The sequence below is a fragment of the Notolepis coatsorum genome (assembly GCF_963971535.1).
Source record: "Notolepis coatsorum genome assembly, chromosome: 2".
Lineage (NCBI taxonomy): Eukaryota > Metazoa > Chordata > Actinopteri > Aulopiformes > Paralepididae > Notolepis > Notolepis coatsorum.
The window spans coordinates 99788630-100076987 of NC_140166.1; the positions used below are offsets into that span (position 1 = coordinate 99788630).

General features: G+C 43.6%; 2 protein-coding genes across 11 annotated transcripts; both read right to left on the reverse strand.

Annotated features, from left to right (window-relative positions):
* Nucleotides 1-5502: 5502 nt before the first annotated feature.
* rbm26 (RNA binding motif protein 26) lies at nt 5503-151936 on the reverse strand. 10 transcript variants are annotated; one of them, XM_084338260.1, is made up of 23 exons: nt 151480-151936; nt 151251-151369; nt 144360-144496; nt 139174-139265; nt 136983-137263; nt 124952-125248; nt 122809-123051; nt 122209-122349; nt 96039-96179; nt 87912-88023; nt 87158-87314; nt 85670-85858; nt 81037-81135; nt 70132-70197; nt 69477-69575; nt 61097-61171; nt 54720-54887; nt 17781-17885; nt 16760-16963; nt 12892-12978; nt 12187-12300; nt 7737-9684; nt 5503-6344 (listed from the first exon to the last, which is right to left on the reverse strand). In XM_084338260.1, the coding sequence occupies exons 1-22, from the start codon at nt 151536-151538 to the stop codon at nt 9595-9597; spliced, it is 3075 nt and encodes a 1024-aa protein (XP_084194386.1). In that variant the 5' UTR covers nt 151539-151936; the 3' UTR covers nt 5503-6344; nt 7737-9594. The 10 variants fall into 10 exon arrangements, with proteins under 10 accessions (XP_084194386.1, XP_084194385.1, XP_084194384.1 ...); XM_084338259.1 differs by having other exon boundaries at nt 81037-81138; XM_084338258.1 differs by having other exon boundaries at nt 81034-81138.
* A 48058-nt stretch (nt 151937-199994) lies between these two features.
* On the reverse strand, nt 199995-242553 carry cyp27c1 (cytochrome P450, family 27, subfamily C, polypeptide 1; the record flags this gene model as incomplete). The annotated part of the gene is made up of 9 exons (XM_084308257.1): nt 199995-200114; nt 203869-204072; nt 218393-218471; nt 218737-218903; nt 230801-230964; nt 231911-232120; nt 236356-236555; nt 238317-238507; nt 242311-242553. 9 exons carry the CDS (start codon nt 242551-242553, stop codon nt 199995-199997), a joined length of 1578 nt encoding a protein of 525 aa, XP_084164383.1.
* Nucleotides 242554-288358: the final 45805 nt, after the last annotated feature.

The window sequence follows — 288358 nt, forward strand, 5'->3', positions numbered from 1 at the left end:
TTACGAATTTGATGTCGGAAAAATAAATAATATGGATTCATCTGATCACAGGGCAGCTGGATTAACCATATCTGAACCAGCTATTTTGGACAAATAATTACTCAGATATTCAAACACAATTATGCAATTATTGTGAAATGATTGAAAATAATAATAATTTAATGCCTTCTGTGGAATTTATATTTCTTATTTGTTACACATCTGTTTTAATGATTAATTATATACATTTGAAAGAATGCAGGTCAACATGCAATGTATCCCATTGATTGGTATACAATGGGACAGACCTTTGTTTGATTGATTGAAAACTTTATTAACAGATTGCAGAATGGGTACAGTACAGTACAGCTCAATTACATAAGGGGATGCAGACCAGAGAAAGAATTTCGTCTTGTTTACATCAGGGTCCCCCATTTTCAATTCATCATAACATATATGACACACATGACACAGATAGACAGTACTGCTACATCTATACATTTATGACATACCAGATTTGCAAATACAGATACAAAAAGAGTCCAGAAAAGAGAGTACATTTGACGTAGAAACTGTTGGAGGAGGTTGGGTAGGGATGGGTGGGGGATAGACTTAAACTGTACAAGCAAAACTGTACATTGGAATATTGACAAAACCATACTTGGTCATTTACTTACTGTACATTGGAGGGGGTTGATATAGCTATAAACCTGCATTCCTTCGAATATATCATTAATCAATTAAACTTATATTGAAATACACTATATAGCCTATACACCAACACTGAAATGACAGTGGATAAATAAATAATAACTAAAGCTAATCGGTGGAAATAGACTGCATTAATATTCCATAACAAGTCTTGTGTGCGCCTACGAATGAACAGTAGCCTATTCTCGAAGACACTCTGATGTCACGAGACCGCCGCCATCTTGGTATAGGGGGACCATACGGATTTCTACCATCAAATGCATGCGTTGAGGTCCGTTTTTATTACATGTTTTATCACATTCTTGTTCATTTCATAACATTTTCATACGATTTGTTTTGAAAATATTGAGGCCAACATGGCATTTCACTATTTCGAAAGCCTTTCTGGTGATTCTAAGGCGAGATATGAGTCAAAGATCTCCCCCTGATTGACTTGACATAATGTCCATACAAAACACCTGCAGACATGGCCATCTCTCGAATACCCAAATTGAAGCTGCTGTATTACGTTTTGTACTAATAACAAACACAGAAATCCAAATCGCAAGTTTTATATAATACCAGCTGATGCATCACGGAGGAAAAAGTGGCTGGTGGCTAACGTTCGGCTAACTCGCTCTGTGTTGTGGTCGTGGTAGCTACATGCTAAGCTAACGTTAATTACATAATATCGAACCGATAGGAGCTTATCTTATCTAATCTTACGTGGTGGTACCACGTGTGCCACTACCCGATCAAACATCCACGTAAGATTAGATAAGATAAGCTCCTATCGGTTCGATATTATGTAATTAACGTTAGCTTAGCATGTAGCTACCACGACCACAACACAGAGCGAGTTAGCCGAACGTTAGACACCAGCCACTTTTTCCTCCGTGATGGTATAAAACTTGCGATTTGGATTTCTGTTTTTGTCATTAGTACAACGCGTAACACAGCAGCTCTTTGGCATTGTGAAGGACTGAAGAAAATTCCGCTTGATAGTCTTTAATTTGACGCTTTAACGATCCGTTTCTGCACTAAATGAACCGTACACAATGTACGAGGCGGGGCAGTTTCCCCCCACGCTGCAGTTGCCTAGCAACAACAGACAGGAAGTTGACTTCGAGAATGAGACCCAATGGTCTCAACTACACACCCTCAAGACCCCTACGCTCTGTATCTTCTAACTACACACGCTCAAGACCCCTACGCTCTGTATCTTCTAACTACACACCCTCAAGACCCCTACACTCTGTATCTTCTACTGTAACTACACACCCTCAAGACCCCTATACTCTGCATCTTCTAACTAGACACCCTCAAGACCCCTACGTTCTGCATCTTCTAACTACACACCCTCAAGACCCCCACGCTCTGCATCTTCTAACTACACAGCCTCAAGACCCCTACACTCTGCATCTTCTAACTGTAACGGATATGTGCCGCGATAGTGTGACTACGGCACATAGAAGTAAAACTCACTCAGAGGCATCCAAACTGAGCGCTTAGGAGGGAATTCCTTTCTTGGCGCAGCGGTTTGCGATGCTGGCCCCGGTGCGGACGCCCGGGGTTCGACTCCCACTCAAGGCATGGTCGAAGTAGTGGCAGGTTCAGCGTTGAACCGGCTACAGTGGTGCCGTAGACCCGGATGCCTTGGGTGGTGTGAGTTTAGGGGGGGTGAAAGTTAACGGATATGTACCGCGATAGTGTGACCAGAGACGTGGCTGGCTCGGTAGCGGTACATAGAAGTAAAACTCACTCCCCTGATCCTCAGAGACAGGATAGACATGGTTAGTTAGAAAGGAATTCCTTTCTTGGCGCAGCGGTTTGTGTTGCTGGCCCCGGTGCAGACGCCCGGGGTTCGACTCCCACTCAAGGCACGGTCGAAGTAGTGGCAGGTTCAGCGTTGAACCGGCTACATAACTACACACCCTCAAGACCCCTACGTTCTGCATCTTCTAACTATACACCCTCAAGACCCCTACGTTCTGCATCTTCTAACTATACACCCTCAAGACCCCTACGTTCTGCATCTTCTAACTGCACACCCCCAAGACCCCTTCACTCGGTATCTTCTAACTACACACCCTCAAGATCCCTACGTTCTGTATCTTCTAACTACACAGTACACACCCTCAAGACCCCTACGTTCTGCATCTTCTAACTACACCCCCCCCCCCCCCCCCCCCCCAAGACCCCTACACTCTGCATCGTCTAACTACACACCCTCAAGACCCCTACGGTCTGCATCTTCTAAATACACACCCTCAAGACCCCTACGTTCTGCATCTTCTAACTACACACCCTCAAGACCCCTACGTTCTGTATCTTCTAACTACACCCCCCCCCCCCCCCCCCCCCCCAAGACCCCTATACTCTGTATCTTCTAATTCACACCCTCAAGACCCCTACGCTCTGCATCTTCTAACTACACACCCTCAAGACCCCTACGCTCTGCATCTTCTAACTACACACCCTCAAGACCCCTACGCTCTGCATCTTCTAACTACACACCCTCAAGACCCCTACGGTCTGCATCTTCTAACTACACACCCTCAAGACCCCTACGCTCTGCATCTTCTAACTACACACCCTCAAGACCCCTACGCTCTGCATTTCAAACTACACACCCTCAAGACCCCTACGCTCTGCATCTTCTAACTACACACCCTCAAGACCCCTACGCTCTGCATCTTCTAACTACACACACTCAAGACCCCTACACTCTGCAACTACACACCCTCAAGATCCCTACGCTCTGCATCTTCTGGTCGCCTCAGACCCACTTCTATTCAGGCTCCTGGGGGTCATCAAAGATAATCTGTTGTCACTCCACAATGGTGGAAGCAACTTCCCACCACATTCAATTCGGCTCCACACCCAATTTTCCACCTTCAACTAAAAAGCACACTTCAATCAATATCTGAAGAAAAAATACCATACTTTTACTATTATGCACTTCACTACCAAGTAATCTACTGTACCTATATTACTACCTACTAGGTCTGCACGATTAATTGAAAAAAAAATTGCGATCTCGATTCATAGACCTATGCGCTCATTTCTAAATTATGACGATTTTTTTAATTGTATTTTTTACTTTAAATATATATTTTTTAAATGACGAAAAATAAGAATCGTGTGAGAGAATCGTGATCTCAATTCTCAGAGAAAAATCGTGATTCACATTTTAGCAAGAATCATGCAGCCCGCTTCAAGGCCCTCGACCTGGCATACCGTGCGGCAAAGGGAACAGCTCCCGCCTACCTCCAGTCAATGGTCTTTAACTACACATCCTCAAGACCCCTACGCTCTGCATCTTCTGGCCGTCTCAGACCCACTCCTATCCGAGCTCCGGGAGGGTCATCAAAGAGAAGCCGCCTATTCTCAGTCCTTGCCCCACAATGGTGGAATAAACTACCCACCCATTAGGACAGCCGAAACCCGTCCAATCTTTCGCCGTCGACTATAGACGCACTTCAACAATTATAAAAAAAATTATAATAATAATCTAACCCTAACTAACCTTAACACTTTAATCGCCAAGGATGCCTTAACACGTCATTCCCCGCCATGCTAATTCTGCCAATGACGCCGTAACACATCATTGAGATCAATATTTCAAAAATCTGTGATCGCAATCATATTTCTCCCGCGGAGACTTGAGATCTACTGTTAATCCCCTCTCAACTCTCCAACGGTTCAAGAGCGCCATCTGGTGGCCGATCACCCAAACCGGAAACCGGTGCTCATCCAAATTCGGTTCGACCACTCGCTATAGGTCCCGGGACTCGACACAATGGATAGCGATCCGTTACCAATAACTCGATAAACAACATGATTTGGACGTATATACTATTATACAACCTGGAGATGGATCGCATATTTCAACATCCCATAATAGGAATCTTTTTGCTCCACGCTCATTGCCCAACGGCCCGAGGAGACTGGGGTAAGTTTCAGCGTTTATGTTTAGTGTTCGATACAAACTGCTCTAATGATCATATCACCCACTACATGAATCATCTAACATTGGCCACGGAATTATAAACGACCCCCCCCCCCATCCGGTCAACATCAGATGATAAGTAGTAACTTCTAGAAGCACGTCCATTTGAAATTTTTTATCCGGCGCCGATCGCTATCAAACTGTATTTGATCATCAATATAATGCATTTAGGGCTATAAATCACGTTCTGCAGAATGCTGCAGAAAACGATAAAAACATATTTATACTTTAGACCGTATTTTAGTATGAATGAAAAAGTATAACTTTCCTACATCCTGAACGATAGATAATTGACGTTGAATGGGCCATAGTAATGTCAATTTAGCAATACAATTTAAAGTTATAGCCCTGCAAAGAAGGGGAACTTCTCCATAGACAAATAGAGCTGGCAGAGGATGGTATAAGGATGTACATAAGCGTGGCAGAGAAAGTGTTAATACCATCATGCACTGGTCTTAATAAACTAACCTACACTGTAGCACTCAACACTTTGATGAACATTGTTACTCAGCTCATGACCAAATGTAAATGTAGTACCTACCATGCTAATATTATGTCTATACTACTATGCACCTCAATACTGTAGCACTCAAGTTCAACACTGATGAACAATATAGCTGCCAGAGTTGTACTCTTCCTGCTGACTTGTAAGTCGCTTTGGATAAAAGCGGCAGCTAAATGACTAAAAGTAAATGTACGACGGCAAGATGCAAGAATGCTGTTCATCGACTTTAGTTCAGCATTTAAGAAGATAGAATGAAGAATTACTCTGAACAAAAGATAAAATTCAAATCAGTTTTAATTTTAAGTACAAACATGACTAAATTAAAGATGTGCATGTTTGACTGAACAGGTTTGAGTTTTGACACTTGTTCAATATACAGTAAATATATCATGATTAACATTAAACAATAATAATAATATTCATTTATATAGCACCTTTCATACATAGAGTGCAACTCAAAGTGCTTAACAGAGACACGTCTTCTTTAAACAAGTCAAGAAGAAAAAACACAGTAAGTCAAGAAAAAACAAGAACACCATAAGGGCCAAAAAATTATAATAAACTCAAAATAAATAATAAATGCATGCATGCAACACTCCCAGACATACCCCACGCGAAGGTAAGGAAAAACTCACTAAAACCTAACAATAGGAAAAAATGCACCACAGGCAATGTGGAGGAGAGAAACCTTAGAAGGGCCAATTCAAGGGGGGATCTCCCTTCTTAGATGTCATGATATTAGTGTTGCATGTTGCATTAAAAACAGGCGAACAGTTGGTAAGCATGCACCCATGTGTGTAGTGAAACACAGATGAGTGCATGCGATAGCAACTGAACATTTTGAAAAATTAAATATAGAGCAGATAGTGATAACAACTGAACATTTTATAAGATTAAAGATAGAACTGATAGCGGCTCTAGTTGAGGCACAGGGGTGCATCCTCCCGGGACGTTCTACTCTGGTCATCACTCGGAGACAGGCGAAGACAGGGAGACGGGGGGCGACGCAGAGAGGGTCGCATCCTCCCGATCATCACGGGACGTCGAACATTCCGGTCATCACTGTTCAACACGAGACAGCCGGAGATAGGGAGACAGGGGGGCACGCCTCTTGGGTCAGGAGTAGAACTGCTGGAAGGTCCTGTTGAGGGCCAGCTGCTGCAGACAAAAGAAACGCAAGCAAACTATTATTTTCACAAGCTCCAACGGTACAGGATGATGGTCTTCTTACAGGTTCATATATAGGTTCTATAGAATTACATTTTAGCAGCATGACAATCTAGACCAGTGGTTCCCAAAGTGGGGGGGGGGGGGGGGTCGCCAGATGATTAAAAATAAATAAAAGATTTCCAAAAAATAGATTTATTTTTTAATGCAGTCAGGCCACTGAACTTAGAAGCAGGCCAGGCCAGTGTTTCTAGTTGCAGCAGTGCAATAGTTAGATAACCTAGGTGTGGAACAACCAGGAGATCACTGCAACTCACACAAGTTGGAGAACTATCTCTCTCTCTCGCTCACTAGGCTGGTAAAGCTATGTCTCCTAAAGTGTTAATCGGAAATACAGAAATACCGGCTACATGCTTTCCGGGCACCCGCTGATCTGTTTATAGTCCCCAGGGAAACAAACAACAAGCAGACGCTCGTACGAGGGAGGCGATAACGAGGTTGTTTCTGGGGGGAGTGCATTTTCACGAGCACCTGTAGTGATTTCAGGGGCGGGACTTCCTACCCGATTCCCACTTTCGGCCGTAGTGCTTTACCAGGCTTTATAGAATAGAATAGAAATACTTTTATTATCCTGTGGGAAATTAGACACTGCAAATCGCTCAACATTTAAACAGGACAGGTCACAAATTAGAATAATAACACAAATCAATGGTATAAAAGAGATAAAGCTGGGATAAAGCTGGGAACGAGGTTACTTGCTCACACACACACACACAAAGGGAGCCGCATGTGATTGGTGGAGGTGGGACCCTTACAAAAAACAAAAAATCCATCAAAATCAGTGTTGTTGCCAATCATTGACACATGCTAGCCTGTAATAATCCCCCCCAGAAAAATCTACTTTGCATTTGATATATACACTGGCATTTAAAGGGTTAGAATTATAAAATGAATATGTGGTGTTTATGATCAGGGCTGAAGTTGAATAAAAGATTGAATTCTTTCAATCTGACATTACAAAAAAACTGAAAATCCATCAAAATCAGTGTTGTTGCTAATCATACATATACTAGCCTGTTTTTTAACAATAATTTGTGATGCCATCACAAACACTGGCATTTAAAGGGTACAAATAAAAAAAAAAACTGCACCAGAATGCAGGAAATGAAGTCTTTGGAACCCCCAGACCCCCCGCTTAAAAAGTGGCCTGACTTGGGCTATATTTCGCACTATATTTCCTGGCCTGAATGATTTCCCCAGTACGGCCCTGGTTAAAAGCCTCCAATGCTTATTAGTGTGTGTGCGTTTGAACGTTTGCATGTTTCAACCATACATTTCCATTTATAATTTTTTTTATTAAAATTAAAATAGATTTTTTTTTACCTCCTACAATAGTGGGGGTTGCGGCTCTCTGACACGTTATTTCGGGGGTCGCGGCCTGAAACCTGAACCCCTGATCTAGACCGCAACAGAAAGACACAAATCTGAGAGTCTGTGCGTACAATCTATCTTAACACTTGAGTGCCAGCAGGGGGCGCACGATTTAGCGCTTGAGTGCCACCACCCACTTCAATGATAGCGCACTCATATTTGCGAACGCATAAACTACATCTTAAATTATGGCTGTGTATTTCTGGCCATCGCTTATCAATGACTTGTTTGCAGTCAATATTGTCGAAACGGATTTTTTTTTTTTTTATAATAATCGGTTCATTTCCGTTTTATACCATTTTGAAAAACTAGTTTTTTGAAAGTTTCAGGAAAATATAAAGATTCTGTGATAAACGCCCTTTACTGGAATATACAAAAAACAAATTTTGTCTGCCTATTTATGAATCGTTTTCAAATAAACGCTAGATTATCGATAGTGTACTTATGCACGCTATAGAAGCAAGCTGAAAAATCGATTATCTCATTTCCTGATCAGCACACACAGGGCACACATTGATATCTGTGAAAAAAGCTCTGATTATCCTAAGACTGGTAAAATAGATTCCTTACCTCAGATCAGATGTTCTCCAAAAAGATTATTCCAATTTCTGATCGCCATTCCAAACGCTAGGTACTGGAAATATGTATTCCACGCTGTTCTGGGGCTCGGCAATGAATCCGATCGTCTCGGGTGACTTGTCTGAGAAGTAAAATGAGGAAGCAGGATTTTTCCCCCCCATGCGTTTCATTCAATCCATTCCAAAGGGGTGCAGTACCACAGGGAGAGACGATAGGGGGCGGTATTTTATCCAATTGAGCTCAGAGAGAGTTTGCAGCACTAACGTGAGGCTAGATTTCAAATCGCTAATAAAAAAATAACAGATTTCTCGTCCGTGGCACTCAAAGTGTTAAGAGAGAAATGTGAATGAATTTGAAATCCACTTTACTTACCTTGGTAAAAAGGAAGCGATACAGAGTATTACCTTCATTTACCGGTGATAATGAGTGTAATGGAATATGGAATTGCATTTGGAATATTGCTCTTTCCTTGAAAAGTGATTTTTTTTTAGTTTTTTTGAAATGGTCTTTATTTCTTTTTTCATTTGCCTTTTTTTTTTGCATTGTTTCTTTTCTTTTCATTGCTGCAATTTTTTTCCAATGCTTTTTTTCTTTTCTTGCAGCAGTTGTTTTTTTCCAGACCATTTCAAATTCTTTATTTTTCTTTTTTACAATTCAAAGTAAAGCCAAGAATTGAGAAGCAAAGCCGTCATACAAATCATTAAAACCCAGACATCATCTATTTACACATGAGCGACTATTCAGAGGTCCGTTTACTAGTCATCTACTCTTCCACTTAGTAACTTTACAACAACACAGGTTTCCTCATCTTGTGGGAATTCTTCCACAAAGAGTACAGTTCATGTCTGTATCATAAATTGGACCAAATATGTCATGTGACCAAATAATTTGTTCAAAAGTCGTGAACAAAAACATAATATCTTAAAGAGTTATTCAACTATCTCTACAGTTTTTTTAAGAGCATTAAAAAAATCAATCAATTGTTGAAATTGGTATACACATTAAACCGAATTAAACAATTGGTACCTTTGCCAGTACATATTTCTGCAAAAAAAATTAAAAAAAAAACGACAGAAAACAAAAGTATGAACTGTTAAGTCTAAAGTCTAGCCAAAGTGAAATGCACCTAGTCGTTTTAAAACCGCCAGTCAAAATGTTTGTAAAGCAAAAAAAACAGCTGCGTCAGTCTTCCAGAACACGTACGACCCGGGCGGGGCTCTCGGACCGATCTTCATCTGCGCCAGGAGCGAGGCTCATTGTCGTCTTCCTCCTCGTCGTCGTCCTGCAGCTGCGCGTCGTCGCTCAGCGAATCTTCCTGAAACTGACGTTATGAACGTGAGTTAGAGATGGTAGGAAGTCAACAAACCGCTCCAACAGACTTCAGAGACTCAACTTTACTGTTACATTTGCACTTCTTTTCATTGTATTGTACTGTGCATTATGATGATAATACATTTGAATCTAATCTAATGAATCTCATCTCCTACCATCCCTAGTGGCAGAGACCCTCATCCATGCCTTCATCACCTCCAGCCTTGACTACTGTAATGGAGTCCAGCTGGTTACCCAGCAACACCCTGGACAGGCTCCTTGACTACTGTAATGGAGTCCTGTCTGGTTACCTAGCAACACCCTGTCCAGGATAGCAACACCCTGGACAGGCTGCAGTATGTACAGAACTCTGCCAGGGTTCTCTCCTGGCTGAGATCCTCTTGAACTCCTTCAAGACAGCCCTGAAAACCCACCTGTTCACGAAGACCTACGACCTCTAGTCCTCCCCGTCATCCATCCCATTGTTATTATTATTAATTCTGGCTATTCCTTAACACATTGGACGCCAGACCCGAGATAAGTCGGGTTAACTCGCCATCGCTTGAGGGCCAAACCCGAGAAAAGTGTGGTTTTGGTCGTTATTTCTTTTAGTCGCTATTTCCATTAATCGAGGGAGCCTGATGTTATCATTGGGAATGGGTCCGAGATCGCAAATACTGCCGGCTAACGCCTTGCGGAGAGTATTGCACATCCTTGGAAACTCTCTAGCTTGGTCTGTCCGTCGATCTAAAAAGTCCGGTCCGGGTTTTCCTAGTCGGGCAGGAGTAACGTTTATAACGCATGGATTGGGGAGAATCAAGCACCGCCGATTCATGTTCTTTGGTGGATTATGTTGGCAACACGATCGACATGAATACTTGGTATGGCGATCAGATAATTGGGATATTCTTTTTGCAGTACATCCTAGTCAAGGTAAGGGCTATATGGTATCAATCTTGCGTTGATCCGAGCATGCCTTCATTGTGATCCGAAAGTGTTACTGTAAAGTTACTCCACAACGTATGCCGTTGGTGACGATCGAAGCATAGAAACCCCCCACCCCCACATGCATGCATGATGAAACATAATACCGATAATATAGCGTTGATTTCAGATTGATTGTTGATCCAGGCGAGGAATGGCACGGTTTCTAGTGAAATGCACTAAACGCTGCAAAGCGGTGTTTCCTGGGATTACACAGAATTACTCTAAAACTATACTCATATTCACCACGTTATAAAACGGGAATGTATGGATGAAAAAATTATTTAATTTTCACAAATTGAACGATAGATACTCAATGTCAAATGGGCAATCGTTTTATACCTATAGCTATGATATTTAATATAGTTTTAGCCCTGCAAACACCGGCATGTATCCCCATTCATTAACACTTTAAGGACCAGACACGAGTATATACGTGTTTCGATTCCATGCGTTGTGGACCAGAGCCACGTATATACTCGTGGCAAGTTGTTATTGTTTTATTCCATATTTATAACGCTTATTAGGTACCCGATCCACTAGCAGGATCTTTCCACATATTTGATTTTCGAAACATGCAGTACCGGCCAGATCCGCCATCGCTCCACTGCAGTATCATTGATGGGATTTAAAAATAATAATAATGCTTTTACAGTCCTGTGGGCGGATCATAGATCCTTGATTCCAAACGAAGCCCCTCCATCTTGGATCAGCTTGCTGCCGGCGATCACATGGCCTGACGGTAGGATAATATTACCCCAAATTACAGCTGGATTGGACATTGTTTTATAACCTAACGTGATAGACTACTGACATTTGCTACCGGAACGCACACTCTATTGCTAATCAATAATACTGATCGGCGTTCCCCGCCGCCCCCATTCCATCCATAGATGCTCTGTAATAGTCCGGATGCTACGCAGTTTGTTTTATTTCATTCGTATATATACAGCAGAAATGGCGTTTGATATAACGGCGCCAACGTTTAGCCTTTTTTGCAGCCTCCTGCAGAAAAGCCTAGACGCAAAGCGCAATATACCTTATATTCACGACGCTATAAAATGACAACCAACCGATGGATTTTTATTTTCTTTAAGCCATTATGAAGGCACGGTTTATGCACTCAAGTGACAATGAGAATGGACAGATAGCAATACTATAAATGATATATAAAGCTCTTAGAAAGTACATCGGTTTGTTTACAATCCTCTGTCCTCTGAGGCCTAAATCGCCACGGGGCTCCAGACGCCACAGTGTTAAAGCACTGGCACACGGCACACAGCGACCTCTGGCGTGAGTGGCGTCCAATGAGTTAAGCGGTATTCTTTGTTATTCTATTCTCTTAGCAACGCTAGCACAAGTCAACATGGCTACGAATCCAATTCTCTCAACATTGCATTCAAGCCTTTCCATTTCTACGGAGGGGGTTCTGCTGGTAATAAATAGGACAATAAATCCCTTTAAAGGCCCCTATCCCTATTCTTTTAAGGCCCAGTTAGGCGTGTATGAAGGACCGATCCCGACTGACCTCGTCATCGTCCGGTTCTACGTCATCTGCGTCCACAGTGCGGAGGGTGACAGCAGGCTTGTACCAGGAGAGACGCAGAGGCTGAAGATTCAGCCTGACCCCGTGCACCGCAGCCTGGGGGGAGGGGCACGCACACACACACAACCAAAGGGGAGGGGCACGCACACACACACAACCAAAGGGGAGGGGCAAAGGGAAATTGTGAGAATAATAGAGAAAGAAACAGAAATGCAGAAAAATTTGACGTAAAGGTGTGCGTGTGTTTTATGGCTGGGTGATTAATCTAGTTTCAATTATGATCATCTTCCCACGATAAAAACAATATAATCAAGATTAAAAGAAAGTGTGCCGCATGTCATGTTGCTCTCATTTTGTCTTGCGTTTTAAATGCAGCGCACCCTTCCTTCACAGTGGTGTGCTCTGCCCCTCCTCCTTCAAGCCCAAACAGTAGTTTCAGCTGGTGTTGAGAGGTAGGAGGAGCCACGGCAAGTATGCAGTTATTTTGAGACTTGTAGAAGATGACAGAAAGGCAGCCTTTGGTCGAGAAGAAAAATCAAACTAATTCAGTCGTCATCATATGATGTTCTCAAATCAGTGAGTAATCAAGTTTAATAATCGTGATTTTAATATCAATCAAAATAATCATGGTTATGATTTTTGCCTTAATCGAGCAGCCCTTATGTGTGTGTGTGTCAGATAACCCACTTGCTCAGCTTCTGCTCTGGTTCTGTACGTGATCACGGCACTTGGAATGCGCTCGTCCATATGGCAGTCTTCAATATCACCGAATTGCTGCAAGAAAAGGGGAGACAAATTATTTTTCACTTCACAACAAATTCATCCACTTCACAAAAGTATAAACTATTGAGTAACACATAATTATTATTAATGTATCATTGCAATAGGATGCTACTACAATCACTTGTCATTTCATGTTTCAGGTCAATAGAGACCGATAGAGGTCAATGGAGACCTAGCATGGAATGTTTGTGTAGTTCTTTCTATCTGTAACCATCATCAACCACTTCAGAAAGAAAACGCCTAATTTCTGTGCAGTTATAAAATTAGTTTATGTATTTCTCACAGTAACAGGTAGCAACCGTTGTTTTGCACATAGCAGTCGTCTCTTCCATTGCCATGTGCAAAACAATGGCTGCCATGTTACAGGTAGCCATGTAGGAAGCCAAAATAATTACATAAACATTCCGTGCAAGGCCTCAATTGTAACGGTGTTCGTATTGCAAGGACTCTATTGAAAACTGTGTTTCTATTGCAAGGCCTCTATACAGGGATTAAAGCAAAAAAAAATCTCCTGAGTGAACTTTTTTTCAGGCCAAGTCATATTCTTATTTTAACCTCCACTGCATTTCTTTTTAATAGCGTTGGTGTTTTAAGGGAGCCTACTTGTTTTGGTTTCGCCGATAATCCAATGTACAGTTACCCCCCCACCCCACCCCGCCTACCCAACCCTTCCCCCCCCCCAACCACCTCCAATGTACAGTCCCCCCCCCCTCCACCCAACCTACCCAACCTCCTCCAATGTACAGTTTCTTCGTCAAATGTATATACACTCTTTTTTAGGCTCTTATTGTATCACAAACAATACTGTATTTGTAAATCTGGTAAGTCATAAATGTATAGATGTAGCAGTATTATCTATCTGTATGTCAAGTATGTCATATATGTTATGATGAATTGAAAATGGGGGACCCTGATGTAAACAAGAGGAAAGTCTTTCTCTGGTCTGCAACCACTTAACAATTGTATACTGAGCTGTACTGTATTGTACCCATTCTGCAATCTGTTATAACAATCAATCAATATTTAACAGATTGCAGAATGGGTACAATACAGTACGGCTCAATACACACAATTGTTAAGGGGATGCAGACCAGAGAAAGACGTTTGTCTTGTTTACATCAGGGTCCCCCATTTTCAATGCATAGTGACATTTATGACATACACAACATTTATGGCATAGGGACATACATGACATACTACAGGACAGTATATAGTAATGTTACATTTGTGACATATACGATATGCAAATATACAGTACTGTTACCCATAGATCCTAACAGAGATTATATACATTATGATGGGGAGGAGACTGTACATTAGGGTGGGTGGGAGAAAAAAGAAACATACGGTGGGGAGGGAATATACAGTGGGGAGGAGACCGTCTACAGATACACCTGTGTGATGTTGCTACGGAGTTAAGCTAATAAAGGATACTCACAACCACAGCAGAGGACTCGCATATTTGTACTGTGAAGTAACACGACAATGACAAATGTGTCGTTTCTGTTTTTCTTTTTGACATAGTTGCGGAACACGGAACAAGTTAACAACTCACCACCGTCTACAGCCCCCGCATCATACTGTAGCCTAGCCAGTCTCTTGAAACACTGCTATCTTCAAACTTCCATTCCTCTCAAAACTTTCTTTTGTTGGGGTGGTGCCGCTCATCCTTTTCGTCTGAGAACACTGCGTGTGTTTTCTTTTTAGTGGCCGGCTTACTCCTCCCATTATCGTTATTATGCTGACGTTAGCTAATAACTATGTGTTGGGGATAATGGTTCCGCACGGACCATATTGTTTGTTACATTGCTGTCTGCAAACTCGCTCAGAGTGTCAACATAGTGTTGACATTGAGTTGATGTTAGCTGCTAGCTGGCTACCCAAATCCACAACAGCCAGGCAGCCAACCGTACAAAATACAGTCTCAGCCAATCACATCAATTTGTACAGTTAGTTAGCTCCACTCCATTGCGAAATAAAAGTTAGCCAGCCAGGACAGCCCGTATTAGCAAGCTACAGTTGCTAGGTAGCTAACGTTAGCCACCCGAAGATCAGTAGCTAGCTAACGTTAGCCACAGCTTCAAAAACTAATTTCAATTATGTTATGAGCTATCAGCTAGCCAGCTAGATAACCTTAGAGAACGCCTCGTGTAGTAAACTAAAGTGAATAGTTTACTGGGCCATTGTTTAATGCTTCAGTGGTGTTAAAAGAGGACCTGCACGCTTGCTATCTTCGGTGCAAATGATACGGGTCTGTGACAAGACAGGTCTGTGAGGGGGGAGGGCACTGTGAGCAGTGTGTGTGCGTCAAGCTCACGTTTGATTGGTTAGAATGGTCAAAATGCCCTACGCATCTACAAATCATATTATACCAGGTAGCCAATTCCGTCAGACTCCAAATAAAATTGACGGAAAAAAAAAATAAAAAAAGACTGAAATCCGTCTGGAGACGGAACGCTTTAATGCATGCCTCTATTGTATCAGTTCTATTGTATCTATTGTATTTGATCAGTGACAATCAAACGGTAAACAAAGGCATATTATTAACACATTCCCCGCCAACAACGAGTTTACTCGTTATTGGGCACCAATCGTTGAATGCCAACGAGTATACTCGTTATTTGATCGTTTTTCCTTTTATTCGATATTTTTATTCATTATTCATCCAGGGACCTTCGTGTTACCATAGGGAATGAGTCTGAGGTCGCCAAAGTGCAATATCGGCCGCATCCAGCTAGACGGCGGTATCAAGCACCCTTTGTAACCTTGTATCTTGGCCTGTGGAACGGCCAAATGTCTCCGGTTTCATTTTTCCTCGTCGGGCGAGGCGAACGATTCTCCCTGTTTCATTGAAGCGCGTCAAATATCCCCGATCCATATGTTGTGGTGGATTATGCAGTGGACCAAATGGACATTGGATGTACCAGATGGCTATAAAACAATTGGAATATTATTTTTGGAATACTCCCGATCACAGGTAAGGACTATCTGATGTCAATTTTTGCTTGATCCTTAAATGCTTTTATACCGATCGGGCTGATAAGCATTTTTAGTGTTCAATACGAATGCCGTTACTGATAATCAAATAATCAGAAACGACCCCCCCCCCCCTTTCATGCATTCATGATGGAACATAATACCTATTATATAGATTTGATTTAGGAATAATAGCGTGTACAGGCAAGAAACGGCAACGTCTATAGTGGAATTGACGTATATGGCTATAAGTCAGCATTTCGGGAATTATTCACCGCGGTATAACACGGGAACGTATGGATGAAAAAAGAAATCTTTTTCACATATTGAACGATAGATATGTGATGTCAAATGGGCCAAAGTATTGTATCCATAGCTATAATATAGTAATAATTTAGTTATAGCTCTACAAACAAGGTGATACACTCCTATCTTTTAAAGCGTGGCAGGACTAGAGTGGCTAATTCCCGGCGGTCAATGTGTTAATATGTTAGATCCTAATATGAAAAACGATGTGATTAATGTTCTATGCCTTATCTCGACTGTATTTTGCTGCCGTCTATTTCATGCTCATTTTATGCAGATGTTATGCCTAATTCTATGTCTGCACTATGCATTTCTCTTGGATCTGCCAATTTTGTGCTCATTTTGTCTTTTTTTTTTTTTACTGCTGTGAAGCTATTTGAGCTACAATTCTTGTATGATAGGCGCTATAGAAATAAAGTGTATTATTATTGTAAACAGCGTTTCTATTGCAAGGCCGTATGAAGTTATTATCTGCATGAAGCTGACTCACAGCGAAGTGTGGCAGCAGATCCACTCTGTCGGCATCGGTGAAGCCAGAGATCTCCAGGGCTCTGGGTCGATGGTCCACCACAGCATGCAGCGACATCCCTCTGCCCCGCCCCCTGGAGCCACGCCCGCGCGCCCTGAGGGAGCCACGCCCCCGGGTATGGATCCCCCGACCACGCCCTGGTACTAGGATACCCCGCTTAGCCGCCTGGGGAAAGGGTAAAAAGTACAAGAGGGTAAATATCTGTCATATACCTTCTATACCTACTTATACGCCTGCATATACCTATGTCTTTATACCTGTATCACTGAACATATTAATACTACAACTCTGTTACATACATCCGATTAGCACTATTCTTCAGTAGCACTATTCTTCAGTAGTACTAACTTATATATTCTATACCCAGTTTAATCACCTGTACATTACTATTGCACTTTACTGATACATTTGCACTCTGGTTGGATGCCAAACTTATTTTCCTTGTACTGTACCTGTGCTGTATGATGACAATACATTTTAATCTAATATAATGAAAATATGTCATGAGAGTGTAACCATTCCCACATCTAAAACAACTATAAACAACTAAAGGTTGAATGCTCGCATGCGAGGGGTGCACAGGTGCAACTTCCTCCACACAGATTATAGCAGTGAAAACTGCACCTCAATGTCGTTGGTGACTGGAAACAGATTATTCAATGACAGGAGCGTGAGTGCCCCCAAGTGGCCGCTATGTGACTAGCCCGCCGGGTGGGTCAATCTGAAGCTTTGATATGAAAACAAACCCAACAGAACTTTATAGTCTCATTTATGAGAAAAAAACCTGTAAGCCTTGAAGTTTGTCATAAAAAAATATCTAAAGCATGTCGTGTTCTGAGCCGTTGGGTTGATATGAGGATCGATGTGAGAACATGGTGTAGAACTCCCTCACTAGACAGGTTCAATGAAGACCTGATGGAGGAAACTCGCAGATCAATAAAAAGGTGGGTCGGAGCACCGTAACGTCAGATAAAGTTGGTACCTCGATCTGCAGCTGGGTGTATTTCATCTTCAGCTGTGCCGTGTCCTCTCCAGCCTGCATCTTCTGTAACAGATCCAGCTCTGTGTCCAGCAGCTCCTTCCTGGCCTGGAACACATAAATAACACAGAGCAGTGATGTCACATTACTGGAAAGTTTGATTCTTCATGAGTTTATAACTTTGTTGTTCAAATACAGGTGTCAGGGTTCTCTCTATGCGAAGTATATATATATATATATATATATATATATATATATATATAAAAAATTGTGCAATTGTTACTGGTGTTAGATAATGTCTTTCAAAAAAGATCCAAATTAAGTAACAAACTGTATCTTAGGAATTAAGCACAAATATTATGCATCTTCTTGAGCAGGATGATGTAGGAGTTATAGAAGCAGGAGGCTCAGTGTTAACACTTTCAGAGCCCAAGCTTAATCTTGAATTACTGCTTGAATGCCCACCATCCACTTCAATGTTAGCGTTAAAAACGCCTAATCTATGGCTTATCAATGACTCGTTTTCCAGTCAACATTGTTGAAGCGGATTGTGTTTTTATCGGTTCATTCTCGTTTTATAGCATTTTGAAAAGCCCTCGTTTTCAGGGAAAATAAAAAGATTCCATGATAAACGGAATATTCTAGAAGTCAAGTCAAGTCAAGAGTTTTAATTGTCACGGCATACAAGTATACAATGAAATGCGGGTGGTCTTGCCCGCGACGATGTGCAATACAGTGGTACAACATAGAATCCAATAAAAATACAGTGGTACAGCATATAATAGAATCCAATAAAAAACAACAGTGCAATAAACAGGTAACATGGTGTGACATCTCGGTATCTGTACATAGTATTTACAGAGCATATAGGACATGCTAGGTAGCTTTAGTAGTGCAATACACTGTTCTTGTTGTTATACTAATTTAAAGTGGCCTTTCCTCTTGGCCATAAGTGTGCGTGTGTGCGGCATGAGTGTTAAAGTGGCTGCTAGTGTGTGAGCGTGCTCAGAGTGCGTGTCGTGTGTGTGCTTGTGTGTGGATAGTTCAGTTTCTGTGGCTCTCAATGTTCATTGTTCAAGGCTCTGATGGCCTGGGGGAAGAAGCTGAGCCTAAGCCTCTCCGTCCTAGTAGCTGGGGTTCGCAGGAGTCTGCCTGACCTCAGCAGCTGGAACAGGCTGTTATTGGGGTGGTGGGGGTCTTTCATTATTCTGCAGGCTCTGGATTTGCACCTCTTGTTGTATAGAACCTGCAGGGTAGGTAGCGCAATACCCGTGGTACGCTCGGCTGAGCGCACCACTCTCTGTAGGGCCTTCTTGTCCTGTGCCGTGCTGTTTCCATACCAGGCAGTGATGTTTCCGGTCAAGATGCTCTCTACAGCTCCTGAGTAGAAGGACTGGAGTATCTTCCCCGATACTCTGAACTTCCTTAACTGTCTCAGGTGGTAGAGGCGCTGCTTCGCTTTCTTTACTACTGTGTCTATGTGTGTTGACCATGTCAGATCCTCTGAGATGTGGACCCCCAGGTACTTGAAGCTGCTCACCCTGTCCACGGTAGCCCCGTTAATCATCAGTGGTGTGTGTTTCTCCTGCTGTCCTCTCCTATAATCCACGATCAGCTCCTTGGTTTTACCAATGTTCAGGAGCAGGCTGTTGTCCTGGCACCAACGTTCCAGTACCTCAACCTCCTCCCGGTAGGCCTTCTCGTCGTTGTCCGAGATCAGCCCCACCACCACTGTGTCGTCTGCGAACTTCACTATGGAGTTGGAGCTGAACTTGGCCACACAATCGTGTGTGTAGAGTGAGTACAGCAGGGGGCTTAGAACACAGCCCTGGGGGGACCCGATGCTCAGGGTGATGGTGTTGGAGGTCTGACCCCCCACCCTGATCGCCTGGGGTCTTTCACTCAGAAAGTCCAGTACCCAGGCGCTCAGGGCGGAGCTCAGACCTAGCTCGATCAGCTTGTCCACCAGTCTGGTGGGGACTATGGTGTTGAACGCTGAGCTGTAGTCAATGAACAACAGTCTCACATAGCCCCCCTTCTGACGGTCAAGGTGGGAGAGAGTGCTGTGCAGTACCTGGGAGACCGCGTCGTCAGTGGACCCGTTTGTCCTGTATGCAAATTGCATAGGGTCCATATCACTGGGGAGGGAGGCACAAATGTGGTCCTTGACCAGCCTCTCGAAACATTTCATGACCACAGAGGTGAGTGCCACCGGTCTGTAGTCATTTGGACATGTTGGGGAGGGTTTCTTCGGTACAGGGATGATGGTAGACATCTTGAAGCAGGCAGGGACCACTGACTCCGCCAGGGATTGATTAAATATGGCGGTGAACACCGGGGCAAGCTGGTTTGCACAGGACTTAAGTATGCGTCCTGTTATACCATCTGGGCCAGCAGCCTTCCTGGTGTTCACCTGCATAAATGCTCTTCTCACACTGTGTTCCGACAACGAGAGAGCGCCCCCCCCCCCCTCCACAACAGCCGGTGCGCCAGTGACGTCACTAGCCAGAGGGCTAGCGGCGACACTGTCTACACCGAACCGAGCGTAGAAGGAGTTGAGTTTGTCCGCGAGAGAGGCGTCGTCGCTCCCCATTGAGGGGGCGCTGACTTTGTAGTCAGTTATTGTCTTCAGTCCCCTCCACAAGCCTCTTGTGTCGTTTTGTGCCATTTGTGTCTCCAGTTGCTCAGCATATGTCCTCTTAGCAAGTTTAACAGCCTTGCGCAGAGTGTAGACTGAAGCCTTGTACTATTCCATATTTCCTGACTCTCTGCCCAGGTTATAAGCCGTGGTGCGAGAGTTCAGGGCTGCTCTAATAGTGCTGTCCACCCAAGGTTTCTGGTTTGGGAAAACCCGCGCCTTCTTTGTGAGGAAAATACCGTCAGCTACTGTTGTTATGTAACTCACAACGGTATCAGCGTACTCGCTGACGTCACAACACAAAAACGTTGTAATTTTTCGGCCTATTTATGAATAGTTTTCAAATAAACGCTAGATTATCGATAGTATGTGTACGTATGCACGCTGGGGCCGCGAGCTGAAAATCGATTATCTGATTTCCTCAACATCACACACACACACACAGGGGACACGTTGATATCTCAGCGAATACAACTCTGATTATCCCAAGACTGGTAAAATAGATTCCTTACCTCAGATCAGATGTTCTCCAAAAAGAGCATTCCAATTCCTGATTGCCATTCCAAAAATCGATCACTACTGTCTACTATCGATTGGCTACTGTGAATATATGTTCCAGACATTTTCCCGTCCCGCGATGACTTTCATGTTGAACAGACGGCTTGCCGGCTCAGAGAGCCAGCTGACCCCGCCTCTACATATCATTGATCCCAGGTCAGTCTAAGCGACTGACGTGCAGTTTTCAGGGATAGACGATAGGGGGGCGCTTTTTTCCATTCTGAGCTGCTGATGGGGCTGGTTTACCAACGGGAGACTCGGTTGATGAAATATGAATTCAGATCAGTAAATAAAAATTTAAAACGATAAACTATAATTGTCGTGGTGGGCATTCAGGCATTGGGCTGATAACACGTCTTATCACGCGGTTGGCACTGAAAGTGTTAAGAGTTATAGAAGCAGGAGGCTCAGTGTTAAGGAGTTATAGAAGCAGGAGGCTCAGTGTTAAGAGGAGTTATAGAAGCAGGAGGCTCAGTGTTAAGAGGAGGAGTTATAGAAGCAGGAGGCTCAGTGTTTAGAGGAGTTATAGAAGCAGGAGGCTCAGTGTTAAGAGGAGGAGTTATAGAAGCAGGAGGCTCAGTGTTAAGAGGAGGAGTTATAGAAGCAGGAGGCTCAGTGTTAAGAGGAGGAGTTATAGAAGCAGGAGGCTCAGTGTTAAGAGGAGTTATAGAAGCAGGAGGCTCAGTGTTAAGAGCAGGAGTTATAGAAGCAGGAGGCTCAGTGTTAAGAGGAGGAGTTATAGAAGCAGGAGGCTCAGTGTTAAGAGGAGTTATAGAAGCAGGAGGCTCAGTGTTAAGAGCAGGAGTTATAGAAGCAGGAGGCTCAGTGTTAAGAGTTATAGAAGCAGGAGGCTCAGTGTTAAGAGCAGGAGTTATAGAAGCAGGAGGCTCAGTGTTAAGAGGAGTTATAGAAGCAGGAGGCTCAGTGTTAAGAGCAGGAGTTATAGAAGCAGGAGGCTCAGTGTTAAGAGGAGTTATAGAAGCAGGAGGCTCAGTGTTAAGAGCAGGAGTTATAGAAGCAGGAGGCTCAGTGTTAAGAGGAGTTATAGAAGCAGGAGGCTCAGTGTTAAGAGGAGTTATAGAAGCAGGAGGCTCAGTGTTAAGAGCAGGAGTTATAGAAGCAGGAGGCTCAGTGTTAAGAGCAGGAGTTATAGAAGCAGGAGGCTCAGTGTTAAGAGGAGTTATAGAAGCAGGAGGCTCAGTGTTAAGAGCAGGAGTTATAGAAGCAGGATGCTCTGTGTTAAGAGGAGTTATAGAAGCAGGAGGCTCAGTGTTAAGAGGAGTTATAGAAGCAGGAGGCTCAGTGTTAAGAGGAGGAGTTATAGAAGCAGGAGGCTCAGTGTTAAGAGGAGTTATAGAAGCAGGAGGCTCAGTGTTAAGAGCAGGAGTTATAGAAGCAGGAGGCTCAGTGTTAAGAGGAGTTATAGAAGCAGGAGGCTCAGTGTTAAGAGCAGGAGTTATAGAAGCAGGAGGCTCAGTGTTAAGAGGAGTTATAGAAGCAGGAGGCTCAGTGTTAAGAGGAGTTATAGAAGCAGGAGGCTCAGTGTTAAGGAGTTATAGAAGCAGGAGGCTCAGTGTTAAGAGGAGTTATAGAAGCAGGAGGCTCAGTGTTAAGAGGAGGAGTTATAGAAGCAGGAGGCTCAGTGTTTAGAGGAGTTATAGAAGCAGGAGGCTCAGTGTTAAGAGGAGGAGTTATAGAAGCAGGAGGCTCAGTGTTAAGAGGAGGAGTTATAGAAGCAGGAGGCTCAGTGTTAAGAGGAGGAGTTATAGAAGCAGGAGGCTCAGTGTTAAGAGGAGTTATAGAAGCAGGAGGCTCAGTGTTAAGAGCAGGAGTTATAGAAGCAGGAGGCTCAGTGTTAAGAGGAGGAGTTATAGAAGCAGGAGGCTCAGTGTTAAGAGGAGTTATAGAAGCAGGAGGCTCAGTGTTAAGAGCAGGAGTTATAGAAGCAGGAGGCTCAGTGTTAAGAGTTATAGAAGCAGGAGGCTCAGTGTTAAGAGCAGGAGTTATAGAAGCAGGAGGCTCAGTGTTAAGAGGAGTTATAGAAGTAGGAGGCTCAGTGTTAAGAGCAGGAGTTATAGAAGCAGGAGGCTCAGTGTTAAGAGGAGTTATAGAAGCAGGAGGCTCAGTGTTAAGAGCAGGAGTTATAGAAGCAGGAGGCTCAGTGTTAAGAGCAGGAGTTATAGAAGCAGGAGGCTCAGTGTTAAGAGGAGTTATAGAAGCAGGAGGCTCAGTGTTAAGAGGAGTTATAGAAGCAGGAGGCTCAGTGTTAAGAGCAGGAGTTATAGAAGCAGGATGCTCTGTGTTAAGAGGAGTTATAGAAGCAGGAGGCTCAGTGTTAAGAGCAGGAGTTATAGAAGCAGGAGGCTCAGTGTTAAGAGGAGTTATAGAAGCAGGAGGCTCAGTGTTAAGAGCAGGAGTTATAGAAGCAGGAGGCTCAGTGTTAAGAGCAGGAGTTATAGAAGCAGGAGGCTCAGTGTTAAGAGCAGGAGTTATAGAAGCAGGAGGCTCTGTGTTAAGAGCAGGAGTTATAGAAGCAGGAGGCTCAGTGTTAAGAGGAGTTATAGAAGCAGGAGGCTCAGTGTTAAGAGGAGTTATAGAAGCAGGAGGCTCAGTGTTAAGAGGAGTTATAGAAGCAGGAGGCTCAGTGTTAAGAGCAGGAGTTATAGAAGCAGGAGGCTCAGTGTTAAGAGCAGGAGTTATAGAAGCAGGAGGCTCAGTGTTAAGAAGAGTTATAGAAGCAGGAGGCTCTGTGTTAAGAGCAGGAGTTATAGAAGCAGGAGGCTCAGTGTTAAGAAGAGTTATAGAAGCAGGAGGCTCTGTGTTAAGAGCAGGAGTTATAGAAGCAGGAGGCTCAGTGTTAAGAGCAGGAGTTATAGAAGCAGGAGGCTCAGTGTTAAGAAGAGTTATAGAAGCAGGAGGCTCTGTGTTAAGAGCAGGAGTTATAGAAGCAGGAGGCTCAGTGTTAAGAGCAGGAGTTATAGAAGCAGGATGCTCGGTGTTAAGAGGAGTTATAGAAGCAGGAGGCTCAGTGTTAAGAGGAGTTATAGAAGCAGGAGGCTCAGTGTTAAGAGCAGGAGTTATAGAAGCAGGAGGCTCGGTGTTAAGAGCAGGAGTTATAGAAGCAGGAGGCTCAGTGTTAAGAGTTATAGAAGCAGGAGGCTCTGTGTTAAGAGCAGGAGTTATAGAAGCAGGAGGCTCAGTGTTAAGAGGAGGAGTTATAGAAGCAGGAGGCTCAGTGTTAAGAGCAGGAGTTATAGAAGCAGGAGGCTCAGTGTTAAGAGCAGGAGTTATAGAAGCAGGAGGCTCAGTGTTAAGAAGAGTTATAGAAGCAGGAGGCTCTGTGTTAAGAGCAGGAGTTATAGAAGCAGGAGGCTCAGTGTTAAGAGCAGGAGTTATAGAAGCAGGAGGCTCAGTGTTAAGAAGAGTTATAGAAGCAGGAGGCTCTGTGTTAAGAGCAGGAGTTATAGAAGCAGGAGGCTCAGTGTTAAGAGCAGGAGTTATAGAAGCAGGAGGCTCGGTGTTAAGAGGAGTTATAGAAGCAGGAGGCTCAGTGTTAAGAGGAGTTATAGAAGCAGGAGGCTCAGTGTTAAGAGCAGGAGTTATAGAAGCAGGAGGCTCGGTGTTAAGAGCAGGAGTTATAGAAGCAGGAAGCTCAGTGTTAAGAGTTATAGAAGCAGGAGGCTCTGTGTTAAGAGCAGGAGTTATAGAAGCAGGAGGCTCAGTGTTAAGAGGAGGAGTTATAGAAGCAGGAGGCTCAGTGTTAAGAGCAGGAGTTATAGAAGCAGGAGGCTCAGTGTTAAGAGCAGGAGTTATAGAAGCAGGAGGCTCAGTGTTAAGAGCAGGAGTTATAGAAGCAGGAGGCTCAGTGTTAAGAGGAGGAGTTATAGAAGCAGGAGGCTCAGTGTTAAGAGCAGGAGTTATAGAAGCAGGAGGCTCAGTGTTAAGAGCAGGAGTTATAGAAGCAGGAGGCTCTGTGTTAAGAGCAGGAGTTATAGAAGCAGGAGGCTCAGTGTTAAGAGCAGGAGTTATAGAAGCAGGAGGCTCAGTGTTAAGAGGAGTTATAGAAGCAGGAGGCTCAGTGTTAAGAGGAGTTATAGAAGCAGGAGGCTCAGTGTTAAGAGGAGTTATAGAAGCAGGAGGCTCAGTGTTAAGAGCAGGAGTTATAGAAGCAGGAGGCTCAGTGTTAAGAGCAGGAGTTATAGAAGCAGGAGGCTCAGTGTTAAGAAGAGTTATAGAAGCAGGAGGCTCTGTGTTAAGAGCAGGAGTTATAGAAGCAGGAGGCTCAGTGTTAAGAAGAGTTATAGAAGCAGGAGGCTCTGTGTTAAGAGCAGGAGTTATAGAAGCAGGAGGCTCAGTGTTAAGAGCAGGAGTTATAGAAGCAGGAGGCTCAGTGTTAAGAAGAGTTATAGAAGCAGGAGGCTCTGTGTTAAGAGCAGGAGTTATAGAAGCAGGAGGCTCAGTGTTAAGAGCAGGAGTTATAGAAGCAGGAGGCTCGGTGTTAAGAGGAGTTATAGAAGCAGGAGGCTCAGTGTTAAGAGGAGTTATAGAAGCAGGAGGCTCAGTGTTAAGAGCAGGAGTTATAGAAGCAGGAGGCTCGGTGTTAAGAGCAGGAGTTATAGAAGCAGGAGGCTCAGTGTTAAGAGTTATAGAAGCAGGAGGCTCTGTGTTAAGAGCAGGAGTTATAGAAGCAGGAGGCTCAGTGTTAAGAGGAGGAGTTATAGAAGCAGGAGGCTCAGTGTTAAGAGCAGGAGTTATAGAAGCAGGAGGCTCAGTGTTAAGAGCAGGAGTTATAGAAGCAGGAGGCTCAGTGTTAAGAGCAGGAGTTATAGAAGCAGGAGGCTCAGTGTTAAGAGGAGGAGTTATAGAAGCAGGAGGCTCAGTGTTAAGAGCAGGAGTTATAGAAGCAGGAGGCTCAGTGTTAAGAGGAGGAGTTATAGAAGCAGGAGGCTCTGTGTTAAGAGGAGTTATAGAAGCAGGAGGCTCAGTGTTAAGAGGAGTTATAGAAGCAGGAGGCTCAGTGTTAAGAGGAGTTATAGAAGCAGGAGGCTCAGTGTTAAGAGGAGGAGTTATAGAAGAAGGCTCAGTGTTAAGAGCAGGAGTTATAGAAGCAGGAGGCTCAGTGTTAAGAGGAGGAGTTATAGAAGCAGGAGGCTCTGTGTTAAGAGGAGGAGTTATAGAAGCAGGAGGCTCAGTGTTAAGAGGAGGAGTTATAGAAGCAGGAGGCTCAGTGTTAAGAGGAGGAGTTATAGAAGCAGGAGGCTCAGTGTTAAGAGGAGGAGTTATAGAAGCAGGAGGCTCAGTGTTAAGAGCAGGAGTTATAGAAGCAGGAGGCTCAGTGTTAAGAGCAGGAGTTATAGAAGCAGGAGGCTCTGTGTTAAGAGGAGTTATAGAAGCAGGAGGCTCAGTGTTAAGAGCAGGAGTTATAGAAGCAGGAGGCTCAGTGTTAAGAGGAGTTATAGAAGCAGGAGGCTCAGTGTTAAGAGCAGGAGTTATAGAAGCAGGAGGCTCTGTGTTAAGAGGAGTTATAGAAGCAGGAGGCTCAGTGTTAAGAGCAGGAGTTATAGAAGCAGGAGGCTCAGTGTTAAGAGCAGGAGTTATAGAAGCAGGAGGCTCAGTGTTAAGAGCAGGAGTTATAGAAGCAGGAGGCTCAGTGTTAAGAGGAGTTATAGAAGCAGGAGGCTCAGTGTTAAGAGCAGGAGTTATAGAAGCAGGAGGCTCAGTGTTAAGAACAGGAGTTATAGAAGCAGGAGGCTCAGTGTTAAGAAGAGTTATAGAAGCAGGAGGCTCTGTGTTAAGAGCAGGAGTTATAGAAGCAGGAGGCTCAGTGTTAAGAGCAGGAGTTATAGAAGCAGGAGGCTCAGTGTTAAGAGGAGTTATAGAAGCAGGAGGCTCTGTGTTAAGAGGAGGAGTTATAGAAGCAGGAGGCTCTGTGTTAAGAGGAGGAGTTATAGAAGCAGGAGGCTCAGTGTTAAGAGGAGTTATAGAAACAGGAGGCTCTGTGTTAAGAGGAGGAGTTATAGAAGCAGGAGGCTCAGTGTTAAGAGGAGGAGTTATAGAAGCAGGAGGCTCAGTGTTAAGAGCAGGAGTTATAGAAGCAGGAGGCTCAGTGTTAAGATCAGGAGTTATAGAAGCAGGAGGCTCAGTGTTAAGAGCAGGAGTTATAGAAGCAGGAGGCTCAGTGTTTAGAGGAGTTATAGAAGCAGGAGGCTCAGTGTTAAGAGGAGTTATAGAAGCAGGAGGCTCAGTGTTAAGAGGAGTTATAGAAGCAGGAGGCTCAGTGTTAAGAGCAGAAGTTATAGAAGCAGGAGGCTCAGTGTTAAGAGGAGTTATAGAAGCAGGAGGCTCAGTGTTAAGAGGAGTTATAGAAGCAGGAGGCTCAGTGTTAAGAGCAGGAGTTATAGAAGCAGGAGGCTCTGTGTTAAGAGGAGTTATAGAAGCAGGAGGCTCAGTGTTAAGAGGAGGAGTTATAGAAGCAGGAGGCTCAGTGTTAAGAGGAGGAGTTATAGAAGCAGGAGGCTCTGTGTTAAGAGGAGTTATAGAAGCAGGAGGCTCAGTGTTAAGAGCAGGAGTTATAGAAGCAGGAGGCTCAGTGTTAAGAGCAGGAGTTATAGAAGCAGGAGGCTCAGTGTTAAGAGGAGGAGTTATAGAAGCAGGAGGCTCAGTGTTAAGAGGAGGAGTTATAGAAGCAGGAGGTTCAGTGTTAAGAGGAGGAGTTATAGAAGCAGGAGGCTCTGTGTTAAGAGCAGGAGTTATAGAAGCAGGAGGCTCTGTGTTAAGAGCAGGAGTTATAGAAGCAGGAGGCTCAGTGTTAAGAGGAGTTATAGAAGCAGGAGGCTCAGTGTTAAGAGCAAGAGTTCTAGAAGCAGGAGGCTCAGTGTTAAGAGGAGTTATAGAAGCAGGAGGCTCAGTGTTAAGAGCAGGAGTTATAGAAGCAGGAGGCTCAGTGTTAAGAGCAGGAGTTATAGAAGCAGGAGGCTCTGTGTTAAGAGGAGTTATAGAAGCAGGAGGCTCAGTGTTAAGAGCAGGAGTTATAGAAGCAGGAGGCTCAGTGTTAAGAGCAGGAGTTATAGAAGCAGGAGGCTCAGTGTTAAGAGGAGTTATAGAAGCAGGAGGCTCTGTGTTAAGAGCAGGAGTTATAGAAGCAGGAGGCTCGGTGTTAAGAGGAGTTATAGAAGCAGGAGGCTCAGTGTTAAGGAGTTATAGAAGCAGGAGGCTCTGTGTTAAGAGGAGTTATAGAAGCATGAGGCTCAGTGTTAAGAGCAGGAGTTATAGAAGCAGGAGGCTCAGTGTTAAGAGCAGGAGTTATAGAAGCAGGAGGCTCAGTGTTAAGAGGAGTTATAGAAGCAGGAGGCTCAGTGTTAAGAGGAGTTATAGAAGCAGGAGGCTCTGTGTTAAGAGGAGTTATAGAAGCAGGAGGCTCAGTGTTAAGATCAGGAGTTATAGAAGCAGGAGGCTCAGTGTTAAGAGGAGTTATAGAAGCGGGAGGCTCAGTGTTAAGATCAGGAGTTATAGAAGCAGGAGGCTCAGTGTTAAGAGGAGTTATAGAAGCAGGAGGCTCAGTGTTAAGAGGAGTTATAGAAGCAGGAGGCTCAGTGTTTAGAGGAGTTATAGAAGCAGGAGGCTCAGTGTTAAGATCAGGAGTTATAGAAGCAGGAGGCTCAGTGTTAAGAGCAGGAGTTATAGAAGCAGGAGGCTCTGTGTTAAGAGGAGTTATAGAAGCAGGAGGCTCAGTGTTAAGAGCAGGAGTTATAGAAGCAGGAGGCTCAGTGTTAAGAGGAGGAGTTATAGAAGCAGGAGGCTCTGTGTTAAGAGGAGTTATAGAAGCAGGAGGCTCAGTGTTAAGAGGAGGAGTTATAGAAGCAGGAGGCTCTGTGTTAAGAGCAGGAGTTATAGAAGCAGGAGGCTCAGTGTTAAGAGGAGGAGTTATAGAAGCAGGAGGCTCAGTGTTAAGAGGAGGAGTTATAGAAGCAGGAGGCTCAGTGTTAAGAGGAGGAGTTATAGAAGCAGGAGGCTCAGTGTTAAGAGGAGGAGTTATAGAAGCAGGAGGCTCAGTGTTAAGAGGAGGAGTTATAGAAGCATGAGGCTCAGTGTTAAAAGGAGGAGTTATAGAAGCAGGAGGCTCGGTGTTAAGAGCAGGAGTTATAGAAGCAGGAGGCTCAGTGTTAAGAGCAGGAGTTATAGAAGCAGGAGGCTCTGTGTTAAGAGTTATAGAAGCAGGAGGCTCAGTGTTAAGAGGAGTTATAGAAGCAGGAGGCTCAGTGTTAAGAGCAGGAGTTATAGAAGCAGGAGGCTCGGTGTTAAGAGCAGGAGTTATAGAAGCAGGAGGCTCGGTGTTAAGAGCAGGAGTTATAGAAGCAGGAGGCTCAGTGTTAAGAGGAGTTATAGAAGCAGGAGGCTCGGTGTTAAGAGCAGGAGTTATAGAAGCAGGAGGCTCGGTGTTAAGAGCAGGAGTTATAGAAGCAGGAGGCTCAGTGTTAAGAGCAGGAGTTATAGAAGCAGGAGGCTCTGTGTTAAGAGGAGTTATAGAAGCAGGAGGCTCAGTGTTAAGAGGAGTTATAGAAGCAGGAGGCTCAGTGTTAAGAGCAGGAGTTATAGAAGCAGGAGGCTCTGTGTTAAGAGGAGTTATAGAAGCAGGAGGCTCAGTGTTAAGAGGAGGAGTTATAGAAGCAGGAGGCTCAGTGTTAAGAGGAGGAGTTATAGAAGCAGGAGGCTCAGTGTTAAGAGGAGGAGTTATAGAAGCAGGAGGCTCTGTGTTAAGAGGAGTTATAGAAGCAGGAGGCTCAGTGTTAAGAGCAGGAGTTATAGAAGCAGGAGGCTCAGTGTTAAGAGCAGGAGTTATAGAAGCAGGAGGCTCAGTGTTAAGAGCAGGAGTTATAGAAGCAGGAGGCTCAGTGTTAAGAGCAGGAGTTATAGAAGCAGGAGGCTCAGTGTTAAGAGCAGGAGTTATAGAAGCAGGAGGCTCAGTGTTAAGAGGAGTTATAGAAGCAGGAGGCTCAGTGTTAAGAGGAGTTATAGAAGCAGGAGGCTCAGTGTTAAGAGGAGGAGTTATAGAAGCAGGAGGCTCAGTGTTAAGAGCAGGAGTTATAGAAGCAGGAGGCTCAGTGTTAAGAGGAGGAGTTATAGAAGCAGGAGGCTCAGTGTTAAGAGGAGGAGTTATAGAAGCAGGAGGCTCAGTGTTAAGAGGAGTTATAGAAGCAGGAGGCTCAGTGTTTAGAGGAGTTATAGAAGCAGGAGGCTCAGTGTTAAGAGCAAGAGTTATAGAAGCAGGAGGCTCAGTGTTAAGAGCAAGAGTTATAGAAGCAGGAGGCTCAGTGTTAAGAGGAGGAGTTATAGAAGCAGGAGGCTCTGTGTTAAGAGGAGTTATAGAAGCAGGAGGCTCAGTGTTAAGAGGAGGAGTTATAGAAGCAGGAGGCTCAGTGTTAAGAGCAGGAGTTATAGAAGCAGGAGGCTCAGTGTTAAGAGCAGGAGTTATAGAAGCAGGAGGCTCAGTGTTAAGAGGAGGAGTTATAGAAGCAGGAGGCTCAGTGTTAAGAGGAGGAGTTATAGAAGCAGGAGGCTCAGTGTTAAGAGGAGTTATAGAAGCAGGAGGCTCAGTGTTTAGAGGAGTTATAGAAGCAGGAGGCTCAGTGTTAAGAGCAGGAGTTATAGAAGCAGGAGGCTCAGTGTTAAGAGTAGGGATGCCCCCCGGACCCCGGTTTTAAACGGGAACCGGTACTATATTAGAAAATACCGGAGTATTTATAAGCTCCGACGTCCTCGGTACTGCTATCGATACTCTAGAGAAATTATTATTATTATTATTATTATTATTTAAAAGTTGCGAACGATCTCTCCTCTCTCAGTCTCTGCACGAGAAGCGAGTCGCAGCGAGTCATTATTACACACACTCCTCGCGAGTCGCGCTACACATACATACGGGTACTCCTTAATGAAAGCGCTGTCAATAGTATGCAGCTGCAGCACGTCAGACCGCAGCGCTTACAAGCCCCGCACATACAAGCCCCGCACACCTGATGTGCTGCAGCTGGAAGCATCTCAGCGCTGTCTCCGTGCTGACGCGCGCTGCACACAGACACAGACAGCTCTGCATGGACTGAGTCGTGATGGCGGATAGAGCGAAGCGTTCACAAGTGCAACAAAACATTTGCCAGTAAGGGTGGCAATACGAGCAATCTATCAAAACATTTGTTTGCAAAACACTATATTAGTTTGCAGAAATGCGCCGTATTCGACTGCCTTGCGCGCAGTGGTCCATCTGCATCCACGTCCACTGCAGCCGGTAAGCCAAGATACGGAGTTTCCTAGGCTAATAACGAATTATTACAAATAGGCTAATAAACAAAATAATTGTTTAGCTACAAATACTACAATCTAAAAACTTTTTATAGATCGTCAAGCTGAGGTCAGCCACCAATGTGTCCCAGTGAGCCCACCACACATCCTCCCTCTACCTCCACCACCCAAAGTCCTTTCTCCCTAGCAGCTAGAGGAAAGATGACAGAGGATAGGGTGAACGAGTGTCACAGGGCTGTGACAAAGTTTGTTGTCAAAGGCCTGCACCCGTTCTCTACAGTGGAGTCCAAGGACTTTAGGTAACAACTAATCATTCAGTGTATATCATTTTTTTTGTATACATAGTTGTCTAACTTGTCTGTTGTTGTTATAAGTTATTATTGAAGCAGCTATTCCCACCACTCCACACAAATTTACAATAATTCAATCATTTCTAATCTTTACTGTAGGGAGATGACCAATGCTCTCAACTGCAAATATAAAAATCATAAAAAAATTATCAAAAAGAACCGATAAGAGTATCGATAAAGTACCGAACCGTTAAGCAGTATCGATAGGAGTAGTAGTATCGATAAAATCCTAACGATACCCATCCCTAGTTAAGAGGAGTTATAGAAGCAGGAGGCTCAGTGTTAAGAGGAGTTATAGAAGCAGGAGGCTCAGTGTTAAGAGGAGTTATAGAAGCAGGAGGCTCAGTGTTAAGAGCAGGTTATAGAAGCAGGAGGCTCAGTGTTAAGAGTAGGAGTTATAGAAGCAGGAGGCTCAGTGTTAAGAGGAGTTATAGAAGCAGGAGGCTCAGTGTTAAGAGCAGGAGTTATAGAAGCAGGAGGCTCAGTGTTAAGAGCAGGAGTTATAGAAGCAGGAGGCTCAGTGTTAAGAGGAGGAGTTATAGAAGCAGGAGGCTCAGTGTTAAGAGGAGGAGTTATAGAAGCAGGAGGCTCAGTGTTAAGAGGAGGAGTTATAGAAGCAGGAGGCTCAGTGTTAAGAGGAGGAGTTATAGAAGCAGGAGGCTCAGTGTTAAGAGCAGGAGTTATAGAAGCAGGAGGCTCTGTGTTAAGAGGAGTTATAGAAGCAGGAGGCTCAGTGTTAAGATCAGGAGTTATAGAAGCAGGAGGCTCTGTGTTAAGAGCAGGGGTTATAGAAGCAGGAGGCTCAGTGTTAAGAGCAGGAGTTATAGAAGCAGGAGGCTCAGTGTTAAGAGCAGGAGTTATAGAAGCAGGAGGCTCTGTGTTAAGAGGAGTTATAGAAGCAAAAGGCTCAGTGTTAAGAGGAGTTATAGAAGCAGGAGGCTCAGTGTTAAGAGGAGGAGTTATAGAAGCAGGAGGCTCAGTGTTAAGAGGAGTTATAGAAGCAGGAGGCTCAGTGTTAAGAGGAGTTATAGAAGCAGGAGGCTCAGTGTTAAGAGGAGGAGTTATAGAAGCAGGAGGCTCAGTGTTAAGAGCAGGAGTTATAGAAGCAGGAGGCTCAGTGTTGAGAGCAGGAGTTATAGAAGCAGGAGGCTCAGTGTTAAGAGCAGGAGTTATAGAAGCAGGAGGCTCAGTGTTAAGAGCAGGAGTTATAGAAGCAGGAGGCTCAGTGTTAAGAGCAGGAGTTATAGAAGCAGGAGGCTCAGTGTTAAGAGCAGGAGTTATAGAAGCAGGAGGCTCAGTGTTAAGAGCAGGAGTTATAGAAGCAGGAGGCTCAGTGTTAAGAGGAGTTATAGAAGCAGGAGGCTCAGTGTTAAGAGGAGTTATAGAAGCAGGAGGCTCAGTGTTAAGAGGAGTTATAGAAGCAGGAGGCTCAGTGTTAAGAGTTATAGAAGCAGGAGGCTCAGTGTTAAGAGCAGGAGTTATAGAAGCAGGAGGCTCAGTGTTAAGAGTTATAGAAGCAGGAGGCTCAGTGTTAAGAGCAGGAGTTATAGAAGCAGGAGGCTCAGTGTTAAGAGGAGGAGTTATAGAAGCAGGAGGCTCAGTGTTAAGAGGAGGAGTTATAGAAGCAGGAGGCTCAGTGTTAAGAGCAGGAGTTATAGAAGCAGGAGGCTCAGTGTTAAGAGGAGGAGTTATAGAAGCAGGAGGCTCAGTGTTAAGAGGAGTTATAGAAGCAGGAGGCTCTGTGTTAAGAGCAGGAGTTATAGAAGCAGGAGGCTCAGTGTTAAGAGGAGTTATAGAAGCAGGAGGCTCAGTGTTAAGAGCAGGAGTTATAGAAGCAGGAGGCTCAGTGTTAAGAGCAGGAGTTATAGAAGCAGGAGGCTCAGTGTTAAGAGGAGGAGTTATAGAAGCATGAGGCTCAGTGTTAAGAGGAGGAGTTATAGAAGCAGGAGGCTCAGTGTTAAGAGCAGGAGTTATAGAAGCAGGAGGCTCAGTGTTAAGAGGAGGAGTTATAGAAGCAGGAGGCTCAGTGTTAAGAAGAGTTATAGAAGCAGGAGGCTCAGTGTTAAGAGCAGGAGTTATAGAAGCAGGAGGCTCAGTGTTAAGAGGAGTTATAGAAGCAGGAGGCTCAGTGTTAAGAGCAGGAGTTATAGAAGCAGGAGGCTCAGTGTTAAGAAGAGTTATAGAAGCAGGAGGCTCTGTGTTAAGAGGAGTTATAGAAGCAGGAGGCTCAGTGTTAAGAGCAGGAGTTATAGAAGCAGGAGGCTCAGTGTTAAGAGCAGGAGTTATAGAAGCAGGAGGCTCAGTGTTAAGAGGAGTTATAGAAGCAGGAGGCTCTGTGTTAAGAGGAGTTATAGAAGCAGGAGGCTCAGTGTTAAGAGGAGGAGTTATAGAAGCAGGAGGCTCAGTGTTAAGAGGAGTTATAGAAGCAGGAGGCTCAGTGTTAAGAGCAGGAGTTATAGAAGCAGGAGGCTCAGTGTTAAGAGCAGGAGTTATAGAAGCAGGAGGCTCAGTGTTAAGAGTTATAGAAGCAGGAGGCTCAGTGTTAAGAGCAGGAGTTATAGAAGCAGGAGGCTCAGTGTTAAGAGCAGGAGTTATAGAAGCAGGAGGCTCAGTGTTAAGAGGAGTTATAGAAGCAGGAGGCTCAGTGTCAAGAGGAGTTATAGAAGCAGGAGGCTCAGTGTTAAGAGCAGGAGTTATAGAAGCAGGAGGCTCAGTGTTAAGAGGAGTTATAGAAGCAGGAGGCTCAGTGTTAAGAGGAGGAGTTATAGAAGCAGGAGGCTCTGTGTTAAGAGGAGTTATAGAAGCAGGAGGCTCAGTGTTAAGAGCAGGAGTTATAGAAGCAGGAGGCTCAGTGTTAAGAGTTATAGAAGCAGGAGGCTCAGTGTTAAGAGGAGGAGTTATAGAAGCAGGAGGCTCAGTGTTAAGAGCAGGAGTTATAGAAGCAGGAGGCTCAGTGTCAAGAGGAGTTATAGAAGCAGGAGGCTCAGTGTTAAGAGTTATAGAAGCAGGAGGCTCAGTGTTAAGAGGAGGAGTTATAGAAGCAGGAGGCTCAGTGTTAAGAGTTATAGAAGCAGGAGGCTCAGTGTTAAGAGCAGGAGTTATAGAAGCAGGAGGCTCAGTGTTAAGAGTTATAGAAGCAGGAGGCTCAGTGTTAAGAGGAGGAGTTATAGAAGCAGGAGGCTCAGTGTTAAGAGGAGGAGTTATAGAAGCAGGAGGCTCTGTGTTAAGAGCAGGAGTTATAGAAGCAGGAGGCTCAGTGTTAAGAGGAGTTATAGAAGCAGGAGGCTCAGTGTTAAGAGCAGGAGTTATAGAAGCAGGAGGCTCTGTGTTAAGAGCAGGAGTTATAGAAGCAGGAGGCTCAGTGTTTAGAGGAGGAGTTATAGAAGCAGGAGGCTCAGTGTTAAGAGGAGGAGTTATAGAAGCAGGAGGCTCAGTGTTAAGAGCAGGAGTTATAGAAGCAGGAGGCTCAGTGTTAAGAAGAGTTATAGAAGCAGGAGGCTCAGTGTTAAGAGGAGGAGTTATAGAAGCAGGAGGCTCAGTGTTAAGAGGAGGAGTTATAGAAGCAGGAGGCTCAGTGTTAAGAGGAGGAGTTATAGAAGCAGGAGGCTCAGTGTTAAGAGCAGGAGTTATAGAAGCAGGAGGCTCAGTGTTAAGAGGAGGAGTTATAGAAGCATGAGGCTCTGTGTTAAGAGGAGGAGTTATAGAAGCAGGAGGCTCGGGAGCTCCAGTAGCTCACCACGTACCTCGAGCGCTATTTCGGCGCCGGGGACAACCGTGCTCGTCACGGATCTGGGGTTTAGCGAGTTCGAATCCCGGACTGCAGCCGTGCCTTTCCCAGAGTGTCTTCCCCCCCATCTGTACCCCTTCAGCCTGTTTCTGTCGGTCATTCTTGACCAGAATAAATGCGATAAACGCTAAAAAGAGCCAGGGGAATGGCCAAAGTTTAAAAAAAAAAGAAGCAGGAGGCTCAGTGTTAAGATCAGGAGTTATAGAAGCAGGAGGCTCAGTGTTAAGAGGAGGAGTTATAGAAGCAGGAGGCTCAGTGTTAAGAGGAGTTATAGAAGCAGGAGGCTCAGTGTTAAGAGGAGTTATAGAAGCAGGAGGCTCAGTGTTAAGAGGAGTTATAGAAGCAGGAGGCTCAGTGTTAAGAGGAGTTATAGAAGCAGGAGGCTCAGTGTTAAGAGGAGTTATAGAAGCAGGAGGCTCAGTGTTAAGAGGAGGAGTTATAGAAGCAGGAGGCTCAGTGTTAAGAGCAGGAGTTATAGAAGCAGGAGGCTCAGTGTTAAGAGGAGGAGTTATAGAAGCAGGAGGCTCAGTGTTAAGAGGAGGAGTTATAGAAGCAGGAGGCTCAGTGTTAAGAGGAGTTATAGAAGCAGGAGGCTCTGTGTTAAGAGGAGGAGTTATAGAAGCAGGAGGCTGTGTTAAGAGCAGGAGTTATAGAAGCAGGAGGCTCAGTGTTAAGAGCAGGAGTTATAGAAGCAGGAGGCTCAGTGTTAAGAGCAGGAGTTATAGAAGCAGGAGGCTCAGTGTTAAGAGGAGTTATAGAAGCAGGAGGCTCAGTGTTAAGAGGAGGAGTTATAGAAGCAGGAGGCTCAGTGTTAAGAGGAGGAGTTATAGAAGCAGGAGGCTCAGTGTTAAGAGGAGGAGTTATAGAAGCAGGAGGCTCAGTGTTAAGAGCAGGAGTTATAGAAGCAGGAGGCTCAGTGTTAAGAGCAGGAGTTATAGAAGCAGGAGGCTCAGTGTTAAGAGGAGGAGTTATAGAAGCAGGAGGCTCAGTGTTAAGAGCAGGAGTTATAGAAGCAGGAGGCTCAGTGTTAAGAGCAGGAGTTATAGAAGCAGGAGGCTCAGTGTTAAGAGGAGTTATAGAAGCAGGAGGCTCAGTGTTAAGAGGAGGAGTTATAGAAGCAGGAGGCTGTGTTAAGAGGAGTTATAGAAGCAGGAGGCTCAGTGTTAAGAGGAGGAGTTATAGAAGCAGGAGGCTCTGTGTTAAGAGGAGTTATAGAAGCAGGAGGCTCAGTGTTAAGAGCAGGAGTTATAGAAGCAGGAGGCTCAGTGTTAAGAGCAGGAGTTATAGAAGCAGGAGGCTCAGTGTTAAGAGGAGTTATAGAAGCAGGAGGCTCAGTGTTAAGAGCAGGAGTTATAGAAGCAGGAGGCTCAGTGTTAAGAGGAGTTATAGAAGCAGGAGGCTCAGTGTTAAGAGCAGGAGTTATAGAAGCAGGAGGCTCAGTGTTAAGAGGAGTTATAGAAGCAGGAGGCTCAGTGTTAAGATGAGTTATAGAAGCAGGAGGCTCAGTGTTAAGAGCAGGAGTTATAGAAGCAGGAGGCTCAGTGTTAAGAGCAGGAGTTATAGAAGCATGAGGCTCAGTGTTAAGAGGAGTTATAGAAGCATGAGGCTCAGTGTTAAGAGGAGTTATAGAAGCAGGAGGCTCAGTGTTAAGAGGAGTTATAGAAGCAGGAGGCTCAGTGTTAAGAGGAGGAGTTATAGAAGCAGGAGGCTCAGTGTTAAGAGCAGGAGTTATAGAAGCAGGAGGCTCAGTGTTAAGAGCAGGAGTTATAGAAGCAGGAGGCTCAGTGTTAAGAGGAGGAGTTATAGAAGCAGGAGGCTCAGTGTTAAGAGCAGGAGTTATAGAAGCAGGAGGCTCAGTGTTAAGAGCAGGAGTTATAGAAGCAGGAGGCTCAGTGTTAAGAGGAGTTATAGAAGCAGGAGGCTCAGTGTTAAGAGGAGGAGTTATAGAAGCAGGAGGCTGTGTTAAGAGGAGTTATAGAAGCAGGAGGCTCAGTGTTAAGAGGAGGAGTTATAGAAGCAGGAGGCTCTGTGTTAAGAGGAGTTATAGAAGCAGGAGGCTCAGTGTTAAGAGCAGGAGTTATAGAAGCAGGAGGCTCAGTGTTAAGAGCAGGAGTTATAGAAGCAGGAGGCTCAGTGTTAAGAGGAGTTATAGAAGCAGGAGGCTCAGTGTTAAGAGCAGGAGTTATAGAAGCAGGAGGCTCAGTGTTAAGAGGAGTTATAGAAGCAGGAGGCTCAGTGTTAAGAGCAGGAGTTATAGAAGCAGGAGGCTCAGTGTTAAGAGGAGTTATAGAAGCAGGAGGCTCAGTGTTAAGATGAGTTATAGAAGCAGGAGGCTCAGTGTTAAGAGCAGGAGTTATAGAAGCAGGAGGCTCAGTGTTAAGAGCAGGAGTTATAGAAGCATGAGGCTCAGTGTTAAGAGGAGTTATAGAAGCATGAGGCTCAGTGTTAAGAGGAGTTATAGAAGCAGGAGGCTCAGTGTTAAGAGCAGGAGTTATAGAAGCAGGAGGCTCAGTGTTAAGAGGAGGAGTTATAGAAGCAGGAGGCTCAGTGTTAAGAGCAGGAGTTATAGAAGCAGGAGGCTCAGTGTTAAGAGGAGTTATAGAAGCAGGAGGCTCAGTGTTAAGAGGAGTTATAGAAGCAGGAGGCTCAGTGTTAAGAGCAGGAGTTATAGAAGCAGGAGGCTCAGTGTTAAGAGGAGTTATAGAAGCAGGAGGCTCAGTGTTAAGAGGAGGAGTTATAGAAGCAGGAGGCTCAGTGTTAAGAGCAGGAGTTATAGAAGCAGGAGGCTCAGTGTTAAGAGCAGGAGTTATAGAAGCAGGAGGCTCTGTGTTAAGAGGAGTTATAGAAGCAGGAGGCTCAGTGTTAAGAGGAGTTATAGAAGCAGGAGGCTCAGTGTTAAGAAGAGTTATAGAAGCAGGAGGCTCAGTGTTAAGAGCAGGAGTTATAGAAGCAGGAGGCTCAGTGTTAAGAGGAGGAGTTATAGAAGCAGGAGGCTCAGTGTTAAGAGCAGGAGTTATAGAAGCAGGAGGCTCAGTGTTAAGAGCAGGAGTTATAGAAGCAGGAGGCTCAGTGTTAAGAGCAGGAGTTATAGAAGCAGGAGGCTCAGTGTTAAGAGGAGTTATAGAAGCAGGAGGCTCAGTGTTAAGAGGAGGAGTTATAGAAGCAGGAGGCTCAGTGTTAAGAGCAGGAGTTATAGAAGCATGAGGCTCAGTGTTAAGAGGAGTTATAGAAGCAGGAGGCTCAGTGTTAAGAGGAGGAGTTATAGAAGCATGAGGCTCAGTGTTAAGAGGAGTTATAGAAGCAGGAGGCTCAGTGTTAAGAGCAGGAGTTATAGAAGCAGGAGGCTCAGTGTTAAGAGGAGGAGTTATAGAAGCAGGAGGCTCAGTGTTAAGAGTAGGAGTTATAGAAGCAGGAGGCTCAGTGTTAAGAGGAGGAGTTATAGAAGCAGGAGGCTCAGTGTTAAGAGCAGGAGTTATAGAAGCAGGAGGCTCAGTGTTAAGAGGAGTTATAGAAGCAGGAGGCTCAGTGTTAAGAGCAGGAGTTATAGAAGCAGGAGGCTCAGTGTTAAGAGCAGGAGTTATAGAAGCAGGAGGCTCAGTGTTAAGAGCAGGAGTTATAGAAGCAGGAGGCTCAGTGTTAAGAGGAGTTATAGAAGCAGGAGGCTCAGTGTTAAGAGCAGGAGTTATAGAAGCAGGAGGCTCAGTGTTAAGAGGAGTTATAGAAGCAGGAGGCTCAGTGTTAAGAGCAGGAGTTATAGAAGCAGGAGGCTCAGTGTTAAGAGGAGTTATAGAAGCAGGAGGCTCAGTGTTAAGATGAGTTATAGAAGCAGGAGGCTCAGTGTTAAGAGCAGGAGTTATAGAAGCAGGAGGCTCAGTGTTAAGAGCAGGAGTTATAGAAGCATGAGGCTCAGTGTTAAGAGGAGTTATAGAAGCATGAGGCTCAGTGTTAAGAGGAGTTATAGAAGCAGGAGGCTCAGTGTTAAGAGCAGGAGTTATAGAAGCAGGAGGCTCAGTGTTAAGAGGAGGAGTTATAGAAGCAGGAGGCTCAGTGTTAAGAGCAGGAGTTATAGAAGCAGGAGGCTCAGTGTTAAGAGGAGTTATAGAAGCAGGAGGCTCAGTGTTAAGAGGAGTTATAGAAGCAGGAGGCTCAGTGTTAAGAGCAGGAGTTATAGAAGCAGGAGGCTCAGTGTTAAGAGGAGTTATAGAAACAGGAGGCTCAGTGTTAAGAGGAGGAGTTATAGAAGCAGGAGGCTCAGTGTTAAGAGCAGGAGTTATAGAAGCAGGAGGCTCAGTGTTAAGAGCAGGAGTTATAGAAGCAGGAGGCTCTGTGTTAAGAGGAGTTATAGAAGCAGGAGGCTCAGTGTTAAGAGTTATAGAAGCAGGAGGCTCAGTGTTAAGAAGAGTTATAGAAGCAGGAGGCTCAGTGTTAAGAGCAGGAGTTATAGAAGCAGGAGGCTCAGTGTTAAGAGGAGGAGTTATAGAAGCAGGAGGCTCAGTGTTAAGAGCAGGAGTTATAGAAGCAGGAGGCTCAGTGTTAAGAGCAGGAGTTATAGAAGCAGGAGGCTCAGTGTTAAGAGCAGGAGTTATAGAAGCAGGAGGCTCAGTGTTAAGAGGAGTTATAGAAGCAGGAGGCTCAGTGTTAAGAGGAGGAGTTATAGAAGCAGGAGGCTCAGTGTTAAGAGCAGGAGTTATAGAAGCATGAGGCTCAGTGTTAAGAGGAGTTATAGAAGCAGGAGGCTCAGTGTTAAGAGGAGGAGTTATAGAAGCATGAGGCTCAGTGTTAAGAGGAGTTATAGAAGCAGGAGGCTCAGTGTTAAGAGCAGGAGTTATAGAAGCAGGAGGCTCAGTGTTAAGAGGAGGAGTTATAGAAGCAGGAGGCTCAGTGTTAAGAGTAGGAGTTATAGAAGCAGGAGGCTCAGTGTTAAGAGGAGGAGTTATAGAAGCAGGAGGCTCAGTGTTAAGAGCAGGAGTTATAGAAGCAGGAGGCTCAGTGTTAAGAGGAGTTATAGAAGCAGGAGGCTCAGTGTTAAGAGCAGGAGTTATAGAAGCAGGAGGCTCAGTGTTAAGAGCAGGAGTTATAGAAGCAGGAGGCTCAGTGTTAAGAGGAGTTATAGAAGCAGGAGGCTCAGTGTTAAGAGCAGGAGTTATAGAAGCAGGAGGCTCAGTGTTAAGAGGAGGAGTTATAGAAGCAGGAGGCTCAGTGTTAAGAGGAGGAGTTATAGAAGCAGGAGGCTCAGTGTTAAGAGCAGGAGTTATAGAAGCAGGAGGCTCAGTGTTAAGAGGAGTTATAGAAGCAGGAGGCTCAGTGTTTAGAGGAGTTATAGAAGCAGGAGGCTCAGTGTTAAGAGGAGGAGTTATAGAAGCAGGAGGCTCAGTGTTAAGGAGTTATAGAAGCAGGAGGCTCAGTGTTAAGAGCAAGAGTTATAGAAGCAGGAGGCTCAGTGTTAAGAGCAGGAGTTATAGAAGCAGGAGGCTCAGTATTAAGAGGAGGAGTTATAGAAGCAGGAGGCTCAGTGTTAAGAAGAGTTATAGAAGCAGGAGGCTCTGTGTTAAGAGCAGGAGTTATAGAAGCAGGAGGCTCAGTGTTAAGAGGAGGAGTTATAGAAGCAGGAGGCTCTGTGTTAAGAGGAGTTATAGAAGCAGGAGGCTCAGTGTTAAGAGCAGGAGTTATAGAAGCAGGAGGCTCAGTGTTAAGAGTAGGGATGCCCCCCGGACCCCGGTTTTAAACGGGAACCGGTACTATATTAGAAAATACCGGAGTATTTATAAGCTCCGACGTCCTCGGTACTGCTATCGATACTCTAGAGAAATTATTATTATTATTATTATTATTATTTAAAAGTTGCGAACGATCTCTCCTCTCTCTGTCTCTGCACGAGAAGCGAGTCGCAGCGAGTCATTATTACACACACTCCTCGCGAGTCGCGCTACACATACATACGGGTACTCCTTAATGAAAGCGCTGTCAATAGTATGCAGCTGCAGCACGTCAGACCGCAGCGCTTACAAGCCCCGCACATACAAGCCCCGCACACCTGATGTGCTGCAGCTGGAAGCATCTCAGCGCTGTCTCCGTGCTGACGCGCGCTGCACACAGACACAGACAGCTCTGCATGGACTGAGTCGTGATGGCGGATAGAGCGAAGCGTTCACAAGTGCAACAAAACATTTGCCAGTAAGGGTGGCAATACGAGCAATCTATCAAAACATTTGTTTGCAAAACACTATATTAGTTTGCAGAAATGCGCCGTATTCGACTGCCTTGCGCGCAGTGGTCCATCTGCATCCACGTCCACTGCAGCCGGTAAGCCAAGATACGGAGTTTCCTAGGCTAATAACGAATTATTACAAATAGGCTAATAAACAAAATAATTGTTTAGCTACAAATACTACAATCTAAAAACTTTTTATAGATCGTCAAGCTGAGGTCAGCCACCAATGTGTCCCAGTGAGCCCACCACACATCCTCCCTCTACCTCCACCACCCAAAGTCCTTTCTCCCTAGCAGCTAGAGGAAAGATGACAGAGGATAGGGTGAACGAGTGTCACAGGGCTGTGACAAAGTTTGTTGTCAAAGGCCTGCACCCGTTCTCTACAGTGGAGTCCAAGGACTTTAGGTAACAACTAATCATTCAGTGTATATCGTTTTTTTTGTATACATAGTTGTCTAACTTGTCTGTTGTTGTTATAAGTTATTATTGAAGCAGCTATTCCCACCACTCCACACAAATTTACAATAATTCAATCATTTCTAATCTTTACTGTAGGGAGATGACCAATGCTCTCAACTGCAAATATAAAAATCATAAAAAAATTATCAAAAAGAACCGATAAGAGTATCGATAAAGTACCGAACCGTTAAGCAGTATCGATAGGAGTAGTAGTATCGATAAAATCCTAACGATACCCATCCCTAGTTAAGAGGAGTTATAGAAGCAGGAGGCTCAGTGTTAAGAGGAGTTATAGAAGCAGGAGGCTCAGTGTTAAGAGGAGTTATAGAAGCAGGAGGCTCAGTGTTAAGAGCAGGAGTTATAGAAGCAGGAGGCTCAGTGTTAAGAGTAGGAGTTATAGAAGCAGGAGGCTCAGTGTTAAGAGGAGTTATAGAAGCAGGAGGCTCAGTGTTAAGAGCAGGAGTTATAGAAGCAGGAGGCTCAGTGTTAAGAGCAGGAGTTATAGAAGCAGGAGGCTCAGTGTTAAGAGGAGTTATAGAAGCAGGAGGCTCAGTGTTAAGAGGAGGAGTTATAGAAGCAGGAGGCTCAGTGTTAAGAGGAGGAGTTATAGAAGCAGGAGGCTCAGTGTTAAGAGGAGGAGTTATAGAAGCAGGAGGCTCAGTGTTAAGAGGAGGAGTTATAGAAGCAGGAGGCTCAGTGTTAAGAGCAGGAGTTATAGAAGCAGGAGGCTCAGTGTTAAGAGGAGTTATAGAAGCAGGAGGCTCAGTGTTAAGAGGAGGAGTTATAGAAGCAGGAGGCTCAGTGTTAAGAGCAGGAGTTATAGAAGCAGGAGGCTCAGTGTTAAGAGGAGTTATAGAAGCAGGAGGCTCAGTGTTAAGAGGAGGAGTTATAGAAGCAGGAGGCTGTGTTAAGAGGAGTTATAGAAGCAGGAGGCTCAGTGTTAAGAGGAGGAGTTATAGAAGCAGGAGGCTCTGTGTTAAGAGGAGTTATAGAAGCAGGAGGCTCAGTGTTAAGAGCAGGAGTTATAGAAGCAGGAGGCTCAGTGTTAAGAGCAGGAGTTATAGAAGCAGGAGGCTCAGTGTTAAGAGGAGTTATAGAAGCAGGAGGCTCAGTGTTAAGAGCAGGAGTTATAGAAGCAGGAGGCTCAGTGTTAAGAGGAGTTATAGAAGCAGGAGGCTCAGTGTTAAGAGCAGGAGTTATAGAAGCAGGAGGCTCAGTGTTAAGAGGAGTTATAGAAGCAGGAGGCTCAGTGTTAAGATGAGTTATAGAAGCAGGAGGCTCAGTGTTAAGAGCAGGAGTTATAGAAGCAGGAGGCTCAGTGTTAAGAGCAGGAGTTATAGAAGCATGAGGCTCAGTGTTAAGAGGAGTTATAGAAGCATGAGGCTCAGTGTTAAGAGGAGTTATAGAAGCAGGAGGCTCAGTGTTAAGAGCAGGAGTTATAGAAGCAGGAGGCTCAGTGTTAAGAGGAGGAGTTATAGAAGCAGGAGGCTCAGTGTTAAGAGCAGGAGTTATAGAAGCAGGAGGCTCAGTGTTAAGAGGAGTTATAGAAGCAGGAGGCTCAGTGTTAAGAGGAGTTATAGAAGCAGGAGGCTCAGTGTTAAGAGCAGGAGTTATAGAAGCAGGAGGCTCAGTGTTAAGAGGAGTTATAGAAGCAGGAGGCTCAGTGTTAAGAGGAGGAGTTATAGAAGCAGGAGGCTCAGTGTTAAGAGCAGGAGTTATAGAAGCAGGAGGCTCAGTGTTAAGAGCAGGAGTTATAGAAGCAGGAGGCTCTGTGTTAAGAGGAGTTATAGAAGCAGGAGGCTCAGTGTTAAGAGGAGTTATAGAAGCAGGAGGCTCAGTGTTAAGAAGAGTTATAGAAGCAGGAGGCTCAGTGTTAAGAGCAGGAGTTATAGAAGCAGGAGGCTCAGTGTTAAGAGCAGGAGTTATAGAAGCAGGAGGCTCAGTGTTAAGAGCAGGAGTTATAGAAGCAGGAGGCTCAGTGTTAAGAGCAGGAGTTATAGAAGCAGGAGGCTCAGTGTTAAGAGCAGGAGTTATAGAAGCAGGAGGCTCAGTGTTAAGAGGAGTTATAGAAGCAGGAGGCTCAGTGTTAAGAGGAGTTATAGAAGCAGGAGGCTCAGTGTTAAGAGCAGGAGTTATAGAAGCATGAGGCTCAGTGTTAAGAGGAGTTATAGAAGCAGGAGGCTCAGTGTTAAGAGGAGGAGTTATAGAAGCATGAGGCTCAGTGTTAAGAGGAGTTATAGAAGCAGGAGGCTCAGTGTTAAGAGCAGGAGTTATAGAAGCAGGAGGCTCAGTGTTAAGAGGAGGAGTTATAGAAGCAGGAGGCTCAGTGTTAAGAGTAGGAGTTATAGAAGCAGGAGGCTCAGTGTTAAGAGGAGGAGTTATAGAAGCAGGAGGCTCAGTGTTAAGAGCAGGAGTTATAGAAGCAGGAGGCTCAGTGTTAAGAGGAGTTATAGAAGCAGGAGGCTCAGTGTTAAGAGCAGGAGTTATAGAAGCAGGAGGCTCAGTGTTAAGAGCAGGAGTTATAGAAGCAGGAGGCTCAGTGTTAAGAGGAGTTATAGAAGCAGGAGGCTCAGTGTTAAGAGCAGGAGTTATAGAAGCAGGAGGCTCAGTGTTAAGAGGAGGAGTTATAGAAGCAGGAGGCTCAGTGTTAAGAGGAGGAGTTATAGAAGCAGGAGGCTCAGTGTTAAGAGCAGGAGTTATAGAAGCAGGAGGCTCAGTGTTAAGAGGAGTTATAGAAGCAGGAGGCTCAGTGTTTAGAGGAGTTATAGAAGCAGGAGGCTCAGTGTTAAGAGGAGGAGTTATAGAAGCAGGAGGCTCAGTGTTAAGGAGTTATAGAAGCAGGAGGCTCAGTGTTAAGAGCAAGAGTTATAGAAGCAGGAGGCTCAGTGTTAAGAGCAGGAGTTATAGAAGCAGGAGGCTCAGTATTAAGAGGAGGAGTTATAGAAGCAGGAGGCTCAGTGTTAAGAAGAGTTATAGAAGCAGGAGGCTCAGTGTTAAGAGGAGGAGTTATAGAAGCAGGAGGCTCTGTGTTAAGAGGAGTTATAGAAGCAGGAGGCTCAGTGTTAAGAGCAGGAGTTATAGAAGCAGGAGGCTCAGTGTTAAGAGTAGGGATGCCCCCCGGACCCCGGTTTTAAACGGGAAACGGTACTATATTAGAAAATACCGGAGTATTTATAAGCTCCGACGTCCTCGGTACTGCTATCGATACTCTAGAGAAATTATTATTATTATTATTATTATTATTTAAAAGTTGCGAACGATCTCTCCTCTCTCTGTCTCTGCACGAGAAGCGAGTCGCAGCGAGTCATTATTACACACTCCTCGCGAGTCGCGCTACACATACATACGGGCACTCCTTAATGAAAGCGCTGTCAATAGTATGCAGCTGCAGCACGTCAGACCGCAGCGCTTACAAGCCCCGCACATACAAGCCCCGCACACCTGATGTGCTGCAGCTGGAAGCATCTCAGCGCTGTCTCCGTGCTGACGCGCGCTGCACACAGACACAGACAGCTCTGCATGGACTGAGTCGTGATGGCGGATAGAGCGAAGCGTTCACAAGTGCAACAAAACATTTGCCAGTAAGGGTGGCAATACGAGCAATCTATCAAAACATTTGTTTGCAAAACACTATATTAGTTTGCAGAAATGCGCCGTATTCGACTGCCTTGCGCGCAGTGGTCCATCTGCATCCACGTCCACTGCAGCCGGTAAGCCAAGATACGGAGTTTCCTAGGCTAATAACGAATTATTACAAATAGGCTAATAAACAAAATAATTGTTTAGCTACAAATACTACAATCTAAAAACTTTTTATAGATCGTCAAGCTGAGGTCAGCCACCAATGTGTCCCAGTGAGCCCACCACACATCCTCCCTCTACCTCCACCACCCAAAGTCCTTTCTCCCTAGCAGCTAGAGGAAAGATGACAGAGGATAGGGTGAACGAGTGTCACAGGGCTGTGACAAAGTTTGTTGTCAAAGGCCTGCACCCGTTCTCTACAGTGGAGTCCAAGGACTTTAGGTAACAACTAATCATTCAGTGTATATCGTTTTTTTTGTATACATAGTTGTCTAACTTGTCTGTTGTTGTTATAAGTTATTATTGAAGCAGCTATTCCCACCACTCCACACAAATTTACAATAATTCAATCATTTCTAATCTTTACTGTAGGGAGATGACCAATGCTCTCAACTGCAAATATAAAAATCATAAAAAAATTATCAAAAAGAACCGATAAGAGTATCGATAAAGTACCGAACCGTTAAGCAGTATCGATAGGAGTAGTAGTATCGATAAAATCCTAACGATACCCATCCCTAGTTAAGAGGAGTTATAGAAGCAGGAGGCTCAGTGTTAAGAGGAGTTATAGAAGCAGGAGGCTCAGTGTTAAGAGGAGTTATAGAAGCAGGAGGCTCAGTGTTAAGAGCAGGAGTTATAGAAGCAGGAGGCTCAGTGTTAAGAGTAGGAGTTATAGAAGCAGGAGGCTCAGTGTTAAGAGGAGTTATAGAAGCAGGAGGCTCAGTGTTAAGAGCAGGAGTTATAGAAGCAGGAGGCTCAGTGTTAAGAGCAGGAGTTATAGAAGCAGGAGGCTCAGTGTTAAGAGGAGGAGTTATAGCAGGGTATCTGCAGGTTTAGCCCAGTCAGATTTAAGGCTTTTTAAGACTTTTTAATGCCACTCAGAATTAAATTTAATACCAATTTCACGATAACAAAATGGCAAAAATCATGGGTACTCTCAGTACTCATTCAAGGGTACTACGACTATGCCTGCACCTCATGGTACCAAAGCACCTCAAAGGCACTAAAAACAAGATTACAAACATCACAAAACAAACTGGTCAGACTACTGCTTAACCTCACTCCTAAAACCCACTTTACCCCTGCCCACATTCAAAACCGCTCTTAAAGAGCACCTACGGGAGACTGCAATTCGAAACTGGCCACCGTAAATGTCCAACCCCCCCCCCCCCCCCCCCCCCCCTAATGTACAGTCTCATCCCCATCATATATATATAATATTTTCTGTTAGGATCTCTGGGTAACAGTACTGTATATTATTTGCATATCGTATATGTCACAAATGTAACAGTACTACAGTATAACCTGTATGTCATGTATGTCCCTATGCCATAAATGTCATGATGTCATGTATGTTTTTACTGTATTTATTTCTGTATATTTTATTTCATTTTTATTCTATTTTACTCTACTCTTATCCTAGGCAACTTGATTGATTTGTGTTATTATTCTAATTCGTGACCTGTCCTGTCTAAATGTTTAAATGTTGAGCGATTTGCAGTGTCAAATTTCCCACGGGATAATAAAAGTATTTCTATTCTATCTATTCTATGTTGTGTATGTCAATATGAATTGAAAATGGGGGACCCTGATGTAAACAAGACAAACGTCTTTCTCTGGTCTGCATCCCCTTATTATTGTGTGTATTGAGCTGTACTGTATTGTACACATTCTGCAATCTGTTAAATAAAGTTTTCATTCATCCAGTTGTTTTGTTTTTGTGGTTTGGTTGAATGAATACTTTATTTAACAGATTTCAGAATGGGTACAATACAGTACAGCTCAATACACACAATAATAAGGGGATGCAGACCAGAGAAAGACGTTTGTCTTGTTTACATCAGGGTCCCTCATTTTCAATTCATAGTGACATTTATGACATGCACAACATACATGACATCATGACATTTATGGCATAGGGACATACATGTATATATTACTGTTACATTTGTGACATATATGATATGCAAATATACAGTACTGTTACCCATAGATCCTAACATATATATATATATATACATATGATGGGGAGGAGATGTACATTAGGAGGGGGTAGGTAGTGGTAAAAAATAACATAGGGTGGGGTGAAGCTCTCACTCTCATCAACACAAACGTGTCCTTGCCCTTGTTTACATCCGTGAAGAGATTTTTTGGATGCAAGAAGCCAATCCAAACCTGGCTATGTAGGACGTTTTATCTTTTCCACACGTGAATGTTTTAGCGACTTCAGAGTCAGGGAACATCGCTTGAAACACCTCTCCTAGTCCCTCATTTCCATTGTAGGACTGATGCTTTGCGACCGTATTTAGAACCCACAGTACCTCAGCTTCAAGGGTTGGCGTGGAGCCGAACGTTACCCGGACAGGTGCAGATGTAATTGGTGGTAGACCTACCTGTCCCTCAGCAGTTGATGTGGACGGCGTCGAAAAGAAATTTGATATTGAAGTTGTCTGCAGGCGGGTTTTTGTAGAGGTAACATGCTTAGCGCTGTGCATGTGTGACTCGACTGCTTTTATTCCCATCGTTCCCAGTTTAAAATCCTTTTTGCAGAGTTTGCAGCGGGCCTCGTACATGTCTTTCACTGGGACCAACCACGGTGCAAAGTAAACAGAGGGTTTTCGAGCCAGTTCTCATTAAATTTGCACTTTCCCATGTTAAATTAACGAGTGCAAATAAATACAAATCAATTAAACTAAACTAAACGTCAGCGTTATCGCTACGGCTTGAATAACGTGTTACCTATGCTCCGGTGTTCTGAAATAGCTCCCGACGGCGACACACATTAAGGACCACATTAAGGTTCCGCCCCACTGCGTACCGTTTGCGTGAAAGAAAAAAAAAAGCCTGATTTATCTCCCGTTAATAGTTTCCCCCCAGATTTCACAATGAAACATAAGATGACATGGCATGTTTTTAAGACCTCCGGAAGTCGGATTTAAGACATTTTAAGACAAATTAAGGCCTTAATAGTTGATAGTTGAATTTAAGACTTTTTAAGACTTTTTAAGGTCCCGCGGACACCCTGTATAGAAGCAGGAGGCTCAGTGTTAAGAGGAGGAGTTATAGAAGCAGGAGGCTCAGTGTTAAGAGGAGGAGTTATAGAAGCAGGAGGCTCAGTGTTAAGAGGAGGAGTTATAGAAGCAGGAGGCTCAGTGTTAAGAGCAGGAGTTATAGAAGCAGGAGGCTCTGTGTTAAGAGGAGTTATAGAAGCAGGAGGCTCAGTGTTAAGATCAGGAGTTATAGAAGCAGGAGGCTCTGTGTTAAGAGCAGGGGTTATAGAAGCAGGAGGCTCAGTGTTAAGAGCAGGAGTTATAGAAGCAGGAGGCTCAGTGTTAAGAGCAGGAGTTATAGAAGCAGGAGGCTCTGTGTTAAGAGGAGTTATAGAAGCAGGAGGCTCAGTGTTAAGAGGAGTTATAGAAGCAGGAGGCTCAGTGTTAAGAGGAGGAGTTATAGAAGCAGGAGGCTCAGTGTTAAGAGGAGTTATAGAAGCAGGAGGCTCAGTGTTAAGAGGAGTTATAGAAGCAGGAGGCTCAGTGTTAAGAGGAGGAGTTATAGAAGCAGGAGGCTCAGTGTTAAGAGCAGGAGTTATAGAAGCAGGAGGCTCAGTGTTGAGAGCAGGAGTTATAGAAGCAGGAGGCTCAGTGTTAAGAGCAGGAGTTATAGAAGCAGGAGGCTCAGTGTTAAGAGCAGGAGTTATAGAAGCAGGAGGCTCAGTGTTAAGAGCAGGAGTTATAGAAGCAGGAGGCTCAGTGTTAAGAGCAGGAGTTATAGAAGCAGGAGGCTCAGTGTTAAGAGCAGGAGTTATAGAAGAAGGAGGCTCAGTGTTAAGAGGAGTTATAGAAGCAGGAGGCTCAGTGTTAAGAGGAGTTATAGAAGCAGGAGGCTCAGTGTTAAGAGGAGTTATAGAAGCAGGAGGCTCAGTGTTAAGAGTTATAGAAGCAGGAGGCTCAGTGTTAAGAGCAGGAGTTATAGAAGCAGGAGGCTCAGTGTTAAGAGTTATAGAAGCAGGAGGCTCAGTGTTAAGAGCAGGAGTTATAGAAGCAGGAGGCTCAGTGTTAAGAGGAGGAGTTATAGAAGCAGGAGGCTGTGTTAAGAGGAGGAGTTATAGAAGCAGGAGGCTCAGTGTTAAGAGCAGGAGTTATAGAAGCAGGAGGCTCAGTGTTAAGAGCAGGAGTTATAGAAGCAGGAGGCTCTGTGTTAAGAGGAGTTATAGAAGCAGGAGGCTCAGTGTTAAGAGGAGGAGTTATAGAAGCAGGAGGCTCAGTGTTAAGAGGAGGAGTTATAGAAGCAGGAGGCTCAGTGTTAAGAGGAAGAGTTATAGAAGCAGGAGGCTCAGTGTTAAGAGCAGGAGTTATAGAAGCAGGAGGCTCAGTGTTAAGAGGAGGAGTTATAGAAGCAGGAGGCTCGGGAGCTCCAGTAGCTCACCACGTACCTCAAGCGCTATTTCGGCGCCGGGGACAACCGTGCTCGTCACGGATCTGGGGTTTAGCGAGTTCGAATCCCGGACTGCAGCCGTGCCTTTCCCAGAGTGTCTTCCCCCCCATCTGTACCCCTTCAGCCTGTTTCTGTCGGTCATTCTTGACCAGAATAAATGCGATAAACGCTAAAAAGAGCCAGGGGAATGGCCAAAGTTTAAAAAAAAAAGAAGCAGGAGGCTCAGTGTTAAGAGGAGTTATAGAAGCAGGAGGCTCTGTGTTAAGAGGAGTTATAGAAGCAGGAGGCTCAGTGTTAAGAGGAGTTATAGAAGCAGGAGGCTCAGTGTTAAGAGGAGTTATAGAAGCAGGAGGCTCTGTGTTAAGAGCAGGAGTTATAGAAGCAGGAGGCTCAGTGTTAAGAGGAGGAGTTATAGAAGCAGGAGGCTCAGTGTTAAGAGCAGGAGTTATAGAAGCAGGAGGCTCAGTGTTAAGAGCAGGAGTTATAGAAGCAGGAGGCTCAGTGTTAAGAGGAGGAGTTATAGAAGCAGGAGGCTCAGTGTTAAGAGCAGGAGTTATAGAAGCAGGAGGCTCAGTGTTAAGAGGAGTTATAGAAGCAGGAGGCTCAGTGTTAAGAGCAGGAGTTATAGAAGCATGAGGCTCAGTGTTAAGAGGAGGAGTTATAGAAGCAGGAGGCTCAGTGTTAAGAGGAGTTATAGAAGCAGGAGGCTCAGTGTTAAGAGGAGTTATAGAAGCAGGAGGCTCAGTGTTAAGAGGAGTTATAGAAGCAGGAGGCTCAGTGTTTAGAGGAGTTATAGAAGCAGGAGGCTCAGTGTTAAGAGGAGTTATAGAAGCAGGAGGCTCAGTGTTAAGAGCAAGAGTTATAGAAGCAGGAGGCTCAGTGTTAAGAGGAGGAGTTATAGAAGCAGGAGGCTCAGTGTTAAGAGCAGGAGTTATAGAAGCAGGAGGCTCAGTGTTAAGAGCAGGAGTTATAGAAGCAGGAGGCTCAGTGTTAAGAGGAGTTATAGAAGCAGGAGGCTCAGTGTTAAGAGGAGTTATAGAAGCAGGAGGCTCAGTGTTAAGAGGAGGAGTTATAGAAGCAGGAGGCTCTGTGTTAAGAGGAGTTATAGAAGCAGGAGGCTCCGTGTTTAGAGGAGTTATAGAAGCAGGAGGCTCAGTGTTAAGAGGAGTTATAGAAGCAGGAGGCTCTGTGTTAAGAGCAGGAGTTATAGAAGCAGGAGGCTCAGTGTTAAGAGGAGTTATAGAAGCAGGAGGCTCAGTGTTAAGAGGAGGAGTTATAGAAGCAGGAGGCTCAGTGTTAAGAGGAGGAGTTATAGAAGCAGGAGGCTCAGTGTTAAGAGGAGGAGTTATAGAAGCAGGAGGCTCAGTGTTAAGAGTAGGAGTTATAGAAGCAGGAGGCTCAGTGTTAAGAGGAGGAGTTATAGAAGCAGGAGGCTCAGTGTTAAGAGCAGGAGTTATAGAAGCAGGAGGCTCAGTGTTGAGAGCAGGAGTTATAGAAGCAGGAGGCTCAGTGTTAAGAGCAGGAGTTATAGAAGCAGGAGGCTCAGTGTTAAGAGGAGTTATAGAAGCAGGAGGCTCAGTGTTAAGAGGAGGAGTTATAGAAGCAGGAGGCTCAGTGTTAAGAGGAGGAGTTATAGAAGCAGGAGGCTCAGTGTCAAGGAGTTAAAGAAGAAGGAGGCTCAGTGTTAAGAGGAGTTATAGAAGCAGGAGGCTCAGTGTCAAGAGGAGTTATAGAAGCAGGAGGCTCAGTGTTAAGAGGAGTTATAGAAGCAGGAGGCTCAGTGTTAAGAGGAGGAGTTATAGAAGCAGGAGGCTCAGTGTTAAGAGGAGGAGTTATAGAAGCAGGAAGCTCAGTGTTAAGAGCAGGAGTTATAGAAGCAGGAGGCTCAGTGTTAAGAGCAGGAGTTATAGAAGCAGGAGGCTCAGTGTTGGACAAGAGGCAGGGGAACTATGTGAGAATGCTATTCATAGACTACAGCTCGGCATTCAATACCATAGTCCCCTCCATACTCATAGCCAAGCTCAGGGACCTGGGCTTGGGCTATGACCTCTGCCAGTGGGTCTTGGACTTCCTGACTGGCAGACCCCAGGTGGTGAGAGCAGGCAACTGCACCTCCTCATCCATCACCCTCAACATAGGGGCCCCCCAGGGCTGTGTTCTGAGTCCCCTCCTCTACTCCCTGTACACACACGACTGTGTGGCTCAGCGGAGTAGCAATACAATCGTCAAATTTGCTGACGACACAGTGGTGGTGGGCCTGATCTCTGCCAACGACGAGAGGGCCTACCTGGAAGAGGTCAAGGTCCTGGCGGGATGGTGCCAGGAAAACAGCCTCTCCCTGAACGTCAGCAAAACAAAGGAGATGATTGTGGACTTCAGGAGGTCGGGGGTCAAGGACTACAGCCCCCTCAGCATCGACGGGGCACCGGTTGAGAGAGTCAACAGCTTTAAGTACCTCGGAGCCTACATATCCGAGGACTTGACATGGACCACACACATTAACAGTGTTGTGAAGAAGGCACGACAACGCCTCTACTTCCTCAGGCGCCTAAGGAAGTTCCAAGTCAGCCAGAAGATCCTTAAGAACTTCTACTCATGTACAATAGAGAGCATCTTGACCGGCAACATCACCTCCTGGTTTGGGAATAGCACTGCACAAGACCAAAGCAGACTACAAAGAGTGACACGTTCAGCCGAACGCACAATTGGAGGGGGGCTCCCCACCCTCCAGAACATTTACTACAAGCGTTGCAAGGGCAAGGCTAAGAGAATCATTAAAGACTCCAGTCACCCGAACAACTGCCTCTTTGAACTGCTGCGGTCAGGCAAGCGATACAGGAGTCTCAAGGCGAGCACAGAAAGACTCAGAAGAAGCTTATATCCCCAGGCCATCAGGCTGCTAAACGAACAATGAATGAACACTACACAACAACAACCACCAAACGCACATAGCACACACATCCACACGCACACACTCACTTTAAACAAACACACTGTAGCACCCACTCCACACACTTATAGCACACACCCACTTTAAACAAACACACTGTAGCACCCACTCCCCACACTTTATATTTATGGATGAAGGATTGCACTACAACTCGTACACCTTACTGTAAATTGTACCTAAAATTGTACCTCATCCCATTTCTGCTTTGCACTAGATAGTACTGTACATTAGTACACTGCATAGTATTGTGTATTGTATATTATATGGTAACTCAGAACATTGTACATATGTCTATACCAAACACTGTAACCTCATTTTCTTCTTCTAAATTCATGCTATATTATGTTATTATGTTATTTGATACTATCTTGTCTAGCACAGTCTCTGGAGCGTAACAGTAAGAAGCATTTTGTATGAAAGTATTCTGTACTTCTGTATGACAACTATTAAAGAACTTGAACTTGTTAAGAGCAGGAGTTATAGAAGCAGGAGGCTCAGTGTTAAGAGGAGGAGTTATAGAAGCAGGAGGCTCTGTGTTAAAGCCCAACCTCCAGGTTAAACCCTACTGATCAATTATGGGTAGTTTACATCATTGGTATATAATTTCATTATTTATTTTTTTCCATTTGACACCGGAAATGCCACTCTGAAAGAGTTAAAAAGGTCCACGCACGAATAACATGCACGCGCGAATCAAAAAAGCTTATCAAACGCCGACGTCACTACAGGTGCATATTAATGAGCCGAATCTAAAAGCGTATAAGAGGCTAGCACGGCCGTGACGTCACTTCAGGAAATGCCTTGCCCGTCCGGGTCATGGTACTAGATCAATGGTGGCCCACTCGGTGCATCACACTTAGTAGCCTATAGCTCCGCCGTCCCTGCTACAGTCGGGACCACTACACTGACGTTAGCCTATGGTTCTCTCCTTAATTTACCTACCTCAGTCGTAAAAAAATAATAATCCAAACTTCAAATAACTACAATTTCGACAGTTTTCGGCTCGTCATTGCTCCGACTGCTTTGTTGTTGAATCAAGTAAAATCCTAGGTAAGCATATATTGTGCGTGTGAACGTTGACATGAAAAGAAAAAAGTAAAAAAAAAATTCACTTGATTCGATACTCGGTAGTACCGACGTGTTTCGGTTCGGTACCTCAAAAGTACCGAATTCGGTACCCATCCCTACCTCCCACGCGTTACGCTTCACCAATGAGAGTCCTCGCTGCCAGGTGAAAAAAGAGTCACTGGCTGTCGCCGCGCGTGTCGGAGGAAGCGTGCGGATGACTTCAGGGTTCCCTTGTACCGACCAGTAGGAGAACATGCGCACAACAACCAGGCAGGGGAGGGGGGGAATTGGCACAACGACAAAATTGGGACGGGGAGAAAAACAGAGAAAAATCGGAGAAAGAGAGGAAAAAAAAGGAAAAAAAAAGAGTACCGGGCGTGCATGTGTAGCTACCTGGTCCTTGCTCTTTGCTATTCGTAGAGGGTTAGGGCTGCTGGATATGGCCTTGATCTCCTCCTGCAGTTTGGTGATGCTCTTGGTCAGAGCGCCCAGTTCCTCCATGATCTTGGCCTTGTCTTCTGCCTTCATTGATTTGTTTTTCTCCAGCTTAGAGATCAGCAGCTGTGGAGGAAGGGGGACACAACAATAAAAGTTATCAAATAGGTTTAAGCCAGAAGTAGTGCCTTTCCAACAGGCCACCATTAATACCTGCTATCCTTATTGATAAACCTTCACCCACAGGTTGGAAGGGAAGACCACTCACGTTACCATACAATATACATTATTGTCCCTGTAGGGGAGGGCAGGATGGCCTAGAGATAAGAGGCCGGCCAGTAACAGAAACAGGGCTCTACACTAACCTTTTTCACTAGGGGCACAGGTGCTCCTAAATGAAAAAATTTAGGAGCACACAAAGAAATTTAGGAGCACCCAAAAATATTTAGGAGCACTATGAAAATATGTCAAGTAACAGTTTTTTTTTCAAAAATAAATGTATATTTGTACTGTAAGTGCATGTGCAAACGGGACACATCTGTGCAATAGCACATACCACCAAAGTCACTGGCCCACTGTGTGCGTGTGTGTGTATCATCTGCGTGTGCAAACGGGAATGGGACAGACATTTGAACTATTAATTAAGTGATTAATGCCTACTATGGCAAAGTTGTAGCCAACAACTAGGCCTAATAAGGCAGTGATATTGAACAAAAAGGAGACACTGGCTTTACAACCAGGGCCATCAGTAGAGGGGGGAGCTAGTGTTGCTCTTCTAGAAAAATAATCCTTTCAGGGTTGCCTATTGAAATACTGTACACCTCCAGTACAGTAGTTTGCGTGTCAGGTAGACCATTGATTGACAGTCGATTCTGCCAATTACGACGTCACACCGTTGAACTCTGGCCGGCCGGCGCTGCAGCTGGACCCTATTGCCACACCGCTTGCACTCTGGCCGTCCGGCGCTACAGCTGGACCCATTGCCCACATCTGCGGTTGATAACGCTAGCCAAGTTAGCTGTACACGCATACACAGTGGGCCAGTTGTAGGGGTGTAACAATGCATCGCAATGCATCGATCCTACTTTGCAATATTTACAAAACATGACATTGTTTTCTAACTCTAGCCATGGGGAAATGTTTAGCCAATTCACGTTAAATTTGTATGTCTTCCCTCCGGCTCCAGTGGGTGTAGCTTCGCTAGCTACAGTGGCTACATTGAGTGCTACACAGTGGGTGTAGCCTCGCTAGCATGCTGGCTAGAGTCAGTATCTTGGTTAACGTTAACCATCACCTCTGTAACATGAGCTGCCTCGCCTGACTTCTCATTCTCCGGTATCTTTCGCGCAAAATAAAAATGAATGGGCTTCGACATGGCTGTATTATTGTTTGACTCAGACAGTGACGCAGCCGCTGATCATTACTTTCGGTTTCCAGTCGCGTGACCACAGGAAACTACTGTGATTGGAACGTTTATGCGGCTGTGAACTGTGGGACTTGTAGTTTTTTAACGATTCTCGCAGCGGAGAAAAAAAAGGACGAATGAGAGGCTGTACTCTGCACTCGCTGGCCCCACTCGCACGCCGTGCGAGTACTTGATTTTGCATGTTCGCACGCACATATTTTTAGGGGCATATGCGAGCAATATGGTCGCACTGTAGAGCCCTGAACAGAAAGGTTGCTGGTTTGATCCCAGGAGTGTATTCCAGCTGTGAGCTGGTGACTGAAGGGTGGCTGGTATTACATCTATGGTGCAATTCAATATCCATTCAATGAGGCTCGATGATGGCGCTGGTTCTCAGGGGAGCAGCACCCGCTATTGTTGATTCAAATTAAACCATTCAATATAAAAAAAAATGTGGAAGCAAATCAAGTCACTTTGCTTTGATTTGGCATGTTAAGACATGTTTCTTGATATCAGATTTAGTATCGTGGAAATTCTCCGATACGATATTCTATTTTAGTTTATCGGAACATCCCTAGCCTAAATAGATTCTCACAATGTTCTGAAGGAATTCAAACTTGTTCACTTTGCTAATGTTTCAATAGGGAGACGCTGAAACCCTTGTCGAGATGGCATTGTGAAGAAGCACACAGTATTGTAGATGTTTCAATTTGAAACAAGCCACAGATATCTAAACTCCTTGGCCGCTGATGTCAAACACATTGTTTTATGTCTAAACACCACAATTAGGGGTGCACGATAGATTTTTTGACCTCGATATCGATAACTTTCTGCTCCTCAAGGTCGATACCGATAACATATATATATTTATTGTATTATAATTAGGGCTGTCAGTATATCGCGTTAATTAGATTAATTAATTACACATCAAATTATCTCGTTATGAAAATTAACTCAAAATTAATTAAAAAATAATAATGTTATTTTATTTTAATTTTTTTATATATTTTTTTTTTATCTCATTCATTCCATAAGAACGTAGAATACACATTTACAGACTTTTTTTTATATGGTCCATTTGCATGTTCTTGGTATCTGATTCTAGGGACATCTATGGATCTGATTGATTGAAAAATGTATTAACAGATTGCAGAATGGGTACAGTACAGTACAGCTCAATACATACAATTGTTAAGGGGATGCAGACCAGAGAAAGACTTTGTCTTGTTTACATCAGGGTCCCCCATTTTCAATTCATCATAACATATATGACATACACGACATACAGATAGACAGTACTGCTACATCTATACATTTATGACATACCAGATTTGCAAATACAGTACTGTTTGTGATACAAAAAGAGTCTAGAAAAGAGAGTATATACATTTGACGTAGAAACTGTACATTGGAGGAGGTTGGGTAGGTGGGTTGGGCGGGTGGGTGGGACGGGACGGACTGTACATTGGAGGTGGTTGGGTGGGTGGTGGGGGGTTGGGTGGGGGACACTGTACAACTGTACAAGCAAAACTGTACATTGGAATATTGACGAAACCATACTTTACTCATTTACTGTACATTGGAGGGGGTTGGGTTAGGACATTTACAGGGGCCAGTTTCGAATTGCAGTCTCCCGTAGGTGTTCTTTGAGAGTGGTTTTGAAAGTGGGTAGTTCATTCCTTTACAGCTTTGGGTAGGGCGTTCCACATTGATGTGGCATCTCAGGGAATGTATTCCCAGTGTCAGAAATACTGTGTCTGTTACTAGCGTTGAGTAAATTGTAATGAACCAAATGAGAATATCAATTAAATTTTTTTTTGTATCTTCGACTGAATAACACTATGCTCAACTTGACCAGACCTGAAAAATCTAAGCAAATTAATAAAGGGAAGATGATTAAACAGAAGGTTTTGTAGATACAGTACTGAATTCTGCCATCCGGACACATGCAATTTGAAATATGATTATAGAATATCAGGCATAAAATGGTTATGCGATTAAAATGCGATTAATTAGATTAATTAATTACAAATCCTGTAATTAATTAGATAATTTTTTTTAATCGCCTGACAGCACTAATTATAATCTTTTAAAATGTATGTATATTCCTGTAGTTTTGACCTAACCAGATTTATCATGACATGAGCGTTACTACTATGAACAAAACAAAGCCAAGAGAACAGTCGACTCTTCAAATAAAGTGACTATATTTATTTTCCCCAATAAATATAATTTGAGTCAATCACAAAATTCACAATCCGTCAATGTCATTAACAATGTGTTTCCCTGAACAATGAGTGAACTAAAAACCAACAGGTATTGTGCTTTGTCAGCAGAAAACATTTGACGCTATAGGAGAGGAAACTGTTGTGGTCTTGGTCCATGAAACAACCATTACTTGGCATTTATAGGACAGCACGCCTCAAAAAGAATTAAATAAACCAAACAAATCATCTCTGTCAAACGTCTTTAATTTTGCAAACGCCTCGTCAATAGGTACAAGCCGCGCCGGTTCCTTTGCAGCTGGCTATGGATTCGCAGCAGCTTTGCCTTAGCTGCTTGCGCGTCGTCGGACTTTAATACACCATTGTAGCGGTGGTGATGTTTCAGGTGACTTATTATGTTGGATGTGTTATAGCTTGTTGCCCTTTTCCCTCCTCGTGGAACTTCTGCATTTGTTACAAATAGCAAGCAAACTGTTTTCCTCTGAAACTTTGAAAAAGTCCCACACTACCGATGACGCCATGTTTGTTTGCTATACGCGCTGCTTCTGAAAGTTATGTGGCTACGTCACAGCCAGGCATGAGAAAGGGAGCGCTGGATTTGTGAAAAACTCCCTCTTTCTAAACCACACGCCATCAGTCGTACCACAGTACTGGCAAAACGGGAGGAGCCTACAGTAAAAACAAACACCCTTCATCCCAATCCACCCACACCGGATTTCTTTGAACCAAAAAACGTATTATATATTATCGGAGCTATCAATAATGTTATCGGGTTTATCGACCCGATAATTATCGTGCATCCTTAACCACAATCCTGGTTCTGTGAAAGGTGTTGCGTATGATTCCTTCCAGTTCTGTACATTTCATTCCAATTTCACTAGATAAATGACCCTGGATCATGACCCTCCGATGTCATCATGATATGGAATGTTGAACTACTCCACAGCTCAGGAGTGAACACTAATAATTGAACCAACCTTTATGGTTTGCAACTTGTATCACTGGTGACAGTTCTGGTACCCATCCATCATTGTACTGTATGATAAGGTTGGGTGGTCCTCTCTGGCAGAGACATGACATGCATTGGCATCCGTTTCTGTATAAGGCCATTATTGATTATCTCCCACCCAACATCACCTCATTGCTGGATTGGAGCTCTGAACCTCATCAAACTCACTCTAAGAAAACCTGCTTTTAGCTTCTGTGCTCCAGAAATATGGAATGTTTTGCAATGCACTTTAAAACTCAATTCATTAGTATATATCGGTCTGTTTAAATCTTTAATAGCAAGCCACTTCACCCGTCTGCAGTTGTTTTTAATTATTTTAAATGTTTAATTGACTGACTTTCTGTTTCTATATAGTTCTTTGTATTTGTGTTGTATTTCTCAATGTCATTGTAAATGAGAGCTCTCAATGACCCTTCTAGATTAAAAGAAGATTGATCGAATCAATACCATGATGAGCTTTTCCATCAGTTCTGATCCAGAAAACCTACCGCCCCCCCCCCCCCCAAATTATATCTTTTTTTATTTTCCCTATAAATTCTGTAAAGATTAGTTTCAGATTTTACATCTTGATGACATCACATGACAGTGTGCATTACGTGGTTTCTGGATACGAGAGAGAATCGAGATTCATGTTCATTAGTATTGATTGGACCGCCCTAGACATCAGTAATGAGATATGAAGTCGTAAATTAAGTTATATTCTCATTTAAGGACTATCTCCAAATGATGGTTAAAAAATTATCTGAGATGCATCTGGCATCTCAATTACATGGGCCATACAACAAGGAGGCAATTCCATAATTAATGTGCCATGTTAGATAGCAGTGTGTCAGAGGGAACTAGACACATGGGACGACAACCAGCAAATCACCCCAGAATCACCACTCCACAAGTACATTATTTTACCATATTTGTTTTGTTTTTTTGTACTGATCTAGTCAGCAGATACCCTTTGTTTTCTAAAGACACTGGATGGACAGTAGCCTATTGATTGTACAATAACCGATTATTCATCAACAGTAATGATTGTATATTAACTTGATCGACCGAGTGATCGTCAAGTGATTTTGTCGGAAGACATTTCAACAATGTGTTTGGAGGTATACTTGGTTATGTAGGATTACCGGTAATGATGAAGTGATTGATATATAAAGAATTGTTAAGGGTTTATTGTAATAACGGATAGGACCTGCTAAGCATCTTGCTTCTTCCTATTCCTTTTCAGACGACTGTTTAAATTTTTATATATTTTTTTAAATGTATCTTACTTTCATTCACTTTCTTTTTTTTACAGCAAAACATATTTTCACAATCCAGCAAAAAAAAATTAAGATGCTATAAACATTTTATGTAGAGCAATCATTAAAAAAAAAAAAAAAAAACATCCACAAAGCTTTTAGAAAGGGTGAAGAATAAAATGATTACTTTCCCAAAAAAGTATTGATACATTTATTTATCATAAAAAAAAATGTGCGAGTCCAAAATGAATGTTGTTGTGGTTTACATGTATCCCCCTCCCTACTTCCCATTTCCCCAGGTATCATTTATCCAATGTGCACCCGATTGGATAAATGATACGCTGGTGCTCTAGTACGACATCTAGTGGCTGGATGTCATCTATAGCACCTTTACGCGTGAAAAGTATCATTAATAATGAATAGAATCAATAACAGATGTGTCACAGAGCGTGTCTGACCTTCTGCGCCTCAATGTGCTTCTCCAGGATCTCCTGCTTCTTCTTCCTCACATCCTGCTGCAGCCGCAGAGCTTCCTGGAAGAGGAGACATAAGAGTTTGGTACGTCTTCATGACTTCCATCACTCGCTCCTCTCTTCCACTAGAAACCTTCATTACTCTCCTGAGTACCACCAGTGAGGCTTGGGCCTAGGCCTGTCACGATAACAAATTTTTCTGGGCGATTAATTGTCCCAGAAATTATTGCGATAAGCGATATTATTGCGGTTTTGAGAGATTTTTTTTTTGAGAAATGTATTTCCCAAAAGTTTTCAATTAACCTTTTTATTTTTTTTACTAATATAATAATAGCATAATAATGCAAGGAAACCGTTTCAAAGTGCAATAAACCTTTATTTAACATTGGAAGACATTTTAAATATCCTAAATAAGAAAAATGCTCAGTTTGATTGTTTATTATAAAACAAACTGAAACTGGAAACAAGCCCTCTGTCTGGCTTTTTGTGTCATCCTTTTAACATGTACATGTATTATTAATGTACCTTGCGGTACCATGTACAAAATGTTAATAAAGTATGAGGAAAAAACTGTGGAAACGTAATAAATAAAAAGGCAGTGTTCCAAATAAACACCAAAATATATACTATCTCTATTGGAATGGAGACTTCAGCACAGGATAAACTAGGGATGGGCAAAAATAATCCAGATCGATAGATCACATGATGTACTGGAGTACTCGTGGAGGAAAACGCTGTACAAAATAAACGTCTTTTCCGGTGTTTTAGACTTTTATTTTGAAACCCACCGACCGGTCCGGAGCGGAAGTATTGTTGTTATTATCCTAGCACAACGTATTGAGCGGACAACTTGTCTCGTCCGGTTCTGTGTTTTTGAGCTAATGATAAAACAAATGTTGAAATTGTTGGTGAACAACTAACTTTAGGTTAGTTTTAACGTTAGCTACTAACGTTAGATGCAGCTACTACAGGCATTCAACGATGAGGAGGAAGTGTCAAAGCCGTATAGAATCGCCCTGTGGTGCGTACTTAGGCACGACTCGAAACCACCTGTTATAATAAATTAATTCATGTTTAACTTGTCCCTGTGTCCAGTCCTTTGACTAGCCCCACCCGTTCATTGTAAACAATGATGCATGTAATTGTATTAACGTTATTGTGTGTTGTAGGCAGCTATGCTATACATTGTATTTCGTTTGTTAGCTATTTAGCTAATATTGAATAGCATCAACGCTAGATCTTTAATCTTTATCAGGGTTCCCACGCTTGCCTTGACATTTTTTTCCATGCAACCTCCTGATTTTCCAGGTACCATATTAAGTGATGATCTATAGGCCCCTGAAGCTTTCCGCCCCCATCCGTGCCCCCCTCCCCTCACACACACAACCCCCTAGGACACCCGACTACTTACTTGATTTAAAAGATGTGCCAGTCAAGTCTACATTGTAAATGCTTAGAGATTATGTCTTATTGATAATATCAATGCATGAAATAATGCAACAAGCTGTAGATGAAAAACTATTTATTGAACTGGAACTTTGAAACACATGAGCACTGGGATTGATATAAGTTCTCTCTTCCACTCCTCTCCTATCTCATCCTGTCCTCTTCTCTCCACACCTCCCCTCTTGTGTCTGCTCCTGTCTTTTCTTCCTACTCTTCTCAGCTCCTCTCCACTCCCTTTTCCTCTGTCATCCTCTACTCTCTTCTCCTCCTCTTTCATCTTCGCCCCCCTTCTCTTCCTCCTCCCTCTTTCCTTTATTTATTAGTCTTATTAGAGTATGAGTCTTACGTAGAAGGGTAGTATGCCTACTCTTCTTTTGTAAATCAAACTAATGAACCTAAAGGGGAAAACATAAGGCTGGTTCCCCTGTGGTTCCTCAGTACAGCAACCCCACTAGTAAGTTTAGCTTAACAGTATAGATGTATAGAATCAGTCTAGGCATGATCAATGATTTTTCAAAAATGTCTCACCCCAAATGTTCCTATTTAGTAGTATAATTCTTTTTAAGAAGAAAAACGAAAAATCACAAAATAGCTAAAAGTAGATATAAGAATGAATGTTACAAAATGTATCAAGACTAGACTATTCATGTCAACTAGTATAGAAGTAATGTCACAGCCTAATGTGAAAATGTATTGGTAGTTAGCTAGCAATGCAAGCTAGCCAACACTAGCTAGTAGCTAGTTAGTTAGCAAACTGAATGTTGGCTAGCAAGATTGCGCTCCATGTCATACCCGTGTAAACTGTTCCGTTTTTCCGGGATTCTCCCATATTTCAACCTTCTCTCCCGCCGTCCTCCCATTAAAATATTTTCCCGTATTTTCCCCCATTTCTTTTTATTTATACAAAATGGCTGCAATTCCCCTCTGTGACGATAGGTGGCAGCAGTGTAGATTAGACCTTTAGCAGAGGATGTCAGACCGGAAGACGGTTGCCAAGAAAATGTCGGGCAAAGTGGGGTTGTTCCCGGAGAGCTCACTCTCGGCCGTGGTTTCTCAGTGTATAATGAATGGTGCTCTTCCTCAACATGCGAGTAGGGTGAGACAACACCATTCTGTAGTCCAAATAATACCCTACTTTATACTATATTATTGTCATTCGTTTAATGTAAAGTCAGTCTTACATTGGCACTGCTTTAACGTTGCATTTACCCATAATCCATTGCTGTATTAGACCCATGTGCCAGTATAACTTTTGTAAAGTAATGAAGCGCAAATGTAAAGTTAATCAATAAACAATGAAACAATATCTTTATCTATATCACGTCAAAACTATTTTAATAAAACAAGATTTCCGTTTTTCATTTCTACTCATTCATCCAAAACAAGACAGACTGTAGATGTCAAGGCTCCCGTGTTGGCTGGGAAATGCATGTATTTGAGCCTTCTATTGAGATTGCGAGTAACGTTATTATTCCTGAAGTCCACCAATCCGAAACTATACTTTTAAAGTCAATATCACCAAGTTGCCTGCATCAAATTCCAACATACCATATAGCAGGGCTATTCAACTGGCGGCCCATGATTCTGACCGGCCCGCCAAAGATTACATGACAATAAAAAATAAAAATAAAAATAAAAAATCCCATGTCAACGTTAACACGCACAATTGAGCCAAAAGTCACTCAATTAATGACAGATTTCATTGATAAATTGAGGGAAACTTTGCAAGTCGATTTGATGAATTTGACATGTCCAGAGAATTGATGCATTTTGTGAGCAACCCATTTGCCAATGTAGCTGCTATTTCCACAAAAGGACAAGAGTTCCTTGCATCACTTCACATTGATGAAGGTCTCCTGCAACTTGAAATAATTGACATGCAAGCATCATCTGCTCTGAAGCAGGCACTTGAGAATGAATCCACAACATTTTGGATAAAGTGTATTCATGTCAAGACATTCCCCAAAATAAAAACGCTGGCAATATCTGTGCTAACAATGTTTGGCTCAACATACACCTGTGAATCCAGTTTCTCTCACATGAATGTCATTAAAACAAGCAACCATGCCTCCTTGACAAATGAGCATTTGCATCACTGTTTGCGGGTAGCCCTCACTTCCTATGAACCCTCTTTCTCTGCCATTGCCCAGTCAAATAAGTGCAATCGCTCTCATTAGATGTGTGTATGTAGGCTAGGCCTGTCTGCCCCCCACCCCCCTGATGTTTGAGAGTTAAGAGTCGACAATAAGTGCTAATAAGATGCTGTGATTTGCTGTTGTTGCACAGACATGAAGCACTTTTTCATAAGCTCAGCTGCACTATAAACGTGTTTTTTTGTTCAAGTGTTGATGTTAGAATGTTCAGATGCACATCATGCACTTGTTTGTTTTTTATTTTATTTTTATATTGAAATGTTGAAGAGGAGATGTTGCAGTTGTTGCACAGTCATAAATGAAGCACTTTTTGCAGGAGATGTTGCAGATGTGGCACATAAATGAAGCACTTTTTTTGAAAAGTATACTACTTTTGCAATGTAGTTAAAGGGGAACTATCTTATAAATGGCCTTTTTCAGTGTTTAGCATTGTTTCCTAGCTATGTGGACTTATATTAATATGATCCATGTCTCTAATTCTCATATTGGCGCATTCTTCCAATTCTCCTCTCACAATATTCACCCTCACTGAACTGAGTCATCTGAAAATGTGCTGATTTGTGATGTCAGAGAGACACCGCTGCATGATAATCAGCTGAGTTTCCACACAGTTCCCACTGTGGTTGGAGCCCAGGCTCAAAACGGCTTAAGATCTTGAGGTAGAAAAATGCTGTTTTTGAGTACTTGATTAGAAATACAAAACAATGAATTAAAAAAAAAAATTACAGAGGTGTTCCATAAACCCATAGGAATTGTGTAAAAGTGCCCAAATAGTGAAAGAAATAGTAAAATAGTTCCCCTTTAAATAAAAGTTGTGAAAATGTGGTTGCGTGTTGTGTCAAGTGTACATATATTCATAGCACGGGGAGGCGCCGTGACAGTCCGGCCCCTGGCCCCTTGGGTTTCTGACAATGTGGCCCCCTGAACAATTTAGTTGAATAGCCCTGCCATATAGGATGCCAAGAGGGTTTTTATAATATAAACTCATCTTAATTTTGTGCTCAATAGTTTCATTTTATTACTATTTTACACATCATACAATACAATTGTCCAGGACAACTGTTTCTATTTCCATGCAAGTGTTCACTTTTGCTCAGTTTCCATGACTTTTCCATACCTGGAAAATGAAAAAATTAATTCCATGTTTTCCATGTTTTCCAGGTACCGTGGGAACCCTGTTTATTTAGCAGTCCAGTTTCTCCGGGCAGTAGCGAGTAACTACACTACAAAGAACGCTACTTGGTTAAAAGGAGCAACACTATTGAGAAATGTAGTTAAGCTATGTGCTCACAGGAGCTCCCGTGCTGTGCTCTAGTAACGCCAGCGGCCTGCCTCCCCAGTCCCACATGGAGTGACTGACAAGGGGTACTGGTTCCGCCTCATTAAAACAAACGCGCAAATAGCAATTACCGTACTTTTCGCACTATAAGCCGCACCTGACTATAAGCCGCAGCAGCTAAATTGAATGATGTGTACATATATAAGCCGCACTGGACTATAAGCCGCATGTGTTTTAATGTTTAATTACCATATGTAATTAGCATTGGGACACAATACTGTCGGACAAATAACAAGAATTAACTCATTTACAAGTTGTATTAAGTTTAGCAAATAAGGGAACAGATAAATAACATTTCAATGCAGTCAAAAAAGCAATATTTTGATTTTTACATTTTCGGGTTTGGTCACGTCGAGTCACATAAGCCGCACCGTTATATAAGCCGCAGGGTCGAAAAATGGGGGGAAAAGCCGCGGCTTATAGTCCGAAAAGTACGGTAATCGCGCCCGTCAAAATCATTGCATTCATTTTAATTATCGCACCGATTAATCGATTTATTGCTAATCGCGGCAGGCCTACTTGGGCCAGTTTCCATTTAGTTTACTGCTATTTAACAGTGAAGGAACATACACACATCTGCACTTGTGCTGTATGATGACAATATGACAATACATTTTAATATAATATAATGAGAAGATGTCATGTGAGAGTAACCATTTTGATAAGTTTTGTTATTTAAAGTCTCAGAGTTACGTCATGTTACAGTATACTCAAAACACAATATAAGTAGGGTAGCTATGTGGCGCAGTGGGCAAGGCGCTCCCCACTAACGCAGGAGATGCTGGGTTCAAGCCCAGCTCTCGCCGTTGCTTCCGGCTTGGCTGGTCGTTCATACTAATACAATTGGCAGTATTAGGGGGTGGGAAAGCCGGTGGGTGGGGATCGGACGTTGTGGACAGCGACTCCTACAGGTCGGTTGGTGCGCCTGTACAGCAGACTCAGGAAGCAACGGGGGCAGCGTGAGCCTCCCACGCGCTGCTACTCCTCGCCGCTGAGAGATCGCGCTGTAAAAAGATGCGACGGCTGCCTCCTCGCGTACCGGAGGGGACATGTGATGCAAGGCTTCGTCCACATTGCAGCCGACCAGTGGGAGGCATGGTCTAACGACGTTCGAGACAGGGGAGGGTAGAATTGGACAATACGAAATTGGGATGGGAGAAAAAAATAGAAAATGGGGAGAAAAGGTAGATCAAAAAAAATTAAAACACAATATAAGTATGAACATAAATTAAAATATAAGCAGGGCCTACATACATTTTAAAAAGCCTAAAAGGTTTATAAAATTTTTATAAAAACTCAACCATTTGTATAAATTGTCCTAGGGTTGGACAAAGAAATTGACAAAATATCATATCACAATATTTCTTAGATTTTATAATGGTATTTTGCTGCATTTAATTTTCCAGAACAAATTCCAATGTATTTGACTTAAGGGGTCCCCACACGGCGAGCGATTTTAGCCAGGCGACCGATTTTTTTAGCGAGCCGACCGACAGAATTGTATCGCCTCCATTGTTATGAATGAGAGAACCCACACGGCAGGAGATTTTGAAGCGACGGTCACGCAGCTATTTCTGTCGCCTCGCTAAATATCGCCTCGATCCTATTTTTGGAGGCGACGGCACACGGACAATGAGGAAATAACATGACTTCTACACTAGAAGTAGTGCAGAAGTTCTACTGGTGTATCATTTGTACACCTTTAATGTATCAATACATTCATTGATCAATCTACGTATTATTACCATGCTACTTATGTTCATTATTATTAACGGGAACAATTTAAATAAATAACGTTAGTTTGAGAAGCTGTAGTGGCCGCTTGTCATTAACTAATAAATGAACAATGCGCCACGATGCACCTACTAGTGTTTTTATACTCGGGTAACAAAAGAAGTTGTGGATGTTGACAGAGTTTAATGTCCAGGCTGCAGCTGATGTAGTTTGTAAGGTTTATTGTCCAAAGAAAATTATGGTTGAGAACAAAACAGTTTGCGTCTTCCGTGAAAAAAACACTCTCTCAGCAGCTGCATAACAATACTTGTCCAATCGTGCATAGTAATGTCAGGAAGAATGAGGAGAGGTTGTATTCATATATGGTGGTTTAATTCCAGCTCAATGGGTTTTACAGGTTAATACTCTCTCGTACTGCACAACACAGCTACTGCTAACTAGGGGTGGGACGATACATCGATCCAGATCGATATATCGATCTATTATCAATAATCAAATAGGATCGATGCCACGTAAAAAGATCGATTCATATTGCGATACTCTTATTTTGAAAATCCGGCGACGGCGACGTCATCGCCCCGCGCCCAGTGTTGTGAAACACAAACTCCGTTTAACATCAACAGCTGCCAGTAGCGTCTAGAGCGTCACTACTAGAGCAAGACTAGTGTGCCTATTCTGTGACCCAAAACATGTCCCTGCTGTTTTATTCCGCAACGGGTCCAATGCATCTAACCTGCTTTGCAATCCTCGTCACTCCATTATGCCCACGTCGCGTTAAAGATCGAAGATAACGTTACTTTAGCGTGAGCTAACAAGCTAACCCAGAGCCATAGGCAGAGAGAAGTGGGGACTGGGAGGGTGCATTCTCGGGGATAGCCCCACTAACAGGATCTGGCCGGTACTGCACCTTGGGACTCCCAATATGCTTTTCCAGCCAAAATACAGCTCTGTGACAGTGAATAGGATATTAATATCGAGAAAAAAAAATTAACCAAAAACAGTGAACAGGAGGTCTATTTGTATTAAAAACAATAGATTGTTTTTCATTTAAATGTCTGGAAGAGCTCAAAAATAAAAATTTCATGATATTTCCATTGCCTTTTTTGTTTGTTGATTTAAATGTTACTGATTGTATTAAATGGGCACATAATATCGTCTCATATCGATCGCAGGCACCTGAATCGAATCGTATCGTATCGTGGCAGACTGTGTGATATCGGATAATATCGTATCGTTGTCCAAAGAATCGATATCGTATCGTATCGTGATTAAACTGGTGATTCCCACCCCTACTGCTAACCCGCTTCACAACAACCTAACGTAACGTCCGGGACTCCGGTCCCGGCGGTCCGGTCCGCCCTCCTATATCTCCCGGGGGGAAACACCCCCAGCTAAACAGAGCGACACATAGCTTATTATACCTGAGAACGGTCGCCTCTGGTGTGGGGGGCTAAGCGATTGTCATTGAGCGACAGGCGATCACATCGCCAGGCGACGTCTGTCGCCCGCCGTGTGCAGACCACTTTAGTGGCACGGTGCAAAGGGGCGAGAAATCGCATATGGCGACGCCATATCCTCAGTATCATTGGATAACATAGGGTGTAATTTTTTTATTAGTCAATTGTTTTACACACACCGAGACAGTGTTAAAATTGTTACACAGCAGCCTCAAGCCCTCCGTCTCGGCGCTCACCTGCTTCTTCTTCAGGGCGTCCTCGGTGCTCTTCTGCACCGCCTTCAGGGCCGCTGGATTATACACCGTCTTGGTCAGGCCCGTCGAGGTCGTAAACACCTACGGGAGAGAATCACATTAAGATTAAACACAACTCAACAACTGAAGAAAAACAAGGACACACGAGTCATATAGGGGGAAAAAACTAAAACATTCCTATAGATTGAACTGGTCTTAAATGAAGTGCCATGCCTGTGATCTGCCACTAGAGTGAGTGAACGAGCAAGCGAGCGACAGTGGCGGTCTATCTCTTGTGAATACACACTGTAGTTGTATAAACAACTGAATGACATAGAAAAGCAAACATAATAAAGAATCAACCAATGTGCCAAAGAAGCTGTTTACAGTTTATTTTTCTCATATTCAAAGTTAATTATATTGTTTATTTATTTTATTATATATTGAGATCTAACTTTATTGCCTATATATTTATGTATTTTTCTACCATTACCCCCCCCCCCCCCCCCCCCCCCCCACGCTGCTATGACACCTGCATTTCCCTAGGGAGATCAATAAAGGAAAATCGTATCTTCTATGTACATACATATTTATCTTATGTTATTTGTTGTTAGTACATGAACACAAGTCACAGAGAGACCTGACAAAGCTGTCTCACCTTTTCAACGGGGAGCGCTGGTTTGGCAGAGAATCCCAGACGCTCCTTCACAGATTTGGACGCATTCTGATGAAACAGAAAACATCATTATCATTATGTACTGCAACTTTTGACAGATGCATATAGAAACAAGCACACACACACACAGGACTTTCCTTTATCACTTTGGATGCCACGCCATGTTTTCCTTTTTACCCCCTTGATGCCCAAACCCACTCCAATGTTAACTTAATATCGCCTAATCTATGTTTTAAATTATGGCTATGTGTCTAATCTGCCCGTCGCTTATCAAAGACTCATTTTCCAGTCAACATTGTCAAGGCAGATTGTTTTTTTATCTCTTAATTTCCATTTGATAGCATTTTGAAAATCACTCTTTTTCGCGGAAAAAACAACCCTATGATGATAATCGTCTTTTACTGGAATATTCCAGAACGTTGTCATTTGTCAGCCTATTTATGAATCGTTTTCAAATAAACGCTAGATGATCGATAGTATGTGTGCGCACGCACGCACGCTCGTGCCGCGCGCTGATAATCGCTGCTCTTATTTCCTGATGGCTTTTACAGTGAAACAGCAATATTACATAGTGGAAACGCTTATATCTCCGTGAAAACGAGTCTGATTATCCTAAGACTGATAACATAGATTCCTTACCCGACATCAGATGGTATCCAAATGGTTTATTCCAATTTCCGATCGCCATTCGAAAAAATCGATAATTGTATTGATCCATCGTGTGTACAGTAGAACACATATTCGCCGTGGCTCAGAGGCTCCAGAATGAACTCTGGTAGACCCCGGTTACATCAGTGAGAAGTAAAATGTGGAGTCAGAAATCCGTTCTCCCATTCCTTTCATTGAGTCCACTCCAAAAGGGTGATTTACCATCTGGGAGACGATAGGGGGGCGCTTTTTTCACATCTGAGCGCCGGCAGTGCCTGGATATCCAACGGTAGGCTCGCTTGATGCAATATGATTTCAGAACTCTAATAAAAAAAATTAAATAAAAAAACCCAGAGAAATCTTGTGATGGGCATTCAACGGTCGGGGGGTAAACATGTAGACAACAGTACTACCTGTGAGGCAGCATTGGGGACAGAGCTGCATGTATGTAGACAAACACTACTACCTGTGAGTCAGCGTTGGAGTAGGGCTGGGCGATATGGCCAAAAACGTTATCGCAATAAAATTATAAAATTATTTTCATATAACTCGATATCGATAATTATCGTCGATATAATGTCTGTCAAGTTTAATTAACTTCTTATGCCCGGCGCCGATGGACGGGCTATTAATATACTTGTTTTGCTGCTGCGAATGTCTCGAGTTGATGTAGTCATCAGTCCGCGCACGTTAGCAGTTAGCCAGAGCAAGCAGTGTATCCCATGACAATGTACTAAATATCCCTAAAATACTCTGTTCCGCCCCAATACATTGCAACGACGTCCATCGTATACCACACACTACTATAACCGCGGCATCAGAATTCACGCCACACACACACTCGGCACGTAAACTATAAAATAGCGCCGTGCAAGCTAATTATCCTAGCCAGCCAAACTATAAAATTGCGCCGTGCAAGCTAATTATCCTAGCCAGCCATGTTTCCAATGTACTAAATATCCCTAAAATACTCTGTTCCGCGGGGGCGGAGCTGAGCGATCATGGAGTAGACGTGTTTCACATGAGCTCCCTTCTACCGTGCTGAATATACGTTTCTCCCCCATTAGTCTTTATTTTATTTTTATTTGTTTTTTATCTGTTTGCTAGGTCGTCGTGTTTAGTATACATTCATCGACTTTTTTAGACTTTCTACGATGACGGGGGTGGAAACCAGAGCCATGACTGCCCCAACCAGCAGACCATCACCGCCGGGCCTGGCCGCACCGTCGCCCGTTGTCGGGGAGTTAAGCGAAGCTGTGCTCTTGGTCATGACCAAGCTACACGCAGACTCTGAGACACGCATCGCTGAAGCACAGAAGAAAGTGTTGGCGGATTTTTGTGTCAGCCTCCGTCGTGAGATATCAGAAGAAATACGGCTGGCGGTAGTACCGCTGACAGACAAGATGGAGACGATGCACGCTGTCTCCTCGGCTAATGCTAACGAACTAGCCACGCTAACGACGGAGGTATCATTACAGTGCGAGAAGATGGCGGGTCTCGAATCCGCCCTGCTGGCTAGGCAGGCTGAAGTCAACAAACTACAGTCGGCAATGGAGGAGATGCAGTCCCGGGATAGACGCCACAACGTCAGGATTGTTGGAGTACCGGAGACCAGCGGCGAAGGCCGTCTCTCTGAGACCGTGCCCGAACTGCTGCAGAAAATACTAGGGACGGACGTCCTCCCTTCGCCTCCTATCTGCGAATCGGCCTACAGAGCGGGCAGGTTTTCTCCCGGCGTGAACAAAGAGCCGAGGCCCATCATAGTCAAGCTGAACAGACTCCAGCAGAGAGAACTCATCATGCGGTCGGCTCGTACCAGAAGGGGTAATCTGAGGCTTGGCGATCACAAAGTGGCCATTTTCGAAGACTTTACACCGGAGGTTCAAGCACAGAGAGGCGAATACAAGGTGGTCCTGACTAAGCTATGGAAACTAGGCCTGAGGCCCACGTTATTCGCTCCCGCGAAATTATCTGTGTTGGAGAAGGTCGGTGGTCAGCGTTTGTTTTGGTCGTTGGCTAAAGCGAAGGAATATCTCGCGGAGATACCCGAGTCTGTTGCTTGATATCTATGGCGGGTGAGTGACTTGGCGGTTCGGGCCTATATACATTGATTAGGCCGACTATTCACAAATACTTGCTGTCATGCCCAGACATGCTAACTGCCCAATGCCCATCCAACTAGCGGGGCTTCCCAATGACTTCTGTTACTTGCTAAAGCTGACCTCATGGTCATACTTGTGTATCGCCTCTTTGGAAGCTAACGAGCTAGCTGAACAATGTACATAATAGGCTAACGTGCTATCCGGATTCATCACTAGCTTACGCGCTAGCCTCGGGCTAGCCAGCGGGCTTCGTCTATAGTCTGCGCTGAGACATTCGAGACCCGTTAATGGTTACGTATTTTGGTTGCTGTTGCTGTTCAAAGGGACATTGGTTTGCACAATTCAAGAGCGATCGAATCCCTACCTAACTTCTGGTATGCTTTTATTTTTATATCCAGGTTGTTTTGGGCTTTGGGATCCATAGTAGGTCGGTTGAATATGCATATACAATATATGATAACAGGTTGGGTCGGGTATGGCTTGCACTTCATGGCTATATGGTTATATGGCCTGCACTTTAGCCATTACCCTCTTTTCCTTTCTTTTTTCTTTCTTATTGTCGCTGTTTTTATGTCATCTGTATGCGCGATTTAAATGTGATCCGATTCTACCTTGGACTAACTGCTGATTTGCCTTATTTTTGTTTTGAATTTTCCGTGATCCATTTATGCTATAACGTTGCGACATTAATATGCAGACTCCAAGGTAGATGGTTACAGGGTTGATGCTGAGTAATTATATAATAATTATTGTCGCTTTTAATGGCATTTGAATGAGCAGTTTAACTGTGATTCGATCCTACCTTGGACTAACTGCTCCGACCGATATCTTTATTGAAACAATGTATGATAACAGGTGGTGTCAGGTGTTGCTTATTACCATCCCCGGATTAATTAATGAATGTGTTTAATTCTATTCTTACATAGGTTATGTCATTTCAGCCGTTGTGCCTGATCAGAGGGACAGCTAAAGGGGTGCACTTTGACCATAACCCTTTTTTTCCCTTCCTTTTTTGTCATTGTTTAATTGACATTGTTCACACAATTTTGCACAATTAACCTGTGACCCGATCCTGCCTTAGACTATCGGCTGGGATGCTTTAATTTAATTTAATTTTGTTTTGAATTTTCCTATACCCTTTTAGGCTATAACAATGCGACGTTGAAGCGCAGAGTCGGAAATAGTTGGCTGCAGGTTGATGGAGTTATTATTTAATAATGGCTATTTTTACCATTATGGTTGTCTCATGTTGGGGCCAGGGCTCAGGTGGGTTTCGACCGATATCTTTATTGAATTTTATTTTTATTATTATTTGTGTTTATTGGACTAGTGGGGGTTTACTCAGGGGTTTATCTAGAGGGGGGTTGGAGTGGGGAGCGTCTTATTGATCCATGTCTCTAGTGGGAAGTGATAGGAAGATGACCATCCTCAGTGGATGGGGCATAGGGTGGGGATTGGAGAGTGGGTATAGGGGGCCTTATAATAGGACGGGGGGGTTAGGGTTTAGAGTAGAAGGAGGGGGGGTTGTAGCTGGGGTGGTATTTTTATGTGTTTTATGTACTGTTGTCTTATATGTGTGTAATTGTTCCTCCTCTGAACTCCTGGGATTGACCGTCCGGGCCCGCCGGGATCAGCACCTCTGTACTCAGCCTGGCTGCACTGGTATGTTCTCTACGCATTTATACAAGCTCGACCATGGCTAAATTGAATATTTTAATTTGGAACGCAGGAGGGCTTAACGCCCCACACAAGCGTGCCAGTGTCCTTTGGCTATTGAAGAGGAGAAATATTGACCTTGCTCTCCTTAGTGAGACGCATTTATTGGTAGGTGACGTGTCAAGACTGGCAAATCGGCAATATCACGTTATCTCCTCATCCTCAGCCGATGATAAGACGAAAGGAGTAGTCATAGTTACAAGACGTAACCTTGATATCAAAATCTTGGATGTATGGTCGGACACGGAGGGAAGGATTACTATAGCAAAAGTTGAATTCTTGCATAGGAAGATGGCTATAATAGCATTGTATGCTCCTAACACATTTGATTCAGCGTTCTATAATACAATCACGAAGAATATGTTGGAACTTAATGGATACGCTCTCATTGTGGGTGGCGATTTTAATGCGTGCTGGGATGCGGAGATGGATAGGTCCGGGCCCTCTGAAACAAGCGACCAAAAACGGGCCTCTAAGGCCCTTAGGATGTGGGCCAAAGACACGGGGCTCACAGACCTTTGGCGCTTATGCAACCCCACCCTCAAAGATTACTCTCACCTGTCAGCCAGACACAAAAGCTTCTCTCGAATTGACTATGCATTCGCGTCCCCTAATATGTTTGATAGTTTCGATGTCTCATTGGTTCCCTTGGCTCTCTCAGACCACAAGGGGATTTTCCTTACGGCAACCTTTGGCAGGCTCTCCGCAAGAGCTCCCAGATGGCGTTTTAATTCGACCTTGCTAAAGAACGATGACTTCTGTTCTGAGTTCAGGAGTAAACTAGCTGAATTTTTGCAGATCAACGTTGGCACAGTAGAAGACCCTAGGGTCCTGTGGAACGCATTGAAAGGTTTTATCAGGGGTCATGTCACACTATTTGCCTCCAATTTGCGAAAATCCCGGTCAAAAAAGCTAGAAGGACTGGAATCATTATATGCGGACCTATACGCATCCTTGCAAACTAACTATAATGAACGACTAAACACACAACGTAAGATAGTCAAAAAAGAAATAAACTCCATACTTAAACAACAGTCTGAGTTCTTGATACATAGGACAAGACAAAATTACTATTTTCACGGCTCCAGACCTAGCCATCTATTGGCAATGAAAATACGCTCAAATGATCATTTCTCGGATATCCCCTCGATTAGGACGAGCCAGGGTGCAGTCACTACTGATTCGAAAAAGATCAATGACACTTTTAAAGCGTTTTACTCAGTTATATAGCTCAGAGGGTAATCTTGATGACTCTAAATTTGAATCGTTCATTGGCGGGCTTGAGATACCCCACATTTCTGAGGAAGAGGCCAAGGAACTGGGGAGACCGATTACTCTCGTAGAATTGAGGGAGACGATTGTTGAAACGCAGAGGGGTAAGGCACCAGGCTGGGATGGTATTCCACCCGAAGTGTATTTAGCTTTCTGGGACCAACTGGGTCCATTGATGCTCGATATGATCAATTACGCTATCGAACAAGGGGAGTTCTCAAGAGATGTCAATATGGCGTTGATTTCTTTACTTCTCAAGAAGGACAAAGATCCCAATGATTGTGGTAGCTATAGACCCTTGAGTCTTCTCGGGGCCGATTTAAAGGTGTTTGCCAAGGTGCTGGCCCGTCGCCTGCAGAGATTTATGTCTGTATTGGTACACTGCGATCAAACTGGTTTTATCCCGGGGCGTCTGGCTGCAGATAATCTTAGGAGGCTGTTGCATGTAATCGATAACAGTAAAGACAATACAACTCCATCCACAGTTCTGTCTTTGGATGCCATGAAGGCGTTTGACAGACTTGAGTGGTCATACCTGTGGAAGGTACTTGAGGTCATGGGTCTTGGAAAGAGTTTTATTCATATGATTAAAGTCCTGTATGCCTCGCCGTCTGCGATGATACTGACAGGCAAAAACTGTTCCACACTCTTTCCAGTCTCCAGATCTTCTAGACAGGGTTGCCCTCTGAGCCCGGGACTGTTCGCGCTTTCCCTCGAACCTTTGGCCCAATTTATTAGGCAATCGGAGGACATCGTCCCCATAATGGTCAACAATACTCCACACAAAATTGCTCTCTATGCGGATGACCTGCTGATTTTCATGGACGACCCCTCCCGGTCGGCCACAAAATTATTGAGGATAATCGACGACTTTGGTAAATTGTCAGGTTTTAAGATTAACTGGAACAAATCAGCCTGCCTACCTCTTAATGATCTGGCCAAGGCGGTACGACTACCAGCTGATATCCCCATAGTAGAACATTTTAAATACTTGGGCATAGAGATATTCCCCACGCTGAACCAAACTACTAAGTACAACTTCACGGGTACTTATGATAAAATACGCCAGGATCTAGACAGGTGGTCGTCCCTTCCTAACTCCTTACAAGCCCGGGCTTCCATAATCAAAATGAACATCCTGCCTAGGATAAATTTTATTAGCTCAATGCTCCCCCTGCCCCCTCCAATAGACCACTGGCGCAAGGTACAATCGATGGTATCTAAGTTTATCTGGAATAACAAACGCCCGAGAATCAAAAGGGCTACTACTCAACGTAGAAAACAAGATGGGGGCCTCGCAATCCCTGATTTTAAACTTTATTTCTGGTCCTTTTCACTGAGACCTCTGATGTGCTGGCTAGACCCTGTAGAGGCTGTATCGTGGCGCTCCTTAGAAGCGGCGGCGGTATCTCCGCTAAGATTGCAGGATGTAGTGTACTCCACTGTCTCTATTTCGAAATGCCGGCTGAGGTATGGACCGATCATAACTCACGTGATCCAAACGTGGCGTAATGTACAGAGGTCGTGTGGGGTTAAATGCCCTTGGCACCTGGACTCTCCAATTTTTAATAACCAGCAATTACTTGTTGGACACAAGCCGGTTAATATTCCTCAATGGCAAAGGAGGGGAGTGCATACTCTGGAGGATATTTATGATAAGAACGGCCTCCGTGCGTTTCAGGACTTAAGAGAATTTTATGATCTTCCCGGCGAGTCCTTCTTTCTTTACCTTCAACTAAGGTCAGCACTGAGGGCGCATGGCGTACCGTGGGATCAAGCCTTGCACCCACACCCCTTCCTCAGGCTCATAGTGGACAGGACGACATCCAGAGGGTTTGTCTCCGACTTTTATACGCTCTTAATTCAATCCACGTATAAAAACTTATCATTGGATACAATCTGGCGTGTGGATATCCCGGAGTTGGACCCCGAGTTTGACTGGGATGATGTTTGGGCAAATGTGGCATTATCTTCCCGCAACCCCAATCACCAGCAAATTAATTTTAATTATATTCATAGGACCTATCTTACACCTAGGAAGCTATATGCTATGGGACTGATAACCGACTCTCGGTGCACTTTGTGCTCTCAAAAGGCCACGGGCACTTATATGCATATGTATTGGGATTGCCCACCAGTGGCCCGCTTCTGGAGGTCAATAACGGACAAACTTTCAGATCTGTGTGGCTTAACTATCCCATTCACAGCTGTTACGCTACTCCTGAACGATATAACGACACTACCCGCTTCCGTACAACTGAAAAGGGTTGTCCTAGCGGGCGTCACAGCAGCGAAGAAGCTGATAGCAATGAGATGGAAGGAGCCTGAGAAGCTTACAATGATTAACTGGTCCCTAACTCTATTGGATGTGATTTATCTTGAGATATCCACAGCCCGGGTGATTGGGGTAGGGCAGGCTGGAATTGACCTGTGGTTCGCAGCAGCTGAGAAGGTAAAGACCGCAGTGTGCGGCTGAGCGGGGTTGAGGTGCGTGTTCGGGTGAGTCCGGCGGTCTCTTGGGAGGGGGAGGAGGAAATGTTTTGTCTGTCTTGTCTTTTGTCTTGTCATCTTGAGTGTAGCTGGGGATATTATGGGGGGGCAGCTATTTAACTATTTCTTCACTGTTTGGCCACTTTTACACGGTCTCTGTGAGTCTATGGAACACCTCTACAGGTTTTTGTTTTTTCATGAAGGTTCATTGCTCTGTTTTCGGGTCGTGTTCTCAAAAAATGGTCCTTGTGGTGGATTGGAAATGTACGTTTTATTAATATAGGGTCACACGGCCGGGAATCGGGGCTGAACACTGGGAAAGACCATTTATTAGATAGTACCCATTGGAATTAAAATTTAGAAGGTTGAACTCTGTTTTCTTTTCTCTTTGTCTGTATAAATTGTTAGTCTGTATTATTATTATTGTTTTTGTTATTTTCTTGTGAAGTTCTATGTATTGTGATTGTGGTTAATGTGTTGTCTTGTTTCATGTGAATAATAATAAAAATGTGATCAAAAAAAAATACTCTGTTCCGCCCCAATACATTGCAACGACGTCCACCGTATACCACACACTACTATAACCGTGGCATCAGAATTCACGCCACACACACACACTCGGCACGTAAACTATAAAATAGCGCCGTGCAAGCTAATTATCCTAGCCAACCAAACTATAAAATTGCGCCGTGCAGGCTAATTATCCTAGCCAGCCATGTTTCCAATGTACTAAATATCCCTAAAATACTCTGTTCCGCCCCAATACATTGCAACGACGTCCACCGTATACCACACACTACTATAACCGTGGCATCAGAATTCACGCCACACACCCACTCGGCACGTAAACTATAAAATAGCGCCGTGCAAGCTAATTATCCTAGCCAGCCTTGTTTACTACCTCTCTACCCAGAGGTGCAGTGCGGGTCTCCTTCGCTCTCGGCCATCTCCTTCACTGATTGGTTGTTAGTGCGTGTGCTCATATCCAAGCTTCACTGATTGGTTGTTAGTGCGTGTGCTCATATCCAAGCTTGGAAAATCGATATATCGAAACTTTGCGACCACGTTTCATGTTTATTTCGAGGAAATAATTTATCGCAATAGTTATCGTTATCGTTTTATCGCCCAGCCCAACGTTGGAGACAGAGCTGCACGTATGTAGACAACAGTACTACCTGTGAGGCAGCGTTGGAGACAGAGCTGCACGTATGTATACAACAGTACTACCTGTTAGGGGTGCACCGATGTATCGGTCGGGTATCGGTATCGGCCGATAAGTGCCTTGTTGACTGCAATCGGCCTATCGGCCGATAAGCTCGAATGTGCCGATGGCAGTAGCCGATAAATATCCATCAATTTGTGTAGCGTCAAGACAAAAAAAAGTTCACTCGCGACCTCCACAACGCCGTCCCCAGTCCGGGCAGTCCCCCCCACACACAAGCTACTGCATCAAAGTTACTACTTATGATTAACAAGGCATTCGTTTTGTGGCATTAACATTATATAGTTAGTGTTACACGTTCATAACATCAGCATATTATTTACCCGAATGTAGCAAGCGTTCATACTAGCTGCCGTCCCCAGTCCGGGCAGTCCCCCCCCCACACACACACAAGCTACTGCATCAAAGTTACTACTTATGATTAACAAGGCATTCGTTTTGTGGCATTAACATTATATAGTTAGTGTTACACGGACAATAACATCAGCATATTATTTACCCGAACGTAGCAAGCGTTCATACTAGCTCAGTTCCTCCCGTTGCTCACAGAGCCCTGAGTTTTACCCATTCTGCAATCTGTTAATAACGTTTTCAATCAGACACATGTATAGAAAGGCTTTGTTTTATTATAACATTAGTTGCAGTAAAATCATTATGCCTCATTTAAGTCATCCTGCGGAGCTAAAAGCTAAACGTCGGCCGCGCGCCGCGCCGTGTTGTTGTTCTAGAAAACCTGTCGTCAAAATCAATGGCGGACAAAAGCAAAAGTAAAAAATGCAACACGCTTGCCGATTGGTGGTAACAGCAGAGGCGGGTGCAAGCGGTGTGTGACGTAATTGGCAGAATCGACTGTCAATCAAAATGTCATTGGTTGAGACAATAGTATCTCGCTGCAGCCCAGCAGGGTAGACCATGCTGGGATAACTAGTATCTAGCTGCAGCCCTGCAGAACATACTGGGAGAGAGATAGTGCTATTTCTTGATGTTTCCTTTTTTTAAGTAAGTAAAGAGGCCTATGTTCATATCGGTGAGCACAATTTGTAAGACAAATATACAGTAGTTTCATAAAAAAAAAATATATATTACAAAAAAATAATAATAATAATATTACAAAAAAAAAACATTTTGCCACAAATATCGGTATCGGTATCGGCCGATTGTGTTAGTTGAACAATCGGTATCGGTATCGGTGGCAAATTTTCATATCGGTGCATCCCTACTACCTGTGAGGCAGCGTTGGAGACAGAGCTGCACGTATGTAGACAACAGTACTACTACCTGTGAGGCAGCGTTGGGGACAGAGCTGCATGTATGTAGACAACAGTACTACCTGTGAGGCAGTGTTGGGGACAGAGCTGCACGTATGTAGACAACAGTACTACCTGTGAGGCAGCGTTGGGGACAGAGCTGCACGTATGTAGACAACAGTACTACTACCTGTGAGGCAGCGTTGGGGTCTTGAGGGGGCTCAGAGTTCCCAGTCAGCATGGGTCCCAGGCGGTCCTTCACAGACTGTTTCAAGCAGGTGGCCGAGGGCTGCTGGGGGGAGGAGACGATGATGACACCTTAGTTACCACATGTTTTTAAAACCTTCTTTCAGTCCTCCGGCGTAGCAGGGCCTTCCCTAAACAAGGGTATAGGGGCGCAGCGCCACTATGACCATGTGCCACCATGTGTTTAAATTATTTTATAATAATAAAATATTTATATATTTTTATTTTATTTATTTATTTTTGCAGTGAAAGCTTGGGGTCAGTTTAGACATATCATTGTCTAATAAGTGATTGCTTGGTCCACAGTTCCAGTATGTGTGTTTTTGTGTTCAATGTTAAACTATAGTGCAACCTTATAGACCGTGCGTAAATAAATAAATAATTTGGAAGTTAGCCTTGTATTTGCTATTTTACTGAAATTGTGTTTTTAAGTTGCCGCAAATGGCTTTCTTTATTGCTAAACCAGCCCCTAGTTGAGACCCGGCACCATCTGATTTGAAAGCCCTGGGGAAAGTCCTACAATGTACTCTACAATACAAATTATGTTTATGCATGATAATAATTGTTCTAACACATTTTTATTTATTTATTAGCTCAATACATTAAATAATAATTAAACATAAATCAAATCAAATTTATTTGTAAGGCCCGACAACACACGTTAACACTTTAATCGCCATGGGGTAAATTCATAATTTACCATCCCTCGCCAGCTCTATTTGTCTATGGAGAAGTTCCCCTTCTTTGCAGGGCTATAACTTTTTAAATTCTATTGCTAAATTGCCATTATTATGGCCCATTCAATGTCCTATATATATTGTTCAGGGTGTAGCAACGTTAAACTTTTTCATTCACATATTCATACTAAAATATGGTCTAAAGCAGTGGTTCTCAACAGGTCTAGCCTCGGGACCCAACATTTTCCTTAGTCATTAAGTCGCGACCCAAAATTTTGAACCACTATGATTTATGTAAAAAGGGGGTCAATGTCAGACTTTGCAATCAAAAGTTAGGGGGCTAATAACCCTTGCCATAATTTCAGTGCGCCCCTAACTTTTGATTGCAAGGTCTGACATTGACCCCCTTTTCAGGAGTTGACCTAGAGCCCACCAAGGTCATGCATATCAAGTTTGGTCAATGTCAGACCTTGCAATACACAAAAAAAAAAGTGGAGTTATCCTTTAACATAACAGACCTAAATTTGGGGGAACTAATGGGATAACTGAGTTTGCAACAAAAGTGCAACTAGGGCTAAAACCCAATGAAATAAAATAATAATAAATAATATGCTTCTTAGCAGATTTCTTAGCTTATCATAACAGACCTAAGTTTGGGGGAACTAATGGTAAATGGCTGCTTTTTTATATAGCGCTTTTATCCAAAGCGCTTTACAATTTGTTACTCACATTTTACCCATTCACACACCGATGGCGGAGGCAACCATGCAAGGTGCCAACCTGCTCATCGGGAGCAATTAGGGGTTAAGTGTCTTGCTCAAGGACACATCGACACGCTGCCTGGGAGGAGCAGGAATCGAACCGGGAACCTCCGGATTGCCAGACGACTGCTCTACCTCCTGAGCCACTGTCGCCCCTAATGGGATAACTGGGGTTGCAACAAAAGTGCAACTAGGGCTAAAAACCCAATGAAATTAAATAATAATAATAAATAATTATGCTTCTTAGCAGACTTCTCAGCTTAACATAACAGACCTAAGTTTGGGGGAACTAATGGGATAACTGGGATTGCAATAAAAGTGCAACTAGGGCTAAAAACCCAATGAAATAAAATAATAATAAATAATATGCTTCTTAGCAGATTTCTTAGCTTAACATAACAGACCTACGTTTGGGGGAACTAATGGGATAACTGGGGTTGCAACAAAAGTGCAACTAAGGGCTAAAAACACAATGAAATAAAATAATAATAATAAATAATATATCCTTCTTAGCAGACTTCTTAGCTTAACATGCAGGGAACTAATGGGATAACTGGGGATGATGTTTGCTCCTGACAAGAGTCTCAAAGTCTGGGGTGATGGTAGACAAAGCAACTCTGAGGTCATGCTCAATGTCCAATCTGTTCCCCCGCTTTGTCTTCAGCTGGACCAGAGCTGAGAAGCCACTTGCACAAAGATGGGTAGTGAAAAAAAAAAATGAAAAAAAAATAAGAAAAACATTTTTTTTACTTTTTTTTTTTTTTTTACACACACATCCGCGACCCACTCAAAATGGCCCCGCGACCCACTTTTGGGTCGCGACCCACCAGTTGAGAAACACTGGTCTAAAGTATAAGTATGTTTTTATCGTTTTCTGCAGCTTTCTTCAGAACGTGATTTATAGCCCTAAATGCATTATATTGATGATCAAATACAGTTTGGTAGGAATCTGTGCGAGATAAAAAATGTCAACTGGACTGGACGTGGTTCTAGAAGTTTCTACGCATCATCTGATGATGACCGGATGGGCGGGGGATCGTTTATAATTCCGTGGGCAGCGTTAGATGATTCATCCAGAGTGGGTCATATGTTCATCAGATCAGTTAGTATAGAAGACGTTAGAAAATAACGCTGAATCTTACCGTGGCTTCCTCGCGCCACTGGCAGATGAGCGTGGAACAGAATTTTTTCTATTATGGGATGGAGAAATGCCCGATCCATTTCCAGGTTGTATAATAGTATATACGTCCAAATCATGTTGTTTTTTCGAGTTATTTGCACCGATCGATGTTCACTGTGTCAATACGGAGTCTCTAACGATAGCGAGTGCCCGGACCACATAGGATGAGCACTACCGGTTCAAAGGTTAATTTCCGGCTGGCGATCTGCCGATCGGCCACCAGATGGCGCTCTTGAACCGCTAGAGAGTTGAGTGGAACTTTGCAGTGTGTCTCAGGGCTCCGGAAAGGAAATATGATTTCGATGACAGATTTTTGAAATATTGACATCAAAGACGAGTTACGGCGTCTTCGGCAGAATGAGCATGGCTAGGAATGACGTGTAAACTTGTTCACGGCGATCATAGTGTTAATGTCCCCATGGGCCAGGCCACGTGAGCGGATCGGCGCGGCCGAGAAATCCGCTCTTCGCTCTTTAAAGCTTGGTCCGCTCCGCTAATCGCTCATGTTGACCCCGCCCCCAAGTCGCTCTCCGCTCACCTTGAATCGAGCGCTCCCCGCTCCCCGCGCCAGATCACTTGGCAGATATATATATTTTTTTTTGGAGCATGGTGTAAATGAGCTCAAACTACAACAGTCTACACCCCCTGGGCCCCTTAACAATTGTTTGTATTGAGCCGCATTGTAATTGTACCCATTCTGCAATGTTAAATAACGTTGTTTATCCATTCACTAGCTCTATTAAGCAATGATAGGCTAGCCGAGCCACAATGCTATGGTCGCTGCCATTAACGTTAGCATGTAAGCTAACGACAACAACAATGGCGTCGATACTTTTTCTAACAGGAGTGAGTGACAAAGCCTGAACAGGATATCACAGGTTCACCCTTCTCATTGGTTGAAAATGGCCTTCATGTTTGTACATCGCCATCTGTTGCTTTGGCATTGTACTGCATGTATATATTACATCAACAGTGTTAAACCACTGTGAGTGGCCTGGAGTGGATTGGAGCGGAGGAGAACTCTCGCTCTGGACGTCGCGCCGACTCATTTTAAAACCCACTCCTCGCTCACGTCAAAACCGACCGCTCCGCGCCCGGCGCCGCTCACATGGCCTGCCATGGGCCGTACACGTCTTTAAACAAGTCAAGAAGAAACATAACAATAAGTCAGGAACAGAACAAGAACACCATAAGGTCCAACAAAATTTTTATAAATGCAAATAAATGAAAGAATGCAAGCACTCCCAGACATACCCCACGCGAAGGTAAGGAAAAACTCACTAAAATCTAACAATAGGGAAAAATGCTCCACAGGCAGTGTGGAGGAGAGAAACCTTAGAAGGGTCATTCAAGGGGGGGATCTCCCTTCTTAGATGTCGGTGATAGTAGTGTTGCAGACTAACAGTTGGTAAGCATGCACTCAAGTGTGTAGTGAAACACAGATGAGTGCATGCAATAGCAACTGAACATTTTGAAAGATTAAAGATAGACCCGATAGCGATAGTAACTGAACATTTTGAAAGATTAAAGATAGAGCTGATAGCAAATCTATTTGAGGCACAGGGGCGGCGCAAAGAAGGTCGCGTCCTCCCCGTCTTAATCACGGGACATTCAACACTCCGGTCATTGCTCCGAGACAGCTGGAGACAGGGAGATAGAAGGCGGCGCAGAGAGGGTCGCAACCTCCCCGACATCATCGCCCATACCCATAACCCATAAGACTCCCACCCTCCCCTATCCTGACACCACCCCACTGCCCTAGTTCAACCACCCTCCCCAACCCAAGTCCCCCTTCCCATCCCCAAAACATGAAGAGAAAATAACATTGAGAGTACAAACAAAGCAAGAACAAATAAGCAAATAAACCAATAAATAAATAAAGATGGGGGGGGGGGGGGGTAGCTGTGGCTCAGGCCCACATCACTCCTCTGCAGGGCCTGTAAGGGTATAGATCCTTACCATCAGCGGCTGTGGCGGAAGCTGCTTTATGTGAATCTGGTCCTGTCCCTCGCCTGCATCCTCGCGGTACCAGTACACCCTGATGAAGCGGTTGTTGAGGACCGCCTCAGGGCTGTGCATGGCCCGCTTGGCATCCATGGGGTTGGCGAACTGGATGAGCGCCCCCTCTGGATCACTCTGGTAGGCCACCTGTTGGGAGGAAGAGAGAGAGAGAAGAGAGATGGTTCCGTTAGCGTAATAAGTCACTCGTATGTGGCATCAATGGTGAGTTTAAATCCCGACCATAAACAAGACTTATGTGACCATTATTCTTTAGTTGGTCTGGCTTCCGTCCTGCTCACAGCACTGAAACTGCACTGGTCAAAGTAATCAACTACCTCCTCATCTCCGCTGATGCTGGCGCCCTCAACATCCTGATCCTACTAGATCTTAGTGCAGCCTTTGACACAGTGAGTCAACTCCATCCTCCGCCAAAGGCTGCACCAACTGGGTGTTGAGGGCACAGCACTTGACTGGTTTTCCTCCTATCTCACTGACAGACATCAATTTATCTCCCTCTCCGGCCACACCTCTTCCCCCTCCCCAGTCACACAGGGGGTCCGCCAAGGCTCAGTCCTAGGCCCCCTGCTCTTCATCTGCTACATTCTCCCCCTCGGTCACATCATACGTAAATACCACCTCAACTTCCACTGCTATGCTGATGACACCCAAATGTACATCACCACACAATCCCCCCACAGCCCTTCCCTCAGTCACATTGAATCCTGCATCACTGAACTTCAAACCTGGATGACCCATAACCTCCTCAAATTAAATAGCGACAAGACGGAACTTTTCATCATCGGCACAAACACCACCCTCACCAGATCCGGATGGATCCATCACACTCACCATCAATGACTCCACCATCACCCCCCCCCCCCCCCCCCCTAGTCCGCAACCTCATCCTCGACCCCACCCTCTCATTTGACCCCCATGTCCGCTCCATTGTCAAAACTTCATATTTTCACCTCCGCAACATTGCCAAAATCCATCATTGCCTCTCCCCCCCCTGCTGCTGAATCCCTCATACACGCTTTCATCTCCTCCCGCCTGGACTACTGTAACTCCCTCCTCACTGGCATCACCTCCCGCTCCCTCCATAAACTGCAGATGGTCCAAGACTCAGCCGCCCGCCTCTTCACTAGCACCCGGTCCCGCGAACACATCACTCCTGTCCTTTACTCCCTCCACTGGCTCCCGATCAAGGAACGCATCAACTTCAAAACACTACTCCTCACCTTCAAATCTAACCTTACTCCATTTAGTAAAAGCTTATCACACCATATATAACTTGATAAATATGTCTTTCACAAGTTAGTAGCACATATTAAAAAAAAAAAGACAAACCTTCAAGCAAACTCATATTGATAGGTTTTGTTTATTTTATCCTGCCACAGATGCGAAAAATGCCCCACCCCCTGTGTAAAGTACCAGCTGGACTCTGACCTGCAGGTTGACGATGTTACCGAACTTGCTGAAGTGCTCGTTGAGCTTGCTGATGTTGTTGAGATCCGGGGGTATCAGCCGCACCAGCAGCTTGGCATTGGCATGGAACGGTGGTCTCTTCTGGTAGCTCTGGTGGTTGGGCGTAATGAAGTTGTGGCTGTGGAGTAGGGATGTTAACAATTAATCGAAGATCGATTGATTGATCGTTAAGGATTTACTCTAACACGTGACATTTACTCAATCTACTATCAAACAATGATGCGTTACAATGTTGTCCGTCTCGTATTAGATTGTAGCCGTGAGTAGAATGGTTCAAAGCATGTTTCACTGAACAGATAGAGGGCGCAATATAACTATGACGAGGAAGCAACCACCTCTGTGTCTGGAAAATAAGCGAGGGGAAAAAAACATGAGCAACGGAAACTTGCTAAATCAAGCGGCTAAGAGAAGCGTTGATTTTGAGCTGTGAACCAAAACGGGCAGACAAATTTACCAAAGTCAGTCTGCACATTGGAAGAGCAATCTTCCATTTACTTGGGCATGTACTTTTAGGCAAATTTTCAGAAAATATGGTTTAAGAGGTTAATACTACAAATCTGTAGATACATCAGATTAGCACTATTACTCATTTATATATTTTATTCTATTGCACTTTAGCGTTACATCTGCACTCTGGTTGGATACCAAACTTATTTTCGTTGTACTGTACTTGTGCTGTATAATGACAATGCATTTGAATCTAATCTAATCTTACTTGTCCATCCAGGGTTTTTTGGGGGGCATGATTCCATCGTGGAAGCACAGCGGTCTCTTCCTGGGGTCGGACTCCATGACGATCCTCATACTGTTGCTACTGGCCATCGTATCTGAAGAGGCAATATGATGGGGGCTTAGGTTTGAATGACCAGCGTGGTGACTAGTGTGGTGACTACCTGATGAGAGAAGAGAAGAGACAAAAAGGACTGTAAATGTTTAAAGGGTGGATGAGAGACGATTCATTTACATTTAGTCATTTATCCAAAACGACTTACAAATTGTGAACAACAAGTTAGCATGAGGGGAACAGAGTGCATAGTAGTCTAGTCATATTAGCATGGTAGGTAGTAGTATAGACATAGTACATAGTGGTATAGACATAGTACATAGTAGATAGTGGTATAGACATAGTAGCTAGTAGTATACACATAGTAGTAGCATAGCACATACTACATAGTAGATAGTAGATAGCTCAACAAGCTGGTGAGGAAGGCTAGCTCCGTGGTGAGAGTCGAGCTACCTAGACTTGAGGTGATGGCAGAGAGGGGGATGATAAGGAAGCTGGCTGCCATCATGGAGAACCCCTACCACCCCCTCTACGACGAGCTAGTCAAGATGAGAAGCTCGTTCAGCCACAGACTCATTCCCCCCCCCGACACTCAACTAACCGCCTCGGACAGTCCTTCATACCAGCGGCCATCAGGCTCCACAACGGTGGGCAGCGACTAGCAGCCTCCAGGCTCCACAACGGGGGGCAGCGACTGCTACCAGACATTGACCTGGGACTTATAGGAACCCAAGGAGGACAACCTACACTACCTTAGGCTTACTGCACCTTATGTGGATCAGGGTTTCCGTTAGAAAAAATTGTTGCCGGTCTCAGGGTCCGGTAGATTTAAATCTACCGGTCAAATGAGAGAAATTCCGGTCAGAGTTTATTGAGCTTAAAAATAATTGACATCCTCAAGGCATGTAGATTTATAATATTATAACTTAAAACTAGGCTACTTTTGCGTATAGAATCATTATATTCCAAATAAAATAAATCCAGAGACTCAGTGCTGCTGCCGACTTTAAATCAAATAGGTGTCTGTGGGCAGTCGCCCGACATTAATACAGTATACAATAATAAACAGCAGTCTGTTATAATCACATTTTTATGAGCTAACGAATTCCGTTATATTGGACATTTGTATTAATTATATCAAGCGAAGAACTGAGAAATTTGGCAGAGAGAGACGGCAACATTATCGTGGGTTTGCGTGATGACTCTCTCCACCTCGCAACGACTTATTTGCAAAGAGTATGGCGCTGCAGAGCAGCTGTTTTTTGGCTCTATCTGGGGACCGCTCAACAGCGCCCCCCACCCAACAGCTGAATTGCCAATGGCTGAATTGGAGTACTGCACTGTGCCGCTGCTGCTCCGGCTCTGCAGCTACACATGCACTCGCAAAACCCAGCACTAAGCTCTCGCTGACAACATTATTATACCTGCTTGGTGAAGCAACGATGAAACAAATGTAATGATTGTTTCGTTCATCGCATAGGCTATTTAATTTTAGCCTATTTTAATACAATTCAAATAATCAAATTGTGCTTGGAGGGAATTATTTTCACCGGACATTAAGACCGGAGAGATTAAATATGTCGGACTTCAACAGATTTTGCCGGTCAAATACCGGTAATTACCGGCTAACGGAAACGCTGATGTGTATACTGTGATACTGTGAATAATGTATATTTCAGTGGATACTGTGATACTGTGAATAATGTACTCAGTAGATAGTAAATTATAACACTACCTTATGCATACTGCACCTTATGTGACACTGTGAATAATGTGAATATTTTCTTCAGCTAGTTAGATAGTAAATTATATTGACCAAATTGACCTAATTGTTTACACTGCCTGTGTTGTTTTTACTACCTGTACCCCCCCCCCATGCTGCTATGATGCCTGAATTTCCCCAAGGGGATCAATAAAGGAATATCTTATCTTATCTTAGTAGTATAGACTGTAGCGGCTAACTGTCATCTACTTCTACTAGTTAGCTCAGGGGTAACCTCCACTACAAAATCGAATCAAATAAATCACAACTGCTAAACAAAAAAAAACGTCCAGATTGTGTGTTCAGTGAGTGTGTGTGTGTGTGTGGGGGGGGGTATCAGGCTGGGGGTAGGCTGAAATGGTGGCTGAGGAGAGCTTGGAGATTGTTTGTAGGGGAATTTGTAACCTTCCACAATCAGCTTGGCTTCTCTTCAATGGTGATGTAGGGATCTCTGATCGGCCCCATCATGTGCCACTGGATACACTGAGAACTCTTACCGATTCCTCCAAACAGACTTGTTAATGTTGCTTTCTTCTAGGGATGCCCCGATCGATCGGCCAGCGATCGGTATCGGCCGATATTCAGTATAAATATGAGATCGGTGAATACCGATAATGCTTTATTTTCGCCGATCATGAAAACCGATCGAAAAACATGATCCAATTCTCAGCGGAGTTCTCACTCGCTGACTTCTCTCTCAGGCACACAGCTGCTGCTGCTGCTGCTGCTGCTGTGCACTGACCCTCCTCCTCCTCCTCCCCCTCCCAGACTCCTCATGTCAACAAGCTCCGGCAATAGTCTACTCTAGTGAATGCGACCTCTATGAGCTAACGTTAGCTACCTAGCTAACGTTACTGTTTAAACAAAATGACCCAATCAACTATTCACTTTTAGTTTAATACATGAGGCATTGTCTAACGTTATCTAGCTGGCTAGCTACTGATAGCTCCTGATATCAACAAATGCTCCAGCAATAGTCGAGTGCATGATACCTCCGTTAGCTAGGTAGCCAACGTTAGCTCACCGTTTAAACTAAATGACCCAGTAAACTAAATAGTTCACTTTAGTTTAATACATGAGGCGTTGTCTTAACGTTAGCTAGCCGGCTAGCAGTAGCTACAGATAGCTCCTGATATCAATGTCTTATAACATAATTGACATTATTCGTTTTTGCAGCTGTTGGCTAATTAGCTATCATGCTTCATAACTGAACAATCAAGTTGAACTATCGCTCTGACTGGGGACGCTGAGGGCATGCTGAATGTGATTTTTTTTATATAAAAGTGTATCGGCCGATATGGCTCAGACGATCGGTGGCAAAAAACATGATCGGGGCATCCCTACTTTCTTCGTTTCCTTAACTCAAGTTTGGTCTCGGTCTCTTTCTTGCTCTCACTCCCTACTTCTCTCTTGCTCTGCTCTCAATCAAATCAGCTGAGGGCTTATATGGCAATTAGACTGCTTGACTTAAAGGGGCAGTACCAATAGGCCACTCTGCTACAAGCAGGGCCTGAAATTAAAGCCTGCCACCCGAGACCAGATTTTAGGTTTGGCGAGTGCCACCGAGAGGTCTGTCCGCCACCTGGCGTGTAGTTCATATCGATACTCTTATTTTGAAAATCCTGTGCGGGTCTCATTTCCGCCCCAAGCACAGCTACAGTCATAATATCGATGGCTCCGGCAGTTAGAAACGTTCGGTTCATATGATACTCTTATTTTGAAAAAACCCGTGGCAACGAGTCATATCCGCCCAGTCCTGCAGCTGGATACTATTGGCTTCTGCTCGTATCAACACAGAGGCAGTCTGCTCTAGTCTAAAGCGGACCTACGTGAGCTAACGTTACCGTTTAAACAATGACCCAGTCAACTATTCACTTTTAGTTTAATACATGACGAGGCATTGTCTAACGGTATCTAGCTGGCTAGCTACTGATAGCTGCTGATATCAGCAAATGCTCCAGCAATAGTCTACTCGAGTGCATAATACCTCCGTTCGCTCGTTAGCTCACGTTAGCTAGCTCACGTTAGCTCTATATGTCCCAGTAAACGAAATAGTTCACTGAGGCGTTGTCTTAACGTTATCTAGCGGGCTAGCAGTAGCTACAGATAGCTCCCGATATCAATGTCTTATAACATTGATTCAATGCGTATTCTAGCTGAGGGCATGCTGAATGTGATATGACCAAAGCACAGTAACGTTATACCAATAGGGTCCAGCTGCAGCGCCGGAGAATCCTTGCTGGAGCTGGAGGCTACTCGAGTATACACACAGACAGTGGAGCTGTTTGCAGATAGCGAGCATTTTGACTTGTTGCGTGGTGGCGATGTCTCGCAGATAATACAACTACAAGTATGATTATATAATATATATATTTTATAAAAAAAAAATTAAATAAAAAATTGGCTGGTAAGAAATATGCTTGGCGGGTAGATTCTTCCCTTCTACCCGCCACTGGCCGGTGAGTCAAAAAGTTAATTTCGTGCCCTGGCTACAAGACATAAAAGTATACATAGTGGTCTTGAGTAGGGCTGCACGATTACTCAAAAAAAATATCACAATCTCGATTCATAGACCCATGCGATCTCATTTCTAAATGATGATGATTTTATTTTTATCAAAGTCGGGGGTTATCTCGCCATGCGTGATCCTTTGATCTTTTTTTTCTTCTTTTTTTATCCCTGTTCTATACGGTCAGCCGAAGCCCTCTAGGTGTCCCTGATTCATCTACCTACGTTGGAATTGCAATGACGATCGAATCTCACCAGGTGGCAGTATCGCCTACCTTTTGAACTGGAATGGCTTGGTGTGGATACACTTTCCTTTTTTTTTGCAAGGGCTCCTCCTCGGAGACAGAGACACAGCGTTCGCCTCGAGATTTTGTTGCCTGAAGCCTATTTCCCATATAAACAAGTCTAGACATATACACGGGTAATCGCAATGGCGATGTGATGACTTGGAATTATTCTTTTTGGAATACCTTCTGGCTAAGGTAAGGTATATTCTATGTCTATTTTACCGAACCTAAAACATGTTTTTGTAACGATCACAGTTTTGTGTTTTACCGGACGTAAAACATGCTCGACAAACACTAAGGTAAGGTATATTCTATGTCTATTTTACCGAACCTAAAACATGTTTTTGTAACGATCGCAGTTTTGTGTTTTACCGGACGTAAAACATGCTCGACAAACACGATCGCAGTTTCTAGTTGAAACAACCCCCCCCCCTTGATGATTTTGTGAAGGCACATATGTACATGGTATATACCTTTGATTTGGGAGTATTTGGGGTTTCAGGCGATCAACCAGAACCATTTGGGCTTATTGCATATAACGCGTCGTATCTCGCGATCTATGGGAAAAGACTGGATTATTTTGGAAAGGGGCGATGTTTAGCGTGTAACAAACTACAGTGTGTAGAAATGAACTAATTAGTCAGTAATGGACTATGAACAATGCCTGTCAAATGGATGACAAATACTATTGTCTCCATAGCTATAATACAGAACACACGATGGGTCTGCAAACATCGCTAAAATGGTCAATAACGCTGGCGCCAGCCAGTGCAGATGGGGGAAGGGCGTGGCGCTCAATGAGTTAAAAATACATTTGAATTATAATATATATATATTTAACCTTTTTTAAATGATGACGAAAAATAAGAATCGAGAGAGAATCGTGATGTTAATTCTTAGAGAACAAACGTGATTCACATTTTAGCAAGAATCGTGCAGCCCTAGTCTTGAGGGTGTGTAGTTAGAAGATGCAGAGTGTAGGGGTCTTGGGGGTGTGTAGTTAGAAGATGCAGAGTGTAGGGGTCTTGGGGGTGTGTAGTTAGAAGATGCAGAGTGTAGGGGTCTTGGGGGTGTGTAGTTAGAAGATGCAGAGTGTAGGGGTCTTGGGGGTGTGTAGTTAGACGATGCAGAGTGTAGGGGTCTTGGGGGTGTGTAGTTAGAAGATGCAGAGTGTAGGGGTCTTGAGGGTGTGTAGTTAGACGATGCAGAGTGTAGGGGTCTTGGGGGTGTGTAGTTAGAAGATGCAGAGTGTAGGGGTCTTGAGGGTGTGTAGTTAGAAGATGCAGAGTGTAGGGGTCTTGAGGGGCATGTAGTTATAAGATGCAGAGCATAAGGGTCTTGGGGGCGTGTAGTTATAAGATGCAGAGCATAGGGGTCTTGAGGGTGTGTAGTTAGAAGATGCAGAGCGTAGGGGTCTTGAGGGTGTGTAGTTAGAAGATGCAGAGCGTAGGGGTCTTGAGGGTGTGTAGTTAGAAGATGCAGAGCATAGGGGTCTTGAGGGTGTGTAGTTAGAAGATGCAGAACGTAGGGGTCTTGAGGGTGTGTAGTTATAAGATGCAGAGTGTAGGGGTCTTGAGGGGCGTGTAGTTATAAGATGCAGAGCATAAGGGTCTTGGGGGCGTGTAGTTATAAGATGCAGAGCATAGGGGTCTTGAGGGTGTGTAGTTAGAAGATGCAGAGCGTAGGGGTCTTGAGGGTGTGTAGTTAGAAGATGCAGAGCGTAGGGGTCTTGAGGGTGTGTAGTTAGAAGATGCAGAGCGTAGGGGTCATGGGGGCGTGTAATAATAATAATCTTCATTTATATAGCACCTTTCATACACGGAGTGCAACTCAAAGTGCTTAACAGAGACACGTCTTCTTTAAACAAGTCAAGAAGAAAAAACACAGTAAGTCAAGAAAATACAAGAATACCATAAGGTCCATAAACTCAAACTGTAGTTAAGAGACCAGTGACCGGAGGTAGGAGGGAGCCGTTCCCCTCGCTGCGCGGTATGCCAGGTCAAGGAGAGCAAACCATTCTAAATATGGTGAATAACAAACGCATCTCTCTACTGTATACAATCAAGCACTCAATGCAGTGGAAAAGCAAGGGTAGCATTTGGTACAGTCACAGACTAAGGCTGGAGTTACACCTTTCGTTTAATTTTCTTTTCATTGTCAGATGAGTTTCGCCGCAACGTGGCAGCCTTGAGTCACACTTTCGTTTTTGTCACCTGGGCACAGTGATGTAGTACACTGCCAAAGCAGTAGGTGGCAGTAGGTGGCGAACATGAAGGCAATTTCAACCAATCAGAACTTGAATGTGCCAATACACTTCCTGGAAGTTCCTGCAAAGAAATGTCAACAAGGCGGGGGCCTATGGGCGCCACCATCTTGCATATTTACCCAATGCAGCAATTCTTTTTCAGCAAAGCCTAATAAAAGTGCAATAAACAAAACGGATACATTCACTGTGTGTTCTGCCTGTCATTTGTTGATGAAACAAAACTAACATCAAGACAAGTGACCACCAAGAGCGGATAGTTTAGTCTAAAAAAAGATCGGTAGCTACATTGTTAGCTGCATGCTAACGTCAATGGAGTATGCCATTATAACAGTATAGCATTGTGGCTAGAAGCTAACGTTAGCTCACGCTAGTTAGCCAGCACCAAACTGATGATATCGGGAGCTAGCAGTAGTTAGATAACATTAGAGACAACGCTGTGTGTATTAAACAAAGGTGAATAGATGACTGGGCCATTTTGTTTAATGCTTGTTAAGTTGAAAGAGGAGCTTTGAGCTAACAGGGTCTGATAGCTAATGCTAGCTCATGTTAGCCAGTGGTAATGCTAGCAGAATGAATGGATGTAAACTTTATTTAACATATTGCATAATGGGTACAATACAATACGGCTCAATACAAACAATTGTTAAGGGAATGCAGACTGTTGTAGCTTGGACTGGGGTCCTTATAACAATAACTTGACAACACATGGTAGCTGCAGCTATTTGGGACACAGGGACACGGAGCTGGGAGCTCTGTCCCAAACACACACACACACCCACACACACACAAACTCTGTTGTCACCGGAGGGCACGCAGATGGTATCTACTGCGCATGGGCGTTTTCGCAACAACGGCTCAGTGCAGACTACACGGCTGTTGTCGGCGCGTTTTTTAGGGGTTCTCCAAAACGCAAACACAATTTAGCGTTTCAGCCGTATCCACCAAAAAAGATACAAAAAAACGCATTTCTGTGTAAAAGGGACATGAAACGTATTCAAAAACGTATAAAAACGAGCACAAAAACACTGTGTAACCCCTGCCTAAAATGCACTATTGATTCCTTGCATTCCCTCCCTCTAGTAGTCTTCTGAATTAGTCACTTGAAGAATTTCCCTCTTTATTTTATTAATGCTTTACTTTTGTACATTCTAGTCTAACTGTTGACAACATTATTATTGTAAATTATTATTGTTGCAATCATTAATACCATTATTATTAGTGTGAGGCGTACATACCTGTGTGCGGGAGGTCCATGTCTCCCATGGTGAGGCCTATCAGGTTGGATCTCTGAGCATTGACCCGGTGTCTGTACATGGGCCTGGTGGTGCTGGTGATGCTGGGAGCCTCTGGGTTGTAGACGTCAGGCTCGTAGGGGTCTGGCAGGTGGAAGAGAGAGAGATAAGTCGCCTACTAGAACCAGGGCCGCCTCAGGGGGTGTGCGAGCAGTGCGGTCGCACAGGGCCTCGCGGGAAGGGGGGCCTCGCACAAAAAATATATATATATATATATGACTTCCGGTTTAGCTGCAATATGTAGCGCACGCAATTGGTTACAGCTCCGCTCCCGTTATCGTTAATTTCGTTTAAAAACCTTATTTGGACAATACCAAAAGAGATTAGACCACATCGTATGTATTGATAAGACCTTCTACTAACTATATCAAAAGACAACATGGTTAAGGATAAGGAAAGGACGGGAAAGAAACAAGAAACGGCAATTCTAACGGCGCCGATTGAAACACGATCAAAGAAAATGACAGGCGACGCTGTGGCAGATCCGTTGGTGAGCCCCGACGCGGGGAATATAGAGGAGAATACACAGGGACCAAAGACAACTGGCCCCGAGAGGGAGACAATAGATGACAACATAACAGGAACATCAGAAAAAAGTACCGTGAAGGAAAAAGCAGGCGATTTTGAGAAGATAATAGCAAAAACATCCATCGGATCCCTCACTGCTCCAACAACATCAACTGACACAAGCAGTTCAATTACACAACCCGACTTCAACTCCCTGACTATCCTGATAAAAGAACAGATGGTCGCTTTCAAAGCACACGTAAAAGAACAGATGGTCGCTTTCAAAGCACACGTTGAACACATCGATACTAAATTCGAAGAGGTTATGAGAGCGGGCGCTTTACAGTCCATGCGAATCACGACAGTGGAGAATACGGTGACAGAAATCACAAAGGCAGTCAAGGCGAACGAAGGTGGCATGACAGAGATGGGAAAAGAGATGGAAAGAGTGAAAGAAGAATATCGGAGGGAAATACAAGGGCTTAAAAACGAAGCGACGGAGAGGCTACTAGAAACCCAACGCTACCACAGGCGGAATAACATCCGCATTGTAGGGCTTGATGAAGCAGTAAACTGCGAAGATCCCAACTTTCCAACAGTGTTATCAACGATTTTGAGTAACATCGATCCAAACAAAGTGCCAGAAGTGGACCAAGTTTACAGAATCGGTTCTCGGGGGCAAAGAATCAACGGGGCAAGAGTCATCATTGTCACCCTGCGGAAGACTACAACAAGGGATGACATCATCAAATTTGCTCGCAACCAACGTGGGAATCTGAATTATGGTGGTAAACCAATATTTATCTACGAAGATTTGAGCAAAGATGCCATCATCCGACGTCTACCATACAAAGAGGTGATGCAAAAGCTGTTCAAAGCCGGTTACAAGCCAAGGCTATCATACCCGGCGCTGTTATCATTCTTGGGCAGTGACGGCCGCAGGTCAGGTATATACACACCTATTGAAGCTGAGGATTTTCTGAATCGAAATGGAGCAAATAACCCAAGGCAGGACGAAAATGCCGGAAACATATAAGCCTCTTTCTCAATGTATACCAGTGTTAGAATGACTTTATTGTGTTCATCAAGGTAGCAGACGATATGCAAGCCGTCTATAACAATGTGTACTGTGTATAATACGATTCATAATACATTATAATTTCAGACTCTGGTCTCTGAGGAGACAAATACATATCATTGCAAAAAGATCTATCTGGAATATTCTGGGTTTATCGCTCAAATGCCCTGGGTCTCTTAGATCATTCTGGAACATAAAATAGTCTAGGCACTAGTATACTCTACAACCTTCTAGAATATAAGGCACCATGACAACGAAGCCTACAACTCTAACAATAAACATCCGGTGTGTATACACATAGCAGATAATAAATTAAATGAAGTTCTTTAATAATATTTTAAAAATTATCCACACTTAAACGTATGAACACTACAAGGTTATTCTAACAATTTAAGTAATCACTCCATTGAAGGCACATTGAAGCTCTAAAAGGCGCTGCTTTTCTATCTTATCTAATCTGTTAATTCGATTCTAGTGGCTTCTCCACGTTGATAATTATTCTATCTCTCATTCCTTATCTATATCTTTCCATTGATTTTTATTTTATTTAATTTTTTCTTCTCATTACTCTATATTTTTTAAAATATATTTTAACTTACATTGTTCTTTTCCAATGTTCTTCACATTAAGGTGTCAATATTGCTCTACAATCTTTTCCTTTTTTCCACACGTTAGTAGAGGGTTCAAATGAATATGTCGATGAAAGTTTATTCTCTTTTTTTATTTTATTTTTTCTGTCATTTATCACAACACTTCATTACAGTAAGGGAAGGTGCAAGACCAAAAGCGACATTCTATTGCAATAGAATGGAAATGTTAGATCCTATGGCAATTAGCATAGGTAGATTAAGATTACAATGCTCAGTTTGGGCAATCCGGTGGACTATGGGAGAAAGTCAATCGCGGAGGATGTGTTCTTGGAACACAGGCCTGTACGACTTTCTGGGTGAGGGGAAATTAGGGGATTTTTATTTGTATATATATATGTTTTTAAGCTCAGCTCTCAACGGGACCTCATTAATTGGATGTACATCTATTGTAGCTTCACACTCCAGAAACATTACCAAAAACTACACAAAAACATGCATAGATTATGGCTAGTTTGAATATAATGGTATGGAACACCGGTGGGATAAACAAACAACACAAACGCAAAAGCGTGCTCACACTGATGAAAAAAGAACATGTGGACGTGGCTCTATTAAGCGAAACGCACATTTTAGAGGAAGACATAAATACGTTAGCGGATAACATATACCATAATATTAGTCACTCTTCTTTTGTTACGAGAACTAGAGGGGTAGCCATAGTCGTCAGACGCAAATTAAATATCGAATTGAAAGGGGTATGGTCGGATGCTGAGGGGCGCATAACTATAGCTAGGATTATACACAATAACAGGAAAATTGCATTGGCAGCGGTATATGCCCCAAATTTGTACGAAGTGGGTTTCTTCACTTCACTAACCGGAGAAATGTTAAACCATCCCGAGTACTCATATATAATAGGTGCGGATTTTAATGCCATTTGGAACCCAAGGATGGACAAAACTTACCTTACCTTTTCCAGCGAACAAAAAAATTCATCTAAAGCATTAAAAGATTGGTCGAAATCAACAGGGGTAACTGATTTATGGCGTTCACTTAACCCCATGACCCGCAAGTACTCCTGTCGTTCGTCGAGACACAACACACTATCCAGAATTGATTACGTCTTTGCATCCCCGAGAATATTTGATAAATATGAAGTGGAAATGACACCCAATGCGCTATCAGATCACTGCTACTTAATCCTGAAAGCAACATTTGGTACACTATCTTCCCGGGCCCCAAGATGGCGTTTTAATTCTATGCTGCTTAACAACAATGAATTCATTACACAAATTAAAGAAGCTCTCACAATATTCCTACGGGATAATGCTAACTCGGTGCAAGATCCCAGAATATTATGGATGTCGGTAAAGACTATGATCAAGGATTTCTCGGATAGATTTTCCTCCATATTGCGCAAAAATCAAAACACAAAACTATCTGAAATGGAAACGCTTTACTCAAACGCTTTTTAATTCTTTAAAATACAACAACTCTACTAGACTAGAAAACCAAGTTAACATTCTAAAGACAGAGATCAAAGCAATATACAGACAAATCGGAATTGCAAATACGCAGCACAAGACAACAGCAGTACTTCCAAGGCTCTAAACCTAGTCACCTATTAGCCATGCGACTAAGAATTAATGCAAAATTTGCAGATATAACTGCCATTAGGAAACAACAAGCTCTAGTAACAGAACCCAAAATAATAAACGATACATTCAAAGAATTCTACTCCGATTTATATAATTCAGAAACGACCTTTGATCAAGACAAATTAGACACATATCTTAATCAAATTACTCTCCCTAAACTTACGGAGGACGACGCTAAACAGTTAGAAGTACCGATCACATTAGAAGAACTCAAGAAGGCCATATCCGGAATGAAAAACGGCAAGGCTCCGGGAATTGACGGTATCCCATCAGAAATGTACATTTCTTGCTGGGACATATTTGGACCCTTATTACTAAATATGATCTTATACTCAGTCAAAGAGGGAAGCTTCCATAAACACCAAAATACCGCACTCATTTCAGTTCTTCACAAAAAAGACAAAGACCCCACTGAGTGCGGTAGTTACCGTCCTTTAAGCCTCCTCGGAACCGATGTCAAACTGTACTCTAAGATATTAGCCATCAGATTGCAAAAGCATATGACGTCTTTAGTTCATCCGGACCAAACAGGCTTCATAAAAGGTCGCCTGATCAATGATAACATAAGGCGAATACTGCACGTACTAGATGCAGACAAAGAGGACACCACACCTAAGGCGATACTATCCCTGGATGCTATGAAAGCATTTGACAGGTTGGAATGGTCGTTTCTATGGGCAGTATTAGAAAGGATGGGGTTAGGAAAAGGATTCATTGATATGATTAAAGTACTATACAAGGACCCATCGGCCAGGATTACAACAGGCACATTCATCTCCGATATCTTTCCGGTATCACGCTCAGCCAGACAGGGTTGCCCTCTTAGTCCCGGACTATTCGATCTATCATTAGAACCTTTAGCACAATTTATAAGACAATCCCAACACATAGAACCAATAGTAATCAAGGGCACACATCATAAAATTAGTTTATATGCGGACGACGTAATATTGTTCATGCAAAACCCCAACAACACATTGCCGCATATACTCAAGTTGATAGAAAACTTTGGTGATTTATCGGGATTTAAAATAAATTGGCCTAAGTCGGCTTTTCTTCCTCTTAACACCAGTGCAAAAAAAGACACAACCCTCCCAGGTGCGATACCCATGGTCAAACATTTCAGATGCTTGGGTGTGGAAATATTTCCCACCATAAGACAAACGGTGAAGCACAATTACACAAAAATACAGAACAAAATCAAAGACGACCTGGACAGGTGGGCAAAACTTAAAAACTCAGTACAGGCAAGGGTATCAATAGTTAAGATGGATGTATTACCAAGAATCAATTTCTTCAGCTCAATGCTTCCGTTACCTCCTCCAGAGGGCTACTGGAAAAGATTACAAACCTCCACATACAAATTTATTTGGAATAACAAACCACCTCGCATAAAAAGATCCACCGCACAGAGAAATAAAGCAGACGGTGGCATGGCAGTCCCAGATTTTTTACAATATTTTAAGGCCTTCACATTAAGACCATTGAAGATATGGTTTGACCCCCAGGCTTTGGTATCTTGGAGAGAATTAGAAGAAAACATGGTAGCCCCACAGAGACTGAAAGACATAGCACACACTAAACTTTCAATCAAGCATTGTGAGCGAGAATTTGGCCCAATAATTACCCATGCAATCAGAACATGGCGGGAAACACAAAAGAAATATCCTAACCCTCAAGAATGGCATAATCACACTCCCATATTCAATAACAATGCACTCTTAATGGGAAAACGACCTATAAGATTCCCTATATGGGAAGAGAAAGGCATACACTCATTAGGGGATATTTTTAATAACAAGGGCCTCTGTAGTTATGTCGAAATATGCATAAAGTTTAACCTCACCGAGTCCACATGGCTTTTTTACATACAGTTACGACTTTGTATGAGATCTCACGGTGTTCCATTACTCGTACCAATTGAACACCACAGATACCACAAATTTTTCTATGAAAGAGATACATTGGGAGGTTTTGTATCAAGTTTTTATTATCAATTACTAACGTCCTCGTATGAAACCCTTCAACTAGACACTGTCTGGAGGAGGGATATACCAGACCTGGAATATGACTTTGATTGGCAAGGAGCCTGGGCAAATGTCCGACTTACATCAAGGAACCCGGATCATCAACAAATCAATCTGAACTATATTCACAGGACATACTTGACTCCTATAAGGCTGTGCAAAATGGGGCTTATACAAGACTCCAAATGCTCCCAATGTACAAATGGGGACGAAGGAACATTTATGCACATGTATTGGGACTGCCCACCAGTTAAGGCATTCTGGAAAGATGTGTCCCAGCAATTATCAATACTCGTATTTTGGAATATACCTGTACACCCCGCGGTATTACTATTGAATGATGTTTTTGAGTTTGCAGTGAATCCACAACTAAAAAGATTGGTTTTATCGGGTATCACAGTAGCTAAAAAACTGATCGCATCACGTTGGTTTCAACCGGAAAAAATGTGCCGAAAAGTGTGGTTTCTTACATATCTCGATGTGATATATCAAGAAATATCTACAGCAAGAATTCTGGGGCTCAATGAATCCAAAATGTCAATGTGGTTAGAAGTGGTGGAGAGAATAAAAGCTAGCTTATAATGGTAGTGTCTGGTTAGGAGTGAGGGATAATGGAGGTACTATCCAAGAGGGTGTCCGGGAGGGGGGGGTTTGAGCTGGAGCATATGTGTGTAGGGTTTTAGAAAATAGGTATTAGGGGTATATTATATACTAACATTTATATAATTGTAATTTCGCTGGATATACACTGTATACGGTTAAAATGTTATTATAGACTATTTTTGTTTTATCCTGTTTCTGTACTTGCATATATTATAACCACCTTTACTGAAAGTTTCATTATGCATTGTGTGTTGAGTACTGACTTTTAATAATTTTTTGTTTTGCAATAATAAAAAAAATATAAAAAAAATATATATATATTTTTAATTTTATTTAATTACATTTTTTTTTGTGAGGCCCCCCTTCCCGCGAGGCCCTTTTTCATCACAGACCTAAAATCTAGTTTTGCTTATATGCTTATATATTTCACATTAGACACGTTTGTAGAATGTGTCTGACTTGTTCCTGGCTCTGCGGCTCTGCAGACACACTATTGGAGCTCTGGGGCTCTGCAGCAGACATACTATTGGTTTCAACGAAGGTTATGCCAGCCAAGACGAAGAGGATGGTCGTGAAGATGAAAGTTGTTGCATGTTCAGTCAGGCTAGCCATGTCTGCTTAGCTAAAGGCAGGGACAGCTAGTTAGCTACGTTATAATATCGAGTGCTAACATGTGGTTCAGTCGGGATAGCCATGTCGGCTAGTAGCTTAGCTAAAGGCTAACTAGCGTTAGCTAACCTAGAGAGAGCGCGTGCCGCATTGTTATGCCAAGATGAAGAGGACGGTCGTTCGGCAGATGAACTTCGTCAACTCCACGCGGTTGTCTACATCCTCTTGGACTCTCTCTCTCTCTCTCTCTCTCTCTCTCTCTCTCTCTCTCTCTCTCTCTCTCTCTCTCTCTCTCTCTCTCCTCTCTCTCTCTCTCTCTCTCTCTCTCTCTCTCTCTCTACTCTCTCTCTCTCTCTCTCTCTCTCTTCTCTCTCTCTCTCTCTCTCTCTCTCTCTCTCTCTCTCTCTCTCTCTCTCTCTCTCTCTCTCTCTCTCCTCTCTCTCTCCCTCTCTCCTCTCCCTCTCCCTCTCCCTCTCCTCTCTCCCTCGTCCCTCTCCCTCTCTCTCTCTCTCTCTCTCCCTCTCCCTCTCCCTCTCCCTCCTCCCTCTCCTCTCTCTCCCTCTCCCCTCTCTCCCTCCTCCCTCTCCCTCCCCCCTCTCCCTCTCCCCTCTCCCTCCCTCTCCCTCTCTCTCTCTCTCTCTCTCTCTCTCTCTCTCTCTCTCTCTCTCTCTCCCTCCCTCTTCCTCTCCCTCCCTCTTCCTCTCCCTCTCCCTTCCTCTCCCTTCCTCTCCCTCCCTCTCCCTCCCTCCCTCTCCCTCCCTCTCTCTCCCTCCTCCCTCTCCCTCCCTCTCCCTCTCTCTCCCTCTCTCTCCCTCTCTCCCTCTCTCCCTCTCTCTCCCCTCTCTCCTCTCTCCCTCTCTCTCCCTCTCTCTCCCTCTCCCTCCCTCTCCCTCTCCCTCCCTCTCCCCTCCCTCTCCCTCCCTCTACCCTCCCCCTCTCTCCCTCTTCTCTCCCTCTCTCTCCCTCTCTCTCTGGCTAGCTATCGTAGCTGACGTTCTGTTGGACCAGCGGGCCGGCTAGCTATCGTAGCTAACCTTATGTTGAGCTAGCGGGCCGGCTAGCTATCGTAGCTAATGTTATGTTGAGCTAGCGGGCCGGCTAACTATCGTAGCTAACCTTATGTTGAGCTAGCGGGCCGGCTAGCTATCGTAGCTAATGTTATGTTGAGCTAGCGGGCCGGCTAACTATCGTAGCCAACGTTATGTTGAGCTAGCGGGCCGGCTAGCTGTCGTAGACGTTATGTTGAGCCAAGCGGGCCGGCTAGCTAACGTAGCTAACGTTATAATGAGCCAAGGGGGCCGGCTAGCTAACGTAGCTAACGTTATATTGAGCCAAGCGGGCCGGCTAGCTGTCGTAGCTAATGTTATATTGAGCCAAAGCGGGCCGGCTAGCTAACGTAGCTAATGTTATATTGAGCCAAAGGGGCCGGCTAGCTAACGTAGCCAACGTTATATTGAGCCAAGCGGACCGGCTAACTATCGTAGCCAACGTTATGTTGAGCTAGCGGGCCGGCTAGCTGTCGTAGACGTTATGTTGAGCCAAGCGGGCCGGCTAGCTAACGTAGCTAACGTTATAATGAGCCAAAGCGGGCCGGCTAGCTAACGTAGCTAATGTTATATTGAGCCAAAGGGGCCGGCTAGCTAACGTAGCTAACGTTATATTGAGCCAAAGCGGGCCGGCTAGCTAACGTAGCTAACGTTATATTGAGCCAAAACGGGCCGGCTAGCTAACATAGCTAACGTTATATTGAGCCAAACGGGCCGGCTAGCTGTCGTAGCTAACGGTGTGTACCTGGTGTCAGTACCTGGCTACTCTATTTGCAGTTAGCCTCCTTAGCTGATGTCGGCCGTTGGCTCCTTGCTACTTTGTTTTCTCTGGTATAGATCCTCTTCTCTTTGGATTTAAGTGTTGATCTTTGTCCTTTTGGATCTATGTATATTCATGTTGCCTTTGAAGTTATCTTTTCCTTCCATTTTGTTCTTCCATTAAAAGTTGAATATCCTTTAGGGGCTCATCTTAGCTGTCTTGCTTATCTCTCTCTCTCTCTGTCTGGACCACAGACCCATCTCTCTCTCTCTCTGTCTGGACCACAGACTCATCTCTCTCTCTCTGGACCACAGACTCTCTCTGTCTGGATCATCACAGACTCTCTCTCTCTCTCTGAGCATTGCATTGCTTATAGTTGTCAATTGTGTCGGTCAGTTCATTGCAATTTTTCCTTCAGTCACATTTAGTTTTATCCTGCACCTGGCCTAAAACAGGTTGGATGTGCACACAGCTGCTCTACTGTGTTTGTAGCAGAGCAACCATACCTGAAGCCTTGTAAACAAAGACATCAACACTAGAGTGTGTACTTCTATCTACACAGTACAGCCAAAGCATTCCCATTGCTAGGCAAAAACTCCACCTGTTTTCTACACTGCTTCTTCCCTTGCTGGATTTTCTGCATTACTGCCACTTGTACATGTGTGTTGTGGAGAAATTTGTACAGTGTTACAAAGCGACAACACTGTATATTGACTAGGGATGCACGATATTGATTTTTTGACACCGATACCGATAATTTTATGCTCCTCAAGCCGATAACCGATATTTATTGTATTATAATATTTTTTTTAACTGTATATATATATATATATTTTTTTTTTATCATTTTTTCTTTTTTTTTTTAGTATTTATAAGCTCCGACGTCATCGGTACTGCTATCGGTACTCGAGAAATTATGGAGTTTTTTTTTTTGGAATTTAAACGTCGCAAACTAATCTTGTTGGCAGTTGTCTAATATCTCTCCTGCCTGTGTGTCTGCCTGCGCGGGGATCTCTGTGCTCTCTGCCTGCTGTGCTCTCTCCTCCTCCCACACACACACACTCACTCACTCACTCACACACACACACACACACACAGAGAGACGGGTGCTGCGCTGCCGAGTAGACAGCTCTGCTCTCATAATGGCGGATAGAACGAAATGTTCAAAAGTCTGGGTCTATTTTACTAAAGTCGACAAGACTTTACATTTGCCAGTAATGTATAAGCGCTGGTACTTGTCAATGTGGCTGGCGGGGAGATAACGTTAGCTCCGAGTAGAGTAATGGCTGACGATCCGGAGGTAAATAAATGAACGAGAGCTTCTGATTGGTGGTAAGAAGAAGAGGTGGGTGCAAGCCGTGGGACGTAATTGGCAGATCGACTGTCTGTCTCCGAATGTAACGTGACTACGTCACAGCCAAGACAGGGAGCGCTGGATTTGTGAAAAACTCCCTGTTCCTAAACCACACGCTATCAGTTTTACCACAGTACTGGCAAAACGGGAGGAGGCTATAATAAAAACAAGCGCCCTTCATCCAAATCCACCCACACCGGATTTCTTTTAACCAAAAAATTTATTATATGTTATCGGAGCTATCAATAACGTTATCGAGTTTATCGGGATGACGTCATAATTGCTGATATCGGCCCGATAATTATCGGCCCGATAATTATCGTGCATCCCTAATATTGACTGTAGAACAGGAGCTCTCTCTCGCTCCCTCTCTCTTGCTATATGTTGACTATCATGCCCAGCCTCGGGCAGCGCTATTACCGGTATTTAAGAATATGTTGACTGTATATATATATATTAAAATCTCGCACAGGGCCTCGCATTTCTACCACATAGTGCTCCGTGGGCAGGGACTAACTAACTGGATAACTAACAGTGCAAAAATGCCAAAAGAAATTTACCAAATGCCCTCGAAAAAAAGCCCCCGGCAGTTTACTAATTATATATATAATTATATATATGCTCTACAGTGCGAGCATTTAACTCGCATTTGCCCCTAAAATATGTATAAGGAATACAACCAAATCCTCGGTCATACCATAACATTTTATCATTATTTTGCATTATGTTGAATCAAATCGTATCTAACAGTTAACTGTATCTCAACAGGAGTGAATCGTATCGCCCGGTGCTTTAAATTAGGGCTGGGCGATATGGCCTAAATATGATATCACGATATTTTCTGACCTTTCGGCGATACACGATACACATCACAATGTTTTTCTTTTTTACCCCAAACAATTCATTATGAGGCTTACCAAGACAGTATTTGAGTTTGCAAGCTAACATTAAAGACAAAATAAAATACCCATGCATTTAGCATTTTTATATTATATATTAGATTTAGATTATTGGATTATTAGATTATATATTGCATATATTTAGCAATGAGATATTATATGATTTAGATATGAAATATGATGAATTGAAAATGGGGGACCCTGATGTAAACCAGACGAAAGTCTTTCTCTGGTCTGCATCCCCTTAACAATTGTATGTATTGAGCTGTACTGTACCCATTCTGCAATATGTTAATAAAGTTTTAAATCAATCAATCAATAGCATTTTAATTAAACTACTGTATATTTGTATGTCTCTAAATGTTTTGATGAATTGAAAATAGAGGACCCTTATGTAAAAAAGCCGAAAGTATTTTTCTGGTCTTCATCCTCCTGTACTGTATTGTACCCATTCTGCAACCTGTTAATAAAGTTCTCATTCATTCATTCTGACGGAAAAACAAAATAATTTTGATCGACAGTCGAGCCTGCCAATTACGTCACACCGCTTGCACCCGCCCTGCTGTTCTTAGCACCAATCGGCAAGCGCTATTAGTTTTTGACTTCCTGAATGTCCTCCATTGATTTTGACGAGTGCTGACAACAAAGCTACTAACATTAGCTCCCCGCGGCCGACGAGTAGGAGACCAGTGCTCCGCAGGATGACTAAACGAGGCATAATGATTTTACTGCAACGAATGTTATAATAAAAGCCTTTCCATACATCTGTCTGATTGAAAACTTTATTAACAGACCGCAGAATGGGCATATCTCAGCACAGGCTGAGATATGAACGAGTAACGTGTGGACCAGATTGACGAGACACAATCCTCTTGGGCAAATCATCACGATATCCACGATACGTTGAAAAAGTGTATCGTTAATGAACTGTACCCGATATTTATATAATATCGTCATATCGCCTAGCCCTACTTCAAATGTATCCATAATGTATAGTATCGTTGGCAACGTATGGAGATGTGCATCGCATCGGCCTCAGTGATAGAGATGCACATCCCTACTGGGAACAGAGGCATAAGTGAGGGAAGTGGGGGCTGAGAATATCAGTGTATCTTGTGTGTCTCGCTCTCTCTCGCTCTCTACATCTCTCTCCTGAACCTATTTCATTCAAAAGGAAGATATTGATGCACAGTAGCTAGCTATAGTATAAATTATAGCTCAGTAGCTGTAACAGAATAATTGCATGAACTATTATTCAATAGCGTTTCAATTATAATGAATTAAATAATTGTATAAATAATTTTCCATGTCCTGTCATCTAATAATATATTCCATTACCTTTCCTGTCTGTATCAAAGTCAAGATGTTGGTATCGTGACCAGTGATGCCACAGATGATTACTCCTTTAAAAAGTAATCTAAGTTACTTTACTGATTACTTGATTATCAGAGTAACTTAGTTACTTTGAAAGTAACTAGGTTACGAAGTCGTTGTCGTTCCCCCAACAGTTTTTTTTTAAACGCTTTATTGAAAGTGCATAAATTGTTTTTAACTTGTTTCTCTGCACATAACGTAAATTGTTAAACTAGTGCTTCAGCTTCTGTACCATCAAGTATGGTAAAGCAACAGTCTATGATGCTCACAGCATTAGAGCAGCCAGCCAGTGGTTTTACAAAACCAGTGTATCACATCTAACAAATGCAGGCTGAACTATTCAATTATATCAACTGTAACTATTAAATTGTTTTTATAAATGTCTCTCTATAAACATACAATCAGTCTCTCTTTAACATGTAAAAGTAGTGATTGAGGCTACGTTTAGACGAGCGTTTTGGGATGGAAGTCTGAACAGAAACCGCAATCACTTTTAATTTTGCGTTTAGACAAGCGTTTTGGGGTGGAATTCTAACGACGGAGCCCTGCTGTCACACGATTGGCGCATATGTCACATGAGGTGCTGTGAAGACCCGCCCTACTCTGCCTCTGATTCGCAGACTGTGGATGGGGAATGTGATTGGATCAAAGCAGAGTCACTCACAGACAGAGGCTCCAGTCACGCCGCGGGACACATTCTTGTGTAACCCTTTCACTGCCACACGGCGTCACTCCCAAATAAGAAAAACAGCTCAAAATGTATTTTTGACTGTCGAAAACGAAATAAAATACTGCATTCCGCCTGCATTATGAATTTATGATGAGATAGTAACGAAATAGTAACGCACAGCCACATGGACAAGTAACTGCAATCAGATTACTGGCTTTTAAAGATTAACGCGTTAGATTACTATTTTCGGGGAAAAGTAATCAGATTACAATAACGCGTTACTTAGTAACGCGTTACTGGCATCACTGATCGTGACAACACTACAACATACAAAAGCAGCTTGACGACTGATATCCTTTGAGTCTAGTAGGCATAGGCCAATGTGTGATTTTGTTTGGCCCTTAGTATGCACACCCACAGTAGAGTTGTTCCGATACCGATACCAGTATCGGAAAAGCCGCCGATACTGGCTAAAATGCTGGTATCGGTGAGTACCCTCTAATGCTGCGCTCCGATACCATATGACGTAATTTATCAACAACACTGTGGTCTGTTGAGTAAGCATTATAAAACAAACGTGTGCTTAATCGATTAAAGTGTCAATGCCATTTGTCATTTTAACAGCAGATACTTTCTTAAATGTCATCGTCCCGACAGAGCGGTGTTGACGGGGAGCTCATGGGTTCGCTTGGTGGCTGGTGTTATTAGCATTGAACAGCTAACCGAAAGCTAGCTTTAACATTACCTTGGCTAAAGTTGGGTCTATTCATATAATCCAGCAATAATGGCTGCAGACCTGCAAGCAAAGTACAGCAAGTTGGCAAAGGAGTATTCCAAGTTAAATCACAATGTCACCAGTAACGTTACAGTCTTCTATGGTCTTCCCATATACCGGTAGCTCATGCTAGCTAACGGTAACGTCGTCATTGCACAATTGCACGTCGCGTACACAATTAATGACATGTTGCGGACAGCCATATCGGCGACAATGTTTAGCTTTTAGTGCCAAATGATAAGAGTCTGAGGCGGAGTCTCAAAAGAGGATGTTGAATATTTATTGTGCAAAAATCACAACAGATCCGACTGCTACTGAAACGGAGCCTTGTAGACAGACTGAGTAGGGTATATCTGCAGAGCCAGTGGGTAGCGAGTGCAGCAACGTATAATGTCCGTGTGGATCATTGGAGTAGGGTATATCTGCAGTGCTGAAGCCCCATACTCATTGATTAATGATACTAATACAAATCTATACAATCACCTGTTGTTGAATAAATACCATTACTTTCTAGTTATTACTAAAAAACAGTATATATAAAACAGTATTTGTTAAAAAAAATAAAAATTATATTTATAAAAAATTTATATAATATCGTTTTTGCACTGGTATCGGATAAGTATCGGTATCGGCCGATACCCAAAGCTTAGGTATCGGAATCGGATCGGAAAGGAAAAAATGGTATCGGAACATCTCTGATAATATGCATGTAATAAATAGTTTGTTAATAAACTGCGTTACTTATATATGGAGACATTAAGATTACGTTATCAAACATAGGGACGAAGACTGTAAAAAAATATACAGCGCTTTGCGCCACCAAGACAGCCGCAGCCACAAAATGGCATATGGTAAGTGTCGACAATGTTTTATAGTTTTTATGTTAATTTTCATCATAAAAATTCAGTGCCCCAGAAATACAAAAAAAAGCCCCCGGAAATCAATTAAGGGGGGCAAAAAAAGCCCTGAAAAAAAAAGTTTATTTCTAACCCTGGTCTGACTCTTAACCCCTAGCCCTATTTTCTGAAAATCCACCTAAAAATACATACCTAAGTAAATGGAAGATTGCCCCACTTCTACAAGGTCCATTTGCATGTTCTTGGTATCTAGGGACATCTATGGACCTCAGGGAATGTATTCCCAGTGTCAGAAATATTGTGTCTGTTACTAGGCTTGAGTAAATTGTAATGAAACAAACCAGACATGAAAAACTGCCACTGAGCTTGTTCAGTACCTTCTTGAGATCACGTGTACAAGAAATCTAAGCAAATGAATAAAGGGAAGATGATTAAACAGAAGGTTTTGTAGATACAGTACTGAATTCTGCCATCCGGACCCATGCAATTTGAAATATTATTATTAGTGCCGTCAGTGTCAGGCGATAAAATAAATCTATCTAATTAATTACAGGATTTGTAATTAATTAATCTAATTAATCGCATAAGCATTTTAGGCCTGATATTCTATAATCATATTTCAAATGGCATGTGTCCGGATGGCAGAATTCAGTACTGTATCTAGTACAAAACCATTTATTCATTCACTTAGATTTTTCAGGTCTGGTCAATTTTAGCATGGTGTTATTCAGAGTCAAAGATAAAAAAATATTTATTGATATTCTCATTTGGTTCATTACAATTTACTCAAGCCTAGTAACAGACACAGTATTTCTGACACTGGGAATACATTCCCTGATATCCATAGATGTCCCTAGAATCAGATACCAAGAACATGGCTTCAGTGTCGAGTCTAGAGACTGTGTTAAATACCTAGGTGCAGACCTCGAACAAACACTCAGGGAAAACAATGGCCCTGAAGGTGATCAAAAAAGTTAACACAAGGGTGAAATTTTCACACAGAAAAAAGAGGTTCTTATCACTGGAAACTATGAAATTGCTTGCCAACTGCATGATTCTCAGCCAATATGACTATGCATGTACGTACTGGTATAGTGGTGTTACAGTGGAAAGTAAACACAGGCTACAAACCAGCCAAAATAAGAACATACGATTGGTCCTAAATCTGCCACCTCAAACCCATATTGAGCCATGTCACTTCAATGAGGTGGGATGGCTCCCTGTGGAGCAGAGGGTCTCCTTTCTGAAACTGGGACATATGTATAAAATGTTAAATGGATCTGCCCCCAGATATTTATGCTCTCGTATTGTCCTGCGTGGCCAGGTCCACGGACGACAGTTACGGTCTGGACAGCTCTCAGTTTATGAGCCTAGAAATGGTTCCTACACAAGGCTTATCAATAAGATCAGAGAGGACGTGGATAGATGGACTGTTCCGCCTCTTTCCTTGATAGGCAGGGTGGAAATAATCAGAATGAACATACTCCCTAGACCAGTGGTTCCCAAAGTCGGGGAGGGCCGCGAGATGATTTTCAAAGAAGAAGAAAAAAATCGTTTTTTTTTTGTCAGGCCACTGAACTTAGAAGCAGGCCAGGACAGTGTTTCTAGTTGTATTCTAAAGTTCTATTCCATTGTATTCTAAAATGTGACTATATGGTTTTATATTAACTTAATAAATAAACAAAAACGAAAAATCTACTTATTTCAACGAACATTTCAAACTAAATAACAGATTATGCACATAAAACGCTGAAAACAACCGAAGCAACAATAGTATTTTTACTATTATTATTATCATTATTATTTTGCAACAAGTTAGCACTCTCATAAATAGCACATATAAATGAATAACTAACTTGAACTAACTTAATAGGGTTGAAGTGATATTTGGCCTAAAAAACCGATAGCCTGGCAAAAAAAGAAAAAGCCTGACGATGTGCATTGGGCCGCGGCTCTCTGACGCCTTATTTTCTGGGCCCCGGCCTGAAAAGTTTGGGAACCCCTGCCCTAGACTACTGTATCCGTTTCAAATGCTGCCCATCCCAATTGATAACCCCACTTTTAACTTACTAAATCGATTACTCTCACTTTTAATATGGCAGGGGAAATTACCTAGAGTGCGTTTCAAAACATTACAGCTGGCCAAAACTGCTGGCGGTTTGGCCCTCCCTAACCTCAAATATTATTTTTGGGCTGCTCAATTTAGACCCTTGCACACCTGGATTACAGATGGTTTTTCATCAAGATGGTTAAAAATGGAAAAAGACTTATCTACACAGAAACAACTTACTGCCTTATTATTCTCTGGACATAAGATAAGGGAGGACTCAATAGGTGTGTGGTCCAGATTTACGATAAAAATATGGAGAGAGGTCCAGAAAGAGTTCAGGTTGCCTTAAACATCGGGCCTGACCTCAATCGGTTTCATTGGGGACTTTACACCATCAACTTTGGATGCAGGATTCAGTGGATGGAGGACAAAGGGTCTGAAATTTGTTCACCAACTTATTCACTCCGGCCAGCTTAAATCTTTCGAACAACTCAGAGTGGAATTTAGCCTTCCTAGTACTGACTTTTTCAGATGTCTCCAATTAAGATTTTTTTTTAGAAAACCAGGAAGATTGGGACAAAATTCGACACCCTTCTGCTATAGAACGCTTTATAGCCAATATCCAAATTGATGCTTCAATACAAAAAATTCTTTCTAAATTATATCAAAACCTAATATCAATGAACCCCAACGACTCGCTATACATTAAGTTGAAGTGGGAGGCTGAGCTCCAACAGGAGATCTCACAAGAGGAGTGGTTTGATGTTTGTACTGAAGCACATAAGGTGACTAATTCTAATTCCTGGAGAGAATATAAATGGAAGGTCATTAGTAGGTTTTTCAAGACCCCCTTATTGACTGCTAAAGCAGGTACGACTCCCACAAGCGAATGCTGGAGGGGATGTGGTGAACAAATAGGTAACCATACACGCATTTTCTGGACATGCCCAAAACTATTTCACTTCTGGGATGATGTATTCAGGGATGTAAAAAAAGTATTCGACATGGACATTCCACAAGATTTCAAAACTGCCATCCTCGGAGTCATACCAGAGGGCATTGAGGAAAGGAAAAGTGTGTATCTTCTTCAAATACTGTTAACTGCTGCCAAGAAAATGATCACAATTAACTGGTTAAAACCCAGTCCACCAACACATAACCAATGGCTAAACAAAGTTAAAGAAATTCAGGACATGGAGAGGATGACTCATCTGATCAGGTTGCAAGGTGAACAGTTCGATAGAAAGTGGGCTTGTATAGAGCGAATAGGGCTATAAAAGCAATGCATTACTTATTTTCATCTTATTATTTTCATCTCACTCCCCATTTTATTGTCATTTTATTTTTTAAATGGTTTGAACTACACATGTAGTATATTCTGGTTTACCTGTTATTTGTTTGTTTATTTATTTTTATTTTTAACATTATAATAATTTTTTTTTGTTTTTTGTTTGTTAATGTATTTATTTATTTTTGCGCCCCTTCCCCAAGCATAGCTGTCTCTTGATGACACGGTACAGACAGGATGTTGGTTGAGAACTAGTTGTAAGGTATATCTGCATATCTGTACTGCCTTGATTTTGTGCTGAATAGTAGGGATATGTGAACGGGAAGAAAGACGCAATCCTAACTGCATGCATTTACATGCTTTTGAGAAAGGTCAGTGATGAAGGGTTGGATTTGCAATGCAGTGATGGTGAAACAACCAAAGCTCTGGTATAAGAGAATGTTTGTTACTGCTGTACTACACCCAGAGAAGAGAGGTTGACACGTAGTATATTCTGGGTTACCTGTTTATTTATTTATTTTGTTCTGTTGTTGGTTTTTGTGTGTGTCCCCCACGCCCCTTCCCCTTCCCCAAGCATAGCTGTCTCTTAATGATACGGTACAGACATGATGCTGATTGAGAAAGTGATGTAAAGTATGTAAAGTATTTCTGCATATCTGTACTGTTTTGATTTAGATTTTGTGCTGAATAAAAAAAAAATATCAACAAGAAAGGGTTCCTATTCACAGAATGGCTTTCTGTCTACAGCCTGCCGGCTGTGGAACTCTCTGCCCAGGGCCATCCAAAACTCCCCCACTATTGCAGTCTTCAAGAGGGGTGTGAAGCGACATCTGCAACAATAGGTTGTAGAGGGTGCTTGGCCACCACTCTTGAAGAACAGGAACATGACATGCTGTAATGAGGCTTTCAGAAAATTGTGTCGTCCATTTTATCTACCTTGTTGTATCTATTTTATCTTCTTAACTCTTTCTTTGTGATTTATTGTATTCTTCTTAGGACCATGTTGGAAACAAGTTGTTATCCTTGTACCTAGGCCTGCCACGATAACACATTTTGCTGGGCGATTAATTGCCCCCGAAAATATCGCGATAAGCGATATTATTGCGACCGGTTAGAGAATTTTTTTTTGAGAAATGTATTTCCCAAAACTTTTATTTTGAAGCCCACCGCTCCGTCTTTTCCGGTGTTTTAGACTTTTATTTTGAAGCCCACCGACCGGACCGGAAGTATTGTTGTGATTATCAGGTACTTTTTGGGTACTTTGGGTACCAGAAAAGTCACGTGAAACACTGCAGACCACTGATTGGTCAGAATAGAGACGCGTCACTCGTTGGAGAGTCTGAGGGAGTCTGAACGAAAACAGAAAGCCGCCATCTTTAATGTCTCGCATAGGATTTCATAATCATTATGTTTGCAGCAGGCACAAGTGCAATAAACAAAGGATACAGTCACTGTGTATTCTGCCTCATTTATTGATTAAACAAAACCGACATCAACACAATTTGCCACCGAGCGGAGAGTTTAGTCCCGCAAAAAGATCGCCGACTTGTTAAGGCTTGTTGTTAGGTTAGGTGCTAATGTTGTGCTAGCGTTTTAGCATGGCTATCGTACATAGCGTGATCAATATAACTCGCTATTGATTGTTTGTATGAGTAACGTTAATGCTAGTAGAATAGACACAATGAGGGGTAACGTTAGCCCCACGGAGCTCCTGTGCTGTGCTCTGTAGTAAAGCCAGCGGCCCGCCTCCCAACACGGACAGTGACTGACAAGGGGCACTGGGTCCGCCTCATTAAAACAAACGCGCAAATAGCAATTAATCGCGCCCGTCAAAATCATTGCATTCATTTTAATTATCGCGGCAATTAATCGATTTATTGCTTATCGCGGCAGGCCTACTTGTACCCCTTGTTTTTATACTATTGTATAAATTGTATGTACTAAATAAAAATCAAATCATGGAAATGGACCATATTAACACTTTGATCGCCATGGTTAAATTCATAATTTACCATCCCTAGCCAGCTCTATTTGTCTATGGAGAAGTTCCCCTTCTTTGCAGGGCTATAACTTTTTAAATTCTATTGCTAAATTGACATTATTATGGCCCATTCAATGTCCTATATCCATTGTTCAGGGTGTAGCAACGATATACTTTTTCATTCACATATTCATACTAAAATATGGTCTAAAGTATAAGTATGTTTTTATCGTTTTCTGCAGCTTTCTTCAGAACTTGATTTATAGCCCCAAATGCATTATATTGATGATCAAATACAGTTTGGTAGCGATCGGTGCCATATGAAAAATTTCAACTGGAGGTACTTCTAGAAGTTACTACGTATCATCTGATATTGACCGGATGGGCGAGGGGGCGTTTATAATTCCGTGGGCAACGTTATACCATTCATCTAGTGTGGGTCATATGATCATCAGATCAGTTAGTATAGAATACGTTCGAAAATAACGTTGAAACTCACCGTATCTTCCTCGCGCCGTTGGACGATCAGCGTGGAGTAGACAGTTTTCGATTATGGGATGTTGATCCTGATGAACCATTTCCAGGTTGTATAATACTATATACGTCCAAATAACGTTTATTGAGTTAGGGCGAGCGATTGATTATCCAGTGTGTTGAGATAGAGTCCTGCTAATGATCGCGAGTGCCCGGACGATTTATGGATGAGCACTTCCTGTTTGACGAGTCACTTCCTGTTGGCGATCTGCCGATCGGCCACCAGATGGCGCTCTTGAACCGCTAGAGAGTTGAGTGGAGATCAGCAGTATATCTCAGGACCCCGGAGGAGAAATATGATTTCGATCACAGATTTTTGAAATAGACATCAAAGACGAGTTACGGCGTCTTCGGCAGAATGAGCATGGCTAGGAATGACGTCTAAACACGTCATCTGCGATTAAAGTGTTAAAAAAATCTGTAAATGTGTATGCTACGTTCTTATGGAATGAATGATATAAAAAAAATATATATGTAATTAATTAATCTAATTAACGCGATAAACTGACGGCCTTAATTATTATAGAATATAGAATATCAGGCCTATAGCGGCTAGGTGGCGCAGTGAGCAAGGCGCTCGCCACCAACGCAGGAGATGCTGGGTTCGAGCCCAGCTCTCGGCGTTGCTACCAGCTTGGCTGGTCGTTCATACTAATACAATTGGCAGTATTAGGGGGTGGGAAGCTGGTGGGTGGGGATCGGACGTTGTGGACAGCGACTCCTACAGGTCGGTTGGTGCGCCTGCGCAGTAGAATCAGGAAGCGACGAGGGCGACGTGTCCCTCCCACGCAGACCCTCGCCGCTGAGATCGCTGTGCAGGTGAAAAGATGCGACGGCTGCCTCCTCGAGTACCGGAGGGGACACGTGCAGGGAACAAAATTAACTTTTTGACTTACCAGCCATTTGGCTGGTAGATTTTAAAAACTACCAGCCAGGCAGATTTTTTACCAGCCAAAAATTATAAATAGCTTTTAGTATATCGCCACGTGTTATTATTACTATATAATACTCTCATATGCTATTTTCAATTAATATCATAAACAACATAATGAATATTAGCATAATTTTGAGTGGACTGAAGGAATGAGTCAGCGTTAATAGTTTTAAATGCAAATAATTAGGGATGTCCGATATTATCGGCCGACATCGGCAGTAAAATGTGATATCGGAAAATATCGGTATCGGTTTAAAAAAAGAAAAAAACAATAACAATATTTGTTATATATATAACCAGTGAAATGATTAGTTACCTGAAATTATTCCGTTTTTTGGGGTGGGAAACCCTGCATATATCGGTATCGGTTGATATCGGTTGATATCGGTATCGGAAATTAAGAGTTGGACAATATCGGAATATCGGTATCGGTAAAAAAGCCAATATCGAGCATCCCTACAAATAATTTATTGAAACATAGAAGTGGGGTCGGGACACATCATATATGTTATGATGAATTGAAAATGGGGGACCCTGATGTAAACAAGACGAAAGTCTTTCTCTGGTCTGCATCCCCTTAACAATTGTATGTATTGAGCTGTACTGTACCCATTCTGCAATCTGTTAATAAACTTTTCAATCAATCAATCACACACACTTTCAACTCACCACCCCTGCATCATATTGTAGTCTAGTCTGTCTTCAAACATCCACTCCTCTCGAAACTTTTTTATATTTGAATATCAACATTATCTGTCCATCCTCAGTAATCCTCAGTTTACTATAATATACTCCTGTCCTGACTAGTGACTTCATCGTCTTTCCAAACGCGCACACACACAGAGAAAAGGAGAGTGCCCCCCCCCCCCCCCCCATTTCCCTTTCCTCAGTCCACACTGTCTGCTGTTCACTGGCTCTGCCTCTGATCAGGATTAGCTTGTTAGCTTATGCTAATGTAACGTTCATTTCGGGCGATGTGGGCATAAAGGAATGGCGACGGTGCAAAGCATGTTAGATGCATTTGACCCGTTGTGAGAAGAAAAAAAACACCACGGACTTATTTCGGGTCGTGTAGGCTGCTCTGTAGCCCCGCTCGGCTTTAATGCAAGCAGAAGCACGGACTGGGCGGATATGACTCGCTGAGTTGCCACAAGTTTTTTCAAAATAAAAGTATCGTATGAACCGAACTTTGCTAGCTGACGGAGCCATAGATATTATGACTGGAGCTGCGCTTGGGGCGGAAATGAGACCCGCACAGGATTTTCAAAATAAGACTATCGATATGAACTACACGCCAGGTGGCGGGCAGACCTCTCATTTTTACTCTCCAAACCTTAAATCTGCCCGCCATTGGCGGTTGGCGGGTACTTATTTTGTTCCCTGGACACGTGATGCAAGGCTTTGTCCACATTGCAGCCAGCTTGTGGGAGGCATGGTCTAACAGCGTTTGAGACAGGGGAGGGTAGAATTGGACAATACGAAATTGGGGACGGGAGAAAAATAGAAAAATGGGGAGAAAAAGTTGATCAAAACAAAAAAAGAATATCAGGCCTATAAATTACCTTATTATAGCCAACTTGCACAGCTATGGATCGGGCCTAATCTACTCTTTCCAATGGCAGAGTTTAATTTGGATTTAGTATCACCAGGCGTGCATGAAGAACAGAGAAAGAAATCTACTGTATGTACAGTAGGTTTTTTATTCTTGTGACAGCTCCGCCATTTTTAAACTGATTTCAAATCGGATGGTTGCTAAATGTTCACAATAGGGGAGACAAACTAACGCTCCAATATATGCCAATAACGTTCAGTTTTGTGGTATATAATCCAGAGCAGGCCATGTGAGCGGCGCGGTGCGTGAGCGGCGCGGGGCACGGATTTGACGTGAGCGAGGAGTGGGTTTTAAAATGAGTCGGCGCGACGTCCGGAGCGAGAGTTCTCCTCCGCTCCAATCCACTCCAGGCCGCTCACAGTGGTTTAACACTGTTAATGTAATATATACATGCAGTACAATGCCAAAGCAACAGATGGCGATGTACAAACATGAAGGCCATTTTCAACCAATGAGAAGGGTGAACCTGTGATATCCTGTTCAGGCTTTGTCACTCACTCCTGTTAGAAAAAGTATCGACGCCATTGTTGTTGTCGTTAGCTTACATGCTAACGTTAATGGCAGCGACCATAGCATTGTGGCTCGGCTAGCCTATCATCGCTTAATAGAGCTAGTGAATGGATAAACAACGTTATTTAACATTGCAGAATGGGTACAATTACAATGCGGCTCAATACAAACAATTGTTAAGGGGCCCAGGGGGTGTAGACTGTTGTAGTTTGAGCTAATTTACACCATGCTCCAAAAAATATATATATCTGCCGAGCGATCTGGCGCGGGGAGCGGGGAGCACTCGATTCAAGGTGAGCGGGGAGCGAGCGGAGAGCGACTTGGGGGCGGGGTCAACATGAGCGATTAGCGGAGCGGACCAAGCTTTAAAGAGTGAAGAGCGGATTTCTCGGCCGCGCCGATCCGCTCACGTGGCCTGATCCAGAGTAATGAGATAAATAAAAAAAATCATACACAAGTAATTTGCTTGAGAGCTCTGGATGTCCTCTTCTCAAAATGACTACAATCGTCATCATTCAGCGGCGGCCGCTAATTCAAAATGGCCGACATCCGCGATCAAAACAATACATTTTAACACATTGGGGACGAACAACGTATATATCCGTGTTTCGATTCCACCCGTTGTGGACAGAAGCACGGATAAATCCGTGGCAAGTTGTTATTGCTTTTATTCCATTTTAATAACCTATTCAAGGTCGCCGAGCGGCACTGCAGATATACCCTACTCTTTGAATTCGAGGTGCAATACCGGCCAGATCCTCTTAGGGGAGCTATCGCGATAATGCAGTGTTCCCTGTGGCCGAACGGTGGACTCTTTTTTTTTTACTTTCAATGGAGTTTTATGTTAGCTCGATTCTGGATCTGCAGCCTGTAGCTTGGATTACGTTTTGCATCGCAGATTTCACCATGCAATAAGGGGATGTATCATCAGCCAATGGACATATCGATCTACCAGATGGCGATCGATAACGGGGAAATGCTCGGGGGATCCCACCGGACCACGGTAAGATCTTTTTCACGTAAAGTACATCCCGATCGGGCCTTGTTTTGATAGCCATCCAGGCGTTCGGCCTATGAGGCTAACACGGTTATTGCTAATCAATAATCAGAAACGACGTCCCCCGCCCCTCCCCTTTCATGCATACATGCGTGAGGATCGTGCCGATCATATGCAGTTTGAGTTTTAACTGGAGCGTTTGTATAACTTGAAATGCCATTGGATTTAACGTTATTAGCTATTAGCCCATTATCTCGGCTTCCAGGAAATATACTAGACCAAATCCGGTATAATGCTTATATTCACGGTGCTATAAAATGAGAACATATAATTATTTTTTCTTTAAGCCATTTTGAAGGGACGGTTTATGGTCTCAATTCACAATGAGAATGGACAGATAGCAATACTATAAAGTATAGATTTAGCTCTACAAACAGCCCCACGTCTGTTTACATATCCCGGCCCTCTTGAGATTAATTAGACTCATCCCAGTGGCCGCGAAAGTGTTAACTAAAATCTCACTAATAACATTTTAACCTATTGGTAAACAAACGTATTGATGAAAATATACAATATGACTGCTGTTGTGACATGGTTAGGATGTTTACTCTTGAATATGTTTGAAAAAAGAAACGATAATTACCTGTATGTCAGACAGTCTAGAGAGAATGATTTATGACGTGATGTTGTACCGGACCGCACGGGTGGAAGAGGTTAACAATCAATTAAATTGATTAATCGTTATTTTTTTATGTTAATATTTTTTTTAATAAAAAACATGTCGTATTTCTTGTTGTAGAACATTTAAAAAAAAATGCTTTGGGAAGCTCTCGTTAAAACCAAGAGACAAAGATATTGACGTAATCAATACGAGAAGAATGTCAAATATTAAACTATTACCACTCTGTCTCCTAAAGAAAATTAAAGGTGCTATAGATAACATTTGTATGTAGAGTAATAATTATTTTTAAACAATACACCCAAGGAGCTTTTAAAAGGTGCAGAATAAAAGTATTGCTTTCCCCCCCAACATTATTGATCGCATGTATCCCCTCCTTACTTCCCATTTCCCCACGTGGAATGCACCCGATTGGATAAATGACATGCTGGTGATCAAGTGCGACACCTAGTGGATGAATGTCATCTATAGCACCGTTCAATTTCACCCTCTGGTTGGTAAGATGTCTCATCGTCACCACATACTAAAATATTTCCTTGCATTGATATAATTCAAGATGACAACGTTCATAATTAATAACTTTAATTTGATACCAACGTTAGATTGATCAAATACCAAGTGATCGACCAAATCCTTAACAGGCATTAATCGACTAAATCTAATAGCATCCCTACTGCAGGTCAATACATACACTCTCACACACACACACCATCAGTCTTACCGGAGGGGAAGAGTGGAGCGGAGGGTGGGGGGAGGGAGGAGCGGATCCCAGAAGTTACGATCGTGGGCACAGAGCTGGTGATGGAGTTGGGAGGAGCGTCCATGCCCGAGGGCTGCAGGGGAGGAAGAGGAGGAGGGGGGCCTGGCGAGGAAGAAGCAGATCAGAAAGGGTTAGATTCAGATGTATCGTCATCATGCAGCACAAGTACAGTACAATGAAGAGAAGTGTGGCATCCAACCAGAGTGCACATGTAAAAATAGTAATATACAAAGTACAGGTACAGGGATATGTACAGAAATAGATATAGTATCTACAGATATGTAAAAAGGATTATATGCAGGTATACAGATGTGGATATAGATATACGGTGAGAAAAAGAAATATATATACGGTATATACAGCATTAGTGTAGATGCTATTATACTACTATATAGTTATATGCAGGTGTATAAGTACGTATATAGTATATAGAAGAATTATATTATGGTATATTCAGACCATTTAGGTTTTTTTCTTATGCATTTACATTTTTAACATGTTCAAAATAAAGATTTCATTCAAATTCAAAGCTCTTCTGAATGAAGGAATGGATGTTCTTACCTGCAACGGGTGGGAGGCTGGGTGGCAGGGTGATGGGTGGGGGGACGGGGGGGCGCATGTTGATGGGAGGTGGGGTTATGAGCGGAGGCGGGGGCGGGATGCCCGGCGGCGGGGGTGGGTCCACGCCCGGGATGGGTGGGGGTTGGAAGGGCAGCATGCTGGGTAAATTAACGTCCTCCACCACCACCGGGTCGCTGCCGTGGTCAAAGGGACACATGTCCCCTCGCATGCAGAAGCCCTTCTCTGGAAGACAGGAGAGAGGATAAGCATTAAACACACTGGTCTCCATTAGCCATGTCCAGCCTGGCTGGAGCTAGCCATGGTGTAGCATGGTATGGTTGGGTTTGTGTCTTCATTAGCTATGTTCAGCCTGGCTGGGGCTAGCCACGGTCTAGCATGGTATGGTATGGTTGGGTTTGTGTCTTCATTAGCTATGTTCAGCCTGGCAGGGGTTAGCCATGGTCTAGCATGGTATGGTTGGGTTTGCGTCTCCCTTAGCTATGTTCAGCCTGGCTGGGGCTAGCCATGGTCTAGCATGGTATGGTATGGTTGGGTTTGTGTCTTCATTAGCTATGTTCAGCATGGCTGGAGCTAGCCATGGTCTAGCATGCAGGGAACAAAATAACTGGGCGCCCATCGCCAAATGCGTGTAGATTTACCGTCTGGCGTCTAAAAATAATAGTCTGCCCGCCAGCTGGCGTGTAATTCATATCGATACTCTTATTTTGAAAATCCTGTGCGGGTCTCATTGCCGCCCCAAGCGCAGATCCAGTCATAATATCTGGGCTCCGGCAGCTAGCAACGTTCAGGTTAATATGATACTCTTATTTTGAAAACCCTCTAGCAACTCCGCGAGTCATATGATATCCGCCCACTCAGTGTCGTTTCTTGAAAACAGAGCAGCGTTGTAAACAGAGCAGCGTTAACACAGCAGTGCGCCTACAGGCGCGAAATAAGTCTGTGATGTTTTTTTTCTTCTCACAACGAGTCCAATGCAGCTACATGCTTTGCACCGTCGCCATTCCTTTATGCCCACATCGCCCGAAATTAACGTTTATGTACCAATCACTACAATGTTAACGTCAGCTAACAAGCTAATCTTGATGATCAGACGAGGCATAGCCACAGTAAACAGCACTGAGGAAAGGGAAATGGGGGGGGGGGGGCACTCTCCCCTTCCCTGTGTGTGTGTGCGTGCGTTTGGAAAGACGACGGAGTCACTAGTCAGGACTCAGGACAGGAGTATATTATAGTAAACTGAGGATGGACAGATAATGTTGATATTCAAATATAAAAATGTTTGAGAGGAGTGGAAGTTTGAAGACAGACTACAATATGATGCGGGGGTGGTGAGTTGAAACACAGTGTGTGTGTCCCGACCCCACTTCTATGTTTCAATAAATTATTTGCATTTAAAACTATTAAGGCTGACTCATTCCTTAAGTCCACTCAAAATTATGCTAATATTCCTTATGTTGTTTATGATATTAATTGAAAATAGCATATGAGAGTATTATATGTAATAATAACACATGGCGATATACTAAAAAGCTATTTATAATTTTTGGCTAGTAAAAAATCTGCCCGGCTGGTACTTTTAAAAATCTACCAGCCAAGTGGCTGGTAAGTCAAAAAGTTAAGTTTGTTCCCTGCTAGCATGGTATGGTATGCTTGGGTTTGTGTCTCCATTGCGTTTCTTATACTCTTTTTGGGAACCTTTCAAAATATACACCGGCACCAACTGTGGTACACAAGCTAAACCATGATGATACAACAGTCCCAGCTAGGGTCTGGGCAGGTTTTGAAAGGCGTCTGTCTCAGCCAGGGTCCAGCCAGGTTCTAAAGACAATGGAGACACTCACTCCACGGCTAAACCCTGGCTAGTGGAGACAAAGCTACAGCACGGCTAAACCCTGGCTACGGGACGGCATTACTGAATTGACTTCTTTCAAGCCTAGCCCTCTTTTCTTAATCCTCCAATCACAACAGTTGTGATTGGAGGATCAAGGAAAAGAGGGGGCGGGGCTTGAGGGATTAATTCTGACTATAGTTGATTCAATACACTCTTAACATCATACAAAGCAGTTTGTAGACTGGCTTGACCAGGGAAGCATGAATCCCAGGGTTAAAAACTACAGTTTACCATCGTAGTCGCGGCAGCGCTTCCTCTGGTGAGGGGGCGGGCCGCGGCCGAAGGGGCCGCCGTGGTCCATGGGGTGGTCGGGGCGGAAGTCGGACCAGCTCTCCGTGGTGGCGTTGTTGCTGTTGTTGCCGTGGTGATGTGTGGGCGCGATGACCGTGATGGTGCTGCTCAGCGTTGGCACGGGGAATTGTGAAGTGGTTGCCACAGGGACCAGCGGCGCCGGGGTGTAGCCCTCGCTGCCCCCCTCCGGCCTGTCCGCTCGGTCCTGATCGTACTTTGGCTTCCCAGCCTCTCTTTCTGTAAAGAAGAGGGAGAAAAAAAACAGAGTTCAGTCGGTTCAGGAACTTAAAAGAACCCAATCCAGAATGATTTGTAGACGGAAAGCAAGCTTTTTAGAACGTTGTTGAACCATTGTAACCATAGTCTTCAAAAAGAAAAAAGTAAGGGGGAGGGGAGGAGGGGAGAAACAGCCCAGTGCAGAGTGCGTGTTAATTTGTTCTGTCGGCTTGTCATCATGCCTCAACAATCGTCAACGTTGTATTCATCATCTAAATGTGGCAATACAAGCTTGATATTCAACGTTAAATGAATGACCTGTGTTAAGACCGATAGTAAGCCAGTGTAAAGTAAAGTAAAGATATTCAGCATACATTTGTAAAATGTGCAACCCTAGTTTCACCTAGTGCCGTATGAGACGTATTCGTCATATGACTGGATGTACCGAAACGTGACGTCCGTACCGTGAAGTCGCGGGACGAATACACGTACCGCTACACCCCTAATAAACTTGTAATGGACATTGTGTTTTGGTAAGGTGCCTATTCACATGTTCAAGTTTAGAGTGTATAAGGACTTTGAACATTATGATGGAAGTATATGATGGCCATTCCCATGCTCAATTATGTCTTGTGAGTTACAAATTTAGTTAATTTAGGTTCATACCATTTGTTACGCAGATTGGGTGCAAAATGTAAAAAGAAATTTACCACTAAAGAATTGATAAACGTGGTCAAAGATCCCTCCAGAATATCACATTAACACTTTCAATGCCGACGACGCTATATATCGTTATTTCATGCCCCCCGTTGAGAGCAGACGATGCTAATTGTCGTTTTTTATTTTTATTAGCAATCTGAATTCATATTTCATCAACCGAGTCTCCCGTTGAGCCTCCTCGCTCCACTATGCTGGCGAGCCGTCTGATGAAGAGGGAAGTGATTGCGAGACGGAAAGCAGCCTGGAATATATATTTACAGCAGCCAATAATCAATCAATAAATGCGATCGATATTTGGAATGGCGATCAGGAATTGGAATAATCTTTTTGGAGAACATCTGATCTAAGGTAAGGAGTCTATGTTACCAGTTTTAGGATAATCAGAGCTGTTTTCACTGAGATAACAGTAGGGCTGTCTTAAATACTTCGAAGCTTCGTTCGATGGCACAAGCTTCGAACATTAAAAGAAAATCGATGTTAAAAAGAAACCAATTCATTTTTTTGATTTTTTTTACTTCGGTGTGTGTGTGTGTGTGTGCGTGTGCGTGCATGGGCCATTGGGTGGGGCCGGGGAACAAATACACTGGAGGAAAGGAACCCAGCTCAGCACTGCCCAAATTATATCATCACTATTGCCTGTTTGAAGGATATCATCCTCAAACACATATACACCACCTACACGCCTATTCTCAGTCCTTGCCCCACAATGGTGGAATGAACTACCCACCCCAGTTAGGACAGCCGAATCCCGTCCAATCTTTCGCCGTCGACTAAAGACGCACTTCTTCAACCATTATCTGAAATAAAATTTAAAAAAAAATCTAACCCTAACTAACCTTACTGTCATGCACATGTCCTAATAAACTAACCTACACTGTAACACGCAACACTTTGATGAATATTGTTACTCAGCTGATAGAGTTGTATCCTTCCTGATGACCTGTTGTACAGAACTTGTAAGTCGCTTTGGATAAAAGCGTCAGCTAAATGACTAAATGTAAATGTGAATGTAAATGCCTTGTAGAATTCCACACATAAGAAAGAAAGATACTGGGATGAATAAACAAAATAGGAAATAAAATGTAGAAATGCATGCAATACATAAATAAATATGAATCTCCATATATGAAATAGAACATTTAGATAAGGTGCTACTGAGATGTTTCGGTGAGTTCTTAGTTTTTTTGTGGAAGTAGCCCTTCTTAAAAATGCATGAACATTCACTGATAATTGGTCTGTAGTGGAGTCTACAAGGTCTACATTGCCGGACCATGTAGAATCCGGACCTTGTAGACTGACATAATTCTGTGCATAGTTTAGTCTACACAGGCCATATTTCAAATAATCAAAATCTTACTTCATTCATCTTAAACATTCTTGATTTGGGGGATTTGGTAGTTCCCATGAAATCTGAAGTTGTTCAAACGAAACAGCGATCCACCTTGAATTAAATCACACAGCCGTGTTGGCTGCGTCACAGTCACGAAAGGGGCTACTTAATTCATTAATCCAATCCACTTTATTTATAGAGCACATTTAAAAACAACAAAGTTTACCAAAGTGCTGTACAAGTCCCACAACATAAGATAAAAAAATTAAAAAAAATTATAAAAAAAAATTAAAAAAAAATTTAATTCGAAGCTTCGAATTAAAATCGAAGCTCGACCCCGAAGCTTCGATTGCCAAAAAAAAATTCGAAGGTCAGCCCTAGATAACAGCGTGGCCCGTATGTGTATGTGTGTGTGTGTGTGCTGTTGAGGAAATAAGAGAATCGATTTCTCAGCTAGTTTCTATAGCGTGCATAAGTACACATATACTATCGATAATCTAGCGTTTATTTGAAAACGATTCATAAATAGGCCAACAAATGACAACGTGTCTAGTGTAATCGAGAATATTCCAGTAAATGCCGTTTATGACGGAATCTTTCCATTTTCCTGAAATTTGAGAAAACTATAGCTTTTCGAAATGCTATAAAACAGAAATGAACCGATTAAAAAAACAATCCGTTTCGACAATGTTGACTGCAAACAAGTCATTGATAAGCGACGGGCAGATTAGACACATAAATTATGCGTTTTTAACGCCATCATTGAAGTGGATGCTGGCATCCAAGGACATTAATCAACGTTAATCATCAATAAAGGCACTGAAAGTGTTAAGACACTAAGACCTTGAGGAACACCATAAATTTTTTTATTTTGTATCAAAATGTCATGACATGGAGATTTCTGTAAGAATTTTATTTTTCAACGATTGGATGGAGAGCACTTCCGTCCTGGAAATTGCTCAAAACCCCCCTGAGAGAAATCTGTGTTTTTCAATGTATGTGATGTATAGATTGGGGGGAGATGATAGCATCTAACGGTGCCAGGTCAGAGAGGTGGCTGTGCATGGTGACGGTTTGAACGGTGGAGGAAGCGGTTTAGAGGCAGGAGGCAGTAGTCAGTGTTGTTAGCAGCGAGCAGAATGTTTGCATTCCATCAGAACATCAACAGCTGATAAGAACGGCAGCAGGCACAGGAGCGAGGGAGAGAGGTTTGACATTAATGAAACAGACGTTTTAATGTGTGTTAGAGGTTATTAGCAGTCACATGACAACCAGAAGAGGGGCGGGCCTGTCATTGCTATGGCGAGAATATAGAAAGTATGTTCCTTCCGGGTGTAAGTCATAAGAACGACTGAGAAACGAACCACACAGAAAAGGGACCACCAGAGACTTTGAGACGGCTCCCTCCTCCTCACAGATAGGGGGGTGGGGGGAAGGGCAGCACTAGAGAGGTGCCACGACGACAGGCTTCTGGAATAACCACCAGGCCGTGAGGATCCCCGAGCGGGGTTAAAGGAGAGATCATTAGAATACTTTTCAAGGACAATACGAATTGGTTCCCATCCGATGAGGTTTTGTTTATGAAATAAACAACATTTTTCCGAGAAAAGGTATTCCACTGTCAAGTGTCGAATTCTTACGAAGGTGGTGAATTATTATGGATGCGGATTGCATTAAAGGGGGATGACGAAGATTGTATCAGCCAGTAGGTGAAGACGTCGGAGAGATAAAAAACACAACGCAGGGTCAGTGGATGGATAAATGATAACACAAGCCAAACAGACGAAGACGTGATACTGGCTGATTGATCAGAATCTAACACCCCCCTTATCAATAAACCTAGGAAAACCATAGGCCTATATCCTCTGAATACTAGGCATCTAGTCTGTGGTTCTAAAGTTTCATGAAGCTGTGATTATCCTAGAGGTACATGATTTTATATAGTGAGGTCAGTTTCCAGATCTATCGAGATGTGTACACCTCGTGTTCTAATACTGTGTGCAGATGGGACAGTGACGGACCAAAATGAAGGCAGGCAGCGAGGCTTTTGAAAATAATACATGTAAAATAAAATGTGTACAGAGACATTTCCATTGCTCTTCATTAAACCTAACATTTTTAAATGGACAAATTTAACCTTTAACTCAATGGAGGCCAAACCCGAGATAAGTCTGGTTAGCTCGCCAGCGGTGGGGCGCCAGATCAGAGATTTCTCTGGTTTTGGTCGTTTATTCGATATTTGTATTCATTATTCATCCAGGGACCTTGGTGTTAACATAGGGAATGAGTCTTAGATCGCCAAAGTGCAATACCGGCCGCGTCTATTCTTAACCCAACGCATGTTTGCTTCCGCGTTTGCGTTCTGCTAATCTGATTGGCCACTGACGTTTCTGGTCATGTGACATGTGTGCCCAATCGCGTGACGCGCCCATTTCCGCCTCGACCAGCAGCAAACTACCTAACGCCTACGATACACACTCTAACCTTAACCAACTTCGAAAGAGTGCCTAAGCTTAACCGGCAAAAGAACTTGCCGTCACACGATATCGCCCTGCTCTAAGACAAACTCTAACCTTAACCAACTTCGAAAGAGTGCCTAAGCTTAACCGGCGAAAGAACTTGCCGTCACATGATTGGCACGACCAGAAACGTCAGTGGCCAATCAGAGCGCAAAACGCGAACGCGGAAGCAAACATGCGTTGGGATAAGAATTTAGGCGTACAGGCCACATCCAGCTAGACGACGGTATCGAGCACCCTTTGTAACCTTGTATCTTGGCCTGTGTAACGCCAAATTTCTCCGGTCTCACTTTTCCTTGTAGGGCGAGTGGAGCGGTTCTCCCGGTTCCACTGAAGCGCATCAAATATCCCCGATCCATATGTTGTGGTGGGTTATGCCGTGGACCAAATGGACATCGGATGTTCCAGATGGCGATCAAACAATTGGAATATTATTTTTGGAATACTCCCGATCACAGGTAAGGACTATCTGACGTCAATTTTAGCTTGATCGTGCAATGCTTTTATACCGATCGGGCTGATAAGCATTTTTAGTGTTCAATACGAATGCTGTTACTAACAAACAAATAATCAGAAACGACCCCCCCCCCCCCCCCCCCCCTTTCATGCATTCATGATGAAACATATGACATAGATGTGATTTGGGAATAGTAGCGTGTACAGGCAAGAAACTATTCTATTCTCCTTCTCTCTCGCCTTGGGCCCCTAGAAACTAATGTGAGCCCCAACCTCAGGAACCTTGGGGTAAACTTTGATCAGACCATGCACCTCGACACCCACATCAAGTCGGTGACCCGCACCTGTTTTTTCCATCTCAGGAATATTGCTAAACTCAGGTCGATGGTTTCCCACTCTGACCTAGAGTTGATCATCCATGCCTTCGTTTCTTCTCGTCTAGACTACTGCAATTCGGTTCTCACCTGCCTCAATAAATCATCCATAGACCGCCTCCAGTTCATCCAAAATACTGCTGCAAGACTGCTGACCAGATCAAGCAGAAGGTGTCACATTACTCCAGTTCTGGCCTCCTTGCACTGGCTTCCTATACATTTTAGAATTAATTTCAAAGTCCTGGTGCTCACTTTCAGAGCTCTGCACGGCCAGGCACCAGAATATTTAACTGACCTGCTGGAACCATGTGCCCAGCAGGACCCTGAGGACAGCTTACCAGGACCTGTTGGTCATTCCGCGCACCAGGCTGATCACCAAAGGTGACAGAGCCTTTCAGTCTGTAGCGCCTAGACTCTGGAATGCCCTTCCTCGTGGCCTAAGAGCTGTATCGTCTGTTGAAATTTTTAAAAATCAGCTAAAAACATTACTGTTTAAACAGGCCTTTGGGTAATGTTTGAGCTTCTCCTTCAGGTATAGAATATCTTTTGTTTTGTTTCTCTGTGATGCATTGTGTTTTGTTCTATCTTATCTCTTGAATGGTTTCTTGCTTTTTATTTTAATTTAATTTAATTTCTGCTGTATGTAAAGCACTTTGTGAGCTGTCTCTGTGAAAAGTGCTATATAAATAAACTTTACTTACTTACTTACTTACTTACTTACTTACTTACTTACTTACTTACTTACTTACTTACTTACGTGTGTGTGTGTGTGTGTGTGTGTTTGTTCCCCGTTTTTCAGCATTTAGCTACAGGCATGGATACATTGAATGTAATGATAAACAATGTCATAGGAATGGGCAGGTCAGCGTTTCCGTTCGCCGGTAATTACCGGTATTTGACCGGCAAAATCTGTTGAAGTCCGACATATTTAATCTCTCCGGTCTTAATGTCCGGTGAAAATAATTCCCTGAGTCTAAGCACAATTTGATTATTTGAATTGTATTAAAATAGGCTAAAATTAAATAGCCTATGCGATGAACGAAACAATCATTACATTTGTTTCATCGTTGCTTCTAATAATGACAACGACGTTGTCAGCGAGAGCTTAGTGCTGGGTGTGCGAACTTTTGTAAAGCTGCAGAGCCGGAGCAGCAGCAGCACAATGCAGTACTCCAGCAGTACTCCAATTCAGCCATTTTCAATTCAATGTTGGGTGGGGGGCGATGCTGTGCGGTCCCCAGAAAAGAGCCAATAACAGCTAAATCTGCTGCTCTGCATCGACATACTCTCGCAAATAAGTCATTGGGAGGTGGAGAGAGAGATTGAGTCGTCACGCAAACCCACGATAATGTTGCCGTCTCTCTCTGCCAAATTTCTCAGTTCTTCGCTTGATATAATTAATACAAATGTCCAATATAACGGAATTCGTTAGCTCATAAAAATGTGATTATAACAGACTGTTGTTTATTAATGTCGGGCGACTGCCCACAGACACCTATTTGATTTAAAGTCGGCAGCAGCACAAGTCTCGGGACTTATTTTATTTGGAATATAATGACTTTATACGCAAAAGTAGCCTAGTTTTAAGTACAAATATTATAAATCTACATGGCTTGATGATGTCATTCTTTTGCCTATCAATTGTTTTTAAGCTCAATAAACTCTGACCGGAATTTCTCTCATTTGACCGGTAGATTGAAATCTACCGGACACTGAGGCCGGCAACAATTTTTTCTAACGGAAACCCTGGGGCAGGTATTATATTATTTGAAGATAATAACGTAGCTATAATGAGTCAATAGATAAAAAGCAGTAATGGCATGTACTCTCCCTACTCATGTACAGTAGGCATCCACACTACACAGCTTTTATAGACATAAGTAAACTTCATGGCTCATTTCCTACTCTGGGTATTCAGTAGGTGGTGTCAAAGAGGCAACTACCCATGTGACCTGAGGATAGTAGTAAAACATTTTGAAATATTCAATTGCAAATAAAATCAATTGTTGATTTTTCTGGTCAATTAATAGTTTAGATTAATGAATAATCGACAGATTAACAAAATAATCGTTAGTTTCAGCCCAAGCTCTCGCTAGCGGGGATAAAACCTGCTAGAAGTAGTGTCCCATCTGCGTCTATACTTTCGACAACAAATTTGTGTGTCCACGTTGGAGTTTTGCGCTCCGATTGGCCATGCGCGTTTCTGGTCATGTGACATGTGCGCCAATCGTGGGACGGCAAGTTCGGCGCCTATTTCCGGGTCTAACAGCCTGCAAACTACCTAACGCCTAGTTTTATCACTGGTTAAGCTTAGGCGACTCTTTCGCAGTTGGTTAAGGTTAGAGTTTGGAATCAGGGCAGGCGTTCTATCGCCATGCTCTAAGACAGCGGTTCTCAACAGGGGTTGAGAACCGCAGAGAGCTGCCAGGGGTGCCTTTTTTTTTAATTCTTTTTGGATTACAGAAAATTATCACTAAAGTGCTATCTGTTGCAGCTGCACTGTTTTCCATGAAAATACCATATTTGGATAAGTTTGACCATTTCTCAAAATCTGAAAATCATTATTTAATAAAACACAGAAAAGGATCACAAAGTTACTCTGGATAAAAAAAAACTTTACAGACAACATTGAGACAAAGCTTCCTGACACATCTCCATCCAAACTCTTGGAAGAACTCATTGAAATCTCATCTGATACCACCTGGAGAGCTAGTTTCAGAGTGTGGTGCTGAGTACCAAGTATCTCATGATGCAGCAGTTAAGGTGTTGATACCATTCAGCACCACATATCTGTGTGAAGCTGGCTTTTCATCCATGACAGCTCTGAAAACAAAATATAGGGCCAAGTTGAGCCTTGAGGATGACATGCGTGTTTTGCCTTGTCAAAGATCTCCCCACGTATTGACCGTATTATTAGTCAGCAGCAGCAGACCTCGCATTGAGCTAGAAATGTCCACTGAGTGAACGAGTGCTTATTTTCTGTATTTATATTTTTTGAGAAATGGTAACTTGGTGATCCTTTTCTGTATTTAAAAAAAAATACATGATTTTCAGTTTTTAAGAAATGGTCAAACTTATCCAAATATGCTATTTTTATGGAGAACAGTGCAGCTGCAACAGATAGCACGTTAGTGATCCTTTTCTGTATTTAAAAAAAAACATTTTCAGTTTGAGAAATGGTCAAACTTATCCAAATATGCCATTTTTATGTGCAGCTGCAACAGATAGCACTTTAGTGATAATTTTCTGTAATTTTATTTAAAGAAATGTGCTATTTGATTTACTACTACAAGCAGTGTAATGTCAACAGTACTAAGCCATTTAGACCTGAAACACCTGTTAATAATGCATTATATAGCCTGCATATACACACAAATGTGTTTCCCGGTTTCTTAAATAAACATTTTGAAAGCAAGCACTTTTGTCATCATTGTAGCAAAAAAGACAGGACCGGAAGTCTTTATCGTATGTAGGGGTGCCCTGGAATATTTTATTGAACACAGGGGTGCCTTGGCAGCAGAAAGGTTGAGAACCCCTGCTCTAAGACAAACTCTAACCAACTTCGAAAGCGCCTAAGCTTAACCAGTGTAGAAACTTGCGGTCCCACGATTGGTGCACATGTCACATGACCAGAAACGCGTGTGGCCAATCAGAGACGCGGAAACACAAATTTGTTGTCGAAAGTATAGAGGCGTCCCATCTAGTGCTACCAACTATTGTCAAGATCAAGTCTATACTGTTGATTAAAAGTAATGGATCTGATCGGTACTCTGTCAGCCAATACCCAAAGCCCAGGTATCATATAGAGACTGAAAAAGTCAGGTTGATGCATCAGTACTCTGCATCGACTGATACTTTAAACATGTGTAATTCAGAACCAGTGTCGGTTGTGAAAAATGGCTTGGTGTAGGGCTGACCCCTATCAGTCGATTAGTCGACTAATCGGTCGAAAGGAGCCGTAGTCGACTGGCCAACCTCTTAGTCGAATATAATAAAATAAAATAAAAATTATTTAAATCTTCTTTTTTTTTATCATTCTTTCCAAAAGACAAGAGGCCTAGCCCTTTATCTGCCAGGGATTATTCTGATCTTAATCCACTCTCTGCCACCACTGTAAGTCTATGGAGATGTTCCCCTTCTTTGCAGGGCTATAACTTTTTAAATTGTATTGCTAAATTGACATTACTATGGCCCATTCAACGTCAAGTATCTATCGTTTAGGATGTAGCAACGTTCTACTTTTTCATTCACAGATTCATACTAAAATACGGTCTAAAGTATAAATATGTTTTTATCGTTTTCTGCCGCATTCTGCTGAACGTGAGTTATAGCCATAAATACATATTAGATCATCAAATGTAGTTTGATACCGATTGACGTCAGATAAAAAATGTCAATTGTACAAGGTCCTAAACGTCATGCCTCATCATCTGCTGGTGACCGGAGGGGGGGGGGTTTATAAGTCCGTGGCCGACGTTAAATCATTTATGTAGTATGGGCGATATATAGATCAGAGCAGTTTATATGGATAATAATCAAACACGCTGAAACTCACCGCAGCTTCCTCGTAGCGTTGGCCGATGCTACTGGAGCAAAAAGATCGTTATTATGGGATGTCGATCTAGTTGGTCCAGTTCCAGGTTGTATAATACTATATACGTCCAAATAACGTTGTTTATTGAGTTAGGGCAACCGATCGATTATCCAGTGTGTCGAGATGGAGCCCCGGGAGCGATAGCGAGTGGCCGGACGAAATATGGGTGAGCACCACTTCCGGCCGCTCACTTCCGGTTTTGGCGATTCGCCGATCGGCCACCAGATGGCGGTCTTGAACCATTGGAGAGTTGAGAGGAGATCTGCAGCACCCGTCAAGTCTCCGTGGGTGAAATATGATTGCCATGACAGATTTTTGAAATATTGATCTCAAAGACGCTGTACGACGTCATTGGCAGATTACACATGGCGAGGAATGACGTCTTAACACGTCATTGGCGATTAAAGGGCTAGAAGCGTGGCTAACGCTAATGGCACGCATACCAGAGGCTAACTGCCTACGAAAACAGACAGAGGATTTCACCCATCTAATGAACACACTAGACAAATATCAAGATGTATCCATCAGTGGACCAATTGCATGCTTTTGCAGAGGACAAGAAGCCTTCAGTCGACTCCTTCAGACATTAAGCACCCCCACAGCCCAAATGGATTGATACAAAAAAATAAATAAAATATTACCGGTATACTAGTGTTGTCACGATACTGGAATTTCGACTTCGAAACGATACCTTGAAAAAGTATCGATACCATCAAAAAATTAAAAAGATAATAATATTTTTTTTCTTTTTCTTTTTTAACAAATTTTGCTTTTGTTGCTGGTTGATTCTCCTCAGCTTCTCTCTGGTACTATACGAGAAGATAAATACACTTTTAAAACCCTTTGTTTATCTTTAGATCAGAGAGAGAGAAAGAGAGTGGCTGCTGGAGATTTGAGGTCTATTGAGCGCACCTTTCTAGTTATGACCCGAAAACGAGGGTACTTGAGAGAGAGAGAGAGAGAGAGAGAGAGAGAGAGAGAGAGAGAGAGAGAGAGAGAGAGAGAGAGAGAGAGAGAGAGAGAGAGAGAGAGAGAGAGAGAGAGAGAGAGAGAGGGAGATTTCTCTGGAGCTATGCTCGGAGCATTTATTAACGTTACATTTTCAACAACATTGCTGCTAATTGGACACTTCATGGAGGCGGGGTAACGTTGTGTCGAGTTCATGCGTGTACTAGTGTAGGATGGGCTCGACCTAAGGTTGGAAACGGGGTAGTTGTGTCGAGTTCATGCGTGTACTGGTGTAGTGTGGGTGGGCTCTGCGTTACTCCGTTTCCATGAAGTAATTATAAGGGTGGCCAGCTAGCTAGCATAAGCTAACGGAGGAACGACAGCTAACGTTAGCTAATAATAGCTTTGTTTACAAACTGAAGACAGGGCTGCCCGGCTGTGAGGGGGAGGAGGCTGCAGCAGCTTGTGTCTGTTGCCGGTCTCTGAGGAGGAGGAGGCGGAAGGGCAAGCGTGCTCTGGCAGCGCGTCTGTCTGTCAACAACTTGCGGGAGCAAGCCAGCTGGTATCGGTACTGCAGAAAGTATCGATACTTCAGGAAATGAGTATCGAAACCATTTTAAATATTCAGTATCGATATGTATCGATATTTCGATATTTTTGACAACACTACGGTATACTATATATTTTTTTTTGTTTAGTCGACCAATAGTCGACTAACGGCACATTTTGGCCAATCCGTCGACCATCCAAATCCTTAGTCGGGGACAGCCCTAGCTTGGTGCGTCCATAGCAAGTTTAGAGGTCAGGTTCTTACCTCGGCTTCTGCTTCTGCTTCTGGACCTACTCCGACCCGGCGACCTGCTCCGGCTGCGGTCTCTATCCCTGTCTCTGTCTCTGTCACGCTCTCTGTCCCGATCCCTGTCTCTCTCGCGATCTCGTGCCCGGTCTCGTTCCTTGCTCCAGCTCCGACTGCGGCTCCGACTGTAACCCCTCCTCCGGTTGTAACGGTCGCGGTACGTATCCCTCCTCTGGGGCATGCGGTCGTAGTCCCTCTTCCTGGAGCGGTCGTCCCTCTTGCCGCGCTCATCCCCTCTCCTGAGAACACCAGTAAATAGGAGGGATGAATAGGACGAGATGCAGGCACACCAGCACAATCTAGCTTAAAATATGTAAATAAAGTACTTATCGACCACAGGAAAAAGGTACATATTGTACCTTGACCTAACCATAACCTAAACCACACAGTAACCTTAAACTAACCATACCTTACTCAGTGTTTCTCAACTGGTGGGTCGCGACCTTTGAGTGGGTTGCGGATGTGTGTGTGTAAAAAAAAGAAAGAAAAAAAAGTAAAAAAAATGTTGCACTACCTATCTTTGTGAAAGTGGCTTCTCAGCTCTGGTCCAGCTGAAGACAAAGCAGAGGAACAGATTGGACATTGAGCATGACCTCAAGAGTTGCTTTGTCTACCAGACTCTTGTCAGGAGCAAACAACATCCCCAGTTATCCCATTAGTTCCCTGGGATGTTAAGCTAAGAAGTGTGCTAAGAAGCATAATTATTTATTATTATTATTTTATTTCATTGTGTTTTTTAGCCCTAGTTGCACTTTTGTTGCAACCCGTTATCCCATTAGTTCCCCCAAATTTAGGTCTGTTATGTTAAGCTAAGAAATCTGATAAGAACCATACCATTTGCATGTTCATGGTATCTAGCGACATCTATGGGTCTCGGGGAATGTATTCCCAGTGTCAGAAATATTGTGTCTGTTACTAGGCTTGAGTAAATTCTTGTGATGAAAAGGAGAATATAAAATTATGATTTTTCTTTGCATCTTTGACGGTGAATAACACCATGCTAAAAATGACCAGACATGAGAAACTGCCACTGAGCTCGCTCAGCACCTTCTTGAGATCACGTGTACAAGAAATCTAAGCAAATGAATAAAGGGAAGATGATTAAACAGAAGGTTTTGTAGATACAGTACTGAATTCTGCCATCCGGACACATGCAATTTGAAATATTATTATAGAATATCAGGCCTATAAATTACCTTATTATAGCCAAGTCGCACATCTATGGATCGGGCCAAATCTCCTCTTTCCAATGGCAGAGTTCAATGTGGATTTAGTATCACCAGGCGTGCAGCAAGAACCGTGAATGAAATCTACTGTACTAAGTAAATAGTTACTTTTTTATTATGGAAACTTCTCCGCCATTTTCAATCTGATTGCAACGTCGACTTTTGCTAAGCGTTCACAGAAAGGTAGATAAACTAACTGAGTTCTAATTTATGCCAACAACGTTCAGTTTTGTGGTAGATAATCCCGAAAAGAAATTAAAAAAAAATGTATCCACAAATTTCAACGCTCATCGAAAGCTCAAGTTCTCGTCTCCTCATAACTACAAACAAAATGGCGGCACAGATTTTTTTGCGTCTATATTCACCTGTAACCAAATACATTTCCAGAACTCATTTCACAAATAACACTTTAACCTATTGGTAAACAAACGTATTGCTGAAAATATACACTATGACTGCTGTTTTGACAGGGTTAGAGTCTTTACTCTTGGCTACATTTGGAAGAAAAAAAACGCAACATTAATTCATACAGTCTGGAGAGATGGATTTATGGCTTGGGTCCGGTACCAGACCAGTCAGGCTTAAGACTAGAGGTTAAACTAACAGTAACCGTAAACCCTAACCCCACTGTTACCTTAAACTAACCATACTGTTACCCTAAACTAACCATAACCTTAACCATAAGCCTAACTTTCTATCTTCACCATAACCGTTAAAACGATCATCATAGATTGTTGCGTTTGTATCAGGGACCTACATAGTCTAGTGGTGAGACTTTTGCAGATACAAAATGTAAATACATTACTTATACTACAAGTAAAAATAAATATTACTTATGACTATAACATAACGTACATTAGGTACCTTTTTATCTGTGGTTGATTAGTACTTTATTGTAGGACATAGCAAACAAGCACACACACCTGCCGTCTCTGCTGTAACGAGAGCTTGCTTGGGGAGGACTGTGATTCAGTCTCCTGGAAAACTTCTTATCCCGATCCTCTTCACCACGAGTCTGGAAAGGATAGAAATCAAATGTCGAATTGCTAAACAGAAAACTACGGACTTAAGAATTCCATGTTTTCTTTCACTGGCTTGATAATTCCAAGGTTTCTTTAACTGGCTTGAGAATTCCAAGTTTTCCTTATTATGGCTAAAGAAGTCCATGTTTTCTTTTACCGTTTAAGTGTTAATTTTATGAAACGAGGTTCATCAAATTGTCTTGACATTAAAAAGGGAATTACACCCAAATTAAGAATGCATACATGTTATTCCTATGGTCTACGACAGTCCAAAAGGTATTCGTGAATATGAACAACTCTAATAATAAGCTGCAACCATAGATAATGAATTAGGAAATATGGTAAAGATGACAATGAGAGGTCCCAGAGGAATGTTCTCTCAAAGCCTACATGTGTTTTCATTTAAAAATCAACAAAAAGAAAATTCATATAGTTTATCAGTTATGTTTCCTCTGGCTGCCTCGCCGGCCTGTGTTTGTTTAAGCACCAAAGAAAAGCTTGAGAATTGGGAAACTTAACACTTTGACTGCCACTCACGGCTAATCTCGGGTTTACGATAGTTACGTTGAAAGCCACTCACGCGATTTCCCAGATTTTTTTTTAATTTTAGCGATCTGAAATCATATTGCATCACGCGAGCCTACCCTAGCCTACCCAAGGGCCGCCGGCGATCAGATGTGAAAAAAGCGCTCCCTATCGTCTCCCAGATGGTAAATGGTAAATGGAATGGACTCAATGAAAATGGATGGGGGGAAAAAAATATTCCAGTCCACATTTTCCAGTCCACTGATGCAGCCGGGGTTACCAGAGTTCATCCTGGAGCCTCTGATGTGTTCTACTGTATACACGTTAGATCTATACACTTATCGATTTTTTCGAATGGTGATCAGGAATTGGAATATAGCATTTGGATACCATCTGATGTCAGGTAAGGAATCTATGTTATCAGTGTTAGGATAATCAGACTTGTTTTCGAGGAGATAAGCTTTTTTTCTGATATGTGCTCCATCGGTTTCACTGTAAAATCCATGAGGAAATGAAAACGGCTATTATCAGCGCGCGCCATGGAAATAACATATTGGAATTCTTAATTTGGGTGGCCCTTTAACTATAGGGATGGGCATCGATTTTTCTAATATTCTAATAGTCGTTCAATTATAAAAGAATATTGAATAGTTTATGCAAATATTGTTTTGTCTCAAATATATATATATATATATGTCCCTTGTTTTTACCAGCACATACACTGTAGTGTATTGAGATGGGTCCTTATTTACTATTACACCGCTGAACGCCATGCTGGGTAGAGCTCACTAACTAGCCAGGTAGCATAACAGCTGGGAGAACAGAAAAGAAAGATGAAGGAAGAGAGACTGGAGATGTTACATCCAATCCAACTTTATTTATAAAGCGCTTTAACAGCCACAGGGGCACAAAGTGCTGTACAGAGGGAGCATATTAAAAACTATAAGCAGCACTAAAAATAGATTAAAAAACAAGAGTAGCAAAACAGAGAAGAAAACAAAATAGGTAAACATAGGCAGCAATACAAATTTAAATAAATCAGAGTACTTAAAAAAATATATATATATATATTTAAAAGCAAAGGACACAGTAACAGAACGATAAAACAACAACACAGTAAGACAATAAGATTATAAAATCAACAAGCTACATGGTGTCGAAAGCCAGAGAGAAAAGGTGGGTCTTAACTCTTTCAGTGCCACTCACGAGATTTCTCTGGTTTTTTTATATGTGGTTGCGTGCCACTCACGAGATTTCTCGGAATTATTATTATTATTTTTTTTTGCGATCTGAAAAATTATTGCATCACCCGAGCCTACCCGAGTATAGCCGAGCTGCGCCGGTGATCACTGTGGAAAAAAGCGCCCCCTGTCGTCTCCCAGATGACATAAGTGATTTTGGAATGGACTCAATGAAAATGAAGGAAAAAAATCCGGTACTCCACATTTTCCAGTTCACTGATCCAGCCGGGGTTACCACAGTTCATTCTGGAGCCTCAGATCCCCGCGGATCATGGAGATCTACAGTGTCGCGTTGGATCCATACACGTATCGATTTTTTCGAATGGTGATCAGGAATTGGAATATACCAGTTGGATACCATCTGATGTCAGGTAAGGACTCTATGTTATCAGTGGTAGGATAATCGGAGAAGTTTGATGAAGTTATAAGCTGTTTTGTGAAATGTCTTCTTTCGGTTTCACTGTAAAGTCTGTGAGGAAATCAACGGAGCGATTATCAGTGCGCGGCCGTAATGTGCTTGCGTGCACGTATAATATTGATCATCTAGCGTTTATTTGAAAACGATTCATAAAAAGGCCGACGAATATCAACGTTGTGGAATATTCCACTAAAAGACGATTTTCATAGAATGCTCCAGAATGAGCTGTTTTTTATATCAAAACGGGGGCTTTTCTAACTGCTCTGAAACGGAAACGACGCGATAAAAAAACAATCTGCCTTCACAGCACTGACTGGAAAATAGTCTTTGATAATGCGATGGGCAGATTAGACACATAGCCATAATTTAAAACATAGATTAGGCGATATTAACGTTAACATTGGCGCCGATGGTGGCATTCAAGCGGTAAAACGGAAAACCAGGCGTGGCACTGAAAGAGTTAAGGAGGCCTTTGAAACGGGGCAGTGATGAGGCCTGCCTAATCTGCAGTGGCAGCTCATTCCACATTTTGGGGGCGACAACAGAGAAAGCACGGTCCCCCCTGAGCTTACGCCTAGTTGTAGGCACTACTAGGAGCAGCTGGTCAGCTGACCTGAGAGAGCGAGAAGGTGTATAGACCTGCAACAGCTCAGAGAGGTAGGGTGGGGCAAGGTCATGAAGAGCTTTAAAAGCAAATAAAAGAATTTTAAAATGAATCCTAAAGTGCACGGGGAGCCAGTGGAGTGAGGATAAAATCGGTGAGATGTAGTCATATTTACGGGTGCCAGTTAAAAGACGTGCAGCAGCGTTCTGCACCATCTGAAGGCGAGCCACTAAGGATCCACTCACCCCTATATAAAGTGCATTGCAGACTGCAGTAATCCAGCCTAGTAGTCACAAATGCATGGATTACTGCTTCAAAATGCTGCGCCTGTAGGATGGGCTTAATTTTGGCCAGCTGCCTCAACTGGAAGAAACTCGATTTGACCACGGCCTTGATCTGGCTGTCAAATTTAAGGTCTGGGTCGATTTTTACACCTAGGTTCTTCACTAACGGTTTGACATGTTGTGCCAGCGAACCCAGATCTAGCAGTGAGGTCACAGAGGGGCCACCAAAAACCATGACCTCCGTCTTTTTGTCATTAAAATTTACATGGTAGCAACTAGGGATGTCTGATATTATCGGCCTACCGATATTGGCATTCAAATGTAATATCGGAAATTATTGGTATCGGTTTTCCAAAAATATATATATATATTATATATATATATTTTTTAAACCTTTATTTACCCAGGCAAGCAAGTAATAACAAATTCTTATTTTATTTATTGTGAAAAGTATGCATAATGTTGGGTTAATTCTAGTGATGCACGATATATCGGCCGCCGATATAATATCGGCCGATATGGCCGTTTTTTTACACATCGGTATCGGTCCGATATCAAGATGGGGCCGATATCCGATATTAAAAAAAAAAAAAAAAAAAAATGTTTTTTTTTCTTTTTTTTTTTTTTCTTTTTACATGTTTTGGCCTTAAATAGTTTCAAAAATCAGTCATTTCTGAAAATAAGTTACAAAAGTAAAAAAATTATGCGTTAAAAAAGTGTTTTCTATACAGAGATATCGACATCGGTAAATATCGGTATCGGCCAGAACAGCAATATTAATATCGGTTATCGGTATCGGCCACAATTTTCACATCGGTGCATCACTAGTTAATTCCATGACAAGAGATATGTAAGGGATAATGTATAGCTATTATGTTATTTTGCAACAATGACAGAGTATAGCTATACATTATCGCGCTTATTACATGGCTAACATACTAACAATATACCTAATTCATTTTACACCATCGACAAGACGAGATCAAATGCAGACGCAGTTGTTCTGTGGCTCCGTCCGCTGTCAGCCCAAATAAAGTTATTATGATTATAGCCGGCAGCCGGCAGGTGTGTGGACTGATTGCACTGATGCAGTGTGTGTCAGTGGGCTTGATTGCTCCAGCGCGAACATCGGTCATTATTGCCAATAATCACCGGTGCGGCGGTGATTATTGCGCGTTGCCCATGGCAGCTGTCAGTTATCGAAAAATAATTCACAGCTGTCAGGGGCTATTAACCAATCACAATCAAGCATATCGGCGAATGTTAAAACGTTAAAATGTATAGCTACGAGGTCATTGTCGCAAAATAATTTACCTTCACTGACGTTTAAAACACCTCGCCGAGGCGGCTCGGTATTTTAAACTCCGTGTCGGTCAATTATTTTGCGACAATGACCCCGTAGCTATACATTATCCCTTACATAGGATATCGGTAAAAAAGCCAATATCGGGCGGCTACGTGGCGTAGTGGGCAAGGCGCTCGCCACGGAATCTGGAGACGCTGGGCTCGCCTGTTCGAGCCCAGCGCTCCACATTTGCTTTCAGTTTAGCTGGTCGTCCGTACTAATACACATTGGCCGTATTAGGGGGTGGGAAACTGATGGGTGGGGATCGGGCGTTGTGGACAGCGACTCCTACAGGTCGGTTGGTGCGCCTGCGCAGTGGAATCAGGAAGTGTCGGGGGCAGCGTGAGCCTCCCACGCGTTACTCACCACTGAGAGATCAAGCTGCGCAGGTGAAAAGATGCGACTGCTGTTACCTCAAGTACCGGAGGGGACTTGTGCTATGTATGACTTAGTCCACATTGCAGCCAGCTTGTGGGAGGCAAGAAACAGCGTTCGTGACAGGGGAGGGTTGAATTGGATGATACGAAATTGGGATGGTAGAAAATATAGGAAAAATGGGAGAAAAAGTGGATTAAAAAAAAAAAAGCCAATATCGAACATCCCTAGTAGCAACGTTTGCCATGTTGTTTTACCAGTGGCTGGAGTTTTGCCCTCTTTAACGACACCTCACCTCGTCTTTCTTGGGCTCATCTTTGTCTGGGGGTTTCTGGTGAAGCTCTACTTTGACCGCAGAGGGCTGCTCTGGTTGAGGGAGGTAGCTTTTGTCATTCACAGCTTCAAACAGCTTGTCCACAAAGGTCTGGGTCTCTGCAAGGTGACGAGAGCAACACAAAACAATAAACTCCGTGTCCATGAACACAATCCAGATAAAACAACAACACGATATGACTTCACATCAAGTGACCTTGCAACTCAACTCGCTCATCTATGAATAACCTTTTCATTATTAGGTTTTGTGCACTTCCTACCAATATGGTGCAATGTGATAAAATACTAATATTGTTGGTCATGATTATCAAGGTATAATAATAATAATACACTTTACTTTATTTGTATAGCACCTTTCATACAGAAATTGCAGCTCAAAGTGCAAGGTTTTAGGATCTAACATCCCAACAGGCCACCTTGTTTATGGTTTGATTCGGTTTTAAAAATAGACAATACTAAAAAGAGTAAGATAGAATAGACAAGAGTAAAATAGTGCAATAGTGCAGTGCAATAAGTACAATAGAATAGACATGAAATGAGGACATAAAGTACAGACATATAAAATCAGAGTATAATCACCTATGTACAGATCAGTAAACACTGTTAAAAAAGGCAAAGCAGCGCCTCTACCACCTGAGACAACTCAGGAAATTCCGAGTATCAGGGAAGATACTCCAGTCCTTTTTTTTTTGTATCCTCTTTTTCTCCGCCTGATTTTCTATGCTTTTTCCTCCCATCCCAATTTAGTCGTTATGCCAATTCACCCCCTCCCCTACTTGGTCGCTGTGCGCATGTTCCCCCTACTGGTCAGTGGTCGGTACAAGGGAACCCTGAAGTCTACCGCATGCTTCCTCCGACACATGCGGAGACAGCCAGCGGCTCTCTTTTCACCTGGCAGCGAGGACTCTCATTGGTGAAGTGTAACGCGTGGGAGGTCACGCTGCCTTCACCACTTCCTGCCTTTCGCTGAGCAGGCGCCCAGACCCGACCTGTAGGTGTCGCTGTCCACAACACAAGATTACCACCGACGACTTCCCTCCCGCTAACTCAGCCAAACGAGTTAGTATGACGATCGGCCCAAGCCGCAGGCAACGCTGACTCCGGGAGTCGAGACAGCAGCCTCTTGCATTGGTGACGACGAGCGCAATCTCCGCTACACCACCCGACCGCCTACTCCAGTCCTTCTACTCTGGGGCTGTGGAGAGCATTCTGACTGGGAACATCACTGCCTGGTTTGGCAACTGCACTGCCCAGGACAGGAAGGCTCTACAGAGAGTAGTGTAGTGTCAGCAGAGCGTACTACGGGTATTGCACTACCACGCCTGCAGGACTTATACAACAGGAGGTGCAAATCCAGAGCCTGCTGCAGAATAATAAAGGACCCCCACCACCACAACAATAGCCTGTTCAATCTGCTGCGGTCAGGGAAGCACCTCCGCATACACATGCAGCAAAAACAGAGAGACTCAGACTCAGCTTCTTCCCCCAGGCCATCAGAACACTGATCTCTCCACACACAAGCACACATGCACACACTAGGGCTAGGCCAGTGGTTCTCAAACTTTTTACACCAAATACCACCTGAGAACGTAGCTGGCTCTCCAAGTACCACCATATGACCGGCGTTAAAATACAGTCTATTCAGCTATGCACAGTTCACGCAGGAGGCAAATGTATTCCTAATACCATTATTTATTGTTAACTTTTGTCAGACACAGCCACAATGTACAAAGGGATAGCACTAGAACTAGCAAACGCTTCCACACAACTCATACAATGCAAGGGGCATTGAGAACATAATAACTAACATTCTCACATAGCAAGTGAGAAAATGAAGAACTGTATTTCAGCAAATGTACTTAATTCTCTCTCCATCTCTCTCTCTCTCTCTCTCTCTCTCACACAGCAAGCAATTGTCCGTCATTCTCTCTCACACTCACACACACACAATTATTTTGTTACAAAAACTTTATTTCTTGCATTCTGGTGCAGGAATTTTTGAATTTGTACCCTTTAAATGCCAGTGTTTGTGATGGGCATCACAAATTATTGTAAAAAATAAAAGTAAACACATATTCAATACATTTTTGAATGTTTACCCTTTAAATGCCAGTTTGTGTGATGGCATCACAAATTATTGTTAAAAAAAACACAAAAAGTAAAATATTTACAATATATCAAATGCAAAGTACATTTTTCTGGGGGGGATTATTACAGGCTAGGCATGTGTCAATGATTAGCAGCAACACATATTTTGATGGAATTTTTGTAATGTCAGATTTAACACCAAGTCTTTTCAGAAAAGTGGGAGTATTTCATTTTTTATCTGACATTATAAGAAATCTAAAAATAAATGGTTATGATCAGGGCTGAAGTTGAATTAAAGATTTATGACCGTTTAGACTGCATTACTCTCTGTCACAGTGATCTCCTGGTTGTTCCCCACTTAGATTATCTAACTATCGCGCTGCCGCAACCAGAAACACTGGCCTGGCCTGCTTCTAAGTTCAGTGGCCTGACTGCAAAAAATAAATAAAAATAAAAATAAATTTTAGCTTTTTTGGAAATGTTTTCAAGTACCACCAGCAGTACCACCAAGTACCACTAGTGGTACGCATACCACAGTTTGAGAACCACTGGGCTAGGCGATATGGCCTCTAAATGATATCACAATATTTGTTGGCTATGTCACGATATACATCACAATATTTTGGCATTTCCTCTAAAGCACTTAAAAATGCTTGATTTAACCCTTTGAAGCATAGTCACGCCAACATGACGATTAAAATAGTCCCTGCAACATATGTCTGCATTAAACCATGAAGATGCTTTAAAAAATAATTTAATTAAGTTTCAAAAAATCTAAAAGAGTAGTCTACTAGCACACTAATAAACTAATTTATTAACATCCAAGATAATTTATATAAAAACTCTTGGGTGCCTAAGACTTTTGCACACTACAGTACTGTGTTTTCTATCCACTTTAGCCAAAAATACACACACTACCGTGAGAAAATAATAATTTTTAGTTAGTTTCTTAACTTTCTTTTGTATCTTTTAGTGGACAAACCACTGCACACATGCACTGTGACTCGCGACTGGAGACTAGCTCTGCTAGCACACAGCCTACTGTGTACAGACGGTTTCAAACTGTATTTTAAATTAGAAAGCAACTAAATATCAAATGCTGGCTAGCGAAATACGTAGGCCAGCTACAAACGGCCTCTACAGGAAATCCCCCTGGCTGTGTGGCCCTGGTCGTCTCAGATTATGAAGTTTGTTGCTCAGAGACCGCATGCAGCCGCGGCGACAGAAGCCGAGGCCCTCTCTTCCTGAACTAAGAAGGAAGCTTCTATAGTTGGGTTCTTGCAAACATTTTGGTTTATTATATTTAGGCCTAATAATATCTCTCTTGCAATGGCAAAACACAGAGGTCTGACTCTAAATGTAGTGGTTTAGGCATAGAATAGACCTGGATAATATTGTTGTTATTACGCTTGGTCTTTTGGGTGTGTGTATGTGTGTGTAGCGTGCTATGTCCAGCCTTGTCGTTGACTTCAGATTAAGCCATATCATTGCCTTTCCTTATTATCCAGGAGGGTCATCAAGGAGAAGCCGCCTATTCTCAGTCCTTGCCCCACAATGGTGGAACGAACTACCCACCACAGTTAGGACAGCCGAAACCCGTCCAATCTTTCACCATCGACTAAAGACGCACTTCTTCAATCATTATCTGAAATGAAAAAAATCTAACCCTAACTAACCTTACTGTCATGCACTTGTCCTAATAAACTAACCTACACTGTAGCACTCAACACTTTGATGAACATTGTTACTCAGCTGAGAGTTGTACCCTTCCTGATGACTTGTCGTACAGAACTTGTAAGTCGCTTTGGATAAAAGCGTCAGCTAAATGACTAAATGTAAATGTAAATAAATGGACAAGATAAAAATAAATCTCAATTTGGTCAGTATTGTCATTTGGACAAGCAAAGCCATTACTTTAAGTTCCAGGCAAGAAAGACAAGTCTGTCCACCGTCTCTGGTTTTAAAGCTGCCCTGTTGCAGGTCACAAAACAACAAAAAATACAAACAAAATAATAATATTTTTCGATATTATTTTTATAATAGATAATTATCGTTATCGTTTTATCGCCCAGCCCTAATAGATACCAACATATATATCTGTACATATCCCTTACCTACTCTTACTAGTTTATACCGCTGGCCAGCATCTGATCAGCACTATTACTCAGTACTGTAGTACTACTAATTTATATATTTTATATCCAGTTTAATCACACCTGTACATTGTATATTACTATTGCACTTTACTGCTACACATGCACTCTGATTGATTGAAAATTGTATTAACATATTGCAGTTATGGGGATGCAGATCAGAGAAAGACTTTCGTCTTGTTTACATGATCAGGGTCCCCCATTTTCAATTCATAACATTTATGACATACAAGATATACAAATATACAGTACTGTTTATTTACAGACAGTTTCTAAAAGAGAATATATACATTTGAGGGGGAGGAAACTGTACATTGGGGGGGTTGGGTGAGGGGGGTTTTGCGGCCTCCCGTAGGTGCTTTTTAGAGCGGTTTTGAAGGTGGATAGGGATTCACATTATTTTACGGCTGTGGGTAGGGCATTCCACATTGTTGTGGCATAATTGCTAAACGTGTTTAGTCCCTTGTTTGAGCCGAAACTGGGTTGGACATGATTTGTGGAACTCCCTCTGGTGTTGTGGTTGTGGTATTCACAGACTTTTGGGAAGTATTTTGACATGTACATGGGTACCTTATTGCAGTGGTTCCCAAAGTCGGGGTCGCGACCCAAAGGTGGGCCGCGAGCAGCCACGGATGGGCCGCGAGATGATTTAAAAACAAAATTAATTTTTTTTTCAGGCCACTGAACTTAGAAGCAGGCCAGGACAGTGTTTCTAGTTGTATTCTAAAATTCTATTCTATTGTATTCTAAAATGTGACTATATGGTTTTATATTAACTTAATAAATAAACAAAAACGAAAAATCTACTTATTTCAACGAACATTTCAAACTAAATAACAGATTATGCACATAAAACGCTGAAAACAACCGAAGCAACAATAGTATTTTAATGAGGCTATTATTATTATCATTATTATTTTGCAACAAGTTAGCCCTCTCATAAATAGCACATATAAATGAATAACTAACTTGAACTAACTTAATAGGATTGAAGTGATATTTGGCTTAAAAAATCGGTCGCCTGGCAAAAAAAGGGAAAAAAAAAGCCAGACGATGTGCATTGGGCCGCGGCTCTCTGACGCCTTATTTTCTGGGCCCCGGCCTGAAAAGTTTGGGAACCCCTGCCTTAGTGGTGTAGTGTATCTTGTAGCCCAGGCCCATTGCAAGTTGCTGTACTCTGTCGTCTACTCTAAGCCATCCTAGGTTGTCAAAATGGGCAGGGGTGAGGTGGGTTTTAGGAGGTGAAGGTCAAGCAGTAGTCTGACCAGTTTGTTTTGTGATGTTTGTAATCTTGTTTTTAGTACCATGAGGTGCAAGTATAGTCGTAGTACCCTTGAATGTACCCTTCGAAACTGGCCTCTACAAATGTCCTAACCCAGTTGTACAGTAAATGACCATGTATGGCTTTGTCAGTATTCCAATGTACAGTGTACAGTGTCCCCCTATCCAATCCCCCCCCCCCACCCACCCACCCAACCCCACCGCACCCACCCAACCGCCTCCAATGTACAGTTTCCACGTCAAATGTATATACACTCTTTTTCTGGACACTTTTGTATCACAAACAGTACTGTATTTGCAAATCTGATATGTCATAAATGTATAGATGTAGCAGTACTGTCTATCTGTATGTCATGTATGTCATATATGTTATGATTAATTGAAAATGGGGGACCCTGATGTAAACAAGATGAGTCTCTCTGGTCTGCATCCCCTTAACAATTGTATGTATTGAGCTGTACTGTACCCATTCTGCAATCTGTTAATAAACTTTTCAATCAATCAATCAATGAGCGCTCATGTTAGAGTCTTCAGGGTATTCTTGTTTACCAGAGAGGAGATCCGGTAGAAGAATCTTGTTCGTTGGTTGACTTTTTTGATTACGTTGGTTGCCATTTTGTCACAGGAAAGATTTGCCTCTAGGATGGAAACCCAGGTATGTAATTTCATCTTTCCTTGTGACAATATTGTCACCCACTGTAACAGAGAAGCCGTTGGCCTTGCTGAGTTTGTTATTTGATCCAAAGAGAATGGACTCTGTTTTACCCAGGTGTAATGATAGTTTGTTATCAGCGAGCCAGGTGCAGATTCTGCCGAGTTCTGTGATGAAGGTTTGTTCAACCTGCAACTTGTCCCTGTCAGAGACCAGCAGGGCTGAGTCGTCTGTGAACAGGAACAAGTTGCAGTCACAAGCTGATGACATGTAATTTGCATAAATTACTAATTAGGAACAGTAGCGGTCCTAGTATGCTTCCTTGTGGAACACCACAGCTCACTGGGAGGGGGGGGGGGGGTAGTGTACAGTTTACCTCCACCATCTGTTCTCTCCCCTCCAGGTAGGATTGCATTCAGCTCACTGATGAACTATCAAAACCAATCGCTTTTAGTTGGTCAATCAGAATGGAGTGATTGACCGTGTCGAAACCTTTTGGAGGTCCAGCATGACCATGCCGCGTCCACCTCTTGTTTGATGTGGTTTGCTCTGGATGCCAAACTTGACAATACATTTAAATTTGTACCATGTTGGCTGTAATTATGTTAGAACATTAATATGTATTAAAAAATGGTACAACCGTATCAGCCCAAATGCACCAGATGAGTGAAGTTAGTACCTTTCTGTAGAAATACATCCAACTGGTCGATACACAGAGCTTTGAGTTCCTTCTCACTCCTGTCTTTCTTCACCAAGGCAACGACATACTTAGCCAGGGCAGATGGATCCGCATCACATCTGAAAACGGCACAGAAAACAATTCACACGTTAACAACACACCATAACAGCACATCCATGTGCAACATGTTTTAGGGACTAGCTAGGCTAACAGCTACGTGTTCACTTACATGGGTTCGAGCGTTTTTGAAAGCCATGTTTTCAAGGCATCGAGGTTTTCAATGATCATCTTAGACACAGATGAACTTCTCCTCCACGCCCACGGCCAGGGTTGATGTTAAACCGGGTAACGTTGTGTCGTTAGTGTAAAGATAGCCAACATTAGCTAGTGGGTCTAACGTTAACGTCAAGGTTAGCTGAGCCTGCTAGCTTTGGCTAGCTAGGCTAACAGCTCACACTACGAGGCCCAAACGTGGTGTAAACCAGAGTGTAACTAACGTTAGATGTCTTAGCGATAGACAGACCCAGAGCTACAGAGACACTTGTCAGCATCCACCCCAAATTCCTTTCACAGATAGCAGATGGTTGTCTTTAAGGTAGCTTAATTTTAAACGCATCCACACATTCCGTCACTTTATAATATCCACTATAGCTAGCTGGCTAATATGCCATTAGGAATATTTACTTCCGTTTGTGTTCTCGTTACGATAATATCGCGAGAGAAAGAGGCAAGGCGCTATGTCAGCGACTAGAGACAAGTATGCAGCTGCAGAGCCGCAGAGCCAGCGCCACCCACCCAATGGCTGAATTGGAGTATTGCACTGTGCGGGCACAGCTGTGAGATCCGCGCGAGACCAGATATCTTGAATGAATGCGTTTATTTATTTCGAACATAAATAGAAAATAAATAATAATAAAAAACTAGACAATTCCGTGCGGGGAAATTGTGAAAGTGTGGGTGATGCCTGTGCACAGCAGGCCAATGGGAGAGAGTCTGTATTGTCTCTGTATTGTCTCTTTCCACAGCAAAACGGTAGGCAAGGCAGCTTGGTTGAGAAATGCAGGCTTCAATCTGTTGTTTAGTCTATCTGTTCAGTACTGTTCAGTACTGTTTCATGATGCACAATGAGATCTTCTGAGAGAATTGTTGAATATACACAAATGTTCTAGAATGTTTGATTATGACATCATACTCATACTGTGCCATCACAAATGTTCTAGAATGTGCTATTATGACATCATACTGTGACATCACAAATGTTCTAGAATGTTCTATTATGACATCATACTGTGACAGGGAGGAGGTTAGAGTTCCACGCTCTAGACTAAAATTGTATAGGTTTAAAAACTCCTTTATTCCGATCTCAGTTAAACTTTTAAATAGTGCCAGATAAAGGGCAACTATCGAACGGATATTTGGTTGCTATATTATCGTGTATACTATAATATTATAATGTTTATATTATATTATTTGTGTATACTATTCTAATTTTGTGTTGCCAGACATCCTGCTGTGCAGGTACTTTACTGTATCTTTTATATTGTGTATTGTTTGGAGTCAGTTGTGCTGTGTCATGTCTGTATGTATGTGTCTGTGGATGTAGTTGGTGTAAGCCCAAGACAAATTTCCCAGCTGATGGGACAATAAAGTGACTCTTGACTCTTGACTCTTGACTTGATCACAACGGAACATGTTTGAGGCCATTTGAATAATATAAATAATATGTTTGGTAAGGCTGTCCCCGAAGCCTGTTTTTGGGATTCAAACTTCGTCAGGGTTCTTCGAACGGACGTTCGAACCTTCGTTTTTAATTAAAAATTTTAAATAAAAAAAATAGACAATTAGACAAAGTAGATGCTATCAAAGAATCTATCGAATGCAATATCGAAGCGCTAAGGGTGGCTGCCGACGCACATATTAAGCGCACCGTAGCATTGGAAACTGGTTTGGAAGAACATCAACATAATTTCGGTCTGATCTACAAAGACATAGCTGAGATCAACGATAAGTTAACGGCTGAGATGAAGGGAAACTAAAAAGAACACAAGACGGATCTCAACGATATAAAGGCTGAGCTTAAGCGAAACAATGAAGAACAAAAAGCTAAAATATTCTAGATGGAATATCAAACTCGTAAGCTGAATATTCGTATAGTCGGACTGGATGAGTCGGTGAGCTGCACACAGCCTGAAGCGTTTGCGACAGAATTACATAAAATCCTGGGACCAACTATCCTTCCTATGGTACCTGAGGTGGATCAGTGTTACAGATTGGGGACCCGATCCAACAACAATAACGGCAGACCTAGAGTGATTATGGTTGTCCTACGTCAAGTCAGAATAAAAGAAATGATCATTCGGGAGACGCGCAGGATGAAAGGCAATCTGAAATACAAGGATGTGTCAATATACTTCTTTGAAGATTATTGTCGGGAAGTGGTGGCCTTGCGGGCCAAGTACAAGACGGTGATGTCTCAACTCTATTTGGGGAAACACAATCCCACATTGATGTACCCTGCAAGACTTCGTATCGTCGATAAACATGGAGAAAGGGTTTTCCTCAACTCGCCTGAAGAGGCTGGCAAATACATGGCAGCACAACGTGCAGGATAGTTTATATACAGCCTTTTAATCTTTGTTAGGCATGGACACCATATCGTATAAACTTTAATGAAGCGGCAGTGCGGAAATAGGCTGCATCCTCCACGTCAAGAAAGACAGACAGGCATTCTCTGCGACAAACCCTAACCTTAACCAACTCCGAAATAATGCCTAACCTTAACCCTAACCTTAACCAACTCCGAAAGAATGCCTAACCTTAACCCTAACCTTAACTTAACCCTAACCTTAACCAACTCCGAAATAATGCCTAACCTTAACCCTAACCTTAACTTAACCCTAACCTTAACCAACTCCGAAATAATGCCTAACCTTAACCCTAACCTTAACTTAACCCTAACCTTAACCAACTACGAAAGAATGCCTAAACTTAACCAGCGAAAGAATGCACGTTTATAGCGAGAGATGATAAACGTAAAAAAAAAAAAAAAAAAAAATTGAAGCGATTCAAACTTGTGACCAACCGCACCGCAGGCTCCACAGCACGGCGGCGTACCAGTTGAGCTAAGCGTCGATGGAAAAACAGCGGGGATTACGGCTACATAATGCCGCAAGCTCTGCCGCTGCCGCGGGGCGTGTCGCGGCCAATCAGGGAAAACGCGGAAGCACTCGGCAGCACTCTTCGGCTGGGATTAAAGAATAGGCGGCCAGACATACAGCCAGAGGACCTCCGGGGGAATAACATTCTTCACAACGGAACATCGCCCACCCCTGGCTAGGGGAAATGCTGCATATACGTATTTAAAAACTTCTTTTTATTAATTGGAAATAATTCCACTACTTCTCCACTTTATACTCTAGGTGTTTAAGCATAGCAAAGCTCTTTCAAGATCTAAGTAAATGTTCTCGTTTTTTTCTTTTTTTTTCTTTTGAGGTTCTCTATTCAATTCAATACCTATCTATTATTCCTGGGTTGCTTTAACTTACACAAGTTCATATAAAATGTAAGTGATTATGGTATGATATTTGAAGCCTATTTTTAGTTTTGTTTTTAGTTTTATTTTTTAATTTTTTTTTATTATTTAACGGGAGAGTGGCCAAGCCACAGTTGGCATTCTACTTATGGTAGAATTTAGAATGTTAGATCCTATGGTATACATAGGAAAGGTAAGGATAAATGGCTCATTCTGGGCTAACCGGTGGTGTAAGGGAGGGAGTTGTACGCGAAGGGGGTGTCAAAGGAACACAACCTTGTACGGCTCTTTGAGGGAGGGGGGTTTAGGGGATTATTTGTATATATGTATGTTTTTAAGCTCAGCTCTCAACGGGACCTCAATAATTGGATATATATCCATTGTGAATTCGTACTCCAGACGCATTACTAACAAGTACACAACAACATGTATAGATTATGGCTAGTTTGAATATAATGATCTGGAATACTGGGGGAATAAATAAACAACATAAACGCAAAAGCGTGCTCACACTGATGAAAAACAAACAGGTTGATGTGGCTCTTCTTTTTTTTTTTTTTTTTTTTATTGGTCTTTTTCCCCCTCCATTTTCCTCAGATTTTCTCCCATCCCAATGTTAGTCGTATGCCAATTCCCAGTCCCTTCCTGGTCGCTGCGCACTTACCCCCCACAGTCAGATCATCTGGGAGAGTGGAGGCTACCACGTGCTTCCTCCGACACACGTCCAGCCAATCACCGCTTCTTTTCACTTGGCAGCGCGGATTCTCATCGAGAGGGCGTAGCGTGTGGGAGGACCACACTATCCCCCTCAAGTCCTATCCGCGCTTAGCAGGCACCCCGACCGAACTGTAGGAGTCGCTGTTTACAACGACCCGGACCCACCCCGCCAGCTTCTCCCACCCTCCAATACAGCCAATTGTATTGGTGCAGACGGCCAGCCAAGCTGGTGACAACCCCGGAGCTGTGAGCTGGATTCGAACAGGCGAATCCAGCTCACAGCTCCGGGGTTGGTGACGAACGCAATCTCCGCTCGGCCACCTAACCGCCTTGATGTGGCTCTTCTAAGCGAAACGCACCTTTTAGTGGAAGACAAAGTAACGCTAGCGGACAACATATATCATAACATTAGCCACTCTTCCTTTGGAACGATATGGAAGCGAACGAGATCCCGTGGAGTTGCTATAGTCGCGAAACGGAAGCTGAATATTGAATTGCAGGAAGTATGGTCTGATACAGATGGTCGGATAACCATAGCTAAAATTGTATACAGGAACAGGAAAATAGTGTTGGCATATGCCCCAAATCTGTACGAGGCTAACTTCTACGCTACACTTAAACTTTCCTGAATACTCATTTATAATTGGCACGGATTTTAATGCCATTTGGGATCCCGGGATGGATAAATCTTATCCCACCTTTTCCAATGATCAGAAAAATTCATCTAATGCATTAAAGGATTGGTCTAAGAATACAGGTGTAAATTACCTATGGCGATCACTCAACCCTACGACCCGAAAGTAGGCTACTCTTGTCGATCTGCAAGACATAACACATTTTCCAGAATAGATTATGTTTTTGCATCCCCTAGACTATTTGATAACTATGACGTGGAAATGGTACCCAATGCACTATCAGATCACTGTTATTTACTCCTAAAAGGTTCATTTGGTATACTGTCATCCCGAGCCCCAAGATGGCGATTTAACTCGATATTGCTGAAAAACAAGGAATTCATTACACAATTCAAAGAAGCTCTTGTTGTATTCCTGCTGGAGAATGTGCAATCGGTACAGGACCCCAGAATATTATGGATGTCGGTAAAGGGATTTATCAAGGATTTTACCGGGAACTTTTCCTCCAAAATACGCAAGAATCGTTGTTCAAAACTGGCAAAGCTGGAAACGCTTTACTCTACGTTATTTTCCTCTTTACAATACAACTACTCGGTTCGATTGGAATCTCAAATTAATGTGTTAAAAAAAGAGATTAATGCCATTTTAAAACAACAATCTGAAGTTCAAATACGTAGCACAAGACAACAGTATTGCTTTCATGGTTCTAAACCAAGTCACCTACTAGCTATGCAGATACGAGCCAACGCAAAATTTGCAGATATACCTACTATTAAGGCACAGCAAGGACTTGTTACAGACCCTAAAAAAATCAATGAGACATTCAAAGAGTTTTACTCCAACTTGTACAAATCAGAAATGGCCTTCGATCAAAACAAAATGGACATATATCTTAATCAAATTAACCTTCCTAAACTATCAGAGGATGACGCTAAACAGTTAGAAACACCCATCACACTAGATGAACTTAGGGAGGCCATATCTGAAATGCAAAGTGGTAAGGCTCCTGGAAGGGACGGTATCCCACCAGAAATGTACCTCTCATGCTGGGATGTAATTGGACCCCTATTACTTAATATGATTTTATACTCAATCAAGGAGGGGAACTTCCATAAGATCGACAATATTGCACTCATAACAGTCCTCCTTAAAAAAGACAAAGACCCCACCGATTGCGGTAGTTATAGACCCTTGAGCCTCCTCGGAACCGATATCAAGCTGTATTCCAAGGTATTAGCCATCAGACTTCAAAAGCATATGACGTCTTTAGTTCATCCTGATCAGACTGGCTTCATAAGAGGCCACTTGATCACGGATAATATAAGACGGTTATTACATGTGCTAGATGCCAGCAAGGATGACACCCCACCTATAGCGATGCTGTCCCTGGATGCGATGAAAGCCTTTGATAGGTTGGAATGGTCTTATTTATGGGCAGTACTAGAAAGGATGGGGTTAGGAAAAGGATTCATTGATATGATTTTTTTTGGCGTTTTATCGCTTTATTGCTACTGGGCAGTCCAGTAGGGAGAGACAGAGGAGGAATGGGAGACAGAGTGGGGGGAAGACATTCGGCAAATAACGACGGGTTCGGGAGTCGAACCCGGGTCGGCCGTGTCGCCGCTGAGCGCGCTATGTGGTTCGCCACTGGGGCGCCCCTTCATTGATATGATTAAAGTATTATACAAAGTCCCATCGGCCATGATTACAACAGGTATAATCACCTCCGAAATCTTTCCGGTATCGCGCTCTTCCAGACAGGGTTGCCCTCTTAGTCCCGGACTATTCGCTTTATCACTAGAGCCTTTAGCACAATATATAAGACAATCCCAATCCATAGAACCAATCGCAATTAAGGGCACACAACATCATATTAGTTTATATGCGGACGACGTAATATTGTTCATGCAAAACCCTAACACCTCAATGCCTCATCTTCTCAAGTTGATTGATGACTTTGGCAATCTATCTGGATTTAGGATAAATTGGCCAAAGTCGGCCTTCCTTCCACTTAATGCCCCTGCAAAGAATATACTCCTTCCAGAAAAAATACCAATGGTTAAACACTTCAGATGTTTAGGAATTGAGGTATTCCCTACTATAAGCCAAACGGTGAAGTACAATTACACAAAATTCCAAGATAAATATGACTTTGACAGGTGGTCCAAACTTAAAAACTCAGTACAGGCACGAGTATCAATAGTTAAGATGGATGTTTTACCTAGAATCAACTTCATTAGCTCAATGTTACCGTTACCCCCTCCTGATGGTTACTGGAAAAAATTACACTCCACAGCATATACATTTATTTGGAATAACAAACCTCCATGAATAAAAAGATCCACCGCACAGAGAAACAAAGCCGACGGAGGTTTGGCATTTCCAGACTTTTACCACTATTTTAAAGCGTACTCTTTAAGACCACTGACAACCTGGTTTGACTCCCAAGCATCTGTATCCTGGAGAAACTTAGAAGAAAATATAGTAGCACCACATAGACTGCAGGATATAGTATACACCATATTATCAATTAAGCAATGCGAATAGAAATTTGGCCCCCTTATTACACATGTGATCCGGATATGGCGTGAAACACAAAAAAAATATTCTAACCAACATAAATGGCATAGCCATACTCCCCTATTCAATAACAATGCACTCCTTATTGGAAAACGACCTATAAGATACCCCAAATGGGAAAAGCAGGGCATACACACATTGGGAGATGTTTTCAACAAACAAGGTTTTTGTAGCTATCAAGATAGAAAAAGAAAGCAATACGCTTGGACCAGCACTCACAGATTTTGGTATATTTAATGGCAGCCTGAAACAAACATGTTTCGGAACAATTATGTTCCTTCCTCAGTGTTGATGGCTAGCTATCAAGATATACATAAAAAATGTAACCTCACCAGTTCCACATATTATTTTTACGCACAGTTATTGGATTGTTTGAAGGCTCATGGAGTCCCATTAAGGATACCAATTGAGCACCACAGATATCACAAATTCTTCTATGAAAGAGAGACATCGAGAGGCTTCGTATCTGATTTTTATCATCACTTACTAACGTCTTCGTATGGAATCCTCCCCCTAGACTCAGTCTGGAGGAGGGATATACCAGACTTGGAAATAGATTTTGATTGGCAAGAAGTCTGGGCAAACGTTCGAATTGCGTCACATAACCCGGACCATCAACAAATTAATCTTAATTATATTCATAGGACATACCTGACTCCTATAAGATTGAACAGAATGGGACTTAAACAAGACTCCCTATGTTCCTTATGTACAAATGGGGATGAGGGTACATTTATGCACATGTATTGGGATTGCCCACCGGTTAAGATATTCTGGAAAGAAGTGTCCCAGCAATGATCAGTATTCTTATTTCTGAACATACCTGTACATCCCTCTGTATTGCTGTTGAATGATGTATTTCAGTTTGCAGCCCCTATACAGCTAAAGAGACTAGTTTTATCCGGTCTCACAGCTGCTAAAAAGCTGATAGCATCACGATGGATTCAACCGGAAAAAATGTGCCGGAAGGTATGGGTTCTTACCTATCTCGATGTGATTTATCTAGAAATATCTACAGCAAGAATTTTAGGTGTCAGTGAAACCAACATTGCAATCTGGTTAGAAGTGGTGGAGAGAATAAAAGCTAGCATATGAAGTGTAGTGCCTGGTTAGAAATGAATGAAAATGGATGGATTATCCAAGTGGGGGTCCGGGGGGGGGGGTGAGCGAGCAGGAGCATATGTTTGTATGGTATTAGATAGCAAGTATTAGGTATATATCTCGTAAACTACATTTATAATGATTCAAATGTTGATTTCATTGGATGTTTACTGTTAATGCTTGTGTGTCTAATTTGTTGTTATGTTTAAAAAAAATATAAAAAAAATATATATAAAAAAAAACAGACTGTTCATTCAACAATGTATGTATATTTCAGTTTGTGGAGTGAATATGAGTTGCATAAGATAATAGAGTGTGAAGGTATACTGAATACTGTCTGTATGTCATTATGTTATGATGAATTGAAAATGGGGGACCCTGATGTAAACAAGACGAAAGTCTTTCTCTGGTCTGCTCCTTAACAATTGTGTGTATTGAGCTGTACTGTATTGTACCCATTCTGCAATCTGTTAATAAAGTTTTCAATCAATCAAGGGGGTAGGAAGGAATACATACGTTTACACTTCATCCTCCTACTCCTGCTTGTTGTTTTTTATTATTATTTATTTTCAATTTATGTTTGAAATAAATAAACGCATTCATTAAAGATATTGTGTGAGCAAAAGTATAGTTAATTTACTCATACAGTACATCCTCTGGCCTCGCGCGGATCTCACAGCTGTGCCCGCATAGTGCAATACTCAAATTTAGCCATTTGGTGGGTGGCGCTGCTGAGCGGCCCTCACAGCGCGGCCTCCCCCCCCCCTCAATGTACAGTTTTACTTGTTTATACAGTGTGCCCCCCCCCCAACCACCTCCAATGTAAATTACCCAGTATGGTTGTCAATATCCCAATGTACCCAACCCCCCCCACCCAACCTCCTCCAATGTACAGTTTCTACGTCAAATGTATATACTCCCCTTTCTTGACTCCTTCTGTATCACAAACAGTACTGTATTTGCAAATCTGGTATGTCATAAATGTATAGATGTAGCAGTACTGACTATCTGTATGTCATGTATGTCATATATGTCCTGATGAATTGAAAATGGGGGACCCTGATGTAAACAAGACGAAAGTCTTTCTCTGGTCTGCATCCCCTTAACACTTTGGGTGCCAGGAAATGTCTTTTCACGTCTTTCCCGGCCATGCTCAAGGTGCCGAAGACGCTTTACAGCGCCTTCGATCTGTTTACATCTTTTTTCGATTTTCCCCGTCTGAACTTCACCGCCGAGCTTTTGGCAGAAAATTTGAACCGGAAACTGCATTTCCTCTCAAATTTCACTAGGTGGCAGTGTCCCCCTATTTTCTAACACTATCACAATAGGGGGAATATTGTACCCCACAATGAATCTGGCATTTGATTGGCCAGCATACCTGGCCAATGTAACCACAGGTATAAAACGTTAGCGCGATCCCAGAATCGACGAGGTTTTGGAGGAGAGAGAGAGAGAGAGAGATAGATAGAGCGATAGAGAGAGAGAGATTGAGAGAGATATTTGAATTGAGATCAGCCTATAGTCTATATTTATAGTGTTATACAGTATAGTGGTAGTATCAGACTAATTGTAAGGTTTCAGCTGTGCTTTAGAAAGTACTTAGTCGTGCTAAGTAGTAGTACTATTCGAGGGATTAGTGTGTAGTCTAGGTAGTCTATTTCAGTAGTAGTAATAGTAGTTTGATCAGTTAGTAGTTTCATTTAGATTATTAGATCAGTATGAAGAGACGTAGTGTAGGTAAGCGAGGGGACAATCCGGCGGCGGGTCGCTTTGTTCAGACGAAGCTGGCGTTTGGACCCGCGGTTGTTCGAGCAGCAGCAGCACCAACGACTTTGGTAGCTCCGATCGGAGAGAGCCGTGAGACCGTTGCTGGGCCCAGCAACGCGTCTCGCCCCGGGACCGGGAGCGGCTCTCCCCGACGCAGTTCGAGGAAGAGGAAGGCTGCCGCTGTGGTCATAGCTTCTTCATCCGAGTCAGGGGACAGCGATTCGACCGCCCACGAATCTGATGGGAGCACCGATTGGGAACCACCAGGTAATTACACAGTCTTATATATATATATATATGTGTGTGTGTGAAACGTGTATTTGATGATTTACATACTGTGACTATGTAACGTTAGTTCGCCAAACCAACGCCGATATGCATGTGATTGTGTGTGTGTGTGTGAAACGTGTATTTGATGATTTACCTAACGCTTATTCTGTGACTATGTAACGTTAGTTCGCCAAACCAACGCTGATATGCATTTATTATATTCTAGCTCCGGAATCATCTGACGATGATCTCGGCTTGGGTCGGAGGTGTTATTTACATTTACATTTACATTTAGTCATTTAGCTGACGCTTTTATCCAAAGCGACTTACAAGTTCTGTACGACAAGCCATCAGGAAGAGCACAACTCTATCAGCTGAGTAACAATGTTCATCAAAGTGTTGAGTGCTACAGTGTAGGTTAGTTTATTAGGACAAGTGCATGACAGTATGGTTAGTTAGGGTTAGATTTTTTTTTTTTTTTTTTTTTTTTAATTCAGATAATGGTTGAAGAAGTGCGTCTTTAGTCGACGGCGAAAGATTGGACGTGTTTCGGCTGTCCTAACTGGGGTGGGTAGTTCATTCCACCATTGTGGGGCAAGGACTGAGAATAGGCGACTTCTCTTTGATGACCCTCCCGGAGCTTGGATAGGAGTAGGTCTGAGGCGGCCAGAAGATGCAGAGCGTAGGGGTCTTGAGGGTGTGTAGTTAGAGACCATTGACCGGAGGTAGGCGGGAGCAGTTCCCTTTGCCGCACGGTATGCTAGGTCGAGGGCCTTGAAGCGGATTCGTGCAGCAATGGGGAGCCAGTGCAGGTCCCTAAGAAGTGGGGTGACATGGGCCGACTTTGGTAGGTTTGAGATCAGGCGGGCCGCTGCGTTCTGAATGAGTTGAAGAGGCTTAGTGGCAGTGGCCGGGAGGCCAGCGAGCAGTGCGTTGCAGTAGTCGAGGCGGGAGATGACTGTTGATTGGACGAGGAGTTGGGTGGCTTCTTTTGTCAGGAAGGGGCGTATCCTTCTGACGTTGCTCAGGAGGAATCGGCAGGTTCTGGTTGTCGCTGCGATGTGAGCAGAGAAGTTCAACTGGTCGTCGAGGACAACACCAAGGTTCTTGGCGGTCGGGGACGCGGTCACAGCTGCATTCTCGACTGTGATGGAAAGGTCGGTCAGGGGGGAGGATTTGGCCGGCAGGTGGAGCAATTCTGTTTTGCTTAGGTTCAGTTTGAGGTGGTTGGTCGTCATCCAGGCGGAGATGTCGGACAGACAGTGTTATGGGTCTGATTCATCGCACGAGTCAGACGTGGGACGCGGTGGTGGTCGACGGGGCAATGGTACGTCATGTTTACTAATGCAATGTGAATATTGTTTTACGTGCATGTTCAAATCGATAGTTGAATGATATAGGACAGGGATCGGCAATAGGCGGCCCGCGGGCCGACATTGGCCCGCCAGCAATAATTTCTGGCCCGTCAGATTATTTTGAGAATATGATATTTATGTGACGCGCGGGAAATATTCACTCCGGACGCCAGGGTGTCTTTTATTGTGAAGCTGTATCTATCTACCGGTAGTCATCATGTCTGTCACTATAGCCAATTGAAATGCTAGAAATGGTCACATGGACTGGGAGAACCAATGGAATAGTCCCACCGGGCCTGTGTATATTTCCCGAACGCACGTTCACTTCCGCGTTCGAGATGCGAGCGAGTTAAAAAGAAAACGGGGAAATATAACGCTTCTTTTAATAAACAGGAGCAATACTTAAAATACGGGTTTATCGCAACAGGTCGGTGATTCTTGCGTGCCGAGCCGACGTCCTCTCTGCATAATATGTGGCGACAACAACAACAACAACAACGAGGCAATGATGACAACTGTGTTCAAGTTGGCAGATAAAGTTCAGATAAAGCATTCAACGCCAATCTGGAATTGGAGGGCGGCGAGTGGATATGACATGTTTCAAACATTAGCAGGGATTTTGGAGGACTTAACAACAAACAAGGTATGGTGAGTCGTGTTTTCATGCATTTTGATCTGTGTTCATCACACGCCGCTGTGATCTGCAACAGCTGATCTGCTGTTCATGATGAATGAATGAATGAATGAAAACTTTATTTAACAGATTGCAGAATGGGTTATGGGTACAATACAGTACGGCGCAATACACACAATTGTTAAGGGGATGCAGACCAGAGAAAAACGTTTGTCTTTTTTCAATATCAGTATATTAAATTAGCCATTGTTTTTGATCCTGGCCCGTGAAGCAACGGCTTGGGGAAAATCTGGCCCGCGGCCAAAACTAATTGGCGACCCCTGATATAGGATATAGGCATGTACAGGCCACCATGTGCTACACGTTAGGTTGCAATGGTCTTGTGTGTGTGTGTGTGTGTGTGTGTAGGTGCACGCACTTTGATGTGTGTAGCTATCAATGTAAGTGATAATAGTTGCATGCTGTGCAGGACACCATGTGCTAAGTTGGGGTGCACATCCTTTGTTGTGTGTGTGCATGTGCACGCCCTTTGAAGTGTGTAGCTATCAATGTAAGTGATAATAGTTGCATGCTGGACATGGGACGACGTGGTGGTGGTCGACGTGGTATCATGTTGCAATGTGAATATTGTTTTATGTTCAAATCGATATAGTTGATGGCCATGTGCTGCTACACGTTGGGTTGCATGGATGTGTGTGTGTGTGTGTGTGTAGATGCCAGCCCTTTGAAGTTGTCTACCTTTAGGTTACATGGATGTGTGTGTGTGTGTGTAGATGCAGGCCTCACCATGTGCCCATGCCATTTGATGTGTGTGTGTATGTGTGTGTGTGTGTGTGTGTGTGTGTGCAGTGTGTGTACACACACACACACAAGATCAAAAGGCATGAATCCTCTCCAACCCATTTGAACTTCGCAGTACATGGTGAGGCCTCTATATGCAAATTCCATTGATTACAGCACACACATACACACACACACAATGGCATGGGCACATGGTGAGGCCTATATTTAAATGCATGGTTTAAGTTGCATGGATGTGTGTGTGTGTGTGTGTGTGTGTGTGTGTAGATGCCAGCCCTTTGAAGTTGTCTACATTTAGGTTACATGGATGTGTGTGTGTGTGTGTAGATGCAGGCCTCACCATGTGTCCATGCCCTTTGATGTGTGTGTATGTGTGTGTGTGTGTGTGTGCAGTGTGTGTACACACACAAGATCAAAAGGCATGAATCCTCTCCAACACCTTTGAACTTCGCAGTACATGGTGAGGCCTCTATATGCAAATTCCATTGATTACAGCACACACATACACACACACACACAATGGCATGGGCACATGGTGAGGCCTATATTTAAATGCATGGTTGTGTAGCATATGTAAAATTCCATTGATTACAACACACACACATGTACATGCTTTGATGTACAATGGCCGCTGATTTATTTTGTGTTCATACAGGCTCCGACACCGAATCCGGGGCCAATACACCAACATGCTTGGGTATGTACTAACTACATTTATGTATGTGTAAATGTATTACTATTGTGTTTTATGAGACTTACTTACTGAATGAATTTAATCCAATTCAGATTCTGGCGCAGACCCTGCAGATAGTGACGCTGAGACTGGCAACGACATAGGATCACATTCTACTCCTGCAGGTAATTGTACATGGTGGTGACTGGCTGCTGCTAGAGCCTGGGCCTGGTGATAGCTGGCTGCTGCTAGAGCCTGGGCCTGGTGGTGACTGGCTGCTGCTAGAGCCTGGGCCTGGTGGTGACTGGCTGCTGCAGGGCCTGGGCCTGGTGGTGACTGGCTGCTGCAGGGCCTGGGCCTGGTGGTGACTGGTTGCTGCAGGGCCTGGTCTGGTGGTGATGGTGGTAAATACAATGACAATACGTTGCCCTAGTGTAATGTATTACATCATGTGATTCTAGAACTGGATGCTAGTCTGGACATGCCGGAACCCGTTGCAGGGCGGAAACGCACATCTAAGAGCGGTAAGTTGGCCTCACTCTGCATACCACTTCCAGCTCTGACCTCTGACCCCCACACCACGTCCAGCTCTGACATCTGAACCCCACACACACTCACTCATTCACTCACACAGTTTGTAACTACGTGGCATATGAATGTCTACAGTAGGGGTGTTATAGTATATTTGTATAATTGACAGGTCGTGGCGTGCGACGTGGAGGAGCGAAGAGCAGGGCTGCGATCCGCCAGGAAGAGGATAATGCCTGGTCTCGTGAGGGCTGGGTGCTTCAAAGGATCCCCTTCACAGCCCAACCGGGGTTGCTCCAGGACGCCAAGGCACTCAAATCTTACCGGCCTGCGAAATGGATGGATCTGTTCCTGACAGATGCTTTTCTGAACTCTATTGTTGCCCAGTCCAACCTCTACGCTGAGCAGTCCATTGCCCGGCTGGACCCCACGCTAACCAGTAGCAGGGCACTGCTTTGGAAGCCCCTCACATTGAAGGAGCTGAAGAAGTTCCTCGGACTCAATTTCCTTAGCAGTGTCCTGCGGAAGCCTCGCGTGGACCAGATGTGGACCACTGACGACATGATGTACACACCGTACTACTCTGAGACCATGCCACGCAACAGGTTTCAATTGATCTGGCGATTCCTCCACTTTGCGGACAATACTTCCCTGGAAGTTAGAGACAAATTGTGCAAAGTACGCAGTGTTGTTGACCATGTAAACGCGAGGTGCAAGGAGCTGTACCAGCCTGAACGCGAGCTCGCCATTGACGAGAGGGTGATGGCATGGCGAGGCCGCCTGACCTTCCGGGTCTACAACCCAAACAAGCCCACCCGCTATGGTATCAAGTCTTACTTCCTGTGCGAATCTCGCACAGGATATTGCTTTTCATTTAAAGGATAACTCCACTTTTTTTTTTAAATTAGCTTATTTAACATCTTCCCTGGAGTTAGACAAGAAGATGCATACCTTTTTTGTCTCTGTGCGTGCATTTTAGCTTTGGGTATAGACGCTCCGTTAGCATAGCTTAGCTTCATCACTGGAAGTGGGGGAGGACAGTAGCCTTACAGTGCCTTACAGTGTATTGCAAGGTCTGACATTGACCAAACTTGATATGCATGACCTTGGTGGGCTCTAGGTCAACTCCTGAAAAGGGGGTCAATGTCAGACTTTGCAATCAAAAGTTAGGGGGCTAATAACCCTTGCCATCATTTCAGTGCGCCCCTAACTTTTGATTGCAAGGTCTGACATTGACCCCCTTTTCAGGAGTTGACCTAGAGCCCACCAAGGTCATGCATATCAAGTTTGGTCAATGTCAGACCTTGCAATACACTGTAAGGCACTGTAAGGCTACTGTCCTCCCCCACTTCCAGTGATGAAGCTAAGCTATGCTAACGGAGCGTCTATTCCCAAAGCTAAAATGCACGCACAGAGACAAAAAAGGTATGCATCTTCTTGTCTAACTCCAGGGAAGATGTTAAATAAGCTAATTTAAAAAAAAAAGTGGAGTTATCCTTTAAGCCATATTGTCGGGAAGGCTCGCTCCTGGGGGACACGGTCGTCGGTCTGCTTGGACGTCTGTCTGGGGCCGGCTATACGCTCTTTATGGACAACTTCTACAACTCGGTACGTATGTCCGCCAGGCTCCGACAGTTGAGGACCGACGTCTGTGGTACCCTCAGGAAGCACCGGGGCGAGCCAGCCATCATCAAGAACATGACCAAACGTGACATCGGTGTGGGGGAGCGCATTGCGGTCAACAACAAGGAGGTCCTGATCGTGGCATGGCGCGATAAAAGAATCGTGAAGACCATCAGCAGCTTCCACGAGGACACCATGGAAAAGGCGATGGTGTGGCAGAAGCAGAAGAAGGGCAAAGCGCTGAGGGTGGAGATGCTCAAGCCATCATCAATCATGGAGTACAATAAATTCATGAACGGCGTCGATCAGCTGGATCAGAATATATCGTACTATCCGGTTACACGTAAAACCAAAAAGTTTGTGATGTATCTGATCCAAATATGTATCTTCAACGCTTTTGTCTTGTACAAAAAAAAGCACCCACAAGGGCATTACTACAACCTCTTCCGGTTCACCAGGGCTGTGGCGCGGACCTACACAGATGGTAAGGAGAAGAAGATTCCTGGGGTGACAGTGGAGATGGAGGCGGAGGCGAAGGCAGGGGAGGAGGCAGGGGAGGAGGCAGGGGAGGAGGCAGGGGGTGGGGATGAGGAGGAGGCAGGGGCTGAGCAGGTGGGGCGTGTCGACCCTAGGGCCCCACTGGGGGACCCGCAGAGCAGATTAGTGGGTGGCTTTGTGAAGCATGTAATGGTTGCATACAAAGCCACCCCCAAGAAAAAGCTACCGTGTAGGAAATGTCGTGTCTGCTCTGCAGTAGGCGTGGCATCAGGAGTGAGACCAGATATTTTTGCACATCGTGCAAAGTCCCCCTGCATCGTGACAAATGCTTCACTCTGTACCACACAAAGAGGGATTTCTCTAAATAGTTTCTTTATTAGTTGTCATACAGAAGTACAGACTACTTCTAAATAATCCGGCACACAGAAGTACAGATTACTTCTAAATAATCCATCATTGTGTGATACAGACAGAACCATGTGTACCGGTACATAGTATAGCTAGCTGAGTGTAGTATAGTATAGTGTAGTATAGTATAGTATAGTATATTGTAGTATAGTATAGTATAGTATAGTGTATGGGTAGTTGCACTGTTTTCTGTACAAGACAAATGCGTTGAACACATGTATTTGGGCCACGGTTGTCGATATTGCATAGGCATGTTTGGACCACTTGCAGATGAGACGTTATGTTAGCGATCTAGCTGTATCGACTCCATTCATAATTTGCATTGTGTGTATATAGTTTTTTTTTTTTTTATCTTTTTCCCCCCTCATTTTTACCGTTTGCACAGAACCAATGGTTGCTGACAGTCACCCAGTTTATAAAAGTATATACTGTAGGTAACATACCACACTTTTCTAATGCAGTCCATTGGCCTATTATTTATATACTTTGGAAGCATGTATTGGATATTTTTTGGTCCACAGATCATCTGGCGCTTCATCCATTTATCAATGGACAATGCAGTCATCAATGCGAGAGACCAAGTAAGATATGCCCTGTAGTTCATGTGACGTGAATGTTACCAGCAAACTTCTAAATGCACTGAAACAATGGTTGGTTATCCTCCAGTGTTCACTTTTTATAAGGTATTGTCTTGGTAAATTACCATAATCCTATACTGTGAATGTTACCAACAAACTCCTAAATGCACTGACACAATGGTTGGTTATCATCAGCCAGTGTTCACTTTTTATAAGGTATTGTCTTGGTAAATTACCATAATCCTATACTGTGAATGTTACCAACAAACTCCTAAATGCACTGGTAAATTACCATAATCCTATACTGTGAATGTTACCAACAAACTCCTAAATGCACTGAAACAATGGTTGATTATCCTCCAGTGTTAACTTTTTATAAGGTATTGTATTGGTAAATTACCATAATCCTATACTGTGAATGTTACCAACAAACTCCTAAATGCACTGAAACAATGGTTGATTATCCTCCAGTGTTCACTTTTTATAAGGTATTGTCTTGGTAAATTACCATAATCCTATACTGTGAATGTTACCAACAAACTCCTAAATGCACTGAAACAATGGTTGGTTATCATCACAGTGTTCACTTTTTATAAGGTATTGTCTTGGTAAATTACCATAATCCTATACTGTGAATGTTACCAACAAACTCCTAAATGCACTGAAACAATGGTTGGTTATCATCACAGTGTTCACTTTTTATAAGGTATTGTCTTGGTAAATTACCATAATCCTATACTGTGAATGTTACCAACAAACTCCTAAATGCACTGAAACAATGGTTGATTATCCTCCAGTGTTCACTTTTTATAAGGTATTGTCTTGGTAAGTTACCATAATCCTATACTGTGAATGTTACCAACAAACTCCTAAATGCACTGAAACAATGGTTGGTTATCATCACAGTGTTCACTTTTTATAAGGTATTGTCTTGGTAAATTACTGTAAGAGCCGCATTCAAGCTTATTTGTTTTGATTAATTGTGAACCTGTATTAATACTTTTCTCTGTTGCAGTGAGTGGGGTGCTTTGCTCAGGTGAATGGGGCGGGGCTGACGCTATAAGCCACAGGTGCGGCGTGTGACGGCTGAGCAGCAGGCGGCAGCAATACTGTCATTGACACGCAACGCAGACGCAACCTTTTTGTTTAGAGATTATTGGGATCTCTTGTTTTGTTACTAAGATTATTAGGATCTCCTGTTTTACTTTTATGTGCGATATTGTTTTCGTATTTTGTTCTTGCTGGACCATTAAAAGAGCAAAAGGAACAACAAAAACGTGCAGTGGTTTCTGTTCTGCGACTGTGAGTCTGACACTGCTTCCCAACCTACAAGTGGAAGATTCAAATAGGTTATAAGACAAACCTGTTAGGATTTTGGCCACTACAATTACCATAATCCTATACTGTGAATGTTACCAACAAACTCCTAAATGCACTGAAACAATGGTTGATTATCCTCCAGTGTTCACTTTTTATAAGGTATTGTCTTGGTAAATTACCATAATCCTATACTGTGAATGTTACCAACAAACTCCTAAATGCACTGAAACAATGGTTGGTTATCATCACAGTGTTCACTTTTTATAAGGTATTGTCTTGGTAAATTACCATAATCCTATACTGTGAATGTTACCAACAAACTCCTAAATGCACTGAAACAATGGTTGGTTATCATCACAGTGTTCACTTTTTATAAGGTATTGTCTTGGTAAATTACCATAATCCTATACTGTGAATGTTACCAACAAACTCCTAAATGCACTGAAACAATGGTTGATTATCCTCCAGTGTTCACTTTTTATAAGGTATTGTCTTGGTAAGTTACCATAATCCTATACTGTGAATGTTACCAACAAACTCCTAAATGCACTGAAACAATGGTTGGTTATCATCACAGTGTTCACTTTTTATAAGGTATTGTCTTGGTAAATTACTGTAAGAGCCGCATTCAAGCTTATTTGTTTTGATTAATTGTGAACCTGTATTAATACTTTTCTCTGTTGCAGTGAGTGGGGTGCTTTGCTCAGGTGAATGGGGCGGGGCTGACGCTATAAGCCACAGGTGCGGCGTGTGACGGCTGAGCAGCAGGCGGCAGCAATACTGTCATTGACACGCAACGCAGACGCAACCTTTTTGTTTAGAGATTATTGGGATCTCTTGTTTTGTTACTAAGATTATTAGGATCTCCTGTTTTACTTTTATGTGCGATATTGTTTTCGTATTTTGTTCTTGCTGGACCATTAAAAGAGCAAAAGGAACAACAAAAACGTGCAGTGGTTTCTGTTCTGCGACTGCGAGTCTGACACTGCTTCCCAACCTACAAGTGGAAGATTCAAATAGGTTATAAGACAAACCTGTTAGGATTTTGGCCACTACATCAAGTCAATGACAAGCTGCGATTGAAGAGCACGGATTATTGGGATCCGAAGGAACGGGCTGAAGCCAAGCCAAATGACAAGCTGCGATTGAAGAGCACGGATTATTGGGATCCGGAACGAAAAAAGAATTGGAGGATCAAACGGGTCCAAATTGGAACGGAAAGCGCCGGCCCGACGCGCGGCTACAAACAGAGGAAACGCCGGCCTGACGGCTGTAAACAAGCAAGCAAACAAATAATTGAGGTATGTGTCTGCAAAAACCAACGCCACATGAATAATTATTCATTTGGAATAAATGCATGGATTATCACTAAACAAACTTCGCCTCTGATAACGATGTTTATGGACAGTGAATATTTTATTTTGTGCTGGTGACATATCATGGATAAAGAGAGCAGCCAAGGAAACAAATAACCAGCCACTGTTGAAGACCTTTTGGATTCATTTGTTTGTTTATTCTGAATTAATATGGCGAGTTCAGACGCCCGTTAATGACATGGATGAGGCGCAGCTGCGCGCATCGAGACAAGGAAACGCCGGCCTGGCGTGCGGCTGTAACCAAACGAACAATTGAGAAAGACAATGATAATGACATAACCAGCCACTGTTTCTAAAACACGTCGAAGACCTTGTGGATTTATTTATTTGTTTATTCTGAATTAAAATGGCGAGTTCAGATAAGGCAGACCTGCCCGTTAATGACATAATGAGGCGCAGCTGCGCGCATCCGAATAGGATGGCAGACACACGCTCAACGAAGCCACACTCTTCCTCCCACCACTCCTCCTCTTCCTCAAGATTACGCATCAACGCGGAGGCAGAGAGACGATATTTATTGGCTAAATCTTCTATGTTCCAAGAAAAACATGCAATTGAAGAACAGGAACAAATGTTAAAAAAAAAGAGAGAAACATTAGAAAAAAAGAGAGAAACATTAGAATTACAAGGTAAAATAGCAGCCAGCACAGCCAATCCTTCCCAGTGGAAATGGGCGCTGGTATATTCAAAGCCAGATGTTTCAATTCCTCCATATGACATAGGTGCTCCAGCTGTTAGGAGCAAGGCAGGAGCACATTACTTGCCCTTTTTTAATGTTAACGATGGTAATGCTCACAGTTGGCTCGATGCTCAGCCAGATGACATTAATGACCAGCACCAGCCCCAACTAGTGCACAATATTCGACCTGTCATGCCCATGTTGTCGCCTCAGTCTTCGTTTAGGAAGTTCCGGTTCCCGAGGGACCCCCCTGCCCAGTTCCCGTCCTCCACCTCGATGGTCAACCAGCGGCCCCGTCCTTTCACCGACAGCCCTCTGCCACAGGCCTCGCCCCTCACTTCTCCCGCAAAAGCCGGCCCGCAAGAGAAGGACGGAGCCCACCCCTCTGCCCAACGGGAGGAGCCACAGGTGCATTTCAGACGGGGACTTCCTGTGTCTTGGCCACATGGTTCTGAGGCCATCGCAGCAGCCAATAGGGAGGCGCCTGTTCTCACCACACCGGTCCAGAGTCCCTGTGAGGAAAAATCCAGAAGCCTGGCATCGGAGGAGAAGACCTCAGCAGGCATGAAGAGGGCAGAGGACAAGACCCCAGCAGACATGAAGAGGGCAGAGGACAAGACCTCAGCAGGCATGAAGAGGGCAGAGGAGAAGACCCCAGCAGATATGAAGAGGGCAGAGGACAAGACCCCAGCAGACATGAAGAGGGCAGAGGACAAGACCTCAGCAGGCATGAAGAGGGCAGAGGAGAAGACCCCAGCAGATATGAAGAGGGCAGAGGAGAAGACCCCAGCAGATATGAAGAGGGCAGAGGACAAGACCTCAGCAGGCATGAAGAGGGCAGAGGAGAAGACCTCAGCAGACATGAAGAGGGCAGAGGTCAAGACCCCAGCAGACATGAAGAGGGCAGAGGACAAGACCCCAGCAGATATGAAGAGAGCAGAGTTATGTGGTCACATAGGGGCCGGAAGCCAAAGAAAAGCTGGCCCGTGGAAAAATCATTGACCTCCGAGCCACTGTCGCAAAATGACCCAGAGGTCAGGAAAAACGCTGCTGTATTCACAACAGTAGCAAGCATTGAAACTCCCACAGACCATCTTATTTCATACTTCTCTGATTGGATGAGGCTACTTAAAGCAGTGGCATGGTATCTCAAGGTGAAGAAGGCTCTGATGTTGACCGCCAAAAAGCGCAAAGAGCTTTCCCCAGGTCACAGCCACACACGCTCGAGCAGCCAAAGGATGAGCACCGAGCTAAGCGCTTTCAGGACCACACTTGGTGGACAACTCCTCACAGTGGAAGACCTCTCACAGGCAGAGAGGTCCGTCATCACCTACGTTCAAAAGCAATCCTTCCCAGTGGAAATGGCAGCGCTGGAAACCGCTCCATTCAGAGTGCAGAAGAGCAGTAGGATCTATAGGCTCGATCCTATACTGGATGGAGGCATCATGAGAGTAGGCGGCCGCCTACATAGATCTGCAATGCCTGATGAGACCAAACATCCTTATATTCTGCCCAAAGATGCTCACACTTCAGATCTCCTACTACGACACATCCACGAACGCTCTGGACACAGCGGGAGAAACTACATGCTTTCAGAGCTCCGTAAAAAGTATTGGGTTTTAAAGGGAAACTCGGCAGCAAGGAAAATAGTCTCAAAGTGTGTTGTGTGTCGGCGTGTGAGAGGCAAGACAGGTGAGCAGAAAATGGCCGATTTGCCACAAGAAAGAGTCTTACCTGACTCCCTCCTTTCACCAACGTCGGATTGGACTACTTTGGACCGCTTAAAGTGAAGCGAGGAAGGAGTATTGTTAAACGGTATGGAGCCCTGTTTACCTGCATGAGTAGCAGAGCTGTACATCTGGAGGTGGCTTACTCATTAGACACGGACTCATGTATTTATGCTCTGAGAAGATTTGTTTGCAGGAGAGGTCAGGTTAAGCATATCAGATCGGACAACGGTACAAACCTGGTGGGTGCCCAAGCTGAGCTCAAAAAGGCCATGAGTTCACTAAACGAAGGAAAAATCCAAGGCGCTTTGCACCCCGAAGGAATCCAGTGGAGTTTCAATCCACCAGCGGCCTCACATTATGGTGGAGTCTGGGAGAGACTCATAAGATCTGTCCGTCAAGTGCTGACCTCCACTCTCAATCAGCAGACCCTCGACGATGAAGGCCTACAAACCATCTTCTGCGAGGTAGAGGCCATCCTCAATAACTGTCCTCTCTCCACCGTGTCCTCGGATCCACAAGACCTGGAACCATTGACTCCCAATCACATCCTCCTGCTAAAAACGCAACCCATCATACCTCCGGGAACGTTTCAGAGGTCTGACCTCTACGCCAGGCGCCGCTGGAAGCAGGTCCAGTACATGGCGGATCTGTTCTGGCATAGATGGACACAAGAATACCTTCTGCTACTCCAAGAGAGACAGAAATGGAACACAGTGAGAAAAAACTTTAACATTGGAGATGTCGTCCTGGTAGTTGACCCAACTGCTCCACGGGGGTCGTGGCCGCTAGGCAGAGTACTGGAGACCAAGCCTGATGCAAGAGGTCTGACCCGTGCAGTGAAGCTCCAGACGAAAACGTCCATTATTGATAACGGACTAAGCCCATAGCTAAGCTGTGCCGCCTTCTGGAGAATGAGGAATAACAGTTCTTCATCAATCAACATCAAAAAGGGATGTAATGTATATACTTTATTTTTCTAAATTCATTTGTTGATAGTTATACGGCTCTCTTTATTTAGTTTGAGTAATTGATTCCTAGAGAACCCATAGACTAATACATAGACATACACGCATAGACTGATACCTGGAGATATACACTCTTTGCCACTTTGGATTACAGTTTTTAGTTTTTTCTGATTTGACTGACCTAGCGATCATAAAGATCCCTCCTTAAGGCTATGTGCTAGTAACCTCTGGCCCTAGGATACGGTTAAACAGTTCTTCTTTCAACATCAACAAGGGATGTAATGTATATACTATATTTTCTAAATTAATTTGTTGATAGTTTTACGGCTCTTTATTTTGTTTGAGTAATTGATTCCTAGAGAACAATTAGGGGCCGGTGTAAGAGCCGCATTCAAGCTTATTTGTTTTGATTAATTGTGAACCTGTATTAATACTTTTCTCTGTTGCAGTGAGTGGGGTGCTTTGCTCAGGTGAATGGGGCGGGGCTGACGCTATAAGCCACAGGTGCGGCGTGTGACGGCTGAGCAGCAGGCGGCAGCAATACTGTCATTGACGCAGACGCAACCTTTTTGTTTAGAGATTATTGGGATCTCTTGTTTTGTTACTAAGATTATTAGGATCTCCTGTTTTACTTTTATGTGCGATATTGTTTTCGTATTTTGTTCTTGCTGGACCATTAAAAGAGCAAAAGGAACAACAAAAACGTGCAGTGGTTTCTGTTCTGCGACTGCGAGTCTGACACTGCTTCCCAACCTACAAGTGGAAGATTCAAATAGGTTATAAGACAAACCTGTTAGGATTTTGGCCACTACAATTACCATAATCCTATACTGTGAATGTTACCAACAAACTCCTAAATGCACTGAAACAATGGTTGGTTATCATCACAGTGTTCACTTTTTATAAGGTATTGTCTTGGTAAATTACCATAATTTTATACTGTGAATGTTACCAGCATATAATGCACAGCAACAATGGTTGGTACTGATGACTTGTCACCCAGTTTATTGAACATATTTTACAATAAAAATTTTCATGGCATCAAAGTTTCAAGTTTTCTGCATTGTAAAGTATTCTGTATTTTATAATAATGTTTTCTGGACCTACACCAGTAGTTATAACTTACTTGTTCATTAGCGCCAGGCATGGTGGTTGATGAGGTAGTAGTATTTCCAGGTGAAACTAATTGATATATTATCAATACAAGATATTATTACTTTATGAATGTGTTTATCATGTATGGACGAATAAATTGGAAAACAGGTAGGTACAGAGCAACACAGTGTCTACAACACAGGAGCAGATTATGCACAGTACATGAATGAGAAACAGTCAAAATGTTTTTTTTTTTTTATATTTTTTTTATTATTGCAAAACAAAAATTATTAAAAGTCAGTACTCAACACACAATGCATAATGAAACTTTCAGTAAAGGTGGTTAAAATATATGCAAGTACAGAAACAAGATAAAACAAAAATAGTCTATAATAACATTTTAACCGTATACAGTGTATATCCAGCGAAATTACAATTATATAAATGTTAGTATATAATATACCCCTAATACCTATTTTCTAAAACCCTACACACATATGCTCCAGCTCGAACCCCCCCCTCCCGGACCCCCTCTTGGATAGTACCTCCATTATCCCTCACTCCTAACCAGACACTACCATTATAAGCTAGCTTTTATTCTCTCCACCACTTCTAACCACATTGACATTTTGGATTCATTGAGACCCAGAATTCTTGCTGTAGATATTTCTTGATATATCACATCGAGATATGTAAGAAACCACACTTTTCGGCACATTTTTTCCGGTTGAAACCAACGTGATGCGATCAGTTTTTTAGCTACTGTGATACCCGATAAAACCAATCTCTTTAGTTGTGGATTCACTGCAAACTCAAAAACATCATTCAATAGTAATACCGAGGGGTGTACAGGTATATTCCAAGATACGAGTATTGATAATTGTTGGGACACATCTTTCCAGAATGCCTTAACTGGTGGGCAGTCCCAATACATGTGCATAAATGTTCCTTCGTCCCCATTTGTACATTGGGAGCATTTGGAGTCTTGTTTAAGCCCCATTTTGCACAGCCTTATAGGAGTCAAGTATGTCCTGTGAATATAGTTCAGATTGATTTGTTGATGATCCGGGTTCCTTGATGTAAGTCGGACATTTGCCCATGCTCCTTGCCAATCAAAGTCATTTTCCAGGTCTGGTATATCCCTCCTCCAGACAGTGTCTAGTTGAAGGGTTTCATACGAGGACGTTAGTAATTGATAATAAAAACCTGATACAAAACCTCCCAATGTTTCTCTTTCATAGAAAAATGTGTGGTATCTGTGGTGTTCAATTGGTATGAGTAATGGAACACCGTGAGACCTCAGACAAAGTCGTAACTGTATGTAAAGAAGCCATGTGGACTCGGTGAGGTTAAACTTTGTGCATATTTCGACATAACTACAGAGGCCCTGGTTATTAAAAATATCCCCTAATGAGTGTATGCCTTGCTCTTCCCATATAGGGAATCTTATAGGGCGTTTTCCCATTAAGAGTGCATTGTTATTGAATATGGGAGTGTGATTATGCCATTCTTGAGGGTTAGGATATTTCTTTTGTGTTTCCCGCCATGTTCTGATTGCATGGGTAATTATTGGGCCAAATTCTCGCTCACAATGCTTGATTGAAAGTTTAGTGTGTGCTATGTCTTTCAGTCTCTGTGGGGCTACTATGTTTTCTTCTAATTCTCTCCAAGATACCAAAGCCTGGGGGTCAAACCATATCTTCAATGGTCTTAATGTGAAGGCCTTAAAATATTGTAAAAAAATCTGGAACTGCCATGCCACCGTCTGCTTTATTTCTCTGTGCGGTGGATCTTTTTATGCGAGGTGGTTTGTTATTCCAAATAAATTTGTATGTGGAGGTTTGTAATCTTTTCCAGTAGCCCTCTGGAGGAGGTAACGGAAGCATTGAGCTGAAGACATTGATTCTTGGTAGTACATCCATCTTAACTATTGATACCCTTGCCTGTACTAAGTTTTTAAGTTTTGCCCACCTGTCCAGGTCGTCTTTGATTTTGTTCTGTATTTTTGTGTAATTGTGCTTCACCGTTTGTCTTATGGTGGGAAATATTTCCACACCCAAGCATCTAAAATGTTTGACCATGGGTATCGCACCTGGGAGGGTTGTGTCTTTTTTTGCACTGATGTTAAGAGGAAGAAAAGCCGACTTAGGCCAATTTATTTTAAATCCCGATAAATCACCAAAGTTCTCTATCAACTTGAGTATATGCGGCAATGTGTTGTTGGGGTTTTGCATGAACAATATTACGTCGTCCGCATATAAACTAATTTTATGTTGTGTGCCCTTGATTACTATTGGTTCTATGTGTTGGGATTGTCTTATAAATTGTGCTAAAGGTTCTAATGATAGATCGAATAGTCCGGGACTAAGAGGGCAACCCTGTCTGGCTGAGCGTGATACCGGAAAGATATCAGAGATGAATGTGCCTGTTGTAATCCTGGCCGATGGGTCCTTGTATAGTACTTTAATCATATCAATGAATCCTTTTCCTAACCCCATCCTTTCTAATACTGCCCATAGAAACGACCATTCCAACCTGTCAAATGCTTTCATAGCATCCAGGGATAGCATCGCCTTAGGTGTGGTGTCCTCTTTGTCTGCATCTAGTACGTGCAGTATTCGCCTTATGTTATCATTGATCAGGCGACCTTTTATGAAGCCTGTTTGGTCCGGATGAACTAAAGACGTCATATGCTTTTGCAATCTGATGGCTAATATCTTAGAGTACAGTTTGACATCGGTTCCGAGGAGGCTTAAAGGTCGGTAACTACCGCACTCAGTGGGGTCTTTGTCTTTTTTGTGAAGAACTGAAATGAGTGCGATATTTTGGTGTTTATGGAAGCTTCCCTCTTTGACTGAGTATAAGATCATATTTAGTAATAAGGGTCCAAATATGTCCCAGCAAGAAATGTACATTTCTGATGGGATACCGTCAATTCCCGGAGCCTTGCCGTTTTTCATTCCGGATATGGCCTTCTTGAGTTCTTCTAATGTGATCGGTGCTTCTAACTGTTTAGCGTCGTCCTCCGAAAGTTTAGGGAGAGTAATTTGATTAAGATATGTGTCTAATTTGTCTTGATCAAAGGTCGTTTCTGAATTATACAAATCGGAGTAGAATTCTTTGAATGTATCGTTTATTATTTTGGGTTCTGTTACTAGAGCTTGTTGTTTCCTAATGGCAGTTATATCTGCAAATTTTGCATTAATTCTTAGTCGCATGGCTAATAGGTGACTAGGTTTAGATCCTTGGAAGTACTGCTGTTGTCTTGTGCTGCGTATTTGCAATTCCGATTTTTGTCTATATATTGCTTTGATCTCTGTCTTTAGAATGTTAACTTGGTTTTCTAGTCTAGTAGAGTTGTTGTATTTTAAAGAATTAAAAAGCGTTGAGTAAAGCGTTTCCATTTCAGACAGTTTTGTGCATTGATTTTTGCGCAATATGGAGGAAAATCTATCCGTGAAATCCTTGATCATACTCTTTACCGACATCCATAATATTCTGGGATCTTGCACCGAGTTTGCATTATCCCGTAGGAATACTGTGAGAGCTTCTTTAATTTGTGTAATGAATTCCTTGTTGTTAAGCAGCATAGAATTAAAACGCCATCTTGGGGCCCGGGAAGATAGTGTACCAAATGTTGCTTTCAGGATTAAGTAGCAGTGATCTGATAGCGCATTGGGTGTCATTTCCACTTCATATTTATCAAATATTCTCGGGGATGCAAAGACGTAATCAATTCTGGATAGTGTGTTGTGTCTCGCCGAACGACAGGAGTACTTGCGGGTCATGGGATTAAGTGAACGCCATAAATCAATTACCCCTGTTGATTTTGACCAATCTTTTAATGCTTTAGATGAATTTTTTTGTTCGCTGGAAAAGGTAAGGTAAGTTTTGTCCATCCTTGGGTTCCAAATGGCATTAAAATCCGCACCTATTATATATGAGTACTCGGGATGGTTTAACATTTCTCCGGTTAGTGAAGTGAAGAAACCCACTTCGTACAAATTTGGGGCATATACCGCTGCCAACGCAATTTTCCTGTTATTGTGTATAATCCTAGCTATAGTTATGCGCCCCTCAGCATCCGACCATACCCCTTTCAATTCGATATTTAATTTGCGTCTGACGACTATGGCTACCCCTCTAGTTCTCGTAACAAAAGAAGAGTGACTAATATTATGGTATATGTTATCCGCTAACGTATTTATGTCTTCCTCTAAAATGTGCGTTTCGCTTAATAGAGCCACGTCCACATGTTCTTTTTTCATCAGTGTGAGCACGCTTTTGCGTTTGTGTTGTTTGTTTATCCCACCGGTGTTCCATACCATTATATTCAAACTAGCCATAATCTATGCATGTTTTTGTGTAGTTTTTGGTAATGCTTCTGGAGTGCGAAGCTACAATAGATGTACATCCAATTAATGAGGTCCCGTTGAGAGCTGAGCTTAAAAACATATATATATACAAATAAAAATCCCCTATTTTCCCCTCACCCAGAAAGTCGTACAGGCCTGTGTTCCAAAAACACATCCTCCGCGATTGACTTTCTCCCATAGTCCACCGGATTGCCCAAACTGAGCATTGTAATCTTAATCTTCCTATGCTAATTGCCATAGGATCTAACATTTCCATTCTATTGCAATAGAATGTCGCTTTTGGTCTTGCACCTTCCCTTACTGTAATGAAGTATTGTGATAAATGACAAAAAATTTAAAATAAAAAAAGAGAATAAATTTTCATCGACATATTCATTTGAACCCTCTACTAACGTGTGGGAAAAAAGGAAAAGAGGAAAAGATTGTAGAGCAATATTGACACCTTAATGTGAAGAACAGTGGAAAAGAACAATGTAAGTTAAAATATATATAAAAAATAGAGTAATGAGAAGAAAAAATAAAATAAAATAAAAATTAAAGGAAAGATATAGATAAGGAATGAGAGATAGAATAATTATCAACGTGGAGAAGCCACTAGAACCGAATTAACAGATTAGATAAGATAGAAAAGCAGAGCCTTTTAGAGCTTCAATGTGCCAGTCCCCATCAATGGAGTGATTACTTAAATTGTTAGAATAACCTTGTAGTGTTCATACGTTTAGGTGTGGTTAATTTTTAAAGTATTATTAAGGACTGATTGAACTTCATTCAATTGATTATCTGCTATGTGTATACACACCGGATGTTTATTGTTAGAGTTGTAGGCCTTCGTTGTCATGGTGCCTTATATTCTAGAAGGTTGTAGAGTATACTAGTGCAATAGACTATTTTTATGTTCCAGAATGATCTAAGAGACCCAGGGCATTTGAGCGATAAACCCAGAATATTCCAGATAGATCTTTTTGCAATGATATGTATTTGTCTCCCCAGAGACCAGAGTCTGAAATTATAATGTATTACGGATCGTATTATACACAGTACACATTGTTATAGACGGCTTGCATATCGTCTGCTACCTTGATGAACACAATAAAGTCATTCTAACACTGGTATACATTGAGAAAGAGGCTTATCTGTTTCCGGCATTGTCGTCCTGCCTTGGGTTATTTGCTCCATTTCGATTCAGAAAATCCTCAGCTTCTTTAGGTGTGTATACACCAGACCTGTGGCCGTCACTGCCCACGAATGATAACAGCGCCGGGTATGATAACCTTGGCTTGTGACCAGATTTGAACAGCTTTTGCATCACCTCCTTGTATGGTAGACGTCGAATGATGGCTTCTTTGCTCAAATCTTCGTAGATAAATATTGATTTATCACCATAATTCAGATTCCCACGTTGGATGCGAGCAAATTTGATGATGTCATCCCTTGTTGTAGTCTTCCGCAGAGTAACAATGATGACTCTTGGCCCGATGTTTCTTTGCCCCCGAGAACCGATTCTGTAAACATGGTCCACTTCTGGCACTGTGTTTGGATCGTTGTTACCCAAAATCGTTGATAGCACTGTTGGAAAGTTGGCATCTTCGCAGTTTACTGCTTCATCAAGCCCTACAATGCGGATGTTATTCCGCCTGTGGTAGCGTTGGGATTCTAGTAGCCTCTCCGTCGCTTCGTTTTTAACCACTTGTATTTCCCTCCGGTATTCTTCTTTCACACTTTCTATCTCTTTTTCCATCTCTGTCATGCCACCTTCGTTCGCCTTGACTGCCCGTGTAATTTCTGTCACCGTATTCTCCACTGTCGTGATTCGCATGGACTGTACAGCGACCGCTCTCATAACCTCTTCGAATTTAGTATCGATGTGTGCAACGTGTAATTTGAAAGCGACCATCTGTTCTTTCATCAGGATAGTCAGAGAGTTGAAGTCGGGTTGTGTAATTGCACTGCTTGTGTCAGTTGATGTTATGGGTGCAGTGAGGGATCCGATGGATATGTTTGCTATTATCTTCTCAAAATCACCTGCTTTATCCTTCACGGTACTTTTTCCTGTCGTTCCTGTTATGTTGTCATCTATTGTCTCCCTCTCGGGGCCAGTAGTCCTTGGTCCCGGTGTATTCTCCTCTATATTCCCCACGTCGGGGCTTGTCACCGACGGATCTGCCGCAGCGTCGCCTGTTATTTTTCTTGAACGTGTTTCAATCGGCGCCGTTGGAATTGCTGTTTCTTGTTTCTTTCCACCCTTTTTCTTATCCTTATCCATGTTGTCTTTTGATATAGTTAGTAGAAGGTCTTATCAATACATACGATGTGGTTTAATCTCTTTTGGTATTGTCCAAATAAGGTTTTTAAACGAAATTAACTTTAACGGGAGCGGAGCTATAACCAAATGCGTGCGCTACATATTGCAGCTAAACCGGAAGTCTCGTCAAAATGTTTTTTTGTTTAGTTTATTGCATGCACATGATCTATAATACCTGATCGGTACAATATCTACTAACCTGATCAATACAATATATTCTCACCTGATCGATATAATAGTATTACTGCATTTCAAGTTTGTCAGTCAGTCGGACTGTCAATCAATCAATCAATCAATCAAACAATCTATGAATCAAACAATCAATAAAACAATCAAACATTCTATCAATCAAACGACCAACAAATCAATCAATCAATCAAACAAATCAATCTATGAATCAAACGATCAACAAAACAATCAAACATTCTATCAAGCAAACGACCAACAAAACAATCTATCAATCAAACCAATCAATCAATCAATCAAACAATCTATGAATCAAACGACCAACAAAACAATCAAACATTCTATCAATCAAACAACCAACAAATCAATCAATCAATCAAACAAATCAATCTATGAATCAAACGATCAACAAAACAATCAAACATTCTATCAAGCAAACGACCAACAAAACAATCAATCAAACCAATCAATCAATCAATCAAACAATCTATGAATCAAACGACCAACAAAACAATCAAACATTCTATCAATCAAACGACCAAAAAATCAATCAATCAATCAAACAAATCAATCTATGAATCAAACGACCAACAAAACAATCAAACATTCTATCAATCAAACGACCAACAAATTAATCAATCAATCAAACAAATCAATCTATGAATCAAACGACCAACAAAACAATCAAACATTCTATCAATCAAACGACCAACAAATTAATCAATCAATCAAACAAATCAATCTATGAATCAAACGACCAACAAAACAATCAAACATTCTATCAATCAAATGACCAACAAAGTAATCAATCAATCAAACAAATCAATCTATGAATCAAACGATCAACAAAACAATCAAACATTCTATCAAGCAAACGACCAACAAAACAATCAAACATTCTATCAATCAAACGACCAACAAATCAATCAATCAATCAAACAAATCAATCTATGAATCAAACGACCAACAAAACAATCAAACATTCTATCAATCAAACGACCAACAAATTAATCAATCAATCAAACAAATCAATCTATGAATCAAACGATCAACAAAACAATAAAACATTCTATCAATCAAACCAATAAAACAATCTGTCAAACAATCAATCAATCAAACCATCCATCCATCCATCCCAGTCTAAATTGCTTTATAACACGTTCAGTACCTATTATCACCCCGCCGGCACACCGTTCATAAAAGTGCCTGTAACTCCTGTTCTAAATAATTTACCTCTACTTTTATCTTTTGTTGACGTTTTTTAACTTGTAATTGTGAACGAACGAAGACATGCAGAAACAAACGTTTTTTTGCATTGTGTACATCAACTTGTCGTCTTCGAATGAGCCCAACCATTTCCCCATAGTTATAATATAAAATATAGAAATAGCTCCGCTAAGATCATGAGATATGCTAGAATCGTCCAGGAATCCTGGCAACCCACAGTCATTTTCCGGATTTTTGGCCGGCACCCAAAGTGTTAACAATTGTGTGTATTGAGCTGTACTGTATTGTACCCATTCTGCAATCTGTTAATAAAGTTTTCAATCAATCAATCAATCAGTCAGAGCGCGGCCCTGAGCGCGCCGCTGGCTCTGCGGCTCTGCAGCTGCATGCTTCTCACTAGAGATTGATTGATTGATTGATTGATTGATTGATTGATTGATTGATTGAAAACTTTATTAACAGATTGCAGAATGGGTACAGTACAGTACAGCTCAATACATACAATTGTTAAGGGGATGCAGACCAGAGAAAGACTTTCGTCTTGTTTACATCAGGGTCCTCCATTTTCAATTCATCATAACATAATATGACATACATACACACCAGTATTGTTACATCTATACATTTATGACATACCAGATTTGCAAGTACAGTACTGTTTGTGATACAAAAAGAGTCTAGAAAAGAGAGTATATACATTTGACGTAGAAACTGTACATTGGAGGAGGTTGGGTATAGGTGGGGTGGGGGGGGGGCTGTACATTGGAGGTGGTTGGGTGGGTGGGGTGGGGGGTTGGGTAGGAGGGGTGGGTGGGGGACACTGTACAACTGTACAAGCAAAACTGTATGGTTTGTGTGTATGTGTGTGTGTTCTAATTTCATCCGGTGTGTGTGTGTTTCATCCAAAATTCCATAACTGGAGAGATAACAGAGGATAGAGGAGAATAGTCATTCATATTGATTCTCTCATTGTATTCTTCAAGTGAAGAAAATGCTGATTAAATTAAACAACCGGTATTCTCATTCTCATCATTGATTTATTGATTGAAAATTGTATTAACAGATTGCAGAATGGGTACAGTACGGGTCAATACACACAATTGTTAAGGGGATGCAGACCAGAGAAAGACTTTCGTCTTGTTTACATCAGGGTCCCATCAGGGTACTGTATTGTACCTATACCCATTCTACAATCTGTTAATACAATTTTCAATCAATCAATCAATCCCCTATTTTCAATTCATCATGACATTTATGACATACACGACACACAGATATACAGTACTGTTACATCCAGACATGTATGACATACAAGATAATACAAATATACAGTATTGATTGATTGATTTTTGTTTTGTTTTTGTTTATTGTTATTTGTACAAACATACATTCTGGAATAAAAAGAAGTAAAAGAAGAACAGTTCAAATGTGCAGGAAAGGTCAAAAAGCCCAAGGGCTTATAAGCGACCTCCCCTCTTAAACCTATATAGGATAACTACACAGAAAATCCCCCCCCCCCCCCCCCCCCCCCCCCCCACATTATGCACAAACACACATGCGCATATCCCTCTCTCATACACACAGATACATACAATACAGCATTATACAACAATTATAATGGTGGGGGAAAAAAGACTGCTCACACATACACATGGATACTACAGACTACACGATCTGTAGTTCTTTTTTAAGCTTGCTTTTAAATGTATTTAAAGTGGAACATGTTTCTGTTATATTGATTGAAAACATTATTAACAGATTGCAGAATGGGTACAATACAGTACGGCTCAATGCACACAATTGTTAAGGGGATGCAGACCAGAGAAAGACTTTCGTCTTGTTTACATCAGGGTCCCCCATTTTCAATTCATCATGTACTGTAACAACAACAACAACAACAACAACAACAACAACAACAACAACAACAACAACAACAACAACAACAACAATAACAACTAAACAACATGGCCCTCCTGAGAACCACCAGGGTTAAAAATCTTGCTGAGCCATGGATGCATCCGGAAATACTGACCGCTATGAAAACCAGAGACAAAAAATGCTCTGAACTTCATAAAAGTCAGTCAAAGCTTGCCAAAAGCTTCAACAGTGATCTCCAAGCCCACATGCTTAAACTCAGACAACAACAAAACAGGCTAAGAAACGATGTAAATACCATGATCAAATCTGCAAATTTGTTTTTGTCAATGATAAAACTGAGGAATACAAAAACAAACCCTGTGAGCTTTGGAAATTACTCAACAACCAACTACATTTACATTTTACATTTACATTTAGTCATTTAGCTGACGCTTTTATCCAAAGCGACTTACAAGTTCTGTATGACAAGTCATCAGGAAGGGCATAACTCTATCAGCTGAGTAACAAAAGAAGAATTTTTTTTTAATTTCAGATAATGGTTGAAGAAGTGCGTCTTTAGTCGACGGCAACTAGGCTGCAGTAAGAAACTGAAAACCAGATTTACAAACATCAACATTAACACTTTCAGCGCCAGCCGTTTTATCCATCCTTGTACTCAATGGGCCACGCTTTAAATCAAATCAAATCAAATCAAATTTATTTGTAAGGCCCGACAACACACGTTAACACATTGGCGACCGCTGGGACCCGTCTAATATAGTGGTTGAGGACCAGCTTTTGTCAACAGACCTGTGTCTTTTTGTAGAGCTAAATCTATACTTTATAGTATTGCTATCTGTCCATTCTCATTGTCAATTGAGTTCATAAACCGTCCCTTCAAAATGGCTTAAAAAAAAAAAATTCATCAATAGGTTGTCATTTTATAGCGCCGTGAATATAAGCATTATAGCGGATTTTGTCTCGAATATTTTCTGGAAGGCTAGTTATAGGGCTAATAGCTGCTAACGTTATATTCAACCGCATTTCCGTTTTATAGATGCTAAAGAAATAACTCAAACTGCATATCATCGGGACTGTCCCAAAGCATGTATGCATCAAAGGGGGGGGGGGGGGGGGCGGGGGACGTTGTTTATTATTATTGATTACCAATAGCAGTGTTCGTCTAACTAGCCACATACGCCTGTCGGCTGGTTGCGTATCATAGCAAGCTCTGATCTGGCTGTAATTTACGTGAAAAAGATCTTACCATGAGCCGGTGGGATACCCCCGAGCATTTCCCCGTTATCGATCGGCATCTGGTAGATCGATATGTCCATTGGCTGATGATAAATCCCCTTATTCCATGGTGAAATCTGCGATTCGAAACGTAATGCACGGTACAGGATGCTGAATCAGAATCCGGGTACTAAAAATCTCCATTGAAAGGGGGGGAAAAAAGTGATCCATTCGCCCACAGGGCATACTGCAGTGGAGCGATGGCGGCCCTAAGAGGATCTGGCCGGTATTGCACATCCTCGAATTCACAGACTAGGGAATATATGCAGTGCCGCTCTGCGACCTTGACCCGGTTATTAAAATGATATAAAAGCAATAACAACTTGCCACGGCTTTATACGTGATTCTGTCCACAACGCATTGTCATAATCACAGCACGGGCATACTTCACTCCCCCTCCTTTTCCCCTCACATTCTCCACACGCTCCTCTTCATCCCCCTCTCCACCCACTACACACTCCTCCTCATCCTCTCCTTCTCCATCCACCCCTCCCTTTACCCTCATACGCCCAGCTGCACTCCATCCCCCTAATTCACACGCGGTCAGGCACCTCACTCTTCACTGCTGCACTCAATCCTCCCCTGATGGAATGCCTACTTCTACTCCTCGACGCTGACCAGAAGCTGTCGTGGTATTAATTACCACTACCCAGGTACGACGTCTCTGCCTAAAGCTCTGCTGGATTCCATCCTTGTATTGCCTACTCTAACCTGTTCTCTCCTGTGCCCCAAAGGACCGCCGTCCCTGCCTGGACGTCTCCTGTCCCCGAAGAGGAACACTTGCTCACCCGCTGCAGCCCAGCAGCTCCCAAGACAAGCACAAGGACCGCTTGCTCGCTCGCTGCCGCCACGGCAGCCACAAGACAGAACATAACCCTGTTCTATTCCCCCCAATTCCTGTGTTGCTCATTTCATTAAACACCCTTGAAACCGCTCCTATCTCCTCTCCTGTGTATTCAGCAATTGGGCTGTGCTCCAGACCCCAGTCTCACAGAATACCACAACCACGATGACAGCACCAGCTGTACACGAGACCGAGGAATGGAAGAAGTTTCAGAAGCAGTCTGTGAGTATCATCAACGGCCAGACCGCCCGGGTCGACCAACTCGCTCACTCCCTAGACGCCGTCACGGCGCAGCTGGCCGCTCTCGCCCTCGACTCCGTTGAGCGAGAAACACAGTATCTCCGTATCGAGGCACACTTGGCACAGCAGGGCCTACCAGCCGCTTCCCCCGCTGCACCAAGTCCCCCGCATAGAGAACCCCCTGTCCCCGCACCAGAGCGTTATGACGGAAGCGTCTCCAAATGCCGTGCGTTTTTATTTCAGTGCTCATTGGTGTTCGAACAGCAACCTTACACGTTTCACAGCGATAGGTCTAAGGTAGCTTACCTGTCGGCTCTGCTCACAGGCGCGGCGTTGAAATGGGCCACCGCTCTCCACTTGAATAATTCCTTCCTCTGCAATCCGTACTCCGAGTACGTCGACGACATGCGCAAAGTGTTTGACCACCCTCCAGATGGCTCAGAGGGGGCCTCCGGCTTGTTTTCGATCCGCCAGGGAAGTCGCAGTGTAAGCGAATATGCTATCGAGTTCCACATCCTCGCCGCCGGATCCGACTGGGGGGACACACCGTTGCGAGGCGCATTCCGCCAAGGCTTGAGCAACGCTATAAAAGACGAGTTTGCGTCCAAAGAAAGACCCACCTCCCTGAGCGAGCTAATCCATTTGGCCAGGGAACTGGACATGCGTCTTCGGGAACGTCGTCGAGAGAAAGCTAGCACCGCTCGTTCGCCTATACCCGGTCTGCCTCGTCGCGCCGCCCGCGCTGAAGAAAATAGTTCCTCCGAGCCCATGGATCTCGACCGCTCACGTCTCCCCCCCAGCGAACACCGACACAGGCTCGCCACAGGAGCATGCCTGTACTGCGGCCAAACAGGTCACTCCGTTGCCTCATGCTCGCTTCGCCCAAACGACGGGGCTCGACAGTAGCGCTGGGCGTCTGTTCGAGTCTTGATATCGCTCCCAGCTCCGGCCCAAACATGCTATTCCGCGCCACGCTGTGTCTGAATAACCAATCACTCCCGTTATCCGCCCTGGTTGACTCAGGGGCCGACGAGAACCTCATCGACGCCGGAGTAGTCTCCCGTTACAACATCCCTAATCTTTAGTATTGGCATTAATAAATCAGATGTCATCATGCTAATATGTCATGTTCTACAGTAGGATTTACTACTGTGATACCCATTAAAACAGTAATTCGAATAATAGAAGCCTACTTTGCTGGAATGATTCATTTCAAAGATGAATTGGATAATGCAAGCGCGAGCTGGGCGTAACTGGCGTAGATAACTTACTGGGGGCAAAACTAGCGTACGTCAGTGGCCAATCAGATTGCAGAATGCGTAGCGGTGTTTGCATAACTATATCTATATTCTATATTATAGCTATGGAGACAATACTATACTCATTTGACAGTCACTATCTCTCATCCAACATGTAATTTTTTTTTAAATTTTTTCATGTATACGTTTGCGTGTTGAATATTGTATCGTTTCAGAGTGATCCTGGCTAAGTCCTGGAAGCTGCGTTATTGAACGATATGTGAATTTAGCTAAAGACGTTCGCGTTGCTCGCCTGGACACGCTACTGTTTCCAAATCAAAGGTATATAATAGATATTATGTTTCATCATGAATGCATCAAAGGGGGGGGGGTTTGATGCTCTGATCGCCAGCAACGGCATTCGTTTTGAATACTACATACGTTGATCGGCTGGATCGATGTGAAATCATTGTAGGATCAAGGCGGAATTGACGTCAGATAGTCCTTACCTTTGATCGGGTTATTGCAAAAATAATATTCCAATTGTCTGATCGCGATTTCCAGTATTGATGTCCATCGGGTCCCTGACACAGTGTGAAATAAGGTTTCAAAGGGTAGGCGATACTGCCACCTAGCAGGATTCGGCCGGCATTGCACTCTCGAGGTCTCAGAATGAGTTCCAATGGTAACACAGAGGTCCGTGAGTGTATAGGACAGGGGTGCCCAACTTTTTTTTAACCAAGATCTACTTTTTTATTTGCCACCTATAGCAGAGAGCTACCAGCCCAAATTTGACCTATACTCTCGGCTAGTATTAGTAGTAATAGTATTAGTAATACCCATTCAATATGCACATGACAGAAAATATTATATGGCATATAATATTTTCTGTCATGTGCATATTGAATGGGTATATAATATAATATGATATTTTATATATCATTGTAACAGTGTAGTGTAGGAATTACAAGAATGACTGTAACTTCTCACGTTGGGCATGCAGGCAGCATGACCCATTTATTTCACACTCTGCATACACACTGACAACACACACACTCAATTCAATGGGCATGAGAAAACATAAGTTTACATTGCCAAAGCAAAAGTGGAACAATACAATCAAAACAAAAATGATATATGTACAATTAAAAGGGAATAGGAATGATGTGTAAACAGAGCTGTCACATTGCAACTGACAACACACACAGTCAATAATTAAAAGAAAACATGTTTACATTGCCAAAGCAAAAGTGGAATACAATCAAAAAACAATTCCACAAAAAGGTCTGTCAACAGTCACTGATAGTTCTCCTTTATTTTTTTTTGAATTAAATGTCAGTATCTACCTTAGTGAGAACACTGGCACTGGGAAGAGGAAGCTAGTTTTTCAAAGTCTAGGTTGTAGGAGCAGGTTGCAAGCCCCAGGCTTACCTACCTGGGTTCCATCCTAGAGGCAAATCTTTCCTGTGACAAAATGGCAACCAATGTAATAAAAAAAAAGTCAACCAACTAACAAGATTTTTTTACTAGATCTCCTCTCTGGTAAATAAGAATACCTTGAAGACTCTAACAGGAGCACTCATTCAAGTGTTCTACGACTATGCTTGCGCCTCATGGTACCAAAGCACCGCAAAGGCCATAAAACAAGGCTACAAACATCACAAAACAAACTGGTCAGACTACTGCTTGGCCTTACTCCTAAAACACACCTTACCCCTGCCCATTTTGACAAACTAGGATGGCTTAGAGTAGACGACAGAGTACAGCAACTTGCAATGGGCCTGGTCTACAAGATACACTACACCACTAAGATACCCATGTACCTGTCGAAATACTTCCTAAAGGTCAGTGAAGTCCACGACCACAACACCAGAGGGAGTTCCACAAATCACGTTCAACCCAGATTCGGCTTAAACAAGGGACTAAACACGCTTCGCAATTATTATGCCACAATAATGTGGAATGCCCTACCAACAGCTGTAAAGGAATGTGAATCCCTACCCTCCTTCAAAACTGCTCTCAAAGAGCACCTACAGGTGGCTGGAATTAGAAACTGGCCCCGGTAAATGTCAAAATCCCCCCCTCACTCCCCTCTAATGTACATTTTCTTCTCCTTTTGTTTTCATTTTTTTTTTGCTTTCCTGTACCTACTTCCCAACTAAGCACGCGCAGATTGATAAACCTAGATCTCTGGACAATCCAGAGAGACTCCGTGGGCAATCGGCGCATGCAGAGTTCGGGAGTAGGTGCGCGAAAGTGACCATAGCTCGGCAGAGAAAGTGCCGATCGACTTGGGACTGGTCTCTTCGTGTTCAGGAGACTCAGACGTATATTGGATCATGTCTCCAGCACCCCCACAGCCCTAGCTAGAACCACGTAATGTCAAGGCTCTCATCCACATTCATTAATTTTCTCCCCCCGCTCTCTCTCCCATGATTTCAGAATACCGGAAGTGTCGCAGTGGTCTATAGACTGCACTTCCACATTACATTGAGCTATATATCCATCCCAAGTCGATCTGCACTTTCTCTGCCAAGCTATAGTCACTTTTCCGCACCTACATCCCCGAACTCTGCATGCGCAGATTGATAAACCTAGATCTCTGGACAATTCTACAACCACTTAATGTCAAAAGCCGGTAGGCAGAGAAACACGAGACGTTCCACACTCCAAGACCTAAAGAACATCGGAGTGAGCTGGCAAGAAGCAAAGGCCCTGGCCCAGAAGAGAATGAGATGGAGAGCTCTGGTGGACGCACTATGCCCCCCAACGGGGTAAAGAGGATTAAGTCAAGTCACTTAATGTCAAGGCTCTCATCCACATTCATACATTTTCTCCCCCCGCTCTCTCCCATGATTTCAGAATATCGGAAGTGTTGTGGTGGTCTATGGACTGTAAAAGATCGGCGAGGCTTATGGGTATTGTAGTAGTGGAGTAAAAATTATGATATAAAACAAAATTTCTCAAAGATCAAGTTAAAACATTTACCTTTATTGGTTGTAACAGTATAATAATTTAATATCATTAACTAGGTGAAAAGCTATGCACCTACACAATATAATAGTTGTGATCTTCAATGGGGTTCACAGGTGTTATTTCCCTCCCCAGGTCTAGAGAGAGCTGTGCTTTAGTACCTGATTAAAAATACAAAAATACCAAACAATAAATTGTATTGAAAAAGAAAACCTTACAGATGTGTTCCATATATTCAAGGAAGTCATACATTTGTTGAAAAGATACAAAATATGGGACCTTTAAGTACATTTTTCCACTCACAGCTTCAAATACAATGAATGGAATTAATTAACATGTTTTTATAGTAAAACAGAAGATACTTGTGCCCTAATGATAAGATAACTACACACTATGAGTGTATTACATGGCAGATAATGGCCCCCAAAAGGCATTGCCAACTTCAACAGACCTTTTGATGTGAGCTCTAGGTATTGACAATGCCGATGCTATATATGACCCCTAATGGCACCACAACCCAACATGTAGATAGATAGATGCTACATATCCTACCACATGGCACCACAACCCAACATGTCGATAGATAGATGCTACATATCCTACCACATGGCCCCTAATGGCCACCCAAATGTATAGATAGATAGGCAGTGAGAGCCAGCATATCACCAGGGTTATCAAGTGGGCACCTCCCTTCACTGGTGTTTCGTCAAGTTAAGCCCACGACACCTCGGGAAGGTTCAACAGTTAGTTCCAGCGTCCCAGAACCACCCCCTCCATGCTAGCTCTAATTTTCCATGATACCCACACGCAGAACTTCCTTGTGTTATCCTATCCTTATGTCAAAAACAGTACTATTCCTGATAACAATATCACACATGAAACAGCAACAACAGAGAAGAAAAGGAATACTTACCCATTGTTTACTTTTCTCCTCAACCAAATCCACTGACTCCCTTGCATTTACATTACATTTTGTAATTTAGCTGATGCTTTTATCCAAAGCGACTTACAAGTTCTGTACGAGAAGTCAGCAGGAAGGGTAGGCCTACAGCTCTTTCAGCTGAGTAACAATGATCAAACAGTGCTGAAACTTGGGTGCTGCAGTATTGAGTGCATAGACATAAGACATATTAGTATAGTAGGAGGAGTGCATGGTAGTATAGGACAGTAAGAAGGTTAGTGTTTTTATTTTTATTTCATTTCATTTCAGATATTGTTTGAAGAATTGTGTTTTTAGTCAACAGCTAAAGATTGGTCGGGATTCGGCTGACCTGACTGTGGTGGGAAGTTAATTATTTCAATGCCTCTTCCGACATCTCTTTTACAGTCTTTCACACAAAGTCTGCCCACGAATCCCCAGCTCTCCCAATAGTGATATAGTTGATCATCCTCAGTGTTCAGTTTCTGCTGCCAAGTCTGCATATCTAAGCTTTTTCTTTTCACAAGCCTCCTCCACTGAATCCTCCCAGGGCACGGTCAATTCTATAAAATAAACTAACTAGCAGACCATAACACTAGGTCTGGCCTCAAGTTAGTACTAACTATTTCTCAAGTTTTCCTCACAAATCTACCAGCATATCCAAATCATTAGCTCCATTTAGGTGGCCTGACTCATTCCTGCCTCCTTTACATTTCTCTCCCTCACAGACAAATTTAATAGCTGCACTCTACCCCACGTTATCCTGAATTCACCTGTAGCCTACTCTTCTGCTTTCAATTCCTGCCGCTAAGCTTTTTCAAAACCTGGTTATGTCGCCATGTATAAGAACCTTGTGAAGGACTTACAGCCTGACAGAATATGCCTCAAAGTTGCAGTCTATGAACACAGTGGACACGACGGGTCCTCATCTACCCACTGTTTTAGGTTCTGTGGTGATGGCAGCACATCATAAGTAGCTCCTATTAGGAGTTTTATACGTCGATCTGTTGGTTGTGCATGTTTTTCCATTGGGTTTCTCTTATCGGGGGGTAACCTTTGGGAGCATGGGGAGAACATGCAAACTCCACATAGAAAGGTCTGGGAGATACCCCACCTGGGTACCTGGGTACCTGGCAACGCGGAAACCTGGTCCCCAAGCGGGAATCGAACCCTGGACCTTCTTGCTGTGAGGCGACAGTGTTAACCACTACACCACCGTGCCGCTGGTAGATTTGTGAGGAAAACTTGAGAAATAATTAGCACCTACCCAAACCTTTCGCTGGATTGTCCATTATTAGATTGGATTTCCTCCTCATCTACGTAAAAATTCTCTCTGTTACCTTCCCTCTGGTTAATGAAATGCCTTTCAACCTATTAGGCTTTATCTTCATCATAGCCCGTGCACTTGAGATTCTCATGTAACTTCTCTAGTAACCTTCTTGTCCTGGTCATGTCATGTCACGTCATTCATGTACCCACACCTTGATGCTCTAATAATTACTTATATTGCCATTGTGAATGCTAGTGGAGAGCTGGATAACCTAGAGGTGGTGGCTGAGAGGAGGATGAGGAAAAAGCTAGAACCCATCCTGGAGAACCCCTCTCACCCCCTCTATGAGGAGCTAGCCAGAATGAAGAGCACGTTCAGCCTAAGACTCACCCCCCCCCCCCCCCCCCCCCCCCCCCCTGACACACCACAAACCGCTTGGGCCGGTCCTTTATACCGGCAGCCATCAGGCTCTACAATAAAGGGCTCGGGCGGCCGGATCGGCCGGTTCTGCTGCCAGAGCTATCACTGTCACAACTCCGGACTTGAGAACTAGAGACTCACATCACCGTACCGACTATCTTGTTTCTTTGCACTAGAGACTCATATCACTGGACTCTCACCACTGGACTATCTTGTGTCTGTACTTTTTATATTACTATATTGTATTTGTATCTATACCTTAAGTGTATCTATAGTGTATATAGATACTGGACTGTATAGGACTGTGAAGCTATGCATCCCCCACCCTGTATCCCCCCCATGCTGCTTTGACACCAGAATTTCCCCAAGGGGATCAATAAAGGATTATCTTATCTTAGTGGGGAAATAGTACACCCTGCCATAATGCCTCTAATCTCTAGTCTCTGCCATGCTGTTATTCTAATATATCTAATATTCTAATATCTTGGAAATATGCTTTCACCAAGTTTATAATCACCCCTGGCACACCCCTGGAAATCAAACACACTCCAAATAAGGCTATGTAGTACAGAACCAAACACATTTGCCAGGTCTAAACATATCACATGTAAATCTCTTTTCTCTATCTTGGCTGCCTGGATCTGGTGCCATATCATACGAGTGTGTTCTATACCCCTGCAAAACCTGGGATTCCTGCTTTCGGCCCTGTGGTATCTATCAAACTATTCCTTTCTAAATAGTTTCCTAGCCTCTGTGCCACTATGCTAAAGAAAATCTTACCTTCTACATTCAGGAGGGATATGGGCCGAAACTGGCTTAAAACTGAGGACACTTTCTCCTTGGGAATTCGGATTCTCCCTGCTCTACATCAAGCTCTTGGTTTAACCTGTTTATCCCAAACTACTCTCAATAACCTCCACAATAATCTAAGTACATCAGGTGCACTTGTATAAATCCTGGAGCTGAAGAAGCCTTTGCCTGCCTTACTACAGCTTCCACTTCCTTCCACCTTGGTGGCCTAATATCCATCATATACTCTATCTCTCCTATTGCTGGTATCTCTGGAGGAAGGCCAATTTCTCTATTCCTTCCTGTATCTGAGTAAGTCTTTTAAAACTATTCCTCTACCTCTTGCGCTCGCCACTAATGCAGGAGATGCTGGGTTCGAGCCCAGCTCTCGGCATTGCTACCAGCTTGGCTGGTCGTTCATACTAATACAATTGGCAGTATTAGGGGGTGGGAAGCTGGTGGGTGGGGATCGGACGTTGTGGACAGCGACTCCTACAGGTCGGTTGGTGCGCCTGCGCAGCAGAATCAGGAAGCAACAAGGGCGGCGTGTCCCTCCCACGCAGACCCTCGCCGCTGAGAGATTGTGCTGTTCAGGTGAAAAGATGCGACAGCTGCCTCCTCGTGTACCGGAGGGGACACGTGATGCAAGGCTTGGTCCACATTGCAGCCGACCTGTGGGAGGCATGTTCGAGACAGGGGAGGGTAGAATTGGACAATACGAAATTGGGATGGGAGAAAAAATAGAAAAATGGGAGAAAAAGTAGATAAAAAAAAAGAAAAACGGGGGAGCTCCAGTAGCTCACCACGTACCGCAAGTGCTATTTCAGCGCCGTGGACAACCGTGCTCGTCACGGATCTGGGGCTGAGCGAGTTCGAATCCCGGACTGCAGCCGTGCCTTTCCCAGAGTGTCTTCCCCCCCATCTGAACCCTTTCAGCCTGCTTCTGTCGGTCGAGCTTGACCAAGTATAAATGCGATAAACGTATAAAAGAGCCAGGGAAATGGCCAAAGTAAAAAAAAAAAAACGTAAATGGATCTTCTATAAAATGCTTTCCTGACTCGCTCCTTCTTCTTTCTCTTCCTCCTATGTTGTTCTGCCCTCCTGAGTACTGCTAACCGCTTTCTTAGCTCTTCCTGCAAAACATTAATTCCCTCTCTCTCAACCCCTGTCACCTTTCTCCACTGCTTTCTTAGCTGCCTCCTCTCCTTCACTAATTGCTCTATTTCTTTCTGCCGTCTGAACCTAACTGACAGCAATCTCTCCACCCTATTTCTATGATATGATATGATAAATTTGATACATTTATTTATATTGCGCCCCTCAAACAATAGTTACTAGTTAATAGTATCGGCCCGGGAAAAAAGAAAAACAGAAAGACAGGAACAATAAGAAAACAAAAAATACATGGAGGCCAACCAAGCAGACAGAGAACAGACGGACATAATACACTTGTCATACTATCAATGACTCCTAATATTTCAGCACCATGTTCAGAGATAATGTCTCCCATCTTCTCTAATTTATTTACCACTGTTCCTTTAAGTCCATCTAACACCATCAAATCTCTATTAACTGTCTCCCATTATTTCCTTACATTTGCCCTCTAGGTCATTTAACTCTAGCTTTCTGCCTACAGCTCTTCTCTCTGACCGGCAGGCTGGTCCCAGTTGCTTCTACATCCCCTCCTACAGCTCTTCTGTCTGACCGGCAGGCTGGTCCCAGCACCATCTACATCCCGTCTTACAGCTCTCCTCTCTGACTGGCAGGCTGGCCTCAGTACCATCTACATCCCCTCCTACAGCTCTTCTCTCTGACCGGCAGGCTGGTCCCAGTACCATCTACATCCCCTCCTACAGCTCTTCTCTCTGATCGGCAGGCTGGTCCCAGTACCATCTACATCCCCTCCTACAGCTCTTCTGTCTGACCGGCAGGCTGGTCCCAGTACCATCTACATCCCCTCCTACAGCTCTTCTGTCTGACCGGCAGGCTGGTCCCAGTACCATCTACATCCCCTCCTACAGCTCTTCTGTCTGACCGGCAGGCTGGCCTCAGTACCATCTACATCCCCTCCTACAGCTCTTCTGTCTGACCGGCAGGCTGGCCTCAGTACCATCTACATCCCCTCCTACAGCTCTTCTGTCTGACCGGCAGGCTGGCCTCAGTACCATCTACATCCCCTCCTACAGCTCTTCTGTCTGACCGGCAGGCTGGTCCCAGTACCATCTACATCCCCTCCTACAGCTCTTCTGTCTGACCGGCAGGCTGGTCCCAGTACCATCTACATCCCCTCCTACAGCTCTTCTCTCTGACCGGCAGGCTGGTCCCAGTACCATCTACATCCCCTCCTACAGCTCTTCTGTCTGACCGGCAGGCTGGCCTCAGTAGCTTCTATATTCCCTGCTACAGAGCTTCCCCCTCCTCCTCAGTGATTGTATTTTGGTGGTTCGAATCCCGCTCAAGCCCTTGTCCATCCCACTGCCGTTGTGTCCTTGGGCAAGACACTTAACCTACTTGCCTCGTATGAATGTGTATGCATGTGAATGAATGTTGGTGGTGGTCGGAGGGGCCGTAGGCGATGATTATTCGCCACGCTTCTGTGAGTCTGCCTCAGGGCAGCTCTGGCTGCAATTGTAGCTTACCACCACCGGTATGACTGTGTATGAACGAATAATGGACTCTGTAAGTGCTCTGGGGTCACTGGGGTGTCACGAAGAGCGCTATATAAATCCAATCCATTATTATTATTATTATTATTATTATTATTATTATTATTATTATTACTGATCAATGCGGCCAACCCTCTACCAAGCACTTCTTACTTCCCTGATGTATTCTGAGGCCTTTTACTGTTGTTACTTTCTGCCACAAGGACAGATCTGGAGCTTATTTCCCTCTACCCTGCCCTCCACTGATGCATTCATCCTACTCATAGTGCTGTTCTCTATAGTTCTAGTTCTGGAGGACAGGCCCGAGATACTGCCCTCCATTGTTACATTCATCCTACTCATAGTGTTGTTCTCTATAGTTCTAGATCTAGAGGACAGGTCAGAGACCCTGTCATTCATCCTACTCATAGTGCTGTTCTCTATAGTTCTAGTTCTGGAGGACAGGCCCGAGATACTGCCCTCCATTGTTACATTCATCCTACTCATAGTGTTGTTCTCTATAGTTCTAGATCTAGAGGACAGGTCAGAGACCCTGTCATTCATCCTACTCATAGTGCTGTTCTCTATAGTTCTAGATCTAGAGGACAGGTCAGAGACCCTGTCATTTATCCTACTCATAGTGCTGTTCTCTATAGTTCTAGAGCAGTGGTTCTCAAATGACGGGTCGCATCGTTACACCCCTAGTGCTAACCCATGCCAGCCTCGATGGGGTCTACCATATCATATCATATCTGTTGCTCCTGTGGTTCTCTCTAACCTACCAGTAACTATAAACCAATAAACAGAAAACAGCATTGTCTTGTGGTCAAGTACTATTTTGTGTCCATTTAACTATTAAACAGCAGAAGAAAAATACAATTGAAGCCCGAGTAAAATCTCAAGTCAGGGTGATCAGTGGTGATAGGTTGTGTCTAAGTTCCCGGCTACATTAATCCGTTGTGGCCGTCCGTCTACGTCTGTTTTTGAAATGTTTTCAATGAGGAGTATGTGTTTGTCGGATACAGGTCTAATCCGCGCCAAAAAGAAAATCCGTTTTGACGGACAGAAAGGGTTGGAGAGGATGAACTTTTAGATTGCGGTCTGTTAGCAAAGTTTTCGTTTCTGAAAACCCTCGATCATGTTGGGTTGGAATTTAAAAACAAACCAAAGGACAGAAACACCTTCAATCTGTTTTATCTCTTGTTTTGTGATGGATCAATGTGCTCAGCCTCCCTAACAGTGGTGCTGTGCTTCAACAATAATAAAACATACAGTAGAGACGCAGAGAGCAATGCGTCTAGTGATGCCTGTCTGTGAACTGCAGGTCGACGGGGGCAGCGGGGCAGAGCAGACCGTGGGTTCGAATCTTGACATCAGCGGTGAGAGGAGACACACTGATGCAGAACCTCTGGATGAGCTAGAGGAGAGATAGAACACACAGCTGTCAAACCACAGTGTGGAATAGTAGCACTGTTGATTTATTCTCAGATCAACAATTCAATTAAATTCAAACCTTTATTTATTCTCGAAAGTACAATTGAGGTCACCCTCATTTTCAATGTCATCGAGACTTTACAAACATTGCATAAATGTTTTACAATATAATAATAATAATAATAATAATAATAATAATAATAATAATAATAATAATAATAATAATAATAATAATAATAATAATAATAATAATAATAATAATAATAATAATAATAATAATAATAATAATAATAATAATAATAATAATAATAATATTAATAACTATAAATCTATATAGCACTTTTTACACATGGGCCGCAGTCCAGAATGCCCCACAGCAATTAGTATAAAGTAGTGCAACGTAAACATGCAGGCATAAGAATAGGCATAAAATAAGTACAATAAGTACAATGTTGCTCAAAGGCATCTGAACCCCCCCGGAACAGCCAGTCCCCCAAACATCCCACACATCAATCCCCACCACATCCCCATCCAAGACACACACCCTGATAAAGCATGTCATGACTGAAGGAAAACACAAACAGCCCGCATGCCACTCACACCGCCATGCATGGCGATGACACCCCGAAACACAGCAGAAGCCCGCAGCGAGCCTCCCACGCAAGGAACCCCCAAAACAACCATGAACCGAGGGAGCCCAAATGATGAAAACCAACCAGAATCCACCAAAGCACATGCAAGAGACCAGCACCCAACTCCAGGAAAGGTCCGGGAAAGGTCCAGCTGAACCCTCCCCAGACCTCCCCCAGAGTCGAACACCAGCCCCCCGCACGCGCCCCGACCGACCCCGGCCAACCCCCACCACTGAACCCCCCCAACCTACCGACATCCCAGGGACCCCCCGCATGAAGAACCCACCACAACCCCCACAGCACCCCAAAGCTTCACAAAATGTTGCCCCTTTTCCACTGCATGGTACCTACTCGACTCTACTCTACTCTGCCTTTTCGGTTTTCCATTGCCAAAAGTACCTGGTACCGGGTACTTTTTGGGTACTTTTTTAGTACCTGCTTTGTCGAGGTTCCAAACGAGTAGAAGCGATACCAGAAAAGTGACGTGAAACACTGCAGACCACTGATTGGTCAGAGAGAAACATCACACGTTGGAGTGTCCTGCACAAAACACAACACCACCATCTTTATTTAGCCTCGCGTAGGATTTCATTATTTGTTTGCAGTGCAATAAACAAAAAAGGATACATTCACTGTGTATTCTGCCTCCTTTATTGATGAAACAAAACCAACATCAACACAATTTACCACCAAGAGCGGAGAGTTTAGTCTCACAAAAAGATAGCTGATTTGTTAAACTTGTTGTTAGCTTACGTGCTAATGTGATTGTGTTTTACCATTATAAGAGTTAGCATTGTGGCTACTAGCGTACATAGCGTGATCAATATAACTCGCTATTGATTGTTTGTACTAGTAACGTGAGGTAATCATCATCATCCATTTTAAACCGGTTATTACCTAATGCTAACGTTAGTAGAATAGACGGCGCGAGAGGTAACGTTAACATTAGGAGAATAGACACGAGAGGTAGCGTCAACGCTAGTAGAATAGACACAACGAGAGGTAATGTTAACGTTAGCAGAATAGACACGAGAGGTAACGTTAACGCTAGTAGAATAGACACAAGAGGTAACGTTAACGTTAGCAGAATAGACACAAAGAGAGTCTGGTTAATGTTGTTATTGATTGATTGATTGATTGATTGAAACTGTGTTTACTCTGGCTTGCTCCAAGCCCCCACGGACATAGCTATGCTCACGGAGCTCTCATGCTGTACGCCAGCGGCCCCGCCTCCCCACACGGAGATGAAACGGAATACTACCTGCAGTGGAAAACGAACGAAGTACCAGGTACCTAAAGCGAGTAGAGTAGAGTAGGGTAGAGTCGAGTAGGTACTATGCAATGGAAAAGAGGCAAAAGGTCCCAGTGCCATCCCAGACGACCCACAACGCCACATGCCCCCCCATCCAACCACCATGTCCATCCACCCGAACATCCAAAATTGTCGCCCCCGAGTGGGAGACAGTGGCTCAGGAGGTAGAGCAGTCGTCTGATAATCCGGAGGTTCCCGGTTCGATTCCCGCTCCTCCCGGGCAGCTTATCGAAGTGTCCTTGAGCAAGACACTTAACTCATTGAGCGCCATGCTGTTTTCCCATCTTTACTCAATGGCGCCAGCGGTATTGACCATTTTCACGATGTTTGCGGACCCATCGTATATCCTATATTATAGCTATGGAGACAATAGTATGGTTCATTTGACAGGCACTATTTATAGTCCAACACTGAAAAACCAGGTAATTTCTACATACTTTCGCTTGTGTGCTATTCCATGCTAAACATCACCCCTTTTCAAAATAATCCAGTCTTTTTTTCTATGATCGCGAGATATGACGTGTTATATGCTATATGCAGAAATTGTTCGGGTTGCTCGCCTGAAACCTATATTATTTCCAAATCAAAGGTATATAGATGTTTCTTCACAAAATCATCAAGGGAGGGGTTGCGATCGTTACCAAAAGCATGTTTTAGGTTTGGTAAAATACGACGCTGTGATCAATACAAAAGCTTGTTTTAGGTTAGGTAAAATAGACCTAAAATAGACCTTACCTTAGTCAGAAGGTACTCAAATGAATAATCCCAGTAGTTCCATCTCGATTGCAATTACTCGTGTGCATTGGGCATGGCTATAATACAGAAAACAATAGGTTTCAGGCGAGCAAATCTCCGACAGATGGCTGTGTTCTGATTCACTTTGAGGGGGAGGGGATTCCTGCAGCCAGGCACAGAGAGAGAGACACCTTAGAGACCCAGTTCAAAAGGTAGGCGATAGTGCCACCTGTCGGGATTCGATCGTCATTGCAATTTTAACGTAGGCAGCGGTGCCAGGGAGACACAGGCAGGTCCGCACGAGTGTTTAGAATGGGCAAATCAAAAAAATGAAAAGAAAAGGATCAAAACCCGAGCAATCTCGGGTTTTGGCGCTCAACGGTTGGATTCGAAACCCGAGAAATCTCGGGTTTGGCGCAGAAAGGGTTAACCTCTAATTGCTCCCGATGAGCAGGTTGGCACCTTGCATGGTTGCCTCCACCATCGGTGTGTGAATGGGTAAAATGTGAGGAACAAATTGTAAAGCACTTTGGATAAAAGCGCTATATAAATGCACCATTTATTAACTTATTTCCCATTTCCCCAAGTGGAATGCACCTGATTGAATAAATGACATGCTGGTGCTCAAGTGTGACATCTAGTGGCTGAATGTTATCTATAGCACCTTTGTTCTTCATTGATTTGATTTGATTTGATTTGATTCTTTGGCAAATATTTGATGCATACTAAAATAATATTTTATTTTACCCATTCAACCAACCTGCTCATTCGGAGCAGTTAAGGGTTAAGTGTCTTGCTCAAGGACACTTCAACACCCTGCCCGGGAGGAGCGGGAATCGAACTGGGAACCTCCGGATAACTAGACGACTGCTCTACCTCCGAGCCACTGTTGCCCCATACCCGTTAGTGCCAGGCGGTTGAATCCCCTACCCCTGTGAGTCCCAGGCGGTTGAATCCCCTACCCATGTGAGCGCCAGGCGGTTGAATCCCCTACCCGTGTGAGTGCCAGGCAGTTGAATCCCCTACCCGTGTGAGTACTAGGCGGTTGAATCCCCTACCCGTGTGAGCGCCAGGTGCATCTCCAGCTCTGCTATCCTCCTGCCAATGCAGCTCCTGATTCCGTAGCCAAATGGGATAGAACCAAAGTTGTCGACTCTGTCTGTGGCGTCTTTTCTTCTCCATCGATCTGGACGGAAGTCCGTGGCACCAGGGAAGTACTCCTCGTCCATGGAGGTGGAGTAGTGACACAGCGCCAACTGAGTCTAAGAGTGGAGAGAGAGAGAGAGAGAGAGAGAGAGAGAGAGAGAGAGAGAGAGAGAGAGAGAGAGAGAGAGAGACTTACAACCTGGATGAAACCCACTCTGGAATACCAATCACTCTGAAACACTCCATCATTTTGAGAGATCTCTCATTCAACAACAAATCCTAATTAAAATACAAAATGACTGTTCTCTGTCTCTTGTGTCCACTCTCTAACATGGGTGTGCTGTTTTGGATGAAGTGGCTCCAGCAAACAACATTACAAAATGTTATATCTTCAATAAGTCAGGACAGCTGAAACCACCACAGTCAGGACAGCTGAAACCATCACAGTCTGGACAGCTGAAACCATCACAGTCTGGACAGCTGAAACCATCACAGTCAGGACAGCTGAAACCATCACAGTCTGGACAGCTGAAACCATCACAGTCTGGACAGCTGAAACCATCACAGTCAGGACAGCTGAAACCATCACAGTCAGGACAGCTGAAACCATCACAGTCAGGATCTATGATGAATTGAAAATGGGGGACCCTGATGTAAACAAGACAAAAGTCTTTCTCTGGTCTGCATCCCCTTAACAATTGTGTGTATTGAGCTGTACTGTATTGTACCCATTCTGCAATCTGTTAATACAATTTCCAATCAATCAATCAATCAATCAATCAATCAATCAATCAATCAATCAATCAATCAATCAATCAAGGACAGCTGAAACCATCACAGTCAGGACAGCTGAAACCATCACAGTCAGGACAGCTGAAACCATCACAGTCAGGACAGCTGAAACCACCACAGTCAGGACAGCTCAAACCAGCACAATTCTTCCGCAGTTTACTAAAACCCTTCTCACTGTCTTTTACTATATGTACTGCTACGTTATATTATCATACTGGCCAATCGCGTCTCGCTCGTCGCCATTATGAGATATCTCTTATCTCCTAGCACATAATATGCTCACGAAACAACAAATGCACTCACATGCACGTGACCAGGCCACGCCCCTGCGTCCCACTATATGACGCTGGACATGGTCACACTCTACCTTCCTCTTTTTGTTTCCAACACGGGAGTAGCAGTGCACTCCGTGAACTAGCTGTTATGAAACGCAGGGAGAATTTACACAATGTTGGGTATTCGCCAGAAGTTCGCCAGCCCCTGGAATCTTCTCGGCACATCCTAAACAGCGCAACGGGCCTGTCCTGGGTTTTCCTCGTCTCGTGACAGCGGACGTTGCGCGACGGTTAGCAGTCGAGCTAAGTCGTGCACGGGTAAGGCCTGCGTTGTCAGGCATTGATACTAGCATGAGTAATACTGCTTGTTGTCCCGTGAGACAGCCGAGTGATGTATTGGCGCAAGGGGCAGGATATTTGGGAAAGAATGGTCGTCATGACTCTGTTTTGGGTGTTTTCCCAGCTATCCTAGAGCGCACGGCTAATGCTAATGATACAATGCTGGGACGCCGTTCCTTTGTTCCCCACCGAGGGCTGTCTTTACTAAAAGGTCTTCCCTCCTCTTAACCATTCATGCTGACGGTCAATCGGTGTCTAATGTTGGGGGTTTAACGGGGGCTTGTTTACCATTTACATGGGTGGATGGGCTGAGGCTCAGGGCTGGTGTGCTTTTTGTGAATCTATGAATTGAAAATGGGGGTCCTTGGTGTTTTTCTCTGGTCTGCATCCCCTTAACAATTGTGTGTATGGGCTAGCCCATTCTGCAATGTGTTAATGGAGTTTTCATTCATTTATTCATTTACCCCTTCATGGGTGCACACCACAGTGGAGGTTTCTGCATGCCTACTAGTGAGGCAGTGCTTCACTAGTAGTAGACTTTGGTCTGCAGCCACCACTGGTGTTCCGTGCTTAGTGAAGCAGGTGGCATCAGTCCTTTGCCTCTGACATGGTGGAACGGTGTCCCGCCTGGCCGACGCCTTGAGGCGAGTCGGCCCGGCAGGTGGCTGGTGGGCTGATAAAGCCTATACCGCCGCGGTATATAATTAGCAGCGACTGGCAACATTGTTCAAATTGCTGTTTTTTCTGTAAAAAATGGTGTCGGGTGGTGGGGCCTTAGGGCCAGCCGACGTCAAAACATTGCGCAAGGTTTTGAGGTTACTCAGCTTTTGACCTAGCCGCAAGCTATAACCGCAGGGAGGGCTAGGATGCTGTCAACGTTTGTTCACAGGCATCTTTGGCCTTGCATGTCCAGCTGTAGAACAGATCCTCAGCAGTCCATGCCGGGGAGATGTTCAGTGGGGGAGCTTATGTCACCCAGTGTGATGTCAGCTTCCCCCGTATCAAACCGGCCCTTTCTGTCGGGGTCCCCCCTTGGGTGCGATTGCCTCGCTGGTAGTGTCAGGGTGCGATATCCCAGCTCCGCGAGACGCTCTACTTGTGCGGTTGGCGAGTCCAGGGTTGGCAACACACACAGCGGGTGGGACCGGGCCGCCTATCTACGGTTCCTGGCGGACCAGCGCCAAGTGGCGGCGGGTGCGCTTTGGGATTATGATCACATATGGCTACAACAGTGCCATATGTCGAGGTGGATGGAGAGAACGCTGAGGCGGGGACTTGTGTTGCAGTTTGCACAACCCCACCCTCCGTTTTCAGGTTTGGTACAGACCCTATTGTCAGGGTCAGCAGCAGTGACAGCTCTGGCCGACGAGATCCAATCTCTGTTAGCGAAGCAAGCCATCGTCGTGGTCCCAAAGGAGGATGCGATGCGTGGCCCTTTCCTCCCGGTATTCTCTGGTGCCCGAGAAATCGGGGGGGGGGGGGGGGTGTCAGACCCATACTGGACCTGTCCCATGGAAGGTTCAGAATGTTGACCGTCTCCCGCCTGTTAGGCACTGTCAGGTGGGGGACTGGTTCACCTCCATAGACCTGTAGGATGCGTATTCGCATCCCGATCTTCCATCCTAGGGCTTACCTGCGCTTCCTTTGCAGGGCTTAGCGTACGGGTACCAGAGGCTGCCGTTCGGCTACTCTCTGGCTCCCCGCATCATCACCAAGTGCGTGGAGACCGCGCTGGGGCCTCTGCATCGTCGGGAGTTACAAATTGTATTCTACCCTGGATGACGTTCTGGCCCTTGGCCGGTCAGGGTAGATCGTCAGGTCTCATACCAGGCAGGTGGTGCCTCACCAGCCTGGGTTTTGCTGTAGACTGGAAGTAGAGTACTCCTCTTCCCAGTCAACAGGTGGAGTACTTGGGATTTTTCTAAGCTCAAGGTCTATATGGGCATCCCTCTCAGAGCGGCGGCGAGTGGATGGTTCTCGGCGCGCTCGGGAGGTTCCGTCCTAGGACGGTTACAGCGCTGTCCGTGATGCGCCTGCTGCTGTGGTCCCTCTTGGCCTCCTCTTCATGAGGAGGATGCAGAGGTGGTTTTTTCCAGTATGGAAATGGACTCGGTGAGAGACATGTGGAAGCGGCTGAAGGTTCCCATGTCAGTACTGGGGGACCTCGTCCTCTGGGGTGGGCCTGGTGCCCTCACCAGTGGGGTCCCTGTGGGCAGCAGGCTGTCACACGTCACGGTCTTCACCGATGCCTCCCTCATGCGATGGGGGGGGAAGTGTCGGGCCAACACAGTAGGGGGCAGCTGGCAAGACCATGCTGCCCGGTCTGCGCTACATTCAATGTGTTGGAATTGAAGTCCTTCTGGTCCTCAAACGGCTCGGCCACCTTGTGGTGACCAGGCATGTTTTGGTCAGGACGGACAACACGACGTCAGCGTCATATATTGACAGACAGGGAGGAGTGCGCTCCCCCCGTCTGCACCGGGCGGCGGTCGGGCTCTGGCTATGGGCGTTCTCCATCTGCGCAGTCTAAGGGCTCTCCACATCCCCGGCAGGGAGAATGTGGGTGCAGATGTGATGTTGCGGAGCGGTCCTCACCTTGACGAGTGGGGACTACGTCCAGACATAGTCGGACAGGTCTGGGACAGATTCCGTGGCCGCCCGGGATTCTGTACGCATCCCCCCCCCTTACACCTGATGGCTCAGCTGTTGGGGCGGGTACGTCGGGAGCGCGGGACTTGATCCTGGTCGCGCCGGGCCGGGGCTCAGCAGTGTGGTCCCCGGCCCTGATTCAGCTCTTGGTGGCCCCGCCGTGGCCTGTTCCGTGGTCACCGCGGGCCCTCTCTCAGGCACGCGGAACTCTGTTCTGCCTCCTGTTCTGGGGCAGCCTCTAGACTTGGCTGCTGACAGTGTGAATCTGGTGGGGATGCGTCTTGACTATTCTGTGGTTGACGCTATCTGGTACGCGCGCGCTCTGTCCTCTACCGCGGCTTACGCTGGGGAGTGGCGTATGGTCGAGTGTGGGGGCAGAAGATTGTTCAGCCACCCTCTCGTGAAACATTCCTGCTTGGCGCTCGGCGTCTCAAGCCTGTGGGACGTTCTCTGTCTCCGAGTGGGACCTCCAACTGGTCCTGGGCCGGTTGTCGGAGGCCCCGTTTGAGCCTCTTGAGCAGGCACCATTGGATCAGCTTTCTTTAAGACCGCGTTCTTTTTGGCCATCACCTCCGCTAAGCGCGTGGGTGAGCTGTGTGCTCTCTCGGTGCTGCCTGAGTGCCTGTCTATTCGGCCGATAGCGGTGCAACTCTGAGGCCTAATCCAGTCTTCGTGCCAAAGAATATCCGGAGCTTTTTTCGCTCCAGGGATATTGTGGTTCAGGCGTTCGTCCGCCTCCTCACGCTAGTGAGTTGGAGGCAGGCCTTCACCTGTCGTGTCCTGTCCGTGCACTGGGGGTTTACCTCAGGACTCTGGCTCTCAGGGCTTCCGTTCAACTGTTTGTTTGTTATGGTGGCCCTTGCGCGGGTGAGGCGCTGTCCAAGCAGTACCTGTCACATTGGTTGTGCAGGGGCGTTGCCCTTTGCTGCACGTTGGCTGGACAGGTCCCCCCTCGGGCTGCTGCCCTGTTAGGGGGGGCCTCGTGGAGGACATCTGTGCTGCGGCTTTCTGGTCCTCCCCGGGTCTCTTCGTTAGGTTTTACCTCGTGGACGTGACTGGAGGTTCTGTCTCCCAGGCGGTTCTGAGGTCTGGGACCTCTCCTGCGTCCCACCATTTGGTGGGCTAGCAGGGGTGTGTGGGTGTGTGCCACGGGGTGCTGTGTCACACGTGGTCCCGCCTGTGCTGTGCGTTTTCAGGGGTGTCTGGTTCTCCCTTTTTTCGCACTTTGGTGGAGTTGACTGCCTCCCCCCCTTCGTTAAGACGGGCGGGTGGACGGGACTCCCCTCCTCCCTGGTTGGGGCTTATGGGCCCTCAGGGGGTACACTTGTTGGGCCACGCATCTGCTCTGCCCCATATCTCATAATGGTGAAGAGCGAGACGCGATTGGCCAGTATGATAATATAACTAAAGGTTATCCTATAACCTAGTTATATGAATACTGGCTGAGCGTCTCGCTTTTAGCGCCCTGAGGTCCCTTGGATGGGTTTTCAGTGTTGGAAATCTTCTGAGGAAGGTAGAGTGTGACCATGTCCGGCGTCATATAGTGGGACGCAGGGGCGTGGCCTGGTCACGTGCATGTGAGTGCATTTGTTGTTTCGTGAGCACATTATGTGCTAGGAGATAAGAGATATCTCATAATGGCGAAGAGCGAGACGCTCAGCCAGTATTCATATAACTAGGTTATAGGATAACCTTTCGATCCCTATACTACTACCTACTATGCCTATACTGCTATCTACTATGTACTATGCTACTATGTCTATACTTCTATCTACTATGTACTATGCTACTATGTCTAACCTACTATTTACTATGTACTATGCTACTATGTCTATACTGCTATCTACTATGCTACTATGTCTATACTATTATCTACTATGTACTATGTTACTATGCCTATACTACTATGCTACTATGTCTATACTACTATCTACTATGTGCTATGCTACTATGTCTCTACAACTATCTACTATGCTACTATGTCTATACTACTATCTACTATGTACTATGCCTATACTACTATCTACTATGTACTACTATGCTACTATGTCTATACTATCTACTATGATACTGTGCCTATACTACTATCTACGATGTACTATGCTACTATGTCTATACTACTATCTAGTATGTACTATGCTACTATGTCTATACTATCTACTATGTACTATGCTACTATGTCTATACTACTATCTACTACTATCATGCTAATATGTCTCTACTACTATGCACTCAGAGTGTAACACTCAAATTCAACAATGCTAGATGAACAATATCACTTAACCTTAGCTGCCAGAGTTGTACCCTTCCTGTTGACTTGTTGTACACAATTTGTAATAAAAGCGTTCAGTTATTGACTAAATGTAAATGTAAACTAATGCCCCAGGGCCCCGAACCACCAAAGGCTCCCAGGAGCCCCAGGATTCTTGTGTATATTAATCATAATTTCACTAGGACCCCCCTGGTTATGTCTGCCACATGAGGGATACTGGGGGCCCATAGCGCTTTCTGGAAAATCCATCCCAAGCAGAATGTATGAATTGTCTTATTCCAAGTATCTTGGATAGTCAAGGACACTTTTCAGTAGCCTAGCTGTTGTCAAAAAATGTGTGCTAAGCTAGGCTACATTACATTTACATTTAGTCATTTAGCTGACGCTTTTATCCAAAGCGACTTACAAGTTCTGTACGACAAGCCATCAGGAAGGGCACAACTCTATCAGCTGAGTAACAATGTTCATCAAAGTGTTGAGTGCTACAGTGTAGGTTAGTTTATTAGGACAAGTGCATGACAGTATGGTTAGTTAGGGTTAGATTTTTTATTTTATTTTTATTATTAATTCAGATAATGGTTGAAGAAGTGCGTCTTTAGTCGACGGCGAAAGATTGGACGTGTTTCGGCTGTCCTAACTGGGGTGGGTAGTTCATTCCACCATTGTGGGGCAAGGACTGAGAATAGGCGACTTCTCTTTGATGACCCTCCCGGAGCTTGGATAGGAGTAGGTCTGAGGCGGCCAGAAGATGCAGAGCGTAGGGGTCTTGAGGGTGTGTAGTTAGAGACCATTGACCGGAGGTAGGCGGGAGCAGTTCCCTTTGCCACACGGTATGCTAGGTCGAGGGCCTTGAAGCGGATTCGTGCAGCAATGAGGAGCCAGTGCAGGTCCCTAAGAAGTGGGGTGACATGGGCCGACTTCGGTAGGTTTGAGATCAGGCGGGCCGCTGCGTTCTGAATGAGTTGAAGAGGCTTAGTGGCAGTGGCCGGGAGGCCAGCGAGCAGTGCGTTGCAGTAGTCGAGGCGGGAGATGACTGTTGATTGGACGAGGAGTTGGGTGGCTTCTTTTGTCAGGAAGGGGCGGATCCTTCTGACGTTGCTCAGGAGGAATCGGCAGGTTCTGGTTGTCGCTGCGATGTGAGCAGAGAAGTTCAACTGGTCGTCGAGGACAACACCAAGTTTCTTGGCGGTCGGGGACGCGGTCACAGCTGCATTCTCGACTGTGATGGAAAGGTCGGTCAGGGGGGAGGATTTGGCTGGCAGGTGGAGCAATTCTGTTTTGCTTAGGTTCAGTTTGAGGTGGTTGGTCGTCATCCAGGCGGAGATGTCGGACAGACAGGCCGAGATCCGCTCAGAGACGTGGATATCTGAGGGAGGGAAGGAGAGGAAGAGTTGAGTATCGTCGGCATAACAGTGGTAGGAGAAGCTATGATACGTGATAATGTTACCCAGTGATTTAGTGTAGAGGGAGAAGAGAAGGGGTCCTAAAACCGAGCCCTGGGGGACACCCGTCCGCAGGGGGCGGGTGGCCGACAGGGTCCCTCTCCATGACACTTGGTAGGAGCATTGAGGTATGATGACAACCATGTCAGCGCAGAGCCAGCCACTCCCATTCCTGCGAGGGCCGCGAGGAGGATCTGGTGGTTGACTGTGTCGAAGGCTGCAGATAGATCTAGGAGAATTAGGACAGAGGAGAGGCCTTTCGCTTTTGCTAAGTGAAGTGCCTCTGTGACCGCAATGAGGGCCGTTTCTGTGGAGTGGCCAGTCCGGAAGCCAGACTGATTAGGGTCTAGGAGGTCATTCTGTAAGAGATAAGCAGTAAGTTGGTTGGATACAGCACGTTCAAGTGTTTTAGAAAGGAAGGAGAGAAGAGAGACAGGACGGTAGTTGCTAGATTGCAGCCGGATAGCTTTCTACTGAATGCACAGAGAGGAAATCGTATCTTCTTGTCTTAACTTCGGAGAAGACGGTGAGAACATTTCCCATAATGTTGGCGACATGTAGCTACAGACGCTCTGCTCCTCGACAGCTCTTGCAAGGCAACAGACGCCGGCGCAATGGATGAAGTCAAGCAACCTTTCAACGTTTTATCGCACTCTAATGACGCACACACTCTAAGACCCGGTCATTACAATGAGTCCTGGCCGCAACTCCTACTGGTCGGCCTGTTCCCCAGACTGACAGTAGGGTAGTCTACATCTTCCCCAGACTGACAGTAGGGACCCCACCTGACCTTCAACATCCACATAAAAGACCTCTGCAAGACCTCATTCTATCACCTAAAAAATTTCTCCAAACTCCGTCCCACTTTAACCCTGTCAGACGCAGAGAAGCTTGTCCATGCCTTTGTCTCCTCGAGACTGGACTACTGTAACGGACACTTCATCAGGATTCCTGGCATGAGCACATAACCCCCATCCTTCACTCACTACATTGGCTCCCCATCTCATCCCAGATCAACTACAAAATCCTGCTGCTCACCCATAACTGCATAAACGGACACGCACCCCTCTACCTACAGGAACTCATCACTAGGGATGGGAATTGATAAGATTTTATCGATACGATTCCATTATCGGTTCTGCTTATCGATCCGATTCTTTATCGATTCCCTTATCGATTCCTGATAAATGTATCGTTTACATATATAAATTGGAAATGCAACAGAACTAAGCTGGTTAGAATAACAACATGCAACTTGAAATGTATAATCGTCATTGATCATTTATTGTTGAGCCCCCATGTCAGAAAAATACAAAAACTGTAAAAAAAATTCAAATTAACTGTACACTTGTATTTGAGATTCTCTTAAACAAATTTTATCTATTGAACTGTAGTTGCATTCAACAGAGTTTTTTTGCTACGTTAATTGAACTAGTAGAGAGAGGGAGGGAGGGAGAGAGAGACGGCTGCTAGTCAAGGAATCAAATAGTCTGATATGGCTGCATGCGTGGCACTGACGTTATTGTTTTAAAATGCGCAACTGTCAGAAAAACATGGCATCGATAAGAGGAATCGATAGTCACGGAGGCATGCGATTCCAGGAATCGGACAATTATGAACCGATGAACCGAATGAACTCGATTCCCATCCCTACTCATCACTCCACAATCCTCCACCCGTACCCTCAGATCTGCAGGTAGCCTGCTCCTTCGGGTCCCCAGTACCAGGCTCTGCACCATGGGGGGCCGAGCCTTCTGCTCGGCTGCACCACGCCTGTGGAACAGCTGAGGGCACCATAGCAGGCCTGGAAACCTTCCTATTTCAGAAGGCCTTTGGTTGCTAGCTATTTCTTGTGATTTTCTTGTGCTGTGGTTTTAAATTGTCTGTTTATACTGTTTTTAACTATGTTTTATGAAAAAAAATATTTTGTATTTTATATTTTATTTGATTATTATTACTCTTTCTCTGCCAACAACAATTTTATTGTTGTGTTTGTCCGCCAATCGTTGAACGCCAACCACGTATATATACGTTATTTGATCGTTATTTCCATTCATTATCCATCCAGGGAGCCTGGTGTTACCATAGGGAATGAGTCTGAGATCGCAAAAGTCCAATACCGCCGCCTGCTGGGATGCGGCCGGTATTGCACTTCCTTTGAGACTCTGTGTATGGGGCTGTGCGTCGATTATATTGGTCCGGGCGGACTTTTCTAGTAACCTGAACCGAGGGCTTCACCCGATCGCATTGAATAGTTTTCGTGACCCCCGATTCATTATGCTGTGGTGGGTTATGTCATGGGCCAAATGGACATACGATCTACCAGATGGCAATCAAATAATTGGAATATTCTTTTTGGAATCCCACCGGCCATAGGTAAGAGCAATTTAACGTCAATTTCAGCTTGATTGAGCCTTGTTTTCATAGCCATCGCCCTGATCAGCGTATGTTGTTGTACTAACGAATGCCGTTATTGACAATCAATTAATCAGAAACGACCCCCCCCTCCCTTTCATGCATTCATGATGGAACATAATACAGATCATATGCATTTACATTTTTTATTGTAGCGTGTATAGGGACGAAATGCCAATGGATTTAGTATAATACATGTTGCAGGCTATTACTAGCCTCCCAGGAATTACCCTAAACCGCTCTAAAACCATACTTATATTCACCACGGTATAAAACGGGAATGTATGGATGGAAAAATTAAAAAAATTTCACATCTTGAACGATAGATACTCAATGCCAAATGGGCCATAGTATTGCATCCATAGCTAGAATATAGTTATAGCCCTGCAAACAAGGTGACCGACTCCATTGGTTTAATGCGTGGCAGCACATAGCCATATCCCGTTCCCAGCGTGGCAGAGAAAGAGTTACAACAACCATCAAATGCACACAGCACACACACCCACACGCACACATTCACTTAAACAAACAACACACTGCAGCACCCACTCTCCACACTTTAGATCACACAAACACACTTTATATTTATTGATAAAGGATTTGCACTACAACTCGTACACCTACTGTAAATTGTACCTAAATTGCACCTCATCCCATTTCTGCCTTGCACTATATAGTATTGTATATTAGTACACTGCATAGTATTGTATATTATATGGTAACTCAGTTACGTCTATTCTGCATCGAACATTGTACATATGTCTATACTGAACACTGTGACCTCATTTTTTTACTTCTAATTTACATGCTATACTATGTTATTTTATTTCATACTTATCTTGTCTTGCACAGTCTCTGGAGCGTAACAGTAAGAAGCATTTTGTATAAAAGTATTCTGTACTTCTGTATGACAACTATTAAAGAAACTTGAAACTTGAAACTTGAATAATAATTTTTTAACTATGTTTTAACCCTGTAGCACTTTGGGATCCTAGTGAACGAAAAGTGAACTACAAATACAATTTATTATTATTATTATTATTATTATTATTATTATTATTATTATTATTATTATTATTATTATTATTATTATTATTATTATTATTATTATTATTATTATTATTATTATTATTATTATTATTAGTCTACACCCTCCAGACCAACAGTAGGGTGGTCTACACCCTCCAGACCAACAGTAGGGTGGTCTACACCCTCCAGACCAACAGTAGGGTAGTCTACACCCTCCAGACCAACAGTAGGGTGGTCTACACCCTCCAGACCAACAGTAGGGTGGTCTACACCCTCCAGATCAACAGTAGGGTGGTCTACACCCTCCAGACCAACAGTAGGGTGGTCTACACCCTCCAGACCAACAGTAGGGTGGTCTACACCCTTCAGACTGACAGTAGGGTAGTCTACACCCTCCAGACCAACAGTAGGGTAGTCTACACCCTCCAGACCAACAGTAGGGTGGTCTACACCCTCCAGACCAACAGTAGGGTGGTCTACACCCTCCAGACCAACAGTAGGGTGGTCTACACCCTCCAGACCAACAGTAGGGTAGTCTACACCCTTCAGACTGACAGTAGGGTAGTCTACATTTACATTTACATTTAGTCATTTAGCTGACGCTTTTATCCAAAGCGACTTACAAGTTCTGTGTGACAAGACAGCAAGAAGGGTATAACTATCAGCTGAGTAACAATGTTCATCAAAGTGTTGCGTGTTACAGTGTAGGTTAGTTTATTAGGACAAGTGCATGACATTAAGGTTAGTCGGGGTTAGATTTTTTTTTTTTTTTTTTTTTCATTTCAGATAATTGTTGAAGAAGTGAGTCTTTAGTCGACGGCGAAAGATTGGACGGGATTCGGCTGTCCTAACTGGGATGGGTAGTTCATTCCACCATTGTGGGGCAAGGACTGAGAATAGGCGGCTTCTCTTTGATGACCCTCCGGGAGCTTGGATAGGAGTAGATCTGAGGCGGCCAGAAGATGCAGAGCGTAGGGGTCTTGAGGGTGTGTAGTTAGAGACCATTGACCGGAGGTAGGCGGGAGCGGTTCCCTTTGCCGCACGGTATGCTAGGTCGAGGGCCTTGAAGCGGATACGTGCAGCAATGGGGAGCCAGTGCAGGTCCCTAAGAAGTGGGGTGACATGGGCCGACTTCGGTAGGTTTGAGATCAGGCGGGCCGCTGCGTTTTGAATGAGTTGAAGAGGCTTGGTGGCAGTGGCCGGGAGGCCAGCTAGCAGTGCGTTGCAGTAGTCGAGGCGGGAGATGACTGTTGATTGGACGAGGAGTTGGGTGGCTTCTTTTGTCAGGAAGGGGCGTATCCTTCTGACGTTGCTCAGGAGGAATCTGCAGGTTCTGGTTGTCGCTGCGATGTGAGCAGAGAAGTTCAGCTGGTCGTCGAGGACAACACCAAGGTTCTTGGCGGTCGGGGACGCGGTCACAGCTGCATTCTCGACTGTGATGGAGAGGTCGGTCAGGGGGGAGGATTTGGCCGGCAGGTGGAGCAATTCTGTTTTGCTTAGGTTCAGTTTGAGGTGGTTGGTCGTCATCCAGGCGGAGATGTCGGACAGACAGGCCGAGATCCGCTCAGAGACGTGGATATCTGAGGGAGGGAAGGAGAGGAAGAGTTGAGTATCGTCGGCATAACAATGATATGAGAAGCCATGAGACGTGATAATGTTACCCAGTGATTTAGTGTAGAGGGAGAAGAGAAGGGGTCCTAGGACCGAGCCCTGGGGGACACCCGTCCGGAGGGGGCGGGTGGCCGACAGAGTCCCTCTCCATGACACTTGGTAGGAGCGGTCATTGAGGTATGATGTCAGCCATGTCAGCGCAGATCCAGCCACTCCCATTCCTGCGAGGGCCGCGAGGAGGATCTGATGGTTGACTGTGTCGAAGGCTGCAGATAGATCTAGGAGAATCAGGACAGAGGAGAGGCCTTTCGCTTTTGCTAAGTGAAGTGCCTCTGTGACCGCAATGAGGGCCGTTTCTGTGGAGTGGCCAGTCCGGAAGCCAGACTGATTGGGGTCTAGGAGGTCATTCTGTAAGAGATAAGCAGTAAGTTGGTTGGATACAGCACGTTCAAGTGTTTTAGAAAGGAAGGAGAGAAGAGAGACAGGACGATAGTTGGCTATGACGGTGGGGTTCAGGGTTGGTTTTTTTATGAGGGGCGTGACTCTGGCTTGTTTTAGGGAGGTGGGGACCACCCCCGAGTTGAGTGAGGAGTTGATGGTTGCAGTTAGGAATGGGAGGATGTCCGGTGCTATGGTCTGGAGGAGTGGGGAGGGTAGCTGGTCCAGCTGGCATGTAGTCGGACGGTTCGACGTTACCAGTGTCAGGGTCTCGGCTTCTGTAATGGGAGAGAAAGATGACAGAGTGAAGGATGAGGTTCTCGATTCAGCGTTTGGAATGGGTGGGGGTTGGGAGAAGGAGCTGCGGATGTTCTCCACTTTTTCCTCAAAGAATATCGCAAAGTCTTCGGCAGAAAAAGATGAGGGAGGAGGAGGTGGGGGGGGAGTGAGGAGGGAGGACATGGTAGCATGCAGTTTGCGAAGAGTCTACACCCTTCAGACTGACAGTAGGGTGGTCTACACCCTCCAGACCAACAGTAGGGTAGTCTACACCCTCCAGACCAACAGTAGGGTAGTCTACACCCTCCAGACCAACAGTAGGGTGGTCTACACCCTCCAGACCAACAGTAGGGTAGTCTACACCCTTCAGACTGACAGTAGGGTAATCTAATACATACACGACACACTACACACACATACACATACTTCAAAAAGGGACGTGCTAAGACACGTCCCTGAGGACGCAGACCAATCGCAACACAAGTGATGTCATCGGTCACCTGATCCAGCGGCCCAATCATGTTCAACTTCATCGTCCGGTCTAACTTCATAACTCAGCGACAGATACCCCCGGCACCGCCGGTCCAGCCAGAGAATTACATATGTCGTGCAGAATCCTAACACATGTAGCGAGTGGCTCATCAGGGTACATGCTGTGTACATACAGACATGTGAGCACACACGCAGACCACCTCGCACACGTAAATACACACACACACACACACACACACACACACACACACACACACACACACACACACACACACACACACACACACACACACACACACACACACACACACACACACACACACACACACACACACACACACACACACACACACACACACACACACACTTGTGGCTTCTGGGTGTTATGTCACATTGGCCTTACCCCTTTCGGGATGAAGTAACCACCCACAACCAAGTCATCCTGGGTAATCCTTCCGTTGCCAGGGAGAACTGGAAAAAGCCTGAGAGAGAGAGAGAGAGAGAGAGAGAGAGAGAGAGAGAGAGAGAGAGAGAGAGAGAGAGAGAGAGAGAGAGAGAGAGAGAGAGAGAGAGAGAGAGAGAGAGAGAGAGAGCGGACAGTAAATCAAATCCTAAAGATGTTTCTAATGTTACAAGTGACAACAAAACATTTTGAAAAAAAAGAAGGCCAAAACAGGGGGGGGGGGGGGACAGACCAAATGTAAAAACAACAAGAAGTGTTTGGGAGAGTTGAGCTGTGATCTGTACCTGAGCGTCTCCTTGACCAGGCCTCTGATGAGGGGCAGCTGAGGGATATCGTCCACCGTGGGGACCGTCTCGTCTCCCAGCATCCTCACCACCTCCTCGTAGATCTGATGCTGGACCTCCGGGTGACGTGCCAGCAGGTAGCTGGCCCACGTCAGAGTGAACGAGGTCTAGGAGAGATCACATAGTGTGGGGAAGAAAGAGATTCTGTTATGGTAGGGTATGAAGGTTCATTACATCTTATCACAGATAATGCTATGGCGATAAACCAATATGCTACATGTATCGCTAGCCGCCTGTGAAAAGAAATCTATGCGTGTATTGGATCAGAAAGGTGCTACGTGAAGCGGTGATAAATATATACAGGTATATACAGCTGGACCGCTGGGGGGAACACTTCCAGAAACTGCTAAATAGACCTCCCCCAGAAATAACACCAGAGATCAGCAGTGTACCATCAGAAACCTTGAAGGTCAACTGTGGGAGGATATCTAAGGATAAAATAACCAGAGCCATCAAAAAGATGAAGGCTGGAAAAGCACCAGGAGTTGACAACATCCACCCTGATATTCTGAAAGCTGATCCCAAAGCGACCACAGAGGTTCTATACCACCTCCTCAACAAGATCTGGGATACAGAGGTAATCCCAATAGAATGGAAAACGGGCTTAATGGTCACCATTCCAAAAAGAGGAAACCTCAGTGAATGCAACAACTGGAGAGCCATAATGCTCCCTAGCAAGGTTCTTTGTAGGATTATCTTAGATAGGATACAAGCAGCTTAGACGGTCAGTTGAGGAAAGAACAAGCAGGTTTTAGGAAGGATAAGTCATACACAGACCATATTGCTACTTTAAGAATTATCATCGAGCAGTGTGTTGAGTGGAAAAACTCCCTGTACATGAATTTTGTAGACTTAGAAAAAGCCTTTGACAGCCTAGATAGGGAAGTGCTTTGGAAACTCCTAGGTCACTATGGCCTACCCTCTAAGATCATCAACCTAATAAAGAACATGTACCAGGAATTCAATGGCTGTCAGACACCCTTGCCATCACAACAGGGTTGTCTTCTTTCTCCTTTGATTTTCCTCATTGCCATTGACTGGATCATGAGAAGAACAACTGAAAATCAACGGACAGGAATCCAGGGGGACACTGTACAAGCAAAACTGTACATTGGAATATTGACAAAACCATACTTGGTCATTTACTGTACATTGGAGGGGGTTGTGTTAGGACATTTACAGGGGCCAGTTTCGAATTGCAGTCTCCCGTAGGTGTCCTTTGAGAGTGTTTTTGAAAGTGGGTAGTGATTCACATTCCTTTACAGCTTTGGGTAGGGCGTTCCACATTGATGTGGCATAATTGCAAAACGTGTTTAGTCCCTTGTTTGAGCCGAATCTGGGTTTAACATGATTTGTGGAGCTCCCTCTGGTGTTGTGATCGTGGTATTCACAGACCTTTGGGAAGTATTTTGACATGTACATGGGTACCTTGGTCATGTAGTGTATCTTGTAGACCAGGCCCATTGCAAGTTGATGTACTCTGTCGTCTACTCTAAGCCATCCTAGGTTGTCAAAGTGGGCAGGGGTGAGGTGGGTTCTAGGAGTAAGGTCAAGCAGTAGTCTGACCAGTTTGTTTTGAGATGTTTGTAATTTTGTTTTTAGCGCCTTTGAGGTGCTTTGGTACCATGAGGTGCAAGCATAGTCGTAGTACCCTTGAATGAGTGCTCCTGCCAGAGTCTTCAGGGTATTCTTGTTTACCAGTGAGGAGATCCGGTACAAGAATCGAGTTCATGGGTTGACTTTTTTTTATTACATTGGATGCCATTTTGTCACAGGAAAGATTTGCCTCTAGGATGGAACCCAGGTAGGTAATTTCTTCTTTCCTTGTGACAATATTGTCACCCACTGTAACTGAGAATTGATTGATTGATTGATTGAAAACTTTATTAACAGATTGCAGAATGGGTACAATACAGTACAGCTCAATACACACAATTGTTAAGGGGATGCAGACCAGAGAAAGACTTTCGTCTTGTTTACATCAGGGTCCCCCATTTTCAATTCATCAGGACATATATGACATACATGACATACAGATAGTCAGTACTGCTACATCTATACATTTATGACATACCAGATTTGCAAATACAGTACTGTTTGTGATACAGAAGGAGTCAAGAAAAGGGAGTATATACATTTGACGTAGAAACTGTACATTGGAGGAGGTTGGGTGGGGGGGGTTGGGTACGTTGGGATATTGACAACCATACTGGGTAATTTACATTGGAGGTGGTTGGGGGGGGGGGGCACACTGTATAAACAAGCAAAACTGTACATTGAGGGGGGGGGGGGGGGGGAGACACTGTACAAACAAACAAAATTGTACATTGGACTATTGACAAAACCATACTAGGTAAATGACTGTACATTGGAGGGGGTTGGGTTAGGATATTTACAGGGGCCAGTGTTGAATTGCAGTCTCCCGTAGGTGTCCCTTGAGAGAGGTTTTGAAAGTGGGTAGTGATCCATCGGAAGCCGTCGGTCTTGCTGAGTTTGTTATTTGAACCGAAGAGAATGGACTCTGTTTTGCCCATGTGTAATGATGGTTTGTTATCAGCGAGCCATATGCAGATTTTGCCTAGTTCTGAGCTGAGGGTTTTTTCAATCTGTAACTTGTTCTTGTCAGAGACCAGCAGGGCTGAGTCGTCCGCAAACAGGAACAAGTTGCAGTCACAAGCTGACGACATGTCATTTGCATAAATTAGGAACAGTAGCGGTACTAGTATGCTTCCTTGTGGAAAACCACAGCTCACTGTGAGGGGGGGGATAGGGTACCGTTTACCTCCACCATCTGTTCTCTCCCCTCCAGGTAGGATTGCATCCAGCTCACTGATAGACTATCAAAACCAATTGCTTTTAGCTTGTCAATCAGAATAGTGTGATTGACAGTGTCGAAGGCCTTTTGTAAGGCCAGCATGACCATGCCGCAGTATTTGCCCGCGTCCATTTTTTTCCGCAAGGTATTTTTCGACCTGTTCGTATACATTTTTGTCCATGACTTTCGAGATGGAGGTAAGGATAGAAACAGGGCGGTAGTTGCCTGGGTCTAATTTACTGCCTTTTTTGTGTTTGTCAACAAATGTCTGTGCTACATCCTCAAGCTGTGGTGGTCCATCAAAACCACAAATGAAGAGCTGTGGAGGATAACCAACCAGGACAGCATAGCTACCACCATCAAAAGGAGAAAGTGGAACTGGATAGGGCATACCCTTAGGAAGGACTCCAACAACATCACTAGACAGGCCTTGGACTACAACCCGCAGGGGAAGAGGAAAGCCGGTAGGCCGAGAAACAACTGGAGCCATTCCACACTCCAAGACCTAAAGAACATCGGAGTGAGCTGGCTAGAAGCAAAGGCCCTGGCCCAGAAGAGAGTGAGATGGAGAGCTCTGGTGGACGCCCTATTCTCCACTTGCACAACATGAAGTAGGCATTTCCGGTAGGTCTTCCGGGCTGTGTAGGCGTCTTCCGGTCCCATCACAATACATCGTCTTCAGCAACTTTTCTCCCGTTATTTAAACAACTTTATCGTCACAGAGAGGTAATGAAACGTTTGTATTATTATATTATAGAATGCAACAATCTATTTAATAAGCAAACGTTTGTCAGCAGGGTTTTTGGGCTGTATTTCATGTAAAAACGTTTACTGTTAGTTAGCCAAATTAGCATTTTAGCTAATTTAATGAGAAATGATCAATGAATTGCTGTTGTCACCATCGCGTTTGTTAGACCCCCATATGGACTTGTTTGATAATCAGAAGACATTTTATCATGTTATGCCGATCTGGGAAGCGTTATTATGCTGCATGCATGTCTTTTATCCTGTTGTTTACCTGGATGTAATGCTATGTAATGCTATCTGCAGGCTGTATTATACACCAACCTCACCAAGTCAAATGTACTTCTATGTGCAAGACATTGTATCTAAAATAATGCAGCATTCTTTATGTGTGATTCTCAAAATAGACTGATTCTTTATGAAAATCTAATCTTTTCACATCTCGTTTTTGCATACAGGGACCTGCTGTGAGTAGCATATACTGTATATATATGCTGTAAATATAAATATATACATACGGAATATACGGTATATACAGCACTATTGTACATCATGCTATCATACAGAGTTATATAGGTAGATCAGATTACAGTGTAGGGCAGCTGTAGACTGTGAAAGCAGTAGGCAGGTATAAATTGAGTATAGGCAACATTATATAATATTAAATTTCTATCAGAGAGCTTAAGAAAGTAAGTGTGCTGGATCTTCTCTCCTTGCGGTAAATTAAAAAGTATTTTGAAAGGGCTTTAGACTCTGAGGAGTATGAGCTGACAATAGGAGCATGTATGAGGTTGCATAAGAGGAGGTGTGTGTGTGTGTGTGTGTGTGTGTGTGTGTGTGTGTGTGTGTGTGTGTGTGTGTGTGTGTGTGTGTGTGTGTGTGTGTGTGTGTGTGTGTGTGTGTGTGTGTGTGTGTGTGTGTGTGTGTGTGTGTGTGTGTGTGTGTGTGTGTGTGTGTGTGTGTGTGTGTGTGTGTGTGTGTGTGTGTGTGTGTGTGTGTGTGTGATTGATTGATTGATTGAACATTTTATTAACAGATTGCAGAATGGGTACAATACAGTACAGCTCAATACACACAATTGTTAAGGGGATGCAGACCAGAGAAAGACTTTCATCGTGTTTACATCAGGGTCCCCCATTTTCAATTCATCATAACATATGACATACATGACATACAGATAGATAGTACTGTTACATCTAGACATTTATGACATACCAGATCTAGAAATATACAGTACTGTTTATGAGTACAAAAAGAGTCTAAAAAGAGAGTATATACATTTGAGGGGGGGAAAACTGTACATTGGAGGAGTCTAAAAATAGAGTGTGTACATTTGAGGGGGAAGAAACTGTACATTGGAGGGGGTTGGGTTTGGACATTTACAGGGGCCAGTTTCTAATTGCAGTCTCCCGTATGTGGCATAATTGCTAAACGTGTTTAGTCCCTTGTTTGAGCCGAATCTGGGTTTAACATGATTTGTGGAGCTCCCTCTGGTGTTGTGGGCGTGGTATTCACTGACCTTTGGGAAGTATTTTGACATGTACATGGGTACCTGAGTGGTGTAGTGTATCTTGTAGACCAGGCCCATTGCAAGTTGCTGTACTCTGTCGTCTACTCTAAGCCATCTATAGGTTGTCAAAGTTGGCAGGGGTGAGGTGGGTTCTAGGAGTAAGGTCAAGCAGTAGTCTGACCAGTTTGTTTTGTAATCTTGTTTTTAGCGCCTTTGAAGTGCTTTTGTACCATGAGGTGCAAGCATAGTCGTAGTACCCTTGAATGAGTGCTCCTGCCAGAGTCTTCAGGGTAATCTTGTTTACCAGAGAGGAGATCTGGTACAAGAATTTAGTTCGTTGGTTAACTTTTTTGATTACATTGGATGCCATTTTGTCACAGGAAAGATTTGCCTCTAGGATGGAACCCAGGTATGTAATTTCATCTTTCCTTGTGACAATATTGTCACCCACTGTAACTGAGAAGCCGTCGGTCTTGCTGAGTTTGTTATTTGAACGACGGAAGAGAATGTGTGTGCGCGCGCGCGCGTGTGTGTGTGTGTGTGTGTGTGTGTGTGTGTGTGTGTGTGTGTGTATAACAGGTTTGGTAAAATCCAACATAGCAGCTGCACTCTCAGTCCCAAATCCCTGTCTTACGTCAATCACATCCGCCTCGGTCTCCCGCTCTTAAATGACTGTAAATTCCATACTGGAGTCCAGCTGCACCCCTCCCAGTGGTAGTAGTATATTAGTATCTGCCCTATATCCCTTTGGTGCCAGTTCTATTGAAGCCTGTATTAAAATTCTAAGTATACCAGCTATCTGAGGGAACGTACATCAACCAATATATCAAACATTAGCTAGTTTATATAATAGTAACCTGTTTAAATGACGGCTGATCCCATTCAACTCAATGTCGGATGAACAGAACGTTTCCACACTTGGCACCGATGTGCGTTCACACGCTACACAAGTACGACCCTTCCTTCTTTTATAGTTTCCCTGATAAACACAAGGAAACGTTTTTACCAGAGGAAGCTCACATCAGCCGACCTCTTTCTCCACACCTCCAGCCTACTGACTCCCAATATGTGTCACATGTGTGACCTTTGACCCTCTCCACAACGTCCTCCATATCTTTCTTTGTCCCTGTCCACGGTCGCCCCTTCCCACTCGTCCATCCCGTCCTCTCGGGAGAACTCCCTTGATATTTCTTGTTTCCTCCTTCCTGTATTCAGACCCCCCCGCGTTATTTTTAAACCTAGCCGCATTTTGCGGAGACGCTCTCTGATTGGCCAACGCCTGTTTCTACACTGGTTAAGCTTAGGCACTCTTTCGAAGTTGGTTAAGGTTAGAGTTTGCCTTAGAGCAGGGCGATAGAACACCAGCCCTGATTCCAAACTCTAACCTTAACCAAGCTTAACCAGTGATAAAATAGGCGTTAGGTAGTTTGCTGCTTAGACCCGGAAATGGGCAAAGACACAGCTCGTCACGCGATTGGGCAAACATGTCAGTGGCCAATCAGAGAGCGTCAGTCAGTGGCCAATCAGAGAGCGTCTCCACAAAATGCGGCTAGGTTTCAAAATAACCCCCCCCCCCCCACAATGACTCACTCGGCACATCGGTCATAATTGTGTAATGATAGCGATCGTCTCTCTCTCTCTCTCTCTCTCTCTCTCTCTCTCTCTCTCTCTCTCTCTCTCTCTCTCTCTCTCTCTCTCTATCTCTATCTCCTCCAGTCAGTCAAATTCAGCCAACACCGCGTGGGCGATGTGGAGTCAGAACACAAGGCCTCACTATCCTACATTCATCCCACGACCATTCAGACTGTACCGTCCTTCCTGCTTCCATTCATTCTCTCTCTCTCTCTCTCTCTCTCTCTCTCTCTCTCTCTCTCTCTCTCTCTCTCTCTCTCTCTCTCTCTCTCTCTCTCTCTCTCTCTCTCTCTCTCTCTCTCTCTTTCCATTCAACCTCTTTACTTATCTACCCAACTCTGTTAATGTGATCTATCAGGACACTCCTGCACTCTCCTGAATGGAGCCCACAGTTCAGTCTAAGGTCAGTGTCTCCCAGAGGATTGACTAAAAAGGATGAAAAGGGGACAGTCTACACCTCCCTCACCCCCCCCCCTGTTCAGTCCCCTTCACTCCTGTCTCTTCCATCTCTCTCTCAGCCTCAGCCCCTCTCTCCCTCCATCCCTCCCTCCCTCCCTTTCTCTCTCATTCCCAAGTCTCTCTCTCTCTGTCTCTGTGGTCGTGCCTCCTCTCCCCACCCGTCCCTCTCCACTCCTTCTTAATCTAACCCAGCTGGCAACACCTCAGACAAAACCAGAGAGGAATCATATGACAGACTCATCCAAACACAGCTGCAACCCCCCCCTTCCCCTCCCCTCCCCTCCCCTCACCATTATCATGCCCCCCCCCCCATCTCAGGTTTTACATGTCCCACACGTTGTACCTCAGTCTCTATGCGGCTTAACTATGAATTATCACAACGCTCTAACTCACCATCTTTAGATAATAAAGTACTCAGCCTCTACTGTCTTTAACAATGAATGAACACAACACTCTAATTCACCATCTTTAGATAATAAAGTACTCAACCTTTACTGTCTTTAACTTGAATGAACACAACACTCTAATTCACCATCTTTAGATAATAAAGTACTCAACCTCTACTGTCTTTAACTTGAATGAACACAACACTCTAACTTACCATCTTTAGATAATAAAGTACTCAACTGACTTGTTGTGTTCATTCATAGTAAAAGACAGTAGAGGTTGAATACTTGCGTACACTCCAAGTCATGTAGATTTACTTCACAACGGCAAATACATGCACTGTCCCAGAAATGTAACAACTAATTTATATGGTTCTTCAGTGCAAAGGGATCAATTAGATGTCAAGCACCACTGAGATGTCAAGCACCACTGAGATGTCAAGCACCATTAAGATGTCAAGCACCATTAAGATGTCAAGCACCATTAAGATGTCAAGCACCATTGAGATGTCAAGCACCACTGAGATGTCAAGCACCATTGAGATATCAAGCACCACTGAGATGTCAAGCACCGCTGAGATGTCAAGCACCATTAAGATGTCAAGCACCACTGCTGTTACTACCCTGAAGGAGGTCTGCTTTGCTAAACAACAAGCATGTTCTACAGATTCAAGGAAGTTGTGTAGAATTGTTGAAAAGTTGTATAATATATGTATAATATAATAGATACCATATAGTATATACATATATTTATATTTACTATATATATTTAATTATCCACATCTGTTGTTATATATTTATTCTTACCGTATATCTGTCACATCTGTCTTATCTGTAGATACTAGGGGTGTAACGGTACACAAAAACCACGGTACGGTACGTATCTCGGTTTTTAAGTCACGGTTCGGTACGGGTTTTCGGTACAGTGGGGGAAAGTTTGTCTTTCCATGTTCCACTCAGGGGTGATGTAGTGTGCAGTAACTAATTGTACTTGTAGGGCTGTCAACGAATATTCTATATTGAATTAATAATCAACTTGTAAAAAAAATAAAAATAATAATGATTATTATTATATTCGATTGTGAAAAAAACAGCCCCCGGTGAGCGGTCGTTAGTGGTTAACATACCGTTGTATTCGTTCGGTACACTACACAGCCGTTCGGTACGGTACGGTACACACTGAAACGGTTCGGTTTGGTACGGATATGTGTACCTTTACACCCCTAGTAGATACTATATCTATATCTATAAATATCCCTTACCTACTCTTACTAGTTATGCTGCTGGCCAGTATGACTTACTACTATAGTGTCTTTATACCTGTATCACTGACTGTACATATTAATACTACAACTCTGTACATGTGATTAGCACTATTACTCAGTAGTACTAATTTATATATCTTATATCCAATTTAATCACTTGTACATTGTATATTGCTATTGCACTTTACTGTTACATTTGCACTCTGGTTGGATGCCAAACTTCCTTTCGTTGTACTGTACTTGTGCTGTATCATGACAATACATTTAAATCTAATCAAATCTGGGGCGCTCCAGTAGCACACCACGTAGTGCGCTGAGTCGCGAAGCGGTCGCCCCGGGTTCGATTCCCCGACCCGGTGGCCATGTGCTGCATGTATTCCCCTCTTCTCCTCCCGTTTCACCCTCTCTCCTCTATCGGTCCTGCGTGGCCGCTGTCGGTCCTGCATGGCCAAAAGGTCCTGCGTTGACCAAAAAGGCTGAAAATGCTATAAATAAAATCTTAAAAAAATAAAAATATAATCTAATCTAAAAAGCTACGGAATATGGCCTCTTCCCTTTCACTGCCACACTACCAAATGGTTAACCCTTTCACTGCAACAATACAGAAGGTTAACCCTTTCACAACCACACTACAGAAGGTTTTTACTTTCACTACCACACTACAGCCGGTTAAACGTCTGTAGTGTGGTAGTGAAAGGTTAAGGAGAGGAGGTTCTAAGACTTGGTGCTTGTTGAGATGTCTAGTTTTGTCCGTTCAGCAGCCTCTCTACCCCGTCGCCTCACCTCTCTGCAGCCCCTGCTATAACTCTGACTGTGGCTAACGTGTCCTGACAGCCCCTGTGCGTCTGGAGTGAAAGCAGGGCGCCCTGAGGTCAGGTAATGACTAAAGCCGACCCCCTGCTGGGATGTGGCCGTTGCAACAAGTTCAACAAAAACACACACACACACACGCACACCCCGACACCACACACACACACGCACACCCCAACACCACACACACACCCGACACCACACACACACCCCGACACCACACACACACCCCGACACCACACACACACACACACACGCACCCCCCCGACATCACACACACACCCCGACACCACACACACCCTTTCATCCTCCAGTCACATCACCAGGCACAACACACCCACAGACACTGATCATTTTCATCAATCCGACAGCACCCAAAACAGCTGTGCATTTACACAGACACAGACACACACACAGACACACACACACACACACACACACACACACACACACACACACACACACGCACACACACACACACGCACACACACGCACACACACACACACACACACACACACGTATATATATACACACACACATACACACACACACACACACTCAAATATATATACATACTGTACATAATATATATATAATATATACTGTACATGCCCACATATATATACACACACACACACACACACACACACAAACTCAAATATATATATATAAACATACTGTACATAATATATAAATAATACTGTACATGCACACATACACACTCAAATATATATACACACACATGCACATATACTGAACTCCTAACCTAAACTGTATTTGATTAGCCATGTTTTAACAATAAATGTGTATCAACCATGAAGATTTGACCATGCGCATAATTAACCTCTCCGATAGATGCACACATTATGCACCCACACACACTTACAATACACACACATAGTCCCACACGCACATTTATACAGTATACTGTATATACGCAAACACACATGCACAAATGTGTGCACACACATGCACCCACACACACACATAGTCCCACACACACACATAAACACTAGGGCTGCACGATTTTGGGAAATAATCGAATTGCGATTTTTCTGACAGATATTGCGATTGCGATTAAATTTGTGCTTGTAAAAAAAAATTAACAGCCCCACAGAGGTTTATTGTAAAATGCGGCTTGCATCTGGCCTACGCGGTGGGTCTTTTCAGGACACCGAGCCTGAAAATGTTTCTTTTTACCTGGGAATCGATACCGGTACCCAACGGTACCTTTTTTTCTGTACTTTACTCTCCCTCTCTGAAGTCTAAACTTCACAACACACAATCTAAAACCCATTACCTCCCTCCCCCAAACCGATCTTGTATCTCAATGGGACTTCCTGGTTAAATAAATCAAAAATCCAAAAAGAAATTGCGATTTTTTTTATAATTTTTTTATTTGATAATTGCATCATTCCAAATCGTGATTTCGATTTAAAATCTATTAATCGTGCAGCCCTAATAAACACACACACACACACACACACACACACACACACACACACACACACACACACACACACACACACACACACACACACACACACACACACACCCCTACACAGATGCCTGGCAAAGCAGAAGACAAAGCCCTCCTGTGCAGATCTCACAGATGGGGAGAAATAATAAGAAAGTGTATCTGAGAACAACGTAGTGGAGCCCACTGTCACCCCTGGTTCACTGACCTGACCTGACGCTGGATCAGACACACAGCCAGCCATGTGGCGCCAGGAGCCAAGGCCTTGAAATACAACACTCTCTCTCTCTCACTCACACACACACACACACACACACACACACACACACACACACACACACACACACACACACACACACACACACACACACACACACACACACACACACACACACACATACACACACACAGACACACACACAGACACACACACACACGCACCTCCCACACACCCCTCATACAGTACACCTCCACCTAATCCTCCATTGTATATATTCTCTCCATTAAACCCTACCTCACCCACACAGAAACAGTGACACTCCGCCCTGCAGGGACGCATACACACACACACACACACACACACACACACACACACACACATGCAGAAACGCACACACCTACACACATGCAGAAAAACACACACACAAATGCAGACACACATATTCTCTCTCTCTCACACACACACACACTACATACACTTACTGTACACACACACACACACAGACGTGCAGACACACATACATAGACACACACACACACACACACACTACATACACCTATTGTACACACACACACAGACACACACACACACACACACACACACACACACACACACACACACACACACACACACACACACACACACACACACACACACACACACACACACACACACACAAACACACCGTGTCGACCCCGGCCAGCAGCATCTCCGTCATGTTGGCGTAAATCTCCTCCAGGTTCATCTCCATGGTAACCAGCATGTGTGTGAGCAGCCCCCCCTTCACCTCCTCTCCCCGCTCCAGCTGTGTCTGGATCTCACCCAGCCTCTTATCAACGTGGATCTGGCCTGGGACCAGAGAGAGAGAGAGAGAGAGAGAGAGAGAGAGAGAGAGAGAGAGTGGAGTGGAGTGGAGTGGAGATGAGGGATGGGAGAAGGGGAGAGGAGAGGGGAGACCGTTATGTAACAGGAGGATCTCGACCTCCCCTGCGGTCTATGACACCGGCGCTGCGGGGGAATTCTAATAAATTCTATTTTCTCCTCCCTTGTATCTCAGCTATCTATCAACAGCTATTCTAGTAAGTGGGGCCAACTCATTGAATTAGGGGTCAATCTAGGTTTCTAGGAACAGCGCTTGTTTCTGGGAGTACTGTACTTATTCTTCCGGGCCCCTTCAGATCCAGGCTCTCATGACAGCTTGAAAGCTTTGCTAAGCCTTGGGGCGGGTTGACCACTTCTCCAATGACATCCTGATCCTAGCAGACGTGTGTTTAAAGGAACACGCCAACATTTGGGGACATTTGCTTACCGTCTTCTCCAGAGAGAGAGAGACAAGAAGATCGACACCAGTTTCCTTTCTGTGCGTTCAGTAGAAAGCTATCTGGCTGCATGCTAGCCTAGCTTAGCACAATGAATGTAAGCGGACAGTGACGGGTAGCCTTCGGGAGAGGTGTTAGTTGGACAATGCCAATGTTAAGAATGAAGAATTATTGGTAATGTGGATATTCTCCATCATATAATTTAGGAGTAGGAGTAGGGCATGATAAGCTTAGGCTTCTTCCTACTCCTTTTCGAACAGTGATTATATATTTGACGTTGTTTGTCTTTTTTATTCTTTGTTTTTTTTAAATCATGTTCCAAATAAAGATTCATTCATTCATTCATTCATTCATTCATTCATTCATTCATTCATTCATTCATTCATTCATTCATTCATTCATTCATTCATTCATTCATTCATAGTTACGCCTTTCAACCAGAGACTCGGTATATAAAAAGTACTAAAATCACTCACTGAATCTGAAGAGGCCATCCCACGAGTTGCAGAACTCCTCCCAGGGTCTGGGGATGACGGGCCGCAGCCACTTGGGAATGGCCCCGGCGTACATGGTGGTTTTGAAAGAGTTGAACATGAGGTGCAGTGCAGCGATGTAGTCCTGCGTCTCCTGGGGGATGTCGTTCTCCAAGCAGCCCAGCCGGCACTCATACAGAATGGCTGCCACTCCTGCAGAGAGAGAGAACAGCGGGGGTGAAGTTGGAGGGATAGAGACATTCGGGAGCAACGTCCTCCTGGAAATAAAGATACAACACTAATATGAATGTTCTCCCTGATCTTCACCGAGAGCCATTGTTAGTGTAGTTAGTGTAGGAACATGCCAACATTTTGGGAAATTAGCTTACCGTCTTCTCCAGAGTGAGACAAGAAGATAGATACCACTTTCCTCTCTGTGCGTTCAGTAGAAAGCTATCTGGCTGCATGTTAGCCTAGCTTAGCACAATGAATAGAAGCGGACATGACCGGTTAGACTTCGGGAGAGGTTGTTAGTTGGACAATGCCTAGGCTAACCGGTCATGTCCGCTTCCATTTATTGTGCTAAGCTAGGCTAACATGCAGCCAAATAGCTTTCTACTGAACGCACAGAGAGGAAACTGGCATCTATCTTCTTGTCTCTCTCTGGAGAAGACGGTAAGCTAATTTCCTAAAATGTTGGCGTGTTCCGTCTAAAACGTCTAAAAGAGACCTAGCATCAATGAAGGAATGTGACACCCATGACAGACTAATGCCTTTTCTCCACTATCCAGGGTTTAGCCGCACTGTGGCCTGTCTGGCACACAGAACCTGGTCAAACCTGGCCAGACCTGGCTGGGACTGTTAGTGTATCATTATGTGAATATTAAAGGTTGCCTAGCAACCGGAGAGTTTACAAGAAACGCAATGAAGACACAAACCCAACCATACCATACCATGCTAGACCATGGCTAGCCCCAGCCACGCTGAACATTGCTAATGGAGACACAAACCCAACCATACCATATTAGACCATGGCTAACCCCAGCCAGGCTGAACATTGCTAAGGGAGAGGAGGCATTACAGGAAATATTAACTGTGTGATGAAGGAAAAAAAGAAAACGTTGGACTTTCTGTGTCGTAAAAAAACAGAAGAACGGGGTGAGGAGATGAATGTTTATCAAGTGTAAACAGTACAGCAAAGTGACAATTCTAGCAGTTATCTATGGAATGTTGCATTTTGCCAAGTAGCTACATATGCGAGACCCAAATCAGAGAATATTAGACTTCAATTATTGAGCTTCACCTTTGAATATTACAGCTACAGTACAGATACATGCATTGAGCTTCATCTGTGAATATTAAGTTATAGTACAGATACATGCACTGAGCTTCATCTGTGAATATTAAGTTATAGTACAGATACATGCATTGAGCTTCATCTGTGAATATTAAGTTATAGTACAGATACATGCATTGAGCTTCATCTGTGAATATTAAGTTACAGTACAGATACATGCACTGAGCTTCATCTGTGAATATTAAGTTATAGTACAGATACATGCATTTAGCTTCATCTGTGAATATTAAGTTATAGTACAGATACATGCATTGAGCTTCATCTGTGAATATTAAGTTATAGTACAGATACATGCATTGAGCTTCATCTGTGATGAATATACAAGCTGACTGACGCTCACTAAATATTCTCCACAGTGCCCACAAAGTACATTTTCAGTGAGCCTCAGTCAGCTTAATACAGACAGGAACGTGACCTCATTGACTTTGTATCGGTGTGTGGCTAGGTACTGCATTCGGAGCTAGTATGAGGAACAGCATGGAATGCGCTGGTGGAGTGCTATGAGGAAGGTTAAGTATTGTTAAGTAAGAAAAATCAAATCTATCCCTTTAAAGCAGAGTGATATGGTTCTTCTATCTCTTTCCTTCCTGTCCTTTTCCAAGGAAACTATAAGAGAAGGAAGGGTCACCACATCACTGTGTAGCGTGTGAACGCACATTGGCGCCATGTGTGGATACTTTCAGTTCAGCCCGACATTGAGTTGAATGTGATCAGCTGTCTCCTTGTTTATGTCATAAGATTACCTCAGATGTCTGAATCATCAGCAATGTGTTGCATTGATAACTAGCTAACGTTTGATATATTGGTCGATGTATATTTCCTCAGATAGCTGGTATATTTTGACGTTTATTACAGGCTTCAATAGAACTGGCACCAAGCAGAGCATAGAAAGATGGTATTCTGACGTGATGACCCTTCATTCTTTTATAGTTTCCTCTCCTCTCTATATGGATCTTTCCAGAATAATTATGTTGCTATGGGAACAACTTGGGCCCAAGTGTATTTCCTGTCAGATATTGTATTATTAAAAGTAAACTTTGGTCCATATAGAATGTTTATATTGTCATGTTTGAAAGGGTCTCTACCTCCTCCTAATCACCTTGTTCCCTTGGCCGCCATATTGGTTCAAGTGTGATGCAACGTTTGGTACGAATGCAGAAGTTTCCTGTTAATTTCTATGTTAAAACTGAGCTGTCGGGCGCCCCAGTGGCGAACCACATAGCGCGCTCAGCCGCGACACGGGCGACCCGGGTTCGATTCCCGAATCCGTCGTTATTTCCCGAATGTCTTCCCCCCACTCTGTCTCCCATTTCTCCTCTGTCTCTCCCTACTGGACTGCCCACTAGTAATAAAGCGATAAAACGCCCAAAAAAATAAAAATAAAAATAAAAAAAAGAGCTGTAAGAACGGAGCGTCAAGGACCGAAACAGTGTTGTGTTGTCTTAAAGATGTAGTTTCTTTTATTAACATGTTCTGATCAAGTAATCATTCTATTGGATCTCTAGCCACCATCTACTAGGTCCTCCCTGTAATATTCCGCGTATTGTCACTCTTAGTGTCTAATAAGGAATGATAGAATCGGGCGACTGCTTTATGGGTTACCGTTTATTGTCACGTCCCGCGCAGCAATGACAACACGTAGAACAGTGCCTGCATACAAAGTGACTGGAAATACGTAACACGTCATCACGTACGCATCATTGCTGTGCTGTGGTAGGCTATGGGCTACACAGGTATTCCTAGGATATTACACTCCCGTTCTCAAGTTACCGGATATACCCCTTAGCGTCATCTCATTAGCTACTAGCTAGCTATCTGATCAACTAGCTATAACTATAGCCATTTGTAGAACACAACGCACCACGGCCACCTAGTGGTTCGTCAGTGTACTGCAACCCACGCATTGAACTGACGTGGAAGTATGTCTGTCGAGCTCCCACGTGCACAATACCACGTGCACAATATCAGCCGACGTTGAAGCATATCTTGGCCTGTAGTCATCAGCTCACTGAAATGCGCTCATAGCGATCTACGAGAACAAAAATGGCGGCCAGGTGACTATGGCACTATGGTGTCTGTTCACGAGTATATACGTGTTTCGATTCCATGCGTTGTGGTCCAGAGCTACGAGTATACTCGTGACGAGTTGTTATTGTTTTATTCCATATTTATAACGCTTATTAGGTCCCCGATCCACTTGCAGGATCTTTCCACATATTTGATTTTCGAAACATGCAGTACCGGCCAGATCCGCTTAGGGGCGCCATCGCTCCACTGCAGTATGATTGAGGGGATTTAAAAAAAAAAATGCTTTTACAGTCCTGTGGGCGGATCATAGAGCCTCGATTCCAAACGAAGACCCTCCATCTTTGATCCCATTACCGAGCGTATTTTTCAACCTGGAATAATGGGATTTATGATTAGCCAATGTACATATCGATCTACCAGAATCCGATGACTGGTGAGGAAATGCTGCCGGCGATCACATGGCCTGACGGTAGGATAATATTACCCCAAATTACAGCTGGATTGGACATTGTTTTATAACCTAACGTGATAGACTACTGACATTGGCTACCTGAACGCACACTCTATTGCTAATCAATAATACTGATCGGCGTTCCCCGCCGCCCCCATTTCATCCATAGATGCTCTGTAATAGTCTGGATGCTACGCAGTTTGTTTTATTTCATTCGTATATATACAGCAGAAATGGCGTTTGATATAACGGCGCCAACGTTTAGCCTTTTTTGCAGCCTCCTGAAGAAAAGCCTAGACGAAAAGCGCGATAAACCTTATATTCACGACGCTATAAAATGACAACCAACCGATGGATTTTTATTTTCTTTAAGCCATTATGAAGGCACTCAAGTTTATGCACTCAAGTGACAATGAGAATGGACAGATAGCAATACTATAAATGATATATATATAGCTCTTAGAAAGTACATCGGTTTGTTTACAATCCTCTGTCCTCTGAGGCCTAAATCGCTGCAAGACTGCGGTCGCCATAGTGGGGCCCCTCCCTCCCCGTACTCTGCCCACCTCTCGGTTCCCTCCCCCTCGCCCCCTCGCCCCCTCGCCCCCATACCCTCCATGGCATATTTGAAGAAGAGGTTATTAACGTTGAGGACGGACGCTCCGTCGGCCTCCTGGCTGCGCAGCACGCAGACCCTCTCCACCAGGTCGTCCACCACCTGGTTCACGTCGTCAGAGAACACCGCCACGTCCCGCGGCCGCATCACCAGCTGTCTGAGCACACTCCGCATCTTCAGCCAATCCTCTCCCTCACTGGAGAGACAATACAGGCGACAATATCAACTGTCTGCACCTTTCTTTGACATCTTTTTTTAGTATCTTATATAAGAAGATCTTTTTACGAAGACTACAAAGTTGATCTAACAGACCCTTTCAATGTTTGGAGACAGTGATGACGTTCATGAGAATGTTGGTTGGTCCTCTCTGATGGAGAGGCGCAACAAACACTGGTATTAAGGCCCTTATTGGTGAGCTACCTCCTTATACTACATCATTATTGGAATGAAATTTTGGAACCTAGGGAACCCATTCTAATGACTGGCTGGTCCCTAACTCATGGAATGAAGTTTAAAACCTTGATCTCCAAACTTTGTCAATCAAGTTGATTTGTTATCCTTGCTCTTTGTTTCATCTTGTTGTCTCAATATTGTGATTTTATAATAATAATAATAATAATAATAATAATAATAATAATAATAATAATAATAATAATAATAATAATAATAATAATAATAATAATAATAATAATAATAATAATAATAATATTATTAATAATAATAATAATAATAATAATAATAATAATAATAATAATAATAATACTAATAATAATAATAATAATAATAATAATAATAATAATAATAATAATAATAATAATAATAATAATAATAATAATAATAATAATAACTTTATTTGTATAGCACCTTTCATACAGGGGATTGCAGTTCAAAGTGCTTTACATCAGTAAGAAATAAGACATAAAAAATGTGTAAAACAAGCAGCAAGAGCAAAGCATAAAGTCGGATCAAATAATGCAGATATATTAATCAAAATCAGAATCTCACGTTCCAATAGGCTTCTTGAATTTCTATCACCTGTTACAAAACATGATAAAGGTCATAGTATGCACCCAGCGGATAGTGGGGCGTAGAAATAAAAGTAAAAATAAGTCAAATAATAGCAAGGGTAAAATGAGCACAAAGTGCAGACATATAAAACCACAGTTTTTCACATTAGGATCTAACATCTCAACAGGCCACTTTGTTTATGGTTTGAGTCAGTTTTAGTAGAATAGAATAGACATGAAATGAGCACATAAAGTGCAGAAAAACAAATTCACAGTTTTTTTTTACAGTGCAATAAAATTGTTCTGGATTACTGTTTAACAGTTCAAAGTGGTCTTTACCTCTGTTATATGCTGTGTGATTTTATTAGCTTTTTCTTTTGCTTATCTCTGTATGTACACTCAACATGACTGTAAATAAGGGAAACCTCAGTTGCCTTTTGAGTTTAAACAAAGGTTTTGAATGAATGACATTTTGGGTTGCGTGCACGATTTGGTTTCCTGGAAGTCCAGAGGGACAGTCTGGATGAAAGGTGTCCCTAGAGCCCCCGTCCAGAGGGACAGTCTGGATGAAAGGTGTCCCTAGAGCCCCCGTCCAGAGGGACAGTCTGGATGAAAGGTGTCCCTAGAGCCCCCGTCCAGAGGGACAGTCTGGATGAAAGGTGTCCCTAGAGCCCCCGTCCAGAGGGACAGTCTGGATGAAAGGTGTCCCTAGAGCCCCCGTCCAAAAGACGAGCGCACAGTGTGGAGACGGAAACAGAGTTTTGCCTACAAGATGCCATCGATGAGAAAGGGGTCTTTAGGGGGAGATGATGGTATTTAAAAACGATGACACTTACTACAAAAACACACACAAACTCTACACTCTCGTACACAAACCAGATGAATGATCCCGTCTGCCTGTCTGAGTAGTTTATTTGGGGTCATGGGGTCAAAGCTTAGAGGTTACTCACGCAGAGATGAGGCCTGTGGAACGACCCCTCAAGTCTCTGTACTCCTTCCACGACTCCATGTTGGCTCTCTGGGGGGCCACGCCCTCCGCCCTCAGCACCTCAGCCAACAGGTCCCGCCCTGCGATGGACACCACCAGCTGCGGCCCGAAGCGGGACTTGAAGATCTTTCCATATTTCTGCCTGTGCTCCATCTACACAGAGGTGAAGCGGCCCCGGCACATTAATTTACATTTTACATTCAGTCAGCTCAGAGAAACACCTGGTTGAATGCTCCTCTCTAGAGGGGCAGTGGAAATGTCATCTGAAGGAGGACAGGTTGAGAATACACTTGACTACCAGCAACAGACACAATAGGATGAGCTTCCAAGGGGCTCAAAGCCTACCATCGATAGGGTATACAAGCCTAATATAATGGCCTAATATAATACTTGGTATCAATATATTAGGCTTGGTCAGTTGGTCTCAACCTGTTATAATCCTGATTTAAAGGCACAATCAGTGATTGCAGTGTGATGACCACCATCACACCACTACTGGTCTGGTTTACATAGTGATGTATTGAAAAAGTTTTTCCATTCTGAAATGTATTGTGTGAGTCTTGTTGCAAAGATTGACAGCAACTTAACATCCCTCTGTCGTGTCTGTTGTCGGTCTGGCTGTGTCTGTCCCTCTGTCGTGTCTGTTGTCGGTCTGGCTGTGTCTGTCCCTCTGATGTGTCTGTTGTCGGTCTGGCTGTGTCTGTCCCTCTGATGTGTCTGTTGTCGGTCTGGCTGTGTCTGTCCCTCTGATGTGTCTGTTGTCGGTCTGGCTGTGTCTGTCCCTCTGTCGTGTCTGTTGCCGGTCTGGCTGTGTCTGTCCCTCTGTCGTGTCTGTTGTCGGTCTGGCTGTGTCTGTCCCTCTGATGTGTCTGTTGTCGGTCTGGCTGTGTCTGTCCCTCTGATGTGTCTGTTGTCGGTCTGGCTGTGTCTGTCCCTCTGTCGTGTCTGTTGCCGGTCTGGCTGTGTCTGTCCCTCTGTCGTGTCTGTTGTCGGTCTGGCTGTGTCTGTCCCTCTGATGTGTCTGTTGTCGGTCTGGCTGTGTCTGTCCCTCTGATGTGTCTGTTGTCGGTCTGGCTGTGTCTGTCCCTCTGATGTGTCTGTTGTCGGTCTGGCTGTGTCTGTCCCTCTGATGTGTCTGTTGTCGGTCTGGCTGTGTCTGTCCCTCTGCTGTGTCTGTTGTCGGTCTGGCTGTGTCTGTCCCTCTGTCGTGTCTGTTGCCGGTCTGGCTGTGTCTGTCCCTCTGTCGTGTCTGTTGCCGGTCTGGCTGTGTCTGTCCCTCTGTCGTGTCTGTTGTCGGTCTGGCTGTGTCTGTCCCTCTGATGTGTCTGTTGTCGGTCTGGCTGTGTCTGTCCCTCTGATGTGTCTGTTGTCGGTCTGGCTGTGTCTGTCCCTCTGTCGTGTCTGTTGCCGGTCTGGCTGTGTCTGTCCCTCTGTCGTGTCTGTTGTCGGTCTGGCTGTGTCTGTCCCTCTGATGTGTCTGTTGTCGGTCTGGCTGTGTCTGTCCCTCTGATGTGTCTGTTGTCGGTCTGGCTGTGTCTGTCCCTCTGTCGTGTCTGTTGCCGGTCTGGCTGTGTCTGTCCCTCTGTCGTGTCTGTTGCCGGTCTGGCTGTGTCTGTCCCTCTGTCGTGTCTGTTGCCGGTCTGGCTGTGTCTGTCCCTCTGATGTGTCTGTTGTCGGTCTGGCTGTGTCTGTCCCTCTGTCATGTCTGTTGTCGGTCTGGCTGTGTCTGTCCCTCTGTCATGTCTGTTGTCGGTCTGGCTGTGTCTGTCCCTCTGATGTGTCTGTTGCCGGTCTGGCTGTGTCTGTCCCTCTGCTGTGTCTGATGTCGGTCTGGCTGTGTGAGTATGTGCATGTATACATTCTTGTATTTCTATACTTGCGAGGACTAACTTGACTATATTCCATACATCCCCATAACTTTAAAACGTCCTGCATTAATGTGAGGACTGTCCACCATGTCCACACTTGGACAAATCTATCTCATCTTTATATCCTTGTGGGGACATTTGGTTGTGTGTTTTCCATGTGTGTCCACCAAGATATATTGTTTTCACAACCATTTAGAGCTATGAAACAAAAACCAGAATTGTCTTATTGCGGATGCCCATTAGTCTACACCAAAGTGAGACTACTCTTACTACCAGAATGCTGAGTAAGGTTGTGGACATAACATACTGGGTGAGTCTAGGTATTGGATATCAGGTATATGGGATGTGGTAGTTCCCTGACTGCCTTGATGAGTGAAATGTACACCGTCCCCTTGCTGGGGTTCAGTTTAACAGGTGTTGTAAGTGGTTTTTTATTTTATTTTTTATTTTTTTGTCTACATGTTAAAATAATAGCTCTACATTCTAACAACCATCACTGATATAGATTGTCTGGTCAGTAACATGGGTCTCTCAGTCACTCCGCTCTGCAATAAACACACAATACATTTCCTGGTATCCCGTTCCCACTTTATCCAATCAGGAGAGGGAACTCCACACAATGGTCTGACAAAAATAAGAAAAACGTTTGAAGCAAATAAGTGCTTGAAACAAGTAAAACTATCTGCCAGAGCAGTAAGAAAATCTGACTTGGCAAGATGAATACAAATATCTAGGACTCTCTCTCCTGATTGGATAAAGTGGGAACAAACGCCCTAGATTTCTTTTAATTTATTCTTTTATTTCAAGAAAGCTTGCCAAGCCAGATTTTCTTACTGCTCTGGCAGATTGTTTTACTGTCAGAATGTAGAGCTATTTACTCATTTTAACAGAAAATACACAACTTACAGCACATTTAAATGTGACATATACATGTAAATGTAACATATGTCCAATTTGATCCATGTTGAATTTATCACATAAAATACAAATAAAATTGGTGGAAACTTAGATTTATAGAATTTTTTCTTCTGAAAATGTAGGATAGTGCATATTTTCCCTTGTCTGATTAAATCCTGGCACTGTTCACTACTACTACTGTTATTATTATCATTACTATTACTACTACTACTACTTCTATGTTCTAGTATTATTAGATTATTAGGCTACCTATCCTACCTGCACCCCCCCCCCCCATGCTGCTATGACACTTGAAGTTCCCCAAGGGGATTAATAAAGGAACACTTGACTTGACTTGTTTTGTATGCAACACTAATAATGTATTTATAAACAAAAATAACAGCAATTAAAAAAATAAGAATGTAATTTTGGAACAAATAATCCAATCAAAATGAAAACTGCATTCACGTTGTATTATTATTAGTAGCAGTAGTAGGCTTTTCTCTTCCTGGTCGCAGTTCCCTCTTTCTTTAATTCGCACGTGTTGTTGAGGTTATTATTGGAGTTATTTGGCCAAAGTCCCTGTGCGCTTTTACGCACTGGTCATGTGCGAAATTACGCACATGGGGAAAAACGTCTGGCTGTGACTAACTTGATAACTTCTTGCGGACAAAATAAACCTAAAAAGTAACGCCTCATTTTTAATAATCATGCACTTTCTTGATTAATTGATTGATTGATTGATTGAAAACTTGATTGATTGAATGGGTACAATACAGTACAGCTCAATACATACAATTGTTAAGGGGATGCAGACCAGAGAAACACTTTCGTCTTGTTTACATCAGGGTCCCCCATTTTCAATTCATCATAACATATATGACAGATTCTCCAGATTACGATGAATTGAAAATGGGGGACCCTGATGTAAACAAGACGAAAGTCTTTCTCTGGTCTGCATCCCCTTAACAATTGTATGTATTGAGCTGTACTGTACTGTACCCATTCTGCAATCTGTTAATAAAGTTTTCATTCATTCATTCATTCATTCATTCATTCATTCATTCATTCATTCATTCATTCATTCATTCATTCATTCATTCATTCATTCATTCATTCATTCAACTTCTTCTTCCTAACCCGTGGATAAAACAGGGATATCATCAGTCGACAGACGGATGGACACGTTACCTGGATTTCGTGGATTCTACTAAAACCATCCCGGTAAAAGAACTCAATTAAGTTGCTGAAGGTACTGGGTCCGGGCATCTCCTTCAGCGGCTTGATCCTAGTCTTCTTCCCGGCCGGTGTGATCAGACTCTCCGGTACCGCGGCATCCTCCTCCCCGGCGGCAGAGACCCGCAGCGCCTCGCTGGCTGCAGACTTGTGCAGGGCGCGCAAGGTGACAACCAGCCGCTTATTCAGCAGATCCATTTGGGAACTCCGGCAGCACACTTCTACAAGTTTATTCTGAAGGGCCATGATTTAAAATGCTATTGTTTTCTACGTTTAAAAACAAGTTTTATAACTCCTTTACAATTTTTGAGATCACGTAATTCACGTCCGGCTTTTAGGTGCAGCGTCTCGGTTCACGTGAGGAGCCACCGGTACTTGTCTTCTGTTATGGGGTAACGTTATACGGTTGTAACGGGATTGGGTGTTCTCTCGTCTGTGTGGGCGTCCCCCCCCCCCCCCGCCAAATCTTTGCATTGTGGAGGAGTGGAGTTGTACAACCAAAGATGGTAGAGAAGATAGCGCACTCCGACGCAGCGCCAGTGGAATGAAAGTGGAACAGTTCCGGTCTCTTGAGTGGGTGGGATCTTCAGTAAACCAAATGCAGCGCATGTAAATTACTCGGAGGTGCGCCGTCTCCTTTCTGCAGCATCTCTGGTACAACGTGCCAAAAATATGGTTACGTCAGGTCAGGGGTCATGCGACATTATAAAACTCTAACATATACAGTGGTTCTCAATGTGGGGGTCGGGACCCCCAAGGAGGTCGCAAGATTATTTTGGGGGGGAATGAATGAAAACTTTATTTAACAGATTGCAGAATGGGTATGTAGATGGGTGGATTATCCCTACTTTATGAGAGTAGATGTGCACTGTCACCAGGTAGTGGGAACACAGCAGATCTGGGTCCGGCTGAGTCCCCGACTGTAGTGTAGGGCAGGCACGTGCACACATAGAGGCCAAGGGGTGCTTGAGCACCTGCCTTTTTGAGCCTCATCAAAAAAGTTCCCTTTTTGAAAAAAAAAGAAAACAAATATTTACCGTTACGCATATAGACTGCCCTTCCAACTGAAAAATGTCAGGATAGAATCAAAATATTAGGTAAAGAGAGAGAGGTGCCCCATATTCCATTGCAGTTTGCACGGCATCCTCAGCGTGCCTCTCCGCGGACCTATATATTTTATGCATAGCGTGGGTGGTGATGATGATGATGATGATAGAAACCGCTGTGGCGCATACAGTTGAATGCTGGTATTACACTCATTGAGGGACACGAAGAAGTCAAGTCCGATGGGATTTGGGAATCTCAAATACAAATCGAGATTGGAATAAAAAATGCATTTATATTAACCCTTTATCTGCCACAGATTATTCTGATCTTAATCCACTCTCTGCCACCACTATAAGTCTATGGAGATGTTCCCCTTCTTTGCAGGGCTATAACTTTTTAAATTGTATTGCTAAATTGACATTACTATGGCCCATTCAACGTCAAGTATCTATCGTTTAGGATGTAGCAACGTTCTACTTTTTCATTCACATATTCATACTAAAATACGGTCTAAAGTATAAATATGTTTTTATCGTTTTCTGCAGCATTCTGCAGAATGCGAGTTATAGCCCTAAATACATATATTAGATCATCAAATGTAGTTTGATACCGATTGACGTCAGATAAAAAATTCAATTGTACAAGGTCCTACACGTCATGCCTCATCATCTGCTGGTGACTGGAGGGGGGGGGGTTTATAAGTCCGTGGCCGACGTTAAATCATTTATTTAGTATGGGCGATATGTTGATCATAGCAGATTATACGTTTAATAATAATCAAACACGCTGAAACTCACGGCAGCTTCCTCATAGCGTTGGGCGATCAGCGTCGAGCAGAAAGTTCGCTATTATGGGATGTTGATATATGCGATCCATGTCCAGGTTGTATAATGCTATATACGTCCAAATCATGTTGTTTATCGAGTTATTGGCAACGGATCGCTATCCAGTGTGTCGAGCTGGAGTCCCGCTAGCGATAGCGAGTGGCCGGACAAAATATGGGTGAGCACCACTTCCGGCGCGTCACTTCCGGTTTTGGCGATTCGCCGATCGGCCACCAGATGGCGGTCTTGAACCGTTGGAGAGTTGAGAGGAGATCAACAGCAAGTCTCAAGTCTCCGTGGGTGAAATATGATTGCCATCACAGATTTTTGAAATATTGATCTCAAAGACGCTTTACGGCGTCATTGGCAGATTACGCATGGCGAGCAATGACGTGGTAACACGTTCTTGGCGAGAAAAGGGTTAAACAATACAGAATATACAGCACTTCTTGGGGTCTGTAGGGTAAGCACTTATTCCCTCCCCCCTGAACATTTATGGAGATGTATGGGCCTTTTAAGTCAGTGATAAAAGTGTTTTTCAAGGATAAGTGAGCTCCTGCACTGATTATTATAGTTCAATATTCAATATTTGATCACCAAAACCCCCCAAAAAGCATAAAAAGGGGGCCCTTGCCGAAAAGGGCCCTTAAAAATCGTGCTCGCACGCTACGCGCGCTCGGTTAATAGATACACACAAGTGTAGTGCCCTTTTCAGCCTTTGAGCACCTGCCCCTCTAAAGTCCTGTGCACGTCCCTGGTGTAGGGGTATTAGAATTGGGATTTAGCAGAGGGAGCGGATGGGGCCTAGGGTTTACTAACCTAGGGGTGCTGCGCTGGTCCTTCTTGCCCTCCAGGGCGACTTACAGTAATTCCCCAAACACCCCCACTTCCCCTAATACTTCCCACACCCTCTCACACCCGGTGGCAGTAGTGATAGATGATATAATTTCTCCCCAAAGCAGTACCTTTCCTTGTTGACGAGCGGAGACCTGTCCAGAACACCTGCCCCAATGGTACATAGGCCCAGGGGCGGATTTAGGATTGTAGGAGATCCGGGGCTTAGCCCAGATGCCTGTTGCTTCTTCCCAATCCAACAGTGCAAAAATGCTTCCGCATTCGTCACCGCAGGTACCGTAGTGGCGTGCGGTAATGCGCCTTTCATTTTCCTTCGCCCAGCGCCCAGGTGCATGCACCGGAGCGGAGCTCATTATATCCCAGTAACCGCCCCTTATTCAGTATCCAGAAATATAGCTCAATTGGCAAGACTGCATGGCTGTGGATCCTACGGCTCGTTGCTGGCGAGTTCGATTCCCTTCAATTTCTTTTTATTTTTATTTTTTTAACGTGCATTCGGCATTCTTTCGCCGTTTCATTTCGCCGGTTAAGTTTAGGCATTGTTTCGGAGTTGGTTAAGGTTAGGCATTGTTTCGGAGTTGCTTAAGGTTAGAAGGGTTAAGTTTAGGCGCTGTTAAGGAGCTGGTTAAGGTTAGAGTTTGACTTAGATAATGGCAATATTTTTTAACGTGCGTTCATTTCGCCGGTTAAGTTTAGGCATTGTTTCGGAGTTGGTTAAGGTTAGGCATTGTTTCGGAGTTGCTTAAGGTTAGAAGGGTTAAGTTTAGGCGCTGTTAAGGAGCTGGTTAAGGTTAGAGTTTGACTTAGAGAATGGCAATAGACAGCCAGCCGAGGTTTCAAGTGATTCGTTGCAATGTACGCGGAAATGCCATAGCATTTGTCTAAGCGGGCCTGAAAAGAAAGGCGCTTTACCGTAGTGGCGTGCGGTGACGAATGCTTCCGCATTTTTGCACTGTTGGATTGGGAAGAAACAACACGCAGCCCAGATAGGTACCCGCATGAGCGGGCACGGATTTTTTTTACTTCGACACCACAACCTTTAACTTATACCACCACCTTAAAGCGGACAAAAGGCTCTAGAGAACACTTAAATTCACACCCTTTAATTAATGAAGCAAACTATAATAATTTATAATAATAATAATAATAATAATAATAATAATAATAATAATAATAATAATAATAATAATAATAATAATAATAATAATAATAATAATAATAATAATAATAATAATAATAATAATAATAATAATAATAATAATAATAATAATAATAATAATAATAATAATAATAATAACTGTGTTTGTATAGCACCTTTCATACAAGAATTGCAGCTCAAAGTGCTTCACAGCAGTACAAAAAGACAGGCATAAAATGAGCACAACATTGGCAGATCAAGAGCAATCCATAAAGTGCAGACATAAAGCATAAAATAGATAGCAGTAAAATAGACAAAGTCAAGGTAAGACATAGAACATTAAATCACATCGTTTTTCATATTAGGATCTAAGATCTAGGGTTAACTCGATAAAATAGAATAGTAAATTAGTATTAGAATTAGGGCTGGGCGATATGACGATATTATATAAATATCGGGTACAGTTCATTAACGATACACTTTTTAAACGTATCGTGGATATCGTGATGTTTTGCCCAAGAGGATTGTGTCGCGTCAATCTGGTCCACACGTTGAAACTTTTGAACAGCGCCGCCCCACACACACACTACTGCATCAAAGTTACTACTTATGATAACAAAGGCATTCGTTTTGTGGCATTAACGTTATATAGTTACACGTTCAATAACATCAGCGTATTTACATAGCAACGTCCGAGGTCGACCTAGATATAGCAAGCATTAGTCGTTCATATCTCAGCCTGTGCTGACTCAGTTGTGCCCATTCTGCGGTCTGTTAATAAAGTTTTCAATCAGACAGATGTATGGAAAGGCTTTTATTATAACATCCGTTGCAGTAAAATCATTATGCCTCCAGTCGTTTAGTCATCCTGCGGAGCTAAAAGCTAAACGTCGGCCGCGGGGAGCTACCGCTACCATTGTTGTTGTCATTGAGCTCTCCAATGGCGGAAGTAAAAAATTAATACGCGCTTGCCGATTGGTGCTAAGAACAGCAGGGCGGGTGCAAGCGGTGTGACGTAATTGGCAGACTCGACTGTCAATCAAAATGATTCTGTTTGCCGTCTGAATGAATGAAAACGTTATTAACAGATTGCAGCATGGGTACAATACAGTACAGCTCAATACAACAACAGTGGACTGGAGGATGCAGACCAGAGAAAGACTTTCGTCTTGTTTACATCAGGGTCCCCCATTTTCAATTCATCATATTTCATATCTAAATCATATAATATCTCATTGCTAAATATATGCAATATATAATCTAATAATCCAATAATCTAAATCTAATATATAATATAAAAATGCTAAATGCATGGGTATTTTATTTTGTCTTTAATGTTAGCTTGCAAACTCAAATACTGTCTTGGTAAGCCTCATAATGAATTGTTTGGGGAAAAAAAGAAAAACATCGTGATGCGTATCGTGTATCGCCGAAAGGTCAGAAAATATCGTGATATCATATTTAGGCCATATCGCCCAGCCCTAATTAGAATTACAATTAGTAAAATAGAATAAAATAATGCAATAGTGCATTGCAATAAAATAGTTATCATCGTATTTTTTCGGGAGGCTGGTAAGGAGTGCATTACAGTAGTCGAGTCGGCTTGAGATAAAGGCATGGATCTGGTTTTCAGCATCCTTTTGATTTATAAATGGCCGTACTTTAGCTATGTTTCTAAGGTGGAAGAATTATGTTTTTGTCAACTTGTTGATTGTGATTTAAAGCTTAGGTCTGAGTCTACCATAACACCAAGACTTAACTCACTCAAATACAGTTAGCAGCTGGATAGACTACAGATAGAAATGAGCTTCTGCTAAATCTGGTGCAAACATATTTTCATGTAACAATGATTAATTGTCCACAAAAAAAAATATATATATATTATTTATAATATATATATATTTTTTAATAGATTCTGGGCTTTTCAGTAAACATTCGGGGCTTAAGCCCAAGTAGCCACCCCCTAGCCCCGCCCCTATTAGGCCGTGGATAAGAAGGGGTTAAGCAGTAATGCACATTAATCGAAAGGAAGGGGTTAAACAATAATGCACATTAATTGACACACAGCGATCAGATTTGTACACCTCTCCTTTTATATAAGTTATCATGCAATCAATACAAGGCACAATGCATGGCACATAGATCTTACACTCTACAGTAATGAAACAGGTCCCCGTAAGGGTTAAGATACTTTTCATTCACCCGTAGGTAGAGAGAGAGGGTACTGGCGAGCTCTGCGAGCTATTCGATGGGAAAGATTATTATTATACACACGTGCTGTCTGTACAACTTAACCGCACAACACATGTAACCAGAAAATACAGTGGGCCCACAGTTGAAACAAAAAGCCTATATAAGCCGGCATTTACCTAAAACAACAAACGTCGGGGCGCCCCTAGTTGTATCTATTCTCTTCGCCCTTAGAGGGCTGTTATGTACTAGAGGCCTGATCACTCTGTGTCACGGGGCATGTAGGTGAGGGCTGCCACTTAGTTAATTAGTGCTGATTGGTTACCTGCTGGGAGGTTTAAAACCAGCCAGGCACACACACATGCAGGGTCTGTGTTTAGAAGAGTGTGGGTTACCAGATAGATTGTCACGTTCTTCCAGTCCTTATCCTTTTAGCTTACACTAGTAATTCCTTAATATAGTAGCACTTGAGTTAATACACAGGTTTTGGTGTCGGTTTTGCACATAGGTTGCGGGCCTTGAGCCAGGGTCGTAACAATTGGGCGCTCGTCCGGGATCTTTTACCCCTAGAACTTTGTTTGGTGTTTTTTTTTTGTGTTGCACGGGGTGTCATCATATTATGGTTTGGGTGGTGTTCGTTACATTTGGTGTAACGTGGGGGCTGAGCCATTTCATCAAACAGGTGAGTATGCCGTATTTGTTTGTAATTTGATGTGACTACTTATGCTGTTAAAATATATAGTTTAGTAGGCACCACATGTAGATAGGGACATTATTTTCTGGTTGTGGGTTAGCGTCCGGTGCACCACGTACTCCTGGGGCGGTCAATGAAATGATTGTATATGATCTTTGACTGGTAGCAGGTGTGGTTGAAGAAAGTTAGGTCTACAGGGCATTAGTTTAAGGGTAGGTAGGTTAGGGCGGCCAGGAAACACAGGTAGTGTGGTAGGGCTTGAATTAGTGTTTCTTAGGGTAGACATGTGGTAGGCCGGGTTTTTTTTTTTTCCCTGCAGTTTAGACGTAGAAGCATATGTGGTCACATCAGGTTAGAAGGCGCACCTGTTTGGAATTGTTTGTTGGATTTATTTTGTTTTGTTTGTTTGAGTGTTTGTTGAGCATACCTGGTAGCACCTAACACCCTGAGTGTATGTCACGTCTATTTAGGGTGGGTGTGGTTTTTTTTTTGGTTTTTTTTACGTCCTTGAAATGTGCGCTCCGTAGCGTCCCTTTATGGTTGTTATTAGTGGCTTTGGCATTCAGTATGGTTCTTCAGTGGTTCGTCGTGGTTCTTTAGTCGTTCTTCGGTGGTTCTTTGGTGTTTCTTTGGTGACTCTATGGTGAACGGGTGGTGGCGCTGGTGTAGGAAAGATGGCTTCCGTTAGGGATTTTGTTGATCTCCCTTCGCATGACTTGTTGGAGAGGTTTTCCAAAGAACAGCTTCTGGAGCTTGCTGTACACTACAAGGTGGAGCTTTCTCCCAGTGAGAAACGGTTGAAGCCATCTGCCTTGAGTGCTTTAAGGGTGTTGCTCATTAGAGGGCAGGTGCTTGAGGAGAGGGTGGAGCAGCCTCCTTCGTCTGACGCGTCTCCGCTTTTATCTGGTGCAGAGGGTGAATGGAGGGTTAGAGAGTTGGAGTTTAAGGAGAGGCAGCTACACCAAGAGCGTGAGGAGAGGAGAGAGGAGCGTGAGCTTAAGGAGAGGAGAGAGGAGCGTGAGCATGAGCGTGAGCTTAAGGAGAGAGAGAGGAGAGAGGAGCGTGAGCTTAAAGAGAGGAAAGAGGAGCGGGAGCTTAAGGAGAGACAAATGTTGCTGGAGCACGAGCGTGCGCAGAAGGAGCTTGAGTATAAGCATGCTGCCTTACAGGCGGGTGTTCTGCATCCAGAGTCACGTTCCGGTTTTGATGTAGGCAGGAATATTAGGATGGTGCCTCCGTTTTTTGAGAAAGACGTGGAAAGATATTTCCCCCTTTTTGAACGGGTGGCAACCACATTGAAGTGGCCTGATACCGCCTGGACACTGCTGCTGCAATGTGTTTTGGTTGGTAGGGCACAAGAAGCCTACACTGCTCTGTCCCTTGAACAAAGCGCTGATTATGAACTTGTTAAAGCTTCCATATTGAGGGCTTATGAGTTGGTCCCCGAGGCCTATCGTCAGCGTTTTAGAGGTTATCGTAGGCAGGAGGGGCAGTCTTATGTTGAATTTGGAAAAGAGAAGGAGAACCTGTTTGACCGGTGGTGCACCTCGCAGAAAGCAGAGTCAAGGGAGCAGCTCAGACAGTTGGTTCTCCTAGAGGAATTTAAAAGGTGTGTTCCTGATAACGTGTCCACACATCTAAATGAGCATAAGGTATCGAAGATAGCCGACGCTGCTGTCTTGGCTGATGAGTTTGTGTTAACACACAAATCTGTCTTTGTAGAGGAGGGCCGTGTGGAGTCCAGGGGTAGTAGGCGTCCTTCTCAGGGGAGCCGGTTCCCGGCACCCGTGTCTGCTGGTCGGTTTACTTCGACTCCTAGGCAAGGTGGCTCTGCTAGTGCATTCCCAGAGGGGGTTATCTGTTTTTACTGTAAGGAGCCTGGTCATATCGTTGCTGGATGCCCTGTGCTTAAGCAGAAAAATGTAAAAACGGTGGCTCTGGTAGAAATCATGGACAGGACACCTATGCCGACATTAGAGGCTGGGGTGCGAAGTATCAAAGGTGCAGACAGGGAGCTAGAGGGCTCCTCAACATTTATGATGGATGGATTTGTTTCACTGGTTGGTGCATTAGGATCAAGGCAGGCTATTACAATATGGAGAGATACAGGAGCTTTCCAGTCTCTCATTCTGGATGGGATTTTGCCATTTTCGGAAGATTCTTCATTGCATTCCGGTGCCATTGTTCAGGGCTTTGGAGGAGGCTTTGTGAATACTCCTTTGCATGAGGTCTCGCTAAACTCTCCCTTAGTATCAGGCAATGTTGTCGTAGGAGTGTGTTCTCACATTCCCATAAAGGGGGTGTCCTTCATTCTAGGGAACGATTTGGCCGGTGGCAAAGTGCTGGCTACTCCAGTTGTAGTTCCCGTCCCTGTAGTTTCTGAGGTTCCTGATGAGCTCGCACAGAAGCATCCAGGAGTGTTTCCTGTGTGTGCGGTAACACGCGCAATGTCAAAGGTCAAATGTGACACCCATGAGGTTGTTAACTTAGATGGTGATATGACACTTAGTGACACGTTCTTTGTTGAGTTGAAAAGTGGCCCTGATGAGGGTTTTGGTAAGGTGATACCGTCTCATGAGCAGTTGGTACTAGAGCAAAACAAGGATGTCTCCTTGTCGTCCCTCTTTGAAGAGGCGGTTTTAGAGGATGCAATGGTAGATACGTCTCAAGGATACTTTGTTAGCAATGACGTGCTCATGAGAAAGTGGACACCACCTAACCTGTCCAGTCTGGATGACTGGGGCAGTGTGTTTCAGATTGTTGTTCCAGCCGTGTATCGTCCTGATATACTGCATCTAGCACATGATCATGATCTTGCTGGTCACATGGGGGTCAGGAAGACTTATGACCGTGTGCTGAGACATTTTTGTTGGCCTGGTTTGAAGTCAGATGTGGCACAATATTGTCGCTCGTGCCATGTGTGTCAGGTGGTTGGTAAACCAAACCAGAAGATCCCTCAGGCTCCTCTGCAGCCTATCCCTGCCGTTGGGGAACCTTTTGAGCGGATCCTCATTGACTGTGTTGGTCCCCTCCCTCGAACTAAGACAGGGAACCAGTACCTTTTGACTATTATGTGTGCAGCGACCCGTTTTCCTGAAGCCATTCCTTTACGCAAGATCACAGCCCCAGCTATATCCAAAGCTCTGGTTAGGTTTTTTTCGACGTTTGGTCTACCAAAGGTCATTCAATCAGATCAAGGGTCTAACTTCATGTCCCGTCTCTTTGCTCAGGTCCTCCAGCAGTTGTCTATCCAGCATTGCCCTTCCTCTGCCTATCATCCAGAGTCCCAGGGGGCGCTGGAGAGATTTCACCAGACTATCAAAACAATGCTGCGGGCATATTGTACGGAGTTCGACAAAGACTGGGATGATGGAATTCCTTTGCTTCTGTTTGCTGCTAGGGAGGTAACCCAGGAGTCTCTTGGATTCAGCCCGGCTGAGCTGGTGTTCGGCCACACAGTGAGGGGTCCTTTGAAACTGCTGAAGGAAAAGTGGTTGGCTGACCAGACTCCTTCCTCTACTAATTTGTTGGACTATGTGTGTGACTTCAGGCTTAAGCTTAGTAGAGCATGTGAACTAGCGAAAGAGAACCTAAAGGTAGCCCAAGGAAAAATGAAGGTGTGGTATGATAGGCGGGCCCGACATAGGGTGTTCTCACCGGGAGACAAGGTGTTGGTTCTCTCGCCTATTCTTGGGTCTGCATTACAGGCTAAATACAGTGGGCCATACTCCATTGAGCGCAAAGTTGGTGAGGTCGACTACTTGATTAAAACTCCCGACCGCAGGCGCAAGAGTAGATTATGTCACGTCAATATGTTGAAGGCGTACAATGATAGGGCTCAGATGGACCAGTCAGGGGTCAAGCCTGTGGCTATTCTGACAGTTTCTGCATCTCCTATTGTGGCCGACTGTTCTGTGTCGAAGGAGATTTCTCAGGGCAGGTTGCCAAACACCCAGATACTACGTGACTTGGACTCACACCTGTCGTACTTGCCACTTCCTGAGCGTGCGGATGTGGTGCGCCTACTTAGACAGCATACACGTTTGTTTTCTGATGTCCCTAGTCGTACTAATGTACTCGAGCACGACATTGATGTTGGTAGTGCAGGGCCAATTAAGCAACATGCCTACAGGGTGAATCCGGAAAAACGACGGATCTTGAGTAAGGAAGTAGACTATATGGTGAGACATGGCATTGCGGAGCCCAGCTCTAGTGCGTGGAGCTCCCCCTGCCTGCTTGTTGATAAGCCAGACTGCACTCATCGGTTCTGTACTGACTTCCGTAAAGTTAATGCAGTAACCAAGCCGGACTCGTACCCTCTTCCTCGGATGGACGACTGTATCGATCGGGTGGGTTCAGCAGCCTTTGTAAGTAAATTGGATTTGCTGAAGGGATACTGGCAGGTTCCGCTTACTCCGCGAGCACGTGAGATATCCGCTTTTGTCACACCAGAGAGTTTCTGCCAGTATACAGTGATGGCCTTTGGCATGCGAAATGCCCCAGCGACGTTTCAGCGGCTAGTGAACAAGGTCCTGGCCGGAGTAGCGTTCTGTGAGGCATATCTGGATGACCTGGTTATCCACAGTTCCTCTTGGTCACAACATGTGGAGCATCTGGCGGAAGTGTTCAAGCGGTTGGGTGATGCTAACTTGACAGTTAACCTTGCGAAATGTGAATTTGGACAGGCCACGGTTACCTACCTGGGTAAGGTGGTTGGACGTGGGCATGTGTGCCCCATTACAGCTAAGGTGGAGGCTATAGTGGGCTTCCCTGCTCCCATCACCAGGCGGGAGTTAAAGCACTTCCTAGGTATGGCAGGGTACTATAGGAGTTTCTGTAGGAACTTTGCTTCTGTTGTTGCCCCTTTGACCAATCTGCTCAGTCCTAAGGTACCTTTCGTGTGGACTGAGACTTGTCAACAGTCTTTTGAGAGCATCAAGGGTATTCTGATTAGCGCTCCCGTTCTGTCAGCTCCCGATTTTCAACTGCCATTCAAGTTGGCAGTGGATGCTAGTGACCTCGGTGCTGGAGCCGTCCTCCTGCAAGAGGATGCATTAGAGGTGGAGCACCCAGTGTGCTACTTTTTTAAAAAGTTTGACAGGCATCAACTGCACTACTCTACTATAGAGAAGGAGGCGCTCGCTTTGGTTCTTGCCTTGAACCATTTTGATGTTTACGTTGGATCCTCCAGTTTACCCCTTGTTGTGTATACAGACCATAACCCTTTGGTTTTTCTTCGCAGCATGGTGAACTCGAACCATCGTTTGATGCGATGGAGTTTGTTCCTCCAGGCGTATAACTTGGATATTCGCCACATTCGTGGGAGGGACAACGTGCTAGCAGACGCCCTCTCACGATCATAGTACCGGTGTTTGTGGTACCCGTTATCACTGTTGTGGTAGTGGCCCTGACAACTAAGGGGTCACAGTTGTTTTTTTTGTTTTGTCTATGAGTTGTTGTGTAGTGGTTGCCTCTTGGGCAACCAGTTTGGTGGGGGAGGTGTTATGTACTAGAGGCCTGATCACTCTGTGTCACGGGGCATGTAGGTGAGGGCTGCCACTTAGTTAATTAGTGCTGATTGGTTACCTGCTGGGAGGTTTAAAACCAGCCAGGCACACACACATGCAGGGTCTGTGTTTAGAAGAGTGTGGGTTACCAGATAGATTGTCACGTTCTTCCAGTCCTTATCCTTTTAGTTTACACTAGTAATTCCTTAATATAGTAGCACTTGAGTTAATACACAGGTTTTGGTGTCGGTTTTGCACATAGGTTGCGGGCCTTGAGCCAGGGTCGTAACAAGGGCACGCTCTCAAAAAGGAGAATGTTCGCCGTGTATATTCCAGAGCGCTCGGAGCGCTAGCAGTACCTGGTGTGAGTGTACCAACCGAGTGCTGTTCCGTCCCCACAACGAATGTTTGGGGCGTGGGTTGGCCGTCAAACGGCCCCGCGTGATACACAGGAATGCTGGCTGGGCTGGTGGTAAACAGGTGCAGGCTGCCGGCAAGTAGAGCCCTGTGTCGTTGGGCGGCGGCGTCTGCTTCGAGGGCTGGAAACGGCGTGGCGACGCGTGGAGCTAACCAGGTTACTAGTCCTATACTTGAAGCTAAGCTGTGGTCAATGCGACCCCCTAGCTTCTCGCCTATACAATCCTAAACGCAGCGTGTTGCATATCGACAGTACAGTCCGGCAGTCGAACGTCTTCTTCTTGGTTCAAACGTACCCTAAGCACTATACTGGGAAGCTAAACTGTCGCATACGACGTTACTATCCCACCCCGTGGTAGGACTCGTATTTCGCGTGTCTTTATTATATCAGGAGCTCTTCGTCCACACGTCCTCTTGCTTCAGTGGAAAACGACAAAGAGGTCGTCCCGCTGTAAGAGCTCCACCTTCAGCCAGCCTCTTCTTCACCTGTTGCCACCAGCCCAACGTCGCACCAGCTCCCCCTGGCGACAGTCCAGTTACACAACGTTATCGTGAACACAGTAGAATACAAGGAGTTAGAGTTAGACACATTGAATTACGGTTAGACATATTCAGGTGTCTACAGGTACAATACAGTATGGCTCAATACACACAAAGGGGATGCAGACCAGAGAAAGACGTTTGTCTTGTTTACATCAGGATCCATCATTTTCAATTCATAGTGACATTTATGACATACACAACATACATGACATTTATGGCATAGGGACATACATGACATACAGGTATTTAGTACTGTTACATTTGTGACATATACAATATTCAAATATACAGTACTGTTACCCATAGATCCTGACAGTCTGTGACAGAGTATATAGATGGGGAGGGGACTGTACATTAGGAGGGGGTGGGTGGGTGGGAGAGAAATATACATACGGTGGGGAGAGAATATATACATACGGTGGGGAGGAGACTGTACATTAGGAGGGGGTGGGTGGGTGGGAGAGAAATATACATACGGCGGGAAGAGAATATATACATGCGGTGGGAAGGAGACTGTCTATTAAGAGGGGGTGGGGTGGGGGGTTTTGGACATTTACGGTGGCCAGTTTAGAATTGCAGCCTCCCGTAGGTGCTCTTTAACACATTAACTGCCACGCTTATATCCATCAATGTATGATCACTGCCACCAGTCTAAGCCTATTGTTAGATCCTGATCAATCTGGCCAGTATCACGTCTTCGTCTGTTTGGCTCTCCATCCAATTCCTCTGCGTTGTGTCATTTTAATGGTCCTGACGTCTCCGATACCGGTTGATTAAATCCTTATCTCACCCCGTTAGTACAATCCGCAAACCATAATAATTCTCCACCTCTGAATTAAAGGGGGTATGGTCGGATGCAGATGGGCGTATAACTATAGCTAGGATTGTACACAATAACAGGAAAATAGCGTTGGCAGCGGTATATGCCCCAAATTTGTACGAAGAGGGTTTCTTCACTACACTAACCAATGCAATGTTAAACCTTCCCGATTACTCATTTATAATAGGTGCAGATTTTAATGCCATTTGGAATCCAAGGATGGACAAATCTTACCTCGCCTTTTCCAGCGAACAAAAGAATTCATCTAAAGCATTAAAGGATTGGTCGAAGATTACAGGTGTAAATGACCTATGGCGTTCACTTAATCCCACAACCCGAAAGTACTCTTGTCGATCGGCGAGACATAACACATTGTCCAGAATAGATTATGTCTTTGAATCCCCGAGACTATTTGATAAATATGAAGTGGAAATGATACCCAATGCAATATCAGATCACTGTTATTTACTCCTAAAAGGAACATTTGGTATACTATCTTCCCGGGCCCCAAGATGGCGTTTTAATTCGATGCTGCTTAATAACATGGAATTCATTACACAACTCAAAGAAGATCTTATAGTATTCCTAAGGGAGAATGCGAACTCGGTGCAAGACCGCAGAATAATATGGATGTCGGTAAAGGGAATGATCAAGGATTTCACTGATAGCTTTTCCTCCAAAATGCGCAAGAATCAATGCACAAAACTGTCTGAACTGGAAACGCTTTACTCAACGTTATTTAATTCTTTAAAATACAACAACTCAACTAGACTAGAAAATCAAGTTAACGTACTAAAAATAGAGATCAATGCCATATACAGACAACAATCGGAAATACAAATACGCAGCACAAGACAACAGCAGTACTCCCAAGGTTCTAAACCTAGTCACCTATTAGCCATGCGATTAAGAATGAATGCACAATTTGCAGATATAACTACCATTAGAGCACAACAAGTACTTGAAACAGACCCCAAAATAATAAACGATACATTCAAAGAATTCTACTCCGACTTATATAAATCAGAAACAACCTTCGATCAAAACAAAATGGACACATATCTTAATCAAATTATTCTCCCTAAACTTTCAGAGGATGACGCTAAACAGTTAGAAACACCGATCACACTAGAGGAACTCAAGAAGGCCATATCCGAAATGCAAAATGGTAAGGCTCCTGGAAGAGACGGTATCCCATCAGAAATGTACCTTTCTTGTTGGGACATAATTGGACCCTTATTACTAAATATGATCTTATACTCAGTCAAGGAGGGGAACTTCCATAAAAACGACAATATTGCACTCATATCAGTCCTTCTCAAAAAAGACAAAGACCCCACCGAGTGCGGTAGTTACAGACCCTTAAGCCTCCTCGGAACCGATATCAAACTGTACTCTAAGGTATTAGCCATCAGATTACAAAAGCATATGACGTCTTTAGTTCATCCGGACCAAACTGGCTTCATAAGAGGTCGCCTGATCACTGATAACATAAGACGAATACTGCACGTACTAGATGCAGACAAGGACGACACCATACCTAAGGCGATGCTGTCCCTGGATGCTATGAAAGCCTTTGACAGGCTGGAATGGTCGTATCTATGGGCAGTATTAGAAAGGATGGGGTTAGGAAAAGGATTCATTGATATGATTAAAGTATTATACAAAGACCATCGGCCATGATTACAACAGGTACATTCATCTCCAAAATCTTTCCGGTATCACGCTCAGCCAGACAGGGTTGCCCTCTTAATCCCGGACTATTCGATCTATCATTAGAGCCTTTAGCACAAAATATATAAGACAATCCCAATCCATAGAACCAATCGTAATCAAGGGCACACAACATAAAATTAGTTTATATGCGGACGACGTAATATTGTTCATGTTGTAACATTGTACCTAGAATCAACTTCTTCAGTTCAATGCTACCGTTACCCCCTCCAGAGGGTTAATGGAAAAGATTACACTCCTCCACATACAAATTTATTTGGAATAACAAACCACCACGTATAAAAAGATCCACCGCACAGAGAAATAAAGCAGACGGTGGCATGGCATTTCCAGATTTTTTCCAATATTTTAAGGCGTACACATTAAGACCATTGACAACATGGGTTGATCCCCAAGCATTAGTATCCTGGAGAAAATTGGAAGAAAACATAGTAGCCCCACATAGACTGAAGGACATAGCATACACTAAACTACCAATCAAGCACTGTGAGCGGAAATTTGGCCCCATAATTACCCATGCGATCCGGATATGGCGTGAAACTCAAAAAAAATATCCTAACCCACAAAAATGGCACAATCACACTCCCTTATTCAATAACAATGCACTCTTAATTGAAAAATGTCCTATAAGATTCCCTATATGGGAAGAGCAAGGCATACACTCATTATGGGATGTTTTTAACAACCAGGGTTTTTGTAGTTATGGAGAAATATGCACAAAATGTAATCTGACCGAGTCCACATGGCTTTTTTACATACAGTTACGGCTATGTTTGAAGTCTCACGGTGTTCCATTAGACATACCAGTTGAACACCACAGATACCACAAATTCTTCTATGAAAGAGAGACATCGAGAGGTTTTGTTTCAGGTTTTTATTATCAATTACTAACGTCCTCGTATGAAACCCTCCAACTAGACTCTGTCTGGAGGAGGGATATACCAGACCTGGAAAGTGACTTTGATTGGCAAGGAGCATGGGCAAATGTCCGACTTACATCAAGGAACCCGGACCATCAACAAATCAATCTTAACTATATTCACAGGACATACTTGACTCCTATAAGACTGAACAGAATGGGTCTTAAACAAGACTCCAAATGCTCCCAATGTACAAATGGAGACGAAGGGACATTTATGCACATGTATTGGGACTGCCCACCAGTTAAGGCATTCTGGAAAGATGTGACCCAACAATTATCAAAACTCGTATCTTGGAATATACCAGTACACCCCTCTGTATTACTATTGAATGATGTTTTTGAGTTTGCAGTAAATCCACAGCTAAAGAGATTGGTTTTATCGGGCATCACAGTAGCTAAAAAGCTGATTGCATCACGCTGGTTTCAACCGGAAAAAATGTGCCGGAAGGTTTGGTTTCTTACATATCTCGATGTGATTTATCAAGAAATATCTACAGCAAGAATTCTGGGTCTCAATGAATCCAAAATGTCAATGTGGTTAGAAGTGGTGGAGAGAATAAAAGCTAGCTTATAATGGTAGTGTCTGGTTAGGAGCGAGGGATAATGGAGGTACTATCCAAGGAGGGGTCCGGGAGGGGGGGGGTTCGAGCTGGAGCATATGTGTGTAGGGTTTTAGATAATAGGTATTAGGGGTATATCCTGTATAAGACATTGGTATAATTGGTAATTTCGTTGGATATACACTGTATACGGTAAAATATTATTATATATATTTTTTGCTTTCTGTTTCTGTGCTTGCATGTCATTTTAGCCATCTTAATTGTTAGTTTCATTATGCATTGTGTGTTGAGTACTGACTTTTAATAATTTTGTTTTGCAATAATAATAAAAAAAAAGAAAAGAAAAAAATGTCCACCTCAAGTTTCAAGTTTCTTTAATAGTTGTCATACAGAAGTACAGAATACTTTTATACAAAATGCTTCTTACTGTTACGCTCCAGAGACTGTGCAAGACAAGATAAGTATGAAATAAAATAACATAGTATAGCATGTAAATTAGAAGTAAAAAAATTAGGTCACAGTGTTCAGTATAGACATATGTACAATGTTCGATGCAGAGTAGACGTAACTGAGTTACCATATAATATACAATACTGTGTAGTGTACTAATATACAATACTATATAGTGCAAGGCAGAAATAGGATGAGGTGCAATTTAGGTACAATTTACAGTAGGTGTACGAGTTGTAGTGCAAATCCTTTATCAATAAATATAAAGTGTGTTTGTGTGATCTAAAGTGTGGAGAGTGGGTGCTGCAGTGTGTTGTTTGTTTAAGTGAGTGTGTGTGTGTGGGTGTGTGTGCTGTGTGCATTTGATGGTTGTTGCATAGTGTTTATTGTTCGTTTAGCAGCCTGATGGCCTGGGGATAGAAGCTTCTTCTGAGTCTTTCTGTGCTCGCCTTAAGACTCCGGTATCGCTTGCCTGACCGCAGCAGTTCAAAGAGGCAGTTGTTCGGGTGGCTCGAGTCCTTAATAATTCTCTTAGCCTTCCCCTTGCACCGCTTGTTGTAAATGTTCTGGAGGGTGGGAAGCCCCCCTCCAATTGTGCGTTCGGCTGAACGTGTCACTCTTTGTAGTCTGCTACGGTCTTGTGCAGTGCTATTCCCAAACCAGGAGGTGATGTTGCCAGTCAGGATGCTCTCTAGATGGGGATCTCTGAGTAGAAGTTCCTAAGGATCTTCTGACTGACTTGGAACTTCCTTAGGCACCTGAGGAAGTAGAGGCGTTGTCGTGCCTTCTTCACAACACTGTCAATGTGTGTGGTCCATGTCAAATCCTCAGATATGTGGGCTCCGAGGTACTTCAAACTGTTCACTCTCTCAACCTCCGTAAGAATTCGACACTTCGACAACGTGAAATACCTTATGAGGAAAAGCGTGGTTTATTTGATAAACAGAAACCTCAGCTCAGATGTTAACAGATTGTATTGTCCTTGAAGAGTCTAAATGATCTCTCGGTGTGTTCAGATTGTCCTTTCAGTCCAATAGTGGTCAGGCCTAGTCGTTAGCCAAGACCATCCTTGTGGTAGCCGAAGCTAATGATGATGTGGCATTCTCCCTCCCCCCCTTCGTGATGAGAGGAGAGAGAGTCTCTTCTGGTTTTTCCCCTCTTAGTCTCAGTCAGATTCTAGTCTGCCCTACACCCGGAAACACCGTTCGACTTATAGATCTTCGCCGTAGCAACGACGGCCCGCCTTCTGGTTGTCATGCGACTTGCTGTCATGACAACTGCATAACCTTTCACACCATTAAACTTTCATTAAGATGAACCTCTCTCCCTCCTGCTCTGGGCCTACAGTACACTCGCTCTTATCAATGTTTTGTTACAAGGAATTCAAAACATTCTGCTGGCTGCTAAACATTCTGCTGGCTACTGGACCACTGTTCTATCACCGTCTTCCATGCACATTTCGATCTCACCGTTTTAGCTGTGGTCATCTCCCCCCAATCTATACATCACATACATTGGAAAAGCACCCCAAATCCTTCATTCCCCCCTTTGATTCTTAATCAACCTTCAGAATCAACAGACTACTTGGTTTTTCAATTAATTATACACAAAAATAGACTCATAACAATGAGGGCCCCGCCGTCTGCTGTTTGCCTTATTGTTTTCCATTACCCGCATCACACCCAAACCAGAAAGGATAAACAACGGTCAGGGAGGAGAGAGAGAGAGAGAGACAGAGAAAAACACAGATTGCAACTTTTCAGACGACACACCTAAACCCTTCGGCCCCCCTATTAGGTACACCCCACGTCCAAATCAGAGCGCTCCCTTCCCTCTTACAGTACACCTCCCATCTTGGGCCGGTCCCGTCTCCTAGGGCAAGGGCCCCTTTCAGTGACGGCTCCTTTCCTGAGCTGGTCCCCCTCCCAGGGCGGTCCCCTAGGCAAAAATGTCTCCCCTGGTCTGCTACTGCTCAGTGTCTCTGGCTGTCCTCTCCACATCTGCTCCTCCACCGCCGCCGTCTCCTCTCTCTCGTCGTGGATGATCTGTGTACCAGGCTGCGGTGCCTGGCCCCTGCGGCTTCCTCCTCCTCCAGTCTGTCTCCTGGTCGTCTCCACCGCTGTCGGTGTCTTCCCCCGCTGAAAGCAGAAACACAACACCAGCAGTCATCTGTACATTCGACTTCCCTTGTCTACCGTGGCTTTGGGCCTGCAACTCGTTCCATGGAGTTATCTCCAGTTCTCTATATATTTTTCCTCTGCAAGCCCCTGCCATGGCCACGCCCCTTTCAGACTGTTGGACGGTGTGAGTGTCCTACAGCCCATGGCGCTATTTGTTCTCTATTAGTCCCCCACCTTCTCAACACCCATATCTAATCCTACAGGGCTGTTCCCTGTTTTGTTGTCTTCCGGCGTGACACCAGCAGCTAAACGATACCCACTCCGCACTCTATCTGTTCATCCCAGGTTGACCCCCAGCACGCGCCAGTTCTTCTGGTGACATGTCTTCAAGACTCTGCCTATTTATTAGGTGTGAGAAGGCCCCACTGGAGATCGAACTCCCCCTTATTTAATAATTAAACTATTTAATTAACCCGTATATCGATATTATTATTATTATGATAATATCCACTCTCTGTGCTCATTAGATTCTCTAACTTGAATCACTCCCCCAATCCGCCACTAGATGGTAGTACAGACCTATATCTAAATATTCCCCTATGGGTAATGAAAACTCCCCAGCACTACCCCCCCCTCTGCCACTAGGTGGTGACCTACTCCTCCTCTATGGTGTTTTAGTTGACGTGTCACTTCCTGGTTCTTATCTGTTGTTATCTCCTCGTGGTTTTGCCATCTTGACTCGGTGCAAATGGCTACTCTCTCAAACAAACGGCCGCTGCCCTCCTTTTTCAAGGCCTAACAACAAAACAACTGTCTCTTAGAGTCTCGTCGGCCAAACAGGTCATAATGATGTCTGCAGGTCACATGACAATAGATGATCTACTAACATGCAAGTACTGAACAGGTCAAAAATAGACTGAATGCCAAATGACGGTAGGTCTGAAAAACGTAGGTAGATTCTCCCGACTCACAGTCCCGCGTTCACGCCTCTTGCGAGGAAAACAACCCTTATATTACAGACCAACAAAAATGGAATTAACCCCTTAGAACACTGCCTTCCTTCACCGGCCCGTTTGTTTTTCATTCCCTGTAGATAAAACCCATCTTGGTTTTTCAAAACACCATGGCTCTCTGCTCATATTATTACAGCTGGCATTCTCTCTGTGTCAAACTAAATATGTTTACGTTTACGGATTCACTATCTGTTCATTTTTATTTGGCTTAAAAGATCAAAACAACCGTGTGTGCACAGTGAACTCACATCTTTCTCCTAAGCGCTGTTTCTCCTACAGCGCTGGTCCGCCTCATGACCGCTCGACTCAACGCTCTCTCCCAGGGCTGGCCGGCCTTGCTCGATCATGATTCTCCCACACACGATGACTGTTGTCCACTGTCGCCCCATTATTGAAAAAGTCTTTATCCGTTGCTCTTATCTCTTGCAAATCCGGCTACCATCGGCAACCAACTGTTCCCGTTGTTTTTATCTCTTGCAAATCCGGGTCACGGCACCAACTGTTAGATCCTGATCAATCTGGCCAGTATCACGTCTTCGTCTGTTTGGCTCTCCATCCAATTCCTCTGCGTTGTGTCATTTTAATGGTCCTGACTTCTCCGATACCGGTTGATTAAATCCTTATCTCACCCCGTTAGTACAATCCGCAAACCATAATAATTCTCCACCTCCGTAAGAATTCGACACTTCGACAACGTGAAATACCTTATGAGGAAAAGCGTGGTTTATTTGATAAACAGAAACCTCAGCTCAGATGTTAACAGATTGTATTGTCCTTGAAGAGTCTATTCTAATGATCTCTCGGTGTGTTCAGATTGTCCTTTCAGTCCAATAGTGGTCAGGCCTAGTCGTTAGCCAAGACCATCCTTGTGGTAGCCGAAGCTAATGATGATGTGGCATTCTCCCTCCCCCCCTTCGTGATGAGAGGAGAGAGAGTCTCTTCTGGTTTCTCCCCTCTTAGTCTCAGTCAGATTCTAGTCTGCCCTATACCCGGAAACACCGTTCGACTTATAGATCTTCGCCGTAGCAACGACGGCCCGCCTTCTGGTTGTCATGCGACGTGCTGTCATGACAACTGCATAACCTTTCACACCATTAAACTTTCATTAGGATGAACCTCTCTCCCTCCTGCTCTGGGCCTACAGTACACTCGCTCTTATCAATGTTTTGTTACAAGGAATTCAAAACATTCTGCTGGCTGCTAAACATTCTGCTGGCTACTGGACCACTGTTCTATCACCGTCTTCCATGCACATTTCGATCTCACCGTTTTAGCTGTGGTCATCTCCCCCCAATCTATACATCACATACATTGGAAAAGCACCCCAAATCCTTCACTATGGAGATGTTTACCTTCTTTGCAGGGCTATAACTTTTTAAATTGTATTGCTAAATTGACATTACTATGGCCCATTCAACATCGATTATCTATCGTTCAGGATGTGGGAACGTTATACTTTTTCATTCATAGATTCATACGAAAATACCGTCTAGAATATAAATATGTTTTTATCGTTTTCTGCAGTAATTCCTAGAACGTGATTTATAGGCATAAACGCATATATAGATTATCAACTGCCGTTTGTTGGTGATACACACTATATTAAACATTTCAACTGTACATGATCCTAAACGTTATGACTTATCATGAGCGCATGAACGGGGGGGGGGTCGTTTATAATTCCGTGATTGTCAGTAAATGCTTTATGTAGTATGGGTGATATATTGATCAGGGCAGTTTGCATGAATAATAATAAACAAACGCGCTGAAAATGACGTTAGTGTCCTCTTACCGTTAGCCGATGAGACTGGAGTAAAAAGATCCCACTTATTTGACGGCAATCGACTCAATCCATTTCCGGTTTGTATAATAATAATAAACGCCCAAATCATCTCGATTATTGAGTTATGGCAGCGATCCATATACACGATGTGTGTCTACAGTCCCGCAACAATATGTGAGTGCCGGACGCATTTCCCCGGTGCACCGAGATCACAAGAGATCCATTTCCGGTTGCAACTCGCCGATCATCCACCAGGCGGCAGTATTGAAGCGTTGCAGAGTTGTGCAGGCTCCCACTGCATCAGACCAGGCTCCGTGAGGGAATTATGAATAACATGGCGAAAAAATTAAATATGATCTCAATAACGTCGTACGCAGTCGAATGGCAGCATTCGCATGAACTTGAAACACATCGTAAGCCGTTTCCGGCGTGGGATGTGTTAAGAGCGGTTTTGAATGTGGGTAGGGATTCACATTCCTTTACAGCTTTGGGTAGGGTGTTCCACATTGATGTGGCATAATTGCAAAACGTGTTTAGTCCCTTGTTTGAGCAGAATCTGGGTTTAACATGATTTGTTGAGCTTCCTCTGGTGTTGTGGTCGTGGTATTCACTGACCTTTGGGAAGTATTTTGACATGTACATGGGTACCTTAGTCGTATAGTGTATCTTGTAGACCAGGCCCATTGCAAGTTGTTGTACTCTGTCGTCTACTCTAAGCCATCCTAGGTTGTCAAAGTGGGCAGGGGTGAGGTGGGTTCTAGGGGTAAGGTCAAGTAGAAGTCTGACCAGTTTGTTTTGTGATGTTTGTAATCTTGTTTTTAGCGCCTTTGAGGTGCTTTGGTATGAGGTGCAAGCATAGTCGTTGTACCCTTGAATGAGTGCTCCTGCCAGAGTCTTCAGGGTATTCTTGTTTACCAGAGAGGAGATCCGGTACAAGAATCTAGTTCGTTGGTTGACTTTTTTTATTACCTTGGATGCCATTTTGTCACAGGAAAGATTTGCCTCTAGGATGGAACCTAGGTATGTAATTTCATCTTTCCTTGTGACAATATTGTCACCCACTGTAACTGAGAAGCCGTCGGTCTTGCGGAGTTTGTTATTTGATCAGAAGAGAATGGACTCTGTTTTACCCAGGTGTAATGATAGTTTTTTATCAGCGAGCCAGGTGCAGATTCTGCCGAGTTCACAAAACGATACACACACTTTATCATATTTGGTATAGATGTGTTTTTCATTGTGAGATAATTAATATTTGAAGTCTAAAGCCCTCATCCAATAAAATCAAAGTAATTATTTAGTGTCAGAGCTCCACTATACAGGGGTTCCCAAACTTTTCAGGCCGCGACCCCCAAATAACGATGTTTTTTGTAAGGGTCCCGCCTCCACCAATCACATGCGGCTCCCTTTGTGTGTGTGTGAGAGCAAGAGCAAGAGAGAGAGAGAGAGAGAGAGAGAGAGAGAGAGAGAGAGAGAGAGAGAGAGAGAGAGAGAGAGAGAGAGAGAGAGAGAGAGAGAGAGAGAGAGAGAGAGAGAGAGAGAGAGAGAGAGAGAGAGAGAGAGAGAGAGAGAGAGAGAGAGAGAGAGAGAGAGAGATAGTTCTCCAACTTGTGTGAGTTGCAGTGATCTCCTGGTTGTTCCCCACCTAGGTTATCTAACTATTGCGCTGCTGCAACTACACTGGTATATAGTATAATTGAGTTGCTTTTCCTAAAATAACTTCCTAATTTTGTGTGGGCTAAATTGCATCAAACTCATACACTATGTACAATGGATTCACAAAGCGTTATATCAATTTGAAAAAGATGAGTTGAGATGAGAAACTAAGTTCAGGTGAGTTTATAAAAAATGTGTGTGCTCCATTATCTAAAAGACAAATATCGATGTGAAATGTCAATGTGACATATACATGTAAATGTAACATATGTCCAATTTGATCCATGTTGAAATGATCACATAAAATAAAAACAAAATAGGTGGAAACTTAGATTTATAGAATGTTTTCTTCTGAAAAGGTGGGATAGTGCATATTTGTCCTTGTCTGATTGAATCCTGGCACTCACTACTGTTCACTACTGTTATTATTATCATTACTACTACTTCTATGTTCTAGTATTATTAGGCTACCTATCCTACCTGCACCACCCCCCCCCCCCATGCTGCTATGACACTTGAAGTTCCCCAAGGGGATTAATAAAGGAACACTTGACTTGACTTGTTTTGTATGCAACACTAATGTATTTATAAACAAAAATAACAGCAATTAAAAAAAATAATTATGTAATTTTGGAACAAATAATCCAATCAAAAGGAAAACTGCATTCACATTGTATTATTATTATTAGTAGTAGCAGTAGTAGTAGTATTTACTGTTATTATTATTGTTATTATTATATTGTTGTTGTTTTAATTAGAGGATCATAAAATAGCACTGATGAACATACCTGCAGCACCAACTATAATGACCCAATGGTAGACGATTCATAAAGTCTAAAATCTTAATTTTGTATTTAATAGCATCAAATCTTCTTAGGAACAGAAATATAAACTAATAATTACACTGACATTATTGGAATCAGTTGACCATTCAGTTCCATGTGCAAAAACAGGCCAAAGTACCCCGGGGACATCTCTTGCTACGTCATGCCAGCAAATTAGCTTTGATAATATCTCTACATTTTACGAAACAGGATGAAGAGAATGAATTTTACAAAATACAATGAATTTGAATCATAAAGCCTTATATCAATTTGAAAAAGATGAGAAACTGAGTTCAGGTGAGTTTATGAAAAATATGTGTGTGCTCCATTATCTAAATTTTAATACAAAGGTCATTATGTGCCCAGCTCCGCTCTGGGACTTTGCCCCTGCACCTCGAAACCGGACGTTACCGGGGGGTCACAGAAGAAGAGTGGATCTGTATTTACTGTAATATTGATATTGAGAATGAGTTTACTTTTGTTTTATTGTCCATTATATTATGAGTATTTGCACTTGCAGAATATTTAGAGAAAGCTTGGGATAAACGTACGAAAATAACATTATGATGTATTTATTTTGGCCTCTGATGGTGTGCATGGTGTAGCTTACAAACCTTGGGAAGTTAATGTTATATTCAATTATTGTTTTTGGTGTTTTATAATCCCATAAGGGATGGGTTGTCGGACATGAATATCCCACAACACGAAAATAACATTTTCATTCATACACACACACACATACTCACATAAATACACATGCACGCACACATGCGTGCGCGCATACACACACACACCTATTTTAAATTGTATTTCAATCCAATTGAATTATCGATATAAAAGACATGCAGGACAGATATTTTGAAACAGGAAACAACCTTGTGAAGTAAAACAGTTATAGGCTGATTTCAGTCATGAAACATAAAGCTGTCTTCTCTGACATACGTCTTCCCTCCACTCATCCTGACTGATGCGTTGCCTCCTCCAGACAGACCCCACTACCTCTTTCACTTACTCTCATCCAATCAGCTCATAGCGTGTGATACAAGCCCTCCTTGAGAACCAATATGTTTCCCTCAGAGCCTGTAAAGGAAGGAACAGGATTAAAGCATGGGGTCAGAGAGAGGCTCTTCAGGGAGAGGCAGGCCGATCAGAGCAGCACTTTCCCACGCTCAGCCCTTTGACCACTGGCACAAAGAAATTGGCCTGCGATGTATGTTTTCTCAAGTCTTCTGACAGGCTGGGTGTCCTGTTCCCCGCCTCCATCCTGACGTGTCCCTGTATTAAACCCTCCTTCATCACTCTATTAAACCCTCCTTCATCACTCTATTAATCCCTCCTTCATCACTCTATTAATCCCTCCTTCATCCTGTATTAAACCCTCCTTCATCCCTGTATTAAACCCTCCTTCATCACTGTATTAAACCCTCCTTCATCACTGTATTAAACCCTCCTTCATCCCTGTATTAAACCCTCCTTCATCCCTGTATTAAACCCTCCTTCATCACTGTATTAAACCCTCCTTCATCCCTGTATTAAACCCTCCTTCATCCCTGTATTAAACCCTCCTTCATCCCTGTATTAAACCCTCCTTCATCCCTGTATTAAACCCTCCTTCATCCATGTATTAAACCCTCCTTCATCACTCTATTAAACCCTCCTTCATCACTGTATTAAACCCTCCTTCATCACTGTATTAAACCCTCCTTCATCCCTGTATTAAACCCTCCTTCATCCCTGTATTAAACCCTCCTTCATCCATGTATTAAACCCTCCTTCATCACTCTATTAAACCCTCCTTCATCACTCTATTAAACCCTCCTTCATCCTGTATTAAACCCTCCTTCATCCTGTATTAAACCCTCCTTCATCCTGTATTAAACCCTCCTTCATCCCTGTATTAAACCATCCTTCATCACTGTATTAAACCCTCCTTCATCCCTGTATTAAACCCTCCTTCATCCTGTATTAAACCCTCTTTCATCACTGTATTAAACCCTCCTTCATCCTGTATTAAACCCTCCTTCATCATGTATTAAACCCTCCTTCATCACTGTATTAAACCCTCCTTCATCCCTGTATTAAACCCTCCTTCATCCCTGTATTAAACCCTCCTTCATCCATGTATTAAACCCTCCTTCATCCTGTATTAAACCCTCCTTCATCCCTGTATTAAACCGTCCTTCATCCTGTATTAAACCCTCCTTCATCACTGTATTAAACCCTCCTTCATCCTGTATTAAACCATCCTTCATCCCTGTATTAAACCCTCCTTCATCCTGTATTAAACCCTCCTTCATCCCTGTATTAAACCCTCCTTCATCACTGTATTAAACCCTCCTTCATCCCTGTATTAAACCCTCCTTCATCCCTGTATTAAACCCTCCTTCATCACTGTATTAAACCCTCCTTCATCCCTGTATTAAACCCTCCTTCATCCCTGTATTAAACCCTCCTTCATCCCTGTATTAAACCCTCCTTCATCCCTGTATTAAACCCTCCTTCATCCATGTATTAAACCCTCCTTCATCACTCTATTAAACCCTCCTTCATCACTGTATTAAACCCTCCTTCATCACTGTATTAAACCCTCCTTCATCCCTGTATTAAACCCTCCTTCATCCCTGTATTAAACCCTCCTTCATCCATGTATTAAACCCTCCTTCATCACTCTATTAAACCCTCCTTCATCACTCTATTAAACCCTCCTTCATCCTGTATTAAACCCTCCTTCATCCTGTATTAAACCCTCCTTCATCCTGTATTAAACCCTCCTTCATCCCTGTATTAAACCCTCCTTCATCACTGTATTAAACCCTCCTTCATCCCTGTATTAAACCCTCCTTCAACCCTGTATTAAACCCTCCTTCATCCTGTATTAAACCCTCCTTCATCCCTGTATTAAACCCTCCTTGATCCTGTATTAAACCCTCCTTCATCACTGTATTAAACCCTCCTTCATCCTGTATTAAACCCTCCTTCATCCTGTATTAAACCCTCCTTCATCCTGTATTAAACCCTCCTTCATCCTGTATTAAACCCTCCTTCATCACTGTATTAAACCCTCCTTCATCCTGTATTAAACCCTCCTTCATCCCTGTATTAAACCCTCCTTCATCCTGTATTAAACCCTCCTTCATCACTGTATTAAACCCTCCTTCATCCTGTATTAAACCCTCCTTCATCATGTATTAAACCCTCCTTCATCACTGTATTAAACCCTCCTTCATCCCTGTATTAAACCCTCCTTCATCCCTGTATTAAACCCTCCTTCATCCATGTATTAAACCCTCCTTCATCCTGTATTAAACCCTCCTTCATCCCTGTATTAAACCGTCCTTCATCCTGTATTAAACCCTCCTTCATCACTGTATTAAACCCTCCTTCATCACTGTATTAAACCCTCCTTCATCCATGTATTAAACCTTCCTTCATCACTCTATTAAACCCTCCTTCATCACTGTATTAAACCCTCCTTCATCACTGTATTAAACCCTCCTTCATCCTGTATTAAACCCTCCTTCATCCTGTATTAAACCCTCCTTCATCATGTATTAAACCCTCCTTCATCACTGTATTAAACCCTCCTTCATCCCTGTATTAAACCCTCCTTCATCCCTGTATTAAACCCTCCTTCATCCATGTATTAAACCCTCCTTCATCCTGTATTAAACCCTCCTTCATCCCTGTATTAAACCGTCCTTCATCCTGTATTAAACCCTCCTTCATCACTGTATTAAACCCTCCTTCATCACTGTATTAAACCCTCCTTCATCCATGTATTAAACCTTCCTTCATCACTCTATTAAACCCTCCTTCATCACTGTATTAAACCCTCCTTCATCACTGTATTAAACCCTCCTTCATCCTGTATTAAACCCTCCTTCATCCCTGTATTAAACCCTCCTTCATCCTGTATTAAACCCTCCTTCATCACTGTATTAAACCCTCCTTCATCCTGTATTAAACCCTCCTTCATCATGTATTAAACCCTCCTTCATCACTGTATTAAACCCTCCTTCATCCCTGTATTAAACCCTCCTTCATCCCTGTATTAAACCCTCCTTCATCCATGTATTAAACCCTCCTTCATCCTGTATTAAACCCTCCTTCATCCCTGTATTAAACCGTCCTTCATCCTGTATTAAACCCTCCTTCATCCTGTATTAAACCCTCCTTCATCCTGTATTAAACCCTCCTTCATCCCTGTATTAAACCCTCCTTCATCACTGTATTAAACCCTCCTTCATCCCTGTATTAAACCCTCCTTCATCCCTGTATTAAACCCTCCTTCATCCTGTATTAAACCCTCTTTCATCACTGTATTAAACCCTCCTTCATCCTGTATTAAACCCTCCTTCATCATGTATTAAACCCTCCTTCATCACTGTATTAAACCCTCCTTCATCCCTGTATTAAACCCTCCTTCATCCCTGTATTAAACCCTCCTTCATCCATGTATTAAACCCTCCTTCATCCTGTATTAAACCCTCCTTCATCCCTGTATTAAACCGTCCTTCATCCTGTATTAAACCCTCCTTCATCACTGTATTAAACCCTCCTTCATCCTGTATTAAACCATCCTTCATCCCTGTATTAAACCCTCCTTCATCCTGTATTAAACCCTCCTTCATCCCTGTATTAAACCCTCCTTCATCACTGTATTAAACCCTCCTTCATCCCTGTATTAAACCCTCCTTCATCCCTGTATTAAACCCTCCTTCATCACTGTATTAAACCCTCCTTCATCCCTGTATTAAACCCTCCTTCATCCCTGTATTAAACCCTCCTTCATCCCTGTATTAAACCCTCCTTCATCCCTGTATTAAACCCTCCTTCATCCATGTATTAAACCCTCCTTCATCACTCTATTAAACCCTCCTTCATCACTGTATTAAACCCTCCTTCATCACTGTATTAAACCCTCCTTCATCCCTGTATTAAACCCTCCTTCATCCCTGTATTAAACCCTCCTTCATCCATGTATTAAACCCTCCTTCATCACTCTATTAAACCCTCCTTCATCACTCTATTAAACCCTCCTTCATCCTGTATTAAACCCTCCTTCATCCTGTATTAAACCCTCCTTCATCCTGTATTAAACCCTCCTTCATCCCTGTATTAAACCCTCCTTCATCACTGTATTAAACCCTCCTTCATCCCTGTATTAAACCCTCCTTCAACCCTGTATTAAACCCTCCTTCATCCTGTATTAAACCCTCCTTCATCCCTGTATTAAACCCTCCTTGATCCTGTATTAAACCCTCCTTCATCACTGTATTAAACCCTCCTTCATCCTGTATTAAACCCTCCTTCATCCCTGTATTAAACCCTCCTTCATCCTGTATTAAACCCTCCTTCATCACTGTATTAAACCCTCCTTCATCCTGTATTAAACCCTCCTTCATCATGTATTAAACCCTCCTTCATCACTGTATTAAACCCTCCTTCATCCCTGTATTAAACCCTCCTTCATCCCTGTATTAAACCCTCCTTCATCCATGTATTAAACCCTCCTTCATCCTGTATTAAACCCTCCTTCATCCCTGTATTAAACCGTCCTTCATCCTGTATTAAACCCTCCTTCATCACTGTATTAAACCCTCCTTCATCACTGTATTAAACCCTCCTTCATCCATGTATTAAACCTTCCTTCATCACTCTATTAAACCCTCCTTCATCACTGTATTAAACCCTCCTTCATCACTGTATTAAACCCTCCTTCATCCCTGTATTAAACCCTCCTTCATCCCTGTATTAAACCCTCCTTCATCCATGTATTAAACCCTCCTTCATCACTCTATTAAACCCTCCTTCATCACTCTATTAAACCCTCCTTCATCCTGTATTAAACCCTCCTTCATCCTGTATTAAACCCTCCTTCATCCTGTATTAAACCCTCCTTCATCCCTGTATTAAACCCTCCTTCATCACTGTATTAAACCCTCCTTCATCCCTGTATTAAACCCTCCTTCATCCCTGTATTAAACCCTCCTTCATCCTGTATTAAACCCTCTTTCATCACTGTATTAAACCCTCCTTCATCCTGTATTAAACCCTCCTTCATCATGTATTAAACCCTCCTTCATCACTGTATTAAACCCTCCTTCATCCCTGTATTAAACCCTCCTTCATCCCTGTATTAAACCCTCCTTCATCCATGTATTAAACCCTCCTTCATCCTGTATTAAACCCTCCTTCATCCCTGTATTAAACCGTCCTTCATCCTGTATTAAACCCTCCTTCATCACTGTATTAAACCCTCCTTCATCCTGTATTAAACCATCCTTCATCCCTGTATTAAACCCTCCTTCATCCTGTATTAAACCCTCCTTCATCCCTGTATTAAACCCTCCTTCATCACTGTATTAAACCCTCCTTCATCCCTGTATTAAACCCTCCTTCATCCCTGTATTAAACCCTCCTTCATCACTGTATTAAACCCTCCTTCATCCCTGTATTAAACCCTCCTTCATCCCTGTATTAAACCCTCCTTCATCCCTGTATTAAACCCTCCTTCATCCCTGTATTAAACCCTCCTTCATCCATGTATTAAACCCTCCTTCATCACTCTATTAAACCCTCCTTCATCACTGTATTAAACCCTCCTTCATCACTGTATTAAACCCTCCTTCATCCCTGTATTAAACCCTCCTTCATCCCTGTATTAAACCCTCCTTCATCCATGTATTAAACCCTCCTTCATCACTCTATTAAACCCTCCTTCATCACTCTATTAAACCCTCCTTCATCCTGTATTAAACCCTCCTTCATCCTGTATTAAACCCTCCTTCATCCTGTATTAAACCCTCCTTCATCCCTGTATTAAACCCTCCTTCATCACTGTATTAAACCCTCCTTCATCCCTGTATTAAACCCTCCTTCAACCCTGTATTAAACCCTCCTTCATCCTGTATTAAACCCTCCTTCATCCCTGTATTAAACCCTCCTTGATCCTGTATTAAACCCTCCTTCATCACTGTATTAAACCCTCCTTCATCCTGTATTAAACCCTCCTTCATCCTGTATTAAACCCTCCTTCATCCTGTATTAAACCCTCCTTCATCCTGTATTAAACCCTCCTTCATCACTGTATTAAACCCTCCTTCATCCTGTATTAAACCCTCCTTCATCCCTGTATTAAACCCTCCTTCATCCTGTATTAAACCCTCCTTCATCACTGTATTAAACCCTCCTTCATCCTGTATTAAACCCTCCTTCATCATGTATTAAACCCTCCTTCATCACTGTATTAAACCCTCCTTCATCCCTGTATTAAACCCTCCTTCATCCATGTATTAAACCCTCCTTCATCCTGTATTAAACCCTCCTTCATCCCTGTATTAAACCGTCCTTCATCCTGTATTAAACCCTCCTTCATCACTGTATTAAACCCTCCTTCATCACTGTATTAAACCCTCCTTCATCCTGTATTAAACCATCCTTCATCCCTGTATTAAACCCTCCTTCACCCTGTATTAAACCCTCCTTCATCACTGTATTAAACCCTTCATCCTGTATTAAACCCGCCTTCATCCCTGTATTAAACCCTCCTTCATCCTGTATTAAACCCTCCTTCATCCCTGTATTAAACCCTCCTTCATCCTGTATTAAACCCTTCATCCTGTATTAAACCCTCCTTCATCCTGTATTAAACCCTCCTTCATCACTCTATTAAACCCTCCTTCATCCCTGTATTAAACCCTCCTTCATCCTGTATTAAACCCTCCTTCATCCCTTTATTAAACCCTCCTTCATCCCTGTATTAAACCCTCCTTCATCCTGTATTAAACCCTCCTTCATCCTGTATTAAACCCTCCTTCATCACTCTATTAAACCCTCCTTCATCACTGTATTAAACCCTCCTTCATCCCTGTATTAAACCCTCCTTCATCCCTGTATTAAACCCTCCATCATCCTGTATTAAACCCTCCTTCATCCTGTATTAAACCCTCCTTCATCCCTGTATTAAACCCTCCTTCATCCATGTATTAAACCCTCCTTCATCCCTGTATTAAACCCTCCTTCATCCCTGTATTAAACCCTCCTTCATCCCCGTATTAAACCCTCCTTCATCCTGTATTAAACCCTCATTCATCCCTTTATTAAACCCTCCTTCATCCTGTATTAAACCCTCCTTCATCCCTGTATTAAACCCTCCTTCATCCTGTATTAAACCCTCCTTCATCCTGTATTAAACCCTCCTTCATCCCTGTATTAAACCCTCCTTCATCACTGTATTAAACCCTCCTTCATCCCTTTATTAAACCCTCCTTCATCCTGTATTAAACCCTCCTTCATCCATGTATTAAACCCTCCTTCATCCTGTATTAAACCCTCCTTCATCCATGTATTAAACCCTCCTTCATCACTGTGTTAAACCCTCCTTCATCCCTGTATTAAACCCTCCTTCATCCCTGTATTAATCCCTCATTCATCACTGTATTAAACCCTCCTTCATCCATGTATTAAACCCTCCTTCATCCCTGTATTAAACCCTCCTTCATCCATGTATTAAACCCTCCTTCATCCCTGTATTAATCCCTCCTTCATCACTGTATTAAACCCTCCTTCATCCCTGTATTAAACCCTGCATCCCTGTATTAAACCCTCCTTCATCCCTGTATTAATCCCTCCTTCATCCTGTATTAAACCCTTCATCCTGTATTAAACCCTCCTTCATCACTCTATTAATCCCTCCTTCATCCTGTATTAAACCCTCCTTCATCCCTGTATTAAACCCTCCTTCATCCCTGTATTAAACCGGGCATCCCTGTATTAAACCCTCCTTCATCACTGTATTAAACCGTCCTTCATCACTGTATTAAACCCTCCTTCATCACTGTATTAATCCATCCTTCATCCTGTATTAAACCCTTCATCCTGTATTAAACCCTCCTTCATCACTCTATTAATCCCTCCTTCATCCTGTATTAAACCCTCCTTCATCCCTGTATTAATCCCTACTTCATCACTGTATTAAACCCTCCTTCATCCTGTATTAAACCCTCCTTCATCCTGTATTAAACCCTCCTTCATCACTGTATTAAACCCTCCTTCATCCTGTATTAAACCCTCCTTCATCCCTGTATTAATCCCTCCTTCATCCTGTATTAAACCCTTCATCCTGTATTAAACCCTCCTTCATCACTCTATTAATCCCTCCTTCATCCTGTATTAAACCCTCCTTCATCCCTGTATTAAACCCTCCTTCATCCCTGTATTAAACCGTGCATCCCTGTATTAAACCCTCCTTCATCACTGTATTAAACCCTCCTTCATCACTGTATTAAACCCTCCTTCATCACTGTATTAATCCCTCCTTCATCCTGTATTAAACCCTTCATCCTGTATTAAACCCTCCTTCATCACTCTATTAATCCCTCCTTCATCCTGTATTAAACCCTCCTTCATCCCTGTATTAATCCCTACTTCATCACTGTATTAAACCCTCCTTCATCCTGTATTAAACCCTCCTTCATCCTGTATTAAACCCTCCTTCATCACTGTATTAAACCCTCCTTCATCACTCTATTAAACCCTCCTTCATCACTGTATTAAACCCTCCTTCATCACTGTATTAAACCCTCATTCATCCATGTATTAAACCCTCTTTCATCCTGTATTAAACCCTCCTTCATCACTCTATTAAACCCTCCTTCATCCTGTATTAAACCCTCCTTCATCCCTGTATTAAACCCTCCTTCATCCATGTATTAAACCCTCCTTCATCACTGTATTAAACCCTCCTTCATCACTCTATTAAACCCTCCTTCATCACTCTATTAAACCCTCCTTCATCCTGTATTAAACCCTCCTTCATCCATGTATTAAACCCTCCTTCATCCTGTATTAAACCCTCCTTCATCCTGTATTAAACCCTCCTTCATCACTCTATTAAACCCTCCTTCATCCCTGTATTAAACCCTCCTTCATCCCTCTATTAAACCCTCCATCACTGTATTAAACCCTCCTTCATCACTCTATTAAACCCTCCTTCATCCCTGTATTAAACCCTCCTTCATCCCTCTATTAAACCCTCCTTCATCCCTGTATTAAACCCTCCTTCATCCCTCTATTAAACCCTCCATCACTGTATTAAACCCTCATTCATCCATGTATTAAACCCTCCTTCATCCTGTATTAAACCCTCCTTCATCCTGTATTAAACCCTCCTTCATCCTGTATTAAACCCTCCTTCATCACTCTATTAAACCCTCCTTCATCCCTCTATTAAACCCTCCATCACTGTATTAAACCCTCCTTCATCACTCTATTAAACCCTCCTTCATCCCTGTATTAAACCCTCCTTCATCCCTCTATTAAACCCTCCTTCATCCCTGTATTAAACCCTCCTTCATCCCTCTATTAAACCCTCCATCACTGTATTAAACCCTCCTTCATCCTGTATTAAACCCTCCTTCATCCCTTTATTAAACCCTCCTTCATCCTGTATTAAACCCTCCTTCATCCCTGTATTAAACCCTCCTTCATCCTGTATTAAACCCTCCTTCATCCTGTATTAAACCCTCCTTCATCCCTTTATTAAACCCTCCTTCATCCTGTATTAAACCCTCCTTCATCCCTGTATTAAACCCTCCTTCATCCTGTATTAAACCCTCCTTCACCACTATATTAAACCCTCCATCACTGTATTAAACCCTCCTTCATCACTCTATTAAACCCTCCATCATCCTGTATTAAACCCTCCTTCATCCCTGTATTAAACCCTCCTTCATCCTGTATTAAACCCTCCTTCACCACTATATTAAACCCTCCATCACTGTATTAAACCCTCCTTCATCACTCTATTAAACCCTCCATCATCCTGTATTAAACCCTCCTTCATCACTCTATTAAACCCTCCTTCATCCTGTATTAAACCCTCCTTCATCCTGTATAAACGCTCCTTCATCCTGTATTAAACCCTCCTTCATCACTGTATTAAACCCTCCTTCATCACTCTATTAAACCCTCCTTCATCACTCTATTAAACCCTCCTTCATCCTGTATTAAACCCTCCTTCATCCATGTATTAAACCCTCCTTCATCCTGTATTAAACCCTCCTTCATCCTGTATTAAACCCTCCTTCATCACTCTATTAAACCCTCCTTCATCCCTGTATTAAACCCTCCTTCATCCCTCTATTAAACCCTCCATCACTGTATTAAACCCTCCTTCATCACTCTATTAAACCCTCCTTCATCCCTGTATTAAACCCTCCTTCATCCCTCTATTAAACCCTCCTTCATCCCTGTATTAAACCCTCCTTCATCCCTCTATTAAACCCTCCATCACTCTATTAAACCCTCATTCATCCATGTATTAAACCCTCCTTCATCCTGTATTAAACCCTCCTTCATCACTCTATTAAACCCTCCTTCATCCCTCTATTAAACCCTCCATCACTGTATTAAACCCTCCTTCATCACTCTATTAAACCCTCCTTCATCCCTGTATTAAACCCTCCTTCATCCCTCTATTAAACCCTCCTTCATCCCTGTATTAAACCCTCCTTCATCCCTCTATTAAACCCTCCATCACTGTATTAAACCCTCCTTCATCCTGTATTAAACCCTCCTTCATCCCTTTATTAAACCCTCCTTCATCCTGTATTAAACCCTCCTTCATCCCTGTATTAAACCCTCCTTCATCCTGTATTAAACCCTCCTTCATCCTGTATTAAACCCTCCTTCATCCCTTTATTAAACCCTCCTTCATCCTGTATTAAACCCTCCTTCATCCCTGTATTAAACCCTCCTTCATCCTGTATTAAACCCTCCTTCACCACTATATTAAACCCTCCATCACTGTATTAAACCCTCCTTCATCACTCTATTAAACCCTCCATCATCCTGTATTAAACCCTCCTTCATCACTCTATTAAACCCTCCTTCATCCTGTATTAAACCCTCCTTCATCCTGTATTAAACGCTCCTTCATCCTGTATCAAACCCTCCTTCATCCTGTATTAAACCCTCCTTCATCCTGTATTAAACCCTCCTTCATCACTGTATTAAACCCTCCTTCATCCCTCTATTAAACCCTCCTTCATCCCTGTATTAAACCCTCCTTCATCCCTCTATTAAACCCTCCTTCATCCTGTATTAAACCCTCCTTCATCACTGTATTAAACCCTCCTTCATCCTGTATTAAATCCTCCTTCATCCCTGTATTAAACCCTCCTTCATCCTGTATTAAACCCTTCATCCTGTAATAACCCTCCTTCATCCCTGTATTAAACCCTCCTTCATCACTCTATTAAACCCTCCTTCATCCTGTATTAAACCCTCCTTCATCCCTGTATTAAACCCTCCTTCATCCTGTATTAAACCCTTCTTCATCCCTTTATTAAACCCTCCTTCATCCATGTATTAAACCCTCCTTCATCACTGTATTAAACCCTCCTTCATCCTGTATTAAACCCCCCTTCATCATGTATTAAACCCTCCTTCATCCCTGTATTAAACCCTCCTTCATCCTGTATTAAACCCTCCTTCATCCTGTATTAAACCCTACTTCATCCTCTTTTAAACCCTCCTTCATCCCTCTATTAAACCCTCCTTCATCACTGTATTAAACCCTCCTTCATCCCTATATTAAACCCTCCTTCATCCCTGTATTAAACCCTCCTTCATCCTGTATTAAACCCTCCTTCATCCTGTATTAAACCCTCCTTCATCCCTGTATTAAACCATCCTTCATCCATGTATTAAACCCTCCTCCATCCCTGTATTAAACCCTCCTTCATCCCTGTATTAAACCCTCCTTCATCCTGTATTAAACCCTCCTTCATCCCTTTATTAAACCCTCCTTCATCCTGTATTAAACCCTCCTTCATCCCTGTATTAAACCCTCCTTCATCCTGTATTAAACCCTCCTTCATCCTGTATTAAACCCTCCTTCATCCCTCTATTAAACCCTCCTTCATCACTGTATTAAACCCTCCTTCATCACTGTATTAAACCCTCCTTCATCCATGTATTAAACCCTCCTTCATCCTGTATTAAACCCTCCTTCATCACTCTATTAAACCCTCCTTCATCCTGTATTAAACCCTCCTTCATCCCTGTATTAAACCCTCCTTCATCCATGTATTAAACCTTCCTTCATCACTGTATTAAACCCTCCTTCATCACTCTATTAAACCCTCCTTCATCACTCTATTAAACCCTCCTTCATCCTGTATTAAACCCTCCTTCATCCTGTATTAAACCCTCCTTCATCACTCTATTAAACCCTCCTTCATCCCTGTATTAAACCCTCCTTCATCCCTCTATTAAACCCTCCATCACTGTATTAAACCCTCCTTCATCACTCTATTAAACCCTCATTCATCCCTGTATTAAACCCTCCTTCATCCCTCTATTAAACCCTCCTTCATCCCTGTATTAAACCCTCCTTCATCCCTCTATTAAACCCTCCATCACTGTATTAAACCCTCCTTCATCCATGTATTAAACCCTCCTTCATCCTGTATTAAACCCTCCTTCATCCTGTATTAAACCCTCCTTCATCACTCTATTAAACCCTCTTTCATCCCTCTATTAAACCCTCCATCACTGTATTAAACCCTCCTTCATCACTCTATTAAACCCTCCTTCATCCCTGTATTAAACTGTAAAGTGTCATAGCCAACTAGTGACACTGGTTAGTATGACATCCTGCTCTTATATATGATTATGGGGAATGTCTGTAGATTCTTCCTGGACAATGGAATCAATGGAATCAATACAATAGGTTTATTGTATATATTTGTTTTAAATCTAGGCATATGTTACTATAGGTGTCTAGATGTGATATGCATTCTGGCTGGTAAACGCCCAGTCAGAAAGGAATTGAGTAGAAACACGTTATGTGTAAACACATGTTAAGTGCCACAAGTCAATGAGTGACACTTTGTATAGTGTTCTTGTGTTTGTTGTGTATGATTGGAGCTATGTATGTGACCTGTATATTCTTTATACACTTTAAAACTATGTTACAGTTAATGTGCAGTCGGAATGGAGGCAGAAGTGCAGTCTCTGTTAGAGGGGGGGGGGGATGTGCTTCCCTCTATCTGTGGCCTTGAGTTAAGAGCAGGCCCGAGCTGAGAGCAAGTCGGCACAGTTTAACCCTGTCCTGTCTGCATAGAGTAAAACCAATGATTGGTACAGGTGTATTGTATATTTATATATATATACAATATATATAATGCAATATACAATATATATTGTATGTTGTATATAGTACAGGTATATTGTGTATTGTAGGAACACAGGCCAGTTATTCCCTCTCAATAATGAATGGAGCCCAGAGGAATGTACGGGGCCTCTCTGCTCCAGAAGGGACTTTCCACAGCAGAGACAAAGGGAGGTTGCACCATATCGTACTGTGTTCCAGCAAAAACGTTACAATTACTTTTCAAGTTACGGCCCAGTGGAGTAGGATGGGAGGAGAGCTAGTCCCTACGTATTGTGCGTTGACTGGCTAGTGAAAATTGCATCACTGTATCTGAACCAATGACAGAGAGATCTTGAATTCCTTTATAAAGGCTAACTCACTTCATCACGGGAGATTTTTTGGAGATCCCTGCATTCTGATATATTGTAAGCAGAAACCTTTGTACTTATAACAATGAACTGTGCCTTTAATGTAATCTTGTACTTTTAAAAAATAAAAACCCTTTTTGGAACACACCTTTTTGTATCCATTCTTCTGACCAGACGGGTAAGCATTGAAATGTTTTTGCATTGTAACTTTACCCATTGTTTAACCATGAGGGAGCACGGCTTCGTGATGTTCATGATTTATGATGTAAAACTTTAGAAGTGTGTCTTTAACCAGTCGGCAACAACACGGCCCCGTGATGTTCCTGATTTATGATGTAAAACTCTAGGAGTGGGCCTTTATCCACACAGAGACCTAGGGAAAGAACTATATATATAGATGTAGAAGTGGGTTCTGTATAATGGGATTATCAAGTAAAGCTACAGTGATAATACGTGTGACGGATAAGGGAAATGGACATCATCTGAATAAAGAGTGTCCTTCCCAGTGCAAATAAAATAATAGACTCCGCAACTCCAATCACTCGACCTAAGGTCGATGACTGGGGAGGACGGAGTGGTGCATGTGTCAGGTCTGTCGATCGGGTTTAACCCCTGCAGTTTGTGGACGCATTGAGTCCTGGATATCACAGACATCGCAGGACGCTGCTTGATGTTGAGATGCGGACCAATGAGTTATTGGGTTATCAATCTGACCGAGGCTTGCATGGGCACTTATCATGGCGTCCCTTGCGTTGGGCATTTATACTAACTGAATAGGTGCTAACGGCCGAAGAAAACAGGACTACTGTCAAATGCCTCTGGAGTAAAATTAATTACAGATTTGACAAAACCTAACGTAGAAGACTCTACTCAAAGAAAAAAAATCACGCTTCACTAGAAAGCTCTGGGGGGAGTTACAAGTGCAACATAATTTCGTGCTTTGCCCACAGGAATGCAGGCTAACTAGCCACAAGCGAGCTAAATGCTAACTGGATGGCTACCTAGCCCGAGGCTACGTGAAGCTGCCAAAACGGCACTTTCACAGGAATGCAGGCTAACTAGCCACAAGCGAGCTAAATGCTAACTGGATGGCTACCTAGCCCGAGGCTACGTGAAGCTGCCAAAACAGCGCTTTCACAGGAATGCAGGCTAACTAGCCACAAGCGAGCTAAATGCTAACTGGATGGCTACCTAGCCCGAGGCTACGTGAAGCTGCCAAAACGGCGCTTTCACAGGAATGCAGGCTAACTAGCCACAAGCGAGCTAAATGCTAACTGGATGGCTACCTAGCCCGAGGCTACGTGAAGCTGCTAAAACGGCGCTTTCACAGGAATGATGGCTAACTAGCCAAGAGCTAACTAGCTCCCCACAGGCTAACAGCCAGGAGTGAATTGATGGCTAACTAGCCAAGAGCTAACTAGCTCACCACAGGCTAACTAGCCAAGAGCTAACTAGCTCCCCACAGGCTAACTAGCCAAGAGCTAACTAGCTCCCCACAGGCTAACAAGCCAAGAGTGAATTGACGGCTAACAAGCCAGGAGCTAACAGCAGGCTAAATAGCCGGAGCTAGCAACCAACGCTAGCTCAAGAGGAGCTAGCAACCAACGCTAGCTCAAGAGAAGCTAGCACAGCAGAGGCTAGCTCAAGAGAAGCTAGCACAGCAGACGCTAGCTCAAGAGAAGCTAGCACAGCAGACGCTAGCTCAAGAGAAGCTAGCACAGCAGACGCTAGCTCAGAAGAAGATGGCGCAGAAGGAGTTAGCTCAAGAGAAGCTAGCACAACAGATGCTAGCACATCAGACGCTAGCTCAAGAGAAGCTAGCACAACAGATGCTAGCACATCTGATGCTAGCTCAAGAGAAGCTAGCACAACAGATGCTAGCACGGAAGACGCTAGCACAGCAGATGCTAGTGCAAGAGACGCTAGCTCAGGAGGAGCTGGCGCAGCTGATGCTAGCTCAAAAGAAGCTAGCACAAGAGATGCTAGCACGGAAGACGCTAGCACAACAGATGCTAGAGACGCTAGCTCAGGAGGAGCTGGCGTACAGAAACCGGACAGTCTGTCCCTCGGGAACACCAAGGGAAGCAGTGAGTCACTCAGACCAGAGGGCTCAAATTATGTGGCCCCGGTCAGGACAAGGAAGGATATATGAGGAAACAGGCTGAACACTGCCTGCTCCCACTTCCATGTATATGGATAAGAGGGCTCCGCCCTCAATAAAAGCCCCCTCTGGACACAAAATGGGAGAATATACACTCAGGGGACACCTCCCGACACTGGGGGGATCAACCACACCAGGGCGAGATCACTCCCTGCAGTGCATAAGCCCAGGACCACGTGTTCACGAGGAAGTGAGGCAAGCGAGAGCAACCTATATATCTCCCCGTGGTGAACACTCAGGGGTGAGAGTGACATCTACAAGGTCTCACAGACAAACACCAGACATAACAGTCACTAACTACCTAGTCTGGACCGATAACTCTGATACACCATGGTCAATCCTCACCTTCACTGGACCGTCATTGACGAACTATGGTAGATGGGAAACAAGCATGGTAACGGCAGGAGGCTCTTACTACCGGAACCTGAGGAAACAGGTAATGGAAAAAAGGACCAAAGAGCCCCTGAAACCAGGCAAGGCAGTAATCACAGAGTGTGATTATGGGGTGTTTCACGCGGAGAAAATTGTCCATATGACACTAAGCCAAGACCAATACAAGGAGATAAAGTCCTCACACATAAACTGGGACAGACTGGTGTCCCGTATAAAGGAACTACTGCAGAAAAGGGAAATCTATGCTGGCCATGGTACTAAGGACATGCCCTACCGACTAGCCATAAACCTGATGTGGGGCAGGTCTCGAGGATATGGCCAAAGAGGCATATGGTTGGGGAAAGCCGTAATCAGCGCGATCTCAAGCCTAAGGAGTGCAGAGCACACAGAGATCCGTCTCATGGTGGAACCTAGGGACCATGAGGCAATAACCCTGGCCGTGGATAGAGCCGGGGAGGGTGAGGAAGACGAGGACGATGAGCCTGCATTGGTACCTCTCACTCCCCCTCCGAACCCTAAGGGGTCGGGACCCGTACCCAGGAAAAAAAGGTCCAACTCCCAGAACTCCTCCCGAGCAGCGGAGAGAGGGAGATCATCCACACCCAGGAGACCGACAGTACAGTTCGAACCTGAAAAGGCGGAACCTGCGCGATCTCAGGTCAGGAGTATCCATAGACTTCTAGGCCGTCCCCCGGAGTCAGGGGACGACCCAGCAAGTAGCGAACAGGAGTATACTGATCTAGATCAGGACTCAGGAATGGAGGGAGACCGGGATAGGTCAAGCTCCAGAGCATCCTCCAGGTCTTCATCTCGATCAAGATCTAGGGAGAGAGTTCGGTACCCGAGGGGCGAACCTCCTAGACCTCGAAACAAGAGAGCGAAACCGGTCAAACTGAGACCTATAGGCAAGGGGCCTACTCTGAAAGGCACCACCTTTCAGTCACCCTCGGGCTTGACCTGGAGCTCAGGATTGGAGGACGTCTCCGAAGAGAGTGAAGGAGACTTGGAAGGAAAGGAAACAGGGGATATTATGCCAGCATATCCCGTGAGATGGGGAACGGCTCAGGCCTTAGCCCGGTCACCCGTGGCAGAAAAAGTGTTGTCTCACCCTGGGGTAACAGAACCATACGAGCATGCACACTTACATGCAGGCTATGACATACTACGTGAACAGGTGTACAAGCTAGACAGGGCCATGGCTGAAATAGCCAGGAGAGAAAGAAACTGGTTGAACGAGGCCCCGTCCATAAGCCCAATCCGAGCCCTGAGACACAGCACAGAGGAACACCGACCGGAAGTGAGCCCTCACTCCATACTAGCCCAATCTCCCGGAGACATTTACCGACCGAGAGGAAAGAGTTCACATACAGGCAGGAGTCTGCATGACAGCACCCAATATGGAGAAAGCAACAAAGCACAAGAATTGTTAAGCAAAACCCAAGTGCTCAAAAAACTAGCCCCAGAAATGCTTCGAGGGGAGACCCAGGCTGCTTATATCCATAAGTGTGCTCAGATTTTCCATGGGTCACCTCTCTATGATGACCCGGATGCCGCTCGCATTTTGAGACACCTCAAAGGACTGGAGGTCCCCGAAGGGGCTTCAATGGCCCAAATGATGGAAATGGAAGTAAGAATCCCCGGTCAAGATCCAGGGGAAAATATGGTGGAGAAACTAATCCCACAGGTGCGAGACGGGAGCTTGTCTCTCACTGTTGCAGCAGAATCAGTCATACGTGGAACACCTAGGCAAAGATCAGGCTTACTGCTTGAAAAGCTATTCATAGGTGTACCAGGGGGTAACCGTCTTGCAGCCAAATGCGCAGCATGGTCCCAAGACCAGTTATGGACGGAATGCATGCTGTATGACCAAGTCAAAATGCTTTCTCAACACAAATACAATAAAAGTGAGGGGAAAAGGGAGAAATCCAAAGCCCGGAAGGAGAATCAATAGTATCCTTACCTTCTGGGGCCCTGACACATGACACTCAAGCAAGTGCAAACTGCACTTGACATACAGCTCATCTGTCAAGAGGAATAATATATAGTGTTATTGTCATTTAGGAAGAAACATGACATAGAATACTACATGCATTTTTTATACATTTTAAGTATACTATGTAAAGATGTCCGTCTTTTCTCTAAACCAGAGTAAAGAGGACGAAAGAATTTGTAATCTATTTCATGCAAAGGGGATTTCCTGACAGCTACCATCTGGTAGGTTAGCACCTGTACCAACCATATCAGCTGCGTGAGATGTACACTCACCAGCGCCTATGGATAAAAATTGAGACTCTGCAAACTCTCATCAAGCTTAGCACCTTGACGCGGGGGGACAGAGCGAGCATCAGGGTCTCTATATCCGACGGGCCTATCAGATTTGTGGGGACTCGGAAGCTTCAGCATACAGGACGCTGTGGTGCTTGGGCGGCCGAGTCACTGGTTTATAGGTCTGTCAAAACGGATTGGAGGTTCTGGGGCTTAGAACATCCGTGAGTTGGGCTTTATACTAATTGAATAGGTATCAAAAGCCGAAAGAATATGAACTGAAATAACTGCGGTCAGGTGCCTCTGGAGTAAAATTTATTACAGATTTGAGTTAAAACCTTACTCAAGATTGGTCTTATCAGCAAGCAAACCTCTACAACCTAGACTCCTCCTAAGTGCTCGAGATCTGGAACAATGAGTGACGTAGAGGTCTGCAAAGCGCAGCAGACAGCCTAAGAGGTAAAAAATCTATCAGGAACAAGAGAGGGTTCATAAGAAACCACTTGAAGTGGCGTTTACTCGCGACTAACAGGGCTAGGGAGCCCTAAAGTCACTTGAACTTGAAGTAACTAAATGCTTACTTAAAGTCAGAACTTAAGTAGAAAAAACTCTACTTTGTGAATAGCAGGCTGAAATAGCCATTGCGAACATGAGCAAATAGCAGGCTGAAATAGCCATTGCGAACAGGAGCAAATAGCAGGCTGAAATAGCCATTTAGAATAGGAGCGAATAGCAGGCTAACTAGCCATTGCTAACAGGACGAGGCTACTCACATGATCAGACAGGTATATGATAACCTTGGACATGCCGGAAGTAAGAGGATGTTGGTATACCTGAGAACTAACAACATTCTCATACCTAAAGCCAAACAAAGAGCGATAACAGTCCGAAAGGCCTGTGAACAATGTGCGCTGGTAAAGGGGACAAAACCTGAACCAGTGCCACATTCTTAGATGGGGGGGGGGCTGTCCCCCGGAGTCAGTGGACGACGCAGCGAATGGCAAGAAGGAATATACTGACCCAGGTCAGAACTCGGAAATGGAGGAAGACCGGGATAGGTCAAGCTCCAGAGCATCCTCAAGGTCCTCACCTAGACCTCCCAGACCTCCTAGACCTCCAAGACCTCCTAGACCTCCTAGACCTCCTAGACCGGACAGAGAGACATCGGCCTGGACCCAGGTTACAGGGCGACGAGAGCCCTGAATGGACCTGAAAGAGAGAAAAGAAATGAGTCCTCTGTGGACCGTATCTGTGATGTCCTGCGAGGCCTACGGACAGGGTCACACGACCAGGCCAACCACACTTCAATAGAGGACTGCTGCTACAATTCTCGGGGACCCGTGGGGTCGCCCGAGAAGTGACAATTCAACCTACCTCAAACTATGGGAGAGATCCAAGAGGTCAGAGGAGGTGACCCCAAGATGACCAAGATGACCAAGATGACCAAGATGACCAAGACGACAACAACCTGGGTGCATCGGCCGGGAACAACAGATGCAAGTCTTCCCGCCGGATACCAAGCCACGACGTGGCCCCTATCCTATCGAGCCGTCCAGCCAGG

Bases quoted from the DNA above. Each gene is read 5' to 3' on its own strand.
- rbm26 (XM_084338254.1), bottom strand. From the start codon at position 151,538: ATGATCATTGAAAACCTCGATGCCTTGAAAACATGGCTTTCAAAAACG. The intron at 88,090-96,038 runs GTATGTACGCCT...TTCTCTCATCAG, and splicing joins CATGGACCTCCCGCACACAG to GTAGTCACCACACTAGTCAC. The intron at 54,888-61,096 runs GTCAGACACGCT...CTTCCTCCACAG, and splicing joins AGCACATTGAGGCGCAGAAG to CTGCTGATCTCTAAGCTGGA.